The 286675-nt window shown below is 36.3% G+C and overlaps 5 protein-coding genes and 2 long non-coding RNA genes across 15 annotated transcripts; 5 read left to right on the top strand and 2 right to left on the bottom strand.

Moving 5' to 3' along the window:
• Nucleotides 1-9662: 9662 nt before the first annotated feature.
• On the top strand, nt 9663-66469 carry fgfrb (fibroblast growth factor receptor B). Of its 8 annotated transcripts, none has more exons than XM_085504117.1 (20): nt 9663-9792; nt 11681-11957; nt 12557-12648; nt 42788-42949; nt 49209-49493; nt 49953-50227; nt 50858-50881; nt 51414-51537; nt 52143-52333; nt 54174-54266; nt 55197-55347; nt 55821-56083; nt 56564-56700; nt 58163-58278; nt 58830-58940; nt 61239-61435; nt 61689-61811; nt 62039-62247; nt 63182-63287; nt 64174-66469. In XM_085504117.1, the coding sequence occupies exons 3-20, from the start codon at nt 12588-12590 to the stop codon at nt 64477-64479; spliced, it is 2934 nt and encodes a 977-aa protein (XP_085360243.1). In that variant the 5' UTR covers nt 9663-9792; nt 11681-11957; nt 12557-12587; the 3' UTR covers nt 64480-66469. The 8 variants fall into 8 exon arrangements, with proteins under 8 accessions (XP_085360243.1, XP_085360246.1, XP_085360244.1 ...); XM_085504120.1 differs by having other exon boundaries at nt 55866-56083; XM_085504118.1 differs by having other exon boundaries at nt 11681-11756.
• A 6791-nt stretch (nt 66470-73260) lies between these two features.
• Nucleotides 73261-96281, top strand: LOC100372746 (V-type proton ATPase subunit B). The gene is made up of 11 exons (NM_001184812.1): nt 73261-73370; nt 78257-78312; nt 82179-82277; nt 82944-83037; nt 83939-84156; nt 84467-84568; nt 85345-85717; nt 86246-86328; nt 86542-86646; nt 87521-87650; nt 94700-96281. Exons 1-11 carry the CDS (start codon nt 73265-73267, stop codon nt 94843-94845), a joined length of 1512 nt encoding a protein of 503 aa, NP_001171741.1. The 5' UTR covers nt 73261-73264; the 3' UTR covers nt 94846-96281.
• A 1149-nt stretch (nt 96282-97430) lies between these two features.
• Nucleotides 97431-98293, top strand: LOC144342841 (uncharacterized). The gene is made up of 2 exons (XR_013418833.2): nt 97431-97625; nt 98120-98293. It is a non-coding gene; the product is annotated as an uncharacterized LOC144342841 (long non-coding RNA).
• Nucleotides 98294-99039: 746 nt separating this feature from the next.
• LOC100373494 (C-terminal-binding protein 1-like) lies at nt 99040-169752 on the bottom strand. Of its 2 annotated transcripts, XM_085504221.1 has the most exons (9): nt 169512-169752; nt 111913-112090; nt 109858-109930; nt 106712-106898; nt 105841-106001; nt 105120-105264; nt 104795-105001; nt 104454-104578; nt 99040-102760 (listed from the first exon to the last, which is right to left on the bottom strand). In XM_085504221.1, exons 4-9 carry the CDS (start codon nt 106773-106775, stop codon nt 102137-102139), a joined length of 1326 nt encoding a protein of 441 aa, XP_085360347.1. In that variant the 5' UTR covers nt 106776-106898; nt 109858-109930; nt 111913-112090; nt 169512-169752; the 3' UTR covers nt 99040-102136. The 2 variants fall into 2 exon arrangements, with proteins under 2 accessions (XP_085360347.1, XP_077861837.1); XM_078005711.2 differs by lacking the exon at nt 109858-109930.
• Nucleotides 163627-164626, top strand: LOC146737847 (uncharacterized). The gene is made up of 2 exons (XR_014930758.1): nt 163627-163958; nt 164453-164626. It is a non-coding gene; the product is annotated as an uncharacterized LOC146737847 (long non-coding RNA).
• A 226-nt stretch (nt 169753-169978) lies between the features above and the next one.
• LOC100373339 (E3 ubiquitin-protein transferase MAEA-like) lies at nt 169979-213533 on the top strand. Its single transcript, XM_002741349.4, has 9 exons — nt 169979-170080; nt 187349-187534; nt 191586-191789; nt 195692-195814; nt 201164-201349; nt 201964-202097; nt 203262-203386; nt 203708-203772; nt 211595-213533. The coding sequence occupies exons 1-9, from the start codon at nt 170042-170044 to the stop codon at nt 211694-211696; spliced, it is 1164 nt and encodes a 387-aa protein (XP_002741395.1). The 5' UTR covers nt 169979-170041; the 3' UTR covers nt 211697-213533.
• Nucleotides 213534-218698: 5165 nt separating this feature from the next.
• LOC100373192 (microfibril-associated glycoprotein 4-like) lies at nt 218699-223044 on the bottom strand. Its single transcript, XM_006824825.2, has 3 exons — nt 222925-223044; nt 219852-220243; nt 218699-219451 (listed from the first exon to the last, which is right to left on the bottom strand). The coding sequence occupies exons 2-3, from the start codon at nt 220198-220200 to the stop codon at nt 218823-218825; spliced, it is 978 nt and encodes a 325-aa protein (XP_006824888.2). The 5' UTR covers nt 220201-220243; nt 222925-223044; the 3' UTR covers nt 218699-218822.
• Nucleotides 223045-286675: the final 63631 nt, after the last annotated feature.

Genomic DNA, 286675 nt, shown 5'->3' on the forward strand with positions numbered 1-286675 from the left:
TATTTTCGTTGAATCAATATAATCCAGCAAATATACCTTTTTCCCTATATTTTACATTCAAGTCATCAAAAATCAGTGAATATTAATAAATTACATACAAAACACCCAAAAAGTCTTTTCAGCGAAAATTTATTCCAGCTAAAATAAAGTATTTTGCAGTATACCCCTCACTCTTATGTCTGCACTGGCACAGTGATAGTCAGATCACAGAAACCATGATGACTATTAAATTGATTGGCTCGAACAAACCTAAAAATTTAAATTACGTAATCAGACCTTGATTCAATATACTTGTTAAATTTACTGGATCTTTCTAACAAGTCTCTAGAAGTAAATTAAGGTCTTATTTTGTATGACATAAAAGTTTTTCAAACATAAATTTTTCCCAGTAGAGCTCAAACAGTTTACAAACTTGATAGTTTATCATGCCTGATACATAAACTAAAAGCCAACTTCACCAAACTGTTATTACAAGTTTATTGTCTAAGGACACAAAGTAAATAAGAGATATAAACAATTCAAATTAACACCACTAGAGGGCGCTATCTGAATAAGCTTCTTCCACTTGGGTGTTCTTGCAACTACCCAGTAGTTGCAATAAGCAGCAATTGAGTGTTCTCACTTTATAACCCAATAGTGTAACATTCTAAAGATTTTACCCATGCCATGCCATGTCATTATAGCTGTGTTTTTTGCAAATCTTTCTATATTTAGTATGAACTCAGAATAATAACCCGAGCTATCAAAATGTAGTTTACATATATGTACATAGCCTGGGATTTAATTTCTCCCCTGTGATGTATCCGGCCATGTGCTCCCGGAGAGTTCAAAGTAATCAAATAATAATAGCCAAATGCAATAGAAATTAAAAACTCTACTGTACTCACATGTTGATGATTCCTGCACGATTTATTAGTCTTTGGTGACTATGAATTTCTCCTGAGTCGTTGAAATTATGTTTCTAGCTAATGTCAACACACTAATATGAGGGACCTATTTATGTTTGTATAAAGAGTGAATTAGCAGATGCTTTAGGATATGAAATGTCTGTCATTCAGATTTTTATTTAAATCAAAACTGACTTTATTTTTCATGTTTAAAGCACGGTGGTTGTTGCGCAGCGCGTGTTATAATTTCATGTAAATAAACAATGTATTTTACACGCGTTGTATACATCGCTATGAGTCCCATATTGAACAAGACGCAGTCCGACGACTACCGCCCTTTAATTGTTATTTCATATTTTGGGGAAAATCTTTAAATTTGTAGCTTTAGGTGATGCATGGTTATTGTGTCCCACCCAACGTCAGGAAGATGGTGAGTTTGACTTTGGTGGTCAGCTGCACAATCAGTGAAAACAGTACATTCTACTCTCTTGCCAAACTCACAGTTGGCATAATGCCCTACATTCAGAGGAGGCATAAAGCTGTTGGTTACATGTGCTGTTCTTGCTCTCAGTGCACACAAAAAAACACAGTATCTATGTTGCAACTAGTACCTGATTATTGCAAAGCACCATTCTCATTGCAAAACACCAACCTCATCCCAGATCTGTAATTGGGTGTGGCTGTTGAACTGCATACTGTAAAATATGATTCATTTAAAATAAAATCCAGCGAATATACCTTTTTTCCTATATTTTACATTCAACTCGTCAACAATCAGTGAAAATAAATTCCATACAAAACATCCAAAAAGTCTTATCAGCGAAAATTAATTCCAGCTAAAAAAAAAAGTATTTTACAGTAATAATAAATTAATATTAAATATTTGTGAAATTTTACAGTGAAGTCACAGTGATTAGCTTAACATTTAGGCCCAGTTTTTTATTGGCTTGAGTACTTTAATATGAGGTTTTTGCCTTTTGCCACATTGACTTGGAATTCTACACCTAATTGACAACATGCTTCAGTCTCTTCAAAATGGTGTCAGACAATATTTTTATTTCAAAGTAAACAACGATATCAAGTGCAAAATATGGAGTACCAGTAACCATCTTTTATGGGTTAACTCTGGTAGATCCTAAATAGGTATGCCCTGAGTTCAAATCAAATGGTGTTTGAACAACAGATTTCAAAAGGAGATATTAAGCAACTGACTGGTGAGCATTCCCTAAAAATACAACTATGCGGAACCCACAGTGTTAAGGTTATGTTAAGAAAAATACCATATTTATTTTATTAAAAGCATCTTCAATAGAAGCACACGTAAATTAAATTGCATAAATTGTTAACTGGATTATCAAATTATCTTTTATTTTGACCACAGACTCTATTTACATAATCTCATGCACTACTAATAGACTAAATATGGTATAGTGTGTGGTACATGCATCAGTTTGAAATGCTGTACTTAGAAGTTGTTATTTATTTGAAAAATGGAAGGGAATGTGCCTGCCATTGGTGGCACTATGTCATGTTCATTCATGCGAATGACTTTCAAAACCTTTTGAGCATAAAGTTTGTTTCCCGCTTAATTTTAATAAATTTGATCATATTTTCTGTAATTCTCACTGAATTCAATCTCAATTTTGAACCAAACAGACAAAATGTGGTGTTGCTTCTAGTTTTTAATCAAAAAACATTTCAAATAGGAAAGAGCAGACTATAAATGCAACTAGTTTGTGAATGGTGCCTGAAGTTTACTTTAGCACTCAAAGAGTTAAATATTTCATTTATAAAAAAAAATACATCACTGAAACGTTTTTTTTAAGAAACTTTGTACCTGGAACAGATCTATTTTTTTTGTCTTAGCATACATGGAACATATTTTCATATTGGAAAGTTTTAATGCCACTGTAAATACATTAATTATTCACTGGGTTTTAATTTTGCTATTTTTGCTGATAAGTAAAACCTGCTAAATTAATTCTACGTGAACATGTAAAATAACAATAAAACTCATTGTTTCTTGGCAAATTCATAAAATTAAAACACAGTAAATAAGCTCAAAACATCAAAATAGTAAAATTAAATGTTAATGAAAATAAATGGTTTTACAGTATTTAAAAAAATCTACCGGGGGGTATATTAATTTGATAAATGGTTTTAGTTATGTCAAACTGTCAATTATATGCATTGTATATGCCGACTGTCCTTAATGTATGTAAAAAATCCCATCATCCTTGTCATTCTGTACCATTGCCTTTAAACAAAAATAGAGTCACCATACCAGACATTATAAAGATTCAACCATATTCTCCTGGTGAAACCTTCTAATGGGCTTAAAGAATACCGCATAATATGCTACAAATGGATAGATTCAGGATGGAGTTTGTTGATTTGGATTTGTTTGTTTTGAATTCTCATCCTCCATTGAGAATTGCTACCAGCTGTTTATGTTACAGTATAGACTACATCTGTTTGCAGGTAGCCATATGGGTATAGCTAGCTCAGGTGGACCAGTTTACCTAATTTCTGTGTTGAACATAATATCTCTTAATACATCTCAGAACATTATTCAGATTATTATCACATTTTAATCACTCATTACATACAAATTGTATAGTTTGGATTCATCCTTTTTTGGGCCTGTGCTAGAATGTAGAAAATACTAAAATGGGTAATTTTGTGTATTTATATTTGTCTTTCATATACCGTTTTAAAGATATTTGAAAGAACCCCCCCCTCACCAAACCAGTCCCAACACTACCCCTAGCTCATGTTTCAACTGCTACACAGAGGGCGCTGTTTCAAATAAGATCAGTGCTCCACAAGTATTTAGTTGTCTCTGATAAGTAAAGGTAAATTCACATGGGAAATGAGCTTTTTCCATGAAAAAAAAAACTTTAGGATTTCTACATACCTGTACTCTCTAAATACACATACACCAATGTTCTTATTGGGTAATGTTAAGCCCCCCCCCCCCCCTAGTGTTTACATTTCAAACTGAAAGAAACTATTGTATTATTATTTCAAGAAAATTGAAATGTGGTGATCCCCAAGTGACAATTCCTAGTTTTCATCTTTCTAGTTGTCACATTGGATTAAATCACAGGGAACAATATAGTTCTGAGCATTACGTCAAGTTGTTCAAAAACTGTGGTCGTCCACAAGTACAACATCTTATGAGAAACTTTGAACCGTTTTTCTGTCTTTTTCTGTCGGTTAGACAAATATTTATCACTTCAAAGATATTGATCATGACTTGGTTTGCGTAATGTTATACTAGGAATCAAATTGATATATGAGATTAGAATAACAGTCATTTATTCAAAATTCTGCATGAACTCCATAAAGTAAATAAACATTGAAATGTCAATGTCTAAGAAATATAATAAATACATGTGTTCTGTTGTTTTAAATTTACTACAAGTAACATTTACTTTTCAAAACATGTGGATAAAAATAATTCAGTGTAATGCTGTGAACTCACTATTTAATAAGGAGTGTTTGTAACAACACAATTTCATGAAAAGTCACCTTTGTTTTAATCTTTTCACCACAAGACTTTCTCAGCCAAAATTTGTTTGCATGTTTTTTTTACTTGTGTTCTTCAATATTTCTGGAAATAAACCCTAATTTTGAAGCTAACAGACAAAATTTGAGTCAATTTTCAGTTTTACTCAAAACATTTGGCTATTTTTGTCCCAATCTTCTGAAGGAAAGTGCAGACTATAAACAGAACTATTTTGTGAATTTGTGATGAAAAGAGGGAACTGGTGGTGAAAAGGTTAAGACGCTCGGAGTAAAATCCTGCTATAATATTTCATGATTTTCCCTAACCCATATAATTCGTCCTCCAAATTTAAGTCTGTTTACAGTTGTTTCTCTATACTTGATTTCAATTTTACTAGATAGTTATTATGAATCTAAGATACCCTTGAAGACAAATGTGTATAGGTCTACTGTAAAACGTGTCTTTTTAGCTAGTATGGTATTTTAGCTACCAGTAATTTAGCCAAACTGTAACTTCGCTAATTCGAGATGTCGCTAATTTGAAAGAAAGTCTATTTCTCAATATGAGATTGTTGGCACTTCAGCTAAATTAAGATTATGTGAACTCATGCATTGTGTAAAACACACAAAAATAGCGTGTAGTTATTTCAATATACTTTATAACATATGGGAGAAAAAATTATTAAAGTGAGAAACTGGAGAATGGAAACTGTTAAAATGCTCATTTGGTGCAAAATTCTGTTAACATTCAGTGCATGTACTTCACCCAACAAGCTGTTTAACCTTTGCAGTAATTTAGGGTGTTTAAAGCAGTAATCAAGATACTTTGCTATATTTGACTTGAAATAACACTATACTGTAAGACGCCTGCCAACAGACTTGTGTGTACACAAAAGGTGGGTCTATGTTTATTTTAGAAATGCTCACTACATGTATGGTATGCATGTTAAAAAACACATTATGTTAATAAATAACTTCAGTAATGTTTTCTTCTCTTTTCACACGGTGATGTTAGTCTATAGCGGGTGGCTACGCTGTGATAACATACTCCAGCCTTTTTGAAATAATTACAACTGTCACTCATAGTTAAACGCATTGCTTGCTGAAAGCCTCCACTGAATGAATGGGGCAAAAACAGCATCAGAGTTGATATGTTAAAGACACCAACATTTGAGTTAGTCAAATATGCTATCCATAAATGATAATGTGAAAAAATAAAAAAACAAATCTCGTTGACATTTAGAGTGTGGTGCCCACAATTTTCAAAAGTTGAAAAGAGTCACTCATTGCAATATTCAAAAAAGCCTGATTCAAGCATGCTGGTAATGGTAATACTGGGAAGGTATAGATGAGTTCTCACATCTAGTATAAGTGAATAACACAAATACAAACAACAGAAGGACAAACAATGTTAATGAAAGTAAATCTGTTCTGCATGCATAATTCAAACCAGTACTTACACACAGCCTCAAATACCCTACTTTACGCATAGCACATCTTGCAGTCAACCACCAGGCATCCTCCACAAAAAGGATTACAAAACAAACTAGAGTTAATTCACCAATACAAAACTGGATGGTTTTCACTAAGTAAAATCTTGCTGAAATATTTTTCTAAAATGACATGCCTTTTAAAAAAGGGATTATTTCCATATACACATCTAAGTCCTGTGGCATGTTGAGGTACCATTCAGAGAAATCTTGTACATGTATAAAACCAGTGTCTATTCATTACTCAACCTATTTGTACATCTTCTGAAAGCTTACAGGAGAAAACACACACATATATTATGGAATATTGTTTATTTAACTGCTGATGCAATGGAGAATCTCTTGTAAAAAAACATTTCATTGTGCGTACTCAAAATTTCAAAGTTATAGCTTGCTGAAATTGTTCACAATAGTATCATGGGATGCAAAATGCATTCTGGATTTATATTGTCTGCATTTGTTTTCACAAAAACAGCATAAAAGGTAAAAAAAAGCCACTATAAGTCAGGAATATAAATATTTCAGAGCTTGTAATTTGAAAGCAGACATAGATCTGAGACTCAATTTGTTACTTCATCATTTTGCAAAACAAATTTAGTGATCAAAAGTGCATCTCTTCTGTTAAAAGAAGATTTCTTTTTCACACCTATTTACCAGATTCTTCATTATATATTAGTTTATGTGAGCTGGGCTTCAGCTAATAGTGATATAGTTTTTGACATGGTGCAGAATACTACGCGATTTGTTTCATCACTTGGCAAATGATGCTAATATTATAGAAGATCACAGTATTTGTCTGATTCGCATACCACTATTCTATATGTAACAGTTATTTACCACAAAACATTTTTTTCTGATGTCTAATTTAATTTTCTACTGGGTTTTGACATGTTTATAAATAATAATTACTTCTAAAGAATATTTGGTTGAAATTCCTCTTTTTTAATTTTAGTGAAAAATGCGATTTGTGGTAGCCAAATCTAAAATTAATTCATTATTGGCTGGTGAGGGGGTTAATGGAAGCCCTTCTATTGGCAACTAGTGAGGGGTTAGTGGAAGCCCTGCCATTGGCAACTAGTGAGGGGTTAGTGGAAGCCCTGCCATTGGCAACTAGTGAGGTGTTAGTGGAAGCCCTGCCATTGGCAACTAGTGAGGGGTTAGTGGAAGCCCTGCCATTGGCAACTAGTGAGGTGTTAGTGGAAGCCCTGCCATTGGTAACTAGTGAGGGGTTAGTGGAAGCCCTGCCATTGTCAACTAGTGAGGGGATAGTGGAAGCCCTGCCATTGGCAACTAGTGAGGTGTTAGTGGAAGCCCTGCCATTGGCAACTAGTGAGAGGTTAGTGGAAGCCCTGACATTGGCAACTAGTGAGGGGTTACTGGAAGCCCTGTCATTGGCAACTAGTGAGGGGTTAGTGGAAGCCCTGCCATTGGCAACTAGTGAGGGGTTAGTGGAAGCCCTGTCATTGGCAACTAGTGAGGGGTTAGTGAAAGCCCTGCCATTGGTAACTAGTGAGGGGTTAGTGAAAGCCCTGCCATTGGCAATTAGTGAGAGGGTTAGTGGAAGCCCTGCCATTGGCAACTAGTGAGGGGTTAGTGGAAGCCCTGCCATTGGCAACTAGTGAGGGGTTAGTGGAAGCCCTGTCATTGGCAACTAGTGAGGGGTTAGTGAAAGCCCTGCCATTGGTAACTAGTGAGGTGTTAGTGGAAGCCCTGCCATTGGCAACTAGTGAGGGGTTAGTGGAAGCCCTGTCATTGGCAACTAGTGAGGGGTTAGTGAAAGCCCTGCCATTGGTAACTAGTGAGGGGTTACTGGAAGCCCTGTCATTGGCAACTAGTGAGGGGTTAGTGGAGGCCCTGCTATTGGCAACTAGTGAGGGGTTAGTGGAAGCCCTGCTATTGGCAACTAGTGAGAGGGTTAGTGGAAGCCCTGCCATTGGCAACTAGTGAGGGGTTTGTGGAAGCCCTGCCATTGGTAACTAGTGGGGGGGTAGTGGAAGCCCTGCCATTGGCAACTAGTGAGGGGTTAGTGGAAGCCCTGTCATTGGTAACTAGTGAGGGGTTAGTGGAAGCCCTGCCATTGGTAACTAGTGAGGGGTTAGTGGAAGCCCTGTCATTGGTAACTAGTGAGGTGTTAGTGGAAGCCCTGCCATTGGTAACTAGTGGGGGGTTAGTGGAAGCCCTGCCATTGGCAACTAGTGAGGGGTTAGTGGAAGCCCTGTCATTGGTAACTAGTGAGGGGTTAGTGGAAGCCCTGCCATTGGCAACTAGTGAGAGGTTAGTGGAAGCCCTGTCATTGGCAACTAGTGAGAGGGTTAGTGGAAGCCCTGCCATTGGCAACTAGTGAGGGGTTAGTGGAAGCCCTGCCATTGGCAACTAGTGAGGGGTTAGTGGAAGCCCTGCCATTGGCAACTAGTGAGAGGTTAGTGGAAGCCCTGTCATTGGCAACTAGTGAGAGGGTTACTGGAAGCCCTGTCATTGGCAACTAGTGAGGGGTTAGTGGAAGCCCTGCCATTGGTAACTAGTGAGGGGTTAGTGGAAGCCCTGCTATTGGCAACTAGTGAGGTGTTAGTGGAAGCCCTGACATTGGCAACTAGTGAGGGGTTAGTGGAAGCCCTGCCATTGGCAACTAGTGAGGGGTTAGTGGAAGCCCTGCTATTGGCAACTAGTGAGGGGTTAGTGGAAGCCCTGTCATTGGCAACTAGTGAGGGGTTAGTGGAAGCCCTGCCATTGGTAACTAGTGAGGGGTTAGTGGAAGCCCTGTCATTGGCAACTAGTGAGGGGTTACTGGAAGCCCTGCCATTGGCAACTAGTGAGAGGTTAGTGGAAGCCCTGCTATTGACAACTATTGAGTGGTTAGAGGAAGGTCAGTAATGAATATGTTTTATGGCATTAATAAAATTATTTATGTGAAGTGTTTTATTTAAGCAGATTTGATGTTTCCAGGACATTTACTAGTGTTTATGCAAGACACAGTATATTCTATGTTTAACTTTACATATTTACTGGGCTTTACTTTGGCTGATTTTGCTATCAGTAAAATAAGCAAAAAATAAAACCCACCAAATCACACCAGTTGCACTAGTGTCCTTGCAATTTAATCGAAACAAAATTTGATAAGTTGTAAGAAAAATATACCAAGAAGTAAGTAACCTTCCACAATATATATGTTATTTTGTATTATATATTTAATAAATATTTTTTTTTTTCAATTTTTATAAAATTTTGAAATCTCTGAACAATATCTACAATCACTTTATCGTAATCTGTTGGTTATGTTTAAAATTTAAATTACAGAAAATTACAAAAATCTTGCAAATATTTGCGCTAAAATTGTTGGTGAAAACAAAATCTGGTTGTATAAATGTAAATCAGACACATTCAAAGCAACCATGAAATTCAGCCTTCTGTTGGTACAGCTGCTCCCAATGGATTAAAAATTACTAGACCCTTGATTTGCAGGCTCTCCAGCTATCGGTAATATCCAGGGACTTGTATTTAAAAACAGTGCCCTCTACAGTACATTGACACATGCAGAATCATCAAGGCTGTTATTGTGCATGTGATAATGTACATTGTAAAGATTGAATAGTTTATTCAGCCACTTGAAGAGTTCATCCATTGTTGTTTAAACTGGCCTTGTAAAAAATAAGGATAGATGCCTAACGCTCCTATTGTAGTTAAATATTAATGGATTCCAAAGCAAGTTTCAACATGTCCGTTTGCTTACACAAACCCTATAAAGTTTTCTGAATTTGAAATCTGTCATTATTCTTACACAGTCCTAGGATATAGTAGTTTCATGACCATGTATTTTTCCTGCCGTACTTTTCGCTGCTTGTCTTTAATAATTCGTGTGATATTTATGGCGAGTCGCTTATTAACGTTCTATGGAATCACGTAATAAGGTACAAAATAATTATTTTGGGGTTTTTATCTCAGTCTTAGGTTCACTGTGTTGCTGTTGTCTCTGTAATTCCTGAAAATGCTATTTCCTCTTGTTTGTTTAATAAGTATATCCAAATAACACACTAAAGCTGATCTGCTCGATTGTGGATACAACAATTAGGTTTTTTATTCTCACGAACATGACAACATTTTTTTTAGTTTTCTCATTCCTGACAACAGTAAAGCAAATACTACAGTTATCAATTTTCTAGCTTCTAAGCTAAAACTTATTGTGGGTGCTGAAGTCAGAGCTTTTCTAATGTGATGATCTTGGTTTATGCTTGGTTTTCTGTAGTTAACAAGCAACTGTGTTTTGTCAGCATTCAACCATTACTATGTACTTTAAAAACTGTTGTCTTATTTACCACTTATATGTTAGCAAACCCCGTGGCATACAGTTGTACCATAGGCCTATTTTGCCTGAATATAACTGGTTTACGTGTACAAAGAAATAATACATTATTTAAAACCTTTGTTGTTTGAATTTAAAGGGAACAGACATCTTGGAAATTGGGTTGTTTAATTAAAATATTCAATTGATCTGTCAGTTTGGTTTGCCAATATCGATGTGGCGTATCAAAGACATTGTTTCCAGTAACATCTGTGTACAAATTGGCAGACCGGTACACATCTGTAATCTTTAAATTTAGTAAACATCTGAAAAAGTTTGTTTTTGAGATGGTGTCCAAGAATACTCTAGCTTCAACCATGTGAAACTGATCCTGTCTGTGGACGTTATTATTGAAAAGTCTTTAGGTGTTGTTTTAGTGCTTGCATCGGTGAGCATTTCAACACCGTAAGTACTGTTTGTCGGTAAAGAGACTTGTCCTCCCCAAAACATGCATGGATAGACTATCAAACAGATTATAGGTGCATTTGGTTATGTGGAGTCAGATCTCCATGGCATGTATTGATGAGAAAGGAACCACAGAGAATAGAATCCTTGAATGGAACATTAAATATGTGGCCATGCGTGGTGTTGTGTTTGTGGTCATCTTGTGTACGAAGCCTTAGAAATTTAATTTAAAAAACAACAGCAATTCAATCTTCTTCTAGTGGTGTTGAAACTTAGTGTAATTCTAGAGACTAAGTTTTGAATAGTTTAAGGTGACAATCATAGCATTGTTCTGTGCTTGTATAAGCGTTAATGATACAACCACGTTTCTCTCTCGTGTGGCCTTGGTCAATTTAATGTGATGCCAATCTGCCTTTACATCATGGGGTTTTCATTTCAGCACGAAAAAATGGCTGCCTTTCTTTTGTATAGTTGTCGTTAAGAAGTTACCTGAGACTAAAAGAGAAATTGATCTTTTGTTTTATAACCTTAGCCAGTGTGCTATATACTGATCATGTGAATGTCAAAAAGTATAAACATATTAATTCTTTAAATGCTTTAAAAACAGAACTGGGACTTATATATTCTCCAAATAATGGTTTTTACAATAAATCACAAATCTAAAGTAGATTTACACGAAGACGTGTCTGTGTGGTGAATGCCATTCATTTACTGTACAAGTAAGATTCAATCCCCATTATTCACTGTATATTATTTCATGCTAATTTCATTTTCGTTTTTGATCCGGTACATTCACCGCCAGTGATCCACACATGATGTGGGTGTAGAAGGTGGTTGACCTCTCTGTTAGTCGTTGGAACTACTTTTTGAAAACATTTTTCAATCACCGCATTAATCTACATATGAATGCACCACGACTTCATCCTGTCAAGTACTACTGTGTGTAAAGGAATTTAAAAATCAGTTAATCTGTTTAATTAAAGAAATTTAATTAACAGTTATGTTAATGATGTGTGTTTAGTTTAAAACTATGTGTATTGTTTTCATTGCAGGTGGGTTTCGGGTCGTGGAACTGATGGCCGAATAAAGCACTATCTATTGAAAATAAAAGACAATTTCCAATGAAATGTAAGCATGTGGACACTGCTGTGCCGTGTGCCGCGATGAAAGACTCGTAAATCTTCATACTAGGGGAGTCGCAAATTGTGGATATTTGTAAAAGACTAGTTTTTATTTTGCAAAACAAGTTGAATGGGGAGCATGCGTTGACCACAGAGCTAAAATCTCACTTTAAATAGAAGGTGGAGGATATATAGAGAGAACAAAAGAGTAGGTAGTCAGGTATTGTGTTCTCACTTCCTGTCATCTTTACATGGTGTGTTTACTGATTGAATGGCAACCATGGTAAGTGCTAATAGAATGTGGTGCCTGAATACCCTGACCGTTGTGTCCACTGAAGTCACCATTCATTGGGTACAGACAAGGTACACAATCGTGCATAATTCCTGCCCCTGGAAATCATACATATCTAAGACATGTTTGTTGTGTTGCATTTATTTGAATGGGTAAACAGGGTCAACTTTAAGCCATCAATGGGAATTTATCACCCAGAGCACTTTTTCTTTTTATGTTTCGTCATGAAGTGTGTGTATGAATGGAAGATAAATTGTCTTGTGAGGGCGCTTTAATAAGGGGCTGTCAAACCATCGAGAATACAAAATTATACGTCTATCATTATTTTAAAATTTATAGTTTTGACTTATGGCTTCTCAAGTACCATTCCCATGTCAGTGGTAAAAAAGTCACATTATTTTTACTTTACTGCCTTCATCCTTCACAAGAAATTTAAATTGAGCAGACATCATTAATATAAACTACTAGTATTTTCTTTTTGTAACAAATCTTTTTCAATAAATTGTATCTTGTAGTCCAATTCTGGTGAAATTCTGATGCAATGCAATGGATTCAAGTCGCGTGTTTTTGTTGAGGAGAAAGATGGGTACTCATCAACGCTCAACAGGTGAGAGATTGTTACTGCTACACATAGCTGTAAACCAGTGATTTATTTATTTATTCAATAAATTTATTATCATCATCCTATACTGTTTGCTTAACTGTTAATCAAGTGTATTGACTTATCTTTTATAATTGCCATGGTCTTCCTTGAAGCTGTGGCATGTATATTTTCTGTTTGTGTGGGTTGCACTCTATACAGAGATTTCCTGATGTACTCGCAATAGATGCTGAAAGACAGTTTTCCCACATATATGCTCCATTCTACACCAGCTTTTAAAAAAAACACATAAAGGATGAACAATGGTGCATTGCGTTAGGAGATTGCAATTGCTAACACATAGTTGTGCTATTATTGTCTTGATTGGTAATCATCACATAATGTGGTTTGGTGCATTCAAATAATACACTAGTGAATCTGAGCTATACACTGGTCTATAATGATATCAAGGTTGAACCCTGGATGGTGGGAAATCCAGGTTCCCTTCATCATCAATGTTCAGAGGAGAGGAGGGAGGAGCCTGATAGTGTGTGACCAAATCACTGCATCTGTGTTTCTTCCACTTTTCAATATTCACATTACAATGAAGTCTTTTATCTGAGGTCGGTCGACCCATTTTAAATAGTCAGCCCAGTTTCATCCTTCCCATGACCCATCTATTGGTTTGGTAAAATTGTTCCACGACCGATCCTCCGAGGTGGAGGTATCTCATCCATGCATTAGTTTTCTTAACATGAGAGCCTATCTCTACAGCCTCCTAACCTTGAGTATCCCAGGGATCATTGAATGCTGGCTGTCAGAAATGATCGCATTTGCTAAACTTCTCGAAAGCCCATCTGACTCTCTGTCTAAAAGTAACTGGTGATATATTCACTTCTATTACCTTTCTCCCTGACTTGTAAAATTTGCAAGAATGTGTCTTACAAAACAAAGTGTTTTGCGACAAAATTGTAACACCCACGCAGATAGCCTAATCGTTCTATAACATAAACACATATTCCTTGCATCTAAAAAACTTGCTGTGAGATTCAGTACCAACACCAAACTCAGCTCATTGAAGTCTTAATAAGACAATTACCATTAAACCATATGCATATAATCTAAAACTACAGACGATTGAGAATTGGGCGGGATACAGCTGGCGCTGATATGCAGCAAAAAGTTCAATATACTGAATTTACAAATATTGTTGATACAACATAGAGTAAAAATTTGTGTGATGTCAATGAATCTCCTATCTAACTGAAACTATCTCTTTTCCCGCCTGCCTGAATATATTTATCTTGATGGTGATTTTGTAACGTATCTACTGATTCTTAATTTTCTGTTTACTTGCTGTCTAGTATTGATGTGTACATGTCTGCATCTTTTCCCACCCTCACATCAATTATTAATTTTCAAGTAGCTCCTGGCAACAGATAAATAAATGCTGAAAATGTCCATTATTAATAGCTCCAGTGAAAATGTGACATCCCCCATCCCTCAAAACCCTCTGTCACTCCCATGCTTTAAATTCCGGAGTGCAAACCTAAAACGACACCCATCTCTCATCTCTCGGTGTTTAAGCCAAGCAAAAGTTTTCTAGCATGGCGTGCAAGACATCTCTCATTCATTCCTGTTGAGAAATGCAAACATTTTCTTGTCATTGGTGCATTACTGAGGTAGCAGTCAAGTAATGACTAGTAAATAGGTATATTACAGACAGATGGGGTGGGGCTACATGATAACTAATGACATTTTCCAGTTACTTGCTTGTATAACTGTCTTTCTTTTATGACCATCTTTTGTATGATCTAGCCATTCATGACATGCACAAAAACCTGAGAGATTTAACTTCAATAGAAAATATACAACATCTCACATTTTGCTTCTAAGCTGGTTTAATCAGTTTTTTAATCAAGAGGGCCAAGTAAAGGGCAGTTGAGATTTCCTTGCAAGTTACTGGAGATGGCTGGGTGGTTTATGAGTTGGTCTGTTTACAGTACAAAAGTTGGTGATTGGTGTATTTTTATCTTTGTCATATAGCACAATGTACACACTTCAGCCTCCAGTAATCTGCATACTAACACACAGTCAAAAGACCAGTGGAATCTTACACTTTTCAAGAGGTTAGACCAGCATCTAAAAGGTAGCAACTTAAGAAAAATTAAATTTCAAGTTTAATATCGATGAAACTTTATGACATGTCATAATATTAAAATTTTATTATCATATGTAACGTGCTGATGTTTTTTCCATAGTTTTGTTAAAATTTGAGAAGAGTTTGTAAGTGTGTCTTCTCACCCTCATTGGGCAGATATAATTTAACTTTGAAAGCCTGTAAGCAAGCTAAGATTTTAACTCTTTTAAACGTATGGTATCAATTGATTCTACATAGAGGTGAGGTTAGTGCAAAATTCAGTCACTCTTGTAATCCAGCGACATGCACTGATTCTTTTATCCATACATTCTGTATAACTCACCTGTTTGTACAACTAACTATGAATTTGTTCACCAAGCTAACTTGGATTCATAACTGACGACTAACTTGACTTCAGTAATTGAACCTTTTTAAACATTGTTTTTTTTTCTTTCTGGTTTTTACAACTGTTATATATACTTATATATAATTGTATGATTGGATTGTGACACCAACTTTGAGAATTGGCAGTAATTTGAGATCATCATGGCGGGAAGTTAAAGCCACAGTCATGGAGGATGCTTTCTTTTGGGTGCTTTAATTCCCTCCTCCAGGGCTTTCTCATCAATATGCAAAAATACATTGTATGTTAATAACTCATGCCTATCCACTTACTCATCATCATGAAGCAGATGTTCATTTTTTGTAATCAGCTGGGGAGAGATGTTGGCATTATATTGATACCATCCTCGCTTCACTACAACATCCGATTTGGTTGCATGTCACTCTTGTTTTACAGCTCCCAGTGGTACAACTATGGTGACATATGTATACAAGCCGGGTTGTTAGATTTCAACCAAGCATGAAAACTCCAATCACTATAAAATCTTTTTACTGTCTTTAGGATGACCATGGTTAACTGCATGTAGTAAAAAATGTGGGAATTTTAAAAGCTACACTTTGTTGATATTTCACTAGGTGAAAGTTTCCATTAAATGAATGACAAAGAGAAAATAACAATGGAGGGGGTCCAAAATTTAAATTCATAATTTTTTCTAAAGTTATTTAAATATTTATATATCTAGAGCTGTAGTCAATTACAATAATGTCCATTTGTCCCAAAATTTTCCAACAAATTTGAAAAAAACAAAATAAGCAAAATGTTGCACCAGGTTTGTTAGGAACAAATATGGTGCTCCGGTGGCCATTTTTTTATTTGAAAAATGCCAAAATACATGTTTGAAGTTCAAAATAAAAATGTTTTTTGTTCAATTTAATTAATTTTTCTGCCCCCTGTGTTAGCAGTGACAGTTTTAAGTATACTTCAAGTGCATCTCTATGTTCAAACTGCTGATGGCAGAAGCGTCTTCAACAGCTCTCTCAGAAACAAATCCACTAAGATTTCTGTTAACTCTGAGCTTTTTTTAGATTGTCTTTTTTTAATTGCATATTTTTTGATTATATATACTATAATGTCACATTGATGTAAATTGATATGTGCCTTTAGATAACTTATTTCCATAAAGTTTATACCACTTGCTGTGAGCAGACGATCAAGACTATTTCAACACCATATCCTTGACCATCCTGGCATACTCTCCAAATTTGTAGTTTGCTCTTTTTCACATAAAATATTGCAAACATTTCAAATTTTTGGATTAAAAACTAGTAGAAATGACAAATTTTAATTGTTTGGTGCAAAATTAAGATTGAATTCAGTGAAAATTACAGAAAATCTGAACAAATTTACCCAAATTTGAGCGGGAAAAAAATATAGCACTCAAAGGGTTGAATAAACACATTTTTAATACCAAGAAGTGTACTTATCAAAGAATCAATTGTAAATTGGTATGTTAAAAAAGAAAAACATTTTAATATTTTTTAACACTATTTAGTGATCCCAAATCAAAATCTTTGAAAAAAATATGGGAAAAATAATAGTTTATTTGGTGACAGGTGTCCTCTTTTTGGTGCTCACAAGATTAAAGAGATTATTATATACTCAAGAACCAACCATCCCCATTAAAATGCAGCTTCACACCATCCCGAGTATGATCATCCTCAACCCGACAAATGCAAAAGATATTTTTCAGTAAATAGTGTCTTTATATTATTCTTATTTTGCTATGACTCTTACTTTACCTTCAAGGTGGTTCTTTTCATTTAAGATATAAAGGTATTTTAGTGAAGCCATTCCATCTTTTAGCTTCTTTTAAATACGGGTAATTGATCTTTTGAAATCCTCTATTCTCCACAGAGTTGAGGCACTCTCCTGTGCAAAGTTTCACATACTCCATTATCCTTTTAAAATGTGGCATTTATGCACAGCCGCCAGCCCTGCTTTTAAATCATTTTGTGTATTTATTTCGGAGTTCATGTGGAACTCTTCATGGTGTATGTTTACTGAGCAATTCGGTTAAAGTTCATTAAAGTTTACATTCATGCGATGTGGCCAAGCTGGTATTCCAGTTTGCTGCATGTTGCAGACATTATGTTAAGATAAACTGTTAGTGAAATGAAACTGACAGTTTCAGTAGAGAGCCGATCTAGGCCATCCTAAGCGTATGTGGTTCAGAATGCAGAGATAAATTAAAAGATATGCAATTTTTAATTTATATAAAAAGGTCAAGCTGTGTGTTGCAATAAAATTCATTACTGAAAACTGTCAATTTTCACCACTGGAGGATATTCACAATTTGAAAATCTGTAGGTGCTTGCTGAGAGTAAATGTCATAAAAGTCACTGTGACCATTCAGTCTGAGGAATGTGTCTCAGTCACTTTTCAAAGTTTCACGAATTCCCCCACGCCAATGTTCAAGAAAATGGATTCCTTGATCGTAAATTTTGAATGTATTTTTAAAGCCGCAACTAGAACATGATGCAGAATCTTTAATGGTGTTTCTGTGGTTTGAACATCCTGATTTAACTAGATATATAGTTTAAATTAATAGCAAAAGTGAGAAAATGAAACAGCATCCCCATGGCACTGATAAAAGGACACATTATTATTTTCAGGATTCTCCATTTTAGTGGGCTAGAGAATTTTGGAAACACAAAATTTGTTGAAGATGAAGAAAAATAATTATGATGACTGTAAAATGTAAAAGTATTGGTAAAATCCTGAATAAAAATATTTGCAAAAAATAATTTCCTCCATTCTAGCTTTCAAATGGGAACCTTTATTAGATATCACTTTAGAAATGCACAAGTTCTAGTTTTCATACTTATCCCAATTTTGTGAAATATTGCTCCAAATGGTGTCCAATACTTACAGCATGTGGTCTTTGCCTTCAGCTATTAAAGTAATGCATGTAAACATCATTAACCTAGGTATATCAACTGATGTCAGTAAAGATGGGCATGAAAACAAACAAATACAGCAGTATAGCTTATGTTATTGTAGGAATCTTCTGTCACATCATATGCACAAAATTACAAATTGATGAGACGCTATAATATGGCAAAGATTTCCGGACTGGTTACCGATTTTTGGTTCACTGTGTAAGGGTTTTAGAAATATGTGGAATGAATGAAGCGTTGGTAAATTGTTTAATTTTGGCAACTAGAAACTAGAATAGGATTTAATTATTCTGTTTGTCAGTGGCAACTGAATTCCATCATGAATCTATACAACTTCCTGTGTAATGAACTCCAGTGGTATTTTCAATGTAACCAAATTTCATGTTTCTTTTCTGAATCACTGCAATCATTTAGGGATAGACCATTATAAACATAGGGGTGCTACTATTCAAAATATTTGTTTCCTTCTTCACTTAGTGTTGTGCTTTTTTTTGTTCAGGATGCTGGTGCTGTGGTTCTTTTTACTTTCTTCTGTCAATTTTTTTTTTTTTGTAATTTTCCCTGAATATTCCAAAACTTTCTCTGTACAGATACCGCCTACCATCCCTCCAATTGATAATGGTCAAGCCTTTAACAGAGGGGATCAGAGAGAGTACTACTTGTGGGTGGGTGGGTTGGTGGTAGAGGGGTACCTTGTTTTCAAATTAAATCTAAAAAAAATTATAAATTCATTGTGACTGCTTGACAAATTTTTTTTTTTGGGGGGGGGGGGGTTACAAAAAAGCTTTAAACTGGCATTCACTGATATTGAAAACTTGTAAGTGAAGGGATAGATAGTCTGATCGAATTATAATCCAAATAAACAAGTCACATTATACATGTACTGGGACGCAGTAATTAAATATTTGACCGTATAGCCTAGAATCTCTGTGTGTACACAGCATTGCAAGAATTTTACGCTGTACATAGCATGATGGTAATGTTAACACTAAATAAATGAAATATATACTAAAAAAGACATGCAGTTAAGAAGATATACTAGCAGTTGAATAGTTGCGAAGACCTATTCCCAAAATAGCCAGTAAAACTGTTTATAATTGTTGCATATCAATCATACAGTGGAAACAAATCCAAAACAAATTGAAATACTGACTGGTTGGAATTAAAGTAAACATTAAAAGAATCTAGGTTACCTCGTATAAATGTTCACTCAATTAATTTAACTTATCCTCTGACAAACGCAAGATGACTGAAAATTGTTTTTAATGATGATCCAAGCAAAAAAAATCAAGAGACTGTATATAAATGTTCACTCAGTTGGTTTGAATTATGCTTTGACAAACACAAGATAACCGAAAATTGTTTTTTAATGTTCATCAGCTTACTTAGTGTATAATATGTTTAGCTATCCAGTATTTGTGTTGTATCACTCTATTAATACTACCCAATAGTCTCCTTAGTATATGCATTAATTAAACCCCATGGAAAGTACATAGGATATTTTATGGGTTTAATGTGTGCAAAACTGCCTCAGGATGTTATTGTTGAACTTGTGCTTTAGTGATCATTACAATCCAGTAGCACAAGGTTCGGTGTAATCCAATACTGCAACTTGAATTAAATAGATATATTTCAAAGAATGTAAAATTGGAGCATTCTAATGAACTATTGAATAAATTTAAAAAAAAACATGTAAAACAGATCGATGCACTCACCTGAAAATCCTGTTTAAATAGCTAACATTAAATGCATGTTCTTGTATTGAAAAGATCTACATAAAACTGTTCACTGACCTCTGTAAGTACAACATGGGCTTTAGATTTTAGTACAGTTCATGGGAAATCTCATCCAACAGAATCAGTAAAAGTGATTACAACAATAATAATTAAGTTTGATGTGCTGACTGCGCACCACAAACATTAGTACAGGCTTTTATCATTTTTCATTTTATCTTTTATCGCTTCATTAAAGACGATTTTTGTGAATGTAGGAGAAAATGTCATTAGGTTTGCAAAGACCTCGTGACAGTAGGACAAATGCGATTAAACCGTGAAATTACTAGCAGGAAGAATTAAATGCTTTATAGTATTTTAGAATAAAGCAGAATCGAATAGAATATAACTTGGAAATAATATACTGTTAAGTTACAAGGATAGTAGTTGTACTATGATATCAGGTTAACCCAGACCTGTGTGGTTTCTTATCTGGAATCCAAACCTCAATGCCCATGGGTAAACAAGACAGTCTTGAATTCCCAGTTATTGCTTCCATTATCCTGCATTTCAACCACTGGGAATCCTATACAAGATAGACAATTGGTTTTTGGTGTTTTTTGACATGAAATCTAGTTCAAGACTGTCTTGAATTCTGAGTTTTTACTTTTAACCTTGTATCATATGTATACTGTAGAGTGCTTTATTTTTGCTTGGAATTAATTTTCGCTATTTTCGCTGAAGGAGTGGTTCAGTGTAAATAAAATCCAGTGAATATACCTGTTTTCCTATATTTTACATCCAACTTGTCAAAAATCAGTGAAATTAAATTCTATGAAAAGCACACAAAAAGTCTTTTCAGTGAAAATTAAATCCAGCTAAAATAAAGTATTTTACAGTATATTGTGTTTGATCTATTAGAAGCTTACCTCCAATAAAAGACCATATAAACCAAAAATTGGTTGTATAGTGAATTATTGAAATACTACTTATTTTGGCCATAGAGTTACCTCTGTAATTTACGTAAGCATATGTATGCTATTAATAGAGTAAATATGGTATGAATGTATGCAGTAATATTTTAAACGACCCAGCATGCACTTTTGGGTTAATGTGCCGTCTGGAAATGTGCTTCAAATAGAGCAAATATGGTAAGTGTGCTTATATTAGAAATTAATTTGTAATACGGTATTGCTATGAATTCTTATATTCTGAAATAATTTCCAGTGTTTGCAGTGTCATATTCAATTTCTTTCCCATAATGCATTGCACATATGCTCACTGGTGTATAATTTAGATCAATCCCCCTTTAAACACATGACAGAAATGTGTAGTTGCTGCACTGTCACAACTGCAAGCACTGATAAATTAACTATAACTACTAGAGACTGATTTCATGAAAGTCAAGTTTTTGTGAATCGGGAAAAAAGCCTGGCATTTTGCAGCATCAATAATTAGTTAAGTTCTATACCAGTTTTCTCAGACATTGTTTTCTGGCAAAGAAAGTTTAAAAGTTTACAATTATATGTACCAGTAAGTAGTAGATAAAATAATCATTGAACTTTTATTAGCTCCGCTGTTGACTTTGTCGAGCGGAGCTTATCATATGAGTGATTGTCTGGCGTTCGTTGTCCATGTCAATGTTTTACCGTACTTTTTTGACTTCTTCTTGAAAACTTGAAAGCCTGAATGCTTTGATACTTGGTGTATATGTTCCTTGGGTAGACCTCTCTTAGTTTTGTTCATTTCATGATGATATCTTCAATTATCTAATTTTGATGAATATTTTTTTTGTCATTTTTGGTGAAAAGTGATATTTTTGAATTCTTGTTGAAAACAGCAAGTCTGATTGCTTTGATACTATACATATTGTTCATTTTCTAATGATATCTTTTGTTCTTTAATTGTAATGTGCATTGCTAACAGCAAAGCTATCTCAGCCGATAGGCTGCTTGTTATTGAAAAAACTTTCAAGACTGAGAACACTGCAAAATATGCATGAATGAATTACAGGGATCAAATCAATCAATGCTTAGTGTATAATATGCTGTTTTTGGAATTTTACTTTTATTTTCATGGAATATGTGAATTCTATTGATTTTGGTGTTAGGAAGTACTGTTATTAAATTATTCCTTAACTGTTTTGTGACTGGGGCTGCATACTGGGTACTCTAATGCTAACAATAAATTGCTACTGGATATATTCCTGCCTTTGACAATCCCATATATTTGCAGTGAGTTCCGGACAGGGAAATTGATTGTTTGTTTGTTATTCGACCCCTTCCTTATCCTGTGCCATACACAGTATGATTCAATGATATTGGTGTCATATTGACCACCCATTTCGACCCCTTCCTTATCCTGTGCCATACACAGTATGATTCAATGATGCTGGTGTCATATTGACCACCCGTGTGATGTTCCCAGTAACAATACAGAATACTGTGATTTTACTGCAGGATGTGGTCAAACTTAAAAGGTCAATGACTTGTTTTATGTGTACTTATGGCACTTTTCACTTAAACCTGAGATAATCTGTTTTAAGTATCTGGTATCTGTGCACAGTTCCTACATTAGCTGCACTGTGAACTTAAAACACATTATATCCATGCCTGCAACAACTCGCACCAAAGTATCTTACAATAAATCAAACTTTGTTGATTCTGAAATGAAAGTTTAGATCATTCTTAATATTGATAGCATAAATATCAGTGACAATTTTCCAGACACCAGTTGGATTCCTCGTACAGCTCACTCATCTCTCTACGCTGATATTGCTCCACCCCATATCATCACGTTCAGTTTGTTAAACATTCCGCATTTTTGCCATATTTTTTCTTATCCATTGAAATGAGTCCAAGCTTCCAAGAAGGTAAACATCTTCAGAATTGATTGCTAATTAAATTTACTGTAACTGAATCTGTAAGAGAAGGTTGTTCTGGCCACTTATACTCTGAATTCTTTTTATAGACTCCACTCTTGCTGTAGTTTCAATAAATAAACTTGAAGAGGATAAACTGATTTGTCCCCCTGCTGTGTGATGGTTTCATTGCTTAAAAGGGGGAGGGCAGATCTCTAACATTTCTTCTGACTTTATATCTGTTTATATACTGTATCGCCCAACCGTATGTTTTTGAAATATGTCTGAACATTCGCTGTTTGTTTGTTTGTTTTTTATTTCAATTTGTTTAATGTTTTGTTTATTTCTGGTTCATAGCTTTGTAATCAAGAGAATTAATTACATGGAATGATGAGTTTACTTGCTATCTTGCAATCTGACATGCAGTTTCATGTTTCTACTGGTAACAATGCAACTTGAGAATAATTAATTTTTTCATGAAATTGAATTCTATGTATTTATAACTCTTGTCGAGTGATTCTCACAATTTGACGTTGGACAAGAATTGTAAACATTGCAATTTATGCTTCTGTATCTATCCATGTACACATGTTTTCCAATGAATTGTATTTATCTGAGAAATAAGGGGTAGACTTTTTAAAAAGTGGGGGGGGGGGCTTAAATGATAGTGTGTGGGTTGATTCAATTTCTTTTCACTTTTTGTGTTTGAATATCATTATGATGTTGTTTTTTAAACAACTACTTTCATTGCACATTTTGGAAGACAGAAGCCCCCCTATGTCTACTGGTCCACCCCTTAGCCAATATACATAACTATGTAAACTGTTTTTACAATAATATAGCATAGTGGAAACATGCAATATAGATATCTTTTGACTGTATCAATATTATATCACACACAAGATCACGTTTCAACAACAAGAATGTTAACACAAAGAGTAAAATTGTAAACCAAACAGTACAGTGTAACATTGTAAACGCAAATAGAGAAAAATGATATATAAGAATATTTAACATCACATTTCAACAAAATACAATTGTTTCCTATTTTATTAATTCTAAAATGAGAAAACTATCAGTTTGGCCACACTTGAGAAACCTCCATAAAAAATCATATATAAAATCTCACCTCCGTTGAACTCCAATCAAAAGTAATTCTCTGTATGATGATAAAGCTATTTCATCTTTGGGTGGTGAAAGCAAAGCATGTACGGGTAAAAGTGATATTTGCTTGGGGCGGCAATTATATTCTATAAGGATCTCCGCCTTCAAACTGACATTTGATGACAGTAATGGTATAAGAGAATATTTAGCATCGCATTTTGGCCCAAAAAAAACATTTACATCTTTATTATTGTGATGCGGTGCTTGGCAGACTTTTCACTCTTTTATAAAAAACCTGCAAATCACACCTGCATCTGACCCTGAATTCCTACTGCTGTTGAACGCTGACAAATGCAAAGCGACTTTCAGATGATAAAACGAGAATTTAACGCTGCATGCAAAAGTGATACCCCAAATGCTGCTTCAGGCAGTGATTAATTTCTATTAAGATTCTCCTCCTTTAAGCCGACATTTGAGTAATGTTATATAAGATATTCAATTAATTAAAGTGACTTGTCAAATCGTTGCTACTACTTAGGTGGGCTAATTTGTGCCGTACAGGATATACTGCTGTGTAGCTATGAGAAGCTATATTTAATCGAGTATTAAGTTATGTTTTAATTCAGTAATCAACAATCACTGGCGTATATTTACGTTATTTACAGAAATCTTCTTTCTCTCTACTGCATTGTATTTCCTTTATTGATGAACATCAGTCGCAGTCCCTCAAGCAAAGACTAAGCAACAGTGTTTGAAATTACTGCCCTTCCGTACGTTCAAGACATGTAATCTTTCAGTTGGGTTGGTAAAAATTAAAACTTACATGCCCAGTGGTCTTGTTAAATATTTTTTCACAGTTTTCTTTAATATAAATGTTGGGAATTCAATTTTACTTAATAAGTTTTAATAATGGATAGTTGAATGCTATTTTTTCTGATCGTGAAACAAAGAACACCACAATTTTAAAATGTTGGGAGAATATTGAGTTTATGTGCTACTTACAGAGAATGAAAGTATTTTAAAGTAATTGTTAATGCAAGCCTGTCAACTTTCCGTCAGGGCTGGTATAATTTGTTACCTGTCCTGTCCTGGTGTCACAGATTGCATAGTGCATGTTCAAATTGTGTTTTACATGTACATGTCTGTACTTTGGTTGATATGAAACATGCACTATGGTACAACTGCTGTGTAGAGTGCATAAAAACACTTTCAGTTTTAATTCTGACACTAAACCTTTCTGTCGTCCAGTTTTATGAATTGTGACCAGTAATTTCAAAAATATATAACTCCTTGGCAATAATAAAGCTGACACTGTTCAATATTGATGTAAACTCAGTTTTTAGCTAAGGATCCAACAATTAGAAACTCTGGAAGGGGAGACGGTAGAAAAATGTCATTTTAGTTTCACAGCAGATTTTTTTTTGACAGAATAGTGCTGTGAAATTGGATTTATAACTTTCTCTGTGCAGATCCCCCCTTTCAAAACTTCTAAGGATCACCCTCTAAATTGCATGGAACTGCTATATTCATGTGACTGTATCGGACAATGTAATCTACATCCAAGCGTGACATGCTACATCGCACCCTCTGCATCTTGAGGCTATGGATTCGATTCCCACACTTAGTAGTCCAAATATGCAGATATTCTGCCTAGCACCTGCCTAAAGGCTGACAGCAGTTCAGGTTGAGATGGTGGCATCCTTCATGGTTTACCTGTCTAAAAAGACTCTGAAAAGATTAGTAGATTAGCGGAATATTATTTTATACCCCCCTAACTAATAGTCTAATGGGTTACTAGATTATGAAGTTGACTTCTGAGATTTTAAATTAAAAAAAAATTCTGTGTCTCTATCTCAGAAAGAAAAACTTTGTTTGTCACTTTGCATTTCTTTGGGGTTCCTATACATTTGTTGTGGGGATTCACCCACAATAAGAAAATGATATTCTGTAAAATTTTCGCTGAAAAGGCTTGTTGGGTTGTTATTTTCACTGGAACATCCCTTCAGTGAAAATAAATTCCAAGCAGAAATAAAGTATTTTACATTAATGTTAAATAAATAGTGAAAATATGAATAAAGAAAGAAAAAAATCGGTTAAGTATAGATGAAAAATATTATTTGCCAACCCCCCCCCCCCCCCCCCCCCCCGCCATTTCAACCCCTTATCACTCTGGGTTAAGTTTCTCATTGAATGGTCTCCCTCTTAATCTTGTATACCAGTAATTGCCTGATATCTCAGTCTAGTATACTCAGCCCTAAGTACCATTCAGTCTCATAAATCTGAGACAGTTTTATTTGGTGTTCTTGGTGTGAGGGACACTGAAAATAATTCAATCTACAGAGGACCTGTAAAAGCTGGGTGGTTGTTGTTGTTGGGGGGGGGGTCCCCTCTACACAGATAATTTGGAGGAAAAAATGATTCTACAAGAAAAATTACAGAAAAAAATCATTTTATTGAGGAGAGAAAACATGCATTTATATCAACATCATAAAAGAGTATTTTTTTTTTACCATCTCACCACCCACTATACCTATGACCAATCCGTAACTGACGTCTTTTGTTCATAAGTTGTTGGTATTATTATTGAAAAATAATGTGCAAAAATATTTGTGCATAAAATCCAATAATAATGAATAAAACTATTTTTTTTTCATTACTTTTATGAAAACAGATTGTTTAGCTGCTTTTTCATTCAATAGAATTTTGTGAAGTTAAAAAACTCATTATCTTTGCTTGTATTAGCGTTTATATGCATTAAAATTAAAATTAAAGCTAGATAATAATTCAAGACTTTGAACAAATTAATAAACTATTTTTAAAGTTCTTGTGACAAAATGGTGTGAAAGATCATTCTGTGTTGAATTTTGCAATAGTTTGATATTGAAATTTTAATATTATATCAGGGTCTTTTAAAAAAAATTTTTCAAATTCTGTGGAATTTCAAAATACTACAGAAAAGTTAATGAGGGGAAAAGTACGTCAATTCCATGAAAGTTACAACTACCGGTAATATAACTTTATTATTTTATGCAATGGTGTCATTAAAGTTTTGCAACTCAAGAATCAAGTTAAATTTTCTTCATCTGGTGGTTTACTCTTTAGTCTAACTTGAGTGGCAGTTAGGCTTCTTGAAAATTACATTCTGAGAACAAAAAAGATGATGATATGCATTAAATTTGTCACCTTCAACCCATTTAGCATGCATTGCCAATGACCTTCAAATCTAATTTAAATGTTACTTTCCACTTGACATTTGTATTCAGTTCCCAAAAGTTTTGTTCTGCAGGTGCGTGTCCGTTAATGTATATATAGACTGCCTAAAAAACAAAACTTCAGACATTTGCTTGGCCACGCTGTTTCCTCAATTCTGCTTTATTTATATGTAATGTACATCACTCTGCTGTAAATGAAAATTCGCTAGTTTGGTAGTTCGTGCAGATAGTTTGTTTAAATCTAAGGTCAAGTCATTGTTAATAGATGCTTACAGCCTTGCAGGACTCTCTCCATCTTTCATATGTAAATTTTTTTTATTTGATGGAGGACAGTTATTTTGTTGCTCCTTATTCTGTTAGCTTTAAGCACCAACTGAGCGGAAGTTTTTTGGCTGTACTATATTGACTTTACCTTTGAAAACTTTCTGTTCATAGGACCCCGACAAGGAGCGGGTTGAGGGACTGAAAGTCGTTAATGATTCCATTGCTTGTAGTTAGAGGGGTTATTTAGTACCACTATTAAGTTTGAATGATACGCCACTCGCGTACGCTTTTGTTCAGATTTACGACCAAGAGGACGGCATTCTATGTTTCCCACATCTCCTTAGGGGAAAGAACGTACAGTGCTAAAAAGTTGAGTTTTCCCAGGACCGCTCGTTTATAGAAATCTGGATTTAGTAGGGGAGGGTACTTTGGCCGTTACTCGCCAACTTTGTAACCAATCGTAGGGGAACAAATTTGAAAGGAATCTCCCTCCTTGTTATGTTCTCGTGGGTGAGGTTGTAGTAATTTGACGTAGGTGAATGAGTGTGCACTGCAACGGAATGTTTCATTCAAGTGGTTTACTTCCGATACAGGTTAATGTACAACAAAGCAAGGTGCAAAGGCCATGGACGTAGCATTGTTAGTATCTATGTAAAGATCCAGTGCTAAGGCATTGATAAATCAGGAGACTAGGGTTTGCCGCTATCAGTCTATTTATCTAGTGGGTACTTCAATGCATCCTAGCATACGTACACCATTCATGCAGTCTTTTCATTCATCTATCTTTATCAATCAGTTCATTCAGAAACACGGCACCCTTGTCGTTTTACTATATGGAAAGGCCATATACCTTTTTTTTCAGGTCCCTAGGTGTAGAAGGATTGTATATGCTGCAATCTCGTACTCTATAGTGGCGCCAAGTTAACTCACAGTAAAAATAGATAACCTTACACTTCCAGGAGAATTCTTAACCTTACTCACCGTGTGTTTCTGCTCTTCATCACAAATTCACAAAACAGTTCTGTTTGTAGTCTGCACGTTTCTTCAGAAGATTGGGACAATAATAGCCAAATTTTTTGAGCAAAAACTGAAAATTGACTCAAATTTTGACTGTTGGCTCTAAAAATACGGTTCATTTCCAAAAATTATTGAAGAATATAACAAAAATGTGCAACAAAGTTTGAGCGACAAAGTCTTGTGGTGTAAAGGTTAATAGCATACCTCCACACACAGGTACAAGCTTGAACTTCTTTTTGAAGTTTTTAAATTTAAACGTAAAAATGTTGAAAATACTCATTCTGTTAGAGATATAAATCAGATTATTGATCATAATAACACCCAGACAACCCCTTAATCACTGTTATAGCGGAAATACTAGATAAGGCTCCAGTCACCTTGCACAACGAGGTCACCTGTGGAACTCTCCAGGCGTCAAGCATAGAGACAATTTTTTTTTTTTATTTAATGATATTAATGCTGCCCTGGGCTAAAGATCTGTCAATGCCTCTAAGGTTGAATGAAAGTATAGTGTACATTGTATTGAAATTCAGGTCACGCTCACGATTCACTGTAGCCCAAATTGTGCATAGCCAATCAGAAAGCTTTATGCTTATACCCATTGAAAAATGACTTTATAACCTTGACTTTGGTGGTTGGCAATCCTGTACATTGCCATACCCGCTCCAGTGTCCACAGGGTCAATACAAGACTGCATATTGTGGCCTCTGCTTTTACATATATAATAATGAAAATTTGTTCTACAGAATCAAATGAACATGTGCTTTTTTTTTAACCATCTGAACCAACAGCAACTTCAAAATAGTCTGTTTTTTCCCACAGAAAATTTCAACTTTTTTGATCAAAAACTAGATGCAACATCACTTCTTGTCTGATTGGTCCAAAATTCAGATTGAATTCAGTGAAATTTACGGAAAATGTGATCAAATTTTCCCCATTTTTAGCAGAAAATAAATTTGGCACTGAAAGAGTTAATGTGTCGAAATAATGTAGATTTTGATTTGATTTGATTTGATTTAATTTGATTTGAATCATCATATTCAGTAAAATATATTGTCATTATGTTTTGCCTAATACTGAAAATAAAACACATGTAATATACCAAAAGTCTTTCAGCATAGAAAACTCATATTACTGTGGTAAAAAAGTATTCTATAATACCTGTTTTTAAAAGGTTTTACATTCTTTCTCTACAGCGTCTTTTCATTTGTACTTGCATTGTAATCTGTGAAATCTAGAGTAGTGATAACGTACTATTTTACGGGGGGTGGGGGGGGGGTGGGAGTGCATAACAGATAACGTACTCTCTTCGTTGAACATTCATTCATTTCTCTTCCCATATGAACAAAAACTTTGGAAGTGTGAAATATATATGCCAAACCATGTAAGTGATTTTGGCACACAGTGAGTGAAATCACCTTCAACCCCCTTGAAGAGATTTTCTGCTCTCATATTTTGATTATCTAGGGTTTTTAATTAAATACAGTATTCAGCTATGCATAACTACATGAACTACAACATAAAGTTTTGTGTCTGCATGGTTGCCTAATGATTACTACAGTACTTCTCAGTTTTACAGATTTATTATTGACCAATAGACGATGGGTAAATTTTGAAAAAAATAATTCTACACAGAAAAAAAAATCTACAACAAAGATTGCAGATGAATAATGAATTCATAAAAGTTAAAATAAATTTGATAAAGGAAAAAATACAAAAATTTGCAGTACCATCATTCTGAAAAAAAAAAAAATTTGCCCCAAACTAAGTGGAAGAGAAAAAACTATTTGGCACAGTGTTTTTCTCCCATCTCATCTGCTAGACTTACTAATGGTCAAAAGTTCATTCTGCTTGTTTAACTGAGAACCCCTGGCAAAAAGTAAACTATAAATATGACTGCCGTAACAGTTACCGAACAAACTGAAATTCAGCCACAACTGACAATCAAATAACTACTGCTGATAACAGAGTACATGACCCAGCGTACTTAAGAATAACGGTAATACTGTTTTTCTTTACAGCTTTTCAGTTTTTGAATTTAAACTAGCGAATAAAACCACAGTTAAGGTAAAGTCAATCAGAAAATGCTTGTGCAATTTTTATACTTGGCGCCCGTGGAATTTTACAAAAAGTTGGTCCACGTGTAACCAAATTTGGTATTGTAGAGAATTACTTGGCAGTTACTTGTTGCAAATACCATAAATAAGAACACTCCCAAGTCTGGGTCAGAGTTCCATTTGCCACGCGCACTTTCGGAAATGCGATTATCGCTAAGATAGTCTTTATTTGTAAGGTTACCTGTGACTTGAGGGTGATGACCATATTTGGAAATGTATGAGGTCATTGGATGGTCATTTCACTTAGAATTGACCAATCAGATGAAAAGGAGATGTACTTAAAATTTAAAAAAAAAAGAGTTGGAAAGTCTGAATCACATGAGGTGAGTGTGAGGTGAATGAATGGGGTGGTGGAAAGCATTCATTGAAATGAATGAGGTGATTTTCACTTTGCTTTGAGGATTCGGCATGGAAGATACTAACGTTAGTACCTTCCATGGATAGGGTGACATGGATGGTCACCTAGACATATGTGTTTGCACAGATTGTTCCTAAACTAACTGAATTTCTCGTTCTCATGCAAACCCTCTTTTACTTGTCTGAGCTGCAAAACTGTCTGTTTTTTTCAAAGAATTGTTTAATTTCAAATTTTAAAAACTCCTTTCAGGTTAAGCTATAGTTCCTCTGTAGAGAAACTACTTGAGACTAATGTCATTATGGGTGTGGTTGGGGTTGGGGTTGGGGTTGGTCTCAGACTATTAGGTGTCTGAGGGTTGGGCTAGACTGAGTGGGGTGGGATAAACCAAAGTTATAAAAAAATTCTATAAGGTGTATTACTGAATAAGTTGCAGTTAAAACACCATAATTATATCAGGGACAAAGGAAAGTACATCTTTTAACTACTCTGACAGTTATTGAGCTGTTTTCTAAAGTCTATGGTATATTTTTTTTTTTATTTATTTACTTATTGACTCTTACACAATCCCCGGAGGGAAAGAAAATGGTCACAAAGTACAAGGAGAAATATATATATAAATATAAATATATAAACGATTGCTTTTCCTGTGGTTTGAATAAACCATCTGTGGTTTGTCAGTCTTTTGTATTAGGATTAACACCAAACTAGTGGAGATTAATAAGAATTGGAATTTGCTTATGTAAACAAAAGGTAGCATTGTTTTATCCAAATTGTTTATACAATACAAAGTTGCTAATTTCACTATGAAAGGCTTCAGTAATTGTGTTTGTTTTGTTGATTGGCATACTAGTATACAATTTTAGTCATCAGCGCAGTCCCTTTATCTATCTATAGAGGGACTGTGGCATCAGGCATTCTTCACAGTGACACAGAATTTGATTCTTACTAAAGTCCTCAAAGTAGCACATTGAAAAAATGTATAGCATCTTAAAAAAAAACACGTTTTACGGAACTCATGTCTAGAAAGATACTGTAATAGTTATGAAGTTTGTGTTGCTCTAATAATGCATTGCATTTTGGCCTCCCTCAGTCAATGTCCATTTATTCAAACATCATGTAAACTTACTTTCTTTTATTTTCCATTTCATATTTATGTACTTACTGATAGAAAGTTATATTTTTAAAGATGTATTAAACTACAAGATTATTATTTATTCTTGGATATGCTCACTTAGTTGGTTGTGTGAAGCCATGCAAAATGAACCATTGTCAGATTGTACATGTGGAGTGATTAGCATGTAAATGACCCCATGATTTGATACCATGGGAAAGTAAAAACCACTCAATTCCACTAGGAACACATTTAAATTGTAATTTTTGCTACTAAATAGATGGTTGTAGTTGTGCGGTTGAAGCACCATTCTTGTTGAGAAACAGTGGTGCTATATAGTAAGCAGTATATCAAATTCAGTACCAGCCAAATTGAAAAGTAACTTGCCCGTTGAAAAGTGTATTCTTGAAAATGTGAGACCCGGGGAATATGCAAAATCAAAACATATAACTTAATACCTCATAAAGAACACCGGAAAATTTAAAACCCAGTACCTAGTGAATTCTAACCAAATGAACGTTACTTCTTTTACAGTATTTAATTTCCAAAAACAAAAAAACGGATGTTTACTACTCAAGGAATTCCTTCCCATTTTGGTGAAACTGAAAGCAAATACTCCCCCACATGTTACTACCAGGGTTAGATTGGAGCATCCATCTTAACGCAGAATGTAAACAAATCTGTTTCTCTTATCATTCATTCATTCATTTATATTGACAGACTAAACAAAACAATAAAAAAAACATCCACTTAATTCCAGTCTATAGAAACCATACAAAATATATTTAAATTAAGTAGGGCTTGGTTACCCCCTGAGTGCTTACATTTGGGGAGGGGGAGGGGCTTTGTAACTGTACTAGTAGGAAGTACTATAACTTGAAACCCCTACGCTAAGTGTTTGTACAGTAAAGAGAGTAACTTACACTAGGTTACAATTTCACTGTTTTGATGCCTCGAGCATACATAAGCATGTATATGCATTATTCAAGGAAGCAGTAACATTTTAAATTTGTATATATATATATATTATTTAATTAAATATAATTTTCAATTGCTGGAAACTAACCATAAAGATGTTAGTTTGCTGGGATTTAATTCTGTAATGATGATTAAAATCTGTTAAATTGAGCATGTAAAAGAATAATATAAATATAAATAACGAATTTAAGACAATAAGTATGCTCAAAACATCAAACCAGCAAAATGAAATCCAAGTGAACATGAATGCTATTTCAGTCAGTATATAAAAAATGGTATAACATGGAGCTGGGAGTTTTCTCTACCCATGAGTGTTTGTTTAGAATTGACGACACGTGTGGTACCTCAACCCATAGAATCTAAAGGTCTGTGATGAATCCAACTGCAACCAACCAAACTGGTAAAAGCAGGTTGAATCTTTATCAGTGTTGTGTACATACTGTTGTGTTCTTGGGTTCAATCACAGTGTTAGCTGGAGAAAAAAAAGAGACCATGCAGTCTCACTGTGCGAATCGGAAACAATCCAAAAATAATCTTAATTAGGAAAAATATAATTAACCCAGTGGCCTGTGCTTGGTTCCCCCTATGGATGTACCAAATACCACACTGCTCAAATCATGTTTATTCCCAGTGAGTTCTCTGTGCTTAGGATGTATCTCAAAATAATGTCATGAACAGCAACAACCTGCAAGTGAGTCAAAGCATTTATCACAAGGCAAAATTTGATATGTTGAAAAAATCTGCCAGCAAATAAGCTGCTCCCTGATTGGTCTGACTGTTAGGTGTTAGGGTTGGGCAGCCAATCAGAAACAATCTTGTAACATCAATTTGCAACCTGTACCATCTGATACTTATCGCTATGACAGTGATATTATCAAGAGTTCCCTCAAATTAAATTAAACATTTAGCTTTAGTTCTTTATTGTCTCTGAACTTTTAATTTAAGAAATTGCTCTTTCCCAAAATTAAAATAAACTAAGTAACTTTCTAACAATCCTTTTACAGCAGTTCTTCTGATCTTTCCTGAGTTTGAGTATTAAATGCTTTTTTCCCCTGCATCTAACACAGTCAAACTTGTTTCAGATACCCTGAAAAAGCACTTAGCTAGTTATTTCACAGAAAAACAGTGACAGCCCACCAAGTCAGCTATGCATCTCTGCATGATAACGGTATTAGATATACCATATACTCTGCCAGGAGGTCTAATTATCTCTACCACAGGCAAGCAAATATAGGACAATGTCAAGTTAAAAGAACTGGAAAAATAAATTAATGGAGCATCAACGTTCCCTACATGTAGCTTGTAATTTTAACTCTGCGAATACTATGAAAAAATAATGCGTATAGTAAAAACGAATGGTCTTCTCGTAGAACGCACCCCATGGAGATATCACTGCTGTTAACATTGTGTTTCACAGGCGCATCAGTTTCATTTGACTATAGATATCCAACTAAACATGAGCAAAGGCTTGTGATATATCATGTACCGTGTAACATGAAATGTTGTAAATAAGTTGTGTATGTAGGATGCACATAAAGAGATAACAGTCACATGCTGTGAAAGATATAGGAAGCTTGTCTTCCAGTTGCTTACTGGCTAGTTAGGATGGTGCGTGTCATGCCCTTCTGCATTCCATCTGATAATAATCATCAATGATGTTCCTGATTTTTTTTTTTAGTGTTACTTCCTCTAAGTCATAAATTGAAGACGTCACTGCAATCCCAAATTGAAATGAGCTTGTGGGGGATATCAAAATAAGAGCTCCGTTCTACGTTATGTAATAGTATAAGTTTCCTTTTCTACGACTGCGTTAAAAATGTGCCCCTTGACCCTACATTTGCCATGGTGACCTTACTAAATAATTTTATCCCTTGAGTGATTTACCATCCCAACAGATGGCTTTCACGTTTTCATCTTCAGCCATCAACATCATCTGCTAGAAATAGGAGGAAGGAATCAATCTTGTAAAGAAATCGCACATGAATCTTTAGCAAACTGGTTGCTGTATGTACACACAATCTTTCCTGTATATAAATATCCAGCTGTGGGCACTTGGCAGAGAGAGGATGGAGAGACATCACAGCTACTGCATACCATCTGTTTGCTGGCCCCTGAGTGTGAATTTATCCAAACCATGCTAAACAGCAGGATAGCCATGTATCTCTTGCATACCTTGTCTTATAATAACTCTTAACATGTCATATTTTATCGAGCATCACAAAGTCGGAAAGTCTTAAAGTATGATATATCAGCCACCCACTGGTTGGTCAATGACTTTCTCTTTTGAAAACATCAAAAGTAATAACAAGTTTAGCTGCCGCACACACTCTCCTACTTCAGAAGACCAGCCAGATTCTTTCATCTGGTTTCCAGTTAGTGAATTTTGAAATAGAAACATGTATTATGTTAGATTGGATTTAAAAAACAATCTTTGAATGAACTCCCAAATGCTGTTAAATCATTCTTCTAGTAACCATGGTTAAATCCATTTATTGTTGTTTTGTCATGTATGACCATTTTTATCTTCTTCAGGAGATAGTTTTAATCTTTACCAATACAGAGCCCCATCTTTATTTCTGCATGGAAATTACATGTCTTGTATGATAGTATTAATTAAACCTAACCTTTTCACCACCAGGCCTTCTCACCCAAATTTTTCTGCACTTTTTTCTCATATTTTCTCATATTTCTGAAAATGAACACTAATTTTGGAACCAACAGACAAAATTTGAGTTAATTTTCAGTTTTTACTTTAAAAATTTGGCTATTTTTGTCCCTATCTTCTGAAAGAAAATGCAGACTATAAACGGGACTATTTTGTGAATATGTGATGAAGAAAAACTGGTGGTGAAAAGGTTAATTGTCAAGATGATTTTGATTTTTGCTTCTTTGTATTCTAGTCACTATGACATCTTTCTACATTCGCTAAGGAAGGGCACACCACCACGAAAGGGTATCATCATACAACAATTGTATAACATACAACTGAACCTTGAAACTGCTTGGCCTGCAGAGAGTTTGTTGTGACAATTGGTAGTTCAGATGATCAATCACAAAATACGGTGAAACCATTTATTTACACTGGCATTATTTCAATGCTTTGAGCGATATTACCAGGTTTTAAGTTCACAGACTTGGCAGGGAAACGATGAATTCTATTGTTAATCTACATGTTCATGGTGATTTATTTATAGCAAATTTTACTTTTCAACAAAAATAGTGAAATTAAAAACAAATGAAGAATTAATGAGGCTTGTGAAGTAGTTCAAAAAAAAAAAAAGTTTGGATAATCAGTGAATTGACGAATTATGGGATTGGACGATAAATGCTGATTGATGGATGGATGAGGGGAGATCATCATCCTTGAATGTCCTTCTAAATAAGAGTAATGAGTAACCCACAATATTGTGCGATTGCCTTACTGAGTAGCCATACGCAATACCACAAAAAAACAACAAGTATGTTGTTGTCAATTGACCCTCCTTGAGATCTCCTTGACATCATTTCTTGCTATCCAGAAATTGGGATGCCCTAAATAGTCAAATTCTTTATGAAAGTAACGAGAATAGATTGTCAACAATCCACTCGATAATTAATCTGTATCTCATTTTAACTTTTTTCTCATATCATTTTCTGTGTGTTTATTTACCGGTATATATTTACTTAAATCTAAACCTAAACCAAAGTGTCCCTTTGCTCCATGTACATGTACTAGTGCATGTTTTTTTTTTTAAATTGCAGACAAATGTATTATTAAATTTTTTAAACTTGTATCCTTCTTACAGAAAACACTGTCAAAGTTTTTCGATTGTTATTCTGCTCTAAAGAAAATATTATTTAGTTTTCTATCATGTCTTCTAGAGTAAGACAATCCCCAAGAGCTGTGACAAAAACGTGGTAGCCTCGGGGCAGTCGCAGCAGCACTTACCGCAAAATATTCACCGCCAATGTGGCTAACGCAAGTAACAGAAATATCATGTGAAAAAAAGTCATTTTATAGTACGTGTACTTGTCAAGTCAGGTTTATCCTACAATTTTCTCCGTTTAAGAACAATTTATAAAAACTTTGAATGTTTTTATATGAATTTCCGAGCGCGTTCTTCCAACTGACATCTTTCTTGCACACTAGACCCCGCAAACCCCCTTCCAGTGACCAGATATACCCTTTCTCGCCATATGTTTAATCAATGGATTGGCGATTGCCAAGCAAGCCGGAAATGATTGTGTGCATAAAAATTAATTACATTCATAAGCCGGGTAGAATAATGTGAGAATTGGTAAACACGAACACATTTATTACCAGAGTTATGTGCTTAGAATTACGACTTTAAAAAAAAATTTTTTTTAATCGGTCTCGCAGTAAAATATATACACTATTCATTATTTACATGACAGAAAATAAAAATGGTTTAGATAATCAGAACTTGGATTGCCCGAGATTAAACTCCGTATTCCTAAAAAAAAAATCGGACTTTTCATTATCTGTAACGCGCTTGGCGTGGGTTGGTGCAACTTTTGCCGACAGAAAAAGCAGAGGCATTCAAATGTGTCAGACTAACTGGAAAATGTGTTTGGTTACGTAACATGGCATAAACGAGTATTGTGTTTTCCCGCGAATTTTCCGGAAGATCGAAGCCGATTTGCAAATTGATTGTTTACGAGCCATTGACGTCCATTGATAATACGCTATAGCGTGGCCGCGTTTTGCTAACTTGTTGTTAACCTGTTGTTACTTTGTTACTCTTTAAACAAAAGATTCACTCCCAGAAAGTCTTTGAAAATAACAGAAATGCCTTGAAAAAAAACAATCGGAAGGATCGAATGTGTTTTCTCACAACCTTTGGGTTAATAGCAAAGACTTGTTTAATTAGTGACTGCCGACAATTGTCGGGAAATCTCGACTAGCGAAGTTTTTATTAAAAAAAAGTTTGATACCAGATTGGTTTAATACTGCATTTTCCTTCGCGTGTCGTCTGCGATTTTTCTCGACGTATCGGAATGCTAGCCTGCCCGTGTTTTGTTAATTTTTCGGTGACGTCAGAAAGTGGCTTTTTATTCAGTTGAATGACCTATGAATAATTCATAGGGTAGGTACACAGGAAACAAGTAACCCGGTGACGCACTGCGTGTCTGGTCTTCATCTTCAATAATCATATCTCCATCAGAAAGTTTGTCGGATTGGTTTCACTGTTGTTAATAGCTCGTGTATATATATGATATTAGCTACGTTTTTGGCGAGGTTGTGTGATACTCCAAAAATACCCCGAACATGTTCAACGATCCCGAGAGTCGACCACCCCCGCAAATAGTAGATTGACCACCTACGAACACAATTTATCACGCCGCCGTAATGCATGGAGAGCTGAAGCAGAGTAGCACTGATTTTGAGTACGTAAGTGTTAATCTGGAAATCAAAAGGGATTTTAACGTCTGACGTCGTACATCACGCAAGGAATGGGATTTTACTGTCGACTGGAACGAAATATTATGTATTGACGCGATTGGGACAGTGCTGTTTTGACTGTTGAGTGAACGAAAAAGCTGTTTACCCCGTTTTGAATCGGACCACATCGGCAGCACGACCAGCAACAAGCACTACAGCTCCATCTACTGGCGGACTAAAGTAAGGCATAACTTCGTAACTTCTCTGGGTGCGTATGATGATTATACCTTCCACAATGCAACTAAAAAGTTTGAGGTGATCGGTGCATCACCTGGAATGCTATATTTGAGCTGTCTTTACCGGGAATCACAACAAATAGCGACGGTCTCACACCTTGAAAAGTAAAGTTTGTTGAAGGTTGCAAACTTCGAGTATGCAGCTGTGCTAGACTAACAAACATGCACTCTGTTCTCCAAAACTTAGTTTGCTACTTTCAGCTGCGTGCTACTTTTCGCATATCATTTCAAAATAAGGATAGTCGCTCCATAGCGTGTGTGAGGTGGTTGGAGGCTTGCACAGTTCCTGACCATTTTCCATTTTGACCCCAGTGTTTTTGACGCAGGGGCTTTCTGTGCGCGTTGAGGTGGAAATTATAATCGTGCCATTGTCTGTACATGCGCGTTGGTTTGGGATTTAATGAGTCTGAGAATTGGAACTGAATTGCAGTTTTTCATCCATTAGTGGGTAAAAATCATGGCTAATTTGACTCAAAAGTATCGATCACTATGTAATATGTTGTTTGGCGCTGAGAGCAGCGGGACAGCTTATCTGTAATGTCGAGAAAGTTAGAAATTGAGAAAGTCGCCATTACTCTTGTACTGGCTTTAGAAAAGAAAGTGTCAAGTTACTTGAAAATTCTAATTCCTTCGACCTTGGTACTTTCTGTGCTACTTATATTTAGCCTGGTGTAAAATGTCACAGACAAAAGTTGTTGTTTTTCGGGGATAGAACCAATCGTAGTGAAAACTGTTGAAGATTTACGTTATAAATAATGCCGAACAGGTCAGGTTCGTCACTTGTCATAAGACATGCAAGGTTGTGTAGACATGCTGGTTTTGCATCTTTGCTTTTGTTATTAAAAATAGGCAAAATGGAGGAATACAAAGTTTTACAAATTATTGTGCCACCGTGTTTAGAGGCAGACATCACTTGCAAAGTGTCGGCAAACTAGAGTCCATGTAGAAAAAGAATGTGTCTTTTAGAGTGCTGCACCATTTAGTAAAGTTTTAGAAAAAGCTCAGTCTGAAGTGAAGGCTCAAGGTCATGAGTATTTGTTGCACCTAATTACACCACATAATTAATTTCTATTGTTATACTTGTATACAAGGAGATATACAGGATGTGTAGGAATGCACTGTCAACTTTCAGAGGTCTATATTTTTTTGAGGGAAGCCTTTCAATTGTGGGAGCGGATATGAATATTCATGACGTGAATATACCTGTTCACAATCGGTATCACTTAAAGATGTCTTGTATGCATCTATTTATAGTGGCCAGAATGCTTTCATGTGTGACTGAACGATTCACCTTGCGTGTACATGATGTGACAATTGGTGTTTTGTTATGGTTGACATGAATTACCTGGCCAGCGAGTCCAACACCTGGCGTCCTGGGTGACAAACCTGAACACGTGCATATAAGTCGACCCTTTTTGCATACTCCTTGAACTTTTCATATTTATTGCCTATTTAAAATCTGAAGCAGTAATTTGACTCATAACAATCATTCTATTGGATAATTGCTTTCTTTTCCTTCATTTTAAGCTTTACATTAACTGCGTTCATACTTATAACTGATCTGTACTATTAACATCAAAAAAAGAAAAACAAGTTTTGCAAGTCTTGCCAAGATTTTAAAAGTTTGGAAAATTCTCTCCTTATATTATTTTATAATTTCAAACCTAAAATTGTGTTCAAACTTTGATAACGACACTGTACTATTAAAGCAAGAAGAACAAAAAACTTAAACAATTTTCACAATTTAAGAATTTTTTTTATACATTTTAAAAATTTCCTTTAGTTCTCATAGGCAGGGAATCAACTTGCATAAAACTTTTTTCTTGCATCAGTAAATATAATTTACTGATTGTCAGTATGAAGCAGTGATATTATAAAGTGTTACCCCAAGAATGAAGCATGTACTGCCATAGGCATTACAGCACGCAATAATGTTTTGCATGAGGATCAAGCACCAAAATTAATTTTACTTGTATAGGATTTCATGTATCCTGCAGCCGATACGTTTTTCTGAACCCAAACCTGTAAAGTTTATTTTTATTTTGCTTGGGGGCAAGGTTATCAGTAAATAAAAAAATAAAGTTAACTTATCTACTTCCGTTACATAATGATTTATAGTGTGAAAAAAAACAGCTTCCTTGTATTTTGGGTGATGAACATTCTGAAACATTGAACAATTTTTGTTATTATCAGCTCAAAAAAATATTTCTCTGTGCTGCACTAAACTGTTTTGATTCTAATATTTCATTATAGTTGAATCTTGATTTTGCAATAAATAAAAACAAAACCAGATTTGCTAAATTTTTAGTCACAGTTTTTCCTGAACACCCCAATTTTGTTACTGGTAAATGACAACCATGTACAGTAAAGTTGTTTTGAGATGTTCAGCCTGGAATGTTATGCATGCAAATAAAAGTGAAGTACAGTCAGCTGTGTGGCTTCCTTAGTCTTTTGAATCCACATACTGTGGAATACTTTATTTTCGTTGGAATTAATTTTCGCTGAAAAAGCTTTTTGGGTGTTTTGTATGGAATTTATTTTCACTGATTTTTGATGAGTTTAATGTGAAATATAGCAAAAAAAGTATATTTGCTGGATTTTATTTTCACGGAATTATCCCTTCAGCGAAAATAGCGAAAATAAATTCCAAGCGAAAATAAAGTATTCTACAGTAATTCAAAACATCGATAAGTGTGAAATTCGTGCCACATGTGTGCAAGTTTAAACCATGATCCTGTCAGCATTACTTCAGTATGTAATCTTCCATGCTTTCTTGCTTACATCTTTGTTCTATCTGATTATTATTTCTACTAAAAGTATTTGATGATCATTCCTTTTACCTTATGTTGTAATTTCAGCTTCCAAATCCAATTGGAAAATTAGTCTCTCTCTATTGAATTTTTGTTGAACATGTGTCTCGTCCTCAACCCTGGACCATAATCTAATACGTTGTTTATAAAACTCACAAACAGAAGTGATTTCTATAAAACAATGAAGGGCATTTTGAAGAGTGTTTTGTAATTGGAGTGAGAAGGAAGCCATTTTATTTCATGCATTGGGACTCTTTAAATCTCAGAAGTACAGCATTTTGAATTGACAATTGCCAGAATCAGCTTAAGAAGCGACCATCTGTAGTTGTGTATATCATATGTATACATGAAAGTTTACAACATACTTTTTATCTGTGACTGCTGCTAGTGTCATGGAATAGATGCTGGAAGTTTGTTTATTTTGAAGACAGGAGTGATTTGCAGTTAGTTACAAACTGTAAAAGTTCTAACACTATTAAATGCTACAAAATGGTTTTCTGAGCAAAGTTTATATTATCTGCAAGTCTGAAGGAAACTGGTTATTGACAATAAATTAAGTTAGTTTGTTGTTATCACTTTAGAAAAGAGTGTCAGGAGTTTATCTGTATCAGTAATCCTCTTATGATAATAGCATTTTACTATAAACCCAAATGGTGCCATCTGAAAGACTTCCTGTCAGATAACTCCCAAGTAAACAGGAGACAGCTTTGGAACAGCTTTGGTTGTCTTGTACACACTGGTCGTTGTTTCATTGTCACTGTGCAGATAACATCCTTTTAACTGTCAAGTTACTGGAGCCAGCTTTGGCACATCCGCAGGACCTAGCTACCAGACTTGCATAGTCTCATTGTTGCTTCATTTTTACTGCGCAGATAACATTCATTTAACTTTGGCACGTAGCTACCAGGCTTGTACCGTTTCATTGTTGCACCATTGTCATAGTGTGACTAACATGCCTTAACTGTCAAGTTACTGGAGCCAGCCTACAGGAACTGGATACCAGACCATTGTTATTGTGAACTTGTGTCCCGCGAGAGTTGTTACTTTTTAGGAGAGGAAACTCACCACATTTCTATGGTGTAGTCACTGAAGCACAGGTACATAAGACAAGAGGGTCACTTCCAGTCTACCGTTCCAACCAACCAAGTCAAGCCAGCAAGCAGTGCACTTTATGTTCTGACCTTTCAATTTCAGACAACGTTTTTGTAATTGTACTTATTTTTATCTGTTTTTTTTTTTAAAGTTACAATTGTCTGATCAATTCACCCCTGCCTGATTCACCATTACGGCTAGTTATTGCTATACGTTTTTTTGCTTATGTTAATATCTTCAAGCCATTGAGCTGAATGGTTGTTACTGACATTCAGTATGTGATCACACACATACACACTTTGACAACTAAACATTTTGTACATGTAGGTACGTCATTTTTTTTTACTGCTTCTTTTGTAGCATTATTTTTGGAAGAAAATTACTAAATATTTGTTTCTTTTTATGTTTCTAGACTGTCTGGGCAAGATCTTAGAGTTCAAAACTGCAAGAGATGTGTGGAACTATCTCAAGTTCATGATGAAGTTCTTGCAATCCATCATCGCATTGTTGAACTTTAGTCTTATTTTAGTTTTCTGTGAAGACAATTCTAACAATTTTCCAGACCCATCACCAGGTACGTAAAGAAAAATAATTTTTGACTCCCAAGCACAAAATGAGAGTCTTTGCAGTTAGTGTGTCTGTGTGTGTGTGTGTGTATGTGTCCGACTGTTCCACTGCTATCTCAAGAACCATACATCGGTTTTTAATGAAACTTGGTGCATAGATGCTCTGGGCCAATGCGCAGATTTGATTAGGTTTTGGTAAAAATCCATGCTCGTTAATTACCTAATTTGCATGATAATTAGCTAATTTTTAGCTGTTCTATGACTTCCACTGATATCTAAAGAACCACTCATTGGATTTTGATGAAACTTGGTACATAGATGCTCTGAACATATGCACAGATTTGATTAGTTTTTAGTAAAAACCATGCATATTAATTACTTAATTTGCATGATAATTAGCTGATTTTCAGCTGTTCCATGATTGTTCCACTGATATCTAAACAACCACTCATTGGATTTTGATGAAACTTTGTACATACATGCTCTGAACTAATGCTAGGTTTTGATTAGTTTTTAGTAATAATCCGTGGATACTAATTACCTAATTTGCATAATGATTAGTCAATTTACGGTTTTCCCACTGATATCTCAAGTACTAATCATCACATTTCAATGAAACTTGGTACATAGATGTCATATGACGCTGCACAGACCTGATAGTTTTTATGGTAATATCAGTACATATTAATTACCTAATTTGCATAATTAATTAATTTTCAGCATTTGATATAAGTAGTGAGCATTACATTTCAATGAAACTTGGTACTTAGATACTCAAGGTCTATGCAGAGATTGATTGTTTCTGATAAATATTTGTGCATAATTAGTTAATTTTCAGCTTTTCCACGGGTATCTCAAGTACTAATCATCGCATTTCAATGAAACTTGGTACATAGATCCTTTAGGACTATGCAGAGACCTGATTAGTTTTAGGATAAATAATTGTGCATATTAATCACATTAATTAATTTGGATAATTAACCAACTTTCACACTGATATCTCAGGTCCTAATCATCACATATCAATGAATGTTTGTACATGGATACTGTAGGACAATAGACAGACCTGGATAATTGTGGGTTAAAATCTGTACTTGTTAATTACCTAATTTGCATAATTAACCAATTTTAAGCTTTCACACTGATATCTATACTACTAATTATTCCATTTCAATCAAACTTAGTACAAAGATGCTCTAGGACAATGTACAAACCTAATTAGTTTGGGGTAAAAGTCTGTTCATATTAATTCCATAATAAGCATAATAATTCATAATTTTTTGGTTCTAATCACGTTTCAATTAAACTTGGAAACATAGATTTTCTGTTACATTGCGCAGACCTCATTAGTTTTACACTCAAATCTGTTCATATTAATTTTCTGATTTGCATAATTAGTTTTCAGCTAAGTAATTTCGAATTATATTTAATGTGTCTCCAATACTCTCAGCACATGGGAGTTCTTTCTAAGCTTTCTTTGATTGTTATTGGTCATACTTTAAGTGTAAAATATAGGGGAAAAAGTATATTCACTTGATTTTATTTTATTAATTCCAAGCGAAAATAAACTATTTTACCGTAATATAATTTTACTGATTCATCTTAATTTTGGGAAAACATCTCAATTTATTCTGACATAGAAAGCACAGAATCCTTATAGATTTGAAAACTTTCCAAATTATATTCATTTGATTAAACCTATAGTTAAATATATAGGCCAAATTAACAAACGTTTTTGCTATTTTCACTAAAACAATAAATTTTCAAAAATCAGTGAAAATAAAATCCTAGAGAGTATACATTTTTCCTGTATTTTACATTCAACTTTAAGACAAAATACACAAAAATTCATTTATACGAAAATTAATTCCAGTTAAAATATTTTCCAGTACCCAAACCATGTTATAACTAATTTAATTATCAATTACATTGATAACAGACCTTTCTTATTTCTTTCAATCTTTATCTAAACTCTGATTAAATTTGTTTTCTTTGGTGGCGTCTAAATTTTAGGATGGGTCAGACTGCACACCAGTCTACTGTCACATAATGATACATGTATGGGGGCAATGTTTGCCAAACAATCAGCAAAGAAGATGAGCAGGGTTGCGCACAGTCAGTCAGTGAGGATGGGTTTGATTGGCAGTGTAAAAAGACAATTTTAACACTGGTTACACTAGATTAAATACGCTGGAAGAGCCCAGCGTGATTTAGGTGCAGTTACTGTATACATGATACAAAAAGTTGAAGCTCGGCATGTGTGGAATTTGTCGGAGTATTATACTCAGGGTGTCATGTCTATCTTGAGCACAGCCAATTTAGTTGTTAGTCCAGCTTTCCAAAAATTACACGCAAGATGATATGTACGTGAGCAAAAGATAGCACTGCAATAACAATGCCTATAAATAAGGCATTTATTTTTTAAAAAGTATCGCAAACTTTATTAACTGCTGGGTGGCTGCACCAATATGGATGCTGTGGTAGAATCCCTGGATGGGGTGGAGGTTAAAGGTCAGGAGAGTGTTTGACACTGGTTTCTTGCTCAAAACTACATGTAATATAATAAATATCGTGGGGTATACTATAACTGACAGCAAGTCCACCATTACAGAATACAAGACCAGTTATCGAGCATAGATTTGCTTGGTGTGTTTACTTCTGAGTCTCTAAGTGCATTCTGCACTTCTCAAATTTCACTCTCTCATTGGAAAATGCAAAGTAATTGAAGCATACGTTTGGTATACAAAGATAGATGAATATATTTGGAGAGTGCTGCTGTAATTCTAGTTGTATCTTGAGAATCACTTTTGAAATTTGTTACAAAAGTAGGCTGGGTTCGTTCTATGGTGATGTCTCTGACCTTTAATAGCGTATGTTATACACCTGGCAATCCTGACGACCACTGACAGCATAATTCACTTTGAAGGATTACTTAGAAAAACAGTTGTCAGATAAAACTTATTTTCACCTGTTTGTTAATTACAGTACTCTTTGCTAATGGTATCTTTGTTCAAATTTTATCTTTTTATTTGCGATATGATAATGGCTGCAACCTATGTGACTTATCAACCATGCTTGAACAAGCAAAACCCCCACCAGGCTATCCTTGTTCATTTACTCATGCCTGACAGAAGTTGGAAGTGAACCAAACGTCCACAAGTCATGCAGAAACGTAATAAAAAACCTGCCAGAGAAAATCCTTCCAAATTTGACTGGGTCTTGTTTCTGAATATTGTAGTTGTACTGATGGTTTGATTTGTTTTTAGTTTACCTTGCACATTATGTGATGCCCCCCACCCCCTCCGTCATTTCTTGGTTGACTTGTCCTATTCGGTAGAATGTATGTCCGGTATGTGGTGGGAAGAAAATGAGCCAGTCAAGCAACAGTTATTTTATTGTTTCATGTATGACTTAGTTATATTTATCTAGAGAATCTGAGATTTCTGTTTTATTTACCCCAACCGACAAAACAACAAAAGTTATACAGTAACTGCTATGTGCTGGTGCTTCACAGAATTGACAGAAGTTATACAGATAATTTTGTCTGGTGTAGCCAAACATTATTTTTTTAATTTCAGATCAAATCACAGTATTAGAAACTTGATAAAATACAACACACTAAAGTTATTTGAAAATAAATAACTTTTTCAGGAGACTTTCAGTATATTGTGTATCACTCTTTGGTATATTGGTGACCAGAGTTTTTATTTTAAGCCGGAAACCGAAAAAATCACCTGGCTTGGACTACCGTGGAATACTTTATTTTCGCTGGAATTAATTTTCGCTGGAAAGGCTTTTCGGGCATTTTGTATGGAATTTATTTTCACTGATTTTTGATGAGTTGAATGTGAAATATAGGAAAAAAAGTATATTCGCTGGATTTTATTTTCACGGAATCATCCCTCCAGCGAAAATAGCGTAAATAAATTCCAAGTGAAAATAAAGTATTCTACAGTATTTTTAGAATAAGACTCATAAAGCCACATCCCTAACTGTTAACTATTTTGCTTCGCATTGATTGAAATCTCCTGCGTTTGAAAGTTAATCGTGACTGTAAATGTTCATATAACTACAATAAAGAGGTCTAAGCAGTTGTGATGTGAAGAAATCATTTTGTATAACTACCATGCTGGTGTTTATAATAGATTGCAGAAAAGTTTCTGGCATCCACTTGGCATCTATTAGATTTGAAATTGTCTCCATGGTGTTAGTGAGGCTTGGAGTGTGTGAGAGAATTAGTCGCTATTGGCGACGTCGATTCCATAGGGGGTACTTGATTGGTCAAGTGGTTGATATGAATTGGGTACGGGATTAATTTTATAAAGATCACACGTTAATAATTAACCTTTTAAACTTTAGATATGTTAATATTTAAGAGCGGAAAGGAAGTTGTTCACAAAAGGACACTTCAGAGTTGCTGCGATATTATCTGAAGTGAAGGAAACGAATGATGTGTTTGATTACATACACTAGAAAACTGTCACTAATACAAATATTACTTTGATGGATTCAGTGAGACAATTTGTCCAGCTCCTCCTGGTTGCTAGGCATTTAGGTTTACACACAAGCAAATCATTAATATTTGAAAAAATAACCGTTAAGATTGCTCATTTTACAGCTATGTTAAGTATGTATGTTGACAAAATAATCTGATTGGGCTGTGTCTGTAAATTGTTTACAAAATAATTTGATTGGCTTATTATAAGATGATTTTTATACCTTGTCAGCTTTTTGTTTGTTCCAAGTTTTATGGACAAATTCATGTTTCAATTGACTTGTTTCCGGAGATCATCATCATCATCAAGCCTCATTTATACTTGATGTTTACTGTGTGTGATTTTTGCGATAAGCTACTTCGGAGACACATTTCTGTTTGCTCATTAGCCTCCTTAGTTTCTATGTTGAATATTTTTGATATTTTTTGCTGTATCTAATTTGAGGCATTCACACTATTGCGAATTTCATCAAAGAACCCATTAAATATTTACTGTTGCGATATTCTGTGATTTTCCATAATAAGTCGTATTTTAATTTTCCCGTAGTTGCTTTTCTGTAGAGACTGGTTTCTATTTTATAAAAAAGCATTCGCCTTGGAGCAATTTCCAATTTATATAGAGTTCAGTTTACATAAGGTTTGGTTTATAGACAAGTTTTACAATCTCGCATCTGTAAAGCAGTGGTTTCATATGCCTCTTCTGATTCCTAACACTCTAATATACATGTAGTATGTATCAGAAACCATGCCTAAAGAAACGTATTCATCTATTGAGAAATCAATATTTAACACCGACAACACTGTTTTTTGAATAGCTGGCATTGTCCACAGTTGCTAACCCTACTTCTTCAAAATCTAGGCACTAGAAAATAGAACCAACATTACTATACAGATGGTAGGCGAGTTATCATGTTACATGTAATGCCTTGGGCACTTCATGTCTAGCAGTAATATGACTCCCATCTATATAAAATATAATAACATTTTCAATTTTTTTTTGCATGAATTCCATGGTCAGTAAATTGTTTTTCATGTGTCTACACATGTCTGTTAGATACTTGTAGATTAAATTAAAATTGCATCATTGTGTAACATGCTATACTGTTAATACTTCATAGAATTAACACCATGGTATAGCAAATGACTACTGTGGTAGGTGGATTAGTAAGTTTAAAATAAATAAAAAGTTTGAGTTTAGATCTGACTCTATGGACATTTACAAGCATGACATTTCAAAAAAGTCGTGGGAATTTGTTTTATTGAGGGTTGCAATTCCATCTTGTAAATCTGCAGAAAACCTTTGGGTTGTGTATTCGAATCTTGTGTACAGAATCTTGAAATCAAATTCAGAAGTATCTCTTGAAGTAAAGAGGTCTGGATTACAGACCTTGATTACAAGCTAGCTTCAGTCTAAAATATTTTACGCTTTGTGGCAATCAATTATTTCTCTGGATGATCACAATAATCAGTCGGAATTATTTTGCATATAATGGGAATGAATGCTGCTTTAAATTTTAAAGATGGTCACCCTAGTAAAATAAAAATGCAGATTTTTCTATAAATATGTGTTGTCATGTTTACTCTATTAGATTGAAAATGCATTTAAAACAAAAACAAAAAATAAACTTATTGTATATTTGAACATGAAAGTATATTTTATGACATACCTGTGTTTTTAAAAATAAAATATATGCAAGGTCAAGAAAAGGACCATTTTGTGGTGCACGCTTACTAAATGTTGTCTAAATAAAGTATTGGAATTATATTTGCAGGTCCACCAGAATTTATAGGAGAATTGAGGTTACTGATTGAAGCGAAAGAAGATGATATGGTACGTTTTAAATGCCCGGTTATTGGTAACCCAAGGCCAGAAATACGATGGATGCGATATGGCCAGGAAATTCCAGAACAAGCACGTGCTTATCTTCAAACAAGACAGAGTTTACGTATACTGAGCGTGTCACAAGAAGTTGCTGGAGATTATTCCTGTGTTAGCACCAATAAATTTGGATCAATAAGTGCCAATTTTACACTGCTGGTTATAAAAAAGTATCCAAGTAAGTATTTTTTTTCCTAACCTGGAAATTTCTGTTTATATATGTTATGGGACAAAGTTTTCAAAATTGTCTACTTGATTTTTTTGGTCTCTGAATAAAAAAGTTTTGTTTTTAGCACTTGATCACATGGCTTTTTTTCCCATTCATTTTGTCTATCTATGGAGGTTTTTATGTTATTTATTAATTCAAGTCTTGCTTCTGTATTGTTAGACAACATTTCATACATATTACTGTAAAATCATTTATTTTCGTTGGCATTTAATTTCACCATTTTATTGCTTTGAGCAATTTCATTGTTCAAAAAATTTGCAAGGGTTATAAGTTCACATGGATTTAACAGGTTTCACTTATCAGAGAAAATAACAAATTTCAAAACCAGTGATCAATTAATGCATTTACAGTATACTGTTTATATATCATGTTTTTGTATTTAAGTTTTCTGATTTGTGTCACTGATAGGTGAGAATTACGTGAGTGATTCCGACGTTGATTATGATGATTACGTGGAAGATGAGAGTGTATCAGAAGAAGAAGAACAACCACCACAAGTCCTTAACCTGACTATACCAATGAAACCATACTTTACTGAACAGAGGAAAATGATTCGTTCATTTATTGCTCAGCCAGCTGGAAGCTCGGTCAGGTTTCGATGCCAGGCAGGAGGTAATCCAGAACCAGATATTCAATGGTTGAAGAATGGCGAAGAGATGGATAACCGCAGGGTAGGCTACCGGGTAAGATTTCATGTTCACTGCACATCTTTGTTTAAAATTGTCAATATAGCTATATTAATTTTTGTGCCTTGTGTTCACCAGTTATGTGTATGATTATTATTTTGTTTTTCTCTATAAAATGTTGTTATTTTAATTTTTTGCTGCCTGATACTATTTGTCTCTGATACGAATTGCCATTCATTATAAACTCGACATCAGAAACAATAATTTTGTGGCAGCTTTTGTGTATTTCATTGTGTATCGTACATTGTTTCCTTTTAAGTGATAAAGTCTTTAATTTCAACAAGTTTGAATAATTAAAAGATGGCGATGTACTAATGGCCTGTATACATGCAAATATGAGATATTTTTCAGCATTCTTTCTTTTTGCTTGTTAAAAAAAAAAAAATCCTCCTAAAAATCTCTCATGTCTCCCACATCTTGCTTTTCAATAATTCTCAACAAATCTTAAATATTTTCTTAGCAATAGATGCTGACAACTCTCCCCCAGTCCTAATGTTACTTGGAAGGAACTCTGTTGATGTTGTTGTGTACCTGTAACGTTTATTATTTCTAGTTGTTAGTTCTAGATTAGTATGTAACTAATATAGAGTGTTTCCTTCTCTCCTCCCTGACTGTCTTAATCCACAGGCGGATGGAGATTCTAGTGGAAAGGTAATTCAACATAAAAAGTTGTACTGTCTCAATACTCTTGTTGCTAACCTTAATAAATAACTCAACCAAACAAAGTGTGTTGCTCACTAAAATGTATAATTCCTCCCTAGTGCTGGTTTTGGTTTCCTCTACATGATGATGACAATTTATTTAAAAAAAATCAAATGAAAAAGATTCATCTTCATCATCATCCTATCTACTACTATTAACCTTTTTAACTTGTGCATAATTTGATTTAAACAGGATGGGTTTAATTGCTTGAATGGGTGACCTTTGCTTTAATTTCTTTTGGGAATAACAAGAATTTATAATCTAGAAAAGAAACAGCTGTCTAAAGTGAACCATTCTGTTTATAAGAATAAGAACTTATTGCACTTTATATCAAGAACTTTAAATCTGAATCAAATCTGATTTCAAAGTTCCTAGGAAGAAAAATTGTTGAATTTGTACCAGCAAGTAGACAGTGCAACTTTTATAACACGTGTTCTACTATTTTGATTTGATAATTAATCTGTTCTTTTTCTACTTTCAGGTGCGCTATAGAAAAAATGCATTAGTATTACAAGATTTGGTACCTTCAGATAACGGGAAATATACGTGTATACTTTCCAACTCAATGGGCACTCTGAATTATACATATGAACTTGATGTTATACGTAAGTTAATAATAATTATTCCATATTCTAAATAATCTGTGATGTTCTTTTGAAAGATGTATGAATCGGACAATTTTCATTGAAATTTGGAATAACTTTGTTATTTGGAACAAGTTTATTTACTCATTGTGCAGCATTTATTTATGCTCACTGGACATAATTGGACATATTTTACACAACTTGCCATCCCCACAAGGCATTTCAAACTCATCCCACCAAAGGTCAGTTGCAGTTTGTTTTAAGTTGCCCGAGTGACTTGAGTATTGTGTACAATTGATTCTCGTAAAGCCTAAGGGGACAAGACAGTAAAATGATTGGTGCTAACAGGTGCTACCAGCTTGATTTGTCAGACAGGTGGATCCATTGTAACGATGATTAACAGCTAAGATAAGACAGATGGTGACTGATTGTTTACACTTTCCAGGGATTAGAATCCCATAGCATGAAACGAATCCAATTCTCAGTACATCCCGTATAGCTTTGTTGAAATATGACGATGCAGACAGATAACAAATGTATTCCCCATTCATACATTATGAACTTAACTCTTCATGCATTTTTGTGTTAATTATTACTCATCCCAACATGTTATTTATTTTCTGCAGCAAGAATAGCTCATCCTCCCATCCTTCAGCCAGGATTACCGAAAAACGTGACTGCTATTATAGGCTCAACAGCTGTACTAGAATGTGAAGTGGCTGTGAGCGACCTGCATCCACACATCCAATGGTTGAAACATTTTGAATACGTTAACTTCACAGAGAGTGATGAAGAATATGCATTTGAGGCTGTCGAGGTATAAACTCTCTACTAATTCTTGTTCAGTTACTATTTTCATTCACAGCTGATTCTTTATTTGTATTTACCTCGTTGCAGGATTGTTGCATGAAGTCACCCAAATTCTACTGGTCTGTTTTTCTTGTATAATCGCAGTGCATGCAACCTGCCTGCGATGATCACTCATGCCTGTTGTATATTATAATCTCCTTTCCATCCCATAACCTCCTGTGTTTGGTGCCAAATTCATCCTTCGTCCAAAGAAACAAATCATCTCCATCATCATCATTCACATGTACAGTAAAACCTGTCAAAACCGACCATGACTGGGACTGGGATCTATGGTCGGTTTTCAGAGGGAGTCGGTTTATTCAGGGTGGGCATAACTTCGATTGAAACAACAATTACATGTGCTGTAAACACGGGACAAATGAAAGACACCGGAGTTTGCCTTCGGTGATTATACATGTATTTACATTTATTGTATTGTTTCAATAAAATAATTTACCAAACAAGACAAGAATATTATGGTATGTACATGAAATCAATAAACATTAAAATAACTGTTGGAACAGACCGGGTAAGTATCGCGTATCGTAACTGAAGGCGTCCATTTTGAATGACATCACAACGTAAGTTCACGTGAGCTACATGTAATTATTATAATTTATGCAGACAGTTGATTTTGCTGTTAAGTCAATGAATCAAATTACGATGTAAAAAAATCATCAAGTTTTCACCGCTTTAAAGAACATCTTTTTTCAACGATTTTGTTCGTTCGAATTATGAAATTTTGGATATCTGTCAAGTAGCTGGAGTCTTTGTTTATTGCGAAGTTTTGTAATCTTGTCAACATGTCTAGCACATCGCCATGCGTCAAGTCACGGTCATCGTGGGGGTCAATAATTTGACTGTCGTTGTCATCGTTGTCTATAGATTCATGGTTTTCTTTGTCTGCAATAAAATTCTCAACAATCTGTTGCTCCCACTCGCCGTCATACATTGCTTCAGTCGGTATACGTTCATCAAAGTGGAGGTATTCTACAACGCTACACTGTGTTTGCGGCTCTGCAACATGCTAAATAAGGTTTCCGAATTCTTTGTCATCGTCTGCTTCTTCGTCATCATAAATTTCAATCTTGAAGCCCCCTTTACGGAAACATTCGAAAGCACAAAATTGTCGATCAGAATCGTTATGGAAAGAAGAAAACTCAATGTTTTGATCGTTGAAGAAGTGATAATGCAGTGTGCTTCACCGCAATTGAAGTTGATGACCCTGATCATTTGTTTATATCCGGGGTCATTACACTGTCCAGACATCACGTGATGCGATGGCGTGTGGTGTGAAAAACTTAATCAGTTGCTATTGTTTTACACGGGACGTTACTTGTAGTGTGAGATTTGATATTGTTTCTGTGACGTTCACGGTAAATTCAACACAATGCACACTTTTTAGGTCGGGCAGACCGGATTACTAGACAGCGGACGTGGTGCAACTGGTCGGATGGTCGATGTATTCAGTGTGAATATTGGACTTGGGGCCGATCAATGCGGTCGGTGTTTGGAGTAGACAGTGGTCGGATTTCACAGGTTGTTTTAACATAGGCGTCTATGGAGAAATTTCGGGACTACATAAATCGGTCGGTTCTGACAGTAGGTCGGTTTATCCAGGGGTCGGTTTTGACAGGTTTTACTGTATATGTTATGCATTCAACGTAATTTCCCTATGTGATATGGAAACTCTAACTTATCCTGATTGTTGTATATTATATATAATGTATGTCTTCATCACAACCATCGCATGTGTTTACTCATCTTTAACCCCAATGTATGTATTTTGTCTATTTTTGCATGCGAAGGCTGAATGGTCAATTAATCCTCAGTGGACGTGTGACGCCATGATAAGGAATTTATTTCAGGAAAAACCTCCATTTAAGTGTATTCCCAAACAGGTATTGGCGGTGTCTTCAGATCGGGTGTACTCATAGTTGCAACCAGGCTAAGGGCAATTGCCATTTTGGATGTAACAATTTTTCCCTTCATTACAAGCGGGAAGTATGGTTATGTTCAATTTTACCCTTGGCCTGTTTGGTAGTTGAACTATTGGTGATGGTAGATAAAAATAATTTAGTAACTAGTTAGTTTTTTTATTGTTTTGTTATTTCACATTTCTCATTTTATTATTGTTAGTTTTTTTTGTGTTTTTTTCACACTTATCTTTATTATTTTTTTTAAAAGCACTACAGTTGTCGTGTTTGGTGTTTAGTAAATCACATGCGACTATCAAAACATGTATAAAAACATTTTTTAAATGACACATCTAAAAAAAAACTGTTTACTCAAAATGTGAACATGTGTTTTGCGACAACTGTGGTGCTTTAAATATATTCAAATTTATTATAATTTAAAAATTCAATAAGGTATATAAATATTATATTAAATGGTGTAAGAATAAATAGGAGATCTTGCATATACTTGTAAGATTTCCAATCTCCAGTTCAGAAAATGGTAATTCCTCTTGCTTATATTCCTCTTATTATATCCTTGCTGTGTTAGACTATCAGTTATTGAGTGTACAGGTACTGCTAAGATTATCTTGAACATAATCAAAAGTTGTCGGGTTTAAAGCAGAGGAATTTCCTTGTAATTTTATAACAATTAAAAGTGTTGTTGGTAGTGGTAATAAGGTAAAAAAAATCGTTAATTGGAATTTTATGGTATTTTATTGTTGGGAATGGTGCTAAGGTAAAAATTTTAAACAGTTTGTTTTGGTGCTATACCACCATGAATGCCTTTACAGTGATATATACAGCATTGCTATGGTGAAACTAGTCCTGCAATTTGTATACTGAAATTGTCATTGTTTTCTCTCTCTCGCATAGACTGATGTCAACTCGACAATCAACTCTAATCCAGAACGACTTGTTTTGACTAATGTTACTCTGCAGGATGCTGGGAAATACACGTGTCTCGCGGGTAACTCTATCGGAATTGCCCATAGTAGTGCATGGGTTAATGTCATCCCACCTCCAAGTAAGTGTACAGACACATGGAACCCTGCTTCAAGGAACCTGGTCTCAAAATAGTGTGTTCTAATCTTTCATGGACAAAATCTTCACATTTTTTGTTATCATAATGGTAGCATAATATCACTGCTGTAATATTCATAACAAATTTAACTCGTATGATTTGATATGATAAAATCAGGAAATTTGATGCCATATCAGCTGAAATTGTGATATAATAAAAGTAGATATTCCGCGTTCACTTTCCCACTCATATTATTCTGAGTAGTGGAAGGTCTTATCTATCAAACATACCGACAATGTAATTGATGAATTGCTAATGAGAAAATCAACTAAATTAAATGTGAATATATAAAATTACGATAGAACTCAGAAAATAAATGCGTTTATAGTGCTACTTTGTACCCAAACCATAATTAAATTTCAATCTAGAAGAGAATTAAAATGCTCAAATCTTAACTGCATATTTATTTATTTAAGCACCCACACCTACAATGAACGTAACAACACCGTTCTTCACCTCAGCTGTTGGAGTCGACCATTCATTCAGTATTGAAGGTAGTGATACTGTGGTCATCGTTGGAATAATCGCCGGAATCTCTGTACTTGTCGTAATATGCTCCTGTATCTTTGTATGTGTCCGGGGAAAGAAACGCAAGGTTGTCAAATCGGCGGTTATCGTGGAAAATGGTCTTTATCACTTTGTTGATTCACGAACTGAGAGACCACATTTGAGAAGAACGGTAAATAATATTTAAACTGACCAATCCACTGCAAGATTACATGCTTTCCAATCAAACTGATCAATCCACTGCAAGATTACATACTTTCCAATCAAACTGACCAATCCACTGCAAGATTACATACTTTCCAATCAAACTGACCAATCCACTGCAAGATTACATACTTTCCAATCAAACTGACCAATCCACTGCAAGATTACATACTTTCCAATCAAACTGACCAATCCACTGCAAGATTACATACTTTCCAATCAAACTGACCAATCCACTGCAAGATTACATACTTTCCAATCAAACTGACCAATCCACTGCAAGATTACATTCTTCCAATTAATCTTGATTCATTTTGACCATTATTCAAATTACATATGTTTTAAACTGATTTCATTAATCATCCAGTAAGTGTCGATCCAATCCCCAGATTACTTTGCGATGAAATGGTTAATTTGCATAATAACATAATGTTAATACTAATTTCAGCTATCTGGTTCTTCCACTGGCTCTTCTGGTTCTCAGGCTCCTCTATTACGATTTCGAAGTCAGTTGTCTTCATCACTAACCATCTTATCAGAATATGAAGTGCCATGTGATCCAGATTGGGAGATCCCGAGAGATAAGTAAGTTCATTTATTTTGTTTTTTCAGTCATGACAAAAAAGGCAACAAATTGGACTTATTTCTCCTGTAAAAAAAACCAGTTCCTTTTTGAACTAGTCTTTTAAATATGTCTTTTAATGTTTCTGAAAATTCTTAGCTTAAGCTGTGATGAATCTGTATATAGAATATACTAAATTGTAGTTTCAATCCAAGAACCAATCTGAAATCGTCTCTGTTTTTTCAAAATCTTCCAACTCGTGTAATGCTTAGGCTGAGAAAAAAAAAATATCTCTGTTTCTCGTTTCCGCACGCATCATTTTGAACTATGCGCCTCGGATGTTTTTTTCCCTTCTAAAGCATTCCAAAATGCGCTTGTACTCGCACTTGTCTCAAATTTCTTCTATTTTAGAGAATTTTTTTTCCTGGCTTTATGGTGACAATTACATCTCAGCCATGTGGGAATACTGTAAACTGCATTAAATATGCGAAAGACAAATTTTCATAAATTTCATGAGTCTCTAAAAATCATGAAATTTTCATAGCAGTAAATGTAGGTTTTACAAATTGTAGCCTTGAGGAATACCATAAAATCATTAAATCACGAAACTTCCCAGCAATGGACATATTTCAAGTGTTACACAGTAAAATAACCATAAATACATTGGTTTTGCTCTTCAGAGCTCTGGTATGTGTAATCTCAACATTCCATAATAGGGTAACGCCAGCCTCAGGTGTGAACGTATTGTCTCCAGTCGGTCACCTTTCTGGTACATCTAGAAACCCTATAGATAGATACCTCAGTGACAATGTTCCATTATGTGCCCTGCTTATTTTCAGATAGCTGAATTTCAATATTCAAGTTGTCATTTTATTTTTTCCTCACAATATAGCAATATATAACCATTTCTGTGTTGGCGTATATGCCCTTCTTCACCCTAATGTAGCAAATTTGTGGTCCAATGATATGCATTACTGATGTTGACACCGGAAGGAAGCATTTCATTTACCTAATGGCCCTTAACCTTTGAAAACCCAAACATAATGCTATAATTTATAGCATTCTAGTGACGACAAGATACTACAGGTGTTTAACCTACACATCACAAAACAGTGGATATTAAGTGGGCTTTTAGTACAGTCGAGCATAACGAGCATAACCTGTTGAGCTATTGCAGCAAGATTGCATCATTTTGGTGCTTCTCAACAATAATACCGTAAAAAAATGTCTTTTGATCATGTTGTGATAATATGGCTGCTACAAAAAAAAGTATGAAGCTTACATAAGGAAATTAGAAGATTCTACCCAAGTTTTACTCCAAGAGAGAAATGTTCAAGTGTTCACCATGTGTATATAGTTTTCTGCTTTGTGCTTGGTGTAGATATCTAAACAGGGTCAATCAGGGTTAATATTTCTCTACGGAGCCATTGATTGAAAACATATTATTTTTCTTTTTTCTAACCGTGTGGCATTAACTCTTTTCAGACTAGAGTTAAAAGAACCGCTAGGTGAAGGAGCTTTTGGGCAAGTGATAAAAGCAGAAGCCAAAGGCATCTTTGGAAAAGATAAAACCACCACAGTGGCTGTTAAAATGCTAAAAGGTAAGGTACAACTTTATCGATTGGTTTGGTTTTCAAAACACCGTCTCCTACAACCAATCAGAATTGATGTTCTAAAACAAGTTAGATTAATTTTATTTGTAACTGATGCTAAGAATACCCCAGCTGAGAAAGATCATGAACGCAACATTGATTGTGTGGTGTTTGGTTAGAAATACAATAAGTAATTTAAAATGTAGCCTTTTTTTTCAACGTTCATGACAACTATGTGGGAAGCACCCGAAGAATTTGTCTGTCATGTTTACCAAAGATTATTAGAGTTAGTAGCGCTTGGTTGAATAATCATAAAACAAGATGTTTCTAAGTTAACAGATTTATTATTTGTTTAATTCGATGTATGGATTAGTAAAATGATAGTATAGATATTAACATAGCTGGCTTGGTTCCAATGCAGGCCGAGTGTTGTACAAGTATCTGACATCATTGGACAGTGGTACATTGTGCTTTTAAGTATACGTGTCTTATTGTTGTAATTTACACCTGGTACAAAATAAAATTTTCATGATTGTTAAAAAATGTTTCGTTATTTACAGTCAGTGCAACAGAGCGAGAGTTGTCAGATTTGGTTCATGAAATGGAAATGATGAAAACGATTGGAAAACATCTCAATATAATAAACCTAATAGGATGCTCAACTCAGGACGGTAAGTCAAATTTGGAGAATTATATTTCCTTTGCTATTAATGCTAAAAAATTTATATGACTTTCACTTAATTTGTTTTGTGAAATTAACCATTTCACCATTAGACTCTCACCCAAATTTGTCTTCACTTTTTTCTTGAATTTTTCAATATACCTGGAAATGACCCCTAATTTTAGAGCTAACTGACAAAATTTGAGTCAATTTTCAGATTTTACTCAAAAAATTTGGCTACCCCCCCCCCCCCCCCCCGCAAATCTTCTGAAAGAAAGTGCAGACTATAGACCTTACCATTTTGTGAATTTGTGATGAAAAGATGGAAATGGTGGTGAGAATGTTGAAGCAGTTTACAATATTCACTAGTTGTTAGTTGTGCTGTTTTCACTGGATTAAATTCTTGTGAAATTACAATAGAGGCATTGTTAATTGTGTTTTAAAACCCAGTGAATATGCTTGAGATATTAAAGTAATGAAATAGAATACCAGTGAAAATGAATACTTTTTACCTTACAAACTAAACACAGTACGTGTACATATACAGTATATACTTGACAATTATTTTATTTAACCTTTTGGTCAAAACATTTACGAAAAATTTAATGATAAAAAAAAAAGTCAAACACTATACAATGTTACAATACATGTGGTTTTCCATATGCTTGACATGTGTTTTGTGTTTGTTCATGGCCACTGATCATGAAAATAAAACCCTGGATGGTAAAATTTCATAAAATTTTATCAGATAATTCCTGCATGTAACCCCAACATCTGAGATTTTCACTTGGTGACACAGAGCTATGCTATATAGTCACTACATTGATGTCAAATTGTTGCTTCCTGTAAAATAATAAATTTTCACTGGGATTCACCATTTCAGGCATATTCAGTGGCTTTTAAATTCACGGTTTTATCATTTAGATAATGTTTTCTATGCTAAATTTTACATATTCACTTTTAATTTAGCACATTTTCAAGTCAGCGAAATGAGCAAAATTAAAACCCAGTGAATAATTAACCCCTTTACAGTATATTTAAAGTAGACCACATCTTTCTAAAAAAGTAACCTTAAAACATGTAGCAAATATTTAAAAATGAGGACGTGCATGTCCATCATCCCCAGGGATATCGTCTACCAAAAGTTGGTTTAACCCATGACCTTGATTGCAAAATGGCAGCTGTCCTAAACTCTCCCAAATACAGAAACTCAACTGGTAGATGATAGTGGACTGTTAAACTTTATTGGGGTAGTTTTCATAGTGGAATTCTTTCATCAGTAACTCTTAAAAAATCCTTCCTTCCTTTGTATGATTGACGACATGAGTGTAAAGCAGGGCACCAGACAGCTGTTCTTCTCAGAATTCCTCCCAGTATTCACATATAATGAAAGTATGTTGTTTATGTCCTTGTTTCTTCAGAAGCTACAGACATTATTGTTATTTGTTACTGCAACTAGTTGTAAGCTTTTCATACAACTTTAAAAATAACTGTCACTGATAGTTGTAGCTATTACCCCTGACTACTTATTTGAATAAAAAAAAACTTGATGTATCGGAACTACTTTTATGGCTTTCAGGCGTATAATGTAAAATACTTTATTATTGCTTGGAATTAATTTTTGCTGAAGGAATGATTCAGGAAAAATAAAATCCAGCGAATATGCCTTTTTTCCTATATACTTTCCATAGATTCATTTGAATCTTCAATATCTAGAATGCTAGTGTTTTTCAATTTTTACGCATTTTACTACAGGTTATCTTTGTCTATTTTTAAATCAACTTTGTAGGTTTTGCTGTCTGGCTGATGTCTGGTGCCAGTGGTAGCCCTTAAAACAATAGTCTGTCTCTAATTAGTTGTACTAATGCCCTTGAATAACCCTGTAACATGTATCAGATATCTAATTTTCAATAAGGGATGGGTGTGGGAAGTACTTGCCCTTCCTTTAAATGTGTTATTAATACAGGCTATTTTCCTGTCTAATTTCCTATGGACAACCTTACCCAGTTTTATGTAAACTTGTGGCTTTTCTTAGACCATTAGGTACATTTTAATATTGAAATAAAGTACTTGTAACAAGGTATATAATACAATAGAAAGTTATTTCTGCAATATGCATGTAAGCAGTGTCAAATTATACAGTCTTAATAGCCCGAAATTATGAAAAAACTTAAATATAGTGTTATGAATTTGTCATGTAAATAAATTAAAATTTAATAACTATAATGCTGTGTGACATATCACCTGCAGTGCCTAGATCACTCAAAGCCTTTATGTATGTGAACACGTTTATTTCCATTTTTTATAGGTCCATTGTATGTTGTGGTTGAGTTTGCCCCACATGGTAATCTCCGCGACTTTCTGCGATCTAAGCGTCCTCCGAACCCAGACTACGATTGTGAGAAGACAAGATTGGTGAATAACTACGAGCCATTACTTAACAAGCATCTTGTATCCTTCGCGTATCAGATTGCAAAAGCCATGGAATTTCTCTCTTCCAAACGAGTAAGTATTAAATTCACAGGAAAATTAAATTCTTTGTCTGAAAGAATGCGGGCGAATAATTTCATATCAAATAATGAAGGCTTCTTATGTTGCTGAAAAATAACTTTTAAGTCATGACCTTGCTTTAATAATAATAAATACGCTGTTGTTAACAAGAAACTTTTAATCGTTTGACAAGAAGTGCTGGAGGGGGCAATGTCATGTATGTGTGCTGTGTTCATATTGTAATCAATAAGTGGTCAATTCATTTCAGTGCATTCATCGTGACTTGGCAGCTCGAAATGTACTCGTGGCTGAAAATAATATTATGAAAGTTGCTGATTTTGGACTTGCCAGAGATATACAAAATATAGACTATTACAGAAAAACTACAGATGTAAGTATGATTTATTTTTCTTATAAGGAGTCGGGAGCACACCACTTTTCATGGCTGTAAAGATGATATAACGCCAGCTATAAATCTTTTATGTTTCATCAAGTTAAGACTGTTCAGTTGTGTAATACAGTAGAAATTCAGGTCAACACATATCCGGAGAGTTATAGAATGTGCTACTAAGCAAGCAAATATTTTAAATATCCATTATTTTTCAATGTCTTAAACAGGGAAGGTTGCCAGTGAAATGGATGGCCCCAGAAGCATTGTTTGACAGAAAATACAGTACTGAGAGTGATGTCTGGTCATTTGGAGTATTGCTGTGGGAAATCATGACATTAGGTGGAACGCCATATCCATCAGTTCCCGTCGAGAAGTTATTTGACTTTTTAAAGTCCGGAAAAAGGATGGAACAGCCAGTGAATTGTCCAACAGAAATGTAAGTTTTCGTCAACAATTGTCAATCCTCGTCCTTATGAGTTTATCTCTGCTTCCTTGATTTTTAGTTGTTCATAGTTTTCATATTTTTCATTATTTTTACTTGCATTGTGATTCATCGCTCGTATGTGTGTGTAAATAAGTATGAAAACTGATCATGATGTATTTGATTTATGCATCTGTGCAATACACTGTCATATATAGAACACTACAACCTTACCGGATGTCTTCCAAGAAAGGTCATGTGACTGGGACAGGATAGGCTATAAACTGACTTTTAGTGGAGTATTTTGTGGACCAAAAAATGAAATATCTCCTGTGTACATCTGGTTTTCATTAAAATTATTCCAAAACACCATCAGGGGATAGAGATCTTTCAACAGCTGTATAGGAATAGGCAATTATACAAGAATATGACCTCGGATGATTTATCATTGTATTGTCTTGAGAACCACCCCCCCCCCTCCCACATATGTTTGAATCGGGGTGATTCCTTCTCAGCTGATGGATGTCACTTTTCATGTTCATACTTACAAAACTGTACTGTAAATTGAGAAATTTACACCTGCCAAAAAAATTTTTTTTGGTCTTAAAAACCATCAACCATTATCATTACTACACTAACACATGCACACCATATTTGTGGAAAATCTTGCAACAAACCAGTACACGCAGATATTCCAAAAGTTAATCAGAGTATGATATTTTGTGTGCTCTTTTAACAATGCAAGTCATAGTTTGTTGTGAAAATCCAGTTAAAAGTTAGTTCTTCCATAAATTAATTTCTCAATAAATATTCTTGTGTTGTGATACAAAAATGCAACAAATAATCTATTTACATGGTTCATAGCGTGTGAAATAAGAAGCTACGTCACCTCACGTCTATATTTTGAGTGATTACAATTATATAATAATGGTTTCTTTATTTTCTATAGATACCATATCATGAGAGAATGTTGGCAAAAGTTACCGAAACTCAGGCCGACCTTTAGAGAACTGAGAGAAGATGCCGACAGGATAATCTCTCTCTCATCTAATACGGTGAGTATTTCACTTGCATCTTGATTGATTTATTAATTCATGATTTGATTATTACGACAAGGCTTTCTGTAAACGAACTTGAGCTTTTAAATTGTAATAAAGCTAAACAACACTTCCCATTTTTTGACTCGAACAGTTCTGCGAACTTGAACTCAATGTAAATATACTCCCAGAACCCATGCATGATTCTGCCGAGACCACTTATAGTTGACCTTGGTTAAATGAATGTGTTTGGATGCACCTTTCAAAAATTGTCCAATCAGACTTGGTGCATCTTATGCAATGAACAAAATGGCTAAATTTGGAATTGTCTAAGAGGGCGCACTCTAATACTAATGATAAGATGTGCCAATATATAGTGGCGAGGAAATGCCGAGTAAGCAGACCAACTAGTAAAGATGAACAACTTCCTTTAATAAATATTGATTCCGCCATTAGTTCTGGAAATAACAACTTCAATAACTGCGCCTGTTATTGTCAAAAAGCATAAATTGTGCGTAAATTGATATATTTATATGCTAAATCAAACGATTCAGCCATCATGTCATTCTTAACCTTTGACCCTGCAACGTGAACCCTTACTAAGAAAAAGAAACAGCTGTAACCATTCACATGTATTAGAATAACTTTTAACATTTTGAGTCGCGTGCAACGTAAATAATGTAGTAAGGTTTAAACGTACGCTTTGGTATGACTCCAAAGTATTTGATTTGGTCTGTTCTTTCTTGTGTAATTAGAACACAATAAAATAATGTAGTGGACATACACCATGATTATTTATCTCTCTCATACTAGCCCCTTGTAATATAAAGTTTCCAGTTATTTGTGCTTCTCTCAGAATATGTGGCCAGTTTTATTGACAAAGATCTGTATACTAATTTTGCAGGAATATCTTGATCTTGATGCTGTCGGTGACGCACCAGAGAACACGTTTCTAGACAGTGACTACCTGATTGACTCTGATTCCGGCAACTCAAGTGGAAGTGGACACAGTGGTGAACGTGCAGAACTTTGCCGACATGTCTCAACGAGTGAATCAACGGCGACTCGAGACAGTGCATTTCATGATTGCGGTGAGGGCTCAATGAGCTCTATTGACACTAAAGGACAAACGCATACAGCCATCGCTCACACGCAAGATGTGATTGAAGGACGTACGCAGCGACTTAAAAGCATTGAATCTACCGTTTAGATGAACTACGTCCTAACCACATGTGCGATCCATGACTCACTATGCAATGTGTATATGATTCTACAGCAATCATGGACTATGTCGACCGTTCTCCCAATCAGAAAGTGTGGACCAGTTATTTATCACAGGCTTTTGGGGGATGGCCTTTCGTGAAGAGGAAGAAAAAAAACCTGTTTATATATATATATGCTACTTTTGTTGGTTTGATACCACGAGAGTTATACAGGTCTACAGAATGTACCGTCTCAACATTACATAATAGACCAATATGCAAATATCTTCCAGTGATTAGCTGCTACACTGCCATTGTAGACACCAGTACTGCCAGTATTCATGGAATATTATGATTTTTAAGACGACATGCCTTACAAAGTGACAATGAGACACTTTCCTTGCATCTTCATGATGCGTATACTTGCAAAATCTAAATCTCTGCCAAAATATGATAGAGTGTAATTTTTATAATTAAAAATGATTCAACCGGAGTGATAATTGAGAACAGTTTTGTTTAATTGTACAAAAGTATTTTATAATCATGTTGTTTGTTTTTAAACAAGACATCTAATCTGTTTTCTGACCATATTTAGATAGTTAAGAAGTTAGTTAGTTCATTTTCCAAGTTGTCTTGAAGTATAGTGTTGTCACCAGTGCATAACAATAGGTTAATTGTTATGGTACAGTACAGTACAAAGCTCTGGGGAAAACAGTGGATTGCTTGGATCATCTTTTGAACTACTGGAGAAACTGATAACAAAATCAGGACAACTATTTTTACATTATTTTTGAAAGTCACAAACCCAGCAATTAAAAACTTAGCAATGTACCAGACCAAACCGTTTTAATTTCTTATATTCAACGCATTACTTAATTCCAGTATTATCTGTCTTTCCTAGGAGCTAGTTCCCATGTATGTTATTTAGTTAATAGTTAACCGACAAATTACAAAAAAAAGTGTGGTGTTCACACTAGTAAAGCACAGATGATTTAAAAGTTTACCTGTCAGTGAACTAGCATCGACTAAAAAAAGGATTGATACTTGGTTCCAATCAAGTTACAGTATGATATAGTTATATTTAAAAGTGAGCTCAAGCACTGCCAACTTGTAGTGTACTGGTTTCATAACAGTGATGTTTATATTTTATACAAATACTATATGTCCAAGAAGGGTTTTGGTGCGGGTTCTATATGATGTGTGGCTAATATAGAGATTGTAAATTTAAAAGTAAGCTTACATCACACTTTTTCGACTGAAATGCGTTTTAAAGTAAATTTGACGCAAAACTTCATTCGCTACCTTTTCTTTAAAGTTAAAAAAAAAACAGTGATAGTTCCATTTGTAAAATGGAATATTTTAGTCAGGTGTTCTGTTTCGTTTTTTTTTTAATAATGGTTGTTCTGTTCTTAATGAATAGAGTGGATATTTTTCACAAGTTTCGAAACAAATTGTCATTCATAGATGAATGTCTACTGATGGCAAGTTTTGTTATCCCAAAGGTTCTGTACCTGGGAATACCTTCAAGATGGTTTCGTGTGAAGAAACGTGGAATCAAGATCAATTATTTAATGTGGCAGTGGGCACTGTCTGTACAGAAAAATGCCCTGATTTTTTTTTTCATTTTTTCTTGTTTCAGGAAAAAGATATCAAAGTAAATGTGCAAATTCCTCAGAAAAAATGTTTATGTTTGGCACTGCCCCAGTATATTTTAATACTGCTTTTCACTGCAATTGTTACGGCGTTTTGGTGCCAGTTTTTATTTTTATACTATCCTTCAACAATCATGTTTAAAACAAGTTAAATGACTGCCTCTTATTGCAGCTTTTTACTGCCAGTTTCAGTAAATGTTTTTTAAGTTACGTTTCACATCTTAACCATTTTGTAGACTATTTTATATTTCTTGTACAGAGATCGGATATTTTAGTAGTAGTTTTGTATTGTAAAGTTTTTTGAGTACAATAAATAAGTTCTATTATAATCTTAAGTAAACATAAATGTCTTGTAAATTGTTTTATTCATTCCCCTATGTTTGACCATTCAAAGAGAAGTTTAAGGAAATACTGAAAAGAAAACAAGTAACCCAGGCTCATCATTTTGGGAGAGGTGGCTGGTGTGTAGCATGCCTTCAAATTTTATGTAATCTGTAATTGCGTGCATGTGACCTCCACTGCCCTTTTAAAAGTATGGGTATCAGTCTTATTCAATGTTATGTAACATTATGTGGCCCCATCCATAGTACAATCAATTTCAGTTTATTTTTGCACAAAGATGACGCATGTTTACATTTTTGGCTAAACCAGTATGCACATTTTCTGATAACTTTCGGTCACTGATCAACACTGGCTTGCGCACTGCTGGGACACCAATACTGATAAGTTGTTTTTATTAACGGGGACACTTAAACAGTGATGAACACAGTTATTTTGTCTTTGCGTGAGAAAGGTGGGTTCTTGCCAATCAGTCACTGCATGCACAGGAAATGTGAACAAGTGCTACAGCCTATAGTCTATTAAAAATTGCCAACTTCTAGATTGTAAGTGATTGGACTGTTGAAACATGAAAAAATGCATACGGTTTTTGAGTTTGTGCTTTATGAGAGAGATGCATTGTTTTGATGACCACCGACCGTCTTTGACAACTATTCTCATCTAAGATGCACACGTGGCTTTTATACGAATCTTTGCGCTACAGTCAAATCCCAAGAATATGCTTTCATATGGCTATAGAAGCCATTTGGTATTCGCGTTACCCATGAGTCTTTGCGAGTATCTTTCAATTACAGTGAAAGCTGTACCTTATGAATATCGATTATCAGCTTTCATGCAAATTGAAGTATTTAAAGTGGGAGAGTCATCACCTGCGCATGCGTCAAATGGCCATAGCGTGTGATTGTTTACAAACAAGCGTCTACTCATGAGCTTTTGCGTTTTTACTCTGTCAATTTCCGCGCAGGTGACGACCTTCTCGTTTTGATAATAATTGGCACAGAGCTCCACATTTTCTACACCCACAATGCATGCGCAAGACTTCAAGTGATATAGCATCTGCGATCACCCACTTATTCAAAATGAAGGGCTTGCTAATTAGATGATGTTGAACTAGCTCATTAATATTAATTAGATCTCACAATTATTTCACCATATTTTTCTGGATTAAATAATTTGAATTCTACCAGTCATTTTGATTTATAAAAAAATATATCTATACCGGTAAAACGTTTATAACGTCCCCAGCTTTATGCCCTTCACTGTACATTTTGACACCTTATGCACGGTTACTAAAAGTAACCGTGCCTTATGAGACTTTGTTGATCAATAAATGTCCAGTAATTTTCTAAGCAGTAGCTGAAGGTAATCATAACAATGTTACCAAGCCAGACTTTGTGTCATCAAACCACACCTGCAACGTGTTCATTACATTTTGAACTTCGGATTATTCAACTGTTGCTCAGAATAAGGGCTTGACCATTATAAATTTGGGGTGACTGAGGAATCTTTTGGAAGATTCACATACGTCTATCGACCACGGACCTCGTCGCAACTCGTTTCTCAGTTATTTTATAATATATGCAAGTTGTTGTCTTCATTCATAAAATGATTCCCTTCACAAGGAGCCAAGGAACTGCGCACCTAGTTGACTGTATCGACTGATATATCGTGTATGACAAAAATAGACAGATGCGTAAGCCCACATCTACAAATACGTTCGTAGTTCCTAGCTCATTGCACTCTATAAAAAAAAAACTCACTGCAGTAAAGCTAGAAAAAAAAACATGAATGTAATGAACACGTCCCTTCCACAGTCGTCTTTTGGTGACACAAAGTCTGGCTTTACATCCGATATGATTGCTGTTTTGATTTTTACTGACAACTTCAACGAGGCAATTGATAAATATCTACTAAGAAAGTTGTTAATAAAGATAAGTGTTGTTACAAGTGTGTCGTTATTTACTAGAATGTCAACACAGTCGTTTTGGCGGAAATTGGAGGGATTATAGTTATCAATGTTTCAGTTAAACTTTTCGCGAAGTGTCATTAAAGAGTGGTTAAACAAACAAATACCTAGCATGGGTGTACTGTTTAATACTGGTATATGTATGCCCTCTCTACGTACAAATATAGAGGATATTCTGACGTAATTTGCCGTAACAACTACTAGTACAAGTATTCTATATTCGACCGCGGACTGAAATCAACTTCTCAATTTTTCATAGAAAGTCCATGGCGCGTTCATGCGATGCGAGAGGCGCGGTAAAACTTGTGGATGAAAGTCCATGGCGCGTTCATGCGATGGGAGAGGCGCGGTAAAACTTGTGGATGAAAGTCCATGGCGCGTTCATGCGATGGGAGAGGCGCGGTAAAACTTGTGGATGAAAAGACGCGAATAATTGCAAAAGTTGATACGAAATCTATCGCGATGCATAGATATGTAAATTCCACGGTCGGCACATTCTTCAACACGTTTTAACGTGACACTGAGGGCGCATTCCTGACAAAAGACATTCTGACATTTGCTAACCTTTCATAATTGTTTTCGTTCCCTCACGATTATAATTTTTAAATATCATTTTTATATATCAGGTGGGTCAAGCGTGTTCACCATGGGACGAGGCGGAGTCGAAAACTCACGTGACGACTCAAACACAAATGCCGATAGAGTTATGTAAATGAAACAATGTCATTACGGGTCAGCTAGGCATTGCATCAGTGAAAACCGATATCTTAAGTATTCCAGTATTAAATATGTAAGAATTTAATAAAGAGTGAGTTGTTAATATTATAAAAGTTGGACCTATTTCGGGACCCGTTTAAACTCTGACTTTGCTGAGGTTGAATCGACCATGAAATTAACGCAGCTATGTTGTATGGGAATTATAGAATGGAAGATGGTATGTCCAGACAACTGAGTTTATATAATGCGTGTATATTTTTTTAATGTTCTAGCGGTTACAAACGTTAAAAACGTAGTTGAAGGAAATAAAAAAAAACAGCGCAATCGTCATTGTGGACAGTCAGAACAATAACTTGGATAGGACGTTGTATTATAATGAGAATTGGGACACTTCGGCATAAATGTATAGCGTCCTCTATAGCCCGAGTTTCGACCCGTCGATCAACCATAATTCCGCAATTCAATCTAATTTATAAGAAATCTCAATTTAAAAATTCCTTTATTCATATAATATCTGTAAAATGTTATCTGGAATTCGTTACAAACCGGTGTAGTTTCCCGCCCGTGTGTCAATTGAGTACTGACTGAATCCAGCGAGTAATGTATTCACTATACAGCCAGCAGTTCTCGCTGTCATGGTGATATGCGAGTACCCTAAACACATGAACTCAAGTATGGATCTGTTTCCAATATACAACCCCGCCGGCCAAAGAAAACTTTCAAATTACTTAGTACAGGTAAAGAACGGCGACCATTAATGACGGTCGCGAATCGTGCCACGCGATTGGGTAACAAAAAATGATCATTTGTACTGATTTTTAAATCGATACTTTTAGTTTTAAGACATCACTATTTTTTTAATAGTGACCCGCGAATTTACTAGCGATATTGCGAGGCAAAGAACAGAACAATGAATTTTACCATTTTACATCCCGAAAATTGACGATTTGTGTTGTATTTGTGTAAATTCAATGTTTTTAAAAACCACCCTTTTCAGTTTTCGCGGACTTACCAAAAATATCCATTTTCCGCGAAATTCGGAACATCCATGCGTGTTACTCGGCTGGCCATGTGCCACGTTTACAGCCCCGAAGTATTGCGTGTCATGTACAACATACTATATTCACACGTTGACGGCGCTCTTCCCATCTGTAAACTGAAATCAGCTTGAATAAGGGTCTGAGACGGAAATCAAAAACCCCATCCTTTGAAATATAATAACTTTAAACATTTGCTGCAGAATCATTCCGGTGAAATGGGTTTCTGACTCTTGAAAATGAAAAATATTTGATTTCGCTGTAACTTTATGAGGATTGCTTTCGTCTATACAATAATTAGAATTTGAAGTAATATTTGATCGTCAGATAATTGAAGTTACAGCACGTTTTACGTCTGCTGCCATGCAGAAAGCTATCGCTGAGCGTAGTGACGTCATCAATCAGACACATGAAGGCGCATTTCTTTTTTGTGCCGGGTGGGTTGCAGTCCCCTATGTAGTACTGATATATAATATTCATGCGGTTGTTCACTCAGCGGCAGCTGACATAGCGAGGCAAATAACCTCTCTGCAAAGGTTGTAAGAATTCCTGGGGAGAAAACCGGCCTGTTTCGAAATGAAGATCTGCTCATTGGCTCAGACATCAATAATGAAGTTAATTACAGTTTTCTAAGTATATATATTTTCCGTTAGTTCAGTGTCTGTAAAGTGCGTTTTTTGGCTGGTTTTATCTGTTATTCTTTCTTGAAAATTAGTGTACATTCTATTGAATGTGTTCTAGATTTCTCGTCTTTCATTCCCATATAATATAGATTTCGTCTTCAGATATTTTGCTTTTATCAACTCTAGTTTTAGGACGTGTTTGTCCCCTGACTACCATGTGTAGGTTATGTAGGCCTAGCTATAAATGGCTAATGTTATAAAAGTTTGACATTATTTTTTCATGTTTTAATGAAATGCGATTTGTAAGAGTCAGTAGCGCCTAGTTTTCTCTTGTTGCCTTCTGAAAAATTCCAAATCTTTGTATAATGCTCTCTTGATATGTAATATAATTTTTCATTGTCACTAAATACTGCGTATAAGAAATGCCATTGTTTGATATCACAGATACAACGAGTCCTTGAGTGAAATTATCAGTTTTACGCCCCCAGCGGTGGGTACGGGCTGGTGAAAACGCTAACATTGACTGAAATACGAGTATAATACAGAAGCATACCGTGTTCGTCCCTTTAGTTAACAAACAAAACTAAATAACTAACGAACCAAATGAATAAATAAACAAACAAACAAGTAAATAAATAAATAAACATTTATTTATTGCGGCATATTTCTGCCCACCAGTCTCGAGTAATACAATGTGGGTTGTAACCATAACAACATCAACAGTACACTAATAAATTTATGATTTATCCGTTACTGTTTGTGACAGCGCAGACGTTCTCTGATGACTTGAAGGCAGCCTACGCAAAGTTGTCAGCTTGAGACGGGATAATTGTGTGGAAATTTACAATCCTCTGTGTCAATGAATTTCCATCTTCCTTCAACCGTTAGCCTGACAAGTAGGCGTAGTAGCGCCCTCGCCGGGCGAACGGCATCAGACCTCACTAAGTTGGGTTTGGAGCACCGCGGAGGGCGCAACTCGCGCGACTCGTCGAGCTACCTTCAACTTGTGTTTCTGCGGAAATATGTTGAGACTAATATAGCTGGGTTGTGTTTATTGCTAGGAGCATTCCAAATATAACATGCTTAAATATTATAAAGCAGAATAAAATCGGATTTGTTTGAGTAGTGTGTGTTTTGAATATTATAGAACATCATAGTCCTATCCGCGAAGCAGTGATGTAAAAGTTAATCTGACCAGTAACCTGACTGTTACTCTGTCTTCAAAAATCTGTATATATTCTATTAAATTTGTCGAAGATTTTCCTTTTTTCATTTCCATATTCCACCATCTTCAGATGTTTTGTTTTTATCAACTAATGTTTTAGGTTGTGTGTGACTCCTAAGTTCCAGGGGTCAAGGATTACTGCTACAGTTTACAGGAAATAAAAAGGCATTTTACGTTTTTACAGGAAATAAAATGAAAGTTCCATTTACAGTAAAAAATAGGTTTTTACACTGTACAGATAAAACAAATTCATAATTACATTTTTACAATATTTGATAATTTGTGTTCAAGAATCAAAATTGGAAATTGCGTACGAATTACGACATTTAATGTGGAAAATGCTGTATACGTTTACAAAAAATAATATCTTTGTACAAATTACCGAAGAATAGAATAACTGATTACATTTTACACCTTGCTCATGTCTATGAATTTACGTTTTTTATTTATAATTACATTATAACGAAAAACAAACAAACAATTGATTACAGCTTACGAAAATACCCCTTGTCGGTCCTCCTCTATATCTAGGATTAGTATTAGTTTGGATAAGCTTTACATTATTTTTTCATGTTTAGATAGATTATAATTTGTATTACGTAGTTTTGAGTTTGCTCTAGTTGCCGTCTGAACAATTCTAAATCTTCGTGTTCTCGTGTTACGTAATGTAATATCGTAAATGCTGTATATTATACGAAAAGGGCTCGTCATGGATAAAGCGAGTCTTTGAGTAAAAATTATTAGCATTGCGTCCTCTACGATGGGTATGAATTAGTAACGCCCGGAACATCGAATAAGTCTACGTTCGTTCTTTCAGCCACGGTTACTTTTTTAGTAACCGTGTTTCAGCTAACAAGCAAACTTACAGTTGTAAATTTAAGTGTTCAATGAATGTTCGACATCTTTCCAGCTCAATTCGTATTTTTGTAGAAATGTGTTAGCCAGTATTTGTTTTATTAGAACCAAGCGTTGTATTATGAACATTCCAATAAAATATGCTTGCATTTTATAAATAAAAATAGAATCGGATTTGTTTGACTACCGTGCATTTTGAATATCATTGCAATTACACCAGTATTAACAAACTGTCAAAGAAGTGACCATGCAACTCCGCTCACATGTCGTCGACGAGGTTTGCAAAAGTGCGCCGCCACAGTCCTATCCGCAAAGCAGTGATGTAAAGTTCACCTGACCAGAACGGGTCACATGACGAATTATTACATTCAAGATGGCGATGAACGGAGATCTGATGGATTTACACTCTTCCAAAAATAACCTCCAAGCCAGTAGAGAACATGCTTTGGCAATAACTAGAAACTACATTTCACAGCCCAGACTAAGTGAGTATACTTCTAAATTTTGTATTCGTCGATTGTGATATTTTTCTTGGCGTTTTGTTGAATTTCTTCTCATGAATGCTCTGTACTACAATGCGGGATCTCTCTCTTCGTATCGCAATCTCAGAAACGAGAACCAAAAATCGAAATCGTGTAGTGATGTGATTTCTGTGACTTAATTCTACTATACAACAAACGTAGCATAAACAAATCTATTTTTACTTGAACACCGTCACAGAGTGTATATGTATACTGAAGTTAGTCAGAATTAAAATGCAAATTATCTTGAAATCAAATATCACTTTTTGAAGTGCTTTCGTGATTTCTTCCCTGGCGAATGAATGAACGTAAAAATAATTTATAAGAAAGAAAAAGAAATTTATCAAAATTCGAGCTATAAATCTATTTTTTCTTCTTTTTATATAATTCTTTGTAACCATGTACATGGACCATACGTTGAATAGGCCCTCATATTTTACACATGTGGGGGTCTATATTTAGAATAACGTACCCACACAGCCATCATCCCTTTTTAATTTCTTTGTAATGACTGTGAAATGCAATCAGCTTAGACTATAATGTGACGTCACTGTGTCATAGTGCATTTGCAGTATAATTAGTTCTCACAACTGGGATGATACGTTATTCAGGCGGAAGCAACATACATATGTAAAACATATATAAATAATGTATGTTTGTAGATAAAAATAGTCTGGTCTGTTGTAGCATGAATTGTCTGTAGTGAATAGACATATGTTTTGTATGTATAACCAAAGACAGAGAGTGTGTCTTTGGTATAACTTTACACTAAATGATATTTTTCTTGGCGTTTTGTTGAATTTCTTCTCATGAATGCTCTGTACTACAATGCGATTGCGATTGCGATTCAGTTGCTCTCGTACTTTTGGATCTTTCAGCCGCTTTTGATACTGTGAATCACAGGATTCTCATCGATAGGTTGAGATCAAATTTTGGTTTAAATGGTCTCATCATCAAATGGTTTGAGTCGTATTTGAGTAACCGCATTCAAAAAGTGAAAATTGGAAATGTATTTTCTGATATGACGTCTATATTAGAAACCGGTGTTCCACAGGGCTCCGTCTTAGGGCCATTATTGTTCTCAATGTACATGCGTCCATTGGGCGAGTTATTGCGACGTCACGGCGTAAAATATCATTTTTACGCCGATGACACACAGATTTATTTATCGGTTTCTGAAGATGATCAAATTCGCGCCCGGGTGATACTTCAGACATGTATTCAAGACGTTAGCGATTGGATGTCTTGTAATTTCCTACTTTTGAATGTGTCGAAAACTGAATTTGTGTGCATGTCGTCTCGGAGATTCTCACAAGACTCGTGTCCTTTGTCTAGTATCGCAATTGGTGAAGAATTGGTTAGTGCTTCGTCAAGTGCTAGAAACTTAGGTGTCTTGTTTGATTCGCAGCTATCTATGGAAACACACATTTCTACTATTTGTAGATCTGGATATTCCCATCTAAGAAATATTAATCGTATTCGTAAATCATTATCCCAATCTGATACTGAAAAGTTGGTACATGCATTCATATCTTCTCGCTTAGACAGCTGTAATTCATTATTGTCTGGTCTCCCTGTAACTAAGATAAAACCTCTTATTCGTGTACAAAATGCAGCAGCCCGCCTTGTCACTCGTGCTCGAAAATATGACCACATTACAGACATTTTTATTAAACTTCATTGGTTACCAGTTGTACAAAGAATCAATTTCAAATTACTTTTACTAGTGTATAAATCTTTGTATGGTTTTGCCCCAAATTATCTATGTGAATTAATCGAATTTTATGTACCTAGTCGTAGTTTAAGATCTGAATCAAAGTTTCTTATTAAAACTCGTCAGGTGTGTAGTAAAAAGTCCAAGGTGTTATACAAAGACCGTGCTTTTGAAAATTTAGGTCCTAAACTTTTTAATGAATTACCTCTGTCTGTTCGTTCTAGTCCTTCAGTAGACATTTTTAAATCCAGACTGAAAACGCACTTATTTAAATGTGCTTTTAATATTTGACTGATTGTTTATTGTATCAGCGCCTTTGATCTTCATATGTTGGAATTGTTGCGCTTAATTAAATAAAGTTATTATTATTATTATTATATCCTGAGTTATGATTGGCCATATAACAAGGCCTTCAGTAGCATTCTGTGTGTGTTTATAATGGTAGCATTAAAACATGGCTATATTCAGTTAAAGCACTGTGATTACAGTTGATTGAAACCCAAAATATGTTATCAAGTACAGTATTTGGGTAAATTTTGAGACAGAGTAGCATTTATTACACAGGTCAAAGGTTATTGTGTGATGCTGATATGTTAATGAGTTTACATTCTTTCACGCTCACAGAGATATTAAAGTACATAGTTTTCATTGACCATTTTGTCTCCCTCAACTGTTATTTTTTGTCCTTCTTCAGATATTTGCAATGAATTTATTTAGACAATTATTTTGGGCCTTAAGACAAAATTGAACTTCAGTGATTTACTAACTACACTGAACTTAATGATGTTTCTATGTGTTTTATATATAATAAATTGTTTTATGAATTTGAAAAGGCAATTAAAAACAACACGGACAACCACAATAATACAGGACAATAAACCAAACAATGATTTATAAAGACCTGCAAAGACTTGTGGGGAAATGGGTATTACCAAATGGCTTCTAATTTTACAACCAGACAAGCATATTCTTTTGACTTGAATGAAATGTGAGGGCTCTTTGAAAACATTGCAGTCTTAGACATGGTACCACCACATATGTGTCTAATATTTTGGTAATTGGAAGTTTCATAATTTGCACACTAATTTTTTGTGTCATAAGCAAATATTGTTTATCCCAAAATTATGCGTGAAAACTGATTTCTACATTGCACCTCACTTGTAGAGTATTAAGCAATGTCAATCGACAGGGTAATATACCGGTACTTATCAAATACACCACCTATTATTTTAATTAAAATGAGTATTCTGTAAAAAAATACTGATAGTTCCATATACAATAAAAACTAGTAGTGTAGAATTGTGGCATGATTTGACTATTGTACTTCAAATTATGCAAGAATTCAACAGAATGGACAACTAATATGTTTCCATAGTGACAGACTGAATGCAGTAATCATTGAAGGGAAAATGAATTGAATATTCTGACATTTGCATTTTAGACTTGGTCTCACAAACAGAAGTTAAAAGCCAGTTAGTTCAATTGCTTGTCTCTGCAATTTCTCTTGTATATTTCTGTTTGGACAGATGATTCAACAACCATATGACATTTTTAGTACAAATTCAAACTTACTGGTATCTTTCCTCTGTTTTGGAATATTTTCATTTGTGTGCACATTTGTGTTTTTAAAGGTCCATATTATTTGATGGAAATAAAAGATGAAATTAAAATATTGTGGCCACCAATTGTGGTTTTAAAGGCCTGTGTTTATTACCGTGGGAGCAAGATACTGGAAAGCTCTTTAAGTAAAGTCATTTTCATGGTAAAGCTTAAATAAGAGTGATTTTTGCACAGTTTAATTTTCACAAAACAAGCTTTCATAATTATCTGCTTTTCTGGGTGCCTCTGAGAACAGTTTATTCATATTGTTAAAGCATACACAATTTTGAGTGTTCTATTTTACAGAAATAAATAAACGCGCTGTAAGATCAAAACTGGCTTTCTACTTTCACAACAGTGACACATGTACATTGTAGTTTAGTGTGGATGGAAAATACATCGCTCACCACTATAGCAAAAATATATACTAGGCAAAATATTCATGCATATTTAATTCTGTGATAATTTTTGCCAATTACATAAAAGTAAAACTGCAAAAATAATTTCTAGTTATACAGGTGCATTCATATTGTCTGTGTTGTTGTGGGGAAATCATAATGGTCTGCTTACCCTATATTTAGTTAACGTGGGAAATGAAATGGTCCTTCTATAGCAAAAATCCTTCTTGCAAATGATGGAATTCAGGATAAATTTTTGTCTTCAAGTTGTTGTAACTTTAATGTTGTTTATACCTGGCAAACATGTTTGTATTTCATGGAAGTATAAAGACATAAGGGATATCATCAATGATCATTTTTTAGATATAATTAATTTGAAAATATAATACCGGTAATACCAAAACATATGTGAGTGTTTTTTGGGTTTTTTTTTACCTCATCACTTGTCAGTGCCATATGGCATTACGTTTGAGGTAAGGACTTGATATGGAAATCAGTTGATTGGCTTTGCTATGCTTAGTTGAGCAGAAGTCAAGTGATCACAGTGTATCATAGATATCAACTTGTGCTGGAGAGTGCGAGGATTTTAAAAGAGCACAGTATGGTTTTTAACATTTTTTTTGAGTGACTGAGTCATTGCATTATTATTGATTTATTGCTATGCCAAATAATCCTGTTACCAACAATTCCTGTTTATTTTCTGGTGAAAATTTGTTATTCGGATCTGAAAAAAAACACAGCAACCATGTTATGCAAAATTGGTTCAGATTCTAAATCTTTGGTAATGTTATTTTTTAGATGACCGTATTTGAATGTCGACAATCTTAAAATCAAAAACATTTAGAACAGATATAGCGAACTTTTTTGTGTGGGGTCTGGTCAAATCCTGGGGGCAGCCATGTTTGTTTTTTTATTATTAGTGGATGCTTACACGCGTAATCGTTCCATATTTGGAATTCACGTTTCCCAAAGCTAATATGGTATAATGAAAATACCCAGTGCAATAGCGCAAAATTATGACCCTCTGTAACTTATGGCGTTAGTTACAGTTGTATAATAATAGTTATTATTACAATATCATATACGAGTACACAGATGATTCGGTCTTGTAATAAATTATTATTATTATTTTTTTTCAGCTTATAAAACTGTGTCCGGTGTCAACGGTCCCCTTGTGATTTTAGACGATGTGAAGGTAAGTCTTGATAATTATTAAATACTATGCCATGGCAAGAATTGACATGTACCGTAAAATCTGTATTAGAAGTCGCATTCCTAATAGAAGTTGCACACATTCTTTTTGTACAATTGAGAACCCCAAATTCACTATTTCTCATCTGTGTAGATGCTGTAAATGAAGCCGCATCCTCTCTGTTGCATTGTACTGATATTTTTGTCATTTTTGGTAAAAAGTGATATTTTCGACTTCTTGTTAAAAACCACAAGTCCAATTGCTTTGATATTACATATATAGGTACTACATGTGGACCACTCTCAAATTTGTTCATTTCATGATATTTTAAATTCTCTAATTTTGATGAATATTTTTATCATTTTTGGTAAAAAGTGATATTTTCTTCTTGTTAAAAACCACAATCATTTATGGTGAAAAATTATATTTTTGAATTCTTGAAAACAGCAAGTCCCATTGCTTTGATACTATACTTATTGTTCATTTTCTAATGATATCTTCTGTTCTTTACCATTTTAATAGAAGCCACTGCTTGTAATACAGATTTTACAATGCCACATGTTTCAGCAAACGTATCCCCTCAGTTTATAAAAAAAACAAAAAAAAATCCCATTTTTCATGTATCCCTTTATTTGGAATTCAGTAAAAACCAGGAAAGTTGATCCACAGATTTGAATAAATCTATCTTGAGCACCATTACTCATATTTGTGTATTGTATCATTTATGTTCTAATTCCAGTGTATGACCTTTCACATGCATTAGCCTTTCACATGCCATTCAAACTAAAATGTTATGGGTATATCGTGGATTGCAGAGATACAGATAGATTTATATCTTGACATTTACAAGGACATCTCTTTGTATGAAATTCTTCTGAGTAATATAGGAACTGGGGCACCTTTGTACTAATTAATCACACCTATCAGGTTTTACCTGTTGTAAATGTCCAGAGCTAAAAAATGTGATTAAGAGAGCCGTGCTATTAAAATCTCTTTAAGATAGAATGGATTGGGAGGATGATAATTAGGTTTTCTGTGTTTTGATCTGGGTGAGCGATCACTGACCTTAGAAAGAAAGGTCTGACCCATCAACAGCTTCTCCCACAGTACAGCCAATGAAGAAATGCTATATGAGTCTGTCAGGTGTGTGTCTATTTATTCTTCTGTTATACAGAAATAAAAAACTGATTATCAAACATTCTAGATAGACATCTATGGATTCATTACTTGTGCACAAGAGGGAATAAAACCTTTACAAACAGTTACTCGAATTATGTTTTTATTACACTGAAATTGAAAGGTCACGATAACCTGATTGCCATGTTTTGTTTGGTAGATAACATTAATGTTCATTGTAAAATATTGTAACTTGTCTGTATTTGTTATTACATAATGTTGATATCGAGTGAAATATGTGGCATCATATTCTGAATTTACCTTTCTGTGTGTTCTTACAGTCATACTCCGGTGAACATTTGGTTGGTTTGTAGAGGAATGATTTCTCAGTTTGATTGTCTATAAACTGGTCAGTTGTCGAGCAATTCTAAATCTGAATGAGATTTAACTCTTCATGTATTCACTGCAGCATAATTATTATACATTTGATATATTATAAATTCAAAACTTTTGATAAAATGTCATTCAATGCCCATCATTGAAGGTTTTACATCCAAGTATTACAAAGGCATCAGTTCCCCTGAAATATTGATTGTACAAAGTAAAAAGTAGGCAGCACAGTATTACGAAAGATAGACAGTTAGTGAGTCATTATTGACAAGTAGATGGCAAATGAGGCTGCAGAAACCCCTGCGTACAAGTGTATATATATATATGGGTTGTAAGCTTGGGTCATGGATTTCATGGGCATTTGTATAAAGTCCTTTCCCGTTGATTGTTTTTTTTTATCATACTGGATCTGAGCCTTGTAGTCTCTCACAAAATATCCTCTATGATTACTGAAAATCCCTAATGTAAAATATGAATATTTTGGTGCGCTCAGTCATGTTTACCTTGCCCATACCATCAAAGATGTAAGGGAAAGGTATATTAATGGAAACATTTTGTCCGGCGTTGTCGTCGTCGTTGTCGTCGTCGTTAATAATTGTTATTGTGTGCATAATAACTTTACTAATTCTATTCCAAACTTTATCAAACTTGGTCACCTTATTCATCAGTATAAAGTCTTCCCTGAGTTTGAACAACAGATGTCCTGTATGAAAATATCATGCAAAAATTGAGAAAATCTGATAAAATATTTTGACTGTTTCTACTTGACTGATCACTGGTGATACACATCAAAGGTCACTGATCTCAGTGGAAATATGCATTGTTGTATGTGTTCAATGAAGTAAATGATTTATCTTGTAATAATATCCTTGGTAATGTATCTCAGAATCCCATACTGGATTTCAAAACCAACTCATGGAGAGATTGCACAGTCTGATACACATTTGCAAACCTACCAATAAAATCTTTACAGAAAACAAGATGTCAGAAAATCAATATAAGCATTGCTACGAACTGGGTGCCAAACTTTGATCAAGATCTGAAGCTAATAGAAAATCTGTTTAGTCAAATGTTATCAAATCAAAAACAATACATAAAAAATACATTAAAAGCAAAACATTTCATCCACATTTTAAAAAGAAAATTATTCTAAAATATATGTATTCTGTATTTGACAAACAGTTCATTCGACAAATGAAAACTCACAGGAATATGTTTCAGCTATTAGAACAGAATGATAGACTTTTTATAATACTAGTTTAAAAACGCACTTCAAAGATTGCAGTGTTTGAAGATGTAGTTTCTCAGGAGGCAACAGTACTGTTGACTTCTCCCTCCACTGGACACCAACTATTTAAGTTGATTTGCATACAAAGCAGAGCTTGCAACATGATAGCTATTCATAAAGGGTGTTTTTTTACTTTTCATATAATACAGTAGTCACACAATGAGGCAGTTCATATTTGTCTCAGTGAATCATTCATTTTTGACAGACACCTGTACAAAATACTTGAACTAAAGCCAGCTAAATTTTTCTGTTATCTTGCATGTTTTATGAATCTATTCTCATCTAAATGCAGCACTTTTTTTTTGCAATGAGACATTTGTTTTTATTCTAAAATATCTCAATTACTTTCAATAAAGCTGGAAATTATGTTCCTTAAAATAATTAAACAAATAAGGCACCAATGTTTTTGTAAGATATTTACATCTTTTAAGGACATTCGGTAGACTGATTCCCCACTGTTGGTTCAACCCCAAAACTTGTTTGTATTCAAAATTAATTATGACAATGCATATTTATATTGAAACAAACTATGATAAAGGGAATTATATTATATAACAAAGGGCAAGGTCACCAGAGTTCAACTATGTTTTTGTTTTCACATTGAAAATTTATCATATTTGCTTTGCACATTTATTGCTTTGTGAGCATGTTAAGTAGATTTCAAAAATGCGGTAAATGTGCAATGCACATGAAAATTCAGAAATCTTCAGGACAGGCTAGGCCAAAGCTTCACTGTATGAGAGGGAATGTCTTTAGTATTGGTGTAGGAAGAAATATCTGCTATTGATTGTATAGTTTATTATCACACAACTGTATACCATCAGATGGCACTGTATGGTAGCAACAAATTTTGGAAGGATAGAATTTTACATCACAAAGCAACATCCCCTCCCCCACGCTCTATTGATTATTGTGGATTTAAGTGATTCATGACAGTTTATCCCAACAATATCCTTTTGTCACTGGTATTACGAGTCTTTGATAAGTTATCCTTCTCCTTTCAATAACACAGGTATACTTCATATATTCACATGTGTTTTTATTTGAATTTATTTTTCTTCTATTTTTCTATTAGTTCCCTAAATATGCAGAGATTGTGACTTTGACTTTGGCTGATGGCACACAAAGAAGTGGTCAAGTACTGGAAGTCAGTGGATCCAAGGCTGTAGTTCAGGTAGGATTACAGTCAAAATTATTTTATAGCAGGTACTGATCAGGAAAACCGCTGTCTGCATATATATCTCTTTTGTAACATTGTAATTTCTCTCAGACGATTGCCAGCAGTGTTTGTTATGGTATTTCAACCATTGAAATACATCCACACTCATGTGTGTATCGGAAGTCCCATTTTATTTGACAGAGGTGCTTGAATTTGAAATGAAATTGTATGTTTTTCATTAAATAATAATTCTCGGTGTTAAAATGTAGAAAACGTTTGTAGGATTCAATAATGCATCATTTTCATATTTCTTTTATTGAAATCTGCCAAACACCCACCTCTGACATGTTGCTATGGAGATTGATTTAGGTTTTCCTGACACCTGCTCTAAAGACTGTTTTCAAATTTTAAGTTGTATTCAGTCTAAACAATCTTATTTGTGACATGTGTTGACATTGTATCAGTACTTTGCTAATCTGTTGCATTTATGTTATTATAAATGTTCACTATTTGATCATTTCGAGGTGTTCACAGGCTTGGATGAAATTTTGTGAATATCAATGTGACTCTCTGTGTTAAGTACTCTCAGAGTTGTTCAAATATATAGTACTGTAGTAGTATTTTTTTGGAGCTTGTTAAAAAACCAAAGATTTTTTTGTTTATTTTTAAAATTTGTTTTAGGTATTTGAAGGTACATCAGGAATTGATGCTAAGCATACAACAGTTGAATTCACAGGTGACATTCTAAGGACACCGGTGTCAGAGGACATGTTGGGTGAGTGATGTACTGTCATTTTATGTTTGTGCATTTTATTTGAGGTGCAAATCAAATATTCTTTCAAATTTGAAATTGCTACTGTTAAATCTGTATTAGAACTGCATTCCTCAAGGAGCCATACATATTTGTTTTGAACAATAGAGAGCCAAAAATTCACCATTTCTCATATGTGTAGATGCTCTAATGGAAACCGCATCCCTCTATTGCATTGTACATTTTAATAGAAGCTGCACCTTCTATTACAGATTTCACAGAATTCATGTAAGTTTAATTAGAAAAATACATTTATATAAAATGGATTTATTGTATTGGGAGCTTTAAAATATTACTTGTTTTGACCTCTGTCATTTATGTAAAAACATTTTATACATATTTTGATAAAAAAAGACAGTACTAGAGAATGCCATTGTCAATACTTTTCAAAAAAAGATTTGTAAAGTGTTAAATCATATTGACTGGCTTGATGCTCAACTTTGTTAGGAAGAAAATCTTTGTCAGGAGTTGCGTGGGTTTGAATCCCACCAATGACAGTAAAGTAAAGAAGAGTTTTTCTTCTGATGGGGAAACTCAGTTTTCCCGTCTATTGCTCTTTCTTTCACAGTGATATCTACACAACAAGAAGGCCTTGACAAACTCCTGAGTTTCCTGTCTCATAATTATTAAATAAATATTATTATATTTTTTTAATTTGGACCAAATGGACGTAATTTCACATTGCCAACTATTCTTGAAACTATGAAAAATTGCAGTTTTATTTTGTAAAATGTGACAAAGTTATTCATATTAATGTTCATTGTTTGATAATTTCATAGAGATTGGCGTGAGATTTCACAAAAGAAAGTGAAATACAAATGTTTTCTAGTATATCCCATGTTTATCAAGTTTTTCTCTTCACCAGGGCGTGTCTTCAACGGTTCGGGAAAACCTATTGATAAAGGTCCACCAGTGTTAGCAGAGGATTTTCTTGACATCATGGGTCAGCCCATCAATCCTTGGTCACGTATCTACCCAGAAGAAATGATTCAGACAGGATTGGCATCTATCGATGTAATGAACAGTATTGCACGTGGTCAGAAAATTCCTATTTTCTCGGCTGCTGGTTTACCTCACAATGAGGTAGGTTTTCTTATTAATGAATTATTAATGACTTCCTTAATTGTTGAAAATCATTAAAAAAAAATGTGTACAAAAAATGTATATATTAAAGCATCTTTGTTGATTTGAGAAATAGGCTGCTTCATTTGTTATCAGCACCCCCACTGTTGAGAAGTCACTATTTTTAACATATTACATATGAAGGAACAGTAAACTCATTAACAGAGGGTGTGACATAAACTGATTCTTTCTAATCTAACCCCCAACTATTTTGTCGTCTATTTTTTCGCATGTATATATTGAAAGCTCTTTATTATTACGTCTCTTTCAGATTGCTGCTCAGATTTGTCGACAAGCTGGTTTAGTAAAACACAACAAGAGTGTCATGGACGACCATGAAGACAACTTTGCTATCGTATTCGCTGCTATGGGTGTAAGTGGGCTTTTTCATTGCCATTTTTTCTATGGAAACCGTGATGTATATAACCTTGGTGTGGTTGAGTGAGGGCGTAGGTTTTATTCCCTCAGTTGAAAGAGTGATGTTCTATGTGATGTGGACATCAACAACGTCCATCTCGTGTGCTGTTTCTGTCTTCAATGCTTGTACATAGAACAAACTTAATAGACGCTAAGAGAAGCCGACTTCTGCAAGAAGATTGGTTCCTCTTTCATGTCAGTCATTTTAGGAGCTGGGGATTCCAGATAATTTACCTTCCCATAGAGATCTCCACAGGTGAAATACTGACCAATGGCCTGGCAGCAGCATGTTAATAAGTAGCTAGTAAATATTCATATGAAATATGCGTCTTTGTGTTTTATTTGTACAACTTAATGTCAATTAGAAAGTGTGCAAAATGTACCAGCAAACAGTTTAGGTTTTTGGCTGTTGAGCTAAGTAATTTCGAAAAGAACATACATTGGTTCTGTACCCTAAGTAGGGCACACAACATTTGTGAGGGGTCGGAATTTTGAGACTGAAATGGTAGTGATTCATAGAATGAATTTTTAAAGTGTATAATCTTGAATACCAAGACTCACTTCTCAAAAAAGTTAAGTCCCTGCTCTAATTGCCATCACATCATGTTTGAAAAATTATGTTTTGTTTGTATACCAAGAAAGAAGTTTGCAGAGGCATCTGGGAAAATATATTTCAACATTATCTGTTTTTGATGTAAAAATTAAAATTATGTCATAACCTTATATCCACAGGTAAACATGGAAACTGCTAGATTCTTCAAACAAGATTTTGAAGAGAACGGATCTATGGAAAATGTGTGTTTGTTCTTGAATTTAGCAAATGATCCAACTATTGAGAGAATCATCACTCCACGTCTAGCGTTAACGTGCGCCGAATTCTTAGCGTATCAATGTGAGAAACACGTACTGGTTATTCTCACTGATATGAGTTCATATGCAGAAGCTTTACGTGAGGTATCAGCTGCTCGAGAAGAAGTACCAGGTCGTCGTGGTTTCCCAGGTTACATGTATACTGATTTGGCGACTATTTATGAGAGAGCTGGCCGCGTGGAAGGCAGGAATGGGTCCATCACCCAGATACCTATATTGACTATGCCCAACGATGGTAAGGATCATTTCAAAATTTGGAAAACGTTCCCCTAAACTGATTTATTGACATATTTCATGCTCAATACTTAAATTCTTTTTATTTCAACATTCTGTTGCAACACTTTATCAAGTTCTACTTTTTAATACATTGCCTCTGAAGCCTACATATAGACTATCCCTTGAGGCTTTTAGCAAGCGTTGTGTTAAAAACACAATACCAAAAGCAAACCCTCTAAAATTATCACACCACCATGTCATTTTATATTAGTATAAAATTGAGTATTTATACCAGTATATATAACATAAATCTCCTGTCTCCCATTCTTAAATAATAATAGGTTCAAATTTTATGTAAACAATGTATTTTACATACGTTGTCTATATCGCTATGAGTCCCATATTGAACAGGACACCGCAACCCCGTTTAAGGTTCATGCTTTGATGCATCAAAGAAAATGACTCCTGTCAGTTCATCTCCTGTAGTTGAATACAAATTGATTATTCAATTAAAAATTGAATTAAAATTCTTTGTTTTACATTTCAGATATTACTCATCCTATCCCCGATTTAACTGGCTACATCACAGAAGGACAGATTTATGTTGACAGACAGCTACATAACAGACAGGTATACATCACACTTTAAATCTGAAACATGCTTTCCTAAAAGTTATGAGGGTGTGAACGTCTCCAATGAACATGAAATATATTTCTTATGAATTAAGCACACTGTACAAATAGATCATTGCTTTCAAATCTTTTATGTCCACTGAATCGTTCACACATCTGACGACTGATTGGTATAACTCATATATGCTTGACATATTTATTTGATTTTCAGATCTATCCACCGATCAATGTGTTACCATCGTTGTCACGTTTGATGAAGTCTGCTATTGGTGAAGGCATGACAAGAAAGGACCATGCTGATGTGTCAAACCAGCTGGTGAGTGACCTCATCAATGACATCACACAAGATCATGTGATATATTCACAGTGTATTATTTTATTAATAAAAACATTTACCATTGGTTTCATGCAAATACTGAAAGTGTAGATTATTGAAAATAAACTCAACTGAAAGACAGACTCAATAGGAGTAAAAAAGAGGGTACCAGTACTGGTAATAGGAAGTCCAATTTTCTTTACCTACTGTATTAGCATTAACTTCATTTCATTATTTTAATATTTGAGTACAGTTGCAGGGTTTAATTCAGAAGATTTCATTTATCACAAATTCATACATTATTTTATGATAATTGTTGGCACCTTGCAACAATATAACAGGTAGATTTTGATTTATATTTTGACGGCAAGTTAATATTAAAAAGACCTATTTCATGAAGGTGACATCACTCACATCACCACCGTTGTCACAAGCTTCACTTGACAGAACTGTCAAGTGTTCAGAAGTATTTATTTCAACTTTAAAACGTGCTTGCCTTTAAAAAATAATAGGAATTTTATTAACTGGTTGATTTATCTACAATTAACCTAAAAAATAAATAAAAAAAAGCAATGTATTGCATTGTAAAATTTTGCCATACTGTAAAGTTACTAATTTTCACTGGGTTTAAATTTCGCTGATTTACCATTTCAGGCATACTCAGTGGGTTTTAAATTCACGGTTTTATCATTTAGATAATGTATTCTATGCAAAATTTACATATTCCCTGGGTTTTGATTTAGCGCATTTTCCAGTCAGCGAAATAAGCTAAATTAAAACCCAGTGAATAATTAACCCCTTTACAGTATTATCTCTTTGTTGCTCTAACTAACCCTCATAGTCAATTCTGATGATTGCTTTTGTTTTTATCCAGTATGCTAATTATGCTATTGGCAAAGACGTACAAGCAATGAAGGCAGTGGTGGGAGAGGAAGCTCTCACTCCTGATGATTTACTTTACTTGGAATTTTTAGGAAAATTTGAAAAGAACTTTATTGCGCAAGGTAAGGAATGGCTCTCTGCTTACTTCACTGTGTATTGAATGAGATTGGATTGGAGCATTGTTTTTTAAAATAAAAAACTCAATTTAGAAATACATGTATTAGTTTGTGAAGAAAGTCAGCGTTTAGCCAACTAGTTTATGTAAGATGGTGAATATATAAAAAGTTTTTGGTGGCACCAAAAAATTGGTATGTTATCTGCTCAACCATGTTGACATCCCCAACAAGAATGTTAACCTAATTTATCTTCACAGCATATTAGAATGAGACCATGTTCAGAACAGCAATTATTTGAGTTTCATGCATACATTTGTCTGTGCATGCATGTGTCCAACATAATTTCCCAGACATGCCTGACCTATTTTGCTCAAAGTTGGTACAAAACAAGGTAAAATGGGGGACAAACTTCATATATAATTTATACTTCATGGTGCACAATCAAATTCAAAATGGCCGAATGGAGGCCATTTTAGTATAATCACATTGACCGCTGAAACTCTCCACTGATGAAATGAATGGGAAAAAAGTGCCAGCATGTGATGGGTTGATAATGTATTTCTGCCATTCCATACCAGAATTTCCATCATATATAGACAACTATTGTTCAAACTTGGTATGTACATTGAACATAATAGGACCATAATGTTTTTCAGATCGGATCGGATCAGGTTCTGATTCAGAAAGGCAGACTCTTTTCAATGTGTGTGATTTGAATCAAAATGGTCGCCTGGTGACCATGTTGATTTTTTTAATTTTCAATTATTTATCTGACTTTGACTGATTTTCTTCAAAGTATCAACAAGATATAATTATATACATATGTACAATTGTTTTGTTGAACTTGAGCTGATAGGTGGCCATTTTAGTTTAAAGATTTAAACATATTCTGAACCGTTTCTCTCAACTTGGTTTTGTCTTTACTTATTGTGCATCTTTATTTGTGGACGTCATTTATGTTTACAACCTATGACAATAGAAAATTATTTCAGCCAATACAGACGATTTTAGTTGTGATTACTTTGAAATTCACTACGTTCAATTACCCACCATAGACTCCAGTCAGTCAAAATGACTATTTTGAACTGTAGGCATTAATCAGCGATTCTGCCGGTGACAGAGTGATAGAATCTAGGACAGGGGAAACCCCATGACCCCAAGATTCTCTTTCCCTTACGTCATGAACCATGTGACCGAGGCCATATAGCAGCGCCATAGACGGCTATACAAATCACTCTTCTTTTTTCTCCGCATCGGCGGGGATGAAGTTTTAGCGGCTCTACTGGATCCCCTGCCTTTTTTCCTGTCCGGGTTTCTAGCTTGGGTTGTTGCTGCTGCCCGGCATCCGACATTGTAGCTGGTAGGATAAGTTTTCCTTGTCATTTTAACCTTGTGTCATTTTTCCCCTTTGTGTGTAGTATTTTTAAAACCCGGCGCCACTACGTAACTACTTGTTGGTTTCGCGGCGGCATCTTTTACAACTATTTTTCGTTTTTTCCCTCATGCATGTCGTCTTTCATTTGCAATGTATTTAGCAATGTATGGATGTAATGACAGCACCTTTTGGTCTCCTTGCGTTTCGAGTCGACTGTGCAGTGGTTATTTTCAGAATTTACCAGCATAGTACCCACATCCGAGATACTTTGTCGTAGCTGCATGCGGGGTTCGGGGTTTTTGCGTGAAGGTGTGTGTTTTTCACTGGAGTTCTGAGGCCCGAGATTTTCTTTCAGAGCCATCAAAATCGCTGAGACTGACCGCGTCACAGCAAGGTCGCGCTTCTAGTAAACAAATCGGTTAAAGTGAGTTGCGTGTTTGGCATGAGTGGAAAGTCCTCACACTCGGCTACCGGTTGTTGGTGGAGGTACCGATATTTTTCTCGGCCTCCCCCCGCTGATCGGAGGGCATCCTCACAGTCTGTTTTTTTAGGCGATGGTTTACCCGATTTTACCAGCTGCAGCGAGGCTGTGCCCCTGGAGGCTTTCCTCCTGTGGGGCCTGTTGCGGGTCCCTTTGTAGACCCTTCCTTGCACGGCGCCGGGTTTGATTCCGAGTTGAGGGCTTTGGTCGAGGGACTGTTGGGGCAATTGCATCCCTGGCAGGCCAGGTAGATCAGACGCAGTCGGAGCAAGCTGTCTCCACTGCGGCCCCTCGTTGGGCAAGCAGGAAGAAACACGATAGCATGTTTGTATTCAAACATGTCTCTTCCGGGGAACCCCCGTTCCCAGCCGCGGCTCTCCCACTATTTTTGGGGGAGGCCGAGGCTCAGGCTCAGGCTAATTGCACCGGTCCTTCTCTGGATCCTCAGGCACTGAATGCCAACGGAGTATTGGCAGCCAAGTCTCCGATCTCAGGGCAGGGCTTTCAGGGCAGGGCACACGTTGACCCCCCCTACTTTCAGCCAGCTAGGGTCCGTCACGCAATAACGGTAACGAATTTATCCTTGTGTCCGGTCTCCGCTGTGGGTTTTGACTCCCTTCTTACCGACCCACGGGCGTTCCCAGAGGGAACCGACCCTGTCATGAGACGCACAGTCGAACACGCTCCCTCTCACATATTTAAAGTGAAAGGAGACGCAGTTCACTAGTGTCGGATACAGCCGGTACTCCGGGCAGTCCCTCAGAGTCTTCCATCCATATGACTCGGTGAGCCATGCTTTTTGGGATGATGCGGAGTATCATCGATCCCAGTGATACAATGTAAATTCCCCCACCCTTGATTCTAAGGCGACCACCTAAGGTTGCTTCAACGCTTATGGGATCATGGGTGTCGGGATCCAAAGCAACCCCGTCGGCACGTCTCTCCCTGTCCGTCCGAGTGCGAAGTGGGGCGCAGAGCAAGCAAATGGTGTTGATGGGCGGCGTTGGTCAGCCGCGGAGGATGTAATGCTTAAGACCCCCGGGTGGGGAAAACATTAGGCAACACTTCCCGCTGGACCAAACGCTACCCGGTCGGTGTGGTTTCGGGATCAGACCCCATAGCGAGGGATGAGACCAAAATGCCCCCAACCGGATCCCAAGGCTTCTTCCCCAGACCCCAGTACCACGAATTTGGCAAACCAGGCAAAGGGGGACAGCCGCGTTCCATGGGCGTTCTTGCAGAGTTGCTTGAGTGCATTATTGTGCGCGTCCAGGACTCTGAAGGCCTTGTAGGCAGAACGCACCAGCCTCCTAGACCAGGCAACATTTTTACCGGTGGGCCACCTCACATCTACGTGCAACACCCCCTAGTGTCACCTGGCTCTCTTGGCCGGACCACTACTGTGATACGAGACACGGCCTTAGACGCACGTGTTTTTGCCGACAAGCTGAATCGGGGTACGTCCCCACCTCAGTGACGCAGACTGGACATCCTCCACCCTCTTTGTTCAGGGAATGGTAGGTACAGTCTCGGAGCTTCGGAGTGCAATGAACCAGAGGGTTCAGATTGAATCCGCTAGCCAGTTGGCCCTGCCAAGGGCAAGTGAAGGACACCCCAAGCACAGAAAACACAACGCCTAGAGTCAGCGAGGAGGCAAGCGCTCATACCCTTCCATGGGAGGGAAGAGTAGTGGCGCGCCCCTCACCCTCCCTGGGCGGACGTCTACCCGGCAGCGGGGGAAGCAGGTTTGACGCTCACCTCTGTGGGGTGGGGGGTGTTCGGCGAGTGGCCAGATCACAACTTAGTTACTACTTCAGGCCTTGGGAAACTCACCCCATAGGGGAAGGGGGCACCCCCCCCCCCGCAACTGCCGAACCCATGGCCACGTATCCCTGTCGTACACTGTACTCCGGTTTGGAGATAGCGGGTGACCCATCCCTGGACCTTTCCAGGTAGTGACATACTGTTAAGGGATATCGCTGAAATCTCCATTTCCCCCCATCAGTGTCTCCCCTGTTGGGCACTGCCAGGGGACTCAATCAGACAAGAAGTAGCAGTTTGCTGGGAAAAGGCGCCATACACGGGTACATCAGCCAGAACTAAGCCCAGGCTTCTACCCAAATGTGTTTGTAGTACCAAATCTACAAGTGGCGGGCGTCCAGTTCTGGACCTAGGCAGACTGAATCAGTACGTGCTCCTCGATCGGTTCCACATGGAGACACCATTCAGGATTCTCCTCTCCATCTACCCTTTCGACTGGTTAGCCCCACTAGACTTAAGCAGGGCCTACCTGCACATACCGATGCACCCAGCGAGTTGCCATCTCCTTCGAATTGCCCAGCTGGGCCAAGTATTCAAATTTTGGGTGCCCCCTCATTCGGGTTAGGCAAAGCGCCCTACGTGTTCACCCGAGTGATGAAACAGGTAGTGCTGCTGCTTCACCAGATGTCTGTACACCTCAATCCGTACCCAGACTACTGGTTACTAACAACCCGAGCAAGGGGTTAATCGCCAAACGCGTCAGGCTAACACAGGGCTCGTTAGTAAATCGACAAGTCCCACCTCGACCCAACTTGCAGTTGGTGTCCCGGTATAACGCTTGTTATAACGCCGAGCTCTCCTAACTAGAACTAGAGAGACAGGTTTTGATCTCGGACCAAGTGAAGGAAGCCCTGCCTTGGTGGTTGTCACTGGCCAACCTTGGACAGGGGAGCCCCTTGGACCCGCTCGCCGCAGGTATGACCAACAAGCCCAAGGATATGGCCCCCGCATTAGTTTTGGGATACCATATCAACCGGCTCGAACTGAGAGCAGTGTACTTAGCACTACCACGCTTTCTACCCGTAGTTTGAGACCACAGAGTCTTGCTCTGCACAGGCAACGCAGCGGTGGTCTCCTTCAAGAAGGAGGAGAGGTGCATTCCCCATCGTTGTCAGTCCTAGTGGAGCAAATCCTCCTTTAGTGCCTGGAATACAATGTGGAGCTAACCGCACACCACCTTCCAGGGGTGAGTAACAGTCTGGCGACGCCCTTTCAGGACGGCTCCGTCTCCAGAACACTGAGTGGCTGATACCCCAGTAGGTAGCCTCCAGGCTGTTTCGGCTGTGGGACGGTCCAAGTTTGGACCGGTTTGCCGCACCCCGGAACGCCAAGCTCCCGACGTACACAACACTCCTGCTGACTCCAGGAGCCTGGGCCAGGGTTGCTTTGCTAACCCTGTGAACCCACTTAGTTGTGTACGCCATTCTTCGCTTCCCGCTAGTTCACCGGGCACCAGAGAAAACTTCGACAGGTGCATACCTGCATATTATCATTGGTCGCACCCAATTGGCCAAGCAAGGCCTAGTTTCCACTTCTGTTGGAAATGCTAGTCGAAACACCAGCAGTGCTTCCGGACTTACCGAACCTGCCGTCTCAACCAGATGGCGCACTACCAAAGGGGCCAGCAGGTATCACTTACATGCATAGAGGCTCTCAGTAGACCCGCACATACGAAAGCCTTATCTGAGCGGGCTGCCAACGTCCTGGCCAGGGTGAACAGGGATTCCTCTAATGTGGCCTACATTTCTAGGCTGCGAGCATACACCGATTGGTGTAGCGGAAAGGAGATTGATCCATACCATCCCTCTATTGGCCAGGTAGCAGGCTCCTTCGTCCACCTGTTTGACGAAGTGGGTTTGTCCTATGCAGCGATCGTTGGCTACAGGTCGGCCTTGTCCCCCACCACTCAAAACGTACGGGAACAAGACTAGCCGATTGTCCTATTATTAGGAGACTATTTACTGCTTTCCAGACTCCAAGACCCCATACAAGGGAGCCGGCCAACTTGGACTTGTCGGCTGTGTTGTCTGCTCTAAGCAGACTGCCCTTTGAGCCTCTCCGATCAGCACCACTCAAATTTTTGACGTAGAAAATAGTCTTCCTACTGGCCCTCGCCTCAGGTAGGCGTCGGCCAGAGCTGGGGGCATTGTCCTTCTCAGATGATGTACCGCCGTTATGGACAATCAAGTTGTGCTAAAGACACAAATCAGGTTTCTTGCCTAGAACCAAATTCCAGGACACTATCCCAACCCAATCGTCAGTCTTAGTTTGCTGACCCAGCCCAAACGACCGCTAGGGTCCCTGCGCATAGGCAATAAGTCAGTCCGGCATTTTATGCGGACAGAATTCTCCACCATCAGCACTCTCCTGGAAGCTCCCAGGTCCCGCTTTGCTGCCTATGCCCTCATGCAGAACTGTTTTGGTCTTTACTTCGAAAGCTTACTACCCCCCCAGAATTGGGTTGGGGTCTGGCTTTCTTGGGCACACCGAACCCTGTCACCGTAGCAGCATTTTGGCTTTTTGCTCCGGGGACAGCACAGGCAAGGTAAGACACCACCTTTTTTGGGGTCTTAACTAGAGTGTTTCATCCCGGACTGGGAAAAGACTTTCATCATTTTTTCTGTTTGCTCGGAAAAACCCGCCACCTATCGGCGTCTGACTCTGCCTACAGTTCAAAATAGTCATTTTGACTGACCGGAATCTATGGTGGGTAATTGAACCTAGTGAATTCAGGCAAGGGTTCTCCGAACCCGCCTATTCACATAGTTCATATCCACCATAGGCTCCGGGTCCCCCCCCCAACCACCCCACTCTTTCCATGGCGTTGGTCTAAGTCCTCGATGCGGAGAGAAAGGAACCTGAGTGATTTGTACAGCCGTCTATGGTGCTGCCATATGGCCTCGGTCACGTGGTTCGTGACGTAAGGGAAAGAGAATCAGAATCGCTGATTAATGCCTACAGATCAAAATAGTCATTTTGACTGACCGGAGTCTATGGTGGGTATGAACTATGTAAATAGGCGGGTTCAGAGAACTCTCGCCTAAGTTCAAATTTTCATGTATTGTGTTATGTCTTTGTCACATGCAACAAGTTCAGTCTCTGAACACACATTTCAACATTGCTGCCACGGTATTACAAATCTTCTCGTTTGCTCACATTGTGCAATTTCTTGAGTAACTATCCTTCCACTATTTTTACCACAGTTTAGCACATTAGTAACTAAAAAATAAAAATTCATCCTTAATATCGCCACAGAGAGCACTCTAACTCATGGCGTGCCACAATTATAGTATAAGCAACTTGATCCGAGAAGATTTGAAATTGATTTCTTTTTGATCGGAAAAATTTATAATTTCTTCTTATTTCCCCCGCATACAGGTGCATATGAAAACCGCTCAGTATTTGATTCATTGGATATTGGTTGGCAGCTTCTACGTATCTTCCCAAAAGAGATGTTGAAGCGAATTCCACAATCCACACTCTCAGAGTTCTACCCAAGAGACTCCACTCGAGGTGGTCACTAAGAATAATTAGTTATCATTGTAATGATTGTGTCATCATATGCAATTTGGACCCTGACCCAGTGTCATGATCTGCCACCATTGTTTCTCACACTCAATTGACTTTATTCATGACATCCCTTAAAGATTTCAAATCCTGTGTGTGACCTTTAAGAGTCATGTAAAATCACTAGGATGTTTGACCTTTAAGGGTCATGTAAAATCATCGAGTGTGTGACCTTTAAGGGTCATGTAAAATCTCCAGTATGTGCGACCTTTAAGGGAAATGTACAAGTTTAATTACAAACAAGGCTATACTGTAGTTTCAATATTTCAGTCTTGTTGTATATGAAAAAAAGAAATAATGTAAATTGTATGTATATCACAATTTGCATATCAAATGGTGTGGCAAACATGAATATGCAAATTCCCCTTGTCAATTGATAAATTAGAAATGCAAAAAACAAAATAATGTAAATTTTTCCTTTCTGGTTGAGGAAAAACTGCATGGTGGTTCAGGATTGAGCAGTCTCAAAATATAGCAGTGTAGTCAAGCAGTAAAAATTGTGTCTTGAACACCCCTATCCCTAAATTATCTATATGTGGGATTCTTTGGGTCACTACAAAATCTCACTGGTGACGAAACAGATGTCTTGTAATTTTTATGTAAATATATTAGTAGTTCTTTGCTTCAACCATCTGAATTCTGTGACATATTTAACAGACACAAAATTCCCAGGAGGCAAAGTGGAAGTTACATTGGCAATATTACATTTATGAATTGTTATATTGAGAGTATTGTTCGCAACGTTGAATCAAACAAGTACAGAATAGCCATGACTATGTATGTGTACTGACTGGGAACGCTTGCCATGCATGAGAACCAAGAGTGCTGTATTGTGTCTGCATTAATTGTGGTTGACACTTTGCTGTAACTCCTTTGAAATGCATGAAATTAGAAAGTACTGGGTTGGTGGTAAATATAGATGGTATTGATAAACCTGTGTATCATATGCATATAGCATACAAGCAATGAACACGCTGTTCTGTCCTTGGTTGTAAAAGCAATCAACTGAAAAATTAGACACCAGTTTTATTGGAATAATATATATATTTTGAACATATTGGTTTCAAGTAAGCAGTAACTCGGGTCAAATTGGAGTAGAATTTGTTTTATTGGAACTCCAATTGCACGTGATGAAATTTTAAGACATCAATGACTCTTAACGGAGCAAAAATGTGTACAGATAATTACAAGATTCATCGCGATTGGTCCAGGGACCAAAACCACAAGTTAATTAGCCAATAAGAATCCTTTATCTTGCTGTATAGGTCTAGATTTTCATTAATGTTGCAACATTGTATGCATTTGTTTTGATTGTAATTAGGCAGGATTTGATGACAAACATGTCAGGTAATGTATGTACAAACCGTGAATAAAAACATGTCTAGAAAATTGTAAACGGTTCCTATTTTTTTTTTTTTAATGAAAAAGTATATATCTGAACATAAATAAGACTTCTTGCAAATTATTCAACAAGTCAATGACAGTCCCAGTTAGTGTTGTAGACTCAATGTGTGCAGTTCAGGCTTGTTGAATATGTTCACTGGTCAGCCATAATGAAGTGCATTAAGGATGAAGTTTGAACTGTCTATGCACAACAGAGAACCAATTCCAGAATGATGAAAATGCATGATTTTGGCCTCATGATGGCTGCCATTTGACCATCTAATTATGAAACAAATCCAAGTCTGATGTTTTAATTTGATCGGCTGATGGATGACCTGCATATCAATTCACAAGTTGTTTTTGGACTTGGTCAAATTACAGCATGACAGTTGATGCAACAGCACCCTCTAAAGACTGGGAAGCCCAATTCTTTTGTTTTTTTTAAATGCAAATTTGTAGCACACAAGTCAACCTCCAATATTACACTAATTAAAAAATTCTATTTGATCTTTACTAAAACACTAAAAATGGCGGGATACAAATCCAGAATTTCAGATGTCTGTTGAAACATGTTGAAAATTAAATTAAAATGTCGGGTCTTGTGCATGACCCCCTCTAAAGGGTATAGTCGTTGAAGATATTTTGACTACATGCATATTTTCACAATGACTAATTTTTACTGGGTTTAAATTTCACTGATTTACCATTCAGGCATATTCAGTGGGTTTTAAATTCAGTTTCGTCATTTAGATGTGTTATATGCTAAATTTTACATATTCACTGGGTTTTAATTAAGCACATTTTCCAGTCAGCGAAATAAGCTAAATTAAAGCCCAGTGAATAATTGCCCCCTTTACAGTATCCCACCCACCAAGTTTTGTTACTAGTGTGAAATATTTGCCTTAATTATTGACCAAATGATCTAATGGACACATTTCCATTCACTGCGAGGTAGCAATAGTATTTTAGAGGCTTTTAAGGCATTTTAACTTTGAATGCAATGCAATCTGATTAAAATCTGATGTAGTGTACGGGCTTTAATTATTTTGGCTATAAACTTATTTTAATTTTATTTTTTATTACTTTTGTTATTAATGCCCTTTTATTTTATTTTATTATTTTACTTTGATTTTGATTTTGTGATTTTTTTAATTCCGCCCTACCTACATCTGAGCCGATGCCTATGTAACGAGATTTCAACGAGACCCACTATCGACGATTTTAGTCAACGAATCACATACCTCCTTCTATAGCGCACATGATGACGTCACCCGGCGGAGTCGGGTGGCAAACACACTCAAATAAAATGGCGGATTATACCGACGTTAGCGACCGAGAATAACACGGCTTTTCGGTAAGTTTATCATTGTCAAATGCAACGAAAGTCATTTTTATGTTAATATTGTGGCTCGAATGGTTCGACTTTAGATCGTTATTTTGCATAGTTATTCTGGGAGTGACGATTTTGTTTCCGCCGTTTCGACCAAACACCAGTGTCTTTTTCCAGTCGCCTGCCCTGGAGACGGGTGATGTTTTGTTGAAGATCGGGCCAACATCGTCTACGGTATTGAAACCGTAGCTGTAAATATTCATCAAATTGTATCATCATTTTGTACATTATACAATAACTCTTTATTAAAGTAATTGAGCTGATTTGGACTAGAATAAAATATTTTTTATTGGAACACATCGCAATTGATCAGGAAATATTTGTTTGCTCCAATTTTCTGTGTCGATGCCGTGGGCCGGTGACCGTTATACAATTTAAAATCAGTTTGCATTGTTTACTATAGCTGTTTACAGTGTTCTAATCATTACGATTTACTTATTTTTTTGCTTCCATTCTAGATAATTATGCTCAGTGATGTAAAATTGAAGCGATGACTGAATGAACGAACCTTGGTTGGCGAAGATGTATCTGGAAGTGTACACATTTGATGGAAGTGAAAAAAATATTCAATGTAATGACAAAAATTGTAAAATGCTGTGGAATTTCTTTTGCAAATAAAAATATACTAGCAATTTTCTATTAATGGTTTATTCGAGTGGACAAAATATAATGTACAGAAAGACAGAGTAGAGTATCGCGACACTGAAAAGTAAGCAACTGACAGCCTGTATAAAAGGGGGGCTGTGATTGGCTGTTACTTATGCGAGATTTGAACGGGACTTACATAGGCGTCGGATCAGATGTAGGTAGGGCAGAATAAAAAAAAAATCAAAGTAAAATAATAAAATAAAAGGGCATTAATAACAAAAGTAATAAAAAATAAAATAAAATTAAGTTTATAGCCACAATAGTTAAAGCCCGTACACTACATCAGATTTTAATCAGATTGAATGCAATGAACATTTGGTAATTTTTTTATAAAGGGCAACTTTATGCAATAACATTTTAGTTTATTAAAAGATAGTTTGTTCACATGGGCGAAATCTCGCTTGGAATAGAAATTCAATAGTTTCAGTTTCCAATTTGATTTCATGTGGATTCATAAAGATTCGCCTATGTCTCTAATTAGTGTAACACAGTAATTCAGCACTAGTACGAATGCAACTTTTTCAATACACACGTATTCAGATTACAGTAACAAGATCCAAATAAAGTTCTGAATAACTTCAGAATTTTCAAGTCAATGCCCAGTTACCTACATGATTGTGCCCGATTGGCTAACCAACCGGAGCAACTTTGTTAATATAATCAAATTCTGCATACGCTTTGAATCAATTTTCATGTGTAATAGCATGATCTAGCAATGAAGACAACAGTGTACATCTGTGCTCGTCCTCACATTTTTATTTATCTACACAAAAGATTGCTGCAAACAAAATTAGGTAACAAAACTGTACCACTAGTAAATCTCTAATAAACAAAAATACAGAAACTATTGGGGGGATGGTGAAATTTTCAACAGTACAGTGAACTTTTGGTAAGTTTGTAGAATACAAAAATCGCTGGAAAGTACAACTAATTTGAATATATCTATTCTTCTAAAAAAACAGTTTCTTTGCAATGAGAGAAAAGAATATGCAAATCAAAGAACTTGCAGTGAAGGTCAAAGGTCACTTGCAGAGAACACGTTGAACAATTTCTGTATACATTTATTCCTAGAATCAAAGTCACCCAATTTATCCATTAAAATGTTTACGCAAAGATGTAGAAAACAAATGCCAGTCTGGATCAAAGGCACCTTCAAAACCGATTTTTATAAACTACTTTGTGGAACTTTTACTGGTCAAAAAATGGAAACAGTTTATTGAGACGATCCCTTCCTTGTTTTTCGGTATCAGCTTGACTTTCACGCTACATAATATAATGATATTGACTTAACAGAGGTAGCTGACAACACCCTATATCAATGTCAACGAAATCGCTCGCACTTGCATCTCAGTATTCCACTATGGACTAACATCAAATTTTTCAGCTTTGCAGTGGATAATGATGGACGTTAACACATCTGAGGAAAGCACTGTGAAATGTGCTGCTGAAACATGAATTGCTCATTAATTTTGATCTGTTAACATGCATTCAAAGTTTAAATATGAACACAGATATTTGTTTACATTGATTAGTAAAGTTGTCTGAAATGAACATGATTGAAATTCTGCTGTACAATACCTGGATGCCCTGTGGTCAAAAACACAGTATACAACTACTAGTATACAATAAACCCCAACAAAACAAAATTAGAGAAAAAAATGGCAGCAGCAGTAGCAGCAGAGTTAGATAATTCTTAATTGTGTTCAACCTTACATTAAAACTTAGATGAACTTGAATGAACATTAGAACTAGAAACTGGCCAGATACTGGAAAGACGTAAAGGAAATGGCAACGCAAACAAAACGTGTACATGACCTTTGAACTCCACATTTTGGAACACTAGACAAGAAGCACTTGATTGATAAAAAGGACACAAATTTTAGTATATCTAAAATGGAACATTGTGATATGTGGGAAGTAGATAAGAGTGAAAGACGCAGTCATAGTTTTGGAGAAAACTAAGAGTGAAGCTTTTCACGCATACACAGCATCATTTTCCAGCGAGGTCCCGATCAGCTCTTCGAGACCACTCCTAAATTCTTCTTTTAAAAATAAACCTACACAGCACTCAATAATGGAAAAATTATTACGCCATTGTTGCATTCCTCAATTTTAGTATTTGCTTTCTTTCTGTTTATTTCAGCACAACTGCTTGGATCCAATAATTACCACTCTCATCAAAACAAAACACCAACTTTGGGAAAAACTGACTTTGGTCGCAATAGTTAAATCCAGTAAAAAGTCCGCTGAGAAGGAATCCTACTTACGCTAAATATTCATCAAAAAGGCCTCGAATTTCTCATTAGTCGAAAAATAAAGCCTTTTAGTACTCGTCCTACTGTACCTTTTTTTTTTACTTGAAAATACATGCTTTCGTGTGTAGACTATAAAATTTGCCATACACAAGAGCTACCTGTGTATGTATATATGTCCTTCAATATAGAAACCAAGTACTAGCATTACTACATACGTTATACATGATATGATAAAACACCTAGGAAAGATCTATCATTTGCCCATCTACTATATAACAATTAATGGAATGCAATAATCTATCAATTAGGGAGGAAATTTTTTTTTTCTTTTTTTTTTTAAATCTTTTTTTTAAACAGCTCTACTTTCTACTAACATTTCTTTTTCAAGTATACCTGATAGCTAGAACTTCTTCACATTAACACAGGTGTACAAATTTAGCCGAAAACAAGGACACATCTTGTCTTTCTTCTTTTTTAACAGGACCAATACAAGACAACGTTGCAACAAAGTTGAAGATTGAATTTTTTTTGTACAAAAAAAAAATCTTTGGTTTGGTCGCATTTCTGAAACTGAACACACCAGTGACTTTCACTGAAATTAAGCCACTGTGTTGTTTTTTTGCCAAAATGATTGAAACTTTTTTTTGCAGCTGAACGAACTACATGATTTAAAAATGGAAGCAACATGATTCAGCCATGATTTTTGTTAATTTTTTTTTTGAAAATTGAACTTTTTTTTTAATCATTTCACGTTCACCCATGAGGAGAGTAGACCAACAAGAGGTAGTTTGTTGATTCGGACACAAGACTGGGCTGGCAGGTCTGTTGTCCGTTCATCAATGTGTAATTAAAAACGCAATCACCCAAATTGTTCTGCCAATACATGAAGGATCAATTATTTCAAGAAACTATGATTGAAATAACAGAATAATAATATTACATGGCCGCAGTACAAAAATTAACGTTGAATTATTGAAATTGTTGGAGATACAAACACATTCTAGTACTCAATAATAATAAATGCAAAACAGATGCAAATGATAATCTAACGAGTATTCCCTAAAAAACAACAACATATTTTTGCATAACCACTCATGCAAAAAACAAACACTACTTTATCGGGAAGCATCATAGGGAAAAAAAAGAGATGCACAAATTGAATGTGTCTGCATAAAAACTTGTAGCAACAAAAAGCTCCTGGGTAATTCCACTGGTCACTTCACGGGCCAGTACGGGCAAAAGCGTAATCTGCTTGCTGTGCGATTTATGACCCTTCTACCATGGCTTGCTTTCAAACCAATATACAACTGCCATTGGGCAAGGTCTGTAGGCGCTGGCGAGGTCCAAATTAACTGTTCTCCTCCTACGATACCAGCAACCTGTGTACTTGCCCACACTGTCAAATACGACAATTCCTCGTTTGCAAAAAAAAAGTCATTAACACAACGAGTCTTGAATGAAATATGAGCAGTGCATGATATATTGATGTAACATTCCATGCAATGGTTCAGATACTCTCAAAAATCATAATGCAGTTTGGTTGTTGTTGGGAAAATAGTCCAGATGCCTGGGTTATTGTTCAGCCTCCACTTTCTGGGCTGGTGGTACGTGATTGGCAGTTTCAGTAATCATACTATGAGGACCACTCTGTGGTGGTAATGAAGCGGCTGGACCATGGTTTTCAATTGGATTCCCCGTCTGTGGCGGAGTCGGGGGTATTAAAACCTGGTGGCTGTATGGAGGGTATCGACTACCACCATTCATATCACCTGGATGCGGCGTCTCCGACCACTGACCCAATAGGTACTCCTTGTTAACACAGTTACGCAGATTTTCCGGTATCCGGCCTGTAATAGCACGTCTTATCTCTCCAGCGGCACTTTCACGTGATTCAGCAGAGCTTTGGGCACTATAGAAAGCTGAATGCGGGGTACAGATTAGATTCGGAGCATCTTTTAGTGGGCCAGTGCTGAAATTAAACGGCTCATTTTCATGTACATCCAAGGCAGCAGCACGAATTCGTCCCTCTTTCAAGGCATTTGCCAGGGCGCTCTCATCGATGAGACCACCACGTGCAGTGTTCACAAGAAAAGCTCCCTGTCGCATTTGTTTGATAGTGAAGTCATTGATGAGGTGATGGTTGTGTTCATTCAGATTACAGTGCAGTGAGACACAATCACTTTGGAACAACAAATCCTGCAAAGGAAACAAAAATATTCTAATTCATGCTTTATTTTCAACCATTCGATTTGTACAAATTTTGTTAGGTTATCAGATTGCACCAGTTAAGGATTTGACAATTACTGCGGTGTTCTCCCAAGATATTCAAACTAATGTAGTAGTATGAATTAACATACAATTTGCATAGTATTTGTATAATTATTCCAAACAAAAATTGTGATTATTACTGTAAAACACTTTATTTTTGCTTGGAATTAATTTTTGCTATTTTCACTGAAGGAATGATTCAGTGAAAATAAAATCGAACGTATATACCTTTTTCCAATATTTTTACATTCAACTTGTCAAAAATCAGTGAAAATAAATTCCATAAAAATCATCCAAAAAGTCTTTTCAGCGAAAATTAATTCCAGCTAAAATTTACTATTTTACAGTAACCTACTTAATTACACAATGCACAAAATTATTGACATACAAAACTGCTTAAAAAGTTTTACAATTACGCACAAGTTTTAAGTTTTCAATTTGATTTGAAAAATCAGCAATGGCACAGTGGCAGGATAATAATTGAGACAAGAAGTAAGACCAGTGTGACGATTAAAAAAAGCACTGTGGCATGCTTTTTGTATCCTGGGGAGAACACTGATTACTCTATATGCTTATAAGCACATCTCGTATGTAGTTATATATTATTTACAATTTACTTGTATAAAATTTATTAATATTATTTACTGCTTACATTGTTTATTCTTTTCTAGGGAACTATTTCCTGTGATACCCACTATAAGCAATTTATAAATAACTAATAATACGTATTTGTTTATTTATCAAATTCATTTGAGTATAATTATCTGTATGTTTTACAGTGAAATAAACTTCATTCATTCATATGAACCAAAATTTGGTCCCATTTCAAATTTTTTTTTATTTGATAATTTGTATTAAAGTATCAAATACTGCAAATAACTGGTGCAGCAAATCTGAATCAATATTCATGGCGTACGTAGGTTGCAAGACTTAATTTGAATCTAATTATAATGATTTGAGGCTATGACGTTTAGTTTAGTTTTTTTGCATAATGATATTGATACATTGTCATGGAACATCTTGTGAGTATTTAGGCTCCGTTCCAGGCCTAGCAGTTGAGCAATAAACACCTTGGCTACAAGTGCTCCTCTCCAGTGCATGACCAATACTGACTTGGTTCACTCTACCTTGAAAGGTCTATTCTCAGTTTACACTGATTTTGTACAAAATGACTTTCCGCAATATTAAAGTAATTCACAGTAGGAGGGAACTTTGTTATATATTCGAAAAACTTATTAAACTGGAAATTTACAAAATTAAATTCCAAATTTGTTTAAATATTATAATTCATATCAATAATATACAGTATTACCGGGTAGTACGCACTTACATAAACGACTGTAATGTAACACTGTAATGATTCAACATACAATATCTCTATTGAAGGTGCACTAACAATAGAGCAAACACGGCATGAACTTCTCATTCCATATCACAGAGCAAAATTTTAAGATAAGAAGATTCATTTCACCATAGAATCCTAATTGCAATGACTCTACTATACATAGATGAAAAAAAGAGGACATTCTGTTAATTCTGCCTGACCCTTCCCAATGTGCTTTACATCTTGACAGCAGTGCTTGCATCAACAGGAAGTCATATGAAAAGCATACTAACATACCTGCAGTGTGTAGACTCTAGTGAGTCCAAGAGATCTCTCAATACCTTCTTGTAGATATGGATCATAAAAAATTACATTAAAACCAAACACCTTGGCACGTAATGCAACGGCGGAGCCAGTACGACCTGTAACCAAAATTGTACAGCTTGGTTAGCTATGTATCCTTCAACAAATCATTCTGGGTGAGAATCTCTAAATTCAAGCTGACAAAAGGGATGTCCAGAATGAATTGAAATTGTACATGGGAGACAACTTGAGTTTTACACGTCATGAACCAAATGCCAAAACTAAACAACAAAATTCAATCCGGACAATCTATTTTAGATTAAATTTAAATTTACCAAGTCCAATAATTCCAAGTGTTTCACCACGAATTCTAGTTGCTCCATGCGCGGCTTCACGAATGTTTTCTGAAGTGGCTATTTTCTTTCCTTGTTTCACCATTTCAGCTAGCCAATGTGTGCGGCGATATAAATTCAGAATCAAACACAATGTGGAGTCTGCAACTTCTTCAACGCAGTACCCAGGTACGTTACACACTGCAATACCTATAAATTACAAGAACAGAAATAAAGACAAAATGAAGAGATTCAAATTCTGGGTTACTAACAGAGCAAATACGGTAATCCAGGTCGTTCAACTTAGTATAATAATGAATCAACTCACCCATATCACCGGCAGCCTTTATATCAATATTATCATAGCCGACGCCAATACGAACAATGATACGCAAGGCTTTAAATTTTTCTAAGTCTTCTCTGGTTAATGTAATAGTATGGTAGAGCAGTGCTCCAACCGCTTCATTAAGAACCTGATGAACAACAGAAAATAAGCTTATACCGGTAGTCTTGCACAACATAACGCAATAAAAACAAGCCATGTATGGCACAGTCCCTTTAGTTATCAAATATAAGTTATATAGTTTTGTTTATAGTAATATAGTACAAGTACTTGTTCACATTGAGAAATATTGCTCTGGAACAGCATTAATTAAAACAAAATGGCCACTGGTCGGCCATTTTGAATTTGATTGTCAAACCAATACATCTGTATATTTATGACATGATGTATTGAATATATAAAATTTGAACATAAACAGTCAAAGCATGTCAGAAATATGGCACTAGAACCACATTCATTAAATAAATTCATTTAAATGTACTTGGCCCAGGCATGTCTAAAATACAGGTACAGACACACACACACACACACACACGCACGCACGCATGAACGCACAGAGGTCAAACCACCAGTCCCTGTTTTCGTACTGCACCCGAACTGGGACTAATTAGCCCAGTCTCAGACACATACAAAAAAATATTTAGTTCATAATCTTGTACATGCTTGTAGTCATTAAATAATACTAGCGAATGGAATGTTACAATACCTTTTCATGTATTTCTTGCGTGGATTGCGCATCACAAAACGCAACCGTGGCAACATCCTTGAGGATGGGCATCTCAACACTACAATCCCTTCCATCCAATAGTGCTATCAATGGGCGTGGATGGATTGGGTTGTTAACACCTACAGCAGGGTGGCGAATATCTAAACAGTTAATAAAGTCAAAAACGTCACAAGTAGTGATATGTTCAATTACGGAATAAAGTGTGTTTGTGAGAGTGTGTGCAGGTTCACATGTTTATCATTATTTACCAAGTGCTCAAGTTCATTAGGTACACACGTTTTGTGTCACTGGTTTTTGGTTATCAAAAATGCCAAACACAATAAACAATACTGTTGATACAAACTAAGACAGCTTGCTTAATGGACTGTAAAACATTAATTTTCACTATTTTCAGACTTGGCAGGGAAACAATTTCTATTGTTATTTCACAAGTTCACATACATTTAATTAAGTAGATTTTACTTACTTAGCAAAATAAAAAAAACAGCGTTTACATTATTACCAGAGTCAAAATTGAAAAAAAACTGAGAAACTGATTGTCCAAGAATAATTTTAAAGAGGAATTCAATGATTAACAAATTCATTGAATACAAACACAAAATGCACACAAACAGAAATAAATCACTTTGACATCAGTGGCAGTGTCAGACAAGGCACCGTGGTAGCACCAGGGGAAACGCTTTCTCCTACTACAGTATTAGGTTTCTATGTAGCATTAATTATTTACTGGGTTTTAATTTCACTATTTTCATCGGTAAGTTAAATACGGTAAAATAAATCCATGTGAACATGTAAAATATGTCAAATTTAACTTTGTGAATTGACGCATAATACACAAATCCATACTTACTTTCTACAATTCTGTCGACGGACATTCTTGGCCTTTTATTTCTCCTGTTTTGGGATTTGTCCATAGGGGAGTTAGGCTTAACTGAGGAAATGTCTATCGTTATTGGCGGATCAAATTCAGGATCAGGTACAGGTACGTCACCTTCTCTTTTTTCTCCACCAACAAAATGACAACTACAAACACGTAACTGAGACAAAAAAAAAAAGCGACAAACTGTTAATCCCCTCAAATGTTGCAGCGCCCTCTTTTGGCAACTTACATTTATTGGAGGTTATCACTGAGGGCACACCAACAAACTTTGAGGATACAATTTCTGCCGTTGGTAAATTTGACTTTATTGATTTATTTACAGTGAAGCGTGCAACTGATGATTGTCAGGCAATAATTATCCTAATCACACTGGACCTCAACATTCAATTTTTGAATTTTGGGTCGCCTCGAATGCATTCACTATAAGCGTTTTTTTTATTGATCGAACAAATCTTTCATATACTTTAATTGAATTTAAATCACAGGCTGAGCTGGGTGGGGGAGGCATGAGGTGTTGGGTGGGTGTGTTGTTGCTCTGAAATGAGATCAAGAATATAGTAGAAGAGAAAGCCTACATTTTCAAGAAAATATATGGTTTACTTTTGGTGTCTGATTAAAAGAAACCATTCAGTGGACAAGTTACAACAATATGTGGACGAGTTCCACTATATACAAATCATGTCTTTTTGAATATAACTGCCTAGATATGCATTTTGACACAAATAACCCATCTCACTAAAATACATTTTTTCAATATTACACAGTAAAATCAAAAATGCACAACTTGCAAAGATCACAGACTGTCACCACCACATTACACACACAAGTTTACAATACGAGAAAGCCAAGGTATAAACACGTAACAGATATTAACATTACCTGAGCCAGCCACACGTTATACATGACCCACTTACCGTATTCACCAACTGACCAGTTCCTTTTTTAAGCCACACATGATGCTTGTAACACCAGATATCGCCAAATAAAACACTTACCTGGAGGTCAACTATATTAGCATCCGTATTAAAAGCTTAACACTTATTCAGTATGAATAATGTCTATACCACCCTCCTATAATACCATGTAAGATGTGATGAATGCACAAAGCATGGCGACCATCTTTACTAGTAAAAGCAAACTTGCTGCATACTATTTCAAGGAGACTTACTGGTACTGCACACTAATTAAAGCCGACTTACTGCACACTAATTAATGCCGACTTACTGCACACTAATTAATGCTGACTTACTGCACACTAATTAAAGCCGACTTACTGCACACTAATTAAAGCCGACTTACTGCACACTAATTAAAGCTGACTTACTGCACACTAATTAAAGAGGATTTGCTGTATAAAGCAGACTTACAACTCTGTATTAGCACTGAATCTGTTTCTGTTGATTATAAAGTAATTTAACTTGGTTATATTTCTCACAAAATGCACTGAATTATACATGTTTAAGAACAAAGACTTGCTTTACCAAACACCATAACTAATTGCAGTCCTCAGTACGGGACCCTCAAAGTGTGTGGCATGCAGGACAAAATTAACCCCCTTTTCCTGATCCATTAATTGTAAAAAAAAAATTAAATTAAGGATAGCTAGAATTAGGTTTCTTTGCAACTCTTGTACAATATTCAGCTTTTTTTGTTCCTGTTTATGGGCTGAAAAAACCTAATATAAATCAAATTCATTGTGAAAATCTGAAGTACGATACTATTTTTTTTCACATGAATTAAAAACATAAAATGACACTAGTCTCAACCAAGCACCACAAAAACTGAGAAAGTGTTCGGTTTAGATGCGAGATTTAACAGCCAAGAATTATCAAAAACTGTCAGTAAAGAAAATAGTACTTGAAAATGACATGTTTGAATTCTAGCATTTTCAAAATGGTCGTACTCAAAACGGAAAAAGCTGACTGACCCTTCTATCCCAATTTGTGCATTCTGTTATTCTTAATCTCACCAAGACCGATGGTCAAAATAATTTGGTGCCATAAGATCAGATTATTGTAATTACTCGCAGAATGCACTCGGTGACTTGGATGGGGTCAGATACGCACTCAGTGATAGTACAAGAACTCATACAAATGGCAGGCAAGCAACACAAAAAAACAAAACAGACACGGACAGTGGTACAGAGAACATGCACAATTTGTTGCCTTCAGCTAAAAACAAAAGATATTCTTTCAGTTTCAACATACACAAAGGCGACAAAAAACAAATATGGTGCTCACACCTGCACCACAATGACTGCCATATGCAAGAAACTTTGCTTTACAAGTAAATTCTTAACACGATTAATTATATCAAAGCTAACCCTACCTTATGCAGTCACCATGGAAATTAAGATCCCGAAAATGTAGGGAAATGCAATTAATAATATAAACATGGAAATGCTCAATTGCTTTCTTCATCAGTGATAATACAAACAGGCCCCAAAAAGTTGACATTATTGGTGAGAAAAACACATGTACATACAGCATATCAGTACATATTAGGAGCTGCAGCAGGGACGTACAAAGGCCAAGTATAACGGCGATTCACATCTCTAGTTTGGTGAAGAAAGAGAAACCTACAGTGTACACCTCGCATAATGTGAAATTTAAAAATTTGGCAATTTTGACCAATTTCCATGTTTCTTCTGTTGAGGTTTTCAGTGACACTGTTTGCATCACATGAGTCTGTTTTCAAAGTGAAGGATATACAATTCCAAACGATGCTTTGATTGCTTCCATAAACAGTTTTTTTTTTTTAACCAGGTAATGATGTACTACTGGTCAAATGTGAGGTATTGTGATCATGTGCAGGGAATTATTAGGCTGACATTAGGAAGGTAACTCATCTCCCTAAGCTACAACCATCCACTCAGATGGCAATACAAAAATTGAGTTAATATTGGTGAAAAGTAGCATCTTGAACAATTATTTTTCATTCGTGAAGCTTCCCTGAGCTGAAACATATCCGGGATGTTTCTACTATGACCAACATTTCAAATTTGGGTAAAAGCGAAAACATACATTGAGGTATACACAATAGGTATCTCTTCTTCTCCACCATTCACTACAGGCACCTTTCAAACGGTGTGAAAAGGGAAAATCTTTGCTTTATACCTTAATAAAACTCGGCTGTGTATCAGGACTCTTGTCACGGACGCTGTCTGTCAATAGCAGTTCAGCAGGGCCCCTATATACAATAAGATCAGTTCAAGTGCTAAAAATCATGACAACAGTGCACAACATCATGCAACGGACACAATTACATACAATGTTAACAATTTATAAAATCAACTTGGAATAATAAAACAAGTCTTTCAAAATAAAACTGGTGGTGCATAATAGTTATATAGCCACACATAAAAAAAAAAAAAGATGCAGCAAGATATCACCAAAACGAAATATAGCGTTGTGAAGATAGGTGCTCCTCCCTATATTGCTTACACCGACTACAAACTGGGTTAATAAGTAGGGAATAGAAAAGCAAAGCAAAGCAAAGCAAAGCAAAGCATGCTAAGAAAAATATGAGAAAAACAACTAAAACTTTTATTAGACAAAGAAGCAAGGCACTCCAGGGTTAATATGTTAATTGTTAAAACAAACCCTTACAAAGTAAACTATAGAGGGCGCTGGTCATGCCAAAGCCTTTCTACAGACAGTTGGTTGCACTAAGAGTTAAAAAAAAAAAATCCTCTGTTGACTAATTGGATACTAAATCCTGACATATAGCAAATGACATGACATGACAATGCCTAGACCTGTTTACCTACCAGCCATTGAGTTGTTAGTGGATTGGTTTTTAGCAAGGAGGAGGTAATAAGGACTTAACAAGCAAAGGTGAGAGATTGAATTAGTGGAAGATATCACCTACCCCAAAGCTACCACCGCCACCAGTAAGAGCGACCCGCCAACCTGCATGGTTGACTGGCTGGCTGGCTTGCATACTATAACACTATACACCACTAGGTCATTATCACACATGGAATTATTTATCTTTATAGCATGATCTATCTAATAAGTAAGCAGTCGCCACACTTTCATGATTGTACACCAAAACGAAACTAAATTATAATTCCATGTGTGGTTTGTATAAAAAAACATTGCACATAATGAAACAATACATTCTGGAGACTCAAAACAAGTAAATAACAATATGAACAAAATATCTACAGATATTAATCTGAAGTAATTTGGCTTAGGAATTTAACATTGTTTATTTTCTATCTTTAAATTCACACAAATCTCCAAGTAAATGTTGAACGCATGACAGGCTGAAGGATTCCAGATTGTATTGTTTCGACAATATAAAATATTCACATAATATTTCAATAACAGCAATATAGTGTCTCTGTTTTCTGATCAATCCCAATAGAAATTTAACATGCAATTCTTGTATAGTTTCAAGACAATGGATCCTTGATGATAGTTGTTTATGAAATATCTCCAGGGTATAAAATAACTGCTTCAAACAAATTTATTGAACACCTTCAAGTATTATCGCGGCAAAGTATAATGGTTTGATATGCAAATCTTTGAGTAAATTGATCAGTTCCTAATATAGGTACTGTATTTACTCTATTAGCAGTGCATGCCCTTATTTACAGAGGTGTTTGTATAGTCAAAATGAGTATATTCAACAAATATGATTTTTGGTCTCTACATGCTTATTTCGGAAAGGTGCTTCTGATAAAACAAAAAACAAACATGGTATTTGAAACAAATCAGAAATCAGAGAAACAAGTATATAAAAGTACCGTACTTCAATACCAATGATATCCTAGTCGAAAAATTAATAACACACACTTGAGATTGTTTCAAACTAAAAAAGTTTCAAAAACTTAATTCTTTGAGTGTCAGAATTTTTTCTGGGCAGTTTTCATGCAACATTTGCCTGGTACTACGCATTTTTTCCTTTGATAGTTTTGAACCAAAGAGATAAAAATTTCTATTGAATACAAGACTTCATCAAAATTAGGAAAAAAATTAGCAAAAATTCATGAATGTTGTCGAAAGTTGACTTTGTCACTCAAAGGATTAATCTCTAAAATTCAGAAATTTTGAGGCAAGTACTTATAAATTACATGGCAGGAGAAATGTTGGTAGTGGAGATTTAAATTGTAGACAAATTAACGATTGAATACTGATGTTTAATTGGCAGCATTTTAGATGTACCTGACCAACAATGGTTTCTTCAGTCCTTCCAATAGCTTCTAACCACCTCTCACGTAATATAGCGGGTTTCTTAGGCACACGATAAAAATGGCGTGGGTCGTCAGATCCCTTGTAACGTGAACGAAACTTGCAATTAGGAAACCCACATGTTGTAGGCATGACGTTATAACAGACCTATCTGCAATAGAACAGAAAAGAAGCGCAAATATGAAGTGATTGTAATACTAATTTTCATCATAATTTACATACATTGAACTGGATAGTCAAAACAACTCGGCTGTTTTAGCAAAGCACAGTCTTGCAATAATAAATGCCCTCATAGCTGCATTAGTAGTGTTCACACTACGTGAAATACGGGCTAAGATTTAAGCTAATTTAAGCCATGTTTGCATATTGGTTAGACCCAATTGCATTCACGCACAGAAGGAAACTTGTTAGCACCAAGGAATGCCTAAACTTGTTAAGAATATACAACAATCGTCAGTCATTTTAACTATGATCACTCAGTACACTAACTAGGAAGATTTACATTATGGTGTAACATTATGCCAATTGGGAGAAAATTCGGAAAAATTTGTGAGAAAATACACCTCATTACATGGAACACTTTCACGGGGTACTTTGAACTGAAATCATCATTCAACCTAAAGAGCCAATCAATGACAGTCGAAGATTCAAATCAAAATTCAAAGATAATCTGTGAATTTTACACTGGCATTTTAAACTTTAATCTGGGAGAAAATTCACTTAAATAAGATAATGATGCAAAATCAAGACAGTTGAATCACACAAACACTCGGTTAACTTGATTGAATGCTCCCTCTTTACGCACATTAGCATAAAACCAACATTTTGGAGGACACAAGTATTTATTACAAGAGTGGAAGCAGAAGAAGACTGCACATGATATTGAAATATTGAAACTCTTTGTCTCCACCTCCACTGCTTCTCAGCAGTGTTTGGGATAGTCAATCCATCCCACTGGTCAAAAATCACTGCAAGTAATTTGTTAAATAGAAAAAAAAAGTGCACACTATTTGTCAAGATAAAGACGCAATAAAATGTTTTAGAATTGTTACTGTTGGGGGGGGGGGGGAGGCTACACCCAAAGCTTCCTAGATTTAAATATAGGCATATACAAACACATTGAATGCTGTGATTATAATATTTATGTGTATATTAAAATAACAATACATCAAGAATAGATCTGTCAAAATTATACAATAAGCCACATGATCCATGCATGATTTCCTTTTTTACAATAAACTTTTATGGTTTAGATTATAATATTTATTAGAAAACAGAATTCTCGAACACTACTACAAATGTCTGGTAAACAGACCACACCTAATGCTGGTGTAAGCAAGTCTCTGCAGTTGACCAATCACAATGACCCATTGAAACATATGAAATAATGGAACAATATACAAATTTGATATGAAATCGCATGCCCATATACAGATTATAACTACTTCAATAAACAGACTGTGGGGGCTACACAAAAAGGCAAGTATTAAAAGTTAAGACGCAAGCCATGAATATACATATAGACAAGAAATGATTAAATTTTCATCACGATGTGGGAACAAAGACACATTGAATAATACCAATATAATAGTATTTGACCCCCTGAGAGAAAAGTGACAATAATAGTCATATACCTTCCAATTACATGCACGGCACGATCCAGTTCCAATATGATTGATATATACACACACACTCACACACGCACACACAGAGGGTATTTAATTTTACGTCAATATGCATCGAAGACACTATATTGTCACTTTAAAACCATCAGAGAATGACAAATATGAGCCGTATGACAGGTTACATATAATATACATTGTAGGCAACAGCGCTGTAGAAGCTAAGACTACTGCATTATGTATATCCTGTGTTTGCTGATGGCAATATAAGTTAACTTTTTATGGTGATAAATCAATGACGACATGTAGATTATGAGCAGTTAGTTATAGCTACAGAAGAGAAATTGACGTAATGTACAGACTGTTATTCTAATTATTCATCAGATAATATACACCAAATATAGTCACAAGTAATTGGCATACAAACAATAAATTTACATATTTGCTTATTCCAATCAAAGTTAGGGAAGTATTACATTTTTCAAGTGCCCTGAGGACAAAAAAAATATTGATTAAAGCCTATTTTTGTCAAGATAATTCGGCATAGATTAATTAAGAATTTTGATTTGATTCAATGAGATCAGAAAGTAAGCTTACACTGTATTATGCTACACACGCAAAGTTTTTTTTTATTCTTGTCACAGACGACACCAGTCTCCAAAGATAGAGCTTTTAGTACATATCGGCATACAAATCCTCATTGTAGGTACCGGTTAGCCAGGAAGGAAGCGAGCGAACAGACATGTCATAATGGGCGGTATTATTGACACCAAGATAAAGAATTCCAGTTTTGTTGCAAGAATACAAAGTAGCAGATGGTATAGCCCAATTCTTCATCTTCTATGCAATGATGAATACTTCATGCATTTTAATCACCATGGTAATCTCTTCCATCAGACGCACAGACAAAGGTGTACTTAGCACACGGCAACTATCTTTGTTGAATTTAAATCGGAATATTTTCAAAACTACAAATTTGTTACTGATAAATGGCTTCATTTTGGACAAATATTGAAGAAGTTTACATAAAAAGATAAATACTGGAGTCCAGTTTAGCATAAAAGTGGTGCAAAATTATGTATATTTTTATTCATTTCTCTCTTGCATGAATATGGCTTGGGTGAGGAGGTTAATGTAGTCGAGAAACATTACTATAAAGCTGCTATCAATCACTGACGTTTTCTATTAAATACTGGGGCTTTTTGTGTGTTTTTTTTTTTTCTAGAGGAGTACGTCTACATGGTGGTGCTAAGCGTGAATCACAAATATTCACATATCAAAGAAGATTACGGCGATGAAAAAGGACAGGTTCAACTGGAAATGCTGACATCACTTAACCCCTCCACTGAAAGAAAGAAATCTAATCTACATGGCAAATAATTATCAATATTGGGAAACCCATATTAGGTGTTTTGGTATTGAAAATATCAAGTAAATTAGATGTCTGTGGGCGAAAACAGCAAGATTCTTTCAGCAGGTGTTTTTTTTCTGAATAACTTGTTACCATTATGCACTTACTAGGAATCTGACAAAAGTATTTTTCACGTGATGATCAAAACCACCAGCTAGAAAATTGTCATTTTCCTGTCACTTGCACAAAGCTGCTATAAAATATGCTTAAATGTTACCGGAAACTAAGTGATCAAGTAGTTATAAATTAATCCAGTCAAATATTAAGTTTTTTTTTTTAAAAGCTGCAGCAGAACTAGATTTATCATCATGCTAAGTCTTGTAGAATGCACAACACAATGTTGGTTTAAGGGACAACGATGTAACATCAATATTGGGCTGGGTACCCGGCAGTTAAGAAAGTGGCAGAACAATTAGGCACCACACTGTTTACGGTTTTTTATTTTTAAAGTTCATGATCATGTGTTATACATGGAATGTAAAATGAAAATAGGACAAACAAAGGCCATAATAGCCTTGTCGTAATGTCGAAATATGTCGGATCCGACAAACGCAGGAATTCTTTTTTTTAGAATGTTCTATACACGTTTGCCATGCCATTCCACCTCTGAAAGAACTGTATTTCTACATTAATGTATGAAAACATTCAAGTACAAATAAAATCATTTGATTGTGGCGGGTTTTCAGCCCAGGCCTTTCACACATAAAGCAAGATATCATGGAAATACTGAAAATAGTCTCACATGTGAACACATACTGCTTCTAATATTAAATGTTGAATTGCAAAACAGTTGAACTTGTGTAGCCTGCTGCAGTTCATAAAAAAACAATTTAGAACGTAATGATCAGATGACTAACTCATGAAGATGTTCAATTGGGACAAACAAATAAGTAAACAAAAATTAAACAAATAGTGTCAGACATATTTATAACTTATTGCAATACCGTAATTTAGGAAGGACTAAGAGACACAACAAACTAATGCAATTAGGGTTAAAATTGTTGCTAGCCTCTGCGCGCTGTTGTCTTAATTGATTAGTTAGTTCTATTTACAGTAAGAAACTTGTAATCTTGACAAACTATTGTAAATTCTAAATCAGTAACCAAAGTAGGAATCACAGAACAAGGAATTGGTAATGAGAAAGATACTGCAAATCATGCCTGTACAAAATGTTTTTAAAGTTAAGCTTTACTGTAACTGTGACTGTGACACGCAAGGACATCAGAACCATTTCTGTTAGGATCAATCACTCCTTGGCAGAGAAACCATCCTATGTAACCTAATCAAGACAACTAATGGTACCAAATATTAGCACAGGAAATCACGGCCTGGGGTAGCACAACATACACTCTTGTTGACTTTTTCTACTCCTTGATCAGACTTTTATCTTGGGAGTTTATTAGTCTGACTCAATGAGTGTAATCTGACACAAACCAGGGTGAAGAAAGTCAACCAAGAAGAATTCTTAGTGTGTCAGTTTTCAACATGGGTATTTACTTTGGAAAATGGTTTCCATGCTTGCGTCTTTCTATCTTTGTATTTGCACAACGTGCGAGAAAGCTGAATTCCATACAACTGTCAAGCTTCTCACTTTTAGCCTTTTATGGCACTAGCTGGTTTCTTTGATTTCAAACTAATTCATCAGAATTCGTTGTTCAATGTAGAAATCATAAAGACTGGTAAACCATTTCAACAAATCAGTATTAATTTCTGGGTTGTATGCTGTTATGGTGAAATAGAGTTGAATTCATGACCATTTTGAGGGGACAAGATATAGCACTCGCGCGTCTAATGGATTTAATACATTAAGCTCATTTTGCCAGATTGGTTTTGTTTATGGTCTCAGTGACATTAAGCAACCGAACAATAGTGTTAAATTTGAATACAAATTTGGATAAAAAAGTTGATTTTTGAATTATTGTCGGTATACACTGTGCAATTTACATCGCAAACCTGACACTACAGTATTGTACCCAATTTCAATTTCAACAAAAAGGATAGTTGGGTTGGCAACCAAGAAAAAAAAATAAAAAGCTCAATGCAGGTTATTTATATTCACAACAAGCACATCACTTGCACGCAAGTACTGTAACATAACCCACTTACCGATGCACCCGATTCAATCTTTATATTATGCATAAATGTATATACAATATATAATTTTGGAATAAGCATCAGCATTATTAACAATGAAACACAAAAGATTTCTAATTCTCAAACACCTCAACAGTGAAAAGTGACTGATACATGACCTTAAAGCAACTTAGATTACATGTACGCGACAAACGTAATCTATTCGCTTAAAGGGGGGGGGAACGCCATTTACAGCCACCACACGCAATACAAGTGTCTGTGACATATTACTATGCTAAACTCTAATTCAATATTTGTACAATATTTGATGTAACAGTCATTTATGCATAGATTACAGATATAATCAGAAAATCCTAAATTATCAATTTACATCGCACAACCAAATTGCCACAATTTTTCTTTGCAACGTCAAATCGGTTAAAATCCCCATCTAAGAAAAGCAGTGATGATCAAGCCCAATCAGTTGACGTAGCATGAAAGCCATTATATTTGGCAGTGTCAATCAGACTTTCGTATATTTTCAGCCAAATGATGTGTCACATGTGAAAAGACCTTTCAATACGAGTAAAGAAATAATGTAAATAGAGACAAATCAATGCACATTGACAGCCCGATGTGATGGAGCACATTACATGCTGTTCGGTATTGTCTAAGATTTAACGATTTATCATGTGCAGAATCAATACTCCAATTAAATAATAATTCGTTTTCCAACTACCGACAAACTACTGCCAATAAACGGTTGCCATTTTTGTTGTCATCAAAACAGCAATTCTAACATCACCAACAACCAATGAGGTGATTAAATTCAATTATATCAAAATAAAGGTGGAATAAAAAAAGCAAATTTTCAATATTTTAATGTCCAAACATTCATTCTTGTCGTACACACTGTTGATATTTGGGCATGTAATTATGTCAGAAGATCAGTGTGCAAGTCTAATTTTGTGGGGATTTGGAATCAAAACTCAAGTTGGGTCCACATGGTCATCAAGAAGAAATAGACACTGTATCTAGCTGTACAGAACTTCTGAAGGCACAAACTTAACAGTTGCAGCACCTAGTTTCCTTTGTTTTTACACTAATTTTTTTCATAAAAAGTGAATTTCATTTTACCAAAGTATAGTATAAAGTTTTTGTGATGATTACATTAGTGCACAATTTTTTGTTGCATCATTGGCATGCATAACTAGTTGCATCTCAAAAAAATCTCTGCGTCAGTGACGTGTTATATTGACTTAGGGGGCACACTGCAGACTAGCACAATCTGCTATCACGTCACTAATTAATAAAATATATTTAGGTGTCAAAAAGAATAAAAACAAAATCAAGAATGTATCAAATTGATATTCTTTTACAAATGTTTTAAAAATTTTTCCATACTAAATGAGCCTAAGTATATATTCTCGGCCCAATTGTGCCTACATGTTCTGTATTATTAACACTTTGCATGCAAAACCAGAAAGAATTAGACTATAACAACTGTTAATGATGTTTATATACTATCTAATCATGTTATAATAATGATGTCAGTGATGATATTGGAGATCAACACAAGTACATAGTATTTTTTGGGGAAAGACGGCGAATGCTTTCTCTAATACAGCGTTGGAGGTCAGTCAGATTTAGAACACTGCGGTACAGACATGACCTTCAATATTCATAACATCACCTGCTGACATTTTTTTTACAATCATTTCGACTACCTGTGGAGGATTTTAGTAGACAATGTGTTTAATTAATGAACTGTATTTGACTTCACTGCCCATGTTCGATCAAGTGCCCACTCCCACTTCTGCACGATTTTTATTTTTGGGGTCAAGTCTAACCCTTTAAAAATTCCTCAAATCTGACTGTCTAGTTATGAAACCTGGTCATTCTACTTGGGCAAATGGTTTAACTAAGTTTTGACAATGAACTGTTGTGAACAATTGTAAATGTGTTACATACTGTTTACATAACCTTTCAAAAATTGTTAACAGTTTTTAAAAAAATATATGCAGGTTTATAAACAAAATCAATGCAAAGGGATATTTTTGCCTTCTCTAAATTCAAGAATTGAACACACTTAAAAAAAAAAAATCAAGATCATTGGGCTCAAATTCGGCCAAATACAGTAAAAAGTAAAAACACCACCAGAAATAAATTAACTTTGAAACCAGGAGTGGCCAGCTTGTCAATATGCATTTTTGTCTGTTTTTGTCAGAAAACCTTTCTAAAGATTAGATTTTATCTCAAATTTCCTGATGTATCCAACAATATCTAAAGTCGCATAACTGTATTACTTGTCAAACACCCCTCCCAACTTGCCGGAAATGGAGTGGCTAATTTTGATTACTTTGTCAGCATACAATGATCACAAAAGGAAAAGTACTGATAACTTTTTCATGAGTTGACATAATGGTCACACATCCAGGTACTTTCTACACAGACAAATTCACTACCTATAACAATTCCTGAATTGTTTTTTCCCCAGAACATCTGAACATGGGAAAATTGGAAATACAAAATTGGAAATTAATGCTATTATAAAACAATACTAAAAGAAAGTACCAGGGATGAATGACCTGTGGGGTCAGGCAAATGCAAAACCAACTGTTTCAGAAGCTGGATTGATCAACTTTCTCTTAAAGCAATGCACATTTCCAAACAAGCAATGGGCGGAGTGTAATTCCTTCAAAGACAAACCAAACATATGAAAACTGTAATAAACACCCAGCCATTATTCATTAGAATAACGTTCTCCATCAGAAGAGACTTCAAACACTGACTGTTAATCTCAATAGACCAACTCAATACAATCAAACCTTAAGCTCAGGTGGTAACGTGAATAAGACGCATCAAATTTTAAAGAAATTGGAGAAGCTTGGAGTCTGGTAGTAATTTTCCAGATATTGATTCAACACTAATACAGAGTCAACCCCAAGGGTGTAAGGACTATGCCACGGTTTAATACCCTACCAGTTTCGTTTTTCACAAAAAAAAATACAGTTATCTTTCATGATAAAATAGAACTCCCTGGAGATGCTGGTAAATTCACAAATGTCTTTCCATCTGTCTAAGTAGATTTATTGGGTGAATAATAGAGTTTCTGAGCAACAGATTTGAAAGTGGCAACACAGATCTATCAGAATATACTAACTGTATATAAAAACATGCATGTCCTACTTCAGTTTTTTCTAAATCTTTCTAAAATTTTATAAACCCTTGTTTTGTTATAAGCAAAGACTAGACAAGTCACCTGAAGGCAACAAAGTTATAATATTATATTTATCCATGTGGTCATGTCACCTGCAAAGCATTAAGTTAAAAACGTTTTCACTGTAGGCGAGATACAGAATATTAAATTTTTCATAGAATCGAAAAATCCAATCTTTTTGGAGGCCATATTACTGGTAAGTAAAAAAATAGTAGAAAACTAAATTATTTAACTAAGTTTATTAATACTACATGTAATTATGACAAAGTAGGTTCGGCCGGAAACTGTCAACCAATGTGCCTTGCTATTAGTGGATGTGGGTCATTGTGACATTATGACGTATTACATCACTCCCAGAAACACAAAATGTGTTAAAAAGACTATTTTAGCTAAAAAATATCTATAGTAAATATCCTGTAGTTTCTTTCCCGGCAGGCGTTCAGCCAGCAACCTGTCTGTGGGTCATTTCAGACAGGCACTCCACATTTCAGAAAAGTACAAAATTCCATTTGACAAACATTTTTATTTCTACAAACAAAGCTGTCCAATTTTAATTGAAAATTACTCGTAAATTACAAAATAATCATTAATAAGTTTTTAGACAATCACTTTATTTTCTGGCTATAACCCTATTTTTATTTTGACAGTACTGGAGCGGATTACCCGTTAGATAAACCTACCCAACAATTTAGAACAAACAATGTTCAAAATCTAATCATTTGATTTTTGTTTCAGGCATTTGGACTGCACAAACAAGCTCTCGAAGTGAACAGAAAATCACCCACTGGGTTAGCACTTTTACATAGCGAGTCCCAACGAAAAGGATTTGAATATATATTCTATGCATCATCAGTGCAAATTGGATCCTTAAAACGAGCCCCTCTCTAATATTGGGAAACGGGAAAGCAGAATTTAGAGAAATGCCTGCTGAAGAGGAAAATGCATCTGGTAAAACTCTAAGGATTATTAGACTATGTTGCAGCAAATGCCCGAGGCATCACCTTGAAATGACAGGTTAAATGTCACATTACATATGTATTTGAACCTCCTTCAGGACATAACATGTCTTCCTGTCACTACAGTGAATTTACAGCATAAAAGCAGTACAGTTAACATATACATTAAATTACAAACACTGTATCAAAAAGTAGGGTAGTTCAAAAGAACAACTAAATCAAACCAGACGAATCATGTTACGTCTAGTTGTACTTTCTTGTTCAGGCTTAAATCGCCATGACCCTTCAAATGCATTATTTTTACTGCCAAATTTTGGTGCAGCATTTTGCACATTTTTCTCTATTTTGTTTATTTTGTAGCTAATTGACTTGATTCCCTTCAGGTCTTGATCAAAACCACAAAAGTTGAATTTGGTGCTGAAAAATGTTTAATATCACTTTAAACTAAAAATATAGATGAGAACCAGTGATTTGCACAACATCTCAGGATAATATTTACCGGTAATGTTAATATTATCAGCCCCAGGACTAACGGCTTCTCTGGCTCGACCAATTGGTATTGTGCACATAGCAGTATTTCCACCAAATAATCAAAAAAATTCTGTGAAGGATTAAAATAACTTTCACTTTCAAATTTATAATTCCTTTTGACAGAAATCTACCTTTATTCAGTTTAGTCAACTGTCACTGAATACTAGGATGTGTGAACTCTGACCTATAGAGAGGATAAAGTGACAATAAACCATAGTAGGATTTGAACATGAGCCACCACATTATTTCATTCCACTTCTAATCCACTCAAGCCATCTCCAGGGTAAAGTAATCATTCTTATCTTATATGCCAATAGTGTGTCAAAGGTCAAGTCAATTTTTTAGTGATTACAATAAATGCAATTTGATAATTTCCTGCATTTCTATTGTAGCCATTCCATACAGTGTCAGACTTGTAAAAAGATTCTTTTACCAAATTTCATATGAGGAATCAACCAACCAACAAACAAACAAACAAACAAACAAACACAACACATGAAGAAGCAACGACAACTTGTTAATTTCATCTCTAAGCCAAACTGAGTTTGCGACTAGAATCAGACTCCCAAGTTTGTGTTTTGCAAGTCTGTCAAGTACATAATTCATATTGAGAACTTTATTACTAGGGTATTTTCTATAAAAGAGCTAAGGCTCGTTTCAAGTTCAATTCTTTGAACACAAAATAAACAATGTCTTTATTTTTTACATGTATCCATTAATATTACGTCTGTAAATACCCAAATCCCAGTCTGGACTCAAATTATTCAATTAAATACCCAAAATGATGGACTGTGTTTTAAATGGCACTTAAAATCACCTGTCATAATAAAATCTAATTCCAAATCTCCATTTCAAGGTAATTATACAGGTGTGGTAAGCCAAATGAAGGTGGGTTCATTTCCGCTGTCATGAAGGGCATGCCTGATTGCGGCTAATGACATCCATATTTCACACCTGTACATGGGAGTAAAAGTTGAAAAATAAATGATTATAATCCAATAGAACAACCCTGGTATAAAGCAGGGCCTCAGTCTGAGTATGAATGGTCAACAAATCAGACTCAGGCTGCAAAAAATAATGGGACTGTGCATTTGGGAATACGCAATACACAGAAAGAATAATGGTCATTATTGTGACCGAGACAGACAAACTGCTAAGTCAGCAATAACAATGTACAAAACAGGAATACAAATAAGAAGACAAAGTCGGCCAAGGTGAGATAATAAATGAAACGACAAGAGTGTTGAGATGTATGTGCTATTAAACTATCACTATTACATTGCCATGCTCTTGTCTTGCCATGCTAAGCGACAACATTTACACTGCTACTCCGATTGCTAATGTTATGCAACACATGACAAACCATATATTATATATTATAGTTGTATATATATTTATGCAAGAGAAATTTATATCACCACGACAACAAGAATCATGGAATCACAAAGTTTGGGGACAAAATTCAGGGGATACATGTAGGTCACAAAATTTAGTTGATAGGTCATATCACAATCCGTGTCTTGATTACGATGATTGTCACACATCTTAATAAGGCCATTGTTGTTTATATTCAGGAGGGTGGGTGTTGGGAAATCTATGTTCAATAGATTTGTCTATAACATATCCAGCCACAACGTTAGCAGTGTGTTTTCCACTTTACTCAATTTTTGGAATCCCCATTATGTCTTTCGATAATGTTAAAGGGCATAATAATTTTGCTGACAATTTAAATGATACAAAACTTCAGCAAGTATTAAAATCCCAAACTAAACACCCGAAAAAGAATAAAAAAAACACAGCATGAACATCATTCAGCACTCTGATACAGTATTCTTGGGATGTCCGTACTTTACCTTAGCTAATAGTCTATCGAGGTAATGACGAACAGTTTTATTGGGTTTTTAACCAGCGAGTATTCCACCGGGAAATACCTATTGACTACATACCCTCCCCCATAACTGACAGGAATAGATTAAAGTAGCGATAGTTAGATACCAGGTGAGAACACAGGAAGCCGAGATGAGACTATAAAAGACGTGCATTAAACCACTACCATTATTCTCTCTTCCCGTATCTTTAATAAAGGCAGAGCAGATCCCAGGTAAATAAGCACCACTGGCACTCAAACACACGACTAACTAGCATGTAACATAAAACATCTAGAGAGAAATTAAATTAATCCCTTATTTATCTAGAGGGAGAAAAATCTATTATTACAAAGCGATAACTTGGGGTATTTGAATGTTTCAAGTGTTGCTACCAGTGTTCAACAAAAATAATTGCCTCTTTGTCACAAGGATTGGCGAGATGTGGCCATTTTAAACTCAACCTTTCATTATGTTGAAATCATTTAAACCATAACACATATTGCTACTCATTACGCGAGATTGTGACTGCGATACCAGATACTGCATTTGCTTTACTGGTGTAGGCACTCATGTACCATACACGTGTAGATGCATCTACTGTCAAAGCAAGTTATGATTTAGCATACAATTAATGCAAATTTTGGTTTACATGCACTTTTACGGAAGAAAATCCAGTATGCAAGTTACTAATTTCAAACAGTGGCATTCAAACTATATGATATAACCGAAAAACTAATTTTAATTTGTTTAGAGTCAAGCAAAAGATGAAAGCTATTGATTTCGGATTTATTGCAAAATCAACATTAACGTATTATTAGATGATGAAATGAAAACATGGATGAGAAATAGTAAATATTGTGTTTTGTTCTTCTTCAGCTTTCCTGAAAGAAATTCAAAGAAAAGATCAGCCATGGAAGGTTTCAAATTTATGGGTGCATATTAAGAAGTCGAAATCATGAAACTGTTAATGTTATGTAATAAAGAAGAGATTGGTGTCTTATTGATCCAATTGTTGAGGTATCACATCAAGTCGATGGAAGTGCCACATACAGAGTAAATCGATAGATATAGGGGTCACAGGTCAGTAGTGATAGGGCAGCCAATCAGGGTATCATAAAAACTTCCCATCAACAACTGTTGTAACCATCGTCTTGGGAGATCCAGAAAGTGCCCTTTCCTTCTTGCTTTCAACGTTTCACTTGTTTTCTCATTTACACGCAGGTAAATAAATCGCCATGGGAATGGGAAAGTTCATGCAGGGTATGGTAGTTAACACATCAATAATTGTCAAACTCAATTCAAATATTCCAATCCCATTATACGTTGATGGTAAATGTTGAAATTTTCATCTCACTCAATGATTCATGTAAGATGGATCAACAATAAAACATGATATAATCAGGTATGGAACCCTCGTACTGATCCACCTTGGAAGTGTGTTTGGAAGTTGATTCATTTCATGTCTTATTTTGTCATCATCATTTTGAATTAATATTTGTTTTTTGTTTGGGTGTCATGTTTCCTGTAAAAATAGTTGGGCAACATTTTTATATGGTGTTTTTCTTTTCGTTATTTCTGGTCCCAACAGTTAATTTCTACTTTGAGAAAGGAACAAGCAGCCTCTTGGCTGAGACAGCTTCGCTGTTAGCAATGCACATTTCAATTAAAGAACAGAAGATATCATTAGAAAATTAACAATACGCATAGTATCAATGCAATGGGACTTGCTGTTTTCAACAAAAATTCAAAAATATCATTTTTCACCATAAATGATTGTGGTTTTTAACAAGAAAATATCACTTTTTACCAAAAATGACAAAAATATTCGCCAAAATTAAAAAATTGAAGATATCATCACAAAATGAACAAATCTGAGAGAGATCCACATGTAGTACCTATGTATGTAATATCAAAGCAATTGGACTTGCGGTTTTTAACAAGAAGTCGAAAATATCACTTTTTACCAAAAATGACAAAACTATTCACCAAAATTAGAGAATTGAAGAGATGATCATTAAATGAACAAATCTGAGAGAGGTCTACCCAAGGTACATATACACCAAGTATCAAAGCATTCAGGCTTGTAGTTTTCAAGAAGAAGTCGAATAAGTAAAACAATGACACAGACGACGGACGCAGGACGACGACGGACAATCACTCCTATGATAAGCTCCGCTCGACAAAGTCGACAGCGAAGCTAAAAATGGCTAATTAATGTTAAGTTTAAATTCGTTATTACAGATTCATAAGTTTGCTTTGGTTTGATTTGCAATCCGCCAATAAATCACTGAACCAGTCATTGCTGTTTTTTAAAGCACACACTTTCCCTCGATATGAGCATCAGGTGGAAGGGGGGGTTAATTGCTTTGTTGATTCATTCCTCAAATTTAAATATTCTCCACAGGGTCTTTTTTTTTAAAATGAGGAAATCAATGATTCTCAAAAATTAATTATTCCATTAATAAAAACCATTTATTACCGGGTTCCATCTTAGGTAATGTCAGTGATGGGCCCATTTTTTATTATTCAAGTTTATCTGCATCATTCATTAAACTGACCATATTAGCCATTTGTCAAAGTACCCTAATACCATAGCTTTTATATGTAAATAAACAATTTCTATGCAAATGTGTAGTACGCTGTCAATGATGTGAACCTGAGTCGTCTTGTATTTTTTGTGAAAGGAAGGCAACCACCTGTTCGAGCTATGAACGTAAATGACTCTAGAATATTTTTTATTCTTTCTTCATATCATGTCATAAATGAACAGCTTGGTTTTAGCATAATTAAAATGATACCTAGGCAACAACTGTAACTAAGAACTGAATTCAATGATTCAGACGCGTGCCAGAAAAATATGCTAGGCTATGTTTTTTAATTCGTTCAGTTTGGACAATATCAAACCTGCGGGAGATGCATTTTATAATTGTCAATCAGTCCCAAAAATTAATTGTTATTTAAAGAGTATGTCCAATGAAAGGATAAACTGCTCTGAAAAAAAAAAAATTGATAAGACCTGTCAATATCCTAAATTGACTTAAACAAATAATTATTAAAATTGAAAAATTACAGACAGTGATGGTTTATATATTCAACATGGCCGACAACACAAGCAAGATACATTAAATATTTGTTATCATAGAAAGTGCAGACAAAACTCAATAATAAATGAAGAGAATAGATAGGATAAAATTAAACAACAGATCACAAAGTTACTTGTTTATTACAATAGTGGCGTGTTCATCTGAAATGAGGTATCCGATTATCAGACAGGTCAAGATGGGTTGAATACTTAACTTGAATATCAATGGTTACTTTGCCAGCCAGCTAACCAACCACAATTCTGCATACAGCTGTTAACCTTTTTATGTCCATTTACATGAAAAACTTGTTGCTACTGGTTTATTCATGTGAAGTGGGGTAAAAGCTTTTCTATATGGTTAACTCATTTTGAGGTCAGATTGACTATTTGGTGTAGTCAGAGCTTTTCTAATTGGACAATTCTCTCCTTGTTTCTTAGTCTTACAGTCCAGAAAAGAGAAATACTAATTATCAAAGATTTATAAGAAGAGGATCTGATATACGATATAGATCTCGCAAGAATTGAAGAAAAGTCGCATGAATTGTGAGGCCAAAAAATTGCACAACATACATTTTTAGAAATACTAGAACTAATTAATATTAGTCTTGGGCTGTTTTACTAATACATGTACGCAAATTATGTTTTAAGTATATATTGTTTGTTTTTTTAATACAACAAAAACGCTCATTTCTGTTAATGAAATCAAACCTTTTCCAAGCGTCTACTGATTGTAATGGACACGCATGCGGAAAAGATCTTCATCGCATAACATCATACACAGATACCAAAATTGCATATTCTTATCTTATAAATCCTTGTTATTAGAAAATAAACGATGCAATGAGATGGATGAAAACCTGATGTTTTCCCCATCTATCTTTTATGGCATACTGGTACTTGTCAATTGTCAGACACATATTTTTGAGAACCAAACTGAAATTTTGTAGCAGTGAAAATTCGTTGGAATCTTTAAGAACTGTGGTGGTTGTCATGCACTGCATCATGTTCTATATAGTATTTCTATTTGCATATATAATGTGTGTAAGAAATTGAACATGCACTGCACAATGTCCACAGCGAGTTTGTGAGTAATGCAAAAATACCCCATGAACACCTGTCAAATTATATTGCAAAAATTAAACTATGTACAGTTAAAGAAATCAGTTCAAAATTTGCAATCCCTGGTAGTCCTGAAAGCAAGCCTAATGGTCTGATTCACTTTCCCAGTGCCACAGAGCGACTCAAACCAGCAAAACTATGCTACAGTGAAAACGTCACTCATAAAGAAGGCAACGAACCACATCATTCAACACCTCACTAACAAGCTATTTTTAAGACCAGACCATAGAAAAACTGGCAGAAGGAGTTTAAAAAATCATGACACTAACTTTAAATTGCATGCAATTAGGAAAGCTAACGCAGCATTTATAATCTGAACAACAAGAGATTGGTGATTCCGAGATAAAAGTATGTATTTTCACATGTTTCACACATATAAAAAGGAATTCATGACAAAAGCTGTGATCGGCATACAGTGATTACTTGGTCCAACCGTGCATGTACTGTACCACGTACACACGTGTCATGCGCGTGGGGTATGTGAATGGAAAACGCATTAAAACAAAAATGTTTAGACATTTTTGGTTTCAACGAAAAGTTCCCAAGGATATACGAAAAAGAGGTACCGGTAACGATTGGAAAAGTATTAGAGGTTAACCGTTAGGAACTCTGGGAGAAGAAAAATACATAAGTTTCCTTCCAATAGCCTGAAGCTAGATTTTTCCCCTCAGGATTATTTGCTGTGATCAGTTTGTTTGTGTTTTTTCTACGAGAGAGGAAGTTTCTATTTATACATTTCCAATGTATGTATTGTCATTTTCCCCATGTGGATTTTTTTACTAATTTCTTCTTGTGCTTTTCCCCTTTAACTGTCAGTTTCTAATGGTCAAGCCATTTGCCAAGATTTTGCATACCAGATTTTATAACAAGAAACTCTGATGCAGCAAGAGTAACAGGAAATGGCTGCCAATAAAATGGTCATATTTCTTAGCATTTACGATCTTTTTAAAATGATTACTCTCTTTGCTCCATAAAATAAAAATTGGAATAAAAATGCAAAGAGAGTTGCATCAATAAAATATAACTACTATAATAATGCCATGGAAACAACATAGTTGAACTCTGGTGACCTTGCCCTTTGTTATATAATATAATTCCCTTTATCACAGTTTGTTTCAATATAAATATGCATTGTCATAATTAATTTTGAATACAAACAAGTTTTGGGGTTGAACCAACAGTGGGGAATCAGTCTACCGAATGTCCTTAAAAGATGTAAATATCTTACAAAAACATTGGTGCCTTATTTTAAGGGACATAATTTCCAGTTTTATTCAAAGTAATTCAGATATTTTAGTATAAAAATAAATGCCTCGTCGCAAAAAAAAAGTTCTGCATTTAGACGTGAATAGATTCATAAAACATGCAAGATAACAGAAAATCTTAGCTGGCTTTTGTCCAAATATTTTGTACACCCTTTATGAATAGCTATCATGTTGCAAGCTCTGCTTTGTATGCAAATCAACTTAAATAGTTAGTTGGTGTCCAGTAGAGGGAGAAGTCAACAGTACTGTTGCCTCCTGAGAATCTACATCTTCAAACACTGCAATCTCTGAAGTGCGTTTTTAAACTAGTATTATAAAAACTCTATCATTCTGTTCTAATAGCTGAAACATATTCCTGCGAGTTTTCATTTGTCGAATGAACTGTTTGTCAAATACAGAATACATATATTTTAGAATAATTTTCTTTTTAAAATGTGGATGAAATGTTTTGCTTTTGTTTTTGATTTGATAACTTTGAACTAAACATATTTTCTATTAGCTTCAGATCTTGATCAAAGTTTGGCACCCAGTTCATAGGAGTGCTTATATATTGATTTTCTGACATCTTGTTTTCTGAAAAGATTTTATTGGTAGGTTTAAAAATGTGTATCAGACTGTGCAATCTCTCCATGAGTTGGTTTTGAAACCCAGTATGGGATTCTGGGAAATATTACCTGGGATATTGTTACAAGATAAATCATTTGCTTCATTGAACACTTACAACAATGCATATTTCCACTGAGATCAGTGACCTTTGATGTATATCACCAGTGATCAGTCAAGTAGAAACAGTCAAAATATTTTATCAGATTTTCTCAATTTTTGCATGATATTTTCATACAGGACATCTGTTGTTCAAACTCAGGGAAGACATTATACTGATGAATAAGGTGACCAAGTTTGATGAAGTTTGGAATAGAATTAGTAAAGTTATTATGCACACAATAACAATTATTAACGAAGACGACGACAACAACAACAACAACGCCGGACAAAATCTTTCCCTTAATATACCTTTCCCTTCCATCTTTGATGGTACGGGCAAGGTAAAAAGAACCCGATTATGTAAAATTATAGAACCTGGTCATACAGAACATGATAATGGCATACTGGTACAGTTCTTTCATGGCCCACACACAGGCGTTTAATGGATCACCCTATATCCCTTGGCAGATCTCTTGAGGTTCACAGAAACACCCTTTATGTAGATTAAATATGATAGATGGAGCTGTAATCTTTATAGTTACGCATTGCAAGAATTGTCATGTTCGTGATTGGTATGTCATTTATTTGGTTCTGATGGATGGTTACCAACTGCTACCATAGTCTCCAACCTGTTACTGATTCTGAATCAAAAAATATGTATTGCCGTAGTAAAAATTTCTCTGTGGTCCTATGACACCGAGTGTCAGTGACTTTTACAAAATTCATGCCTTCACAAAAGCCATAAAATCCAAAAAACGATTTACAGAATAATAAACAAGTACCATTATCATGCTATACAACATTTAGCAGTTTTATTATAATATTTAAATTTGCAGAACCACACCATAAATGTGACAAGAAATTAACCATTATAAAAAACGTTATTAATGGGCACAATAATGATGTTTTGCAGAGTAATATTATTGCTTAAAGCACCTGTGTTTTATATTGTATCTATTAATATTTTTGACATCCCAAGCTATTTGGCGGCCCTTTGATCCACATCGTCCTTGCTTTAAGAAAGGAATCAACTACTGGGGGATCTTGGGAAATTCCAGTTTGAATTAAAAACTTGGCCCTATGCAAGGCAAGGCAATGCTGCCTAAACAGCAACAATTTATACCAAATTTTGCCAAGTTTAACTGTTTTTGTACTTAAAATAAAAACGTTGCTTGCATTTTGTTGAAAAATAATTGAGAAATTTATGTATATGGTGAATTTGTAGCCTCGGCAGTACCATGTGTAACCTTAAGTGTGTGTGTGTGTTGGGGTGGGATAATTCAAGCAGTATTTTTGTTAGCAGTAACATACATGTAAATGACAGTTCCACAATCTTGTTAACCAAGCTTCCCACAATACTTCCCTAATAGTAACAGAGTTCCCCAGTCTTTTCAGAAAATATTAACAACTTTACTAGTTTGAAATACCAATAGAGCAAAAGCCCGTTTTTGGGATGGGGGGGGGGGGGGGCCTTCTTCTAAACTACTAGCTCTTTCTTGTAGGGCAACTGAACATTTACACGTTGCATTTGATTTCAAAATGCATCCCTGACCTTGATTTAACTGCACCACAAACACAGTTGAAGATTGTGACATCAGCAATCCGAAAAAAGTACATTGTACTATTTCCAATAGAGTAAAAACAAGCCACGGTCAGACAATACACCTGATAACAAATACTGTCTTTTCCCAATTAGAAACAAATCAATAGCACATATGAACCAAAAAATTCATTGTATAGTAGGGGGATCATTGAAATATGATAATTTTGATCATAGACACACCTCCGATTTACGTAAGCGCATGCGCTACTGATTGAGCAAATATGGTTACGGGTGAATTCCCAGGTGGAGAGCAGACATGTTTCAATTCTAGGAGCCCCAGTCAATTACAATTTCGTTCCACGTAATGTTATTGCAAGATCCATATTTACTGATCAATGACTCACTCCATAGATTCAATTTATGAAACCATCCTGTTAATATTCACACACTATCCCTTTAATTTTTCACCTGCTTTCCTGAGAATGAAAGGCATTAACAAACTGATTGAATATACAATAAATTACACGGAGGAAATGAGAAACATAGCCTATCCTGCCTACCACGGTGAAAACCACGAGATCCATCATCAAGATTCAGTGCTCATGAAATACACACTGGTATCCAGGAAACTGTATCCGGTTTTCCCTGGAAGAAGCAATTCAGTCGAGTGCATGAGGAGGGGGGGGGGGTTACAATCTTTTCAAACTAACAATATCGCTGAAATTTCAAGTTTTTGTCAAAAAATCATCATTTTCAAATCAATTTAGTGAGTGCAAGAGAAAAATATTACAACCTTTCAAACTATCATCGGTATCATTACTGAAATTTTTTGTTAAAATCATTATTTTCAAACCAATTTGGAGAATGTACAAATAAATTACAACAGTTTTCAAACCAGTAACACTTTTTGCAAAATGTTTCAAAAGTACAGAAATAATTTGTTATGTTTGAGGACTTCACTGTTGGGTTTGCCAAAAGCAAGGATACTTAGTAAAAGCTTCAAGTCAGCATCACTACGCTTTATGGAGGAATGCAGTACAAATATTATGTGTTAGTCAAAAAATATCTCTGTACAAGCAGCCTCTCGGATGAGATAGCTTTGCTGTTAGCAATGCACATTTCAACAAGTCATTGAAAATGACACAGTTCCCGTTAAATTTTTGAAAGTTCTCTTTGTGCTCGTCATATTAAAGCGGAGGGGTTGTCGCGAGCGTGTCCTTGAAACTTGAGTTCCAAGTGGCGTATACAACAGATTGTTTATTTACTTCAAAACTTGTGTTCCATGTAGTAGTAATATGACCCAAAATAAAAACAGCCGTTATTCGGCCATCTTTGATCTGAGTATGAAACACAAACGGGGACTAATTAAAGAACAGAAGATATCATTAGAAAATGAACAATATGCATAGTATCAATGCAATGGGACTTGTTTTCAACAAGAATTCAAAAATAAAATTTTTCACCATAAATGTTTGTGGTTTTTAACAAGAAGAAAATATCCCTTTTTACCAAAAATGACAAAAATATTCATCAAAATTAGAGAATTAAAGATATCATTACAAAATGAACAAATCTGAGAGAGGTCCACATGTAGTACCTATATATGTAATATCAAAGGATTTGCACTTGCGGTTTTTAACAAGTCGAAAATATCACTTTTTACCAAAAATGACAAAAATTTTCACCAAAATTAGAGAATTGAATATATGATCATGAAATGAACAAATCTGAGAGGTCTACCCAAGGTACATATACACCAAGTATCAAAGCATTCAGGCTTGTAGTTTTCAAGAAGAAGTCGAATAAGTAAAACATTGACGACGGACGACAGACAATCACTCATATGATAAGCTCCGCTCGACAAAGTCGACAGCCGAGCTAAAAAAACCTTGTATAACTACCGTAAATTGCTTTTTATGAATATGGTTGAATTAGCAGAAGCTTAACTCTACAGTGTGTCCTCTAAACTGATATGACACGTTGCTGTGGTGCAACTCGTGCTGCTCTACTGGCATATGATTGAAAATCAGAACAGAAAATCATATATTGATCTAACTATAGTTACAGATGTTAAATTTGGTAAAATGAAATACATGTTTCATGAACAAAAGTGTAAAAACAAAGAAAATCTGGGACCACAACAAATTTGATTGTGCCTAAAGTCATCTGTAATTTTTTTTTCTTGAAGAAGATCATCCCAGCAATCAACAAGCTTACTCAACTTGATCTAGAGGGATTCCATTTTGTTTGTAGATTTCTATAAAATCAGTTCTGTTAGAGGACATGTTGGTGCTGCAAATGTTATTATGCATAATTCCCACCTGGTTAATCTTATAATCACTGTGGGCCTTTACGTATACTAGTGTAAAGTTGTAGAAAATGTTTGAGTACAATACTGGTATAAATATGAATTGGCAAAAAAGGCACATTATTGGAAAGTGCCTAAAAGTATACAGATATTTGGTTGCCATGGTCAGAGTTCAGAAACGACAACAGCGCTTAGCAGTAAGGGGTCACCGGGTGATCTCATATTCAAACATGCGGGTCAAACCTACGAAAACCCAAACCGCCCTAAACCGCCCGAACAAAACCCAGTTTTGCGGTTCGTAAGTTTAAACAATAGACAGTGCGGTTCAGGACGACCGCACGAATTTGCATAAAAACTACGGTTCGAACCGATCTCATTCACACCTCATTCAAGCTGTTGTTTATTTTTAGGATTGACAGAGTTTACATTGCTTTTTGAAGACTAGATAGTTGTCTCTAAAATGTGTCGATTTATTGGTGTACAGTAGTCATTTTACCGTGTGCCTTGCCTAAAAAAAACACTCTTGTATATCTGTGAACAGCGAGCTGAATAAATTGTTTTGTTTTGATAAACTGTTATGCCCGAGTCGCAAGTTGAGCAGAGGACGTGAATCAGACTTTTCATTGGGCTGGACAATTGATATGTGTCTCTGACAGCTAATAAGTATCAAAAGACGAACATTTGTTGATACAAAGTTGCACTTGAGACTTACGCTACTGTGTTCAAGCCTTTACTACTGTTGCGCGTTCAATTTTCAAACAGTTCATTCAGGAGTGCGGCATCGCAAAATCGGGAAAAACAAATGCAGCGTACGCCATGAAAATTTATTTCGATTTGCTGCACATCGGTTATTTGCAGTTTTTCTTATTCGATTTCCGGTGACATGAAGTATCAAAACAGTAAATTAAATTAAATGGACTCGCGCTGATTATTTACTGCTATTCATCTGCAGACGAGACTGCTTATAAAAAACGAACTCCGACCTCTGAAAATACCTTATTCATAGAGTGCCTTGTACCTAAGACCGTCGCCTAAGGCGACACAGTGCACGTTGCGATATCGCAATCGATGCATGCTGGGTGACAAGGGGGAATTCTGATTGAGGTAACCAAGATGGCTGCGTTGAGTGCATGATTTTCTGCGGTGTTTAAAACAATATCTCGCTGCCTACTTCGCCCACAGTCTCTCAAGGCACTGTGGTCGATGTATTTTCTAAAATAATTAATTAACCGGGGGTTCGAAATGTGTGCATTTTGTCACAAAAAAGTAAGATATCGGCAGCGGTAAATACCCGTGTTATGGTGGTCGTAGCGCCGGAGTCGTAGCATTTAATAGCCCCGACACAGTGATAGAGGGACTGTGGTTTTCAGATGCCTTCGTAGAAAACAATGTTGCCATTATCGATTTAATACTTTCATCATATTTTGATAACTCGCAGTCTCACAGACTTTACAAACTTAACCAAAAAATGTGTTCTATGAATTTATGAACTGACATGGACACAAAACTGACCGTACTTGTTGCGGACAAAATGTACAAGTTCGCTCCATGGATAAACATATTTTACTGACTATGCCAAATATATATATAACGTAAGTAATTTATCCTAAGAAGCTGCTCATTAAAATTCTAGTGCATCTTTTCCCTGTTCTGTTTCAAACATTAATTTACCATATATATCACAATAGAGAGGGTTTATGGTATCACTTGATTCACATTTAATGACAAAATATAACAAACCATCACGTCTGTAATTAATTCCAGATAAATTGAATAACAATAACAATTGTATTGACTTGTACCAAAATGTAAGTTGTGGGAAACTGATTATTATTACCAATCACAGAAATAAATGAATATAATTTTCATCACACTTATAAATAACATGATGTAAATAGATTTGTGAAACAAATGCAAGTTTGTTTTTATTAGCATTTAGATGTACAAGTATTGCAAAACAAAAAAAAAAATCGCTGCTCTAATTCTTAACACTTCACCATAGTATACATCTTTTTTTTTTCCCTACTGAAACCAGGCTGAAAGAGTATTGTAAGAACAACCTAGGTTTCCCTAGGTCTGTCTTCTTTGTTCTCTGTTGTTTGTTTTCAGTGGGGGCGTTAATGGGCAGTTAATCCGGAGGTTAGGTTCAAACCTACTACTAATTTGCATATTTTAGGTCTAGTAGGTCTGAATAGGGCAGGTCGAGTAAACCCAGGTTTGACCCAGGTGTTTGAATATGAGATCACCCCTAAATCCATGAAAAAAGGTCAAGCAATCATCATACCATAAAACACCATGGTTACGGAACTATTATCAATGCGAAAAGGCATCCATGCCAAAATCTATACGTGTCAAAGAGGAAATTGGCCATTTCGGACCCCTTTATCTCCATAAATTTTGGTTCCATAGTTGATTACTTCTTGGTTTATTGGCTTCACAGAGCTATTCAAACCCATAGTGATGGATTAAACTGTACAGATGAGATCTGACATTACAGACTATCTAGTAATTTTATGTTAATTATTACCTTCCTGAAATGAGACACTCGTGCAGAAGGAATTTGGTCCAATTCACTTTGATCAACTGCCAGCATGTGAAATCATTTGTAAAAAATAAACATGGATCATTAGTCTGAGTAAGTAAAATTAATCTGAACACATTTCAATATGCATGTTATTTTATTCACCGTTAAATTATTGAAACAATATTTGTGATATGAGCATAATAGCTGTAGTTCAAACTCGTGGCAAAATTCTGAGCTAATTCAAAATGTAATCATCATGTCATTCTAGGATATAGCATAGTAGAAAGCATCCATAGACAGTGAATTGTATGTCATCTCTGCAATGATTATACAAGAGGATAAACAAACCGTGGTAGAACAAGCCATGCATGGCACAGTCCCCGTTAGTTATTAAATTTAAGAAATATAGTTTTGTTTATAGTAATATAGCTGGAATATAACCATGTCAGGAATATGGTTTTTTAACATTAAAATGATTGACATTTGTATCTGATCATCAAACAAGTACTTGTCCATATTTAGAGATATTGCTCTGGAACAGCATTCAAAATCAGCCATTTTGAATACATGTATATATGTCACATGATGTATAACGAATATATAAAATTTGAATATAATCAGTCAAAGCAAGTCAGAGATATGGCACGAGAACCACATTCATTAAAACAAAATGGCGGCCAGTCAGCCATTTTGAATCCAATCTGAAAAAAAAAATGCCGTGCATCAGGAACCCGTAATGTCTAATGTATGTACCAAGTTTGAACGAAATCCATCCATAAATGCCAGAAATGCTTGATATTTGATGACTTTTTAGCACAAAAATGAACACCATTCAGCCATTTTGAATAGGATTGTCAAACCAATGTAACTGTTTATCTATGACATGATGTATAATGAATATTTAAAATTTGAACATAATCAGTGAAAGCAAGTCAGAAATATGGCACGAGAACCACATTCATTGAAACAATGGCCGCCAGTTGGTCATTTTGAATCTTATCTGAAAAACAAAATTATTTGCATCAAGGTCCCATAATGTCTAATGTATATATCAAGTTTGAAAAAAAATTATTTGTAAACAGCCGAGAAATGCTTGATTTTTAGGATTTTTCAGCACAAAAATGGCCGCCATTCGGCCATCTTGAATCAGAACTTGAAACAAATTGACGTGCATATGTATAATATCATATCATATACGATGTATGTGTGAAGTTTGATTGTGATTGGTCCAGGCATTTCTAAGATACAGGTCCGGACGCACGCACAGACGCACGCACACACGGACGGAGGTCAAAACACAAGTCCCCGTTTTCAGACTGCATCCGAACGGGGACTAAAAATATATAAAACAACTGGGTCCAGTTTAAATGTCCACCAAACAGTCTGGTAGAAAGTGTAGAACACTGGGAATCTAGACTGTACATCTACCAAACATAACCTACCACACAACTTGATGTAAACCATTGATTTATTAAGAATTATAAATTTTACTTTGAACACCTTGACATGCCAGGAGGAAACTGATTGATTACATACCACACATCACTAATAATATACATCTACAATTCAGCATGTCAAATAGCATTTTATCTGCAAGCTGTTCCACACACTGGTTCCACCAACAACCATCTTTTTAGGTCACTAATGGAACCACTCTCACAAAAATATTAATTTTCATCATGAATTCAGCTACAGGGTAATAAAAAAACAGCATTTCAATTTTCTCCCATAACCTACTTTACTGAACCATTAATGTTCCAACCAATCAAACAAATAACCCATTACTAGCGGGGGAGGGAGGGAGGGAGGGGCAATATGCTGTTATATTGATGGAAAAGGGTTTACAAATCAAATTCAGTATTCAGGCCAGAAAACAACCAAAGCAGCCAGATTCATCATTGTATTATTTAAATGTGACCCCACCCATATTATTCATTACGTTAACCCTTCAACTGCCCCAATTGTTATCACCATTATTTGGTGCAACATTTGGCTCATTTCTCCCATATGTATTTTTTTTTCATAATTTTGGTATAAAGCTACAGGTTTTGATGGGAAAGAAAAACATTAAGCCAAGATAAGACAAGTATTGTACAAGCAAGACTGGCATATCAAGGACAAGAACTGGTACATTCACCATTAATCCATAAAAACACAGTGGAAATCAACTATAAGAAAAAATTCAAGATTTTAAAGGTAACCCACTTGTCTACTCGAGTCAGACAGGATTAAATAATAAATTACTTTGTGTAGATAATTTAGCGCTGATGATTTCATATCAAGATTTGTCAAATTGTATTTACTGACCCAGACATACCTTTGTAGCATCACAGAATACAAACAAAAAAGGGTGTACACCCTTGGGTGTTAAGTGACATGCAAGACAACTCCTTGCATAGCCTTCAAATACTCAGACTGTCACGATCTATCAGACTCTGTTTGTCAAAGCCAAGTGATTTTTTATTCAATGACTCCAACACCAAGGTCTTCAATTTTGTATTTTAATACAACAATAGAATGGTCCTTGATTTATTATTTTTTATTTCACGACAATACTCTGATCTTCACAATCAATAGAATATTTTTCCCTATTTTTAATCCAGAAAACGTTTAACAATCCGTAAATCAAGCTAAACACCAAGAGTAGACTACACGAACAGTAATTTGTCGGACACCCTGAGAATATAATTCACTTAATTTCCTTGTTACACAGATCATTTACTGTCAGTGAGATTTGTTCGTCTTCACACAATCACAAAAGCACTGGATGTCTTTGACAGGAAACTGATTTAATAGGACTAATGGTCTTCACAAGACCTTGTAGCAGACCTCGTAGACAGACCACAGTTCATACAACAATTAACATTACAATAATTGGGATAGGCAAACCGATGGTTGATTAATTTGACTACCGCCTTACGTAAACAATAATCAGACAAAATACAACACCGCTAAGTTTTTTATTACGATGTTTACACAATGACGAACATTCCACTAAGTTGAACATGTCAATAAAATCAACAAGCCATCACTGGGAGTGTTAGAGAGAACACAGTCAATTTAATTAGACATTTTCCTCAAGCAACGAATAGGCTAACAAAATTTGCATCTCGTCAGCCTTTGATGTAAACAAATTATTTTATGATCTGGAAAATGAAACACATCAACTGGTTTTATGTATTTATCGTACCAGTTCAAAGTGAAAATATGCCGGTCTTGAAAATGTTGAGAAAAGTAAGCAGACTCGGGTGCTGTGTATGAAAAAACAGTATCTACATGTGTGCGATGCAGCAATAATTGTTGTGGAACACAGCATGTCAGAAAGGCGCCATTATTTATATAGCTGCTATTTCAACAGTCGATTTGAGCAGTAAGACAATGATAAATCCTGCAAACAGTTTAATATTCACAATTAGATAATTTAATGGTGTTCTTGAGAACAAATATTTCACTGAAATCAATGCAACCCAATACTATTTCAGAGTATGATTGGGGACATTTTAAATCATGAAAGCATTAAACAGAGAAAATACTTATCGTCTTTTTTCTCAAATACTTTAAATGGTTTTTAAATAAGGAATCAAATCAAATTGAAAAATAAATTCAAATTTTCTTATTTAATGTAATTCAGTTTTGTTTTTTATTGATTTTATTATGAATAGATACTTACAAATTCCCTCCCATAATGCATTTTGAATTTGCTCAGAAGATGCAAAACTTGAAAGCAGCTTTATTTCTAGTATTTTCCTTCAAATTTTGAGTCACAAAATTAAGTATTTCTTGGAAAATACATAAAAAAGAATATGAGACGCATTTGGCAGGAAACAGTGATTAAAAGGTTAAAATAAAACTGTTGAAAAAAAAACTCATTTATTTTATTACCGAAATTTCTTTCCTTGGCAAAATCGACACCAGAAAATGCAATAATGGAATTCAATGTGCTCGGTTTCAGGTTCTAAGGTTGCTAGGTAACCACGCATGCAAGGGAAATACTCTTGGTCATCAACAATATCCAGTTTGTACCATATATCAACAGCTTTTGCTTCTTCTGTATAAAACCTGCATTTAAGTTGTTTAAAATTGTTCTGGTCAATACATTTTCAACTTTTTACGCATTTTCTTTGTTTAATTTTGGACCAAATAATATGGGTTATTGAAGCGCTTGAAAAAATATGGATGATTTTTTATTTTTATTTTTTTATTTTAGTTTTATTAAAAGGCAACAGAAAGTTGACGTTGGCATTCAAAGAGTAAAACCATGATGAAATGCAACTGCAAATACTTAATTTTCACTTAAAATTTATTCTGGTAATTTTCACTGAACGGATGAATTAGTGAAAATAAAATCCAATCAAAATAGAGACTTTTTCTCTATATATTTTACGAACTTAACTCACCAAAAATTAGTGAAAATAACTTCATACAAAACAGCCAAAATGTCTTTACTGAAAATTAATCCCAACTAAAATAAAGTATTTTACAGTAATAACAGAATCAAGTGTCATCAATGTAAGGACAGCCAAGGCAAAATATAGTAGTCACGATGAAATCAATACTCACTAGCATAGAACCAGACAAATAAAAAAACTATTTTCTGATAAGTCATATCAAGAAAAAGAATTTTTTAATGACTGTCCTTCATGGACAGGGCTCAACAAACCTATCTAAAGCTATAAACACATGTATTTGCATTATTAATTACAACCACAGACCTTTCATCAAAAACCTATCTTGATTAGTCAATATTCAACACGTTGGCAATTGTGTAAATACAAAACACCAAAAAATAACATACCTAGATACGGAATAACTAGATGTAAATACAGTCACTGAGGGTAGGCAAAGAATTCCAACCACAAGATGGCTACCTGTAGACTGAATCAAGGACTAAGTGGTAACGGACAACTGGACATGACTTTGTATTCAGGACAGCTACCACCTTGTGACAAGCGATGGAGTCGCTGATTAGACAAGGGCGGTGCTTCACGACAATTTATGTATGCCTGTATCTACCTCAGTGATGGAAGTCTTATAATTTACCTATCTACCTTAGAGCTGATTAAGATTTTTTAAAACTAGTTTATTTCTCCAATGAAAGATAAACAGTAATTTTTATCAATATCTGAATCACTTTTTTTTTTCTTCTTATTATGGAATCTGTACATGCGTCTGTCACAAAAACTACTCGAGTTACATCAATTTTATTAAACAGCTGAAGTACATTTAGTGACAAATAATCCCCAGTATTAGAAATTCATGATTAACGCATCTCGGCATCTTAAATACCAAATTTGTGCGAAATTAGGAGCATCAGTTACCTTCATGAAATGATCACCCCAAAGGATACGCAATTCAAGTGGTTTTTTCGCAGCGATAATGCAATGAGTCAGATTTTCTGTTGGCTATTACCCATACTTCATTCATCATCTAACGTAATCGTATTAGCAAATCAGTCCCTAGCATAGTATGTAACCTAGTGAATTTCCTTGTGTTCGGGCAATGTCATTTAAACAGTTACTAGAGAGTTGACACGCCACCGCCCTCCACATCCTACTGTTTGTCAGTCCTTATCACACAACTAAAATCACATTACTGAGAACTTTTCCATGGCTGTAGGCTCTAGTAGCGACTAACAGTGTGTTTACATCAGATGAAATTAACCCATAGCTACAACTGTACATATGCTTTTAATAAAACATGCTCTTGTGTACATTACAGTTGTGGTTCTATAGCATAAATGCATATCTGTAAACACAGTTAAAGCTCGAAAATGAAGTGTAAAAATTTGAAAAGTAGCAATTGCCATTCAACTGAATTGCATTATATTTATATTATAACAAAGGCGCATTTCAAGTCATACAAATTTTGTTTTGTACGCGTTTTATATTGAGCAGTGATGTCATTGATTTTACACAAAAACTGGGGAGGATGAGAGGTTGGATAAACTGAGGTAGCATTCAAGAGATATGAGTTACCGGTATGATAATTTCTCATGCAGGGAAATAAACTGAATTCATGTAGTTTGGGGAAAGAGCAAATTACAGTGAATAAGAAAGCAAAGTAATTTGGAGTTAAATTGGAGCAAAATCTATGCAATTTGAATGTGGTTACTACAGGGCAACTCGGGTGGTATATTCAAAATAGGATTGCCATCAGTAACAGAACCATTTGAAAAAGATAAGGTACGTTGTTATGGTTACCAGTAAATAACACAAAGATACAGAACATCAGTACCCAACTACATAGATTGGGCAATGTGAAAGCCCTAGCGTAACACATACATTGACTGGTCACAAATGGCTCCTAGCTTTTGAACCAAATGCAAAATAGCACCCCAGCGTGCTACACGAATTTGGTTCAAGAAAGCATGGGAAAATACAACAGGGTGCCATGCCTAAGAAATATCTGAGATTGCCATGTATGCAGCATAGAAGCATTCAATGCACATCATATTTTAATTAGTAATCAATGACAGGGCAATTAAACGTATGGATTATTAAAATAATAATCAATTCCTACCTACCTGTCTGGGTGTGTGTATACTTAGTCACACTGCTAGGGCTCAGCATGTCAACCAACTTGAGTTGGACAGTGACGACAAAAACATTGATATGTCTTAATCGAACACCAATGACCTTTATGGTTGAAGTCAACAAAACTTGCACGCAGCACTCTTAGCAGGGGAAAATTATTTTGTTAATATAAATTGAATTTAGTTCATCTGCTAAATCAATATTTTCAACAGTATTTAGCAAATTTTGTCAACACAAATTTGATTTCATATGTTAAGGGTGGCATTTGATATCACCATTTATACTTTTGTAATATGCGAGTGTAAGTAAGCCAAAAATATTTTACTTAATAGTGTTGGCATGGACCAAAAAATTATTCGAGATATTAATGTAAATGCTTCCAATAGGACAAATAATGTTGGGATAATAGTTGAATCGATAGATTTATTTATGAAGATGGATTACTGGTTTGTAATAAATGTTGGCAAATCATGTGACTAACTTCCTTGACTCTAGAGGGAGCAGTGCTCTTCCTAGAGGCTCTAAAATCAAAAGTTCCTATCAGAGTCAGTGGTTTTCTTGACGATTACTTGTAGCGATAAATAATCTAAGACAATGTGGTAATGCCTCAATTTGATACAAATAGAAATGTTATTTAGTTTTACTAAAGTATTTGCGCAAACTAATTCTTTCATCCCCCCCCCCCCCCCATATTGACTGCACAAAGGACCTAAAACAAAGTCAATCATGATGTCCAATCAGCATACAGGCAATTCACCAGTATATTTCACTGTTTGGAGATAGAAAACCCTCCCTCTTTGGCTATTTACAATATGAATATCATAGTTCTTATTGGTACCATATTGTACATCGTCCGCCTGCACGGTGTTGTTTCGTTCGGATATTCCTCCCTCTACAACACCGTGCGGTAATTCTATTCATAACCGTGTATGTCACGTGGTTGCGCGAAAGAAAGTTTACCGACCAATAAAAAGCTTTGTTACAATGACTGCCAGAAACGGCTGGAGCTTTGCATTCCTGATGTCTTCGGCTTCATTTCTGCCGATATATGTTGCAGTGACATCATGAACTTTGAGGTATAACACCTACTCTTCTATAGTACCCAACAGTGGTGACAACACTATTACCATGCTCGACAGTCGCAAGGCCGGTAAAGCATAATAACATAAAGATTTACTATTTCCAGTGCGACTAAAAACGAACACATCAGACACGGCACTAAGTATAGTTTGAATAGCTTTAGTCTGAATATCAGTGAGTTGCATGATGTATGGATATTGTCGCTGTATTGCCTTGACATCCAAGCCAACACAGCTTCCACTGTGCGCAGCGAAATTTATTCTCGAGTCAGACATTTTCACCGCCTGGCAATCATGGTGAAAACAAAGTCCGATAAATTCTAAGAAAACGGTGTTTTGGGATGGTCGTTGACACCTCTGAACAGTGTAACAAGATTACCCCTACATATGCAACATATTTAAATTTGGTTGTTTAGGATTTCTTCAAAGTTAAGGTCGTGCTGTTTTCTGAAATTTAGTCGTTTTCACCGGTTTTTCGACCGGTACTTCACAGCAGCTCGCGCAGAGCCCACAGAAATACATGGCAGAGTGGAGCGCGTGGGCATCTCGTGATGAATTTGATAGCTTGGCCAAGCGCGTTGAAGAAAGAAGCAATATGATTGGCTGTTTGTAAATTGATTCTAAACTGTGAGGGCATTGTCACATACACATATTCCTAATGAAATACTTCAAGGTGATAGCGGAGTGCTTCGCCGGAACATTCACCTTGAAAATTCAAGATGCATATTGTAGTGTTAAACACACATTAGGATTTCCTAGAAAACGGTCAGATTTGAGGGCAGAGAAGTAAATGGAAATAAATAAAACTCTTACACAATAGTGGCAGTAAAATTGGCCTGTGTTATCCGTTTATAAATCACTTTCTGTATTTACTTATGCACAGATTTGGTAATAGTTGGTTAAGCACCCTGAATTTGAATAACCACACCCCAATAATTCTGCACAAGGCACTCCACAAAGGCCTTCAGACTAACATGTTGCACTGTAGTCTGGAATGAATCGAATTCTGCTTCATGGACATGCAATGATCAAACAGGAATTCATTTTAGGAAAAGAATAGGAACTATTTATAATATTCAAGAAACATATTATTGCCCATATCTGTGATTCTACACAAGCACAAATGCAATCTCTTGGCTATATTAGTAGGTACAAACAAACTTTGTAACATCCATCACGTTCCAAACACTCAAAACAGACCAAATACACCATTACATGTAACAGTTTTCAGGCCGATACAGGATCACTATGTCGACAGTCCAGGTTATTATTGACAGTGTATTAAAGGAACAAATCGATTCCAATCAAATCGTCATCAAACTGACATGGCGATCAAAATAAAAACATTTACTGTACTGCTTCAACAATGATGATCAATTCTGGCACCATTTTATGTCTATACTGAACTCATTTCTCAATCGTTACCTGATGCATCACCTCCCTTATGTACAATTCAACTCATCAATTCATTCCAGACAGCCCTGCCTTTACTACCTTACATGTTTGGAAAACCTTTATCATTATCTATGTATCAATAGAGCTCATCACGCCTACAGGGAAAATGCGAATATCAAGAAAAATGGTTATCAGTATTCATAATCTATTGGTCATAAATCGATACAATCTTCCAATATTTAGTATTTTGTCCACAGCTAAGCGTGATATTACATCAGTAACTTTGAGAGAGTACAATTTATGAAATCACCGAATGACAGAATTTAACAATAAAATGACACTTATTTATATATGTAATCTAAGTTTTGGTTTAATTAGCAATGAAATTTATAATGAGGTGTTGCTAGGCAACAATGCATTTAATTCAATTTTCTTTTTATTTAAAAGAGCTGCTGGTTGAGAACATATTTTGTGAAAATTAATTGGTCTTTCAGTTCCCTTGTCTACCAGGACAGAGGTTCTGCTACGATATAGCAGACTTCAGGGATTTCATTTGATGACGTGAACTGCAGGGATATTGAGCAGTTACATGTTTTATTATATCAAAAATTGGACCCCTTCTTGACCATAAAATATTGACTGGAAGGGGAGGGACACAATTTAGAATTACAGCAATGCCATAGACGTGTATACATTTATTATTTATTTGCCATCCATTTTTCATTTGACTTGAGTACATCATAACTCTGAGTCCCACCACCAATGAATCGCTGTTGAATCCTGTCATGGATAATTACTGCAGAAAATCAGGACTAATACAAATTCCTCAAGGCCTCAGTCAGGCGACTCCATTGATCCTTGTTGATGAATAAGTATGTCCGGTTTGTCCATTTCACTATCTGTGGACCAGACTCTCCACACATTTTATATTCGTAATTGTGGCATAAAATTCACGCTGTAATATTCATAGCCACATGTATCAAATTTGGGACTATGCAGTAAACAAGTTGGCAAGAAATTATAGGAAATATCCCTCCATTGTAAGCCAGGCATGGGCCTTTAATAAAAATGTACCAGAAAAAGCGGTTCCTAGGAAGTAAAAATCACACTAATAACTTTCATAGAAGAATTGTTTTAATTAATTTTTAATTTCATTAAAGTTTTTTTTTTATGGACAGTAAATTGTAGATGATAGGTAAACATACTGTAAATGCCTCAATTATTACCGGGGTTTTAATTTCACTATTTTCAATAGTAAGTAAAATTTGCTATATTAAATCGATGTGAACATGTAAAATAACAACAGTTTCCTTGACAAATTTGTTAAATTACAACATGATATATGCTCTAAACAGATAAATAGTGAAAATAAAGGGTTTTACAGTATAAAGATGCCCTAAAACTATTTCATACTTTACTGTGTGATTCATTAATTATTTAAAATGCATGGGAATGTGCAAATTTAGTTATTACAATGCGGGTTGTTAATTTTGATGACTGTTTTAAGTATGTTCCATTTTTAAAGAATAATTAAATACACTTATATATTCTATAAAAATATAAAAAGTTCATTTTGGTGCCATATGCCAAAAAAACTATTACATTAACATTTTACAGACAGAACCAGACAGGCACTTTTTTTTGTGGGTGATAATTTTTTCAAATAATGTTCATTTCTCAAGAATATTTGGTTTGAAATTTCTCTTTGCCATTGTAGTGAAAGACGCAATTTATGGTAGACAAATCTAAAATTCATTCATCTTTGGGAACAAGTTAGCCGAAGCCCAGGTACATAGTGGGACCATATATCAAATGAACAGTTAGGGGGCCCAGAAAAGGAAAGCCAGGCCAAGATTGGGCAAATAGTGATCTCGCACATTGATATGAATCATGGAATGATGAATGCTGCCGTAATCTGATCTCTCACCTCATTTCCTATGTTGAACACTTTCTGAATAACCAGATATAAAACGCGGAAAGGATATTCTACAGGTCGATAGGTACAATGTTTTGTACATACCGGAATATTTAGAATCCACTAGTATTGTTAAGTGGGTCAGTGGACAATTACACCAGCTCATTCTTTGCCACATGCCCTCTCAATGACACCAACACAAAATAAACTACTGTTTATTGAACCATTTTTCAACTTCCGAATTCTGCCACTGTTCAAAGAACAATGCCAATATTATATAAAGAGAAAATCAGCCATGATGCATTCCAACATGATCAACAAGTTAAATTGACACACAAAAACAAAAAAGCAATATACAGTGAGTAGTGAAATTTTTGTTGACATGCGAGTGACAACACTTTTTAAAAGCACCAGTGAATCAATAATCTTTGATATTGTTGGTACAAATACTATCAGGGACTATCTATTGTATTGTCAAGACTTTGTAATACATAAAATATTGAAAGAAAACCTAATCAAGAATACATGCGTTAGTGAACACCTCTATATAAAAACCATCTGCCTATAGTGAACAATTTTAAGCAGTCCCAAGACATAAATTACAAGCAGCCGAGGCGGTGAATTGCATGGCACGATTGGTTGTTTTAAGTCCTCAATTAAATACATGAATAATTCATTACTACAGAAGGTTTGTTGATTTTACAGCAAATAAAACTAAATATAATTGTTTAATTACTGTATTTATGTAACTTGTGCATAGTTTCAAGTGTTTTAATTGTAAATAGCATTTTTGAGCTACGGTTTTTGATCGATGTTTTATGCAGATGTAGATAGATACTACTTATTCACAACAGTGTGCATGCATGCAAACTGTCCTAATTAGTATTCATATAGCACAAATTATCACAATTAGGTGTCACATGACCAACAAGTCGGGTCCCTCTAAAGATGGCGATGTAAACACAGTTGTTGGATACATTTGTGCTATTTTCACACAGAAATCCCGTTTCTTTCATGAATATTGGCGATATTTTTCTGTCAAGAATTTTGACATTTAGTTAGTTTAGTGGTGTTTGGTGTTGAGACGTAAGACAGGAATGGTGTAATACTACCTGCAGTTCTCATGACAACGATGATTATTGGGCGACGATATCGTACTCATGGCTAAAACGCTGACCCAAAATGGAGCCAATAGTTAAGTGTGCCATAGCTCTCTATCAGAAAAAAGTGCAGAAAAGTCCTTGGTGATTTCAATAATACCTCTGCACAAAACAGTAAAGCTGTGCATACCGGATGTGGGACAGATGTACGTGTTCAAACAATGCACTAGTCGTGGACCGGATATTATTCCCAACACGACGAAAATAAGTAACGAGACAAAATACCAGGGTTCTCCTCAGAAAAAATGCATAGCGCCGTGGCTAATTTGCATACTAATTTGCATATCATTTACATATCTTTCCTTCTATGGTTAACAGAACTTATTTACAATTATGAATATTAGTGAGCTCAGTCATAGGGCAAATGTTTTTTTTAATGGAATCAACACATTATGTTTCACAATTTAGAAGAGTTTGAAACATTCTCGAAATACAAATGCTGCAGACTAAAAACAAACACAAATAAATTATTGTTGCAATTTAATTGTATTGTAAAACGTTGAAGGAAACGCATTCAAAACGTTAAGCCAGATTTATGTTCACGAATCTCATAATTTTATTCACTCCAAAAACACTCCTTCAAAAAATCGATCACGTAATTAATTGGCGTATTGTTGTAATTTATTATTCGTACCATCAACTTCTAAAACGTTTACAATTACAGTAATGAGCGAACAAATAAAGCTTCAAAACGATCATCAAAGTTACGACGTGACATAACTTACTTGGCCATGTTATACACCAGTTATAGCAATAATTCCTCAAAAAATGTTACTTCTTTTTTTTTGATATGAAATGTAAGTAAAATCAGACTTATTTTTATCGGGAGCGATTATTTTTGATCACTTGATCGCTTCGGTAAAAAAACAGACCCGCCATGATGTTTGTGAAACATTAGAATGGGTCAAGAATGCCATTAACCAATCAAAATGCCGCATGGTAATGCCGGTAGAATCCGAAGTTTTCCGAATGGTAGTGATCATAAAATTTACATTGCGGAAGTAAAGCGATGTCGTAGCACGATGTGTTGGCATCGATTTCAATTGAAAACTGCATGATGGCTTTCGAAAGAGGTGATTTGCAATTTTTAAAAGGTAAAATAAGTCTTGAAAGAAGAGTTTTTACATGATTCGCAATGATAACAGTTCAAATGTATTTTACCAAATCACGCAATAAAGACGTTTTTTTCTTGAGTAGCGTGAACGGATCGTGAATTCCGCTTCGACCATGTTATATCGAGGTGGAATTAATTTTGAAAGAATTTTAGCCTTCAATCTAAAGACTGTGCCTATCGCAGAAAGTATTCACTTACAAAGAAAGAGGTGCTAATTTCACAAATTTGACTAGCCGCTACGTATTGTGCGACTAGGTCTATTGTTTATAAATTATAATCCACGACTGGCAGGATGCGTGTCGGTCGGTCGGTACGTAATTATAATAACAATCAGACAATAGTCCTCGTCGGAAGCGTTCCGTGGTGGTCACTAATTTTGAGTGATGGTCGGGGCCGACCAGCGTGGCGAACAAAGCTTTTTCTGATATTGTCATGTCAAATAAGAAATCAAGCGCCGAGGTGGGAACACATAGCGCCGAGAATCCAAGTAAAGCGCCGAGATTCACAAGTATAGCGCCGCGGACCTCGGCGCTAAAAAGCCCTGGGGAGAACCCTGAATACATTCTGTGAAAAAAAGAGCGCCCTCATGCGCGATTCCTCCTTTGAAGCAACGCCTGTATAAAACAAACGCCTTATATGACCTTGTATCTCAAATGGTCCACCCTTTCAGCAATATTTTTGCACATTTTTCTAAAATAATTAACATTCCATTTGTAGAACATTCCATTTGTTTTTAATTTCTTATATTGAAACTTGTTTGTTGTAACAGTACCGTTTCATTATTTTCTGTACAAAAGTGATGCGAATGATTGGTGATCCATAAAAAATAATCCAACCTCCACATAATGACTATATTAATGAAGCTTCTTGGATGGTTGATATACATAGGTTTGATCGTTTACAATTAAAACTTATGCAACCTCAAAAAATGCTATCATTTGATCACGTAGTAATAACGAAATTTAGTCAAGATTGCAGGTCAATATCAATATAAATCGTAATATAACTACAAGAAAACGAAGGGAACAATAAGAATACTTTCTCCTCCAACTCTTTCCACATGAATGTAGGAAAGGCATAAATGCATTAAATGTGGATGACAGACAAAATGCAATAGAGGCAACACCAAGACGATTTCTACAAACTCCCAGAGGTCATCAGGTGCAAAAGTCGGGATGTAATTTCAACAATCATTTGGAAGGAAATGCAGGTGCAGATTAGGAACTATTTTTTTCACTTGTCAGTTATTAAGCTTGCACGTTTATAAAGATCATAGATACAATCAACCGGTGCCACCACCCTACACTAGATTCCATTAAAAAAAAAAAAGACACTCCAGAGACATCCATCAATATCTCATGTCAATCGACCTTGGAATACATCATCTTATTGAAAATTTAATATGCTCATGGCAGCTGGGATTGGGGGTTGTGGACCCACCAAAAAGAAAATTTAAGGGCTTTGAACAGCCAAGAACTGTAAATACAAGTCATCAGTGATTCATTTCTTCATTTAGGCACAAGTATTATAATATTTATTAGTATTCTATATGCATACATGCATAACCAAAAACAACAAACAAAAAATGCAGTTAATAAATACAAATTTGAAAACTGTTAGATTCCAGTCTGTGCATTGCGCATAAGAGAAATGAGGCAAAAAAAACAATAACTTAATTTATTCAACTTGTGACTAGTGTTTCTAGGTGACTGACTTCCTACTAATTACACTGCAACAAACCTGAGAGGCAACATGTTTCCTGGCCTTCATCATAATTATCAATCAAACGCTAGAGCATGCAATTCAGATAATAATCATGTTACCCTCAGGGGCATCCTGACTTTGTTAAACAGCACAGCCATTGTTGGACAAACTGACAATTAAAAATACCATACATTGATCACAAATGAACTACATATTTCATGTAACAAGCATGCATTGTATTCGCCGTATTTATAAAGAAAGTGCTTATCCACATTACTTTTGTGTTTCAATGAGCAAAATAAGACATTTTAATGATTCAGTACACAACAAATACAATTTTGGTTTTCATGCGTATCTATTGAGAAATGCTACTAATAGAGCAAATACTGTATACTGTATTTGCTCTATTATAAACATGTGGACTTGTGTAAATGACAGAAGGAGAATCTATAATCAAAGTAAGATGCAATTTCATCCAAGAAAGGCAACTGATTTAGACTTTGAGAAAGAAAGTCTCATCAGCCAATGCCACCACTTTACCGTAACTGAACAATGTTACCGAGCTGTCTGCCTCTGAAGTCCCACTTGTTGAATATGGTCTCCGAGGCACAGCCCTAAATTGTACCCGTTTTTGCATAGAGCTCTCTCGCACATACATTACCGCTAAAATTATCACCATAGGAATAAATGCTAAAAATTAACCCTCATTATGCTGAATAGTTTAAAAAGCGCTTACAGAATTTCTTTCAGGAAATTTAAACTAAGAAATTCCAAGAAATTGGCACATGATATCCTTGAGAAGTGACTCTTAAAACTTTCTATATAACATTACATTTCTAGCTTTCTGCTCCTCACCCAGCTGCAGCACTGCAAGATAACTAGTAAATATACTAGAATATAGCATATGATCGCTATTAGTGGTACCTACACACGAGTCAAAATGAGTTACATAACAAGTCAGTACAGTATAGTGCTAAATAGACGTTACTCTGAAATGGCTACCAAAACCTGGTTGAGAGCTTGTTCCACTCTCATGTCTACTGTTCCCATAGAAACTATAGTATTTCAAATTGTGAACATGATGATGGAAGAAAATGAAACTATTCAGGAAGAAAAACAATGTGGTTCTCTTACTCTCAAAACTCACCAGATATGTGCAATTATAGTTCAATATTTGCTTGGTTTCTTTTTCGCCGATAGCTAAATGCAATAAATTAAAACCCAAGTTCAAGCTAACATTTTCACAACCAGATTTTCTTATGCCCAAATTTGTCTGTACGTTTTCTTATATTCTTCAATGAAGTGAAATGAACCAAATTTTTGGAGCCAACAGACAAATTATGAATCAATATCCAGTTTTTACTCCAAAAATTTGGATATTTTTATACCAATCTTCTGTAGGAAAATGCAGACTATGGAAGAGGACTATTTTGTGATGAAAAAAGGGAACTAGTAAAAGATATCCCAGAACATCAAATGCACTAACATTAAACCCAGTGAATATTTTGTTCTTTTACTGTGAAACCATTTATTTTTACTGGCATTAAATTTCACTATTTTGAGTTCATGAACTTGGCAGGAAAACAAAGAGTTCTATTGTTATCTTTCATGTTTAGGTGGACTTAACTTTGTGGAATTTACTTATCAGTGAAAACCAGCGAATAATTTAATTTTGCGTAATGTAAATTAGAAATTTTGCCAAAGAGTGAATTATTCATATCAAGAAAACATTTGTGATTTCTTAATTTTCAAGACTTAAAAACAAGGATCCCATTAACCTAAAAAATGTTCTACTTCCAAACATGTCGTGGCCCCACACCCATGGCAATAAATCAATTTAAAATTTTTGATTTCTCAAAAATTCTAGCAATATTCTTTAGAAGGAGTAGAAATGGTTATAGAACATTAAAATAAATTAAAAACATCAATTAAAAAAAAAACACATTAAAAAAAGCGGTTAAAGGGGAACCTGTCAATCCCAGGGTGTCAGGGGACACCATTGTTTTCCATTGTCAATTTAATCCATTAAGTAAATCTGTTGCATAATTAGGTTTAACTGGAGGTGCCCCCCCCCATATTAAAGGATGTACCCTTTTTTGCCACCACAGGCACCTGATACATATATCCCTTTGTTTGAAAGATCAACAAATACAATAGAGGCAGCCTCATTATCAAATAATTTATACAGTGACTGACAAGCAGTAAAATGTAATCTCTGAAGCCTATGCAAAAACAACTTCAAGCAGAAAATTGTGGTTAAATCCCAGTTTGAAAATGCATGGATAATCCACACACACCAGTTTGACCCATTTGTTATTTTTACACCATGCGACCTTGACCGTAGTTGTACCTAATTGCAGATTTCAAGAAATCTATTCCAGACCATTTATATACACTACATTGGTAACTAGTTTTCAGTCCTATAAATGCAAATAAAACTACTAAAAATGGCTATTTTATTGGTAAATTGATCATCAGTCATAAAAAAAACCTCAAATCACCACCATTTTCAATCCCAAATGAGAAAAGCATTCTCGTCTTTCACATTTTTAATTGAAGATAACATGAATTTAGAAAATGTTAATGGATTTACGTTTATTTAACCGAATATAGTTTTGAACTAGCAAAATTCTCAGTAGCAAAACAGGTTATACATGTAAAACTATCACTCATCTCCTAAACACTGAAGCATGAAAGACAGGATACCATTAATTTTGGTGATAAAAAAAATCAAATTAATAATTAAAATAAACCAAACATTGGCGATACAGGCAATACACACAACTAAATTAATTGATACAAATATCACTGATTAAAACCAACAAGAACGGACCAAAAAAAGATATCGATAAATTCACCACGCTATGTGCATGACAGTATTTGATGCATTTATCTTCTTTTTTGACCTCCATCTCTGTTGTAGAGTCTGAATATAAAAGACCTCAAGGAAGTCATTATTCTTTCTGCGTATCACCTGGACTGGCGCTGCTATCATTTTATTTCCGTTTCCATGTCCTTCCGAAACTCAAGGTTTTGGTGGTAGTAGTAATGGCGGTAAAAAGACAACATCTGCAGAATACCCAATTTATTTCAATACACTACGAGTGTAGTGATCCTAATAAAAACATAATAACTTGCACGCAACATAAAATTGCTGAAACTGAAGGGGGCGTTATTGTGCATTTAATCTGCACATTCAAAGTACATACAAAAGGCAAGTTTTCTAATCCTTCAACAATTAGAAATTATTAATCTCTTCACACTAATATAAATTTAGTCCTTGATTTAATAAAATGTCAGTTTCCATTTTAAACCACAATTTAACTCCATGAAGAAAAGACGCATAATTGCATCATTACACCAGTGGTTGCAGAGAAAGCTGAAAATAAGTTGACTCTCTTGTCTATTTTATCCATCTGTATGCTAAATCCATCTACCAGTTTTGTTACTTTACTGGAAAAAATATGGTAATGTAGAATCTAACAGGCATAGAGAAAGGTGTGATCAGTGCAATATTGAACCAATTAACTTGCACGCTTTCAAGAATGCTCTGTGGGAAGTGCTTCATTTTCTCCAGGATTTTATTGCCTGGTTAGTTACACTGAAATGAAAAATTTAAAGATATTTCAACAAACTGCTATCATGATGAATTTACTGTAAACTCATTAATTATCGGCTGGTTTTTAATTTTGCTATTAAAATTCGTTAAATTAAAAATCATTGACTACCATCAAAACCTTTTAATGTTGGCATACTTGAAGCATCCATCATTGAGATTAACCAGTTTCACAATTATGTATATTGCTGAATATATTATATAGTTGTATGCAGATTTTGATGCAAATTATTGTAATGGTTAGTTGAATATTTATGTTTTGATGCCTGCAAAATCATGATATAAGTTATCTTATTTTCTATTCACTTGTGTGTATTTCTGTAACCATTAATGACTGAAACAAAACGAAATCAAAGAAAGCTTAGAAAGAACTCCCATGTGCTGAGAGTATTGGAGACACATTAAATATAATTCGAAATTACTTAGCTGAAAACTAATTATGCAAATCAGAAAATTAATATGACCAGATTTGAGTGTAAAACTAATGAGGTCTGCGCAATGTAACAGAAAATCTATGTCTCCAAGTTTAATTGAAATGTGATTAGAACCAAAAAATTATGAATTATTATGCTTATTAGGGAATTAATATGAACAGATTTTTACCCCAAACTAATTAGGTTTGTACATTGTCCTAGAGCATCTTTGTACTAAGTTTCATTGAAATTGAATAATTAGCACCGTGAAAACTCCAAAATTTCGACCCCTCTAAAAATTCGGACGCCTATTTATTTGCCGGGTTTCCGTGTTGTATTTACCTCCAAATTTTCGACTCCACTAAAAAATGCCGACTCATTCTTATTCGAAAATTGCGACCAGTTTTAGTTATCCCCCAAACGAAAAAAAAAACGATGTGAGCATTCAAACGGGACCTTCCTCAAAGGCATGAATCCGGGTTTCTGATTGACTGAGAGATTTTTATTGTATTGGTAACGATAATATACTGTAGAATACTTTATTTTCGCTTGGAATTTATTTTCGCTATTTTCGCTGGAGGGATGATTCCGTGAAAATAAAATCCAGCGAATATACTTTTTTTCCTATATTTCACATTAAACTCATCAAAAATCAGTGAAAATAAATTCCATACAAAACGCCTAAAAAGCCTTTTCAGCGAAAATTAATTCCAGCGAAAATAAAGTATTCCACAGTATTCTAAATAAACGAAGTTTCAAATAAAAACGAACACAAAAATCTCGGCATGCTGCGTTTCTGAATTGTTGATTATTACTGTACTCAGTAGTGATTATAATAATGTACACAAAATAAATTTGTTGAATGGTTATGAAAAACAAATAAAAGTCAACTTAGTTTCATCGTAAGCGAATGATTCCGGTCCCGTATAAACGTTTGATGCTGTAGGATATCCGCCATGTTCTCTTAGGTCAAATAGGTCAAATCGCTAATTAACCAATCAAAAAGCTGGATGATGCCAACGTGTTCAAATTACCATAGCTTATTTAAATATGTTAATGTTAATGTTATTGAACGCAATGCGGAAGAGATTGATGTTGTAGTAAGATATTTTGGCTTGGATTTTGATGCGAAAACGGCATGATTTTTTTTAAATAAAAAAATTAGTTGTTTTAAAAAAATAAACTGGTCATCTGAAGAATAATTTAACATTGTTCACAGTGATAACAGCTCATTCTCGAAAGGAAGCTTACCCGCTCACGCTAGTCACGATAAAAATCATACACGTGTACTCTTGAATAGACAAACGTCAATGACTACGGTAAGACTATTTTAGCCGGCAGGATTGATTGAAATGTCCGAAAAATGACGCCAAAATACACCTTAAAAGTCCCATTTTATTTTCTTAAATCCCATTTTACTTTTTAATCCAAGGGCGAATTTACGGCAGAATTTGGTCCCTCAAATAAGGGACACGTGAGCTTTGATTCTAACCGGGTACATTGCACTGGGTCGGGGAGATCGTTTGCTAAACTTCCATGTATCTTTTGTCCAATGGGTACCTGTACTTCGAACATTCGCAAGTTTTCCTAGGTAGTGCGAGACAGCTTTGTCTTTTGACCTATTAGTTTTGTGCTGACCTCTTCTCCGCGTCTTGATGTTTTGTTTTGCTTGTCATAATACTCACTGATTGATGACTTTGTTTAGATTTTGAGTTACAACTCGGCCACGACCTTTGCTTTTACCTTGAAACATGAGGAAGTTTACGTCAATTGACCGACATTGCATTTTTTAAAAACTAATGAAGCACACTGTCTATCATCCCCATTTTTTTTTGCTGATTTCTACTCTGAAAAATTCGACCGTCCAAAAATGCACCTTAATTTTGACTCTAAAAACACGTCACATTTCTAACACCAATTATTTAAAACCGGTCGAAATTTTGGAGTTTTTACGGTACTTTAGATATCGGTGTGAAAGCTTAAAATTGGTTAATTATGCAAATTAGGTAATTAATATGTACAGATTTTAACCCACAATTATTCAGGTCTGTCTATTGTCCTACAGCATCCATGTACATTCATTGATATGTGATGTATAGTACCTGAGATATCAGTGTGAAAGTTGGTTAATTATGCAAATTAGGTGATTAATATGCACAAATATTTACCGGAAACTATTTGGGTCTGCATAATTCTAGATTCATTGAAATGTAAATGATTAGTACTTTAGATATCAGTAGAAAAGCTGAAAATTAATTATGCAAATTAGGTAATTAATATGCACAATTATTTACCCTAAAACTAATCAGGTCTCTGCATAGTCCTAAAGGATCTATGTACCAAGTTTCATTGAAATGCGATGATTAGTACTTGAGATACCCGTGGAAAAGCTGAAAATTAACTAATTATGCAAATTAGGTGATTAATATGCACAAATATTTATCGAAAACAATCAATCTCTGCATAGTCCTTGAGTATGTAAGTACCAAGTTTCATTGAAATGTAATGCTAACTACTTATATCAAATGCTGAAAATTAATTAATTATGCAAATTAGGTAATTAATATGTACTGATATTACCATAAAAACTATCAGGTCTGTGCAGTGTCGTATGACATCTATGTACCAAGTTTCATTGAAATGTGATGATTAGTACTTGAGATATCAGTGGAAAAACCGAAAATTGACTAATCATTATGCAAATTAGGTAATTAGTATTCACGGATTATTACCAAAAACTAATCAAAACCTAGCATTAGTTCAGAGCATCTATGTACCAAGTTTCATCAAAATCCAATGAGTGGTTGTTTAGATATCAGTGGAACAGTCATGGAACCACTAAAAAATAGCTAATTATCATGCAAATTAGGTAATTAATATGCACGGATTTTTACCAAAAATTAATCAAATCTGCGCATATGTTCAGAGCATCTATGTACCAAGTTTCATCAAAATCCAACAAGTGGTTCTTTAGATATCAGTGGAACAGTCATAGAACAGCTAAAAATTAGCTAATTATCATGCAAATTAGGTAATTAACGAGCATGGATTTTTACCAAAACCTAATCAAATCTGCGCATTGGCCCAGAGCATCTATGCACCAAGTTTCATCAAAAACCGATGTATGGTTCTTGAGATAGCAGTGGAACAGTCGGACACACATACAGACACACATACAGACACACTAACTGCAAAGACTCCCATTTTGTGCTTCGCACATGGGAGTCAAAAACAGGACAAATGTCAAATCATAATTGCATCAAATATGGCTATAAGTTTTTTGGGGTATTTTCATGTTTAATAATGTTCTGTACATGATTGATGAAGTAAGGATATCTCAATACCCTAAGCCAATCTGGAAAATCAGCATTTCGACAATGAGAGATATAAAAAAACAAGCAGCCTCTGAAATAGCTGCGCTGTTATCAATGCATGAAATGAACAAATCTAAGAGAGGTCTGCCAAAGGTACATATACACCAAGTATCAAAGCAATAAGAATTGTAGTTTTCAAGAAGTCGAAAAAGTAACAAGCAGCCTATCGGCTGAGATAGCTCCGCTGTTAGCAATGCACATTTCAATTAAAGAACTGAAGACATCATTAGAAAATGAACAATATGAATAGTATCAAAGCAATCGGACTTAGTTTTTAACAAGAAGTCGAAAATATCACTTTTTACCAAAAATTACAAAAATATTCACCAAAATAAATAGAGAATTGAAGATATCATCACAAAACAAACAAATCTGAGAGAGGTCCACATGTAGTACCTATATATGTAATATCAAAGCAATCGGACTTGCGGTTTTTAACAAGAAGTCGAAAATATCACTTTTTACCAAAAATGACAAAAATATTCGCCAAAATTAGAGAATTGAAGATATCATCACGAAATGAACAAATCTGAGAGAGGTCCACATGTAGTACCTATATATGTAGTATCAAATCAATTGGACTTGCGGTTTTTAACAAGAAGTCGAAAATGTCACTTTTTACCAAAAATGACAAAAATAATCACCAAAATTAGAGAATTGAAGATATGATCATGAAATGAACAAATCCGAGAGAGGTCTACCCAAGGTACATATACACCAAGTATCAAAGCATTCAGGCTTGTAGTTTTCAAGAAGAAGTCGAATAAGTAAAACATTGATACAGACGACGGACGACAGACAATCACTCATATGATAAGCTCCGCTCGACAAAGTCGACAGCGGAGCTAAAAAGTTGACACAGATGCCGAAAAACAATCACTCGTATGATAAACTCCTCTCGACAAAGTTAACAGAGCTAAAAATCAAGTTCAAAATCAAACCATTTGTTTTTTGAACCAGGAGTTTCAAACTGCGTTTTTACAGAACACGCTATTTAGTGAACAGATAATCACAGATTAGACAGACAAGAAAATAAAATTAAAACATTAGACAAAATACTATTGTGAAAGAAACCTAATGATACATGTACTAAACGGCATGTATGCACACACAAAAATAACCTAGTTGTTTTAACTTCAACATTTCAATTCGGTGAATACTAACTAAATCAACCAGGTTTCAATGATTTGCAGACAAAAAACACACAATGACAACATAAATGTAAATACAAATCAGACTAATAAATCATATAAAGCATTCCAGATGTGTAAGTAATACCCACAGAGAACCACGTTCAATATTTTTTAGATAACTCAGTAACATTGATTACTGGTTGAACACTTCAAATGTTGAAGTTTCCGGAGAAATCTATCCCTGGGGAACACTGCACCTGATAAACCTTAGCACAGAATCATTTTTCAAAACAAAAATAGTCCAAAGAAGACACATTTATTGCTATATCAAACACTAGCCTGTAAATTTTTCATCATAACTCTGATAGACTGATCCCATTTTTTCAATGTTAAATATTTCAGTGCTTTTTTTAGTAAATACCAGACCAATGAACCACCAAACACGAAAGAATGAATTCGCAGCATATAATATACCTGCTAAATTTAAACCCCCTTGGGAAACCCCCAACATCTATATACAATTTTAACACCAGATGCCACACTACAAACTGCATGTTGATAGTAGATGTGACGTACTGGTCGGTCCATATTGGTATTAAAATGAATTATATGTAACATATCCACTGACCAGAATCTTAATTTTTTTTGAACTACTGTACTTGTAAATTTAACACCAATTATGATTAATAAAATATTATTTTTCCACAATTTAGGTTGCAAATAGCAATTAATACATTAATACCAATGAAATTAAAACTGCTGGTCAAATATGCAATTGTGAAATTCAAATATATCTGGCATCTATAGTTATTTTCATTTTTAAGAAACCCCGCCACCCCAGCATCTTTGCAGCCCCCCCCCCAAATTAGTTGATGTTAGAATTACACACAAGTAAAGAATGCTTTACCTAACAAGCGACTGCAATACCATGAAACTGGCAGTTTTAATCTTCAATTATATTGGGACTATTTACATGTTTCTAACAGTATATACACACACCCTTATCATCGGCACCCATATCCAACCTTCAATTTATTAGAAACTTGTCACCAATTATAAAACCAAATTTCACATTTAATATTAACACTTTCAGACTTTTGTGAGAATTGAAAAGAATTTTTCTGATTGAGAATAGAATTCTAAACAACCAAGGTATACTGACTTGAATAACTACTGGCTCACAGAAAACAAAAAAGCTACCAATGCAAATGGTCAAATATAAACTTACCGATATAGAATTAGACTGCACATTTCGGCTGAGAAAATATTTGGTTACAAATGTCTAATGCATATAATTACATCAGTTTTATTATAACATGTAATTACACAAGTTATTATAGTTTTAGATATTGCTAATGCATTTGCAATGAGATGCCGAAGCACCCACATACGATTGCAATATCACAGTTCAACAGTTAAAGGGAAGTGGTAGGCGTGCAGTGCATAACATGTTTGAATTTAGCATAAACATATTGCACAGAATATAACGCATTGCTTGCCCTTTAATAGGTGCTACCTCGTGAATACGATCCATAAATATCATGAATATGATTTTTTTTTTTAATTTAAAGCTATTCAATAGGCGATTCCATAAACAGAAAAATAATTGATTACAAATATACCAATACCAAGGAATACCTTAAAAAATCCTGATTAGTTTGTATGGGCCCAACACACTGACAATGTCAGATGAAATTAACTCCGGGATCAATCAAGGTGCAACTGTTCACTGAAAATGACATACTAGATAGGGAAACCAACCATGCATGGTAGAAAGCTAAGACCTCAGCGTAAAGCCTTCCAACTGTCACTTACAGGCTTTCACCATCCACAGCTAGAGGATTCTCCCTATTAGTTTTTTTTTTTTTCCCTACTCCAGTGGAAGAGAGTAATTTTTCAAAGGTTAAAAACCAGCATGAAGATATAGATCCATTCCACTGAACCCAGCTCAATGCCTACATTGACAATAAATGTACACTTAATAATAGACACCCCCACCTGCTCACAGATAACAGTGGAACTATATTATTATAATGCCACTCTATCATGTTAATCTTCCTTTATGATCTCTTCTTATTGACCCATTGCTGAAGTCATTATTTAAATACCCTGCATGTGCCAGCTATCAGCTACCAACAATAGAAAGCTATTTTGTAATGTTCTCATTTTTCAATATTACAACTGACACTGACGTACTGATGAACCGTCTGCCAATTTCTTTTCCTGTCGCTCCACAGCCCTAGTAAATCCTCTGGCTATTCATCCATGCAAATTGAGATCAGTTAACTGACTTTAATACAAGTTTTAATATTTTGGCATATGCAAAATGACAAAAGGAGGCCCATTCATCGTCCTGGAGAATGCCCAGCTGCCAAGACAGGTGATAAATTTCTGCACGTTAACGGTCTTTAGTCAGAAAAGCCAGATTACTTAATAACCTGACAAAGCAAGAACGGCTAAAAAAAAAAAAAAAAAAAAAACAGAAATGGAGAAGTCAAGATGGCAGTGAAAAGCAACAAGACAACTGAAAACATGACAGGAATTCAAATCAGCTCATTTGCATTCCAATTGCCTTGTGTACCTGGCCTAAAGATTAGGTCTTGTAAGATTGGACAACTACTTGATATATAGTGGTCAGACTACATAATGAATGTGTAGGGACAGACAATCCTTACAAAGTAGATGGTCATGTAAACTGGAAAACAGGACGGTTCAAGAAAATAATGTTTTTAAATATCACAAAAAAACAAATTCAATTCAAATTGGCACATGACGTGCGGATGACACTGGTTATAATACATTCTGTATTTCCCAAAACCCCAATACTGGTGAAGATTGAATATACTCATTTGCTTTTGAGTAGAAATTCTAAAGTAGAACCATGGTACTTGTAAAACAAGAGAGAACACTTACAGTCGGGTCTGGTAGCAGAGTGCTTTTAAATAACAGCAGGCTAAACTACAATGTTCTCACGTACACAGCTGTATGTGTCATACAGAGAAGCGAGAGAAACCAACTCTTAAAATAGTTGCCTCGCAACGTAAGAGACGCCCTTCTAGGAAAATAAATGACACTTTTACAAGACCTTTTACAATTAAGTGTATTTTCAGGCTGTGGATAGCACGACTGACTGGAATCTACTTTTTGTATATGGTGACTCAAGGCAATGATCATACACTGGGTTTTCAAACCAGAGACTGGAAACACTACGCTTTTGAAATGTAATAATTGGTAAAACAGGATGCTCTTTTGAGGTTGGGTAGGGATGAAGTATTTATTGATTTTCCAGTATTGAAAAGTTAATTTATTTTTACAGAATGTTTTCTTTTTAACAAAAAAGCAAAATTGATTGAATATTCTTCCAAAAATGTTGATCAAGCCAGTACACGATGAGCACTTACAGGAAAAATATACAAAACGTTACAAAGTTTTGGCAGATAAAATTATGCCAATCTTTGGCGATTTGCAACTTGAGCCCATGTTGAAACTCCTTATTATCAGTGTTTTGTGTTTCCTAGACTTTCCTTTTTTGGTGTTTTTTAATACTGTGTACCGGTAATATCCAGCACCACTTACAAGGTTTGTGAAACTTGACCTTAATACCTCAACTGTTGCTTCATTATTTTTTTTATTGAATTTTATTTATCTCATGAATTCTTAAGTACCAATGCAAATCACCAACATTAACACCGGGGAATGTGTAACCAACAGGGGAAACGATTTATTAGGAACCATGTTTTATTTTTAAGTAATTTTAGCAAAATATCAAGTATTTACATGACAGTTATTTTCATCAAATTACCATCAATTCATCCATAAAATACAACAAGCTATTGAAATTCATTTGAATAAAGAAAAAAATTCATTTCAATACCTTCAAGTTGGACAAAGAGCCAAATGATTCAGACTTTTCACTATGGTTTTATGAATACAGATTTAATACCAGGAAAGGTAATACTTGAAAGTATCTCTCCCTCCAGATGGAACCATAGCTACCCCTCCCCCCAATCTGATTAAAATCTGATGTAGTGTACGGGCTTTAATTATTTTGGCTATAAACTTATTTTAATTTTATTTTTTATTACTTTTGTTATTAATGCCCTTTTATTTTATTTTATTATTTTACTTTGATTTTGATTTTGTGATTTTTTTAATTCCGCCCTACCTACATCTGAGCCGATGCCTATGTAACGAGATTTCAACGAGACCCACTATCGACGATTTTAGTCAACGAATCACATACCTCCTTCTATAGCGCACATGATGACGTCACCCGGCGGAGTCGGGTGGCAAACACACTCAAATAAAATGGCGGATTATACCGACGTTAGCGACCGAGAATAACACGGCTTTTCGGTAAGTTTATCATTGTCAAATGCAACGAAAGTCATTTTTATGTTAATATTGTGGCTCGAATGGTTCGACTTTAGATCGTTATTTTGCATAGTTATTCTGGGAGTGACGATTTTGTTTCCGCCGTTTCGACCAAACACCAGTGTCTTTTTCCAGTCGCCTGCCCTGGAGACGGGTGATGTTTTGTTGAAGATCGGGCCAACATCGTCTACGGTATTGAAACCGTAGCTGTAAATATTCATCAAATTGTATCATCATTTTGTACATTATACAATAACTCTTTATTAAAGTAATTGAGCTGATTTGGACTAGAATAAAATATTTTTTATTGGAACACATCGCAATTGATCAGGAAATATTTGTTTGCTCCAATTTTCTGTGTCGATGCCGTGGGCCGGTGACCGTTATACAATTTAAAATCAGTTTGCATTGTTTACTATAGCTGTTTACAGTGTTCTAATCATTACGATTTACTTATTTTTTTGCTTCCATTCTAGATAATTATGCTCAGTGATGTAAAATTGAAGCGATGACTGAATGAACGAACCTTGGTTGGCGAAGATGTATCTGGAAGTGTACACATTTGATGGAAGTGAAAAAAATATTCAATGTAATGACAAAAATTGTAAAATGCTGTGGAATTTCTTTTGCAAATAAAAATATACTAGCAATTTTCTATTAATGGTTTATTCGAGTGGACAAAATATAATGTACAGAAAGACAGAGTAGAGTATCGCGACACTGAAAAGTAAGCAACTGACAGCCTGTATAAAAGGGGGGCTGTGATTGGCTGTTACTTATGCGAGATTTGAACGGGACTTACATAGGCGTCGGATCAGATGTAGGTAGGGCAGAATAAAAAAAAAATCAAAGTAAAATAATAAAATAAAAGGGCATTAATAACAAAAGTAATAAAAAATAAAATAAAATTAAGTTTATAGCCACAATAGTTAAAGCCCGTACACTACATCAGATTTTAATCAGATTGCCCCTCCCCCATAAAGGATAATGGTATAGTATCTCCCGATACTCCAGATCTAGTTTAAAATTACCATACCTTATATGCAGAGGCAACATCTCAAAAGACCACACTACATATTTCAAATGTGCTTCATTTTCCATGCCATCAAATCCGGAATATAATCAGACACTTCACAATTGCATTTTTTTTTCTTGTTTTTCTGCTCACATTTTACATGTATACCCCTTGCCATGAATTTAATCCGCTTAATCTGATTTGTTTGCTACTCACGCTGCAAGTCAATCCAAAACCAACGAGGTAGAACATGAAATCTTCTATCTCTGTACAAGGAAGGTGTGTGCCCTCTCGTCCCAGACACACAACCTGAAGACCCTTGGGGTTGCTTTTCCAATCAAGATGGCAATCTTATCTTGGGATGAAACGGACACCACTCATTTTCTGAATAGTAACCAGCTTCCAAAACCCCCAACATCAAATTCATATTAGATTACATGATTGGGTTTTTTCTTTTGTGAAATATAATTTGTACAATCTATTCAACAGTAATAGTTGAAATCACTATCACATCAGAACTTGGGGATATCCAGGCTACTGGTCTGGGTAAAACATGTTATAGCAGATTGAATATTCAAAGCAAGAATTGAGCACAAAAACATAATTAATATTTGTCTAAACTGAACAAGTTTTCTTAAACCCCTCCCCCAAAATCTTAAAAATATTGTTTTAGGTCATCCTATACAGTTAACCTAAACTTGGTGGGGTGTGGCGAGGCGAGGTAAGGCGAGTTGAGTTGAGGGCAGAACATACTTAACATACGTCTTGAATCTAGACAGGGTTAGGGTTTCAGGTGTAAAGCGAACCAATATATTTGCGTGTTAGTACATGTCTACACTTTACTTTACGAGGCAAGTTCTGATATGAAATATCAGAAAAAAACAGAGCAAATATATAAAAAATATCAAAAAATAATAAATTTTATTTTATTATCAATACTGGTAAACAAAAAAGCATTACATGGTGGCTCATTTGCATAACAAAGAAATGTTCATTGCACACATTGCTTGCATTGTTATTGTAAGCATGGCTTTATAGTTTTTCCAAAATTGTATAGTAGTGGGTCACTGTTCCATCTTGTCATGCAGAGAAGCCTAAATAAACAAAAACAAAGCTGATACAAACAATATGGAAATATTGTCACATAATAGATATTCTCACAGCTGATTTGATACAGAAATTAAATAGGAAATAGGACAAATTGAGTGCAAACTAATAAACAAGGATTGACATTTTTTTAAAACGCTTTTGAACATCAATTAACTTTTGTGACCTTTCATAAAATAAACTTAATTTTCAGGAATGCTGATAAAAATGGGAAATTACTTCCATCTTTGGTTTAAAATTTAAAGAGGTATTAACAGAAAAATGCCAAAGAATGTGGAAAATGTAGCACCAAAATGTTGGTGGGAAAACATGTTGCATGTCATGTTCAACTTGTAACTGCTGCAACAAGTATACATAGAGCTAATTTACATAATATTTCCATATGAATTTAGAGATGTACATTCTCTAAATAGTCCTACAAAATTATATACGAGTTCTTACCAGGAACTGCTGAACTGGGCCATTAAAGCTACAGAGACAATTATTTCTTGAAGTCTGGGGCCTTTTAACATCAGATGGCAAAATTAGCATTATTAATAGCATATGAGGTAAAATATTACATCTTTGAAAATAACAAATTATTTTAGGAACTGAAGAAATGCTTGTATAGTATTGGTAAATTTGCAGATTTCTTGGTTACATCAACAATGCCAGTAATTCTCCACATTAGACAACTTGATCAGTCACAAGATTTTAATCAATAATTTCTTCAAAAATTAAGCTATTACCGGTAATCTAAAATACACATACTTTAAGAGATTAGCAACATTTTAACTGAATGAATTACTCATTGTTTCATTAAGAAAATATCCCCCCAAAATTGTTCCTGGCATCAAGCTTATCCACCCCTTTTTTGAGGACTCTACCTTTTAATACCAGACACTTATTCAAAACAGTGATTTATTTATGAACAGCATGTCATATCATGCATTATTTTTTTTCTTATTTACTGTTGGAAGACTAAAAACATTAGAAACAGCTGTTGAACAAAGAAATGTAAACACCATAATAATATGAATGACAATTACAGTACCAAGCACAGCGTTATAATACAGCATACTAACAATCCAGCATGCATTAGGACCAACAAAAGCATGCCACTATTATTATTACATGCATAGGTACGTGATGACATGTACTACCTAATTTGCATGTGACTATTCCATCCGGGTGAGCATTTCTATTTTACAACACCGCTGGTAGGACAATGAGCAAAGAAACAAGTATATACTTACACACAATGTCACACAAGAGTTTTTTTTTAAACCAGAAAGCATTAAGCCTTTTTAATTAAACAAACTTAGCTTCAAGGGCATCTAGTTGATAACTAACCCAGTCACGTTGCCACTTGTACCTTGCCAAAGGTCAGAGCAAAATGGCTCCCAATCATTAGTTATTCATAGCTAAATTATTAAGTAATAAAACTGCCAGTCAATAAACATCATCCAATCCACAGACTTGATAAATTATAAAGAGCACACACCACCTTAGATACCAGTTTTTTTTTGGAAGACATACACCAAATTCCACGCATTTACATACCAACTTGCAGCTGTTTTAAAAAATGGTTACTAAAATATATCGGTCATGGTTATAAATCCACCCTGTACACAGCATTATTTTCCAATTATCATTTAGTGAGAAATCTTCATTGTTCTTTAGAACTCTTAAACAATGAACTTAATCAACTCTTAATGAGGCCATTAAGTTTGATCAATTAGGACAGGTGATAATTACCTAACTGATTTATTATGACATTTTTCATCTTTCATTGCTGTCCTTCCTCGCAGAGTTAATAATCAACAGAACACAGAATGATGGCAAATAATACGGTACATGACCAGCATACCAAATGATAAAGAGACCCACCCTACAAAACTCATTAATTCACATTAATAAACAAAATGACACTTTTAATTACTGGTGCACATTAAATAAAAAATTAACTATATATATATTTTTAAATGATAAATTCAAATGAGAAAAACAAAAACTAAAAGAAAAAAATTACTGTATCAGGTGTGTGCTGGATACAATGAAGAACAAGACCCGGATGAAGCAGCCATTCACAAGGGTCCCAACAATACAATTTAATACAATAAATATGCTAATACTCCATTGGGGGTAAGGTGGAAGAGATCAGAGGGTAGAAATCTTCCACTAGAAATCATTTAGACATGCAGTATTAAAGCTAACTTGGCACAAATTCAAGCATAACATTATTTTAACACTAAAATCCAATCAAAGATTTGTTAATGATACCAATTTTATTAAAGGAATATTTTTGCACCAGACTAGTGTTGTGCTATTTTTAATGTGAAAATACACTTTTTATCCATTGGGTCATTTAAAACTACATATCTCAAATACTTGTTGGGGTCAAGAAATTATTGCTGAGGAATGCTTGAGACAAAAATAATTTCCTACGTGCAATGCCGAAAAAAAAATCTTGATAATCTTGAGCAGTCTTGGCATGATATTATATAAAAATTAATAGTTGCTCAGAAACCATTTTAATTCACAGAATACAATGATCTGAACAAAGCTACAATTTGTGACCTAAATAAAGATTTGCCTAACAACAATAGCAGGCCACACCCTATGCACGGCGTGTCAGGCCTGGCAAGGGCTTTTGATTGTAATCGCAGACAATACATCATATTCAAAGCAACTGGGCTTTTTGGCCGTGGCCGCCTCCATTATGATTATACACAATCGCCGCAGAGCTCGATTAGCGACAGTCGGTCACGTTGTCAAAAAACAACGCTTTCTTGAAAAACTTGGAATCCATTACTCGCGAAAACCAACGTCACGGAGCGATTTCACCTTGCATATATACCAATCACAAGCACACAACCGAAAAACGATGCGACGGCACGTACAAAGAATCAAGAAACGACAAACAAGACTTTAATTAAAACGGCAGTGTTATTTGCATTTCGATATGAAATGATAATGCATTGTGAAACAGCGGGGGAGGAACTTCCAGAAACAGTGCAAGAAATGCAAAAAGTGTTCATAAAAATCTGTTTTATCTCACTCTTGAAACCAGGGATGTGTTTTGTGTTTCGATGACAAAATTCAGTACGTGACCAGGCGTACTAAAACAACTTGGTTCCGGTCATAGATTGCTTGCCAGTTGAATGGCTAAATTCGAACTATCCATAGCGGGGACACATTTATATTGACGAAACCAGTCTTCCACGAATGTTGGTATACGAAAATTGGACCGTTGGTGGAAGTCATATCAACATCCAGCGCAAAAGTAGACGCGCCACCGTGTACAAAAAAATCGTTTCTTCCCGGAATATACGAACCTGGTTGGTTTCGAATTTCTCGCAACAGTTAGCGCACGGCATGAGGGGAAAAGATTGGGTCAAAGTCAAAAAAGAAGTGCTGGCCACACTACCTACCTTGAATTGAGCAAACAAAAGACACAGCTAACACTACACACACGATAGTTGACCGTCGCTAGACACTCTAACGTGTAAATTTGTCGTCGGTACTGTTCAGAATATCGTTCCAGACGATCCAGTAACAGTCATCTAAAATCTACAACGGCCGATATTACATATCTTGTCTTTGTGTGGTGGAAGATCCTGGCAGAATATTCGTGGTAAAATGGTGGCAAAGCGTGCACTCCAACGGAATACAAATCAATGGAAAACAGAGGAAGCGCAGGTTCACAAGGCCAGAAGGGCAACTAATTTGAACACAATATACACTTTTAAACTTCTCCAGATATTTCTTAAACACATGACAATTGTTAGTATCGCATATTTGAACAAGTAAAATTCATACCAATTGTATAATTTGTAATACTGACAGTTGTATATTATATAGTATTGGGAAGTGGTTCTTCGTTTTAAATATACACCCCCGTTTTTGAATGGGGAAGTCCCTTCCCGGCTTCCCATAATGCTGAGCGCAGACAGCCAACAACATGGCGGATCTGAAGGCATTAGAGCACTCTACTTTGAAGGTATTTTGTTTGATTTTATCCCTCCCTGTGTCTGTCATAACTGTTTCTTGTAGCTTCTATAAATATATTGTGAACTGTTAGAATTATTTTTTAGGATCCACATACTCATTGATCTCTGATCCGCCTTCTTCAAATGATTTGGTACTTTGGAAAGATAGATAAACACCGGGGATAAACAGTTCTCGAGCTCGCCCGGTCAGCCAGCAAGGGTCGATCGAGCGGAACACCATCGACACTGGATGGTCGGTCGGTTCCTAACGCTGTTATTGTTTCATCACAAATGTCCGACCTTAGCAGCCAGAAACTGCAATGGAATTGTTCTTTATTTTAGTGTATACGAGTCAAAACACAGCTTTGTAAAGACTATTTGTCAGTACATACTTTGACAATATGTTCACTGTGATGTTGCACCGTTGATCAGCTGATTCATTTCACTCTCGACATCCCTTCGTGAAATTTCTGCTGAAATTCTGCAGTGACAAACTGGATATTGTATTAATAAATATGTAAATCTGTCAGCATTCAAATTTAGCACCGCTACCTATGTCGACCCTTCGTGCATGTATCGTCATCACAACTGAACTATGGGTACTAGTTCCATATGACTGTCTTTCAAACTTATTTTAATTTCAAGTAATCGACCTCATCTTCGTGTCCTGTGATAAAAACACTCCTCAGTGAACCTCATAGCCGGCTGATTATTGAGGAAGCGTGACAACACTGTGTGACATGTTCTACCTCACCCAATTCTGTACTTGTTAATATGAATTTATTATCTTGCCAAAGACAAACGTAAAAACCTTCAGAGCATAACACATTCCATTGCCCAAAGCCAGTCAGCCATGTCTGGTTACTTTCAGTGTGTGTGACGTGTACACTGATATTTTCTTTTTTAAAATAATCAAAAGTTTTATTATTTCTAACATCATCATTTTTGTCGTCGCAGAAATATTCATTGAATTGTTAGGGCAGGCGATGGCAAATATATGTGTCTGTTCTTCAGAATTCATGTAGCCCACACATGATATCCATTGTCACTTGGTAACAGCCCTTCATTTTGGTCATAAGATGTGTTTCCATATGCCCATCATGGCCAGTGAACAAATAATGAATGATCGCTGTTGTATATGTTCATACTAGTTGTATGTACCATATTTGCTCTATTAGAAGCACACATACATGTGTTCCACTGTATATATTTACTATTTTTCATTATGATTGTAAAACAGAATAATTGCTTTGTGATTTTTTTTCCAGAAATGAGTAATATTTTATCTTGAGAGAAAGGTTTAATCAAATAATAATAGTTTATGATAAGTTGATACTGTGCAAGATTTGGCGAGCACAGTATTGTACATAGAATAAACTCTGAATCCAATATGGCACTGTTATGCTTGATTGGTTCGTTGAGAGATGTGTTAAGCATTGGAATATGTGTATTACTCTATGCTGAAACATAAAGACGACATGTGATTCAGGCATAAACAAATGTTTAATGCTAATCTTCTTTTGACTCACTATGTTCCACTGTATCCCTTCTTGACTCACTTTGTTTCACTTCATCTCCTTTTGACTCACTATGTTCCACTGTATCTCCTTTTGACTCACTATGTTCCACTGCATCTACTTTTGACTCACTATGTTCCACTGCATTCCTTCTTGACTCACTATGTTCCACTGCATCCCTTCTTGACTCACTATGTTCCACTGCATCTCCTTTTGATTTACTATGTTCCACTGCATTCCTTCTTGACTCACTATGTTCCACTGCATCTCCTTTTGACTCACTATGTTTCACTGCATCTTCTTTTGACTCACTATGTTCCACTGCATTCCTTCTTGACTCACTATGTTCCACTGCATCTCCTTTTGACTCACTATGTTCCACTGCATCCCTTCTTGACTCACTATGTTCCACTGCATCCCTTCTTGACTCACTATGTTCCACTGCATCCCTCCTTGACTCACTATGTTCCACTGCATCTCCCCTTGACTCACTATGTTCCACTGCATCTCTTTTTGACTCACTATGTTCCACTGCATCCCTCCTTGTCTCACTGTTTCACTGCACCCCACTTTGTCACTTCATCCCTTCTCATCTCACTGTTTCTATGCACCCCTCTTTGTCATTGTATCTCTTCTTGTCTCACTGTTTCACTGCATCCCACTTTGTCACTTTATTCCTCCTTGTCTCACTGTTTCTATGCACCCCTTTTTGTCATTGTATCTCTTTGTCTCACTGTTTCACTGCATCCCACTTTGTCACTTCATCCCTTCTTGTCTCACTGTTTCTATGCACCCCTCTTTGTCATTGTATCTCTTCTTGTCTCACTGTTTCACTGCATCCCACTTTGTCACTTTATTCCTCCTTGTCTCACTGTTTCTATGCACCCCTTTTTGTCATTGTATCTCTTTGTCTCACTGTTTCACTGCATCCCACTTTGTCACTTCATCCCTTCTTGTCTCACTGTTTCTTGGCATCCCACTTTGTCACTTCATCCCTTCTTGTCTCACTGTTTCACTGCATCCCTCTTTGTCACTTCATCCCTCCTTGTCTCACTCTTTCACTGCATCCCACTTTGTCACTTCATCCCTTCCTGTCTCACTGTTTCACTGCATCCCTCTTTGTCACTTCATCCCTCCTTGTTTCACTCTTTCACTGTATCCCACTTTGTCACTTCATCCCTTCTTGTCTCACTGTTTCACTGTATCCCTCTTTGTCACTTCATCCCTCCTTGTCTCACTTTTTCACTGCATCCCACTTTGTCACTTCATCCCTTCTTTGTCTCACTGTTTCACTGCATCCCACTTTGTCACTTCATCCCTCCTTGTCTCACTCTTTCACTGCATCCCACTTTGTCACTTCATAACTTCTTGTTTCACTGTTTCACTGCATCCCTCTTTGTCACTTCATCCCTCCTTGTCTCACTTTTTCACTGCATCCCACTTTGTCACTTCATCCCTTCTTTGTCTCACTGTTTCACTGCATCCCACTTTGTCACTTCATCCCTCCTTGTCTCACTCTTTCACTGTATCCCACTTTGTCACTTCATCCCTTCTTTGTCTCACTTTCACTGCATCCCACTTTGTCACTTCATCCCTCCTTGTTTCACTCTTTCACTGTATCCCACTTTGTCACTTCATCCCTTCTTGTCTCACTGTTTCACTGCATCCCTCTTTGTCACTTCATCCCTCCTTGTCTCACTCTTTCACTGCATCCCACTTTGTCACTTCATTCCTTCTTGTCTCACTGTTTCACTGCATCCCTCTTTGTCACTTCATCCCTCCTTGTCTCACTCTTTCACTGCATCCCTCTTTGTCACTTCATCCCTCCTTGTCTCACTCTTTCACTGCATCCCACTTTGTCACTTCATCCCTTCTTTGTCTCACTGTTTCACTGCATCCCTCTTTGTCACTTCATCCCTCCTTGTCTCACTCTTTCACTGTATCCCACTTTGTCACTTCATCCATTCTTGTCTCACTCTTTCACTGCATCCCTTCTTGTCTCACTGTTTCACGGCATCCATCTTTGTCACTTCATCCATTCTTGTCTCATTGTTTCTTGGCATCCCACTTTGTCACTTCATCCCTTCTTGTTTCACTGTTTCACTGCATCCCACTTTGTCACTTCATCCATTCTTGTCTCACTCTTTCACTGCATCCCACTTTGTCACCTCATCCCTTCTTTGTCTCGCTGTTTCACTGCATCCCACTTTGTCACTTCATCCCTCCTTGTCTCACTCTTTCACTGCATCCCACTTTGTCACTTCATCCCTTCTTTGTCTCACTGTTTCACTGCATCCCACTTTGTCACTTCATCCCTCCTTGTCTCACTCTTTCACTGCATCCCACTTTGTCACTTCATCCCTTTTTGTCTCACTCTTTCACTGTATCCCACTTTGTCACCTCATCCATTCTTGTCTCACTCTTTCACTGCATCCCTTCTTGTCTCACTCTTTCACGGCATCCATCTTTGTCACTTCATCCATTCTTGTCTCATTGTTTCTTGGCATCCCACTTTGTCACTTCATCCCTTCTTGTTTCACTGTTTCACTGCATGCCACTTTGTCACTTCATCCATTCTTGTCTCACTCTTTCACTGCATCCCACTTTGTCACCTCATCCCTTCTTTGTCTCGCAGTTTCACTGCATCCCACTTTGTCACTTCATCCCTCCTTGTCTCACTCTTTCACTGCATCCCACTTTGTCACTTCATCCCTTCTTTGTCTCACTGTTTCACTGCATCCCTCTTTGTCACTTCATCCCTTCTTGTCTCACTCTTTCACTGCATCCCACTTTGTCACTTCATCCCTTCTTTGTCTCACTGTTTCACTGCATCCCACTTTGTCACTTCATCCCTCCTTGTTTCACTCTTTCACTGTATCCCACTTTGTCACTTCATCCCTCCTTGTTTCACTCTTTCACTGTATCCCACTTTGTCACTTCATTCCTTCTTGTCTCACTGTTTCACTGCATCCCTCTTTGTCACTTCATCCCTCCTTGTTTCACTCTTTCACTGTATCCCACTTTGTCACTTCATCCCTTCTTGTCTCACTGTTTCACTGCATCCCACTTTGTCACTTCATCCCTCCTTGTCTCACTCTTTCACTGCATCCCACTTTGTCACTTCATCCCTCCTTGTCTCACTCTTTCACTGCATCCCTTCTTGTCTCACTGTTTCACGGCATCCATCTTTGTCACTTCATCCATTCTTGTCTCATTGTTTCTTGGCATCCCACTTTGTCACTTCATCCCTTCTTGTTTCACTGTTTCACTGCATCCCACTTTGTCACTTCATCCATTCTTGTCTCACTCTTTCACGGCATCCATCTTTGTCACTTCATCCTTCTTTTTCTCACTATGTTTCATTTCATCCATTTTTCATCTTTTTGTCACTGCACCTTGTTTTGCTCTTTGACCACATTCCTCCACTGTATACATTTTACCTTAGTGTATTATTCCCTATTCTTCTCTCTGTATTGTAGTAGAGTAGCCTCTCTCCCTCCTCATTCTCTATTCAATATTGTTAAACAATAAAGCTTAATTATCATATAAATGAATACAGGGTAATTAACATATTCGTTTGTTTTTGTTTTTTTCTGGGGGGGGCACTGATTAATGTAAACTCTTGCACATGGCAACAACTTTTGGTATTCTGATGCATTGGTTTTTAATTTCACTATATTGACTGGATTTTAAATTCTTAGATTTTTAGGGAAAAAATGATTTCTATAGACTGGCAAAATCGGGACTTCTTTTTTGTTTTACATAAAAAATATAATTGTCAATTCAGGCTTTTTAAGGGTGATCGTGAAAACTAGCATGACCGCGAAAGAAATCCCGACTGGACGCATCTGCAGATATGTCCAGTCGGGATTTCTTTCACGGTCACGTTAGTTTTCGCGATCATGCTAAAAAGACTTGAACAATTAATTATTTCTTTTTGTAAACAAAGTCTATGATTTCTACTGTAATGTTACTTACATGTTTACATTCAGTTATCAGCAAAAAAAATAGTGAAACCAAGGAAAAAGTTATGTGTTTACAGTAAATTACCTTTATGCTCTATTCGCTTGAGCATATTCAAAAAATGCATTCTGGTATTTTTCTGACTCATGAATATGCATGAACTTTGTATAGCTGATGATCAGGCTACAAGCCAGCCACCTGCATATCTGTCATTTTAGATACGTTACGTGTGCACAATTTTATTTTGACGGGCTAAATTTACACAAACCTGTCTACTCTTGATTGAAAAATTACCCGCCATTTACAAAGTAAGCATCAATATTCAACAAAAAAATGAAAAATGTGCATTCAAGTATCAGTTCATTGATAACGTCTAAATATGGTACCGATGACCTGAAGTTTCGCCTTTCAAAATGGCGGCCATGCTCTCTGAAGGTCTATCAATTTAACGCATTTTCCCCATGTTAACAGATGAAAAGTTACGATCAAAGCATTGCCTCAAAACAAAATCAATAATTATAATTACTTCACACATCTGTAGTTGTGAGTAAATTGATTTAAGATATCGTTTTGATGGAATCTTGATATCTCAATTGCATACATGTGTTGGTACCTGCCTGGTAGTATCTGAACACTGAGTGATGATAACCAGTCAATTCGTACTGTGAAACATGAATTGAACAATTAATTATACAACATTTGTATTTCTCTTGCCGTAGATTATTTGTATGTATCAAACCGAGAGCAAACTCTAAACATACCATTACAAAGCCATGGCAGGTCACAAATTTATTGTACAAGAAGTGGGTCAGAACTCCCATAAATGATTCAGGTCATTACTGTACTGATACAACAGTGTCATGCAAGATTACTTTAAACGTCAATACATTGGAACCTAAAGCATTTCCCAGAACTGCGCAGGTTTGTACTGCAATGTCCCCTGGTGATATTACCAGGTGAATACTTTTATGCAAATAAGTCCTAATGATAAGCCTCATAGTGCAATGCAATAAATGTTCAGATAATGTGATAAAATTCTCACACCAACAAGTGATTTTGGACATTGGAGTAGCAAGCGTTACACAGGCATTCATATTCAATTTTAAACCTGTTAACATTTTCACCACCAGACTGTCTCACCCAAATTTTGCTGCACTTTTATATTCTTCAATATTTCATGATATGAATCCTAATTTTGGGGCCAACAAACAAAATTTGTGTCAATTTTCAAGTTTTACTAAAAAAAAATTGGCTATTTTTATCCCAATCCTCTGAAAGAAAGTGTAGACTCTAAACAGGACTATTTTGTGATGAAAAGAGGGAACTGGTGGTGAAAAGGTCACAACGCATGTATATTACCCAGTAACTACCCTGACTAGTTCGTTTGGAGTTGTCTGAGCTACATACTTTGGTTCAAAAAACCATTCTCTAATGTTGACATGTTTTCAATGGCATGGTGCGGTAATTTGAAGTTAATGTTGTAGAAATTGTCCATCTCAATTGTAAATTCATATTGCCAAAACTTAAATATATGCTGGATACAGTAGTTGCGTGCATACAAACCCATATAGAACAGGGTTTATTATACATCAAGCCAGTACCAGTACAAATCTTTTGACCAATAGCTAAATGGGCTATGGTAGTTATTTTAACCACAAATTAATCACATTTGTGACGACGATCCCTTGGAGGCCATCATTTAAAGATGACTGCACACATCTTTCATGAAGAGATATTTATTTAGGGTATCGATATATACTGTATTTGCTGTATTAAGTAGTATATAAGCTTATGTAAATGACAGAGGTGTGTGTCTGTCTCTGTAAACGCATGTATTACTAATAGAGCAAATACAGTGTATGATTTATTTGGTGGTCCGATTGATATTAGTTCAAAAACGTCATATTCGAGTGATTCTGCCGGAACACCACATTTTAGATATACTCAAGTGTCTGGAGGTTACTATGGTTACTGGTCAGTGCTGAATCCTGTAGAAACCATCTATAAAGCAAAGTATCACAAGTAATGGACACAAGTGTCAAAAAGCTTTTGGTCTTCTATTTCATAAAAACAACAAGGCATGAATTGGGTGAGATGTTCAAATAATTGCAATATATGAACAGACCATTAAAAAATATGTCTATTTATATTGATTCCTGTTTTTAAGACCTTGAAATTGTCTTAAATAAGTTGTTTTTCCATTTTGGTCCTAAACATGTCTCTAATACAAGCACAGAAGTGGCAAAATTGAATGTTACGCTCTATGTCTGGATTGCTTAAGCTAGAAGCCTACTCATAATTTTGAAAAAGTTGCTCATAAATCGCATGGTTAATTTACAGACTTCTTAATTTGTCCACTATTTCCATTAGGGCTGAGTGAACTTCACTCAAACTTTAGAATATGGTTGCTCCATCTGGTTAAACCAGAGGGATTATTGGCCAGGACAAAGCATTAATGCTTGGAATAACCCATACGTGTTAAATTACACTTTAAATTACTCCCACCAAATTATCTGTTGCTATAAGCGTAGACGACTTAAAAGTACAGGTACTTTGTGCTTCTCAAAACTACTGGTATCTTAATTTACATGCAGATTGTGAGTGTCTCCATGTACTCAATCAGTGACCCGACTTTATAAGTGAACATGTCAGTTTTGACCAATCAAAACATTCCTTTCATTGCTTGTGTATTGCACGATACTAAACCGAACCATATCATATACCAAGTAACTTTCATTGTCCCATTTCAATATCATTGCTGTTTTCGGCCCAGTCTTTTTTAGAACAGTGGTTATGCTTGAACTTAAAAAACATTAAAGACTGTTAATATATCAAAGGGCAGTGGTCACCCGCATAATGTACGTATAATGTTGTGTACATCGCTATGGGTCCCATATCAAACGAGACGCGCCATGACAACCACAACCTTTAAATTATTACAAAATCCTTATTGTATTTGTTCTATTATCATATTATGGCTTATTTTTACCATGGACACGCCAGTATTAACGTAAGTGCAGGCACTACTAATTGATAGTGTTTTCACAATTATTGTTTTTGCGTGACCTGCGGTCAACAAACATGAATGTAGTGCAGTATAGTTGCAGTATACTGATCATGAATGTTTCCAACTTGCAACGTAAAAATCTCCTCAAATGAAAGTGCCATTTTCTTTCAACTAAATTGTATCAGCCTTTGAAAATATGCACACCATTCTGCCAAAGCAAGAAAAAACAAGTTGTAAAACTATTTCACGGTCATAGTTACTCAGTGAAACACACACATACCATCTCTATTTCAGTTCATTTTCTCTGAAAAATCCTCTTTTTCCACTAAAAATACAAGTTTCTCAGCTGTCTTGTATAGTTCTTCTAGCTGCCCTCGTTTGTACCCAGCTACACTCACTCTGCTATCTGTAAAAAACTGTTTCAAATATGCCGCTGACTTCTTCAGGTGTTGCGTGTCTGTTGTTCTTTTGACTTTTTGGTATTTTAGCTATCATACCTGGGCAGAACACTGCATTACTGATAAAATTGCTGCTATAAACCAGAGAAAATGATTTATGGTCACGATGAAAAAAAACATTCAGTGCCTATGATTGATGGTAATGTTAGGTTTAATCGAATGCCAGACTGTAAACAAAACACATATGTAATCTTAACAGTGTTGTTTTATTTAGATCATACTGTATTTGATATATTAGAAGCGTATCACAAATAAAGGCATAGAATAAAGCAAACATGTTTGATCATTAAAATGTGCAACTAGCAATTGCTGCAATTTATTTAGTTTTGTATCATGACTGAACAAGTTTTTTGTTTTTTACATCAGTCAGTCACCCAATCAGTCAATAGGAAAAGAGGTTAGTGTGTAACACTTACGTCATAGGTTGAACTGCGTATCCCAAGTGGTTGATAAGAAATGAGAAGAGGAACTAAAAGGCACAATGTCCTACAACAAAACTAGACTTTATTATGAGGTTATTCGTCGTATATTATTATGAGGTTATTCGTCGTATATTATTATTTGCCATTAGATATTTGACCCCTGACCTTTGACCCCACACACTAAAGCTTATTATGATTTCATGTCATTAGGTACATAATGATCATAATAAGCTAGCAGGTGCTTAATTTGATGTCCATTAAATCTATTAGCAATACTTTCGAAGATAATTGGAAGATTGGATGTGCATTTGTACAACCTGAACACACCAGACATCAAAAAGACACAATTGGGGAATTTTCTTTAATTTACTTGTATCGTTTATTCTTTAACCTTTTCACCACCAGACTTTCTCAGCCAAATTATTATGCACATTTTTCTTGTTTTCTTCAACAGACGAAACTTGAGTCAATTTTACATCCTCAGGGCACAGGCTTGAATTTCTTATCTCAGCTTTACTTTTTTTAAGGCCTAAAAAAAACCTCAACTATGATAAATTCCTGGAAATGTCGTGAAAACCCAGAAATTTAATCAATTCAAAATTAACATATTCTGCGATTGTATTAGCATTTTTGTGATTCCTGCCGATTTGACAAGAGATGCTTTGAGTCCACAATTTAATTATTTTATGGCACTCGCTTTGACAAACTCTGTTTCATGTAACTCCAGAGACATTTTTATTGCCAGAAATTTCTCAATTTTCTCATTTGTCTTGCAAAATTAAAATGATTTACAGTATTGGTTTACATGCGCTTCTATTGAAGATGCGCTTCTAATAGAGGAAATATGGTATGCTTAATTTTGACTGTGTGACTTTTTCAGGTCACATAGGTCTATTTAACGAAGATGTTGAGTATGTTTTACTGTGAGTTTATTTGTTTTCTGAAAAGGCTTAAAAAATCATTAACAAAGGTTTGATAAGACTTTGTTTGAAAATTTGAAGATAAATTATTGGGAATATAAAATTAAACAAGGTTGACCAAAGTAGGGTTTTGTGTGGTGCTGAATGACATCTAAGATCAACCGACTCACTCTAGTTCGTCTCCATGAAAAGCATTATCCCTAGTACTACAGTGATACTGACAGACTTCAATATGAGCTATCTTACTATGATGCGAACTGTCTATCAGAGACCACCAAAGCTATCGTTGAATCTCTGAACTCAGAAGAAGTTGTCGTTGAGGAACCCCCAGAGACCCCACCTATCTGTTCAATCTGAATAAAAACCACGCATCAAAACTAAAAATGCATGCATTTACCCATATTCTGCTAATATGTTCGATCTGTTATACTATAATACATGTACAATATCATTTTTAAAGTATCGCCGAAAGTATGGCTGAAATAGGTCCTGTACACTGTATGCTTGTAATATACATTGTTTGTTTATGTGGAATATGCAGCTTTAAAAGTATCCATCCTTTCGATTGGTCAATGTGGTTAATTCCCTTCACAGCACTGGGACCTGATGTGAGATTCAGCCTCTGTTCATATCTCTTGGTAGTACAGATCTATTTCATTGGTACTCTTGAAGATCCCACCTTCATCAAGAAGTCGTAATCTTTTTGCACCGTTGATTTCTGAATTTCATGCTTCTCTGCCACTTGGAATAGTAATTTGCATAATAGTGTGCCAAATTTGCATATATGTAGTCTCTTTTTTTCTTCTTCAGTGTTATATGTGTAAACTGAGAAAAGGCTATACTTAGCTGGTTTTTATTTTAAATGTAATTTTACCTACTGTTAAGTAGTTGTATAATGGTGTTTTGCTGTCAACCTTGGATGGTTGGAAAAAATACTTAGTGTGTGTGATAAACATGTATTCCACTTTTTCCACCACTTCCTTTCCAATAATTGTAGCCGATCATGGATAATTTATGCTGGAAGACTCAAATCCAATATTTATTTGATCAATTAATATATCCATAATTATCAGATACTGTATTGATTCTATGCTATTTACCACATATTTTAGCATGTTTGGTAGTGACAATATTTCTTATGAAATCCATCTACAATAAATCATCAAGAGTTTCTGATATATGGAGGTTTCTGTCTTATTTGTGTTTTCAGAAACCTGTTAAATACTAGTAATGGCAATTTTAAAAGTTAGCAGCAGTTTCAGTACATGTAGCCCACAATGAAAACACATTCCTTTATTAAAAAAACACTGAAAATAATGTCAATTTTAATACCTCGGGTACGTCAAGTACATTTTGTACTTTATGAAAAAATCTACATAAAATTTGTTCTCATCCTATGTTTCCAAGCAAAATTTATCCTAGCCATTGGAAACGATTATAAAATGCCCTAAACAGACAAAATAGTCTTCATTCTATTTTTTACATCAAGTATGATGACCCTTCATTTTCTTCATTCTTGTAACAAGAAATTTCACATGTGTAAAAACAAAGAAAATTACATTATTATTAATTTTCATTTTTGCTGATTTTTGATGAGTTGAATTTAAAAAATAGAAAAATGGATTTTTTTCTGTCTCATCTTTCCAGCGTAACCTAAATAACCTAAATTAATTCCAAGTGAAAATAAAGTACTGTAAAATACTTTATTTTTGATTCGAATTAATTTTTGACTCCCATGTGCGAAGCACAAAATGGGAGTCTTTGCAGTTAGTGTGTCTGTATGTGTGTATGTGTGTATGTGTGTGTGTGTGTATGTGTGTATGTGTGTATGTGTGTATGTGTGTCCGACTGTTCCACTGCTATCTCAAGAACCATACATCGGTTTTTGATGAAACTTGGTGCATAGATGCTCTGGGCCAATGCGCAGATTTGATTAGGTTTTGGTAAAAATCCATGCTCGTTAATTACCTAATTTGCATGATAATTAGCTAATTTTTAGCTGTTCTATGACTGTTCCACTGATATCTAAAGAACCACTCATTGGATTTTGATGAAACTTGGTACATAGATGCTCTGAACATATGCGCAGATTTGATTAATTTTTGGTAAAAATCCGTGCAAATTAATTACCTAATTTACATGATAATTAGCTATTTTTTAGTGGTTCCATGACTGTTCCACTGATATCTAAACAACCACTCATTGGATTTTGATGAAACTTGGTACATAGATGCTCTGAACTAATGCTAGGTTTTGATTAGTTTTTGGTAATAATCCGTGGATACTAATTACCTAATTTGCATAATGATTAGTCAATTTTCGGTTTTTCCACTGATATCTCAAGTACTAATCATCACATTTCAAATGAAACTTGGTACATAGATGTCATACGACACTGCACAGACCTGATAGTTTTTATGGTAATATCAGTACATATTAATTACCTAATTTGCATAATTAATTAATTTTCAGCATTTGATATAAGTAGTTAGCATTACATTTCAATGAAACTTGGTACTTACATACTCAAGGACTATGCAGAGATTGATTGTTTTCGATAAATATTTGTGCATATTAATCACCTAATTTGCATAATTAGTTAATTTTCAGCTTTTCCATGGGTATCTCAAGTACTAATCATCGCATTTCAATGAAACTTGGTACATAGATCCTTTAGGACTATGCAGAGACCTGATTAGTTTTAGGGTAAATAATTGTGCATATTAATTACCTAATTTGCATAATTAATTTTCAGCTTTTCTACTGATATCTAAAGTACTAATCATTTACATTTCAATGAATCTAGAATTATGCAGACCCAATTAGTTTCCGGTAAATATTTGTGCATATTAATCACCTAATTTGCATAATTAACCAACTTTCACACTGATATCTCAGGTACTATACATCACATATCAATGAATGTACATGGATGCTGTAGGACAATAGACAGACCTGAATAATTGTGGGTTACAATCTGTACATATTAATTACCTAATTTGCATAATTAACCAATTTTAAGCTTTCACACTGATATCTAAAGTACCGTAAAAACTCCAAAATTTCGACCAGTTTTAAATAATTGGCGTTAGAAATGTGACATGTTTTTAGAGTCGTGGCCGAGTTGTAACTCAAAATCTAAACAAAGTCATCAATCAGTGAGTATTATGACAAGCAATACAAAACATCAAGACGCGCAGAAGAGGTCAGCACAAAACTAATAGGTCAAAAGACAAAGCTGTCTCGCACTACCTAGGAAAACTTGCGAATGTTCGAAGTACAGGTACCCATTGGACAAAAGATACATGGAAGTTTAGCAAACTATCTCCCCGACCCAGTGCAATGTATCCGGTTAGAATCAAAGCTCACGTGTCCCTTATTTGAGGGACCAAATTCTGCCGTAAATTCGCCCTTGGATTAAAAAATAAAATGGGATTTAAGAAAATAAAATGGGACTTTTAAGGTGTATTTTGGCGTCATTTTTCGGACATTTCAATCAATCCTGCCGGCTAAAATAGAGTCTAAGTTTTACCGTAGTCATTGACGTCTGTCTATTCAAGAGTACACGTGTATGATTTTTATCGTGACTAGCGTGAGCGGGTAAGCTTCCTTTCGAGAATGAGCTGTTATCACTGTGAACAATGTTAAATTATTCTTCAGATGACCAGTTTATTTTTTAAAAACAACTAATTTTTTTATTTAAAAAAAAATCATGCCGTTTTCGCATCAAAATCCAAGCCAAAATATCGTACTACAACATCAATCTCTTCGCATTGCGTTCAATAACATTAACATATTTAAATAAGCTATGGTAATTTGAACACGTTGGCATCATCCAGCTTTTTGATTGGTTAATTAGCGATTTGACCTATTTGACCTAAGAGAACATGGCGGATATCCTACAGCATCAAACGTTTATACGAGACCGGAATCATTCGCTTACGATGAAACTTAGTTGACTTTTATTTGTATTTCATAACCATTCAACAAATTTATTTTGTGTACATTATTATAATCACTACTGAGTACAGTAATAATCAACAATTCAGAAACGCAGCATGCCGAGATTTTTGTGTTCGTTTTTATTTGAAACTTTGTTTATTTAGAATATATTTTCGTTACCAATAAAATAAAAATCTCTCAGTCAATCAGAAACCCGGATTCATGCCTTCGAGGAAGGTCCCGTTTGAACGCTCACATCGGTTTTTTTTTTCGTTTGGGGGAAAACTAAAACTGGTCGCAATTTTCGAATAAGAATGAGTCGGCAATTTTTAGTGGAGTCGAAAATTTGGAGGTAAATAAAACACCGAAACCCGGCAAATAAATAGCCAATCGAATTTTTAGAGGGGTCGAAATTTTGGAGTTTTCACGGTACTAATTATTCCATTTCAATGAAACTTAGTACAAAGATGCTCTAGGACAATGTACAAACCTAATTAGTTTGGGGTAAAAATCTGTTCATGTTAATTCCCTAATAAGCATAATAATTCATAATTTTTTGGTTCTAATCACATTTCAATTAAACTTGGAGACATAGATTTTCTGTTACATTGCGCAGACCTCATTAGTTTTACACTCAAATCTGGTCATATTAATTTTCTGATTTGCATAATTAGTTTTCAGCTAAGTAATTTCGAATTATATTTAATGTGTCTCCAATACTCTCGGCACATGGGAGTTCTTTCTAAGCTTTCTTTGATCACTATTTTCGCTGAAGGAACGATTCAGAAAATAAAATTCAGTGAATATTCCTTTTTAGTCCCCGTTCGGACGCAGTCCGAAAACGGGGACTTATGTTTTGCCCTGTGTGCGTCCGTGCGTCCGTGATCACCTGTATCTTGAACATGCATGGACCGATTAAGTTCAAACTTCACTCATACATCACACCTTATATGGGACATATGCACATGCATTTTTTTCATGATCCGATTAACGATAGCCGAATAGCGGCCATTTTAAGGCCGAAAATGCATCAAAATCGCACATTTTCACCATTCCGGACCCGGATCTCAGTTATGCATGGACGGATTTTGTTCAAATTTGGTACATACATTAAACATAATAGGACCTTGATGCACGTCATTTTTTTTTTTGGATCGGGTTCGAAATGGCCGACTGGCGGCCATTTTGTTTTAAAGAATTCAGTTCTGGATCCGTATCCGAGACATGTCTGGATTGATCAAGTTCAAACTTCACACACACAAGGTACATCATGTGACAAATATGTATGTGCATTTGTTTCATGATCTCATTAACGATAGCCGAATAGCGGCCATTTTAAGGCCGAAAATGCATCAAAATCGCACATTTTCACCATTCCGGACCCGGATCTCAGTTATGCATGGACGGATTTCATTCAAATTTGGTACATACATTAAACATAATAGGACCTTGATGCACGTCATTTTTTTTTTTGGATCTGGTTCGAAATGGCCGACTGGCGGCCATTTTGTTTTAAAGAATTCAGTTCTGGATCCGTATCTGAGACATGCTTGGATTGATCGAGTTCAAACTTCACACACACAAGGTACATCATGTCACAAATATGTATGTGCATTTGTTTCATGATCTCATTAACGATAGCCAAATGGCGGTCGCTTTAAGGCCGAAAATGCATTGAAATCGCACATTTTCACCATTCCGGACCCGGATCTCAGTTATGCATGGACGGATTTCATTCAAATTTGGTACATACATTAAACATAATAGGACCTTGATGCACGTCATTTTTTTTTCGGATCAAGTTCGAAATAGCCGACTGGCGGCCATTTTGTTTTAAAGAATTCAGTTCTGGATCCGTATCCGAGACATGTCTGGATTGATCAAGTTCAAACTTCACACACACAAGGTACATCATGTCACAAATATGTATGTGCATTTGTTTCATGATCTCATTAACGATAGCCAAATGGGGGCCGCTTTAAGGCCGAAAATGCATTGAAATCGCACATTTTCACCATTCCGGACCCGTATCTCAGTTATGCATGGATGGATTTTGTTCAAATTTGGTACATACATTAAACATAATAGGACCTTGATGCACGTCTTTTTTTTTTTTCGGATCAAATTCGAAATGGCCGACTGGCGGCCATTTTGTTAAAGAATTCAGTTCTGGATCCGTATCCAAGACATGTCTGGATTGATCAAGTTCAAACTTCACACACACATGGTACATCATGTCACAAATAGATATGTGCATTTGTTTCATGATCTGCTTAACAATAGCGGAATGATGGCCATTTTAAGGCCGAAAATGCATCAAAATCACATATTTTCACAATTCCAGAACCGGATCTCAGTCATGCATGGATGGATTTTGTTCAGATTTAGCACAATGTGTTGTACATATGCAGGTGCATTTCGGTCATGATCTGCTTTGAATGTATATGTCACTCAAATATGAACGGAACGGGGACGTGTCATTGACAATGACTTGTTTTCTTATATTTTACATTCAACTTGCCAAAAATCAGTGAAAATAAATTCCATACAAAAACAGCCAAAAAATCTTTTCACCAAAAATTAATTCCAACTAAAATAAAGTATTTTACAATTAAAATTTCATTTTTAATGAATATTTTTTGCATTTTGCTTCTATTGAGTATTTTGCCAGAAAAAATAAATGCTCTTGTAATTGTAACTTGTGTGCTCAGGTGAAAACACTATGTAAAACAAGTTCTCTCTCATAGCTTAAAGCCTGTTGATTACAGTATAATCACAATAAAGGCATAACAACCTCATCTTTCAATATTGATTTTGTCATTCCCTGAGTGTAACCTACTGCTTCATGATATTAATCTCTCCCACATTAACACACACACACACCCGTTAGTGGTTAACGGTAACATAATTTCAACCAATTTGACATTCAACTAATTTTGCCTTACTTGTTTGTAAAGCCTCCCACCCATCCACCCCCACCCCACTTATCATGTCTAGAATCTCAAATACTTGTAAGATGGAGGCTAACTATACATTTCTTTCTGTCATAGGTGCCGTATGAAATACTAAATAAGAAGTTTCGCAATGCCCAGAAGAATATCGATCGTGAAGTCTCGCATGTACTACACGTTACTAACGAGTTAGAAAAATGCCTTGAAAATAAACCTGTTACAGTTGGTACAGTTGCCAGTTTACTTGACTCAGTGGTGGACAAATTGACAGTACTTAAAAGAAAGGTATGGCATGTAACATTATCAACACACACATGCATACTGGACAAAAACTAGATCATTGTCTTCGCATAATTTCTCCTCCGTGCTAGCTTCAAGCCAGCTTCATTTTGACAGCACGTATGTTACAATTTAGTGCAGAGTCAGCCAAGAAAAGCTCCTGCCCTAGATAGTAGAGTGTTTCTAGTACACAGTAGATTAGGTCAGCAACTTGTAGGTTCTTTCAAAATTAGTTCATGCTCACCTACTCCATCCAACAGTCAACATTTTGCGTATTTATATGTATTTTTTTATCATTTCTTTGTTAATTTTGGGCAAAATTTATCATTGGCTACATGTTTTGATCAAAAAATTTAGAAAAATTTATGTTTTTTTTTGTGTGAAAAATACTGAAAGTTGTCTTAAGCATTCAGAAGGTTAAAGTAATGACCTGTCCAACTCTCGACTGGATGAAAAAAACATTGGCAAAACGCACCTAGTGCTTCTTGACCACTCAGAGTGTTCCATTGTTGGACTTTATATGTATAATACAGTAAATGTCCTGTTGTAGGATTTGTATACAGATCACATGACATCAAAGACTCAGAGCTCACATAATGTTCTAAAAGACACATTGCTCATTGAGCTATCTGAAACTTCATGGATATTTCATTGTATGATTTTCGTTTTAGATTCTAAAAAGTTGTCATTATGCAGATTTTACTGATACCTGACTCAATTTCAATATGCACATTGTATGAGAACAATGACCACAAATTACGAACACATGTCTTGCATTCATGCAAATCTCAGGGGTGAAGCCACGTCACAGAACGTTCTATGTTGCTTGGACGCGCACCGCAAAACAATGTCGTGGAGCCAGTGAAAACATCTAAAGTTGAGAAAACTGCCCAAATCCTGAGCAACCAAATTAATATATGTTGCACATGTAGGTGTAGTAATGTTCTGTGATGTTCAGGCGAGTCTCGACAACTAGCCCAAAGTAACGTGTCCATGGAGTTTTCAGCTTTTGTTTACACTGGTGATGGTTGCCAGGTAGTAAAAATACCCGGATGTCCACCCGAGAATACAAAACAAATGTTTAAGGACTTTTATGGCATATTCCATTTGAAAATAGGACATTGTCTTTTTTTCCATCAGAATTTCTTCAAAAGTCTGAACATTTTCACCAAATACTTTTCCTTAGATTTTTAGTGGGCAGATAAGCTAGATGAAGCTCTCCTACTTCTAGGGTATGAAGTCCCCCTTCCCCTTCCAATGATAAAATGTCTTGTCCTGCAGTCTTAACATTTTATCTTGAGTCGAACGTTAACACAAAAAGATTTCTCGTAATCTGGCTTTATCCTCTACATACAGTATTCATTTCGCCCAACCTTCCACTTTTACCGCTTTTTAATCGACTGCTTATCGCCTAATTTCTGACCATGCGGTCTTGTCCGACTGGAAACTGACCACATTTTAATCGCCTTTTTTCCACTCGCTCATTGAAAACACCGACTGCTCGCCCAAACACTGATCACTGGCACACGAGTAGTTGAAATGGTTGTTTTGATAGTAAAGTGTGAAGATACAACTAGTATTAAATATCATTATACATCTGTCACTGTAATGCCATAAGTTACAGCGTGCCATAATTTTGCGGTATTTTATGGGGTATTTTCATCCTACCATATAAGGAAATGCAAATTCCAAATATGGAATGATTACGTGGTGTGTAAGCGTTCTCTAATAATAAAAACAAATATGGTTGCCATCAGGTTTTGACCGGACCTCACACAAAGAAGTATGCTGATTCTGTTCTAAACTTTTTGGATTTCGGCATTCCCATGATGTATCCTTGGAAGGAAAAGATGTATAATAATAGGTTATTACAAGGATACCTCAAACTATGCACTCAGACAGTACGATAGTACAAGAGAACCATCCACATTTTCAACCATTTTTATCGCAAGTGTCGAAAAACTTGTGAATTTTATGGATTCAAATAAAATTAAGCTAGAATGGTTATTAATATATTCCCCAATGCTCTTTGAATTTTTATTTTTTTTATTTCAAGGTAAGAAATGACTAGTTGAAATTGCATCGATTTTAAGGTGACTATTTCACCGGAACAACTCTAGCAAATTATTGGAACACAGTCAATAGACATTCCAAACAATCAAAATTATTAATGAAAGACAAGATTTTTCTAGATATTTACAATAATACTGTCATACCAAACATATGCAAAATTGACAAATACACAAAGAGGTTAGGGCTAGGTTTTATTTTAGGCTTGGAAATATTTTCTTTCACTCAGCCCATGCATGGAACTACCATTTAGCTTTGTGGTCCTTCAGCTTGTCTTTGTCTTGGGGGAAAACAACAATAACTATACAAATCGTAAACAAAATTCAGGAAAGGAAACCCAGACAACCATGTCGTACTTGTGTTGAATTAGATTTTGTAGCAGTGCGTCATGTCAGAATGTTGTTTAAAATAAAATATTGAATCCCAGCCAAACCTAGGTCAATGGGTCAGATTGCGTGCATATAATTATAGACAGTTAAACAAAAAGTATTTAAACTTATGACGGCTATTCAACATCTATGAAAACCAGAAAGACAATTATAAGTCAATGTGAGCCTCCGAATTTTTTGGGTAGCATGAATTTCAAATGCGAGCGGGCGGTGGTATTTCTGTGTTTGCGCTGTCAAAAATAAACCGGAAATTGTTTGCTCGAATTAAACAAGCTGACGCAAAAGCGAGCAAAAAATAAATAAAAAACGTTTGAAAAGCGGAAGTGGGCGTGGGGTGGGGTTGGTCGAAATGAGTACTGTATCACAACATTTTCTAGTCACGTTGGTCACTATGCTATTATATAGTAATTGCACATACCAGCATTAATTCTAGAAACGTTGAAGATAGCACAGACGGATGGGTGTTTGCACAGCAACGATAAATCTAATTAGTGTAGCTGGTTAGCTAGATTACCTCACTTGTTAAAATTGCATTCCTACTTTGCAAATCTATGAGATACCATCTTCTGACAATATATACACCATAATATGTTGAGATTGTGGATGAGTTATGAGAAATTAACTGCGGAATATGAATTCACTTAGTTAAGAGACTTTATTTGTCCCTGAAAGGTCAGTTACATTGTAGGTAGGTTTCTAAAGGATAAGATCCTATAGGACTCTTGAAAATGAAATCATCTCGAAAGTACCAGATATCTATTTTTTAAATATTATATTTTTTATCTAACACATCATTTTAACATATTTTATGTTTCTAGCTATTTTTGGGAATGATGTGTCACATATTTGCAAAGTAGTGATGCACATATACTGATCACATATACAGCAGTTCACATGACTGTGGTATTTTAATTTGGGTCAATCTAAACATCAGCTGTTATCCCCAATCTTTAGCCATATGGCTTTATTCACTGGTATTTATTGCTGGCTATATATAATAAATTACCGGTAGACGACTTTCCTTCTTCAACCATACATCTGTATTCTGTAATCGGCTTTAATTTTGAGACAAGTGATTGCAGCAGTGAAAAATGTGTCTTGAGTTTTTAGTGATTAGTAAGAGATTCTTTAAAAAAAATTAAATTCCCTGGCAGTGAAAACAAATCAAGTAATATCAATGACAACTGCCTGCATAGTATCTCAGGTAAGGAATTTGTCTTCAAAGAGAAATGCAGGATGTGTGACCTTTAAGGGGTTCATACAAAGAACCAGGATGTATGACCTTTATTGGGTTCATACAAAGAACCAGGATGTATGACCTTTATTGGGTTCATACAAAAAACCAAGATGTATGACCTTTATTTGGGTTCATACAAAGAACCAAAATGTATGACCTTTATTAGGTTCATACAAAAAACCAGGATGTATGGCCTTTATTTGGTTCATACAAAGAACCAGGATGTATGACCTTAAAGAGCCAGGATGTATGGCCTTGGTGCTGAATTGCACGCAGTCACCAGGTTAATGTAGACACTTATACACACAAAGATCAGAACATAACATGTTGTAATAACAATTGTTGTTTTATTATTTACCAGGCTGAGGAGAGTATAAGTCAGGAGGAAGACAGCGTTAAAGTATGCAAAAGACGAGTGGAACATCTAAAAGATTATGATAGTTGTAATCCGGCCATTGTAGCTCAGTGGAAGAAAAAAAGATTGGATCGGATGTTAGTGGAATACTTCCTACGAGCTGGTTTTTACGACTCTGCTCTGAAGTTAGCAAGGCACAGTGATATTGAGGTAAGAGATGAGCACATTGGTGGTAGACTGGTTGAATCATGTCATAGTTCTGTTATTTCAATGCTAGATCAATAATGATTCTTCAAGCATGGATATTTCTTCAACAAAATAAATCAAAGATCTGGAGAGGAACATGCTTTTCAGTTTGAAAGTGTGGACTTGTAGATTCACTTCTGTGCATCTTTTTGTGTGTTTGACAGCACATGTATCTCAGGCTTACCTTAGAAACAATTTCATTCAAACTTCATGACACATATGCATATGCATTTGTTGTGTACATTATCATGATGAAAATCAAGAATTCTCTACCATTCCAGAACCAGATGTTGGTCATGGATGGAGAGATTTTGTTCAAAGGGCGGCCATTTTTACCTTGCCCGTACCATCAAAGATGGAAGGGAAAGGTATATTAAGGGAAAAATTTTGTCCGTCGTTGTTGTTGTTGTCGTCGTCGTCGTTAATAATTGTTATTGTGTGCATAATCTTTCCTGAGTTTGAACAACAGATGTCCTGTATGAAAATATCATGCAAAAATTGAGAAAATCTGATAAAATATTTTGACTGTTTCTACTTGACCGATCACTGGAGATACACATCAAAGGTCACTGATCTCAGTGGAAATATGCATTGTTGTATGTGTTCAATGAAGCAAATGATTTATCTTGTAATAATATCCCTGGTAATGTATCTCAGAATCCCATACTGGGTTTCCAAACCAACTCATGGAGAGATTGCACAGTCTGATACACATTTGCAAACCTACCAATAAAATCTTTACAGAAAACAAGATGTCAGAAAATCAATATAAGCACTCCTATGAACTGGGTGCCTAACTTTGATCAAGATCTGGAGCTAATAGAAAATCTGTTTAATTCAAAGTTATCAAATTTAAAAACAATACATAAAAAATACATTAAAAGCAAAACATTTCATCCACATTTTAAAAAGAAAATTATTCTAAAATACATGTATTCTGTATTTGACAAACAGTTCATTCGACAAATGAAAACTCGCAGGGATATGTTTCAGCTATTAGAACAGAATGATAGAGTTTTTATAATACTAGTTTAAAAACGCACTTCACTATTGTCTGTTGACTTCTCCCTCCACTGGACACCAACTAACTATTTATAGTGCCTGTGAAATTGCTGCTATTTTCACGCCTAAAATTGTCCATTGATACATAAATATTATTAATTTTTATGTTTCTAAGCATGAATTATTTTTTTATGTGAAAAAATGTGTTTTAAACTCAATCTACGGCAACTTTATTTTTGTGTTATTTTAAAACGAGGCTACTCATTAGCTTCTTATTTGCATACAGAAATTCCTCTTGTGACGTCAGAAGGGGAAGTCGCATGGCAGCTTGCATTGCCGATACGTGTAAATAAGGCAAATTTCTTGTGCAGTTTTCTCGTCTTTGACTAAATTTTCACTTATGTACTTGTTCGTCGAGGAGGAATGGACCATAATGAACACATAGTATCAATTTTTGTTGCATGGGGTTGAGTTAGATGCGAAATATGTCCGTGCTGGTGTAGCTGATCACCGTGATCGTCACCGACACCGGCGCACGTTTATACACTGTCGCTGGACAAAAGAGAATTTGACGTCGGAATTATCTCGTTATTTAGCAGGTCACTAGGCACGTCACTACACTGTTCTTTTTCATCGATCGTCTGAGTAAAACTTTTAAAATTAAAATAAAAGAGAACATATTTTGACATTCTAAACATTAGACTATAGTGATCACTATAAAATAATTAAAAAAAACGACAAATCACAGTTATTAAATAAATGACAGCCGCGTGGAAATAAATTGAAATTTTGTTGAAATAGGTGAACGCGTCGGGTCACGACGAGGGCAAGTGCGTTACAGTCTGTAAAAGCGGCGTTTAATTGGATAACAAAAATAATCGAGATCGACACACGTACAGATAAATTCAGAGTGGATTCGAGTTAGCGTGATCCATGGCGTGATTGTCATAATTATAACATCATATTAAAACTTTATTTGGTGGAAACACATTGACCAAGCCCGGATTCTTATTTCATAAATTATTACGCAGATCAAGCTGCAAGCATGGAGGTAAAAAAAGAACAGAGGTGTGAATTCGACATTCAACACCAATCACCAAACAATTCAGAAACTTTTAGCCTTCAAAAATGAAAACAATTAGCAGTGTGTAAAGGCTGTGTAATTTCCTGTTTGTCCGACGCTTCGTTTTCGTGTCACTGTCAAAATTATTGCTATCTTTTACTTAACAGGAACTAAATGGTCTCTATAAAACGATAATCGGGATCGCAAAAAAGTCAACTCATTTGAAACACTTGCCGGACGTCCCTCTCTCTTCTGAAATCCGCCTCGGTGATCATGGTCCGCAATCTATTTCTTTCAAAAGTGTTGCGCCAGGTTTATGTTGTCGGCGTTTCTCTTTAAACCTAGTTGTTTTTTTCATGGACAAGAACAGTTTTTCCAAAAAAAAAAGGAATCTGAGGTTAAGTGGCTTTCGTCCACTGATGTCGCACTTTCGGATCGATTAGAAACGTGTGAATACTTACACAATGACTATACGTTTCACTGCAACTGCCCACAACACAACATCTAAAAACTCTTTCTCAAAAAAAAAGAAAATAGACAAAAAAAGAAAGAAAAAAAAAACGCTGACTGAAAAATGTATATCGTTTAAAAGTATACTGAATGACCAGTGGTATTACAGCTCAGGGGTATGACTTCCTCTCACATTTTGGCATTTGGTGGCGCACTTTCGGCGAAAGTCGGAAATCCGGAAACAGTCGACCGTTTCAGGATAGGTGGGCGTGGCTACAACACGAGAAGTATCCCAAATTTACTTGGATACGAGTAATCATTTTCAGCAAAAAAATCAATACCTGCCCATTTCAGTGGGACACAGATCTAAAATGGGAAACGTGAGGGTGGGCATTGCACAGGCACTTTAAGTTGATTTGCATACAAAGCAGAGCTTGCAACATGATAGCTGTTCATAAAGGGTGTTTTTTTTTACTTTTCATATAATACAGTAGTCACACAATGAGGCAGTTCATATTTGTCTCAGTGAATCATTAATTTTTGACAGACACCTGTACAAAATACTTGGACTAAAGCCAGCTAAAATTTTCTGTTATCTTGCATGTTTTATGAATCTATTCACATCTAAATGCAGCACTTTTTTTTGCAATGAGACATTTGTTTTTATTCTAAAATATCTGAATTACTTTGAATAAAGCTGAAAATGATGTCCCTTAAAATAATGAAACAAATAAGGCACCAATGTTTTTGTAAGATATTTACATCTTTTAAGGACATTCGGTAGACTGATTCCCCACTGTTGTTTCAACCCCAAAACTTGTTTGTATTCAAAATTAATTATGACAATGCATATTTATATTGAAACAAACTATGATAAAGGGAATTATATTATATAACAAAGGGCAAGGTCACCAGAGTTCAACTATGTTGTTATATTAAATGCTGTTTGGAAGCCTTATTACTGACATGCCTTGACTAATCATGTTGAAACTTGACACAATCATAGAATAAATTTTTGATACTATCTGACGAATCTGACTACACGCATAGGTTATATACATATTGACTGGCATTTATTGCAAGATTCCCGACTCGTAACATTTGTAGTAAAAATGCACCAAGATCAAGGCTTTGTAAAAATACATTTCAGGCATTCCTGGATGGATTGTGTTCATATGTGGTGCTACATTTCAAATGATTGCAATCACCTAGATAGTTAACATCTGTCATAGGACATGTGTATACATGCACCCCTCTAATATACTTCCATAGAAAACGTACAGGGACTATGTCATGACTTTTTACATCGAGCAATTATTTTTGCAACTTCTATTGTTTCTTTCCTTCATAGGATTTGACCAATATAGAGTTATTTATGATTTCAAAGGATGTAGAAGAGTCGTTACTTCGTAGAGAAACTTCCACTTGCCTCGCTTGGTGTCATGATAACAAATCAAAACTTAGAAAAATCAAGGTAAGTTTGTAGTGGTAGTGGAATTAATATTACACAATGTTTTTTGTAACACTGGTCATGTGAACTTATCACAAGGCAATCATCCTGTGATACTGGTTTTTGTATTCACTTAGTCTATGTTGTATTTTGATTTTGACGTTTTCATGCACCATAGTTTGATAATTTGTTTTATGGGTGATTTGATTGATTGAAGTACTTCATTAAAAAGCAACTGATATTTGGCTCTTTAACAATTGGTAATTGTGTAAGAAAACAATTATTAAATTTCATTCAGTGTCTCTACGCCTGTGTTTTGGTACATTTGTGCCCCTGCACCTGTGTATTGGTACATTTGTGCCCCTGCACCTGTGTATTTGTACATTTGTGCCCCTGCACCTGTGTATTGGTACATTTGTGCCCCTGCACCTGTGTATTGGTACATTTGTGCCCCTGCACCTGTGTATTGGTACATTTGTGCCCCTGCACCTGTGTATTGGTACATTTGTGCCCCTGCACCTGTGTATTGGTACATTTGTGCCCCTGCACCTGTGTATTTGTACATTTGTGCCTCTGCACCTGTGTATTGGTACATTTGTGCCCCTGCATCTGTGTTTTGGTACATTTGTGCCCCTGCACCTGTGTATTGATACATTTGTGCCCCTGCACCTGTGTATTGGTACATTTGTGCCCATGCACCTGTGTATTGGTACATTTGTGCCCATGCACCTGTGTATTGGTACATTTGTGCCCCTGCACCTGTGTATTGGTACATTTGTGCCCCTGTGCCCCTGCACCTGTGTATTTGTACATTTGTGCTTCTACACCTGTGTATTTGTACATTTGTGCCCCTGCACCTGTGTATTTGTACATTTGTGCTTCTACACCTATGTATTGGTACATTTGTGCCCCTGCATCTGTGTATTTGTACATTTGTGCCCCTGCACCTGTATATTTGTACATTTGTGCTTCTACACCTATGTATTGGTATATTTTGTGCCCATACACCTGTATTGGTATACCGTATTTCAGTAAAAACTTTATAAAAAATTATGTTATTCAAATTATGTATATGATAACAATATTTATTTGTAATTATGGCCTTGAAGTATTCAGTACTGTTTTAAACAACAACACAAAATAGTTTTTGTTCAATAATTCATTCATTCATTCATATGTGCTCTGAATCACATACCCGTCAACCAAGCATTCACATTATGACCAGCATTCACATGGAATTCGAACTGGGTTATCTGCTCTCCCGTCTCAATCAAAACACATTTCCGGGTTACAATGAATTAGAAGGATGATTATTGCCTGTGGCGAGTAATTACTGTATTTAGTTTATCTTCTGCCATCCTCAGTAAATCCAACATTCAAATAATAATAATTAGCCTAACAATCAGTTGTTAAACTAAGATGAACATGGGTGATAGATTCAACCAAACAGTTGAGGCAGACGTATTGTCAAATCAGTGTTTCTGTATAGGTCGATTATCTCTGCCTGCCAGGCCTATGCTTCATGCGTGCTTGTTTGATGATAAAACACCAAAATCATTGAGTAAGAAAGTAAATGATTCAAATAAGTTTCAGCCAAATTCAAACTTGACATCTACTGAGCATATATGCAATGCATCATGGGAGAGGAATTCACATTTGGCATCTACTGAGCATATATGCAATGCATCATGGGAGAGGAATTCACATTTGGTATATACTGAGCATATATGCAATGCATTGTGGGAGAGGAATTCACATTTGGTATATACTGAGCATATATGCAATGCATCGTGGGAGAGGAATTCACATTTGGCATCTACTGAGCACATATGCATAGAATTCACATTTGGCATCTACTGAGCATATATGCAATGCATCATGGGAGAGGAATTCACATTTGGCATCTACTGAGCACATGTGCAATGCATCATGGGAGGGGAATTCACATTTGACATCTACTGAGCATATATGCAATGCATCGTGGGAGAGGAATTCACATTTGGCATCTACTGAGCATATATGCAATGCATCGTGGGAGAGAAATTCACATTTGGTATCTACTGAGCACATATGCAATGCATCATGGGAGAGGAATTCACATTTGGCATATACTGAGCACATATGCAATGCATCATGGGAGAGTAATTCACATTTGACATCTACTGAGCATATATGCAATGCATTGCGGTAGAGGAATTCACATTTGGCATCTACTGAGCACATATGCAATGCATCGTGGGAGAGAAATTCACATTTGGTATCTACTGAGCACATATGCAATGCATCATGGGAGAGGAATTCACATTTGGCATATACTGAGCACATATGCAATGCATCATGGGAGAGTAATTCACATTTGACATCTACTGAGCATATATGCAATGCATCATGGAAGAGGAATTCACATTTGGCATCTACTGAGCACATATGCAATGCATCATGGGAGAGGAATTCACATTTGACATCTACTGAGCACATATGCAATGCATCATGGGAGAGGAATTCACATTTGGTATCTACTGAACACATATGCAATGCATCATGGGAGAGGAATTCACATTTGGCATCTACTGAGCATATATGCAATGCATCATGGGAAAGGAAATCACATTTGGTATCTACTGAGCATATATGCAATGCATCATGGGAGAGGAGTTCACATTTGGCATCTACTGAACATATATGCAATGCATCATGGAAGAGGAATTCACATTTGGTATCTACTGAGCATATATGCAATGCATCATGGGAGAGGAATTCACATTTGGCATCTACTGAGCACATATGCAATGCATCATGGGATTATCCTGCATTAATTATTCACTGGGTCCTAATTTCATTATCTTTGCTAATAAGTAAAATCTGCTAAATTAAATTCACATGAATATGAAAAATAACAATAGAATTTATTGTTTCTTTGCCATATTTGCTCGAAATATCAAAATAGTGAAATTAAATGCCAGTGAAAATAAATAGTTTTACAGTTGTGTGGAGACAGGTTGGTATGAAAATAACTTCACCTGAAATCATCAGTCCTGCTTCCGTATAGACATCCTTATGGGATACATTGCTCACAGACCTACTACAAAAATTGAAGTACATGTTGGTTCATTAGATGGAACACGAATCACAATATATTCTCTCATAAACTTGTTGTAGATTACATTGTCTAACCCTGGAAGACATTTTCTCCTCCAGAGCATATGTCGGTGGACACCATGTGACTTTTAGCTATATTCAGTCATCTCATGCAAGATTACAAATAGATTAGTTAATACTCATAATCCTGGCTCAACAGATTGAAAGAAAAAAATATTGTGCAAATCATGCGTTTCTGAGATCCAAATCTGTTGGCGTCAGCTGGGCTTTAATTATTCATATTTCTACTAGCTTTTTTTTTGTCTCAGATATGACCTACGGTATTGGTTGACTTTTCGGGGTAATATTGAGTACCGGTAATAAGGTGCCAGGGGAACAAAGATTCTTAAGTTTTTCATTTTTCAATAATCTTTAACACTGAATACCAGATGAATATATAAATAAATAAATAAATAACAGTAGCACTGGTTGGACAGCTTCTTTTTCAATATCATGATTTTTCCTCCAACTTGACATGTTTCTCGTGTAGATCAGCGAAACAACAACTTTCTACTACAAGATGAACATAGCCATAAATTACGACAACACTGGTCTAACACATCAACCACTCCTGTCCTGACCCAGATCACGTAGCTCCTTATCATCATCTATCTTCAAATCTACAAATGAAAACCAATGTCTGAAACTCCCCATATTTTGAATAATTACCAAGTTTACCAACAGTTGTTTTTGAAATAATATTGTATAATGGTTTTGATAACTATCTATCGTCGTTTTATCAGTTTGATCTCAATTAAAATTCATGTACTTAAAGTATTTAGTAGTATTGTTAAAGCGGGGGAGTCATCACCTGCGCATGTGTCAGATGGCCATAGCGTCTCAATGTTTACAAACAAGCGTCTACCCATGAGCCTTTGCGTGTGCTGTTATTGTCGCTTGGGACTCAATTCCCGCACGTGCGTAGGTGACGACCCTCCCGCTTTAACTTCTATCAAAATGCGAAGTGTAAATAAAATGTCCATTTTCCAACTGTTGAGGGCGCCATCACATGTACACTACCGGTAATAATATATCATGATAATTCTATCAAAAAGTCAACAAATGCAATTTCTTTTAGCTCATATCTCATGCAGATAAATGCTGTATTTGATGAGAATTTTAATTCATTTATGGCAAGTCAAGCGGAGGAAAACTCTCTGGATTAGTATAATGAGTTCTGTAATGAACTCCTTCCCTTGTCGTTTATCACCGCTGTCAGACAAAGCTTGAGTCAGCGTAGATTTCTGTGTAATTTCAAACATTTCAATGCTTGCAGGACAAAAACTCATAGAGGAGTGTCAGTGGGAACAGGTTTATTTTAAATTTGCTTTGATTAGTCACTTAAAGCCAGAAAAAAAAAAATGGGTTTGCTTTTCGTCCCAGGAAAAATTGCAAAATTATTTGGTGACACAGTTTTATTTTTGTACTTTTATACAATTGAAGTTATATTATTATGCGAAATATTGAGATTAATACAGTACATGTAATATTATTTGAGGAACATGAATATTAATTAATTTTTTTATGTTATTATGTTGACTTTTTTAGCCTGTATTTTCTGTACAAAAAACTTAGATAATATATTATTGCATTGTTTCAGGACTTTCATACTCACTTCTGCCATTCAAAGAAAAGATATTCAGCCATACATTTGTTATTTAATCTAGGTTCTCAATTTACATGGTTGTAATAGTTGCACTTAATACTTATGTTTTTAATTTAAGGGTGCTTTATTTACTTGCTATGTGAGTTGTTACTTGTGTGTGTGTGTGACACCAAGGTACTGGCCAATTGACTGTCATCTCTGCTATGGAACAATTGTTTTTGTTTTTATATACAAGTGCTGTATGCACTTGAGTGTTGAGAGGATGAATCACAAGTGATTTAGACACAAGCAACTATTATAACTTGCAAAGTAACTCACCTAACCATTTTAAAACAATGTGATCAAAAATGGAATACACGAATGCCAAAAATCTGAGATTAAAGGGCGGTGGTTGTCGTGCCGCGTCCTGTTTGATATGGGACTCATAGCGACGTATACAACGCATGTAAAATACATTGTTTATTTACATGAAATTTGATCACATGCTGCGCGACGACCACCGTGCTTTAATTAAGTCTAGGTTTATAACAAAAACCTTATTCTGTGCACAACATGAACAAGATAATCTATAATTTATAATACTTGATAATAATTCAGCTCTTCTTTTTTTTTCATCGTTTTCTTTGCAGAGTTCTTTAGAGTTCAATTTACGTACTCAAGAATTTATAGAACATATACGTTTCAATAAACGCATGGAGGCAATTCGCCATGCTCGGCGGTTCTTTTCTAGTTTAGAACAGCAGCAGCTACCTGAAGTACAGAAAGTCATGGGCCTCCTTGCTTATCCTTCCGATACTACAATAGGTTCTTATAGGGTACGTATTCTGTTGATCAACTTTTGTGAGGCTTGTCATATTATTATATACTTTACATACACAGTTCATTGCAAGAATTCATATTTGAATCTGAATATGATGCTAACTTTACTGATATCTAAAATTAGTATACCCTTTTTTTACTACTTTCTTTCAAATGTAGTTTTTATTGTTAATTTGAATCTAACATTGATTAATGTTTTCAGAGCCTTTGTTCATAAATTCTAAAAAATATGCATTTTGCATGCGAAAAACTCAATTAAAATTGGAAAGGTTAAAGGTCGACCATACGATATATACAAAATGAAACATTTGTATGTATTGGTAATTTGATTCAATTCAGTTAGTCATGAACTAATTTGTATATCATTTCAATATATCGTTTGTTGCGAAAATAGTGAAAATATCTTACCTAGAGAACATTTAACAAAAAATGTGACAGTCTGACAATATACACATATGGTAACAATATCTTGCATTATTTCATAGTGGTTTTTCATTGAGTCCCTTTGACCAAAGAAAATCAACCCTGCTGTGTCAAACTTTATGATTATTTATGAATAAATTAGCACATTGCATTATGATGTCATGTTAAGTTTTAATTGTTTTCACAGGAACTTTTAGATGCAAGTCGGTGGCACATGTTAGTTGAACAATTTAGAGCCGACAATTTCAAACTCCATCAGCTTAATTCCAACTCTGTATTTACAGTCACTCTAGAGTCTGGTTTAGCTGCTTTGAAGACACCGTATCCTTTACTCATGACATAGTCCCTGTCACATGAGTGTCCAAAACTTCTACCAGACCTTACCTCACTGCATATCAAATTTGTTCTTTTGGAACCCAAAATTGCATTTAGGTACTAGTTAAATTGTGCGTATTTAATTAGATTCCTTATTAGTTAATTTGTTGATTGTTCTTTGATCTCGTATGCCGAAAACTCAAATGTAAATAACTTGTATGTAAATTCTAGAATGCTCACCGACCAGTGTCAGTCAGCTGTGTTGAATTGTGTTCTGGATCACACCACTGTCATTTACAGAAGCACATTCACTGCTAATAGAGCAAATTCTACCTTATATGACCCGTTTTATGAAACCAATATAGCCATTATTATAATCTACTCCTACTTCATTTGAAGGGTGAATTTATTTACATTTTCTTGCAGACCCGCTATACATATTTGCTATCACAATCTATGTGTAATTAGTTTGGAATTTATTTTCGCTGGAAATATAAATTAGAAAAAAGTGCATTTTGGTTTTACATGCAACTCAAAGAAAATGTGTGATGATAAATATCATACAGTACGTAACTAAAAGGTGTGAACGCAGTAAAGGTTTTATAAATATAACATTTAAAATTCAAAATGGATGTTGGAATTCCAATTGAGCATAAATAAATATTATTGAATTAATTCAACGTTTTCCAACAAGCAAATGCTTTGATTTGAAGTGAACAGTCACAACTACTGTCACTGAAGGCATGTTCAGCTCTTAAGCTAATCATAGTTACATATTTAGGTCATTCGTGAGTATTAAAACTGATATTGAGATTTCCATCATATTTATATTATGGCTTTATTTTATATTGTTGTTGTTTACAAAATGCACATAAAAACATAAATACTTTTCGCTAAAAAATTATGCATGAACAATTTAACTTTGGTTCCTATGAGGAAAAGATCGAGTCATATCTTATATTTATTTGGTAGCATGTCGTGAAAAAAATAGTATGGTAATCGCAAATTATTAGGAGATTCTGGGGAATACTATTTATTTTATTGGTATTTGCAAAGATTTATCAACGTGTTAATAAATTAAGGTACAGATTTCTATTGCATGTTGTATTCATACCAAGCTTGTTGTCATAACAACCACACATAATCATTCTCCTTAACATATGTGTTCAGTCATTGTTACCGTGATGATAGTAAGAATGCAGAGTGTCCAGTTTGCAATAAGAATTTAAACGAATTAGCCAAACCATTGCCATTTGCACACTGTGCTCAGTCTAGATTAGTTTGCTTCATGTCAGGTAAGCATTTTGTCCGTTTTGTCAAAATAACATTGGCAGTCTTGACACAGAGAACTGTCACGGTAAAGAGGATGTCATTTGCATAATTTAATAAAAACACTTGCCATGTGATATCGCCATGACTCCACCACAAAATTGTATGCATGTTGCATCAAAAAACTTTCAAAAAGAATCCAATATGGCCGCCAACATCTGGGCTCCTCTGCACATGCAAAGGGTAGATGCCAATATGGTGACTTTTTTCTCTAATTTGAATTCTTTCTTTGATAAATATTTTTTTTTTTAAATAACACAATTATGTTGTACTTGTTTTTATCTCAGGACAAATAATGAATGAACACAATCCACCAATGATGCTACCTAATGGATATGTGTACGGACAAAATGTAAGTGTATATGCTGATGTGGGGAATGGTGGTCAGCACCTAAATGTCACAATGCCTAGGCTACATGCAGCACTTTGTAAATGTGACAATGCCTAGGCTACATGCAGCACTTTGTAAATGTCACAATATCTAGGCTATATGGAGTATCTTGTAAATGTCACAATGCCTAGGCTACATGCAGCACTTTGTAAATGTCACAATGCCTAGGCTACATGCAGCACTTTGTAAATGTCACAATGCCTAGGCTACATGCAGCACTTTGTAAATGTCACAATGCCTAGGCTATATGGAACACTTTATAAATGTCACAATATCTAGGCTATATGGAGTATCTTGTAAATGTCACAGTGTCTAGGCTACATGCAGCACTTTGTAAATGTCACAATGCCTAGGCTACATGCAGCACTTTGTGAATGCCACAATGCCTAGGCTACATGCAGCACTTTGTAAATGTCACAATGCCTAGGCTATATGGAACACTTTGTAAATGTCACAATTGTAATACTTCATGGTTGCAGACCAGAGAAAGAGACAAGCACTCAGCAATCACAATTACAGACTAACTTTATTGTCAATGTACAGCCTTTATATAAAGAGTTACATAACTAACCAGATGGTCAAATACAGGGCAGTTGTTATTATGTATACACATCTATTAAAGTTTATTGACATGCAAATTACTACATCTTTCTCCACCTTAATAAAGACAACATCTGACAAGTAAACAAGAAAATCAGTCAACATCAAAAGTTAATCAAATACAATTCTATAAATTCTGTTTTTAAATATACACATTTTGTAATTTTTTTTTGTATTCGTTTTAATTATATGTACAAATATATAATCTGTTTTCACAAAAACAGAGTATAGTAAATATTGTTAGTAATAATGAAAATCTGGATTAATATTAGTTTTTCTAATTCTAGTAGATCTCCGAATTGGGTTTTGGTTAGTATCTGGCAATTGCACTTGGTGCTGAACTCTCGGTTTAACATTCTGGTCAGGGCATTCAAAAATAGAGAGATCTATATCATTTTCAGATTCGTATACAATTTCTCTACTCTCTGCGCCATTGAAAGCTTTAAAGAATGATTTGTCACGAGTAATACTTTTTCCTTGTTTATTCTCTGCCGTTATCATACTTCCTTTCGATTTAACAACATTAAACAAGTCATTTCTATATCTTGGTTCAAATTTTGTACGCTTTGTATTTTTTACCAACACTCTCTCCCCCTCCACAAACTGTCTACTTTTTATTCTGCCATGACTATCATGGTAGAGTTTATTTCTAGTCATACTCTGGTTATGTCTATCTTTAACCGTACAATCAGCAGCATTATAGTCAAGAGATGGCATCTTTGTTTTCATTTTACGACCGAATAAAAGTTCGGCGGGACTCTTGCCAGTTGATGGATGTGGAGTTGCACGATAATTCATTAAAAATTTGCGAATTTCTACCTTCCAGTTTTTTCTTTCAATTAAGGAGCACCTGATTACCTTTCCCAAATTTTTCATGAAGTTCTCTGCTAGTCCGTTCGCACGGGCAAATTCTGGTGTTATTTTCTGGTGATGGAAACCTGAATCTTTCAAATAAAATTGAAATTCATTTGAATTATATGGGGGACCGTTGTCACTTTTCAAATTTGATGGATATCCAAATGAAGTGAATATACGATCAAGTTTGGGTATCACAGCACTAGAGCTAGTTGAGTTTGTTATTTCTATTTCCGGGAACCTTGAATATTCGTCCATTACAACAACTAAATATTGGCCAGATGGCAAGGGGCCATACATGTCAGTTGCAACGCGAGACCAAACTGTATGTAATTGTGATGGTTTCAATGGTTCTTTTGTTTTCATATCAATGTTAACCTGACAGGCATAACAATCTGATATGGTTTTGTCAACCGAAGAATCCATTGCAGGAAACCATACCTTTTCTCTCATCAATGCCTTGGTTTTAGAGGTACCCAAATGACCCTCGTGAGCAATAGAAATAATTTGACTTTGAATTGATTTGGGTATCACGATCCGTGGCCCTCTCAGTAGCACACCGTTCGTAAAGCACAATTCGTCCTGAATTAGTTTGAATATTTTCACGAATTCTCTATTAACATGTTGTGGTACCTTATGCCAACAATTGGTCCGCAAACATTGAATAACAAACATCAAAGTTTTGTCATTTTGAGTCGCAATTTGAATTTCTTTCATTGTTACAGCACAAGGCAACGCATGTTTACAAATGAAAGACACGTGTTCATCCGTTCTTTTTCCACTATGATGGTTAAGAGAACGGGGGTGTCGCGATATATAATCGCTTGGATTATTTATTCCAGAACGATGGATTAGTTTAAATCTAAATCTTTGGGCCTTGGTCACCCATCTTTCTATTCGACTTGACATTTTATGCAATTCCTTTCGAGCAAATATCCTAATTAATGGTTTATGATCAGTTTCAATCGTGAATTCGGGTGAACCATCGAGATATAATCAGTGATGTTCCATTCCCCAAACGATTGCCAAGGCTTCTCGTTCAATCTGACTGTATCGGCTTTCCGTTTCGGAAAGTGCTCTACTCGCACAGCTGATTAATGCATCTCCCTGTCGCAAGATCGCACCGAGGCCGACCGGACTTGCGTCAACAGTCAGTGTAGTTTGTTTATATCAAAATAGCCAAGCGTTATATCTGAACAAATTGCCTTTTTAATGGCCATAAACGAGTCTTCTTGCCTTTTACCCCAAACAAATGGAACCCCAATTTTCACGAGTGATCTAATTGGTTCGGACAACGTACTAAATTGCGGCACCATCATGGATGGGAGACCCAACATTCCCAGAAACGATCTGACCTCCGAAACATTTTCTGGTCGTTTTAGCTCACGAATACATTTTATACGATTATCATCACAACGCATGCCGTTTTTGTCGAACACGAAGCCAAAAAATACTATCTCTGGGACTGAAAACTTGCATTTAGGTAAACCCAACGTTAGTCCATTATCGGACAATCTAGACAAACAATTATTTAGAGCCCTATCATGCAACTCCTGGTTTTCACCATAAATAATAATATCATCGGAAATACTTTGAACCCCTGTCAAGCCTTGTAAAACCATAGACATTTCATTTTGACAAATTTCTGCTGCTGCGTTTATGCCGAAAGGGAGGCGTTTATAACGTCTTAAACCCACATGTGTACTAATTGTAGTGATATTCCTGGACTCTTCGTCCAATTCAAATTGTAAATAGTGTTTATTAGCGTCAAGTTTGCTGAATACAGTAGATCCATTCAGTTTTGTTCGGAGTTCTTGGACAGTGGATGTCACATGCCTTTCGCGTTGTATTGCCAAATTAGGAGCCCTGTAGTCTCCACATATCCGTACATTATCAGTATCAAGCTTTGGAACGACAACAATGGGACTTACCCATGGCGTTGGACCATCCACTTTTTCCAAAATATCCGCTTCTTCCAAAGAACGCAGTTCTCTTTCAACTTTCTTTGGTAAATGATATGGAATGCGTCTATGATTTTGACTTACAGGCTTGACATTTGTGTCCACATGTAATTTAATTCTCTTAGCAGAATATTTTCCCATCCCAGTGAAAACATTTGTATATTTCTGTACAATTGCTTGCACCGAGACCGGAACACCTGGAATATTCAAATCATTAGTATTCAATGTAGATTCAATATTATGAAATACAGATGTGCGAGAACAACCTTGCTCGGAATTCGGGGAGATATTTTTTTCGACAAATGATACAGTATTAGAGTGGCTAGGATTGATCTGTATAAACCCAAGTTGACTTGCGGAAGGGTATCCTAAAATAGACGAGTCCCCAGAATCAACGACCATGAATTTCAGATTTTCAAATCGCCCACCCAAGTCAACATTAGCGTTAACAGTACCAGTACCTAGCACATCTACTTTCTGTTGATTTTCATATGTAAATACATTTTTGTTGGTTGGCACAAGGGTTACAGTTTAACTTATAATTTCGAAATCATTTCTGTTTAAAACATTACAAGATGCACCGGAGTCCAACATAAATTCAAGGGAATTATCATTCACATTCAACTTAATAAATGGTAGCATCCCACCATATTTATCATGGACATTAAGCAAATAATCATCATCACTAGAATTATCTGATACACTTTGATCTGTACGGAGGTGCTTAATTTCTGAATTATGTTTGTTTACCTTAAACGAATTACGATCAGTTCAGTTCTGTTCTTGCAAACTCGTGATTTGGGACAGCAAACAGCAAAGTGCCCGAGTTCATGACAATAATTGCACTGCTTACCCTTCGCTGGACAATGGCCATCATGTGGATAATTACGCCCACAGTAGAAACATCGACGCTCCAAATTTGTAGACCTTGCGTCAGAACGGTGATTCTTTTGGTTGGGCCAGTTATGCTGTACACGGCAAACAGTGGCTTGATCTTGAGATACGGTATTCACGGAGTCATGTCGTACATTTTCAATGCCATGTGCTTCACGTTCGGAAATTTCAAGGGTTCTGGCTAACGTTATTATTTTATCAAGGGCCATATCTTCCTGAAGGGCACGTCGGCGAATTCTGTTACTCTTCCCACCTTGAATAATTTGATGTTTGATTTCAGCTTCCTTCGCTGTCACGTCTTCAATCCCACAGTTATTGACAAGTTTGCGTAGACGTGTAACAAACTGATCAATTGTTTTGTGGGCATAATGAAATGTTCGCCGAAATTGAAAAATCTCATACTCAGTATTTTTCTTAGGGTGGAAATAGTCCTCTAAAGCTTTCACAATCTTTTTGTAAATGTCATCATATTCTGGTTCTGTTGGCATAGTCAGTGTTTCCGAGACTTCAAACAAGTCTTCTCCTCCCCTGTCTAATAGCATAGCCCTTTTTTGTACTGGGTCTTCAATTTTCCACGCGACACAGCTATTTTCAAATCGAGAGATCCATCGTGATGCAAGGGTGCTAGGGTCACCGTAGTCATCAAAGGGAAATATTTGAGCGAGCATGAAACTGCCTTGCATTGCCATAATGAAATTCAGATGGTCTATTCAGTGTCAAAATAAGGAGACAAGTATGACTTTTTATGCACGGCCTTTCTATTGCAAAATGTCTCACCGTGTGGTCTTTTCTGGTTCATAGCATGACTATTACAGTAATTCTATGCACAATAGGTTCACAAATCCTCGTCGCCAATGTAATACTTCATGGTTGCAGACCAGAGAAAGAGACAAGCACTCAGCAATCACCAATACAGACTAACTTTATTGTCAATGTACAGCCTTTATATAAAGAGAGTTACATAACTAACCAGATGGTCAAATACAGGGCAGTTGTAATTTTGTATACACATCTATTAAAGCTTATTGACATGCAAATTACTACAACAATGCCTAGGCTATATGGAGTATCTTGTAAATGTCACAATGCCTAGGCTACATGCAGCACTTTGTGAATGTCACAATGCCTAGTCTACATGCAGCACTTTGTAAATGTCACAATGCCTAGGCTACATGCAGCACTTTGCAAATGTCACAATGCCTAGGCTACATGCAGCATTTTGCAAATGTCACAATGCCTAGGCTATATGGAACACTTTGTAAATGTCACAATGCCTAGGCTATATGAAACACTTTGTAAATGTCACAATGCCTAGGCTATATGGAACACTTTGTAAATGTCACAATGCCTAGGCTATATGTAGTATCTTGTAAATGTCACAATGCCTAGGCTACATGCAGCACTTTGTAAATGTCACAATGCCTAGGCTACATGGAGTATCTTGTAATTGTCACAATGCCTAGGCTATATGGAACACTTTGTAAATGTCACAATGCCTAGGCTATATGGAGTATCTTGTAAATGTCACAATGCCTAGGCTACATGGAGTATCTTGTAAATGTCACAATGCCTAGGCTATATGGAACACTTTGTAAATGTCACAATGCCTAGGCTATATGGAACACTTTGTAAATGTCACAATGCCTAGGCTATATGGAGTATCTTGTAAATGTCACAATGCCTAGGCTACATGCACCACTTTGTAAATGTCACAATGCCTAGGCTACATGCAGCACTTTGTAAATGCCACAATGCCTAGGCTACATGCAGCACTTTGTAAATGTCACAATGCCTAGGCTACATGCAGCACTTTGTAAATGTCACAATGCCTAGGCTATATGGAACACTTTGTAAATGTCACATTGCCGAGACTACATGCAGCACTTTGTAAATGTCACAATGCCTAGGCTATATGGAGTATCTTGTAAATGTCACAATGCCTAGGCTACATGCAGCACTTTGTAAATGTCACAATGCCTAGGCTACATGCAGCACTTTGTAAATGCCACAATGCCTAGGCTACATGCAGCACTTTGTAAATGTCACAATGCCTAGGCTACATGCAGCACTTTGTAAATGTCATAATGCCTAGGCTATATGGAACACTTTGTAAATGACACATTGCCGAGGCTACATGCAGCACTTTGTAAATGTCACAATGCCTAGGCTACATGCAGCACTTTGTAAATGTCACAATGCCTAAGCTACATGCAGCACTTTGTAAATGTCACAATGCCTAGGCTACATGCAGCACTTTGTTATTGTCACATTGCCTAGGCTACATGCAGCACTTTGTAAATGTCACAATGCCTAGGCTATATGGAGTATCTTGTAAATGTCACAATGCCTAGGCTACATGCAGCACTTTGTAAATGTCACAATGCCTAGGCTACATGCAGCACTTTGTAAATGCCACAATGCCTAGGCTACATGCAGCACTTTGTAAATGTCACAATGCCTAGGCTACATGCAGCACTTTGTAAATGTCATAATGCCTAGGCTATATGGAACACTTTGTAAATGACACATTGCCGAGGCTACATGCAGCACTTTGTAAATGTCACAATGCCTAGGCTACATGCAGCACTTTGTAAATGTCACAATGCCTAAGCTACATGCAGCACTTTGTAAATGTCACAATGCCTAGGCTACATGCAGCACTTTGTAAATGTCACATTGCCTAGGCTACATGCAGCACTTTGTAAATGTCACAATGCCTAGGCTACATGCAGCACTTTGTAAATGTCACAATGCCTAGGCTACATGCAGCACTTTGTAAATGTCACAATGCCTAAGCTACATGCAGCACTTTGTAAATGTCACAATGCCTAGGCTACATGCAGCACTTTGTAAATGTCACAATGCCTAGGCTACATGCAGCACTTTGTAAATGTCACATTGCCTAGGCTACATGCAGCACTAGGCTATATGGAACACTGCCTAGGCTACATGGCGTATCTTGTAAATGTCACAATGCCTAGGCTACATGCAGCACTTTGTAAATGTCACATTGCCTAGGCTACATGCAGCACTAGGCTATATGGAACACTGCCTAGGCTACATGGCGTATCTTGTAAATGTCACAATGCCTAGGCTACATGGAGCATCTTGTGAATTTCACAATGCCTAGACCTTATGAAGCATCTCGTAAGTGTGTGATCTAACATCTGCATACAAAAAAGACAATTGATTCTTGTGCAATTTCCTGTAGTCTACTGAGCAAATGATGGTTCATTGGTTAAATATCTCTACAATTATATTACTAATAATAGTGGATGAAGGACCGATAATATCCATTTACTCATCTTAAATTATTGTCACCGAGATAAATAATATGATTCAGTATTTAATATTTATTAAGTTTTGATTGGTTGCCATCATGAAATGTCTGCACCCCAGGATTACTGGTTGTACACTGTTTATGCATTTATGTAACAAACAACATCACGGTGATTCCTCTTATCTCTTTCCAGTCATTACGAACCATGGCATCAGAGAACGATGGGAAGGTCACATGTCCAAGAACAAAGGAAGCATTTGATATAGATCAAGCGGAAAAAGTTTTTGTTATGTAACACAACTTTTTCCCCAATCTGTTGTCTATGTTGTATGTCAACATCACTTCATTCAGCGCTTTCAAACAATTCATCACCCATAGTCTTCTGCATTGTGTCAATTTCTTCAAAGATTGATGCTGCAAATAGCTCTGTTTCCTTCATTCCCCCTGCTCTCCGTTCCCTGTGATTCTTGTCTATTATTTTACTCTCGCACCATTCCATACTGCCCCATTATCAAGCATTGATTTGTCTGCTTCCCAATTGAGGGCAATCTCACTCTGACAAGTCAGTCTGGCTGTACCAAAAACAATACATTGGCAGAGAGAGCACGCCCTCTATTGGTACACTTGAAGTTTACTTCAGAAACTGTTAGGCCAGACTTTTTTTATTCCTTGTTGCTTGAGTTTTTTATAAGGCAATTTTTTTGAGGAGGGCGGAAAAAAAAAAAATTTATGCTTTTTTTTCCCATTAGATTTGTGTGATTCTCAAAGAATTGTGGGTGAGATCATTGATCGGAGAGATGAAATGAAATTTTATTCCATGTATAACCTTGTTTCTCATCTGCGCGAGACTTCGGTACTTTGATCATGACACTCCCACGAAAATGCAACTTGGATTTATTATGCGGCGGGCGAAAAAAAATGAAGATAAAAATAAGTTTTTTTTAGCAATTTTTTGCACTTACCGGTACAAGTTGGCGGACGCGAGAAATTACGCTGAAATAAAATTTTATTTTTATTTCATTTTCGGCTCTTGTTCATTCGGCGGGTTCGCAAAACAAGGGATAATAAAAGTCTGGCCTTAATAGCACCACCACTCACTGCCATTTTTTCAGAATTTGGATATTCCTTATTTCTTGTATTAGAAAAGCCATGAGTTCTAATATGCCAATGACATGGGCATTTGATAAAGCAGTTTGTTCACTTCAAATCAAAGAAATATGTATTTCAACATCGTAATGCTTCAGCAATGTGGCTCATGAATTCTTTATGACCATGTGATTCTGTTGCATTGTGGGATTGATGGTGTGAACCTCAGTTTTAGCAGTGTTCCTTTTCACACTGAGGTGATCTTGTATTTACAGAGTTTTTTTAAAGGTCTCCCCTGACTATAAACATTTCTTGTATATTTACTGTGTTTTTTCTTTATTATCCATAAATTATTTGCGCCATTGTGGACATTAAAAGAATACAATCTTGCTTTTCTTTCGTGCTATAATGGTTTTGATTTTTTTGATGATACTTTATTCTACCCATATTCATTTCCACTAATATTACGAAAAACTATTAGGAGGAAGACTTTTCTGGAGACGAATTAACAGTATGTTTGTCATGAATCATTCTGTATCCAAACCCACCATTGATATGATATATCCTTCTGTTGATCAGATAAGAAATACATTCCATCTGGCATTCAGCCAATCAGAGTGACACTGGACTTGCTATGTAATATATTAGTTAAACCCGTCGAAACAAACTCTGCATAAACCGAAAACTGTTCCTGCAATGGATTTGGAAAGACCCCAATAAACACGATTGTTTTCTGTTCTCACGTTTTACTTCATATTACTGCTGAACTTTTCAGCGTAAAACTTTTTTTTCTACAAGAAGCTGTGGATTTATATGTACTGATTTATAAATTATAATTTTACCATTTTCTTTTTGTTTGTTTTTTTTTTTGGGGGGGGGGGGGATTTTCAATTAGAAGATTGATGTCTCCTTCCTGATTTTTTTCTTTTTTCACAGTGGAGCTGGTGAAGGGTTATGAAATGGTTGTTTTGTTGTTAAAATTTCATGTACATTTTTTGCTGTGTATATACTAAGTGCTAATAAATAGCAGTGCCTTGCTATATCTACTCAGTTTGTGAATTTGTGTTATTTAGGTTACAAGGATGTGTACTTTGGATTATCAGGAACAATGGGTTTAATACTGTATTTACCCTATTAACCTTCCAGCACCTATTTTGTGTACCACTCAAAGTGGGGTAAGATTGTTCACAAAATAAAGCCCAAACTTAATCAGATTGAACCATTGACACATCTCTGTTTTTTATGAAAGTATCTATGCTGCTAATAGAGCAAATACTGTACTCAGATTAACTATTTCCCAGTCATAAAAAAAAACTACCGGTATAAAGAAAAGTTCCCTTAAAGCGCGGTACATTTGTGTTGATAAACAATGATTTTCCCACAATCCAATGCGCTCTTCAAATGGGGAAATCACAAGTATGAGGTTTGACCTGGGCGTGACTTGCACTGATTACCGCCGGTGACTCCTTCGATACCTTCCAATAACATGAAAATCACTTATTTGAAGCTTGGAAACGTCTCAGTTCGTACTCGTTGATCTGCGCAACAGTCAAAGTCGCCATCTTTGTTTATATGAGACCCATATATCTTGTACATGCACAGCGCAACGACTACCGCGCTTTAAATAACATCTCCCAAACTAACTGCATTCCTATATTGCATAAGACCATTAATTGATTTCCAATTGGAAATTCCCTTTCATGTTGTACACCTAGAAAGAAAATGTCCATGGTATTTTGTGGTTCAGTGATGATATTGACTGTGACATACCCATAAACTTGTCACCCGGAGATTACAATTGTCACTAAAGTTGAATATCGTTAACCAGTGGTGTGTGTAAGTTCATATTTTCTGTAATTTTCACTGAAAGCAATCTTGATTTTGAACCAAACGAGTTTTTGATTCAAAAAATTGAAAATTTTCTTAACAATTTCCTGTGGGACTATAAATGGAACTATTTTGTTGATGGTGCATGGAGTTGCCTTCAAGGCTCAGAGGGTTAAAAGTGCACATAAGCCAATCACTGCATTTGTTAGATGGTGGGTCATTGGTTGAGTTTAACCTTTGACCCACCTCTGTTTTGTACGGAAGAGTATATGCTACTAATCAAGCAAATACAGTACTCAGGAAAACGATTCCCAGTCATTAAAAAAATCTTAGAACTAAAAAGAAGATATTCCCTTAAATACTGCCCCTCCTATGTTGCACATGGCTGCAAAGTGATTTCCAGTTGATAATATATTTCATGCCTTCCCTTTCATGTGATACACCATTTGAAATGGAAACATCAACGTATTTTGTGGTCCAGTGATGGTATTGACTTATTTATATGGACTGTTGTCCCACTGAGACTGCAATCATCGCCATTTATGTGAATGTAAACTTCATGTGTACATCTATTAAGAGGCATTTAAATGAAATATTACACTACCAAATATGGGCATGTGTGCCCTCATGCTAAGGAGAACAATGACCCACTTAACGTTGGTCAAATCATCTCGTGTACATCAAGAGCAGAGATGTGTCTATGGTCAGGACAAATCATATTTTAAAGAATGTGTTCGAATTTCATGTAAACAAACAATGTATTTTACACGCGTTGTATACGTTGCTATGAGTCCCATATCCAACATGATGCAGTACGACGACTGCCGCCTTTCAATGCTCCAGAGTACAATAAACGCAATTCTTGGTTTATCTGAGGTTCATTTCTAATAGAACAAATACCGTATGCATGACATGACAATCTTCCAGTTATATATTCAATACAGGAAATTATGAATTTCATTAAAAGTTTACTTTCTTGTCCCATACTGCTCTTTTTAATGAAAGTTCATTTTGACTTGTTGAGGGCGCTCTACTATCAAAAAGGAGTGCGAGTATAAATAACATGTTACTGCTGATGACATCATGGTTGTTCCCCAGAGTTATGGAGGGACCAGAATTGTATTTGCATATTACAGAATATGACATAGTGGGAGTGTGTACAAATCTTTTGCTATCTGAGCAGTCGCTGGGTTGCCATGGCTTGTTAGCTTGTGTATATATCTGGTAGCATCGCTTATGTGTGGGCTACGATTACGAACACAACGTTCAGTACCACCGATGTGGTGAAACCTCATTGATTATGTTGAACGTTACTTTGCATAAAACTTCAAACTGCGATGACCCATGCGTTGTGGAATACGGAAAAGGGTTCGAAGCATGCACACTACTACACAATATGTAAATAACTTTAACGAGGTTATGACATGGACGTATTTCAGGATTATTAATTTCAAGTGAAATTATTAATTGAAAGCATTATCATGAAACACCGGAATCACGTATATTAAGTATTGACCTCCACTCTGTCTATTGTGGTTATTTGAAGACTGTACACGTTTTCTATCATATTAAACTGGTCACCAAATTTAACAAGTGTCTGTGCTGTTTTCACTGATGCTGGAGTGAGCGTTGGCAAGCCTAAATAGATTTGCCTCAAGATTTTAGACAATTATACTGGTAGGATGCCCACCTGTGAATTCAAATACGTAACGAGTAACAGCAATTATAGTTATTCTTCGAAGTGCATATACTTAAATTATTGCTTCTATCTAGCTTATCATGTTAAATATGAGCCACTATAGGGGGCTACTAATTTGCAATCAGGGTGGGATATTGTTATTACACCTTCCCAAAATCTTTTACATTATAATCTCACTTTTCAGGGCCTGACCATTTAGGTTTAAAGGAGGCTTCTATAATTAGGTGTACAAGTTTAATTTCTACATAACCCGTGGTATTAACAGTTGTCTGGTTGTTTCTGCGATTGGGATGTATTGGTGGTGTCGGTGCACTTCTATAATTATTTTGTTAATTTCATTATTTGAAAATAAAACATATATATATAAATGTTTATATTTATCTATAAATTTATAGCATATGAATGTAACCATGTGGTCAAATTGCTGAATAATAATAAATCCAACATTCATTCGACTAACCCTCAAAAGTGGTTTCTGTGATTCCATTCATTGTTCAGTTTTATAGACGTGACTTTTGATAAATGTTCAGGAAATATGTATAAGCTTAATTACAGAAGTCATCATTGAATATTTTTAAAAAATATCGGTAATTATGGATATGTTCTGTGATAAAACGTTCATTCCCAGACTCTACTTGTCATCTATAAGTGTTCTTCCATACACCATATGGTGGTACCTGAAGTGAATATTAAATATAAATTAAACGCACATTACAAACACTCCGCACGGAATTCAAACTCACGACTACAGCAAATATGTCTCGCTACTGTAAACGAACGATATTCTCGACATAACTTTCTATGTTGCCAAGACGCGCAGCATGGTACCGTGTCTTTCACTAATCGGGGTGCCGGTGAAAAATTTAAAAACAGGACAAACTCAACTTTTAAGTAATCCTGAGCAACCAAATGAATAAAATGTTGTACATGTAGGGGTAATCTTGTTACCCTGTTCAAATGAGTCTTAACAACTACACCAAAGTAGCGTTTTCTGAGAGTTTTCGGCCTTTTTTTTCACTGTGATGGTTGCCAGGAAGTGAAAATACTCCGACGTCTGAAATGAGAATACCGCACTGTTCCAAAATAGACAACTTGAAATAGAACGTAGTGAACGCACACTTACAATGACGAAATGGACATGCGCAATTCGAATATGAGGACTTAAATTGTTTCCTCTTAATGTGGTTTGCTACCATTACAACTAACATCAGATTTATTTGACGTTTACTGTTTTTTTATTATGTCCACATAAAAAGAAATTGAGCCACATACAACCAGTTATATTTTGTTTGTATTTAAGGTAGAGATGCAGTGAATGTTTTTTTTTTTTTTTTGCTTTTTATTATCCAAAAAGTCTTGGCTATAGACTGTTGAAATTTTGTAGATTTGTGAATAGTGGAACATACTCAAAAAACGATTTTAAAATATAGATAACAGGTGCAAACATTATTTCATTTGAATGCTTAGCAAGATTTAGCAAGGCTGTACATAAATAATAAAAAAGAAACATGGTGAATAAAAGAAATGATGGGATCTCTATATTATGCACTGTATTTAACTTTTTACAAAACGATAATACATTTAAATTTGGAACTGTAACAGCCATTTTAATTATGAGCATTAGCAAACTTCTTGCTGAGTGAATTGTTTTGCAAATTAGCAATTATCTCAGCTTCTTTTTAGTGCACATTCCAGAACTTTAAAAAAAATGGCTCCTTAGACGCTTCGACCTTTTGTTTTGAAATTTTCACAAATGATTGACAATGTGTTTATCTTCAAAACGCCGTCGGGGCATTGTTTTTAGTTGAATAGTGTTACAGCAATCGTACAGACAACTAGCCTGGATGTTAATTTATGCATAAACTTGAAATAGTGAAATTTGAGTTGCTGCCCTACAAAATTGACAACTGGTAGACAGTTTTCAAGACGGCACTTTCTTCATAGTAAACAGATGTACTGATAAACCAATTTTGACAGGAAACAGAAGCATGGTTTAGAAGCTAATTTTTTTTAAATCACTTTTGATCAAAAAAGCACATTTTTGTGCATATTTCAAACTACAGTGTCCATAAAAATAAAATACTAACAAAAGTTTAAAATTCATACAATAAGCTTTCCGAAAATATATAGTTTTGTGAACAAGGGAGGTCATCTTGGTTTCCTAATTAACTAATTAAAATACCTGTCAGGTAAACTGCATCTCTACCTTAGTGTATTTATAAGATTGTTTTTTATGATTCATGTATTATTTGAACATTCTGACAAATCCTTTTTTCGTTTATGAAATATTGCTCAGCATGGATTCCTATGGCTAGTCTATAAAATTAACAAAAATAATTCGTACTAGGTAAAAAACCATAACAAAATAAAGTTACAATGACAAAATCATTAATTATCTGACAGACAAATACATAGTGAAAGGCGCAAAGTTGTATTGAGATATTCAATAATCATGGGCTCAGAGGCTAATTCTAACTACGCCTATAATGTACACACTTGCAATCACGTGACATTTACAACAACTATTACCGTCCACATATTCAAAATAAGTTGTTAGCTTATTGGGTAATGTTGCATCATCTCATTAATATAAACTAGAACTAACAATGATGTCACAATTTCTGGATTGGTCGATTTGAATTCTAAAATTCATTTTGATTTACACAAATATATATTTATAAAACGTTTATAACGACCACAGCTTTAGGCCCTTTACTATATTTTCACACTTTAATTGTTATGATCTTTGGGCAATATCAGGAATAAATTGGTTATGATTTCATGCCAGTTATTTAAATGCTTGATCAGGTTAATCAGTTTTCTGTATTTTCATTGTTGCTGATTTTAAGGTGTCACTATACCATGTTTTCCATACTATACCCATGTAGTTGTTTACTTGTGGAAAGTATAACCCGTTAAGATGGGAACTTGCGCATGCTCTGAACCACCATGCACCACGCCAACTACTGGCACAGTTATAGATAAAGATGTCATTGTCTCTGTCGTAGGTGCTGAATGGTTGTCCATCTAAATTCTTATAAATCCTCATCGCATCCCCAGCTGTGCCTGAATATTGTCCCAAATGCAGTGTGTAGTTATTGTTTTCATTTTCAATCCAGAATGTATCATACTCGGCATATGAAGTATTACCATCAAACTTTTCTAAGTCAATTCTCAACTTATATGATGCTTGGTGTGTCAATCGATATATTTTGTCATTTCCTATCCAGTATTCACCATCGGTATTTCCAAATCCTACTTTATAATCAGCCCAGTTTCTATAGAAGTCAACAGATCCGTCTTGTCTACGCTGTATGACGGTCCATGCACCAGACTCGGTCATCTCACAGTACACATCAAATGGCTGTAACATTCCAATGGGGTTTAGTTCATATACTCCACTGTATCTACCATAGACATCTAGAATTGAGTCACAATCTAGAAAATAAAATAAAAACATGACACGTTCTGTTATATTCTGCACTTTTTTCTTATATTCGTCAATATTTCTGGAAATAAACCAGAATTTTGGAGTTAACAACAATATTTGAGTCAATTTTCAGTTTTTACTCAAATAATTTGGGTATGCTTGTCCCAATCTTCTGAAAATGAATACTATACACGGAACTATTTTATGAATTTGTAATGACAAGTGGGAAATGGTGATGAAAAGGTTACAAAAATTTAAAGCGAGAGAGTCATCATCACGTGCGCATGCGTCAGATGGTCATAGCGTGTCATTGTTTACAAACAAGCGTCTACCCATGAATCTTTGCGTTTTTAGCATGTGTTAATAACGTCGCTTGGGACTTGATTCCCGCACGTGCTTTAAACTTACCCTTGACATTTAACCGATTTATGTCATTGGCGATATTTTGTATGCTTTCACTCATCTTTTCATTATGCTGGGTCAATCTATCGTTCAGTGCCAGTATCTGGTCATTCAGTTGTTCAATTTTATTACTTAGCTGCATTACGATATCTATAAGTTGTGTAAGCGTTGGTTGGTCATCTTTGCCATTGCAGTCTTTTTCATTTCCACAGTCAGGCAATGTCAACGTATACTGGCATCTAGTGGATGTATTGCAATAATATTGGTATGACGTCATTCCCCGCTGTCCTGTTGTACTCTGTGAGATAACAGTCATGGTCATTGCTGCCAAGTTTAAAGCCCAAAGTACGTACATAATGTGCTGCCCAGAAGTAAACAATGGCGAAAGAAGAACACACCTAGAATGTAGAATGAATATAAAGATAAAAAATGTGTTATTCCAGCCGTTTGGAAAATTACATTAGTTACATTTGAAATAAATTTAATGAAAATACGATAAGGTTTCGATAATAATAAAATATAAAATGAGATATCTGATAATAACTGAAATAACTTGTAATAACAATTATTTTGTTTAAATTCTGTTACAAGATGTCAGGTAGAATGATAACAAGTCATTGTTAATGACACAGTCCCTGTCCAAAATGTTGTGATCTGACATATCAACTTGATGCTGATGAAGTCATTGAGATTAGATTGAAACCATTAATAGGAGATGGATTTGTAAAAAATATGATTTAGTGCTTTTACACGAGAATTTGACATTGGGCAGTCATATTGAATCAAATTACAAAAATAATGTTCATGTTGATGTATCTATTGGTATACTGTCTTTGTACAAAATTTAAACAGAAATATTCATTGCATTCATGGGAAAGTAGGCATGGGTATCATGAAAAATAAAATGGCCACCAGTCAGCCATATTAGTTTGAATCACAGAAAAAATATGACATGCAACTATAACCCAATATGTATGATCACCATACCAACTTTGATCCAAATCGGCCTAGTCATCTATGAGAAACAGCTCCGGACATGTAAAAATGACGACTTAGCGCTTTTACATGAAAATTGGGCGTCGGCCAGCCATATTGAATTGAATCACAAAAATCATGTTGGTGCAGATGTATCTCTTGGTATACTATCATTGTACACAATTTAAACAGAAACGTTCATTGCATTCAAGATAAAGTAGCATGGGTACCGTGAAAAACACGATGTCCGCAAGTCGGCCATAATTGTTCGAATCACGGGGGGGGGGGGGGAAATGACGTGCACCTACAACCCAATATGTATGATCATCATACCAACTTTGATCCAAGTCGGCCCAGTCATCTCCGTGAAACTGCTGCGGACACGTTTAGGTATCAGAAATACAAAATGGCCGCCATTTTTGCTCCGATCATAAAGTAACTTGATGCGCATATGTAAGACATTATGTATTGTATTCATGGAAAGTTTGAATGAAATCCGTCAATGGGTGTCCGAGATATAGCTCCGGACGTACGTACGGATGGACAGACGGACAGACTGAACGAACGAATCCAAATTAATGGTCCGAACGGAAACTAATGAAATAATATTGTGGTGTTTTTATTTGAGTTTAAATTGGTATCAAATTTTGTGAATTTACTGTTTTTTGATTTAATTATTTTGAATAGTACTAGTATGTTTCTTTCCTTGAATAATTTATATATTATAAAATGGTGTATTTCATCTACTATTATTTACCACCGGTGTTTTTGGTTGTGTATACTTTCCTATCGCCAGTTTATGACAACTTAATCTGAATTTTGCAACTATTTTAACATGTTGTTAATTTTTAATATGTTTATATATTCCTTTTGTTCAAGTTTGAGCATAAGTGCTGTCGTGTCGACATATGCACAACTATAATGTAGAAGTGCACAACTACAATGTAGAATATGCATTGTCATTGTCACACTGTGATCTAGAATATAGAATAACAATTTACAATTATACTATTAGTATTAGATTATTCCACCGCAGAACCAAAATTAAAATGTCCCTTAGATTTTATATCTTTTATTTAAATTACAAGTAACTCAATAAAGACGGCATGCGCAGGTAATGACCCCCTGCTTTAAAATCAACTATATTGTCTTTGACATCGAGGCAACATACATGTAGATCTACGTAATATCAAATCTTTTGCAAATCTAATTCGGTAATTAATACAGCATGTATATAAATGATTTAAAACTATGAATAAATCTACAGTCGTAATATGCACTAACTATTATATCGATTATCATAATATTGTGCTTACCTGAAAAACAAACAAAAAAAACATGTTGTTTAAGGGGTGCAATGTATGTACATTACTTAGAGTAGATGATTGTTATTGCATCTTACCAAATGGACTTTTTTAAATGAAATATTAAAAAACATCCTCACTTTGTAAGTCTGGGCGGCGTAATCAACATTTGCATATGTACATTCAAATTCTTATTTTCGCCATGATATAGCCACAGTTTCCAACCACTTGTTCGTAAGACATACTCATAAAGCAAGAGATATGTCTACATGAATATTTCTACTAGCCCATGTCAAATGGTTTTACAAAAATAGATCATGTATTTTCAATAACGCCACAAATGTAGGACCAGCGGTTCAACAATGGCGTAATCAGAAGTCCTCTATTGTCATGCAGCATTCTGATAGTGTTTATTGTGTGTAGAACATCCGTAAAGTATATATTTCGGCTGAAGTACTAACTGCATCAGTCAATGATAAAGTTATGATCAATAACGGGCCAAGCAACGACTTACGAAGTAATTCTAATTCTTGTTTCTCTCAGTGGTGCACCTGTGAGCACTAAATAGTTTTTGTGTGAAATCGTCGTAGATTCAAGTTTGTTCAAAGCCTTGTGATAATGTTTAGGGGAATAAGTTCACATATAGTACTAGTATTACACGAACTAGATTGTTTTCACCGCACAACTACTTTCCTCACTGGATACTTAGAAATAAATGCAATATTAATTTTGCATAGGTCACAAAACATGTATGCGTAGCATGGCTGGTAAAACTACACTATATTATGAGTTAAACTCACCTTATATATGTATATACTGTACAGTATGGTCTCAGTTGATTCTGTCTCTGGTGAAGTTAACGATAACGCAGCGCTTGATTCGACGACGGCACGGTGATGACGAGGAAATAGTAATCTGTTGAGCTATAGTATGTGCAGCGATGATTCAGACAAACTGCCGCGTCAGTACTTCCTTATCAACCAGTCTGCCAATAGTTGCGTAAAGTATGCTGCTACAATAAACTGGCAAACGACGATTTTTTTTTATATCTATGCTATTGTTATTTAGATCTTTGCCATTGTAATGTCTGGTTCCTGGTTGCTGAGTATGTGTTCATTCAGCCATGTAGCTGACTTCTTTTGACTTGGTTAGTGTGCGCATACTTTTGAAAATGACTCACGAAATATAGAATGACCTGACAATATATTAGTGAATAAGCATTTAATTTAGAACGGGAGTTTGTGATTCAATGCTGGAATGTTTTTTTGTTCCGCCCCTATGGATGTGCTTGACTGTTGATTGGATGACATTCAGGTAACTTTATATTTATCATATCATGGATAACTTAAAGCGGGAGAATCGTCACCTGCGCATGCGTCAGATGGCCATAGCGTGTCATTGTTTACAAACAAGCGTTTTTACGTTTTTTGCGTGTGTTAATTGTTATCGTTGCTTGGGACTCAATTCCCCCCCGTTTGCAGGTGACGACCCTCCCGCTTTATAATAAGTTCAAATGTTAAATTATAAACTCGTTAATTAGTAACTTTTCCCAACATCCTTGCATTGATCAAAACGCTCCTAACAATATAGTTTGACATAATTAGTGATTGAACACTCGTCTTGAAACATTCCTACTTGAGCTAATTCTTTATTAAATGTTATTCTATCTGCATGTATGTACGTCTGTCTGCTCTGAGGATTTGACCAGAAATAACTTCCTGTTATACATTTATATCAGTCATAATGACTTTTGTAGCAGTGAACACAACTAGTCCACAAAAAACAGTTTTTTTAATGTGTCTAATTCTTGGCATAAAGATTGTGTTTATTGACTTATTGATGCCAATCCATTCTGTGTGTGTTTCCACTCAAAATGGCCGACTAGTGGCTAGGTGCTAGTGTGCCTGTAGTCATTTCTGTGACATAATTGGCCGATTTGGTTCTAAGTTGATACAATGTTTAGTATTCATAGTTTACATACTGTTATAAGATAAATTTGTGATTTGACCGACTAATATAGCGCCCTCTGTTGACGAATTGACTCAAGTCAGCAAAATGCGTTTTTTATTAAGAAAACAACCCGCGCACCATTTTTGAAAAAAACAATTGACCATAAATATTTGTTGCTAGGTAATATTTCGGATGTTCTTTGTTAGTTTCAAATTAAAATGTCCACCCAATTATTTGATGAATGACCGTACAGGTGATTCATGTTTTTTATGAGAACACAGCTTACAATGACATTGAATGGGTAAAAACATGTTGGAATGTAAAACTCTCGATGGTGCCATCAAATATTATAGAGCATTTTTTTAAATTCTAATATCAAGTTTAGATCAACAAAACATAAGCTTCGACAATAGTAATAAATTCCTTGTTAACACAATTTTCTGTGAAATTGGCATTCATCTTCTGCTCTCTGCTCAATGGTACATCACGTGTTAAACACATAAAATATAGGGTTGAAAGAAACGGACGGGGACTGTTTTGAATAATTTATTTGTTAATATTGAAGCAAAAGAATATAATTTTCCACAGCTCACATGTGCTGACCAATTATTTTTAAAAATACGGAAAACATTAAGCAGGTTTTGTTAGAAGTAAGTTGGTTCTGTCATTTATGAACATAAATTTACTATGTGAGTACATGACACTCATGCAACATAATACTGACATATGTGGTTATATTTTACGCACTCTCAGATGGTGTTTTTACATTTACTGGTTTCCTTGGATAATAATGCGATTAATGTAATGAGGTGGGGTAGTAGGAAAGAAAAACAAAAATCTACCTCTACTCTTGATGCATACAATATGCAAAGTGCGAATCCCCTATCCATGTTCCAGTACTACCGATCTTTATAATTATTTATGTACAGCCTTGCTAAATCTTGCTAAGCATTCAAAAGAGAGAATGTGTGTACCTGTTTTCTATATTATAAAATCGTCATTTGAGTATGTTCCAGTATTCCCAATACTGCGAAATTTTAACATATATAGCCAAGACTGCTTTGATAATAAAAAGCAAAAAAAAAAAAAAAAATGTCCCTTCCAAGTGTCCACAAACCTGCATCTATACCTCATTTACTTGACTTATTTACTAGAGTGTCGCATATTCAGATGTCTACAGTCCAAATAAGTAATATTTTAATGTTCTAGTCGGAAACATAACACTGTGTACTGTGTATTAAAGTGCGCCCTTTGTGGCAATTCAACATGTCCACTGCCACATGCAGCGGCAACTCTGATTGGGTGTGTGTTTTACAGGCACATCCAATTAGAATTATCTATGTTTGAGAGCAAATATCATCTCGGATGAATCACGCACCGGTTGGTTGGGGGATATGTTGAGATTGAGCTTACGATGTAAGAGATAAATGGAGCTTGGGCAAATATGAAATGGTACAATCATTTTTTTTTTAGTTATTGCAATTTAATCCTAATTCTTCTGTGCAAACATATATTGATTTTGCGTATGGTTTAGTTTCACTATTTATTTATTGTGATTAACCAATCTTCATATGTCACGTCCTGGACTTTGCATGCCGTGATTAAAGATGGCGGACAGACTACATACGGCACTCGCGCAATAAACGGGGTGAAAATGTCCAAATATTTTCAAACGTTTGCCATGTTTAGCAAGCGGAATACAAACATATATTCGGATAAACTAGTCTCTTAACTAAAGTTCACTTTGTCTCGTTGGGGGCGCTCTACCCAAAGAACCATTCGAGCGAGTGTCCCGGGGCGAGCGTACGTTTGCTGCTTTTAACAATCTGTGCATTGCAACTTCAATTTATTAACACCCTTTTTATGTAATATTAGGCAATTTTGAAAATATCTATACCACATGATTTCTCTTGAAAATATGTGCGTAAATTGCAATGTAGATGGCATACCAGACACCACCTCTCGTTGAATTAATATTCATAATTATTAATAAAAATGTGCAGTTAACACCCATGGGTAATTTGAAATGAATGTAGGTCAAATAACACGATATTGAGAGAAAGAACAATCGTTGTTTGTGTATCAGGAAGTACCAGTTACTGATAGTTACTAAGATTTATATTTAGATATAGGGACTTTCCCCTTGTACGGCATTGTTCTCAATTGTGACACAATTACTGAGGGTATACTGTAGAATACTTTATTTTCGCTATTTTCGCTGAAGGGATGATTCCGTGAAAATAAAATCCAGCGAATATACTTTTTTTCCTATATTTCACATTCAACTCGTCAAAAATCAGTGAAAATAAATTCCATAAAGAACGCCGAAAAAGCCTTTTCAGCGAAATGTTTTCCAGCGAAAATAAAGTATTCCACAGTATATAAATATTTAAAATTTCAAGCTAAATGAAAACGACATCTCGAGAGGTAAACCTCAATGGGGTTTTCCTAATTGTTGGTACTTTAGAAATACTTCACCTAATAAGGATGACATTTCTTAGAATTCTTTAAATACTCTCTTGAGTTCATTATTACACAAAACAAAGTTACTCAAACCAATGTCTTTGCACTCTGAGTGACCCAGGCCTAAGTTACTCAAACCAATGTCTTTGCACTCTGAGTGACCCAGGCCTAAGTTACTCAAACCAATGTCTTTGCACTCTGAGTGACCCAGGCCTAAGTTACTCAAACCAATGTCTTTGCACTCTGAGTGACCCAGGCCTAAGTTACACGAACCAATGTCTTTGCACTCTGAGTGACCCAGGCCTAAGTTACACGAACCAATGTCTTTGCACTCTGAGTGACCCAGGCCTAAGTTACACGAACCAATGTCTTTGCCCTCTGAGTGACCCAGGCCTAAGTTACTCAAACCAATGTCTTTGCACTCTGAGTGACCCAGGCCTAAGTTACACGAACCAATGTCTTTGCACTCTGAGTGACCCAGGCCTAAGTTACACGAACCAATGTCTTTGCCCTCTGAGTGACCCAGGCCTAAGTTACTCAAACCAATGTCTTTGCCCTCTGAGTGACCCAGGCCTAAGTTACACGAACCAATGTCTTTGCCCTCTGAGTGACCCAGGCCTAAGTTACTCAAACCAATGTCTTTGCCCTCTGAGTGACCCAGGCCTAAGTTACTCAAACCAATGTCTTTGCACTCTGAGTGACCCAGGCCTACGTTACACGAACCAATGTCTTTGCACTCTGAGTGACCCAGGCCTAAGTTACTCAAACCAATGTCTTTGCACTCTGAGTGATCCAGGCCTAAGTTACTCAAACCAATGTCTTTGCCCTCTGAGTGACCCAGGCCTAAGTTACTCAAACCAATGTCTTTGCACTCTGAGTGATCCAGGCCTAAGTTACTCAAACCAATGTCTTTGCCCTCTGAGTGACCCAGGCCTAAGTTACTCAAACCAATGTCTTTGCCCTCTGAGTAACCCAGGCCTAAGTTACACGAACCAATGTCTTTGCCCTCTGAGTGACCCAGGCCTAAGTTACACGAACCAATGTCTTTGCCCTCTGAGTGACCCAGGCCTAAGTTACACGAACCAATGTCTTTGCCCTCTGAGTGACCCAGGCCTAAGTTACACGAACCAATGTCTTTGCACTCTGAGTGACCCAGGCCTAAGTTACACGAACCAATGTCTTTGCACTCTGAGTGACCCAGGCCTACATTAGGCCAGACTTTATTATTCCTTGTTTCTCGAGTTTTTATAAGGCAATTATTTTGAGGAGGGCGGGAAAAAAGTAAAATTAATTAATACTCCCACGAAAATGCAACTTGGGTTTGTTATGCGGCGGTCGAGAAAAAAAATTAAGATAAAAATAATTTGTGTGTGCAATTTTTCGCAATCGCAAGTCGGAGCGCAAAAAATTACGCTGAAATAAAATTTTATTTTTATTTCATTTTCGGCTCCAATTCAGTCGGCGAGTTCGCGGAACAAGGGATAATAAAGGTCTTACCTTACTTAAAACAATGTCCTTGTCCTCTGAGTGACCTAGGCCTAAGTTATTCAAACCAATGTCCTTGTCTTCTGAGTGACAAAGGCCTAAGTTATTCAAACCAATGTCCTTGTCCTCTGAGTGACTCAGGCCTAAATTATTCAAACCAATGTCCTTGTCCTCTGAGTGATCCAGGCCTAAGTTACTCAAACCAATGTCTTTGCTCTCTGAGTGACCCAGGCCTATGTTACTCAAGGCAATGTCTTTGCCCTCTGAATGACTCTGGCCCAAGTTACTCAAACCAATGTCTTTGCCCTCTGAGTGACTCAGGCCTAATTTACACAAACCAAAGTTTTTGCCCTCTGAGTGACCCAGGCCTAAGTTACTCAAACCAATGTCTTTGTCGTCCGAGTGACCCAGGCCTAAGTTACTCAAACCAATGTCTTTGCCCTCTGAGTGACCCAGGCCTAAGTTACTCAAACCAATATCTTTGCCCTCTGAGTGACCCAGGCCTAAGTTACTCAAACCAATGACTTTGCTCTCTGAGTGACCCAGGCCTAAGTTACTCAAACCAATGTCTTTGCTCTCTGAGTGATCCATGCATAAGTTACTAAAACCAATGTCTTTGCCCTCTGAGTGACCCAGGCCTAATTTACACAAACCAAAGTTTTTGCCCTCTGAGTGACCCAGGCCTAAGTTACTCAAACCAATGTCTTTGTCGTCCGAGTGACCCAGGCCTAAGTTACTCAAACCAATGTCTTTGCCCTCTGAGTGACCCAGGCCTAAGTTACTCAAACCAATATCTTTGCCCTCTGAGTGACCCAGGCCTAAGTTACTCAAACCAATGACTTTGCTCTCTGAGTGACCCAGGCCTAAGTTACTCAAACCAATGTCTTTGCCCTCTTAGTGACTCAGTGATCCAGGCCTAAGTTACTCAACTCAATGTCTTTGCTCTCTGAGTGATCCAGGCCTAATTTACACAAACTAATGTCTTTGCCCTCTGAGTGATCCAAGCCTTAGTTACCAAAACCAATGTCTTTGCCCTCTGAGTGACCCAGGCCTAAGTTACTCAACTCAATATCTTTGCTCTCTGAGTGATCCAGGCCTAAGTTACTCAACTCAATGTCTTTGCTCTCTGAGTGATCTAGGCCTAAGTTACACAAACCAATGTCTTTGCCCTCTGAGTGACTCAGGCCTAAGTTACTCAAACCAATGTCTTTGCCCTCTGAGTGATCCAGGCCTATGTTACTCAAACAAATGTCTTTGCTCTCTGAGTGATCCAGGCCTAAGTTACTCAAACCAATGTCTTTGGCCTCTGAGTGATCCAGGCCTAAGTTACTCAAACCAATGTCTTTGCCCTCTGAGTGATCCAGGCCTAAGTTACTCAAACCAATGTCTTTGCCCTCTGAGTGATCCAGGTCTAAGTTACACAAACCAATGTCTTTGCCATCTGAGTGACCCAGCCCTAAGTTATTCAAACCAATGTCTTTGCTCTCTGAGTGATCTAGGCCTAAGTTACTCAAACCAATGTATTTGCCCTCTGAGTGATCCAGGCCTAAGTTACTCAAACCAATGTCTTTGCTCACTGAGTGATCCAGGCCTAAGTTACTCAAACCAATGTCTTTACCCTCTGAGTGATCCATTCCTAAGTTACTCAAACCATTGTCTTTGCTCTCTGAGTGACCCAGGCCTATGTTACTCAAGCCAATGTCTTTGCCCTCTGAGTGACCCAGGCCTAAGTTACTAAAACCAATGTCTTTGCACTCTGAGTGATCTAGGCCTAAGTTACTCAAACCAATGTCTTTGCCCTCTGAGTGACCCAGGCCTAAGTTACTCAAACCAATGTCTTTGCCCTCTGAGTGACCCAGGCCTAAGTTACTCAAACCAATGTCTTTGCCCTCTGAGTGACCCAGGCCTAAGTTACTCAAACCAATGTCTTTGCTCTCTGAGTGACCCAGGCCTATGTTACTCAAGCCAATGTCTTTGCCCTCTGAGTGACCCAGGCCTAAGTTACTAAAATCAATGTCTTTGCTCTCTGAGTGATCTAGGCCTAAGTTACTCAAACCAATGTCTTTGCCCTCTGAGTGACCCAGGCCTAAGTTACTCAAACCAATGTCTTTGCCCTCTGAGTGACCCAGGCCTAAGTTACTCAAACCAATGTTTTTGCCCTCTGAGTGACCCAGGCCTAAGTTACTCAAACCAATGTCTTTGCCCTCTGAGTGACCCAGGCCTAAGTTACTCAAACCAATGTCTTTGCCCTCTGAGTGACTCAGGCCTAAGTTACTCAAACCAAATTTGCCCTCTGAGTGATCCAGGCCTAAGTTACTCAAACCAATGTCTTTGCCCTCAGAGTGATCCAGGCCTAAGTTACTCAAACTAATGTCTTTGCCCTCTGAGTGACTCAGGCCTATATTACTCAAGCCAATGTCTTTGCCCTCTGAGTGATCCAGGCCTAATTTACACAAACTAATGTCTTTGCCCTCTGAGTGATCCAAGCCTTAGTTACCAAAACCAATGTCTTTGCCCTCTGAGTGACCCAGGCCTAAGTTACTCAACTCAATATCTTTGCTCTCTGAGTGATCCAGGCCTAAGTTACTCAACTCAATGTCTTTGCTCTCTGAGTGATCCAGGCCTAAGTTACTCAAACCAATGTCTTTGGCCTCTGAGTGATCCAGGTCTAAGTTACACAAACCAATGTCTTTGCCATCTGAGTGACCCAGCCCTAAGTTATTCAAACCAATGTCTTTGCTCTCTGAGTGATCTAGGCCTAAGTTACTCAAACCAATGTATTTGCCCTCTGAGTGATCCAGGTCTAAGTTACTCAAACCAATGTCTTTGCTCACTGAGTGATCCAGGCCTAAGTTACTCAAACCAATGTCTTTACCCTCTGAGTGATCCATTCCTAAGTTACTCAAACCAATGTCTTTGCTCTCTGAGTGACCCAGGCCTATGTTACTCAAGCCAATGACTTTGCCCTCTGAGTGACCCAGGCCTAAGTTACTAAAATCAATGTCTTTGCTCTCTGAGTGATCTAGGCCTAAGTTACTCAAACCAATGTCTTTGCCCTCTGAGTGACCCAGGCCTAAATTACTCAAACCAATGTCTTTGCCCTCTGAGTGACCCAGGCCTAAGTTACTCAAACCAATGTTTTTGCCCTCTGAGTGACCCAGGCCTAAGTTACTCAAACCAATGTCTTTGCCCTCTGAGTGACCCAGGCCTAAGTTACTCAAACCAATGTCTTTGCCCTCTGAGTGACTCAGGCCTAAGTTACTCAAACCAAATTTGCCCTCTGAGTGATCCAGGCCTAAGTTACTCAAACCAATGTCTTTGCCCTCAGAGTGATCCAGGCCTAAGTTACTCAAACTAATGTCTTTGCCCTCTGAGTGACTCAGGCCTATATTACTCAAGCCAATGTCTTTGCCCTCTGAGTGATCCAGGCCTAAGTTACTCAAACCAATGTCTTTGCCCTCTGAGTGACTCAGGCCTAAGTTACTGAAACCAATATCTTTGCCCTCTGAGTGACACAGGCCTAAGTTACTCAAACCAATGTCTTTGCCCTCTGAGTGATCCATGCCTATGTTACTCATGCCAATGTCTTTGCCCTCTGAGTGACCCAGGCCTAAGTTACTAAAACCAATGACTTTGCTCTCTGAGTGATCCAGGCCTAAGTTACTGAAACCAATGTCTTTGCCCTCTGAGTGATCCAGGTCTAAGTTACACAAACCAATGTCTTTGCCATCTGAGTGACCCAACCCTAAGTTACACAAACCAATGTCTTTGCCATCTGAGTGATCCATGCCTAAGTTACTCAAACCAATGTCTTTGCTCTCTGAGTGATCCAGGCGTAAGTTACACAAACCAATGTCTTTGTCATTTGAGTGACCCAGCCCTAAGTTACTCAAACCAATGTCTTTGCTCTCTGAGTGACCCACGCCTAAGTTACTCAAACCAATGTCTTTGCTCTCTGAGTGATCTAGGCCTAAGTTACTCAAAACAATGTCTTTGCCCTCTGAGTGACCCAGGCCTAAGTTACTCAAACCAATGTCTTTGCCCTCTGAGTGACCCAGCCCTAAGTTACACAAACCAATGTCTTTGCCATCTGAGTGACCCATGCCTAAGTTACTCAAACCAATAGCTTTGCCCTCTGAGTGACCCAGGCCTAAGTTACTAAAACCAATGTCTTTGCCCTCTGAGTGACCCAGGCCTAAGTTACTCAAACCAATGTCTTTGCCCTCTGAGTGACTCAGTGATCCGGGCCTAAGTTACTCAAACCAATGTCTTTGCCCTCTGAGTGACTCAGGCCTAAGTTACTCAAACCAATGTCTTTGCCCTCTGAGTGACCCAGCCCTAAGTTACTCAAACCAATGTCTTTGCTCTCTGAGTGATCCAGGCCTAAGTTACTCAAACCAATGTCTTTGCCCTCTGAGTGATCCAGGCCTAAGTTACTCAAACCAATGTCTTTGCTCTCTGGGTGACCCATGCCTATGTTACTCAAGCCAATGTCTTTGCCCTCTGAGTGATCCAGGCCTAAGTTACTCAAACCAACGTCTTTGCCATCTGAGTGACTCAGGCCTAAGTTACTCAAACCAATGTCTTTGCTCTCTGAGTGACCCAGGCCTAAGTTACTCAAACCAATGTCTTTGCTCTCTGAGTGACCCAGGCCTAAGTTACTCAAACCAATGTCTTTGCTCTCTGAGTGACCCAGGCCTAAGTTACTCAAACCAATGTCTTTGCTCTCTGAGTGACCCAGGCCTAAGTTACACGAACCAATGTCTTTGCACTCTGAGTGACCCAGGCCTAAGTTACACGAACCAATGTCTTTGCCCTCTGAGTGACCCAGGCCTAAGTTACTCAAACCAATGTCTTTGCACTCTGAGTGACCCAGGCCTAAGTTACACGAACCAATGTCTTTGCACTCTGAGTGACCCAGGCCTAAGTTACACGAACCAATGTCTTTGCCCTCTGAGTGACCCAGGCCTAAGTTACTCAAACCAATGTCTTTGCCCTCTGAGTGACCCAGGCCTAAGTTACACGAACCAATGTCTTTGCCCTCTGAGTGACCCAGGCCTAAGTTACTCAAACCAATGTCTTTGCCCTCTGAGTGACCCAGGCCTAAGTTACTCAAACCAATGTCTTTGCACTCTGAGTGACCCAGGCCTACGTTACACGAACCAATGTCTTTGCACTCTGAGTGACCCAGGCCTAAGTTACTCAAACCAATGTCTTTGCACTCTGAGTGATCCAGGCCTAAGTTACTCAAACCAATGTCTTTGCCCTCTGAGTGACCCAGGCCTAAGTTACTCAAACCAATGTCTTTGCACTCTGAGTGATCCAGGCCTAAGTTACTCAAACCAATGTCTTTGCCCTCTGAGTGACCCAGGCCTAAGTTACTCAAACCAATGTCTTTGCCCTCTGAGTAACCCAGGCCTAAGTTACACGAACCAATGTCTTTGCCCTCTGAGTGACCCAGGCCTAAGTTACACGAACCAATGTCTTTGCCCTCTGAGTGACCCAGGCCTAAGTTACACGAACCAATGTCTTTGCCCTCTGAGTGACCCAGGCCTAAGTTACACGAACCAATGTCTTTGCACTCTGAGTGACCCAGGCCTAAGTTACACGAACCAATGTCTTTGCACTCTGAGTGACCCAGGCCTACATTAGGCCAGACTTTATTATTCCTTGTTTCTCGAGTTTTTATAAGGCAATTATTTTGAGGAGGGCGGGAAAAAAGTAAAATTAATTAATACTCCCACGAAAATGCAACTTGGGTTTGTTATGCGGCGGTCGAGAAAAAAAATTAAGATAAAAATAATTTGTGTGTGCAATTTTTCGCAATCGCAAGTCGGAGCGCAAAAAATTACGCTGAAATAAAATTTAATTTTTATTTCATTTTCGGCTCCAATTCAGTCGGCGAGTTCGCGGAACAAGGGATAATAAAGGTCTTACCTTACTTAAAACAATGTCCTTGTCCTCTGAGTGACCTAGGCCTAAGTTATTCAAACCAATGTCCTTGTCTTCTGAGTGACAAAGGCCTAAGTTATTCAAACCAATGTTCTTGTCCTCTGAGTGACTCAGGCCTAAATTATTCAAACCAATGTCCTTGTCCTCTGAGTGATCCAGGCCTAAGTTACTCAAACCAATGTCTTTGCTCTCTGAGTGACCCAGGCCTAAGTTACTCAAGGCAATGTCTTTGCCCTCTGAATGACTCTGGCCCAAGTTACTCAAACCAATGTCTTTGCCCTCTGAGTGACTCAGGCCTAAGTTACTCAAACCAATGTCTTTGCTCTCTGAGTGATCCATGCATAAGTTACTAAAACCAATGTCTTTGCCCTCTGAGTGACCCAGGCCTAATTTACACAAACCAAAGTTTTTGCCCTCTGAGTGACCCAGGCCTAAGTTACTCAAACCAATGTCTTTGTCGTCCGAGTGACCCAGGCCTAAGTTACTCAAACCAATGTCTTTGCCCTCTGAGTGACCCAGGCCTAAGTTACTCAAACCAATATCTTTGCCCTCTGAGTGACCCAGGCCTAAGTTACTCAAACCAATGACTTTGCTCTCTGAGTGACCCAGGCCTAAGTTACTCAAACCAATGTCTTTGCCCTCTTAGTGACTCAGTGATCCAGGCCTAAGTTACTCAACTCAATGTCTTTGCTCTCTGAGTGATCCAGGCCTAATTTACACAAACTAATGTCTTTGCCCTCTGAGTGATCCAAGCCTTAGTTACCAAAACCAATGTCTTTGCCCTCTGAGTGACCCAGGCCTAAGTTACTCAACTCAATATCTTTGCTCTCTGAGTGATCCAGGCCTAAGTTACTCAACTCAATGTCTTTGCTCTCTGAGTGATCTAGGCCTAAGTTACACAAACCAATGTCTTTGCCCTCTGAGTGACTCAGGCCTAAGTTACTCAAACCAATGTCTTTGCCCTCTGAGTGATCCAGGCCTATGTTACTCAAACAAATGTCTTTGCTCTCTGAGTGATCCAGGCCTAAGTTACTCAAACCAATGTCTTTGGCCTCTGAGTGATCCAGGCCTAAGTTACTCAAACCAATGTCTTTGCCCTCTGAGTGATCCAGGCCTAAGTTACTCAAACCAATGTCTTTGCCCTCTGAGTGATCCAGGTCTAAGTTACACAAACCAATGTCTTTGCCATCTGAGTGACCCAGCCCTAAGTTATTCAAACCAATGTCTTTGCTCTCTGAGTGATCTAGGCCTAAGTTACTCAAACCAATGTATTTGCCCTCTGAGTGATCCAGGCCTAAGTTACTCAAACCAATGTCTTTGCTCACTGAGTGATCCAGGCCTAAGTTACTCAAACCAATGTCTTTACCCTCTGAGTGATCCATTCCTAAGTTACTCAAACCATTGTCTTTGCTCTCTGAGTGACCCAGGCCTATGTTACTCAAGCCAATGTCTTTGCCCTCTGAGTGACCCAGGCCTAAGTTACTAAAACCAATGTCTTTGCACTCTGAGTGATCTAGGCCTAAGTTACTCAAACCAATGTCTTTGCCCTCTGAGTGACCCAGGCCTAAGTTACTCAAACCAATGTCTTTGCCCTCTGAGTGACCCAGGCCTAAGTTACTCAAACCAATGTCTTTGCCCTCTGAGTGACCCAGGCCTAAGTTACTCAAACCAATGTCTTTGCTCTCTGAGTGATCTAGGCCTAAGTTACACAAACCAATGTCTTTGCCCTCTGAGTGACTCAGGCCTAAGTTACTCAAACCAATGTCTTTGCCCTCTGAGTGATCCAGGCCTAAGTTACTCAAACCAATGTCTTTGCTCTCTGAGTGATCCAGGCCTAAGTTACTCAAACCAATGTCTTTGGCCTCTGAGTGATCCAGGTCTAAGTTACACAAACCAATGTCTTTGCCATCTGAGTGACCCAGCCCTAAGTTATTCAAACCAATGTCTTTGCCATCTGAGTGACCCAGCCCTAAGTTATTCAAACCAATGTCTTTGCTCTCTGAGTGATCCAGGTCTAAGTTACACAAACCAATGTCTTTGCCATCTGAGTGACCCAGCCCTAAGTTATTCAAACCATTGTCTTTGCTCTCTGAGTGACCCAGGCCTATGTTACTCAAGCCAATGTCTTTGCCCTCTGAGTGACCCAGGCCTAAGTTACTAAAACCAATGTCTTTGCACTCTGAGTGATCTAGGCCTAAGTTACTCAAACCAATGTCTTTGCCCTCTGAGTGACCCAGGCCTAAGTTACTCAAACCAATGTCTTTGCCCTCTGAGTGACCCAGGCCTAAGTTACTCAAACCAATGTCTTTGCCCTCTGAGTGACCCAGGCCTAAGTTACTCAAACCAATGTCTTTGCTCTCTGAGTGACCCAGGCCTATGTTACTCAAGCCAATGTCTTTGCCCTCTGAGTGACCCAGGCCTAAGTTACTAAAATCAATGTCTTTGCTCTCTGAGTGATCTAGGCCTAAGTTACTCAAACCAATGTCTTTGCCCTCTGAGTGACCCAGGCCTAAGTTACTCAAACCAATGTCTTTGCCCTCTGAGTGACCCAGGCCTAAGTTACTCAAACCAATGTTTTTGCCCTCTGAGTGACCCAGGCCTAAGTTACTCAAACCAATGTCTTTGCCCTCTGAGTGACCCAGGCCTAAGTTACTCAAACCAATGTCTTTGCCCTCTGAGTGACTCAGGCCTAAGTTACTCAAACCAAATTTGCCCTCTGAGTGATCCAGGCCTAAGTTACTCAAACCAATGTCTTTGCCCTCAGAGTGATCCAGGCCTAAGTTACTCAAACTAATGTCTTTGCCCTCTGAGTGACTCAGGCCTATATTACTCAAGCCAATGTCTTTGCCCTCTGAGTGATCCAGGCCTAATTTACACAAACTAATGTCTTTGCCCTCTGAGTGATCCAAGCCTTAGTTACCAAAACCAATGTCTTTGCCCTCTGAGTGACCCAGGCCTAAGTTACTCAACTCAATATCTTTGCTCTCTGAGTGATCCAGGCCTAAGTTACTCAACTCAATGTCTTTGCTCTCTGAGTGATCTAGGCCTAAGTTACACAAACCAATGTCTTTGCCCTCTGAGTGACTCAGGCCTAAGTTACTCAAACCAATGTCTTTGCCCTCTGAGTGATCCAGGCCTAAGTTACTCAAACCAATGTCTTTGCTCTCTGAGTGATCCAGGCCTAAGTTACTCAAACCAATGTCTTTGGCCTCTGAGTGATCCAGGTCTAAGTTACACAAACCAATGTCTTTGCCATCTGAGTGACCCAGCCCTAAGTTATTCAAACCAATGTCTTTGCTCTCTGAGTGATCTAGGCCTAAGTTACTCAAACCAATGTATTTGCCCTCTGAGTGATCCAGGTCTAAGTTACTCAAACCAATGTCTTTGCTCACTGAGTGATCCAGGCCTAAGTTACTCAAACCAATGTCTTTACCCTCTGAGTGATCCATTCCTAAGTTACTCAAACCAATGTCTTTGCTCTCTGAGTGACCCAGGCCTATGTTACTCAAGCCAATGACTTTGCCCTCTGAGTGACCCAGGCCTAAGTTACTAAAATCAATGTCTTTGCTCTCTGAGTGATCTAGGCCTAAGTTACTCAAACCAATGTCTTTGCCCTCTGAGTGACCCAGGCCTAAATTACTCAAACCAATGTCTTTGCCCTCTGAGTGACCCAGGCCTAAGTTACTCAAACCAATGTTTTTGCCCTCTGAGTGACCCAGGCCTAAGTTACTCAAACCAATGTCTTTGCCCTCTGAGTGACCCAGGCCTAAGTTACTCAAACCAATGTCTTTGCCCTCTGAGTGACTCAGGCCTAAGTTACTCAAACCAAATTTGCCCTCTGAGTGATCCAGGCCTAAGTTACTCAAACCAATGTCTTTGCCCTCAGAGTGATCCAGGCCTAAGTTACTCAAACTAATGTCTTTGCCCTCTGAGTGACTCAGGCCTATATTACTCAAGCCAATGTCTTTGCCCTCTGAGTGATCCAGGCCTAAGTTACTCAAACCAATGTCTTTGCCCTCTGAGTGACTCAGGCCTAAGTTACTGAAACCAATATCTTTGCCCTCTGAGTGACACAGGCCTAAGTTACTCAAACCAATGTCTTTGCCCTCTGAGTGATCCATGCCTATGTTACTCATGCCAATGTCTTTGCCCTCTGAGTGACCCAGGCCTAAGTTACTAAAACCAATGACTTTGCTCTCTGAGTGATCCAGGCCTAAGTTACTGAAACCAATGTCTTTGCCCTCTGAGTGATCCAGGTCTAAGTTACACAAACCAATGTCTTTGCCATCTGAGTGACCCAACCCTAAGTTACACAAACCAATGTCTTTGCCATCTGAGTGATCCATGCCTAAGTTACTCAAACCAATGTCTTTGCTCTCTGAGTGATCCAGGCGTAAGTTACACAAACCAATGTCTTTGTCATTTGAGTGACCCAGCCCTAAGTTACTCAAACCAATGTCTTTGCTCTCTGAGTGACCCACGCCTAAGTTACTCAAACCAATGTCTTTGCTCTCTGAGTGATCTAGGCCTAAGTTACTCAAAACAATGTCTTTGCCCTCTGAGTGACCCAGGCCTAAGTTACTCAAACCAATGTCTTTGCCCTCTGAGTGACCCAGCCCTAAGTTACACAAACCAATGTCTTTGCCATCTGAGTGACCCATGCCTAAGTTACTCAAACCAATAGCTTTGCCCTCTGAGTGACCCAGGCCTAAGTTACTAAAACCAATGTCTTTGCCCTCTGAGTGACCCAGGCCTAAGTTACTCAAACCAATGTCTTTGCCCTCTGAGTGACTCAGTGATCCGGGCCTAAGTTACTCAAACCAATGTCTTTGCCCTCTGAGTGACTCAGGCCTAAGTTACTCAAACCAATGTCTTTGCCCTCTGAGTGACCCAGCCCTAAGTTACTCAAACCAATGTCTTTGCTCTCTGAGTGATCCAGGCCTAAGTTACTCAAACCAATGTCTTTGCCCTCTGAGTGATCCAGGCCTAAGTTACTCAAACCAATGTCTTTGCTCTCTGGGTGACCCATGCCTATGTTACTCAAGCCAATGTCTTTGCCCTCTGAGTGATCCAGGCCTAAGTTACTCAAACCAACGTCTTTGCCATCTGAGTGACTCAGGCCTAAGTTACTCAAACCAATGTCTTTGCTCTCTGAGTGACCCAGGCCTAAGTTACTCAAACCAATGTCTTTGCTCTCTGAGTGACCCAGGCCTAAGTTACTCAAACCAATGTCTTTGCTCTCTGAGTGACCCAGGCCTAAGTTACTCAAACCAATGTCTTTGCTCTCTGAGTGACCCAGGCCTAAGTTACACGAACCAATGTCTTTGCACTCTGAGTGACCCAGGCCTAAGTTACACGAACCAATGTCTTTGCCCTCTGAGTGACCCAGGCCTAAGTTACTCAAACCAATGTCTTTGCACTCTGAGTGACCCAGGCCTAAGTTACACGAACCAATGTCTTTGCACTCTGAGTGACCCAGGCCTAAGTTACACGAACCAATGTCTTTGCCCTCTGAGTGACCCAGGCCTAAGTTACTCAAACCAATGTCTTTGCCCTCTGAGTGACCCAGGCCTAAGTTACACGAACCAATGTCTTTGCCCTCTGAGTGACCCAGGCCTAAGTTACTCAAACCAATGTCTTTGCCCTCTGAGTGACCCAGGCCTAAGTTACTCAAACCAATGTCTTTGCACTCTGAGTGACCCAGGCCTACGTTACACGAACCAATGTCTTTGCACTCTGAGTGACCCAGGCCTAAGTTACTCAAACCAATGTCTTTGCACTCTGAGTGATCCAGGCCTAAGTTACTCAAACCAATGTCTTTGCCCTCTGAGTGACCCAGGCCTAAGTTACTCAAACCAATGTCTTTGCACTCTGAGTGATCCAGGCCTAAGTTACTCAAACCAATGTCTTTGCCCTCTGAGTGACCCAGGCCTAAGTTACTCAAACCAATGTCTTTGCCCTCTGAGTAACCCAGGCCTAAGTTACACGAACCAATGTCTTTGCCCTCTGAGTGACCCAGGCCTAAGTTACACGAACCAATGTCTTTGCCCTCTGAGTGACCCAGGCCTAAGTTACACGAACCAATGTCTTTGCCCTCTGAGTGACCCAGGCCTAAGTTACACGAACCAATGTCTTTGCACTCTGAGTGACCCAGGCCTAAGTTACACGAACCAATGTCTTTGCACTCTGAGTGACCCAGGCCTACATTAGGCCAGACTTTATTATTCCTTGTTTCTCGAGTTTTTATAAGGCAATTATTTTGAGGAGGGCGGGAAAAAAGTAAAATTAATTAATACTCCCACGAAAATGCAACTTGGGTTTGTTATGCGGCGGTCGAGAAAAAAAATTAAGATAAAAATAATTTGTGTGTGCAATTTTTCGCAATCGCAAGTCGGAGCGCAAAAAATTACGCTGAAATAAAATTTTATTTTTATTTCATTTTCGGCTCCAATTCAGTCGGCGAGTTCGCGGAACAAGGGATAATAAAGGTCTTACCTTACTTAAAACAATGTCCTTGTCCTCTGAGTGACCTAGGCCTAAGTTATTCAAACCAATGTCCTTGTCTTCTGAGTGACAAAGGCCTAAGTTATTCAAACCAATGTCCTTGTCCTCTGAGTGACTCAGGCCTAAATTATTCAAACCAATGTCCTTGTCCTCTGAGTGATCCAGGCCTAAGTTACTCAAACCAATGTCTTTGCTCTCTGAGTGACCCAGGCCTAAGTTACTCAAGGCAATGTCTTTGCCCTCTGAATGACTCTGGCCCAAGTTACTCAAACCAATGTCTTTGCCCTCTGAGTGACTCAGGCCTAAGTTACTCAAACCAATGTCTTTGCTCTCTGAGTGATCCATGCATAAGTTACTAAAACCAATGTCTTTGCCCTCTGAGTGACCCAGGCCTAATTTACACAAACCAAAGTTTTTGCCCTCTGAGTGACCCAGGCCTAAGTTACTCAAACCAATGTCTTTGTCGTCCGAGTGACCCAGGCCTAAGTTACTCAAACCAATGTCTTTGCCCTCTGAGTGACCCAGGCCTAAGTTACTCAAACCAATATCTTTGCCCTCTGAGTGACCCAGGCCTAAGTTACTCAAACCAATGACTTTGCTCTCTGAGTGACCCAGGCCTAAGTTACTCAAACCAATGTCTTTGCCCTCTTAGTGACTCAGTGATCCAGGCCTAAGTTACTCAACTCAATGTCTTTGCTCTCTGAGTGATCCAGGCCTAATTTACACAAACTAATGTCTTTGCCCTCTGAGTGATCCAAGCCTTAGTTACCAAAACCAATGTCTTTGCCCTCTGAGTGACCCAGGCCTAAGTTACTCAACTCAATATCTTTGCTCTCTGAGTGATCCAGGCCTAAGTTACTCAACTCAATGTCTTTGCTCTCTGAGTGATCTAGGCCTAAGTTACACAAACCAATGTCTTTGCCCTCTGAGTGACTCAGGCCTAAGTTACTCAAACCAATGTCTTTGCCCTCTGAGTGATCCAGGCCTATGTTACTCAAACAAATGTCTTTGCTCTCTGAGTGATCCAGGCCTAAGTTACTCAAACCAATGTCTTTGGCCTCTGAGTGATCCAGGCCTAAGTTACTCAAACCAATGTCTTTGCCCTCTGAGTGATCCAGGCCTAAGTTACTCAAACCAATGTCTTTGCCCTCTGAGTGATCCAGGTCTAAGTTACACAAACCAATGTCTTTGCCATCTGAGTGACCCAGCCCTAAGTTATTCAAACCAATGTCTTTGCTCTCTGAGTGATCTAGGCCTAAGTTACTCAAACCAATGTATTTGCCCTCTGAGTGATCCAGGCCTAAGTTACTCAAACCAATGTCTTTGCTCACTGAGTGATCCAGGCCTAAGTTACTCAAACCAATGTCTTTACCCTCTGAGTGATCCATTCCTAAGTTACTCAAACCATTGTCTTTGCTCTCTGAGTGACACAGGCCTATGTTACTCAAGCCAATGTCTTTGCCCTCTGAGTGACCCAGGCCTAAGTTACTAAAACCAATGTCTTTGCACTCTGAGTGATCTAGGCCTAAGTTACTCAAACCAATGTCTTTGCCCTCTGAGTGACCCAGGCCTAAGTTACTCAAACCAATGTCTTTGCCCTCTGAGTGACCCAGGCCTAAGTTACTCAAACCAATGTCTTTGCCCTCTGAGTGACCCAGGCCTAAGTTACTCAAACCAATGTCTTTGCTCTCTGAGTGACCCAGGCCTATGTTACTCAAGCCAATGTCTTTGCCCTCTGAGTGACCCAGGCCTAAGTTACTAAAATCAATGTCTTTGCTCTCTGAGTGATCTAGGCCTAAGTTACTCAAACCAATGTCTTTGCCCTCTGAGTGACCCAGGCCTAAGTTACTCAAACCAATGTCTTTGCCCTCTGAGTGACCCAGGCCTAAGTTACTCAAACCAATGTTTTTGCCCTCTGAGTGACCCAGGCCTAAGTTACTCAAACCAATGTCTTTGCCCTCTGAGTGACCCAGGCCTAAGTTACTCAAACCAATGTCTTTGCCCTCTGAGTGACTCAGGCCTAAGTTACTCAAACCAAATTTGCCCTCTGAGTGATCCAGGCCTAAGTTACTCAAACCAATGTCTTTGCCCTCAGAGTGATCCAGGCCTAAGTTACTCAAACTAATGTCTTTGCCCTCTGAGTGACTCAGGCCTATATTACTCAAGCCAATGTCTTTGCCCTCTGAGTGATCCAGGCCTAATTTACACAAACTAATGTCTTTGCCCTCTGAGTGATCCAAGCCTTAGTTACCAAAACCAATGTCTTTGCCCTCTGAGTGACCCAGGCCTAAGTTACTCAACTCAATATCTTTGCTCTCTGAGTGATCCAGGCCTAAGTTACTCAACTCAATGTCTTTGCTCTCTGAGTGATCTAGGCCTATGTTACACAAACCAATGTCTTTGCCCTCTGAGTGACTCAGGCCTAAGTTACTCAAACCAATGTCTTTGCCCTCTGAGTGATCCAGGCCTAAGTTACTCAAACCAATGTCTTTGCTCTCTGAGTGATCCAGGCCTAAGTTACTCAAACCAATGTCTTTGGCCTCTGAGTGATCCAGGTCTAAGTTACACAAACCAATGTCTTTGCCATCTGAGTGACCCAGCCCTAAGTTATTCAAACCAATGTCTTTGCTCTCTGAGTGATCTAGGCCTAAGTTACTCAAACCAATGTATTTGCCCTCTGAGTGATCCAGGTCTAAGTTACTCAAACCAATGTCTTTGCTCACTGAGTGATCCAGGCCTAAGTTACTCAAACCAATGTCTTTACCCTCTGAGTGATCCATTCCTAAGTTACTCAAACCAATGTCTTTGCTCTCTGAGTGACCCAGGCCTATGTTACTCAAGCCAATGACTTTGCCCTCTGAGTGACCCAGGCCTAAGTTACTAAAATCAATGTCTTTGCTCTCTGAGTGATCTAGGCCTAAGTTACTCAAACCAATGTCTTTGCCCTCTGAGTGACCCAGGCCTAAATTACTCAAACCAATGTCTTTGCCCTCTGAGTGACCCAGGCCTAAGTTACTCAAACCAATGTTTTTGCCCTCTGAGTGACCCAGGCCTAAGTTACTCAAACCAATGTCTTTGCCCTCTGAGTGACCCAGGCCTAAGTTACTCAAACCAATGTCTTTGCCCTCTGAGTGACTCAGGCCTAAGTTACTCAAACCAAATTTGCCCTCTGAGTGATCCAGGCCTAAGTTACTCAAACCAATGTCTTTGCCCTCAGAGTGATCCAGGCCTAAGTTACTCAAACTAATGTCTTTGCCCTCTGAGTGACTCAGGCCTATATTACTCAAGCCAATGTCTTTGCCCTCTGAGTGATCCAGGCCTAAGTTACTCAAACCAATGTCTTTGCCCTCTGAGTGACTCAGGCCTAAGTTACTGAAACCAATATCTTTGCCCTCTGAGTGACACAGGCCTAAGTTACTCAAACCAATGTCTTTGCCCTCTGAGTGATCCATGCCTATGTTACTCATGCCAATGTCTTTGCCCTCTGAGTGACCCAGGCCTAAGTTACTAAAACCAATGACTTTGCTCTCTGAGTGATCCAGGCCTAAGTTACTGAAACCAATGTCTTTGCCCTCTGAGTGATCCAGGTCTAAGTTACACAAACCAATGTCTTTGCCATCTGAGTGACCCAACCCTAAGTTACACAAACCAATGTCTTTGCCATCTGAGTGATCCATGCCTAAGTTACTCAAACCAATGTCTTTGCTCTCTGAGTGATCCAGGCGTAAGTTACACAAACCAATGTCTTTGTCATTTGAGTGACCCAGCCCTAAGTTACTCAAACCAATGTCTTTGCTCTCTGAGTGACCCACGCCTAAGTTACTCAAACCAATGTCTTTGCTCTCTGAGTGATCTAGGCCTAAGTTACTCAAAACAATGTCTTTGCCCTCTGAGTGACCCAGGCCTAAGTTACTCAAACCAATGTCTTTGCCCTCTGAGTGACCCAGCCCTAAGTTACACAAACCAATGTCTTTGCCATCTGAGTGACCCATGCCTAAGTTACTCAAACCAATAGCTTTGCCCTCTGAGTGACCCAGGCCTAAGTTACTAAAACCAATGTCTTTGCCCTCTGAGTGACCCAGGCCTAAGTTACTCAAACCAATGTCTTTGCCCTCTGAGTGACTCAGTGATCCGGGCCTAAGTTACTCAAACCAATGTCTTTGCCCTCTGAGTGACTCAGGCCTAAGTTACTCAAACCAATGTCTTTGCCCTCTGAGTGACCCAGCCCTAAGTTACTCAAACCAATGTCTTTGCTCTCTGAGTGATCCAGGCCTAAGTTACTCAAACCAATGTCTTTGCCCTCTGAGTGATCCAGGCCTAAGTTACTCAAACCAATGTCTTTGCTCTCTGGGTGACCCATGCCTATGTTACTCAAGCCAATGTCTTTGCCCTCTGAGTGATCCAGGCCTAAGTTACTCAAACCAACGTCTTTGCCATCTGAGTGACTCAGGCCTAAGTTACTCAAACCAATGTCTTTGCTCTCTGAGTGACCCAGGCCTAAGTTACTCAAACCAATGTCTTTGCTCTCTGAGTGACCCAGGCCTATGTTACTCAAGCCAATGTCTTTGCCCTCTGAGTGACCCAGGCCTAAGTTACTAAAATCAATGTCTTTGCTCTCTGAGTGATCTAGGCCTAAGTTACTCAAACCAATGTCTTTGCCCTCTGAGTGACCCAGGCCTAAGTTACTCAAACCAATGTCTTTGCCCTCTGAGTGACCCAGGCCTAAGTTACTCAAACCAATGTTTTTGCCCTCTGAGTGACCCAGGCCTAAGTTACTCAAACCAATGTCTTTGCCCTCTGAGTGACCCAGGCCTAAGTTACTCAAACCAATGTCTTTGCCCTCTGAGTGACTCAGGCCTAAGTTACTCAAACCAAATTTGCCCTCTGAGTGATCCAGGCCTAAGTTACTCAAACCAATGTCTTTGCCCTCAGAGTGATCCAGGCCTAAGTTACTCAAACTAATGTCTTTGCCCTCTGAGTGACTCAGGCCTATATTACTCAAGCCAATGTCTTTGCCCTCTGAGTGATCCAGGCCTAAGTTACTCAAACCAATGTCTTTGCCCTCTGAGTGACTCAGGCCTAAGTTACTGAAACCAATATCTTTGCCCTCTGAGTGACACAGGCCTAAGTTACTCAAACCAATGTCTTTGCCCTCTGAGTGATCCATGCCTATGTTACTCATGCCAATGTCTTTGCCCTTTGAGTGACCCAGGCCTAAGTTACTAAAACCAATGACTTTGCTCTCTGAGTGATCCAGGCCTAAGTTACTGAAACCAATGTCTTTGCCCTCTGAGTGATCCAGGTCTAAGTTACACAAACCAATGTCTTTGCCATCTGAGTGACCCAACCCTAAGTTACACAAACCAATGTCTTTGCCATCTGAGTGATCCATGCCTAAGTTACTCAAACCAATGTCTTTGCTCTCTGAGTGATCCAGGCGTAAGTTACACAAACCAATGTCTTTGTCATTTGAGTGACCCAGCCCTAAGTTACTCAAACCAATGTCTTTGCTCTCTGAGTGACCCACGCCTAAGTTACTCAAACCAATGTCTTTGCTCTCTGAGTGATCTAGGCCTAAGTTACTCAAAACAATGTCTTTGCCCTCTGAGTGACCCAGGCCTAAGTTACTCAAACCAATGTCTTTGCCCTCTGAGTGACCCAGCCCTAAGTTACACAAACCAATGTCTTTGCCATCTGAGTGACCCATGCCTAAGTTACTCAAACCAATAGCTTTGCCCTCTGAGTGACCCAGGCCTAAGTTACTAAAACCAATGTCTTTGCCCTCTGAGTGACCCAGGCCTAAGTTACTCAAACCAATGTCTTTGCCCTCTGAGTGACTCAGTGATCCGGGCCTAAGTTACTCAAACCAATGTCTTTGCCCTCTGAGTGACTCAGGCCTAAGTTACTCAAACCAATGTCTTTGCCCTCTGAGTGACCCAGCCCTAAGTTACTCAAACCAATGTCTTTGCTCTCTGAGTGATCCAGGCCTAAGTTACTCAAACCAATGTCTTTGCCCTCTGAGTGATCCAGGCCTAAGTTACTCAAACCAATGTCTTTGCTCTCTGGGTGACCCATGCCTATGTTACTCAAGCCAATGTCTTTGCCCTCTGAGTGATCCAGGCCTAAGTTACTCAAACCAACGTCTTTGCCATCTGAGTGACTCAGGCCTAAGTTACTCAAACCAATGTCTTTGCTCTCTGAGTGACCCAGGCCTAAGTTACTCAAACCAATGTCTTTGCCCTCTGAGTGACCCAGGCCTTAGTTACTCAAACCAATGTCTTTGCCTCTGAGTGAACCAGGCCTAAGTTACTCAAACCAATGTCTTTGCCCTCTGAGTGACCTAGGCCTAAGTTACACAAACCAATGTCTTTGCCCTCTGAGTGATCAAGGCCTAAGTTACTCAAACCAATGTCTTTGCCCTCTGAGTGACCCAGGCCTAAGTTACACAAACCAATGTCTTTGCTCTCTGAGTGACCCAGGTCTAAGTTACACAAACCAATGTTTTTGCCCTCTCAGTGATCCAGGTCTAAGTTACACAAACCAATGTCTTTGCCCTCTGAGTGACCCAGGCCTAAGTTACACAAACCAATGTTTTTGCCCTCTGAGTGATCCAGGTCTAAGTTACACAAACCAATGTCTTTGCCATCTGAGTGATCCATGCCTAAGTTACTCAAACCAATGTATTTGCCCTCTGAGTGATCCAGGCCTAAGTTACTCAAACCAATGTCTTTGCCCTCTGAGTGACCCAGGCCTAAATTACTAAAACCAATGTCTTTGCTCTCTGAGTGATCTAGGCCTAAGTTACTCAAACCAATGTCTTTGCCCTCTGAGTGATCCAGGTCTAAGTTACACAAACCAATGTATTTGACCTCTGAGTGACCCAGGCCTAAGTTACTCAAACCAATGTCTTTGCCCTCTGAGTGACTCAGGCCTAAGTTACTCAAACCAATGTCTTTGCCCTCTGAGTGACTCAGGCCTAAGTTACTCAAACCAATATCTTTGTCCTCTGAGTGACTCAGGCTTAAGTTACTCAAACCAATGTCTTTGCTCTCTGAGTGATCCAGGCCTAAGTTACTCGAACCAATGTCTTTGCTCTCTGAGTGATCCAGGCCTAAGTTACTCAAACAAATGTCTTTGCCCTCTGAGTGACGCAGGCCTAAAGTACTCAAACCAATGTCTTTGCCCTCTGAGTGACCCAGGCCTAAGTTACACAAACCAATGTTTTTGCCCTCTGAGTGATCCAGGTCTAAGTTACACAAACCAATGTCTTTGCCATCTGAGTGACCCAGCCCTAAGTTACACAAACCAATATCTTTTCCTTCTGAGTGACCCAGGCCTAAGTTACTCAAACCAATGTCTTTGCCCTCTGAGTGACCCAGGCCTAAATTACTAAAACCAATGTCTTTGCTCTCTGAGTGATCTAGGCCTAAGTTACTCAAATCAATGCCTTTGCCCTCTGAGTGATCCAGGCCTAAGTTACTCAAACCAATGTCTTTGCCCTCTGAGTGCTCCAGGTCTAAGTTACACAAACCAATGTCTTTGACCTCTGAGTGACCCAGGCTTAAGTTACTCAAACCAATGTCTTTGCCCTCTGAGTGACTCAGGCCTAAGTTACTAAAACCAATGTCTTTGCCCTCTGAGTGACTCAGGCCTAAGTTACTCAAACCAATATCTTTGTCCTTTGAGTGATCCAGGCCTAAGTTACACAAACCAATGTCTTTGCCATCTGAGTGATCCATGCCTAAGTTACTCAAACCAATGTATTTGCCCTCTGAGTGATCCAGGCCTAAGTTACTCAAACCAATGTCTTTGCCCTCTGAGTGACCCAGGCCTAAATTACTAAAACCAATGTCTTTGCTCTCTGAGTGATCTAGGCCTAAGTTACTCAAACCAATGTCTTTGCCCTCTGAGTGATCCAGGTCTAAGTTACACAAACCAATGTATTTGACCTCTGAGTGACCCAGGCCTAAGTTACTCAAACCAATGTCTTTGCCCTCTGAGTGACTCAGGCCTAAGTTACTCAAACCAATGTCTTTGCCCTCTGAGTGACTCAGGCCTAAGTTACTCAAACCAATATCTTTGTCCTCTGAGTGACTCAGGCTTAAGTTACTCAAAGCAATGTCTTTGCTCTCTGAGTGATCCAGGCCTAAGTTACTCAAACCAATGTCTTTGCTCTCTGAGTGATCCAGGCCTAAGTTACTCAAACCAATGTCTTTGCCCTCTGAGTGACGCAGGCCTAAAGTACTCAAACCAATGTCTTTGCCCTCTGAGTGACCCAGGCCTAAGTTACACAAACCAATGTATTTGCCCTCTGAGTGATCCAGGTCTAAGTTACACAAACCAATGTCTTTGCCATCTGAGTGACCCAGCCCTAAGTTACACAAACCAATGTCTTTGCCTTCTGAGTGACCCAGGCCTAAGTTACTCAAACCAATGTCTTTGCCCTCTGAGTGACCCAGGCCTAAATTACTAAAACCAATGTCTTTGCCCTCTGAGTGACTCAGGCCTAAGTTACTCAAACCAATATCTTTGTCCTCTGAGTGATCCAGGCCTAAGTTACACAAACCAATATCTCTGCCATCTGAGTGATCCATGCCTAAGTTACTTAAACCAATGTATTTGCCCTCTGAGTGATCCAGGCCTAAGTTACCCAAACCAATGTCTTTGCCCTCTGAGTGACCCAGGCCTAAATTACTAAAACCAATGTCTTTGCTCTCTGAGTCATCTAGGCCTAAGTTACTCAAACCAATGTCTTTGCCCTCTGAGTGATCCAGGTCTAAGTTACACAAACCAATGTCTTTGCCATCTGAGTGACCCAACCCTAAGTTACACAAACCAATGTCTTTGCCATCTGAGTGATCCATGCCTAAGTTACTCAAACCAATGTCTTTGCTCTCTGAGTGATCCAGGCGTAAGTTACACAAACCAATGTCTTTGCCCTCTGAGTGACCCAGGCCTAAGTTACTAAAACCAATGACTTTGCTCTCTGAGTGATCCAGGCCTAAGTTACTGAAACCAATGTCTTTGCCCTCTGAGTGATCCAGGTCTAAGTTACACAAACCAATGTCTTTGCCATCTGAGTGACCCAACCCTAAGTTACACAAACCAATGTCTTTGCCATCTGAGTGATCCATGCCTAAGTTACTCAAACCAATGTCTTTGCTCTCTGAGTGATCCAGGCGTAAGTTACACAAACCAATGTCTTTGTCATTTGAGTGACCCAGCCCTAAGTTACTCAAACCAATGTCTTTGCTCTCTGAGTGACCCACGCCTAAGTTACTCAAACCAATGTCTTTGCTCTCTGAGTGATCTAGGCCTAAGTTACTCAAAACAATGTCTTTGCCCTCTGAGTGACCCAGGCCTAAGTTACTCAAACCAATGTCTTTGCCCTCTGAGTGACCCAGCCCTAAGTTACACAAACCAATGTCTTTGCCATCTGAGTGACCCATGCCTAAGTTACTCAAACCAATAGCTTTGCCCTCTGAGTGACCCAGGCCTAAGTTACTAAAACCAATGTCTTTGCCCTCTGAGTGACCCAGGCCTAAGTTACTCAAACCAATGTCTTTGCCCTCTGAGTGACTCAGTGATCCAGGCCTAAGTTACTCAAACCAATGTCTTTGCCCTCTGAGTGACTCAGGCCTAAGTTACTCAAACCAATGTCTGTGCCCTCTGAGTGACCCAGCCCTAAGTTACTCAAACCAATGTCTTTGCTCTCTGAGTGATCCAGGCCTAAGTTACTCAAACCAATGTCTTTGCCCTCTGAGTGATCCAGGCCTAAGTTACTCAAACCAATGTCTTTGCTCTCTGGGTGACCCATGCCTATGTTACTCAAGCCAATGTCTTTGCCCTCTGAGTGATCCAGGCCTAAGTTACTCAAACCAACGTCTTTGCCATCTGAGTGACTCAGGCCTAAGTTACTCAAACCAATGTCTTTGCTCTCTGAGTGACCCAGGCCTAAGTTACTCAAACCAATGTCTTTGCCCTCTAAGTGACCCAGGCCTTAGTTACTCAAACCAATGTATTTGCCTCTGAGTGAACCAGGCCTAAGTTACTCAAACCAATGTCTTTGCCCTCTGAGTGACCTAGGCCTAAGTTACACAAACCAATGTCTTTGCCCTCTGAGTGATCAAGGCCTAAGTTACTCAAACCAATGTCTTTGCCCTCTGAGTGACCCAGGCCTAAGTTACACAAACCAATGTCTTTGCTCTCTGAGTGACCCAGGTCTAAGTTACACAAACCAATGTTTTTGCCCTCTCAGTGATCCAGGTCTAAGTTACACAAACCAATGTCTTTGCCCTCTGAGTGACCCAGGCCTAAGTTACACAAACCAATGTTTTTGCCCTCTGAGTGATCCAGGTCTAAGTTACACAAACCAATGTCTTTGCCATCTGAGTGATCCATGCCTAAGTTACTCAAACCAATGTATTTGCCCTCTGAGTGATCCAGGCCTAAGTTACTCAAACCAATGTCTTTGCCCTCTGAGTGACCCAGGCCTAAATTACTAAAACCAATGTCTTTGCTCTCTGAGTGATCTAGGCCTAAGTTACTCAAACCAATGTCTTTGCCCTCTGAGTGATCCAGGTCTAAGTTACACAAACCAATGTATTTGACCTCTGAGTGACCCAGGCCTAAGTTACTCAAACCAATGTCTTTGCCCTCTGAGTGACTCAGGCCTAAGTTACTCAAACCAATGTCTTTGCCCTCTGAGTGACTCAGGCCTAAGTTACTCAAACCAATATCTTTGTCCTCTGAGTGACTCAGGCTTAAGTTACTCAAACCAATGTCTTTGCTCTCTGAGTGATCCAGGCCTAAGTTACTCGAACCAATGTCTTTGCTCTCTGAGTGATCCAGGCCTAAGTTACTCAAACAAATGTCTTTGCCCTCTGAGTGAAGCAGGCCTAAAGTACTCAAACCAATGTCTTTGCCCTCTGAGTGACCCAGGCCTAAGTTACACAAACCAATGTTTTTGCCCTCTGAGTGATCCAGGTCTAAGTTACACAAACCAATGTCTTTGCAATCTGAGTGACCCAGCCCTAAGTTACACAAACCAATATCTTTGCCTTCTGAGTGACCCAGGCCTAAGTTACTCAAACCAATGTCTTTGCCCTCTGAGTGACCCAGGCCTAAATTACTAAAACCAATGTCTTTGCTCTCTGAGTGATCTAGGCCTAAGTTACTCAAATCAATGCCTTTGCCCTCTGAGTGATCCAGGCCTAAGTTACTCAAACCAATGTCTTTGCCCTCTGAGTGACTCAGGCCTAAGTTACTCAAACCAATATCTTTGTCCTTTGAGTGATCCAGGCCTAAGTTACACAAACCAATGTCTTTGCCATCTGAGTGATCCATGCCTAAGTTACTCAAACCAATGTATTTGCCCTCTGAGTGATCCAGGCCTAAGTTACTCAAACCAATGTCTTTGCCCTCTGAGTGACCCAGGCCTAAATTACTAAAACCAATGTCTTTGCTCTCTGAGTGATCTAGGCCTAAGTTACTCAAACCAATGTCTTTGCCCTCTGAGTGATCCAGGTCTAAGTTACACAAACCAATGTATTTGACCTCTGAGTGACCCAGGCCTAAGTTACTCAAACCAATGTCTTTGCCCTCTGAGTGACTCAGGCCTAAGTTACTCAAACCAATGTCTTTGCCCTCTGAGTGACTCAGGCCTAAGTTACTCAAACCAATATCTTTGTCCTCTGAGTGACTCAGGCTTAAGTTACTCAAACCAATGTCTTTGCTCTCTGAGTGATCCAGGCCTAAGTTACTCAAACCAATGTCTTTGCTCTCTGAGTGATCCAGGCCTAAGTTACTCAAACCAATGTCTTTGCCCTCTGAGTGACGCAGGCCTAAAGTACTCAAACCAATGTCTTTGCCCTCTGAGTGACCCAGGCCTAAGTTACACAAACCAATGTTTTTGCCCTCTGAGTGATCCAGGTCTAAGTTACACAAACCAATGTCTTTGCCATCTGAGTGACCCAGCCCTAAGTTACACAAACCAATGTCTTTGCCTTCTGAGTGACCCAGGCCTAAGTTACTCAAACCAATGTCTTTGCCCTCTGAGTGACCCAGGCCTAAATTACTAAAACCAATGTCTTTGCCCTCTGAGTGACTCAGGCCTAAGTTACTCAAACCAATATCTTTGTCCTCTGAGTGATCCAGGCCTAAGTTACACAAACCAATGTCTTTGCCATCTGAGTGATCCATGCCTAAGTTACTCAAACCAATGTATTTGCCCTCTGAGTGATCCAGGCCTAAGTTACTCAAACCAATGTCTTTGCCCTCTGAGTGACCCAGGCCTAAATTACTAAAACCAATGTCTTTGCTCTCTGAGTCATCTAGGCCTAAGTTACTCAAACCAATGTCTTTGCCCTCTGAGTGATCCAGGTCTAAGTTACACAAACCAATGTCTTTGACCTCTGAGTGACCCAGGCCTAAGTTACTCAAACCAATGTCTTTGCCCTCTGAGTGACTCAGACCTAAGTTACTTAAACCAATGTCTTTGTCCTCTGAGTGACTCAGGCCTAAGTTACTCAAACCAATATCTTTGCCCTCTGAGTGACTCAGGCTTAAGTTACTCAAACCAATGTGTTTGCTCTCTGAGTGATCCAGGCCTAAGTTACTCAAACCAATGTCTTTGCTCTCTGAGTGATCCAGGCCTAAGTTACTCAAACCAATGTCTTTGCCCTCTGAGTGATCCAGGTCCAAGTTACACAAACCAATGTCTTTGCCCTCTGAGTGACACAGGCCTAAGGTACTCAAACCAATGTCTTTGCCCTCTGAGTGACCCAGGCCTAAGTTACACAAACCAATGTTTTTGCCCTCTGAGTGATCCAGGTCTAAGTTACACAAACCAATGTCTTTGCCATCTGAGTGACCCAGCCCTAAGTTACACAAACCAATGTCTTTGCCCTCTGAGTGACCCAGGCCTAAGTTACTCAAACCAATGTCTTTGCCCTCTGAGTGACCCAGGCCTAAATTACTAAAACCAATGTCTTTGCTCTCTGAGTGATATAGGCCTAAGTTACTCAAACCAATGTCTTTGCCCTCTGAGTGATCCAGGCCTAAGTTACTCAAACCAATGTCTTTGCCCTCTGAGTGACGCAGGCCTAAGGTACTCAAACCAATGTCTTTGACCTCTGAGTGATCCAGGTCTAAGTTACACAAACCAATGTCTTTGACCTCTGAGTGACCCAGTGATCCAGGCCTAAGTTACTCAAACCAATGTCTTTGCCCTCTGAGTGCTCCAGGTCTAAGTTACACAAACCAATGTCTTTGACCTCTGAGTGACCCAGGCTTAAGTTACTCAAACCAATGTCTTTGCCCTCTGAGTGACTCAGGCCTAAGTTACTCAAACCAATGTCTTTGCCCTCTGAGTGACTCAGGCCTAAGTTACTCAAACCAATATCTTTGTCCTTTGAGTGATCCAGGCCTAAGTTACACAAACCAATGTCTTTGCCATCTGAGTGATCCATGCCTAAGTTACTCAAACCAATGTATTTGCCCTCTGAGTGATCCAGGCCTAAGTTACTCAAACCAATGTCTTTGCCCTCTGAGTGACCCAGGCCTAAATTACTAAAACCAATGTCTTTGCTCTCTGAGTGATCTAGGCCTAAGTTACTCAAACCAATGTCTTTGCCCTCTGAGTGATCCAGGTCTAAGTTACACAAACCAATGTATTTGACCTCTGAGTGACCCAGGCCTAAGTTACTCAAACCAATGTCTTTGCCCTCTGAGTGACTCAGGCCTAAGTTACTCAAACCAATGTCTTTGCCCTCTGAGTGACTCAGGTCTAAGTTACTCAAACCAATATCTTTGTCCTCTGAGTGACTCAGGCTTAAGTTACTCAAACCAATTTCTTTGCTCTCTGAGTGATCCAGGCCTAAGTTACTCAAACCAATGTCTTTGCTCTCTGAGTGATCCAGGCCTAAGTTACTCAAACCAATGTCTTTGCCCTCTGAGTGACGCAGGCCTAAAGTACTCAAACCAATGTCTTTGCCCTCTGAGTGACCCAGGCCTAAGTTACACAAACCAATGTTTTTGCCCTCTGAGTGATCCAGGTCTAAGTTACACAAACCAATGTCTTTGCCATCTGAGTGACCCAGCCCTAAGTTACACAAACCAATGTCTTTGCCTTCTGAGTGACCCAGGCCTAAGTTACTCAAACCAATGTCTTTGCCCTCTGAGTGACCCAGGCCTAAATTACTAAAACCAATGTCTTTGCCCTCTGAGTGACTCAGGCCTAAGTTACTCAAACCAATATCTTTGTCCTCTGAGTGATCCAGGCCTAAGTTACACAAACCAATGTCTTTGCCATCTGAGTGATCCATGCCTAAGTTACTCAAACCAATGTATTTGCCATCTGAGTGATCCAGGCCTAAGTTACTCAAACCAATGTCTTTGCCCTCTGAGTGACCCAGGCCTAAATTACTAAAACCAATGTCTTTGCTCTCTGAGTCATCTAGGCCTAAGTTACTCAAACCAATGTCTTTGCCCTCTGAGTGATCCAGGTCTAAGTTACACAAACCAATGTCTTTGACCTCTGAGTGACCCAGGCCTAAGTTACTCAAACCAATGTCTTTGCCCTCTGAGTGACTCAGGCCTAAGTTACTTAAACCAATGTCTTTGTCCTCTGAGTGACTCAGGCCTAAGTTACTCAAACCAATATCTTTGCCCTCTGAGTGACTCAGGCTTAAGTTACTCAAACCAATGTCTTTGCTCTCTGAGTGATCCAGGCCTAAGTTACTCAAACCAATGTCTTTGCTCTCTGAGTGATCCAGGCCTAAGTTACTCAAACCAATGTCTTTGCCCTCTGAGTGATCCAGGTCCAAGTTACACAAACCAATGTCTTTGCCCTCTGAGTGACACAGGCCTAAGGTACTCAAACCAATGTCTTTGCCCTCTGAGTGACCCAGGCCTAAGTTACACAAACCAATGTTTTTGCCCTCTGAGTGATCCAGGTCTAAGTTACACAAACCAATGTCTTTGCCATCTGAGTGACCCAGCCCTAAGTTACACAAACCAATGTCTTTGCCCTCTGAGTGACCCAGGCCTAAGTTACTCAAACCAATGTCTTTGCCCTCTGAGTGACCCAGGCCTAAATTACTAAAACCAATGTCTTTGCTCTCTGAGTGATATAGGCCTAAGTTACTCAAACCAATGTCTTTGCCCTCTGAGTGATCCAGGCCTAAGTTACTCAAACCAATGTCTTTGCCCTCTGAGTGACGCAGGCCTAAGGTACTCAAACCAATGTCTTTGACCTCTGAGTGATCCAGGTCTAAGTTACACAAACCAATGTCTTTGACCTCTGAGTGACCCAGGCCTAAGTTACTCAAACCAATGTCTTTGCCCTCTGAGTGACTCAGGCCTAAGTTACTCAAACCAATGTCTTTGCCCTCTGAGTGATCCAGGTCTAAGTTACACAAACCAATGTCTTTGCCTTCTGAGTGACCCAGGCCTAAGTTACACAAACCAATGTCTTTGCCCTCTGAGTGACTCAGGCCTAAGTTACTAAAACCAATGTCTTTGCCCTCTGAGTGACCCAGGCCTAAGTTATTCAAACCAATGTCTTTGCCCTCTGAGTGACTCAGGCCTAAGTTACTCAAACCAATGTCTTTGCCCTCTGAGTGACTCAGGCCTAAGTTACTCAAACCAATGTTTTTGCTCTCTGAGTGATCCAGGCCTAAGTTACTCAAACCAATGTCTTTGCTCTCTGAGTGATCCAGGCCTAAGTTACTCAAACCAATGTCTTTGCTCTCTGAGTGATCCAGGCCTAAGTTACTCAAACCAATGTCTTTGCGCTCTGAGTGATCCAGGCCTAAGTTACTCAAACAAATGTCTTTGCTCTCTGAGTGATCCAGGCCTAAGTTACTAAAACCAATGTTTTGCCCTCTGAGTGACCCAGGCCTAAGTTACTCAAACCAATGTCTTTGTCCTCTGAGTGATCCAGGCCTAAGTTACTCAAACCAATGTCTTTGCTCTCTGGGTGACCCATGCCTATGTTACTCAAGCCAATGTCTTTGCTCTCTGAGTGATCCAGGCCTAAGTTACTCAAACCAATGTCTTTGCCCTCTGAGTGACCCAGGTCTAAGTTACTCAAACCAATGTCTTTGCTCTCTGAGTGATCCAGGCCTAAGTTACTCAAACCAATGTCTTTGCCCTCTGAGTGACCCAGGCCTAAGTTACTCAAACCAATTTCTTTGCCCTCTGAGTGACTCAGGCCTAAGTTACTCAAACCAATGTCTTTGCTCTCTGAGTGACCCAAGCCATGGTTGGTCACAGGCCTGAAAAACCAATATTTGAAACTGTCTGTATGGTCCAAAAATATGAAATTTAATGAAAATCAGTCAAAATGTGAATATATTTGCACTGAATATTGAGTGAAAAACATATCTGGCACTCAAAGGGTTAAGTTTGAAAAAGTTACAGAACAAGAGTTAAAACGATATGCATTTATTTTTTTACTTTGTACAAGATTATTCATCTAGTTTCAAAATTTGTTTAATACATGCATTAAAGAACTAACATATCTTTCTGAATTGATTATTTTGTTATTTTTACCTCTATATAGTATTAATACTGTTCATTGTTATTTCTCATGATTTTACCATAATTATTGTTTAGCAATAACTATGAGAAATAGAAATAAAAATGACCTCAAAATGTGCATACACAGTAAACTCTCTCTCATTCTATCCCAGTAAAATGTAAATCAAATAAATACCAGTTTTATTGTTTTTCAGGCAGCAACAATTTGGGGAGGGGGGTTGTCATGGAGGTGTAGAGTTATAAGCATAACATTGTGGGAAAAACTTGGAACATGAAAGATAGTTATGAAGTGCTGGGATAAAATATAAACTTGTGGAATGAATATAAAATTGTAGGATAACTTTATTGATTATAATTAGCTTTGAAATGCAGAAGCGTTATTAAAAAAAATTAGGTAATTATTATGCAAATTAATCAATTATTATGCATAGATTTCAACCACAAACTAAATGTACTTGAGGTATTGATGGAAAAGCTGAAAACTGACTAATTATTATGCAAATCGGGTAATATGCACAGATTGTTTAAAACTAATAAGGTCTGTGCAATATCACAGATCAATGTACCAAGTTTTATTGAAATGTGATTAGAAATTGGTATTGATGGAAAAGCCAAAATCTATATGCACAGATTCAAACCATAAACACGTCTGTTCATTGTACTGGAGAATCCATGTACTAAGTTTCATTGAAATGTGATTAGTACTTGAGATATCAGTAGAAAAGCAGAAAAATTTACTAATCATTATGTAAAATAGGTAATTAATATGCTAGATTTTTACTCAAAACTAATCAAGTCTGTGCATTGAACCAGAGCATCTATATACCAAGTATTCATCAAAATCGAATGAGTAATTCTTTGGATATCAGTGGAACAGTTATGGAACAGCTAAAATAAGGTACCGGTAATTTTTATGCAATTTAGGTAATTAATATATGCATGGGTTTATATACATCAGCATATATACATCAAGTTTTATCAAAAACCAACATATGATACTGTACTTGAGATACAGACACACACATCCATACACGTCTTATCGTCGTTGTTAAATTTTAATATAGTTGAATTAAATTTTAATATAGTTCTTATATGAACTTGATTAAAATACACTCTTATATAGGGTTGCGTTTTAATTGGAGTTTAATTAAATAAAAGTTGAATATCCCGTGACTGCACATAGAAATGTTTCTGAGGCTTAGGTTTAGTAAAGGGGTAGATATGGTACAATTATATTAATATTAATATAAATTGAACCTTACCTTCCCCCTTTACTAAACCAACTAAAGCTACGCAAACTTGACTTAAATTCTATTAAATATTAATATAAATTATGAAAATAGTGAGGGTCGTCACAATTAGAAGTTAAATTGAAGTCGTCACAACGTTGGTAACCACACACACACCCATACGCACATACACAGATACGCACACCCAAAGACACAATGAAAAGTCACTAAAGTATTTAACTGTACTCCATGTTTGCTCAATAAATAGAGCATCATGTGCTTACATACATAACAAAGATGTGTAATGGTACGGTCAAAATAATTTATATTTGAATAATTTAAGATTGGAGTAAATGCAACCATTGGCTTACATGTACCTTTGTTGAGATGAGCAAATACGGTACTAGAATCTGTAGCTAATGATGAGTTAATGGAATTGAATGGTTACCATTGGTTACAACTGAAACCAAACATGCTTGTATTGTGAGTATGAGTAATAAAAACTAAACACATCAATTTAATTCTTAATTACAATTTTTTTTTTAATTCTGTATATACTTATATAATATATGCAATAATTATAATTAACATGAATACAGCAAATGGACATAAAAAATCATACTTTAGCCTTTTCACCACCAGTTCCCTCTTTTCATCACAAATTCACAAAATAGTCCCATTTATAGCCTGCACTTCAGAAAACTGGAACAAAAATAGTCACATTTTTTGAGTAAAAACTGAAAATTGACTTGAATTGTGTATGTTGGCTCCAAAATTAAGGTTCATTTCCAGAAATATTGAAGAATATAAGAAAAAAGTGCAGAAAATTTGGGGCAGAAAGTCTGGTGGTGAAAAGGTTAAACACACAAATAAACAAAACAAAAAGTCTAAACATTTGCGTCTCTCTTGGGAGCCATAAGAAGATAAAAATATAGTACTGGATAATAAAATATATACCTGATGTACCTATATATACTGTAAAATCTGTATTAGAAGCCGTGGCTTCTATTAAAATGGTACAATGCAACAGAGGGGATGCGGCTTCTATTAGAGCATCTACACATATGAGAAATGGTGAATTTTTGGTTCTTAGTTGTTCAAAATGAGTGGGTGCGACTTCTATTAGAAAAGGGACTTTTAATACAGATTTTACGGTACTCTTTTTATGGAACTATGCTTACATCACATATGCTAATTTTTTATGGAACTATGTTTACATCACATATGCTAATTTTGTATGAAACTATGTTTACATCACATATGCTAATTTATGCTAATTTTTTATGGAACTATGTTTTCATCACATATGCTAATTTATGCTATTTTTTTATGGAACTATGTTTACATCACATATGCTAATTTTTTATGGAACTATGTTTACATCACATATGCTAATTTATGCTATTTTTTATGGAACTATGTTTACATCACATATGCTAATTTTTTTTGGAACTATGTTTACATCACATATGCTAATTTTTTATAGAACTATGTTCACATCACATATGCTAATTTATGCTAATTATAAGGCATGATGTTTAAGCAGATTGTTACATATTGATAATTCTCCTCATACTACTCATACATGCATAAAATGATGACATTTAATGTTAATATTGTGAAGTTTACCGTATCTTATCGGCTAGTGATATTTCACATTGAAGCGCGGTAGTCGTCGTGCATGTGTGACATTTGTGTTGATAAACATTGATTTTCCCACAATCCAATGTGCTCTTCAAATGGAAATCACAAGTATGAGGTTTGACCTGGGCGTGACTTGCACTAATTACCGCCGGAGACCATTTCAATACCTTCCAATAACATGAAAATTACTTAATTAAAGCTTGGAAACGTTTCAGTTCGCCAGTTCGTCAAAGTCGCCATCTTTGTTTATATGAGACCCATATATCTCGCACAAGCGCAGCGACGACTACCGCGCTTTAAACAAACAAGGGATATAAACCATAGTCATTTGAAAAAAAATCTAACATTTTGTCGACATTCTCATGAGATATATCAGCTTGGAAGAAAAAAATCCTACTATTCCATATTACATTAATTCACACTGTAATCGATACTAAAAATAAAGAAGCATTCTCCCAAGATGCATTGCAATTGTTCAAAAAACTACTGATTCTGATTCAAAGTGAAATCAGTTTAGACTGAACACCAAGAGAACAACAGTGATTGTATCATGAAGTGTTTGAAATGGTTTACAAGTGATGTACGGATAAATACAAAATATGTATAAATTGTATAAATATTAAATGTAGGATAAATATAAATATATAAAATTATTATTTCATTGGCAACATAGGATCATATAATCCATATATGGACTAAATCACACAAATCCCCCATGATACAAAATATTTTATATTTTTGGCAGCATTCATATATGGACTAATTTACATAAATCTCCCATGATAAAAATATTTTATATTCTTGGCAGCATGCCACCCTCCATATATGGGCTAATTTACATAAATCTCCCATGATAACAATATTTTATATTCTTGGCAGCATGCCAGGTTCCATATATGGACTAATTTACATAAATCTCCCACGATAACAATATTTTATATTCTTGGCAGCATGCCAGGTTCCATATATGGACTAATTTACATAAATCTCCCATGATAAAAATATTTTATATTCTTGGCAGCATGCCACCCTCCATATATGGACTAATCTACATAAATCTCCCACGATCAAAATATTTTATATTATTGGCAGCATGCCAGGTCTCATATATGGACTAATTTACATAAATCTCCCATGATGCAAATTACTATATATTCTTGGTAACATGGGTTCATAGATTCCATATATGGATTCATTTACATAAATCCCCCATGATGCAAATTGCTCTATATTCTTGGCAACATGGGTTCATAGATTGCATATATGGATTCATTTACAAATCTTAGGAATGTTATCATGGAATGTCAATTTGTGTTTATCAAAGTATGATGATCCTGTCACCCACTAGCAACTGACTTATACTTATTATCTCCTACAATATAATGGTTTCTTCTATCTTATTAGCAAATTAACTACCAAAGTCTTTTTTACTTTACTTTTCTTTTTAGTATTTTGAAGAAAATGAAAACTTCAATATACTAATTTGTACAACTGAATTTCCATTCAGATAGAAGAAGAAACTTTATGTATCATCACTAATCCCACTGAAAAAGAAATAACCCTTCTTTTGGTCCTTGATCCATGACTTCCGATACTTCCTGATTCGGAAAGTTGACATGGTACGGTAATGCTTGGTAATCCATACTCTGCACAAACCCTGGATCGAGACCACTCTCCCAGCCGAGCTCTTGGGTTGCTTCATCTGTCTCTTTAGCCTGGGGTACGACTTGATCTGGGTCATTATCTCCTCTAAGCTCTCCAGGTACTTCAACCTGATCCATTTCATCATCACAGCGGTTGGTTTCACTTCCATCACCATGAAGACATGCAAAATTGTGTATTCCTTGCGACATTGTCTCACATTCCTGAAGATTCCACAACCTATCATCTAGACTACCTAATGGACAGCTGCCAACACCTGGTGGATCCATAGTATTTGCAAAGTCAATGATTGTTTCCAAGTCGCTGTATTTCAAGGTATGAGTACCAGAATCGTTATCTCTGCTCCCCTCGACTTCGACAACTGTTTTTTCCTTGATATCCAAAACTTTTTGTAAATTTGACATATTTGCTGAAAACAGAGATAATAATAAAAAAATTAATATCTTTTATCAGAGACGTCTTTGCTTTTATTAAAAACCATCTGTTCAAGCTAATTATGAAATGTCCCATATCAAACTGGATGCGGTGCAACGACCACCACCCTCAGCAGCAGTCTCAAAGTCTTTGTGCAACAAGTTAGTAATTAACCTTGCTCAATGATCCGCCCAACTTCCTAGGTTTTGACTAAAGCAATTGACCTACAATTTTGATGTCTATTATCTTTTTATGTGTGTTCTCTCCACACTACAAATCAATGAATTTCTATACATTACAATGTGGCAGCCAAATAACATCTTAAGCAATGAAGTCAAAGCTGCTCTAAGAGTTGGTGCACCTCTCTGATTGGCTGGCTATAATGAAGACATAACTGCTACCATTTTTTTCTGTTTATTTTTAGAATAACTGCTCAGTACACATTTTATTAATTGATTTTTCTAGCAAGCAGAGTTTTTGTGATTATGTTCAAAACAAATTACAGGATGTATGTCCATGTTTTAAGGGTCAATGAACTAGGAAGGAGGATTGTAAAAACATTTGACATTTTTTGCAGGGTATTGCACCTGCCCATCTCATCAAACGGTTTGTCAAACATTGACTTTTTTTTCTTAAATTACTAGTGATATCTTTCAATTCTATACAGTATTCAATGCCAATTTACTTTCTAGTTGGGACATGGGGAAAATAAATAAATAAACAAACAGCCGGTCAGGTGAGATAGCTCTGCTGTTAGCAATACACATTTCAATTAAAGAATAGAAGATATCATAAGAAAATGAACAATAAGTATAGTATCAAAGCAATGGGACTTGCTGTTTTCAACAAGAAGTCAAAAATATCACTTTTCACCAAAAATGACAAAAATAATCATCAAAATTAGATAATTGAAAATATCACCACGAAATTAACAAATCTGAAAGAGGTCCACATGTAGTACCTATATATGTAATATCAAAGCAATTGGACTTGGGTTTTTAACAAGAAGTTGAAAATATCACTTTTTACCAAAAATGACAAAAATATTCACCAAAATTAGAGAATTAAAGATATCATTACAAAATGAACAAATCTGAGAGAGGTCCACATTTAGTACCTATATATGTAATATCAAAGCAATTGGACTTGCGTTTTTTAACAAGAAGTCGAAAATGTCACTTTTTACCAAATATGACAAAAATATTCACCAAAATTAGAGAATTGAAGATATCAACATGAAATGAACAAATCTGAGAGAGGTTTACCAAGGGACATATACACCAAGTATCAAAGCATTCAGGCTTGTAGTTTTCAAGAAGAAGTCGAAAAAGTAAAACATTGACACGGACGGCGATGACAGACAACGGACAATCACTCATATGATAAGCTCTGCTTGACAAACTCGACAGCGGAGCTAATAAATGCTATCCCATATTATCAATGCACATTTCAATTAGAGAATTGAATATATTATCATGAAATGAACAAATCTGAGAGAGGTCCACCTGAAGTGCCTATATGTATGTTACTGAAGCAATCTTACTTGCGATTTTCAACAAGAAGTCAAAATTATCACTTTTTAGCAAAAATGACAAAAATATTCATCAAAATTAGAGAATTGAAGACATCACGAAATGTACAAATCTGAGAGAGGTCCATCTGTATTGCCAATATGTATAATATAAAAGCAATCGGACATGCGGTTTTCCACAAGAAGTCAAAATTATCTCTTTTTAGCAAAAATGACAAAAATATTCATAAAAATTGGAGACTTGAAGACATCATCACGAAATGAACACATCTGAGAGAGGTCCATCTGAGGTACCTATATGTACAATTGTATAATATCATAGCAATAGGACTTGGGGTTTTCAACACGTCGAAAATATCACTTTTTACCAAAAATGACAAAATTTTCACCAGAATTAAAGATATCATCATGAAATGAACAAATCTAAGTGAGGTCTACTAGAGGTACATATATACCAAGTATCAAAGCAATCAGACTTGTAGTTTTCAAGAAGAAGTAAAAAAATAAAAAGTTGACACGGATGACGGACACCATACAGGCAATGACAGACAATCACTCATATGATAAGCTCCACTCGACAAAATTGACAACGGGGCTAAAAACACAAACTATAATTTCATACTGATAACATTTTATTTTTGAAAATATATGGAAATAATGAACACCACAAATATTTATGTTTGTCATATACCCTGTTTGATACCCTGGTAATTATGTTTGAGAAATGAATGATTCGAACAATAAAATAATTGTCAAAATATACAAAACTCTTACCGTTGTTTCTGTACCTGCGTAAACTTTTCTTGAACACTTTGATGCTTAAGAGTATCTTCAAAACAGTCTGCGTTCTCTCCACTCTGCAAATCAATGCAATACTATAAAGTACAATGTGACAGCCAAGTAATATATTATAAATTCAATCAATAAAGTCAAAGCTCCTCTAAAGAAAACTTCTCTGATTGGCTGGCTATAATGATGACGTAACTACTACCATATATGACAAGCGGAATCATAAATTGTTTTCTGTGCATTTTTAGAATGACTGCTCAGTACACATAAACCAAACTAATTCCCATGGTACCAGTATAGAGGATTTCTAGTAAGCCTTAGTTTTTGTGATTAATAGCTTTTTATACAAACAAAAACTTTTATAGTATGTCCTTTCAGGAAGTTTTGGTAGTCAATGAGGTGCCATACGTGCCATATATTACTGATTGTGAGAATTTAACTAACCAAGGAATAGTGATATACTATACTATTTATCATAATGATTGACTGTTACGGTTGTTTTGTTATTTATTTAGGGGCTGGGGTTTAGTGAGGTGAGGCTGATGTGGTGATTAATTAATCTATTAAGGTAGCGGGACTATTATTTGCACACTTGTTTTCATCTTCTAATTGTGACTAAATGACTACAAATAGACCCGCGAAAGTATATATTTTTAGAATCGCCAGACTTTAAGCTTTTCACAAGTGTATTTTGCATGCCCGTATCTGCAATCTACGACGCGTTACTCAATCAAAGGTGAAAAATTACTTTTTCGGTAAAAAAAATAATTACGCATTTATGCTGGCGATAAGAAGTATTTTTTTCACTTTTCCTAGTTGTTCAATAGTCTGGTAAATTGAATGTGTCTGGTTAGTTTTATGCAAGCAACGCGTTTTAAAAAATAGTGTCCTGAATTTCAATTACTGTTTTAGTCGTATTGCCCCCAACTCAAACCACAACTCGTTGGTAAATAATCGATGAAATAGTTTGTCTGGACACATTCAAGTTCCTCTCATTGTCACCTTAAAGCTGTGAAAATTTGGTGTTAATCCGACGACAATAAGTATGCGTTATTTTTTGTTAAAGACCTTGTATTTTGAAAAACATAAACTCCTAGAAAACGTCCATAAAGTAACAGCAAAGATTTTCAAGCTTGTTTATCGACACAATCAATTTGTTTTCCCATCAAGATCTGTTTTAACATGTGCAGGGGCATCCACATGTGTAAGGCTATTGGAAACCAAAAAAATAAAAGAATGGGATAGCTATAATTGGATAAATTCGGCATATGAAAACACCAAAATCAATGATTTTTTTTTCAGTGGCTGTGTGACCTTGTGTCTGACACATTCATATGCAAATGACTAATCTGTGAAACAGACAGGGGCGGAGACAAACCACTCAAATGTTTGGAAACACTCATTGTGTGTCAGATAGCTACTGATAACACATCCTAACATTGCTTTGTCTTGAGTTTATCTTTGAAACTTATAGGCACACAGATTAAACCTGTGTTGTTGATTTTGGAAAACACTACTGAGGCTGCCTTGCTTCCCTTCAGAAAATCTATATTTTAACCAACTTACATGACATTCTATGTTATATTGACTTTATCATATGAAAGTTTATGGTGCATTTCATCAATTAATAAATAAATGTGAAAATCGTAATTTTCAACACAAATAATAGTCTCGCTACTTTAAGATTAATTTCTTAGATGTACACGACCCAGGGTCATGTACCAGTATTCTTCACCTCTATCTGAACTATACAGAAAAGATAAGATAACTTTATTGACATTATTCTTTCTATAGAAGATGAACATAGTCAAGTGAAATAAAAAAAAAAGTAAAAAGGATAATCAAAAAATTAAAATAACAGATTAATTAAAAGGCAATTACAAGGTAGTACAGAATCAGGTGTTTTATTAATACACACCTGTTTGCATTATAAACACACCAAGCTTAATGTGGCAGTGTGTCATAATGTAAATAAATTTATCGGGATGATCCATTGAAGTAAAATTAGGATTATCCTTATGTAAGTCTGTAAAACGTATCTGCCTCATTTTATTGTGCCGTGGGCAGTCCATAATGTAATGGTACTCATCCTCAACTGAGTTATTGTCACATCTTGTGCAGATTCTGTGTTCCAGTTTTGTTTTTGGTCTAGTATACCTCCCTTTCTCAATCATAAGCTGATGGTCACTAATTCTTAATTTACAAATATACAGTACTGTAAAATGACTAATTTTCACTGGGTTTAAATTTCACTGATTTACCATTTCGGGCATATTCAGTGGGTTTTAAATTCACGGTTTCGTTATTTAGATAATGTGTTCTATGCTAAATTTTACATATTCACTGTGTTTTAATTTAGCGCATTTTTCCAGTCAGCGAAATAAGCTAAATTAAAACCCAGTGAATAATTACCCCCTTTACAGTATGTGGATGACATACCTTTCTATATAGATCATCGCTGGTACCTGGAAATTGGTATCTAACAAAAAATAAGACTTTGAGATGTAGTTTTCTTTGAGTTGTTTATAGTTGTTTGCTAAGAACTATGAGTCCAAATGGTAAATTTAAAGATGCAATGAAAAACCTAAAAAGAAAAGGAATAAAAGCCTTATTCTCATTAAAGACCAAAATTGGATCTGGTAATCTGGACATGTCCATACTACTGTCACTATTTGATAAACTTATCAGACCAGTTATTGTGTATGGGAGTGACATTTGGGGAGAAGAAAGCTCTACAAAATCAATTGTAGAGGATGTTCAGCTTACATACTATCGGTACATTCTTGGTATCTCAAAAAATACACCAATCATGGCAATATATAGTGAATTGGGAAAATTACCTCTTGACTCTTTTATTAAGAAACAAATGATAAAATATGCCAATCGTATTGCAAATTCCACAAATACTCTACTTCAAGAAGCATACTATGTCAATAAAATTATTAAAAGTAAATGGTTTAAAAAACTTGATCTGATATTAAATAATATTAACCATTCTTATCTTTTAAATGAAACAAATATTATCTCATTATCAAAATTAAAAACAATTGATGAGAAATTAAAAGAAGAGTTTACAACTGAGTGGAAAAATGAAATAAATAATGACAATAGGAAAAAATCAAATTCTAAAAATAAACTAAGAACCTACAAACTTTTTAAAACCAAAATAGAACAAGAAAACTACTTAACAATTATGAAAAACAGTGAACTTCGCAAATCCTTAACAAAATTTAGACTTGGCAACCACTGTCTGAAAATTGAAACAGGCCGGCATACAGGATTGGATTTTAAAGACAGAGTCTGCAATATGTGCGACAATGACCATGTTGAAGATGAACAACATTTTGTCACAAATTGTCCTCATTACAATGAAATAAGATCAAAACTTTACATTGTAGCTAATAAACGTATACCAAATTTTGACAAATTTAGTAATGAAAATAAATTCATATCATTACTAAGTGACGAGAAAATGTCAATTCCTTTAGCGCAATATTTAAAAAACTGTTTTAATACAAGACAGCAGCACCTACATAAACTAAGCCAGTAATACATTCCTTGTATTCAACTTATTATCTTTTTTTTTTTTTTATGCCTTTTTGTTCCCTTACTCTTTATGTGGTTATTTTTCTTTTACTAATATCTGATTTGTAACCCTTTTCATCCCCTCCGAGGGATGTTGTGTGTTAATAAATAAATAAAATAAATAAATAAATAAATAAATAAGAACAAAAATAGCAATGACCTCCAGCAAGATATCCTTGACCCTTTTTATATTGTTCAGCCTACATATATTCAGTGGTCATCACATTCTGCAGGAAATGACTCATACAATTTGACACCTGGCTGGTCATAAAAGTCAACAGAACACAAAATGACTAAATTAAAAAATAAATCTGTGAAATAAGCTACAAAATTTGAATTCAATTAAAAAAAAAGCAACATGCAATGTTTAAGGGATGAACCACTGATAATCAGGGGGTGACTGATAAATGTGCAATTATTTTATATTTTTTTTATAAGCTGTAAGAATTGACATGTACCTTAATTCTTCCACATTTTCCCCAAATCAGGATACAATTTTTTTTCCTCTGCAACTTCACCAGATTTATAATTAATTTTAACTATAATTATTTTTTTTGTTTTTTTGAACTATTTTTTTTATTGCCTACAGGTGGTGATTAAAATTTTGAAATGTGGTTAAAGTGACTTTCAAGTTCAACTTTGACCCCATCCAGAACATTGAGGGAGAAAGGGAGTTGCACATTGGATGGGTGGGATAATTACTACATGTATTTTTTTTATACAAACAAATACTTGTAGGATGTTCTTCTAAGAAATGTTGGTAGTCAATGAGCTATCATAGACACCCATAGTCTATTACTGATTGTGAAAATTTAACTAGCCAAGGAACAGAGTTTTCATAAGAACATGATTCTACAAAGAATCTATCTGTATTGGTATGTTCCTGTTTACCACTCAAACAATTCTGTAACAAAAATTGATTTTTACTTGTATTTTATTACCCATTTATTTAGGATGGGTGGAATGGGAGTGATGTGGCACTATCAATTTTCTTGTTGTCTTGTGTCAGTTAATTAATCTATTAGGATCTTTAACCCCTTAGATGTACACGACCCAGGGTCATGTACCGGTATTCTTCACCTTTATCTGAACTATACAGTACGACATGTGGATAAAATACCTTCCTATACAGGTCATCATCAACTCTATCATCAAGTGCCATTTTTTTCAAATCTATGTGCCCATAAAACGCCACCTACACCACAAATATTTATGTTTGTCACATTTCCTGTGATTCAAGTATTTTGTGGGGTTATGATTGTGACTGGGTAATATCCAAAATATGTAAGAAATTGCAGGCTATGGAAACAAATCAATCACAAGAAACGTTTACATAAGTAATAAACGCATAAGAGTAGTTTATTACGACAATACAGTACATCCACTGATATACCGGAGAACTTACCATAAAGTAACATGTAAGCAAACGTTAAACACAACAACGCGGTAAAGACTGGCACTAAAATACTTGTGCGTCCTATTTATAGGCTCGGTAGGATACTGAACCCTAGGCGAGAATATCCCGCATTGGTAGAAAGTTAACATTATAGAAATATGTAACAAAGTGGTGTTTTCTATAGTAAGCAAATAACACCGAATAAACGGCAAGGTAAAGACTATGTCTAATTATAGTAAACACGTACTGCGTGTGTGACTCAAACCGGCGCTCGCATACGGCACCTAATCACCTAACTTCACTTGGTGTTTTCTATCACGTTCGCACTTGTGTCAACATTATGTCTATTCATAGAGACGTGGTTTAAAGCAAAAAATTGTAAGCAAGTAAGTAAATAACTTTATTGATTTTGTGTCCTTATTGGGATCTTGAAAATAATACAATAAAGAATGTTGTTTAAATAAATAAACAACAGCTAGCTAAAAAAGTAACAAAATAAAAGTAAACAATTAGAAAATTAGATCAATAAGTAAAACAGAACAAAAAATACAAGAAATGTTAAATTGAATGATTATTTTGGGGCAGCTGGTGGTTTTTTCAGTGCAATATCTCTGCGGTTAAAGCAGTTAAAAATGAATTTTGCATAGTCAGTGATTTCTTTGTTGTCGGTAGAGGTGAGAATTTTTATCATGATTTCTTCCTCAGCAACACCAGCTGAAGATAAGTTATATTCAGTGAACAGTTTAATCTTCTCCTCTTGGTGTAGTTTGCATTTTAGCAGAAAGTGTTTCTCGTCTTCTACTTCATCAAGATCACACACAGACTTTGCATTTTCTATGGTCAATGTCAATATTTTTGTATCGCCCATTTGTATCTGGAAGGTATGGGCACTTATACGTAATTTTGTTAGGGCTGACCGATGGTTGGGATTTTTAACTACTGTTAGATATTTTTCATAGGTGTAATTCTTTTTCAGTAATCTGTAGGTTCTAAGTTTGTTTTTATGATTTTTAGATTTATTGTCATCATACATGCTGTTTTCAGCGACTGTTTTAAAACATTTAATGAGTCTATCTAAGATTGGATGAAGTAGACTGTAATTGCTGTTATGTTTACATTGTGTCCATGCGTCGCCAAGGTCTAGAAAGTTTAGGATGGTTTTTATTCCTGTTACCCAATTTTGTACGCCTGCATCATCTAGCTGTACGCCCAGCTGGTAAGCTTTATGAACTAATGTACTATGATCATTTAATCGCATCCAATATTTCAGCATTTGTACATGTATCAAATATATAAAAGTACTCAAAACAGTATTTAAAAAATCTTTGATAATACAATAATAAGTGTTTTCCAATGATAAAGATCAAATTCTGAACACGACATATTTTCATCATTTTGATACCTGGTAATTATGTTTGAAAAATGGACGATTCAGACATTAAAATACCAGTAAATGTGAAAATATACACAACTCTTACCGTTGTTTCTGTACCTGTGTAAACTTTTCTTGAACAATTTGATGCTTAAGAGTATCTTCAAAACAGTCTGCGTTCTCTCCACTCTGCAAATCAATGCAATACTATAAAGTACAATGTGACAGCCAAGTAATATATTATAAATTCAATCAATAAAGTCAAAGCTCCTCTAAAGAAAACCTCTCTGATTGGCTGGCTATAATGATGACATAACTACTACCATATATGGCAAGCAGAACTCTAAAGTGTTTTCTGCTTTCTGACTGCTCAGTACACATAAGGCTAGACTTTTTTTATTCCTTGTTTCTCAAGTTTTTATAAGGCAATTTTTTTTGAGGAGGGCAAAAAAAAAAATTAATTTTTTTTTTCCATTAGATTAGTGTGATTCTCAAAGGATTGTAAGTGAGATCATTGATCGGAGTGAAGAAATGATATAAGACTTCAGTACTTTGATCATGATACTCCCACGAAAATGCAACTTGGGTTTGTTATGCGGCGGGCGAAAAAAAAAATGAAGATAAAAATAAGTTTTTTTTAGCAATTTTTTGCACTTTTACAAGTTGGTGGGTGCGAGAAATTACGCTGAAATGAAGTTTTATTTTTATTTCATTTTCGGCTCCTGTTCATTCGACAGGTTCGCGAAACAAGGGATAATAAAAGTCTGGCCTAAACAGGGTCATGTACAGGGTCATCCTTCACCTCTATCTCAACTATACAGTACGTCATGTGGATGACATACCTTTCTATACAGGTCATTGTTGGTACCTGGAGATTGGCATCTATAACAAACAAGTGTGATGCAAGTTTAACACAATAAAGACACTCACCTTTGACTTTTGAATATTTAAGTGTTTTTATACTTTGGTTATATGTGCTATATAAAAATTATTATTATTATTATTATTATTACCTCTGATTGACATCATAATTGTCATATAACAAAGTCTAAAGTAATTATTTTCATTTTGGACAAATTGGTTGTAAAACGTTTGATGCATTTGTAATGTCAATTTTAGTGCAAATTACATGTATGTTTTTTGATAAAATACACAAAATTTTATCTAACAATCAATAAGATTGTGAGATAATGTACTTTTCCAAGAGTTGTTAATAGTTGTTTTCTAAAAACAAAAATAGCGCTGACCTCTGTGTTTATTCTTGACCCCAGCGGTCATTACATTCTGAAGGAAATGACTCATACAATTCAACACCTGGTCATAAAAGTCAGTAGAACACAAAACGACTAAATTTAAAATTAAAATCTGTAAAATAAGCTACAAATTATAAATTTAACTAAAAAAAACAACAAGCAATGTTTAAGGGATGAACCACTGATAATCAGGGGGTGACTGTTAAATGTGCAATTATTTTATATTTTTTTTAGCTGTAAGAATTTACATGTACCTTCTTCCAAATTCCCCCAAAATCAGAATATAATTTTTTTTTTCAAAAGTTGTTTTCTGTGCAAACTCCTCCATATTACAGTTATTAGTCATTATTGTTTAAAATTTCTCTGATTGGCTGGATATAATGATGTCATAAACTACTTATATATATAAACTGCACGCTACAATTTTTTTCATATTATTTCCATAGTAACTGTTCAGTATATAGTTCCTCAGTTTTTGTGAATTATTTTAGATGACAATAAAAAAAACCTGTTACAACAAATTCTTTTTAAACAATTGAGAACCAAAAATTCACCATTTCTCATAAGTGTAGATGGTGCAATAAAAGTGACATACTTTTATGTTGCCTTGTACTCACAGTACAGCACAGTAGCAGAATGTACAAAGTTGTAGTGGTCAATGACCCCTCATAGCCGTCCACAGTCAATGAACTGCTGACTGTGAGACTTCTAGTTTTACAAGTTGGTGGGTGCGAGAAATTAAAATGAAATGAAGTTTTATTTTTATTTCATTTTCGGCTCCTGTTCATTCGACAGGTTCGCGAAACAAGGGATAATAAAAGTCTGGCCTAAACAGGGTCATGTACAGGGTCATCCTTCACCTCTATCTCAACTATACAGTACGTCATGTGGATGACATACCTTTCTATACAGGTCATTGTTGGTACCTGCAGATTGGCATCTATAACAAACAAGTGTGATGCAAGTTTAACACAATAAAGACACTCACCTTTGACTTTTGAATATTTAAGTGTTTTTATACTTTGGTTATATGTGCTATATAAAAATTATTATTATTAATATTATTACCTCTGATTGACATCATAATTGTCATATAACAAAGTCTAAAGTAATTATTTTCATTTTGGACAAATTGGTTGTAAAACGTTTGATGCATTTGTAATGTCAATTTTAGTGCAAATTACATGTATGTTTTTTGATAAAATACACAAAATTTTATCTAACAATAAATAAGATTGTGAGATAATGTACTTTTCCAAGAGTTATTAATAGTTGTTTTCTAAAAACAAAAATAGCGCTGACCTCTGTGTTTATTTTTGACCCCAGCGGTCATTACATTCTGAAGGAAATGACTCATACAATTCAACACCTGGTCATAAAAGTCAGTAGAACACAAAATGACTAAATTTAAAATTAAAATCTGTAAAATAAGCTACAAATTATAAATTTAACTAAAACAAGCAGCCTGTCGGCTGAGATAGCTCCGCTGTTAGCAATGCACATGGCAATTAAAGAACAGAAGATATCATTGGAAAATGAACAAATCTGAGAGAGGTCCACATGTAGTACCTATGTGTATAATATATCAAAGCAATTGGACTTGCGGTTTTCAACAAGAAGTCGAAAATATCACTTTTTACCAAAAATTACAAAAATATTCATCAAAATTAGAGAATTAAAGATATCATTATGAAATGAACAAATCTGAGAGAGGTCCACATGTAGTACCTATATATGTAATATCAAAACAATTGGACTTGCGGTTTTCAACAAGAAGTCGAAAATATCACTTTTTACCAAAAATTACAAAAATATTCACCGAAATTAGAGAATTAAAGATATCATTACAAAATGAACAAATCTGAGAGAGGTCCACATGTAGTACCTATATATGTAATATCAAAGCAATTGGACTTGCGGTTTTCAACAAGAAGTCGAAAATATCACTTTTTACCAAAAATTACAAAAATATTCACCAAAATTAGAGAATTAAAGATATCATTACAAAATGAACAAATCTGAGAGAGGTCCACATGTAGTACCTATATATGTAATATCAAAGCAATTGGACTTGCGGTTTTCAACAAGAAGTCGAAAATATCACTTTTTACCAAAAATTACAAAAATATTCACCAAAATTAGAGAATTGAAGATATCATTACAAAATGAACAAATCTGAGAGAGGTCGACATGTAGTACCTATATATGTAATATCAAAGCAATTGGACTTGCGGTTTTCAACAAGAAGTCGAAAATATCACTTTTTACCAAAAATGACAAAAATATTCACCAAAATTAGAGAATTGAAGATATCATCATGAAATGAACAAATCTGAGAGAGGTCTACCCAAGGTACATATACACCAAGTATCAAAGCATTCAGGCTTGTAGTTTTCAAGAAAAAGTCGAAAAAGTAAAACATTGACACGGACGACGACGGACGACGACGACGACGGACAATCACTCATATGATAAGCTCCGCTCGACAAAGTCGACAGCGGAGCTAAAAAACAACAAGCAATGTTTAAGGGATGAACCACTGATAATCAGGGGGTGACTGTTAAATGTGCAATTATTTTATATTTTTTTTAGCTGTAAGAATTTACATGTACCTTCTTCCAAATTTCCCCCAAAATCAGAATATAATTTTTTTTTTCAAAAGTTGTTTTCTGTGCAAACTCCTCCATATTACAGTTATTAGTCATCATTGTTTAAAATTTCTCTGATTGGCTGGATATAATGATGTCATAAACTACTTATATATATAAACTGCACGCTACAATTTTTTTCATATTATTTTCATAGTAACTGTTCAGTATATAGTTCCTCAGTTTTTGTGAATTATTTTAGATGACAATAAAAAAAACCTGTTACAACAAATTCTTTTTAAACAATTGAGAACCAAAAATTCACCATTTCTCATAAGTGTAGATGGTGCAATAAAAGTGACATACTTTTATGTTGCCTTGTACTCACAGTACAGCACAGTAGCAGAATGTACAAAGTTGTAGTGGTCAATGACCCCTCATAGTCGTCCACAGTCAATGAACTGCTGACTGTGAGACTTCTACTACTGAATAGGGTGCAATTATTATTTTGTTCATAATATTAATTTACTAATTAAAACCCGGTTTAAAATTAACATTAGAATATATTGTTTTCTTCACAAACCAATGAAATTAAAAACTATTAATCATTTCCCTGCAAATACATTTTTTTTAAAACATTTTTTACAATTTTAACTTTGACCTACTGGTACTCGTATTAGTTTGTGTCATTCGTTCCTAGAAACAAAATGTCAAAATATAGACTGCTCTGCTTGTTCTGTTTATTTGGAGGATGGGTTGGGGATGGTGTGACACTTTTACGTTTTGGGGTCACCTACTGAGTTCCTTGACCTTTATCTGAAGTATACAGGTCATCATAGGTATGAAATTCTTTGTTTGTGAATCATTGCTGGTACCTGGATATCAGTAACCATAGTAACAAACGAATACAAGAATAACACAAATTTATTGCAGTAATAACATTCCTGGTCACTGACTCACAATCATGCATGAAAAAGTAAACCAGTTTAATCCCTCAAGAAACAGATTTTGACACCTGGATGTGCATAAAAGACAGCAGAAAAACAAAATAATGAATTTAATTACAAAAATGCAACAAGCAATGTTTAATGGGTGGTAGTCATCATGCCAAGCATGCGCGAGATATACATGTATGGGTCTCATATAAACTAAGATGGCGACTTTGACTGTTGCGCAGATCAACGAGTACAAACTGAGACGTTACGAAGCTTCAATTAGGTATTTTTTAGGTGGTTGGAAGGTATCGAAGGAGTCATCGGCAGTTATTAGTGCAAGTCGTGCCCAGGTAAAACCTCATACTTGTGATTTCCATTAGAAAAGTGCATTGGATTGTGGGAAAATCAATGTTTATCAACACAAATGTCGCACATGAGCAGGCGGGAACTGTCACGCCTCAAGGGATGAACCACTGATAATCAGGGGGTGACTGTTAAATGTGCAATTGTTTTACATTTTGTCCAGCTGTAAGAATTGACATTCATCTTCTTTCAAATTCTCCCAAAATCAAGATATAATTTTTTTCACATAACTTTTTCTGTGCAACTCCTCCAGATTTCAGTGGTCCACCCTTAAGACAAGAATCTACACTAAAATGGCAGTTATCAATGCATTATTCACAAACTAGATCAGAGAAAAACTAGAACTCAATTGTAAAAAACATTTTCCCATCCAATTATTAGTTTAAATTTCTCTGATTGGCTGGATTTAATGATGTCATGGACTACTTTTATAAACTGCACACTACAGATTATTTTGAGAGTAACTGTTCAGTATATATTTCCTCAGTTTTTGTAAAATTATTTCAGATGACAACCAAAAAAACCTGTTACACTCATTCTTTTTAAACAATTGAGAACCAATAATTCACCATTTCTCATATGTGTAGATGGTGCAATAAAAGTGACATACTTTTATGTTGCCTTGTACTCACAGTACAGCACAGTAGCAGAATGTACAAAGTTGTAGTGGTCAATGACCCCTCATAGCCGTCCACAGTCAATGAACTGCTGACTGTGAGACTTCTACTACTGAATAGGGTGCAATTATTATTTTGTTCATAATATTAATTTACTAATTAAAACCCGGTTTAAAATTAACGTTAGAATATATTGTTTTCTTCACAAACCAATGAATTTAAAAACTATTGATCATTTCCCTGCAAATACATTTTTTTTAAAACATTTTTTACAATTTTAACTTTGACCTACTAGTATTTGTATTAGTTCGTGTCCATCATTCCTAGAAACAAAATGTCAAAATATAGACTGCTCTGCTTGTTCTGTTTATTTGGAGGATGGGTTGGGGATGGTGTGACACTTTTATGTTTTGGGGTCACCTACTGAGTTCCTTGACCTTTATCTGAAGTATACAGGTCATCATAGGTATGAAATTCTTTGTTTGTGAATCATTGCTGGTACCTGGAAATCAGTAATCATAGTAACAAACGAATACCAGAAAAAAAAATCTGTAAACTTAGCTACGAAATAATGAATTTAATTACAAAAATGCAACAAGCAATGTTTAATGGGTGGTAGTCATCGTGCCAAGCATGCGCGAGATATACATGTATGGGTCTCATATAAACAAAGATGGCAAATTTGACTGTTGCGCAGATCAACGAGTACAAACTAAGACGTTAAGAAGCTTCAATTAGGTATTTTTTAGGTGATTGGAAGGTATCGAAGGAGTCATCGGCAGTTATTAGTGCAAGTCGTGCCCAGGTAAAACCTCATACTTATGATTTCCATTAGAAAAGCGCATTGGATTGTGGGAAAATCAATGTTTATCAACACAAATGTCGCACATGCGCAGGCGGGAACTGTCACGCCTCAAGGGATGAACCACTGATAATCAGGGGGTGACTGTTAAATGTGCAATTGTTTTACATTTTGTCCAGCTGTAAGAATTGACATTCATCTTCTTTCAAATTCTCTCAAAATCAGGATATAATTTTTTTCACATAATTTTTTCTGTGAAACTCCTGTGTAGATGCTGCAATAAAAGTGACATACTTTTATGTTGCCTTGTACTCACAGTACAGTACAGGTACAAAGTTGTAGAGGTCAATGACCCATCATAGCCATCCACAGTCAGTGAACTGCTGACTGTGAGACTTCTACTACTGAATAGGGTGCAATTATTTCGCTTATGATATTAATATACTACATTAAAATTAATTCTTTTTTTCTATTAGATTTGTGTGATTCTCAAAGAATTGTAAGTAAGATCATTGATCGGAGAGAAGAAATGAAATAAAATTTTATTCCATGTATAACCTCGTTTTCAGCATTAATGAGGGATTTCTCATGAAAACTCCCATGAAAATGCAACTTGGATTTGTTAGGTGGCGGGCTAGAAAAAATGAAGATAAAAAAATTATTTGCACTCCCAAGTCGAGAAATTATTTGCGCGAGAAATTACACTGAAATAAAATTTTATTAAAATTTTATTTTTATTTCATTTTCGACTCCTGTTCATTCGGCGGGTTCGCGAAACAAGGGATAATAAAAGTCTGGCCTTATCAGTGGTTCATCACTTAAAGCGTGACTTATAAAAACTCGAGAAACAAGGAATAACAAGCCATGCATGGCACAGTTCCCGTTAGTTATCAAATTTAAGATATATAGTTTTGTTTATAGTAATATAGCTGGAATATAACCATGTCAGGAATATGATTTTTTTTTAATACATGTATTAAAATGATTGACATTTGTATCTGATCATCAAACAAGTACTTGTCCATATTGAGAGATATCAGCCATTCCAGCCATTTTGAATCCAATCTGAAAAATAGAATGACGTGCATCAGAAACCTGTAATGTCTAATGTATGTTATAAGTTTGAACAAAATCCATACATAAATGCCAGAAATGCTTGATATTTGAGGATTTTTTTAGCACTAAAATATCCACCATTTGGCCACTTTGAAAACGATCGTCAAACCAATATATCCGTATATCTATGACAAGATGTATAATGAGTATTAAAAATTTGAACATAATCAGTCAAAACAAGTCAGACATATACATGTAGGTCTGGAAACCCATTCATTAAAACAAAATGGCCGCCAGACAGCCATTTTGAATCTGATCTGAAAAATAAAATGATGTGCATCAATAACCCGGAATGTCTAATGTATGTACCAAGTTTGAACGAAATCCATCCATAAATGCTTGATATTTGATGATTTTTTAGCACAAAAATGACCACCATTCGGCCATTTTGAAGACTATCATCAAACCAATATATCTGTCTATCTATGACATGATGTATAATGAATATTTAAAATTTGAACATAATCAGTCGAAACAAGTCGGAGATATGGGTCTAGAAGCCCATTCATTAAAACAAAATGGCCGCCAGACAGATATTTTAAGTTCGATCTGAAAAATAAATGATGTGCATCGGAAACCTGTAATGTCTAATATATGTACCAAGTTTGAACGAAATCCATCCATAAATGCCAGAAACGCTTGATATTTGATGATTATTTAGCACAAAAATGGCCACCATTTGGCCATTTTGAATAGGATCGTCAAACCAATATATCTGTCTATCTATGGCATGATGTATAATGAATATTTAAAATTTTAACATAATCAGTGAAAGCAAGTCAGACATATGGCATGAGAACCACATTCATTAAAACAAAATGGCTGCCAGTCGGCCATTTTGAATCTAATCTGAAAAACAAAATTATTTGCTTCAAGGTCCCATAATGTATATACCAAGTTTGAACAAAATCCATCTGTAAACAGCCGAGAAATGCTTGATTTTTATGATTTTTTAGCACAAAAATGGCCGCCATGCGGCCATCCTGAATCAGATCGTGAAACAAATTGACGTGCATATGTATAATATCATGTATGATGTATGTGTGAAGTTTGATTGTGATTGGTTCAGGCATTTCTAAGATACAGGTCCGGACGCACGCATGGACGCACGCACGGACACACAGGTGTCAAAACATAAGTCCTCGTTTTCGGACTGTGTCTGAACGGGGACTAAAAAAAGTCTGGCCTAATCAGGGGTGACTGTTAAATGTGCAATTGTTTTACATTTCTTCCAGCTGTAACAATTGACATTCATCTTCTTTCAAATTCTCCAAAAATCAGGATATAATTTTTTTTTCTGTGCAACTCTTCCAGATTTCAGTGGTCCATCCTTAAGACAACAATCTATACAAAAATGGCAGCTAGCAATGCGTTCTTCACAAACTAGATCCGGGAAACACTAGAACTTAAATGTGAAAAACATTTTACCATCCAATTATTATTGAAAGTTAAAATTTCTCTGATTGGCTGGATATAATGATGTCATGAACTACTTACATATATAAATTGCACACACATTTTTTTAGCTCCGCTGTCGACTTTGTGGAGCAGAGCTTATCATATGAGTGAGTGCCCATGGCCGTCATATCATAAATACATTGATCTAATTTGCATATTTTTGGGAGGGTGTGGTCAGTATTGCCAAAAGCACATCTACTCGTGTCAAGGTGTAATCATACCAAATATGAATAAAATTTACATGGTGGTGGTAGAGATAACAGCAAATAACTGCATTTATCTAATTTGCATATTTTTGGAAGGGTGTGGTCATTACTGTCAGAAGCACATCTACTCGTTTCAAGGTGTGATCCTACCACATATGAACTAAATTGGCCCAATGGTTGCTGGGATAAGAGCAAATAATTGCATTGATCTAATTTGCATATTTTTGGGAGGGTGTGGTCATTATTGTCAAAATACATCTACTTGTGCCAATGTGTAATCCTACCAAATATGAATGAAATCGACACAGTGGTGGTAGAGATAGCAGCAAATAACTGCATTGATCTAATTTGCATATTTTGAGAGGGTGTGGGCATTACCGCCAAAAGCACATCTACTCGTGCCAAGATGTAGTCATACCAAATATGAATAAAATCGACACGGTGGTGGCGGTGCAGCAAATAACTGCATTGATCTAATTTACATATTTTTGGGAGGGTGTGGTCATTATTGCCAAAAGCACATCTACTCGTTCCAAGGTGTAATCATACCTGGAGATATTACCAGCACAGACAATTATCGCCCTATTGCAATAACATCTGTTTTGTCAAAAGTTTTTGAACATATATTACTCAAAAGGTGTGATAAGTTTTTTGAAACTACAGACAACCAGTTTGGTTTTAAAAAGAAGCATTCCACAGATCTCTGTATTCTGCTCTTAAAAGAAACCATTCGCCAGTATAATAGCCTTGGTAGCAGTGTATTTGTGTGTTTTCTTGACGCGTCCAAGGCGTTCGACAGAGTTAACCATTGGATGTTATTTAACAAGTGTATTGAACGTAATGTTCCAGCGTATATCATTCGTGTTCTTGTAAATTGGTATTGCAACCAGTTGTACTGTGTTAGATGGGGAAGTACTATCTCACAATTTTTTAATGTTTCCAATGGAGTTCGACAGGGAGGAGTAATGTCCCCAGCACTGTTTAGTATTTATATGGATAATCTCAGTGTATCACTCAATAGCATGCCTTGTGGCTGTCTTATTGGCGATAAAATTATAAACAATTTGAGCTACGCAGATGATATGTGTGTAATTGCGCCCTCTATTAAAGGTTTGCGCAAAATGTTACATATTTGTGAGTTATACGCTGAAGAGCATGACATTACCTACAACTCAACCAAGTCTAAATCTATGCATTTCTATGGTCGTAATTGCATGGACATTTACCCTCAACTGTATTTATATAATAATAATGTTGACTTTGTTGACCAGTTTAATTATCTAGGACATAAAATAGCTCGTGACCTGAAAGACGATGCGGACATTGATTGTCAGAAACGTTTATTCTGTGTGAGGGCAAACATTATGCTACGTAAATTTAAGAACTGCAGCAACGAAGTCAAACTTTTGGTATTTAAAACATTCTGTTCTAGTTTGTATTGCTGCCAATTATGGTGTATGTATAGAAAATCTACCGTTAATGCCCTTCGGGTCAGTTATAATAATGCTTTCCGTAAACTGTTGGGGTACGCCCGTGACTGTAGCGCAAGCACTATGTTCGTTGAAAACCGCACAAACACATTTACCAGTTTATATAGAAAGCTAATTTATGCTTTTATGGATCGATTACGAACATCAAACAATACACTTGTGTGTGCCCTTGCTCAATAGTGATGTGAGATGGAAGTCTACTTTAGTGCAGCATTGGACAAAGGTAGTCTACTGAGTTTAGTATAGTTTTCAAATCTGTATGGTTTGTCATTTTATTTTATTACATATTTGTTTGTCTGAAATAAAACCATAATAATAATAATACTAAATATGAATAAAATCGACACGGGAGATATAGCAGCAAATAACTGCATTGAATTAAATTGGCCCAATGGTTGCTGGGATAAGAGCAAATAACTGCATTGATCTAATTTGCATATTTTTGGGAGGGTGTGGTCATCACTGCCAAAAGCACATCCACTCGTGCCAATGTGTAATCCTACCAAATATGAATGAAATCGACTCAATGGTTGCTGCGATCAAAGGAAATAATTGGATTCAGCTAATTTGCATATTTTGGGGGTTGGGTGTGGTCATATTAATAATAACCGAAAAGATGATTTCCAATGATAAGGAAGCTATTTTGAAATTGGGTTCTGAGGTTCTGAAAAGTATATACCACCACTTATGTACTTTATGTTCGTTGAGAAAAAATAGACCATAATGAACACATAATATAAATAGTTGACTTATTACAGTGAACGAAAAAACAACTCAGCCAGCAGCATTGTAATATAACCACGGCTAGAACGGTTTCTAGTGACCGTGATATAACTAACTGCTTTGTAAACAAAATAACAATATTGATAGTTAATATGTAACAATTTGTAATGGTAAAATAAACGTGTACACTGACGCGTGAACAATGAAATTGAATAGCCATTTACATTTGAACGCTTACAAATTCTATGTGTATGAGACAGACTTTGCTCATCGCTAGCCGATCGCCGGGTGTCTTTCAGCGGCAAAAGTCTGGGACGAGTCTAGCCCTGCGTACAGTGCTGCATGCTGTGTGTACGGGGACGCGTTCGGTTGTTAGATGTTGATGTGGTGGGGGACATCTATCAACCGAACGCGTCCCCGTACACACAGCACTGTACGCAGGGCTAGGACGAGTCAAATGTACTTTAGTAGTAACTCACAGTACAAAATACACTGTCGCAGTGGCTCATAATAATCGCATCGACTGGAAATGTTGTCAAACAGGAACGTGACCTGGCCACCAACCAAGCACAATATTTGAAACTATTCATGGAAACCTAGGCAAAGGTTTTTAAAAATCGTTTTATTAATTCAGCGTGAATGCCATATTGTTGGAACAGCCACTATTACTTTCTGCAACGACATGCCATATAATATATCAGAGGAGTGCATGTACATTTCACTGTGGTGTTTGAGACCCGATTCTCCCGTTATATTTGTGACAAAATTGTATCTAGCCTACGCAAGATCCCGAAAATCACTAATACTTGTTTCCGGCCGATCCGCAGCGGCCGCTCAAATCATGTTTCGAATAAATACTAATTCAGCGTGAATGCCATATTGTTGGAACAGCCACTATTACTTTCTGCAACGACATGCCATATAATATATCAGAGGAGTGCATATACATTTCACTGTGGTGTTTGAGGCCCGATTCTCCCGTTGTAGTCGCAGGTTTGTCACCGAATTTGTGACAAAATTGTGTCTAGCCTACGCAAGATGTCGTTCAGTCCAGAAATCAACGCTCCGAAACCCCGAAAATCACTAATACTCGTTTCCGGCCGATCAGCAGCGGCCGCTCAAATCATGTTTCGAATAAATACTCACTGTAACCTACTTTTAGTTGTCACTTACTTTTAGGATTTACGATATCTCTCCATTGCAGTCCAAAGTTTCCAACAAACTTCAGAGATTGACCAGTCGTAAGTAAATGATGCAACGAGAAAGCCTCATCAGTCGCAAGTGATGATAATGATTGAGACTTGATATCTTACGTCGCGAAACGAAGTTGCCGAACGGGGGCGCTATAGTGTTCAAAACAAAAACTATAACTTTACAGTAAGTCTCAGAAGTTTTTACTTAGCCTGACACCTGTGTAAGATTCCCATTTCAAAGGTGATTTTCTGCAGTACGCGAGGCGTGATAATGTAAAAGTAGTTTACTATTACCCAAATTTGAAGCCAAGGAAAATAATTTACAAAAAACTTTTGCACATCAGATCCTATCAAATACTTAAATAATTAGTCTGAGGTCATGATCGCGTCTTCCCCCGCGCCTTTCCCACGCAAGACCACAGTCAGCTTGCGTACACATGAAAATAGATAATAACACCTCTTTACATGAAGAACATACAACACTTTCCCGTAAGATTTTATTTTATTGAAAAAACAAACAAAAACAAAACATAAACAAGGGACTGATCCAAGTCTAGTATTCGCTGCCCGGTAATACTGACTTTGAAACGTTACAAGACCCTGTGGTACAAATCTTTTACAAAATCGTTTATTCATAAAATTACTGTATTTCCCTTACTCTAATATCTTATCTTAATATCGCTTATCTGACAAAAACATTTTTTCACCTGATCCTCTCACTAGAACAATTTTGTCTTTCAAATGTTGTCAACATTTTGGTGATTTCATCTTAGTTTATTACTTTTAATACCTTTAATTATTATGTGTATTTTAATGACCATTTTCATTCCCCTAGGGAATGAGTAGAAGTCATAAAGTTATTAATATAGATTCGCCCAGAGTAAGTCCATGCCATCGAGATTCAAAAGCCAACTGTTTAGTCAAAACCCAAGCAGTTAGTAATTTGCCAGGGAGTTTGCGAATTTCCCGCCACAATACTTCTGAGACTTGCAGTAAGGCCAAAAAAAAAAACTTATGTTGCCCTCAAGTCGGAAAATTGAAAAATTAGGTCGGTCGTTCGAATTTTTTTTTTTAAACTCTGAAAACTAAGGTTATCGTAGATAGCCGAGGTATATGGACTTCATAGTATTCGGAACATGTCAGAGATATACAGATCAACCCGAGGTTCAAAGTCGCCACTTATCCCCCGGGGACCCTGGGGATCAAACAACAGTCCGAGAACGTTAATTTTTAGAGGAAACACTTTTTTACTGCTTAAAATAATGAGTTTTTAATATCTGGGCCTATTAAAAAAAACAAAACAAAAAAAACCGCTACCCGATATTTCATATTTTTCGCTGTCGCTGAAGGCAACAAAAATCAATTTTTTGTTTGGCCTAATATTATAATGGTCGTATAGTTTGTTCAGTAATTTTCCCGCTCATTATTGTTACCAGTGTTATTGCATGTGTAAGCACAGGGAGCCCAGGAACTATTATAAACTACACGCCTAGATTGTTTATACATACGATACAAGCCGATATCCCCTCCATACACGTTAGGCATACAATTAATTACAATTCCTGGCCTCCCTCAGACTGATGTAGTGCAAAATGCGAACTTTGCGATGGGTTGTGTATCCTTTCCATCTGAAAGTCATTAGGAAATCAAATAAAAGGAAATAAGTATGGCGGACGAATTCCTTTTCTTTCTTGTCTCTCCTTACCTTATAATTAATGATCCCAGGTAGTCAGTTTATTTTTCTGTAATATATTTCTGTTTAAACGTCAACTTTGTTTTTAGTCGTAGATTTCAATTAAAAAATGTCAAAATTTTGGAAAAAAATCCGCGTTTGTTTTGTGACAAGCAAAACTCTATAAATCTACTACGAAGTCACCAATCTGAAAACGAACACCGAATATAGATAGAAAAGATTCCGTAAGACTACCACACAATAAATGATTGTCACGTGTTTTAAGCCAGAATACAGATCATAGCTATCCCGAGTGATTCCGAAGATACACGCAATAACCGAATAGCCATGTAAAGTTGACGAAGATCGTAAGAACAACTTCGAGAATAAGGCACATTCTTCTCAGCTTCATTGGTATGCATAATTTTGATCTAAAATTGCATATAACATCATAGCAAAATTTCACAGAAGAAAGTATTAAATATACAAACCAACAAAATCAGACCACCAAAAATTCAAAGCTACTATAAACCGAGACGTTTCACGTGCTACGTACAGTCATTATTAGTACATTATCTAATTTTTTTGCAATAACGCGTTTAAAAATGAGGTACAGATATGCTCAAATATTTCATAACAATAACTATGGTGTGGGATGCCCGGAACTGAAATGAAATCCAAAATATCATTCTACTTTTATTATAAAAACAAAGTAAACTAAATATTTCAAGATGGGGGCGCTAATCAAACCAACTCATCGGTGGATATAAATCGCCCGCATGATTTTCTCTTTTGTTTTCGGACCAGGAACATCCGATTTGCGCGATCGTGATTATCATTAATGCAATCGAGGCTCTAAACAAAACATGTAATCATATTGATGTTTTTTCCCGCCAATTTCATTTAAGTTTACAAAAACATGATTGGAAATATATGTTTACATGCCGCCAGCTAAAATGGCAAACGGATATTTGCACTTCGTTCAGTGCGCGAGCCGGGCCGTCTGTAGTCTGTCTCGCCGCCATCTTTAACTACGACAATCACAGTCCAAGTCATACTAATTAATGAATCATGATTGGAGAAGAAAACGCGGGCTCTAACGATATCATCAAATTGTATTTTCGCCCTCTTTAGTTTAGCCAAAGACATGTCTTTGTTTTAGCATTAAAAATTCATATGGATTTCGCGTTTAAAAATGATTCATCTCCAGAGACCGCCGAATAGTGGTTCATTTTAGTGACGAGTCGTCGCGCACTTGCTCTAAGCTGCAAGTACCACACCCATTCCCCGAACTACAAATAGATTTACTTAGTACATTTTTACATTTTCGAATCTGCCATAAGAGGGCGCAAAAGAACATTATACTATATACTATTGGAGTTTTCACCAGTCGTATTGTTTCAGTCCCCTCCAATGTGTTAACATTATCGCGAAATGATTTAATCAATAAATTGAATGACGTAATCGTCATGGTCCGAAGTATTTCTTGTACGTGTACACATAACATATCATTCCCGTCATCGTACGCACGAGTATTTTCTTAGATCATCAGCGGTACACGATATACCAATGATTTCAATGGTCTGTGATTACAAGTGTTAATTTTTAATCAAAATA

The sequence above is a fragment of the Saccoglossus kowalevskii genome, chromosome 10, assembly GCF_978046115.1.
Source record: "Saccoglossus kowalevskii chromosome 10, keSacKowa6.1, whole genome shotgun sequence".
In the NCBI taxonomy this organism is placed as follows: domain Eukaryota; kingdom Metazoa; phylum Hemichordata; class Enteropneusta; family Harrimaniidae; genus Saccoglossus; species Saccoglossus kowalevskii.

Excerpts from the sequence above, each read along its gene's own strand:
- fgfrb (XM_085504117.1), top strand. The coding sequence starts at position 12,588 with ATGGATTCAAGTCGCGTGTTTTTGTTGAGGAGAAAGATGGGTACTCAT. Across the intron at positions 12,649-42,787 it reads TACTCATCAACGCTCAACAG|ACTGTCTGGGCAAGATCTTA; the intron begins GTGAGAGATTGT and ends TTATGTTTCTAG. Across the intron at positions 49,494-49,952 it reads GGTTATAAAAAAGTATCCAA|GTGAGAATTACGTGAGTGAT; the intron begins GTAAGTATTTTT and ends TGTCACTGATAG.
- LOC100372746 (NM_001184812.1), top strand. The coding sequence starts at position 73,265 with ATGAACGGAGATCTGATGGATTTACACTCTTCCAAAAATAACCTCCAA. Across the intron at positions 78,313-82,178 it reads TGATTTTAGACGATGTGAAG|TTCCCTAAATATGCAGAGAT; the intron begins GTAAGTCTTGAT and ends TTTTTCTATTAG. Across the intron at positions 87,651-94,699 it reads AAAGAACTTTATTGCGCAAG|GTGCATATGAAAACCGCTCA; the intron begins GTAAGGAATGGC and ends CCCCGCATACAG.
- LOC100373494 (XM_078005711.2), bottom strand. The coding sequence starts at position 112,071 with ATGCCTACAACATGTGGGTTTCCTAATTGCAAGTTTCGTTCACGTTAC. Across the intron at positions 105,265-105,840 it reads CGCAAGAAATACATGAAAAG|GTTCTTAATGAAGCGGTTGG; the intron begins GTATTGTAACAT and ends GTTGTTCATCAG. Across the intron at positions 105,002-105,119 it reads AAAGGCTGCCGGTGATATGG|GTATTGCAGTGTGTAACGTA; the intron begins GTGAGTTGATTC and ends TGTAATTTATAG.
- LOC100373339 (XM_002741349.4), top strand. The coding sequence starts at position 170,042 with ATGGCGGATCTGAAGGCATTAGAGCACTCTACTTTGAAG. Across the intron at positions 170,081-187,348 it reads TAGAGCACTCTACTTTGAAG|GTGCCGTATGAAATACTAAA; the intron begins GTATTTTGTTTG and ends TTTCTGTCATAG. Across the intron at positions 201,350-201,963 it reads CTACAATAGGTTCTTATAGG|GAACTTTTAGATGCAAGTCG; the intron begins GTACGTATTCTG and ends TTGTTTTCACAG.
- LOC100373192 (XM_006824825.2), bottom strand. The coding sequence starts at position 220,200 with ATGTACGTACTTTGGGCTTTAAACTTGGCAGCAATGACCATGACTGTT. Across the intron at positions 219,452-219,851 it reads AAATCGGTTAAATGTCAAGG|ATTGTGACTCAATTCTAGAT; the intron begins GTAAGTTTAAAG and ends TTTATTTTCTAG.